The sequence below is a fragment of the Pelobates fuscus genome, chromosome 3, assembly GCF_036172605.1.
Source record: "Pelobates fuscus isolate aPelFus1 chromosome 3, aPelFus1.pri, whole genome shotgun sequence".
Classification (NCBI taxonomy): Eukaryota; Metazoa; Chordata; class Amphibia; order Anura; family Pelobatidae; genus Pelobates; species Pelobates fuscus.
Genome location: NC_086319.1, coordinates 31,566,977 through 31,855,334, shown reverse-complemented (window position 1 = coordinate 31,855,334; position 288,358 = coordinate 31,566,977). Strand labels below are relative to the sequence as shown.

At 40.6% G+C, this 288,358-nt stretch overlaps 1 protein-coding gene across 3 annotated transcripts; it reads left to right on the top strand.

Moving 5' to 3' along the window:
• Positions 1-100,480: 100,480 nt before the first annotated feature.
• MDFIC (MyoD family inhibitor domain containing) lies at positions 100,481-229,479 on the top strand. Of its 3 annotated transcripts, none has more exons than XM_063446872.1 (5): positions 100,481-100,822; positions 113,040-113,197; positions 155,485-155,610; positions 202,000-202,275; positions 227,489-229,479. In XM_063446872.1, the coding sequence occupies exons 2-5, from the start codon at positions 113,104-113,106 to the stop codon at positions 227,734-227,736; spliced, it is 744 nt and encodes a 247-aa protein (XP_063302942.1). In that variant the 5' UTR covers positions 100,481-100,822; positions 113,040-113,103; the 3' UTR covers positions 227,737-229,479. The 3 variants fall into 3 exon arrangements, with proteins under 3 accessions (XP_063302942.1, XP_063302940.1, XP_063302941.1); XM_063446870.1 differs by lacking the exon at positions 227,489-229,479 and adding an exon at positions 208,936-209,234; XM_063446871.1 differs by lacking the exons at positions 100,481-100,822; positions 227,489-229,479 and adding exons at positions 101,868-101,913; positions 208,936-209,236.
• The last annotated feature ends 58,879 nt before the right edge of the window (positions 229,480-288,358 follow it).

Genomic DNA, 288,358 nt, shown 5'->3' with positions numbered 1-288,358 from the left:
GATAAACCTCTGAATGGCCTTGAGTCCCTTGGGCAATGGCCAATCCAAGATAGATTGGAGTTTAACAGGGTCCATCTTAAACCCCTCACCAGAAATAACGTAACCAAGAAAGTTTACCTGAGATTGGTCGAAGCTACACTTCTCCAACTTGCAATACAACCCATGCTGTAGGAGTTTGTGCAATACCCTTCTGACTTGTTTGTGATGAATCTCAGGCTCTTTAGAGTGTATTAGTATATCATCCAAATAAACTATAACACATTCATGTTGAAATTCCCTAAGAACCTCATTAATCAAGTCCTGGAATACAGCAGGGGCATTGCAAAGCCCGAAGGGCATTACCGTGTACTCATAGTGGCCATACCGGGTATTGAAAGCCGTTTTCCATTCATCGCCCTGCTGAATTCTCACCAAGTTATAAGCTCCCCTCAGATCTAACTTGGTAAAAATCTTAGAGCCTTTAAGGCGATCAAATAGCTCAGTAATTAGGGGAATCGGATAAGCATTTCTGATAGTTATCTTATTCAAGCCCCGATAATCAATGCAAGGCCGTAGTGTGCCGTCTTTTTTATCTACAAAAAAGAAACCAGCTCCGGCTGGAGAAGAGGATCTCCTAATAAATCCTTTGTCAAGATTCTCCTGAATGTACTCCTCTAAGACTAAGTTCTCCTTAGTGGATAGAGGATATACATTGCCCCTCGGAGGCATAGTACCAGGTAGGAGATTAATCTTACAATTAAAGGACCTGTGTGGGGGTAAAGTATCAGCCTTACTCTTATCAAAGACTGCCTTTAAATCCTGGTACTGGGAAGGTATCTGTAAATCTGTGGGCTTGTTAGAGTTACTAGGTGTGTCCACTACGCACAATGGTGAGACTTTCTGTACACAACCTTTCTGGCAACCCTGACCCCAAGAGACTATTTCACCTTGCTCCCAATCAATAGTAGGGTTATGCTTTTTAAGCCAGGGATACCCCAAAACTATAGGAACTGAAGGGGATGAGATAAGCATGAGAGAAATCTCCTCCTCGTGTAAAATACCAATGGTTAACTTAACTGGTATAGTTTCACGAGAAATCACAGGATCTGATAAAGGTCTACCATCTATGGCCTCAACGGCCAATGGGGTCTCCTTTAGCTGAGATGGGATAGAGTGGTTTTTGACAAAGGTTTGATCAATAAAGCTTTCAGCTGCTCCGGAATCTATTAATGCCATAGCTTTAAGTACTCCCTTTTCCCAAGTTAAAGAAACCTGTAGTAGTAACCTATGATCCCTGTAATCATATGTAGAGGACAAAATAGAAACACCCAAGGCCTGTCCTCTGGAGAAACTTAGGTGCAAGCGTTTCCCGGACGGTTAGGGCAATTTAGGCGTAAGTGACCGCCTACTCCACAATACATACACCGACCCTCCCTTCTCCTATATTGTCTTTCATTCTCTGAAAGGCGAGTGTTACCAATTTGCATAGGTTCCGGGAGAGCTAGTATAGTAGATTCAGAATTCTGAAATGCGGGAGTTAGTCTTAAGGAAGGTTTATAACCATTATCACGAGTGTTCTGCCTCTGTCTCATGCGTTCATCTATACGAGAAATAAATGAAATTAATTCCTCTAAATTTTCAGGAAGATCCCTTGTGGCAACCTTGTCTAAGATCGCATCTGATAATCCGTTCAGAAATACGTCCATATAGGCTTGTTCATTCCACTTGACCTCTGCCGCCAAGGATCTGAACTCTAGCGCATAATCTACAAGGGTTAGACTATGCTGTCTAAGACGTAATAGTAATCTAGCTGCACTGGCCTTTCTCCCTGGGGGATCAAAAGTCCTCCTAAAAGTAGAAATAAACGCATTATAGTTATAGACTACTGGATTATCATTTTCCCACAGAGGGTTAGCCCATCTAAGAGCTTTGTCAATGAGTAGCGAGATTATGAATCCAACCTTCGCCCTGTCAGTAGGGTAGGCGCGGGGTTGTAATTCAAAATGAATCCCTATCTGGTTTAGGAAACCTCGACAGGTATCCGGAGCACCGCTATACCGTAAAGGGGAAGTAACACGGGAAGAAGTTCCCACTGTGGCTACCTCTAGGCCTGTGTTAGCAAGAGAGATAGATGGAGTACGCATCTCCTCTGCTTGATTACTCGGATGGGACAGTAATGCTTGCAGCGCTAGGGCCATTTGGTCCATTCTATGGTCCATGGCTTCAAACCTCGAGTCAGGCGGACCAAGCTGAGCGTTTGTACCTGCAGGATCCATGGCCCTGTCGTAATGTCAGGATCGGGACAGGGATCCAACACGCAGAGTACGAACAGGAGAGGAGTACGTATACCGGACCTTAGAATGGCCGGACTAACGTAAGGAGAAAGCAAAGAATGGTCAGAGACAAGCCGAGGTCGAGGGAACGAGAGAACAGGTAAGCGAGAGACAAGCCGAGGTCAAAGGACACGAGAGGTAAACAGGAACGATAGTACAAGCCGAGTCAAAACCAAATAGAACAATAGACATAAGAGCACTGAGGAACCAGACAAGCTAGAACCACGACAGGGCAATGAACCATTACACACATCCCTCTTTTATACCCTGGTTCTTTAATTGATGACTCCGCCCTTGCCGAGCCCTGATTCGTTGTTCCGAACTAGATTGACAGGTCGGGATGTGATTGCCGTCATGACGTCGGCTCCTGAGCGTCGTGTCATAAAAGGAAGCGGGACTCTCGCGGCCGGCGTGGGAATGACTCTGAGAGCTGTGAGGATTGGATGAATCAGCCCCGCTGAGAGAACGGCCGTCGGGAAGTCTAACCTCCTCCGAGGTAGAGACTTCAGGTACCCTGACAGATGCGTCCATGGATGTCACGTGGGTGCCCGCTCGGCAAGAAGAAAAACAGGGCGAAAGTTCAGATGGGGAGACAGAGAGGAGGAGGAGACGAGTTTGAAGCAGGGGGAGGTCGTCGCAAGGAGCTAGTGGCACAGTCAGACAGCATGCATCGGCACCCGGGGTCAGCCCGACAGCACGCCAATCAACGCATGCTGTGTCCACCACCAGAAAGCCGTCATTGCAGAGCTCAGCAGTGTGGAATTTTTTTTTTGTGTCTGCCTCTGACAACAGCGATGCCATTTGCAACCTGTGCCAAAAGAGTCGTCGGAAGTCCAACACCCACCTAGGTACAACTGCTTTGTGTAGGCACATGATCGCACATCACAAACGCCTATGGGATCAACACATGAGTACAAGCAGCACACAAACTCAAAGCCGCCATCCTCCTCCTGGTCCAGCATCTTCAGCCATATCAACCACTGCTGTCCTCCTTGCCCCCTCTCAACCATCCGTCACTCCGTCTCTCGCCTTGAGCAGTTCCTGCTCATCTGCCCACAGTCAGGTGTCTGTCAAGGACATGTTTGAGCGTAAGAAGCCAATTTCAGAAAGTCACCCCCTTGCCCGGCATCTGACAGCTGGCTTGTCTGAACTATTAGCCCACCAGCTTTTACCATGCAAGCTGGTGGAGTCTGAGGTGTTCCAAAAATTTGTAGCTATTGGGACACCGCAGTGAAAGGTACCCGGACAAAATTTATTTTCACAAAAGGCAATCCCCAACCTGTACTTGATTGTGCAAAGGGAAGTAATGGCATGTCTGGCACACAGTGTTGGGGCAAGGGTCCATCTGACCACTGATACCTGGTTTGCAAAGCATGGTCAGGGCAGGTATATCAGCTACACTGCGCATTGGGTAAACCTGCTGACGGCTGCCAAGCATGGAATGCGTGGCTCTGCACAGGAGTTGGGACACCGCCACGACCTGCAGGCAGGCCTGCTGCCACCTTCTCTACTCCTCCTACTACATCCTCTTCCATAACCTCCTCGGCTGAGTCCTCTTCTGCTGCTGCATCTTGCTCCACATCAACGGCACCCTCCCAGCTCTCCAGGTACTATTCCACATCCCGGATACAGCAGTGTCACGCCGACTTGGGTTTGACTTGCTTGAAAGCAGAGAGTCACACCGGACAAGCACTCCTGTCCGCCCTGAACGCACAGGTGGAAAAGTGACTGACTCCGCAGCAACTGGATATCGGCAAAGTGGTTTGTGACAATGGAACAAATTTGTTGGCGGCATTGAAGTTGGGCAATTTGACACATGTGCCGTGCATGGCACATGTGTGTAATCTGATCGTACAACGCTTTGTGCATAAGTACACAGGCTTACAGGACGTCCTGAAGCAGTCCAGGAAGGTGTGTGGCCATTTCAGGCGTTCCTACACGGCCATGGCGCACTTTGCAGATATCCAGCGGCGAAACAACATGCCAGTGAGGCGCTTGATTTGCGACAGCCCGACACGTTGGAATTCAACACTCCTAATGTTCGACCGCCTGCTCCAACAAGAAAAAGCTGTTAATGAATATTGGTATGACCGGGGTGCTAGGACAGCCTCTGGGGAGCTGGAAATGTTTTGCCACGTTACTGGACGCTCATGCACAATGCCTGTAGGCTCATGCATCCTTTTGAGGAGGTGACAAACGTAGTCAGTCGCACCGAAGGCACCATCAGCGACATCATACCATTTGTTTTCTTCCTGGAGCGTGCCCTGCGAAGAGTGCTGGATCAGGCCATAGATGAGCGTGAAGAGGAAGAGGAAGAGCTGTGGTCACCATCACCACCAGAAACAGCCTTATCAGCATCGCTTGCTGGAAGAGGATTGTGAGGAAGAGGAGGTAGAGGAGGAATGTGGCTTTGAGGAGGAGGAGGAAGACCAACCACAACAGGCATCCCAGGGTGCTCGTTGTCACCTATCTGGTACGTGGCTGGGGGGAAGAACATACCTTCATTGAGATCACTGAGGAGGAGGAACGGGAAATGAGTAGCTCGGCATTCAACCTTGTGCAAATGGGGTCTTTCATGCTGTCGTGCCTGTTGAGGGACCCTTGTATAAAAAGGCTGAAGGAGAACGACCTGTACTGGGTGTCCACACTACTAGACCCCCGGTATAAGCAGAAAGTGGCTTAAATGTTACCAAATTACAACAAGTCGGAAAGGATGCAGCATTTGCAAAATAAATTAAAAAGTATGCTTTACACAGCGTATAAGGGTGATGTCACAGCACAACGGGAATCTAACAGGGGAAGAGGTGAAAGTAATCCTCCTCCTCCCATGACCACGCCGGCAAGGACAGGACGCTTTACAGACGTGTTGTTGATGGAGGAAATGCGGAGCTTTTTAAGTCCTACGCATCGCCACAGCCCTTCGGGATCCACACTCAGAGAACGACTCGACCGACAGGTAGCAGACTACCTTGCCTTAACTGCAGATATCGACACTCTGAGGAGCAATGAACCCATTCACTACTGGGTGTGCAGGCTTGACCTGTGGCCAGAGCTATCCCAATTTGCGATAGAACTTCTGGCCTGTCCCGCTTCAAGTGTCCTGTCAGAAAGGACCTTCAGTGCAGCAGGAGGTATTGTCACTGAGAAGAGAAGTCGCCTAGGTCAAAAAAGTCTAGATTACCTCACCTTTATTAAGATGAATGAGGGATGGATCCTGAAGGGACTGACAGTGGGCGATACATTCGACTAAGAAAGGCCTGATGAGATGAGCTGCCTTGGGCTGAAAATGGTCCACACGCTGCTGTATTTTAGCTCTGAATGCCGGTTGATTTGCCTGACTTATCTGCCACCAACTAGGGTTCAAGCCGCAATGTTTTAGGGCACTTTCTGCTGGGAAGCAAACATCAATTTTTCTGGCCGCTGCTACAGCAGCGGCTGCAACAATACCTAATTTTTCAGACATGTGTACATGCCTAATTTTTCGGGCCTCTGGTGCTGCACTGTGGCTTCAAAAATCAAACCAAAAAAAAGGCACATAACAGGGATTAAACTGATAGAATTAGTACTACTTAACACACCACTCCTATCTGGTGGCACATTGGATTGCACGTGCAGTGCCCCAAATTTGAAGTAGGAGGACCGACCAAGCATCTTTTTCCATCTCCCGGTTCCTAAAATCGATGCCATATACACATCCCCTGATAGGGCGCCAGCTCGTTATTCTCTTGGGCGCCAGCTCGTTATTCTCTTTTTCACTTCACTAGGGACACTTTACTGCACTATGGGCACTTAGACCCACTCTTTGTCTTGCACAGTGTTATTCCTAGCCAGCATCTGTGATGGGAAATCAGGCAGTCATCTAAACATTTAGATTGAGCTTTAGCTTAGAACACCCTTGAAGGTGTTTAAGGAGATTAGGGCTAGTTTAGAGGATTCTTCTTAGACCTCTCACCTTATTGACACTTTATCACTCCATACTCTCTGCCTATACCCATCTATTTAGAGGGAATTTCCTTGCCCCTTGCAATATTATATAATAGGTAATAGTATTACCATTATTACACAATTATCCACTATAGGGGAATGAGTATAGTATCCCTTTGTTATTTATAAATGATACAATAAAGACTTTTGTCCATTACGCAATTTACTTTAACAAAGGGTACTAACCACGGTATTAGGAAGCATTACTCTGCTTTCCCTTTCTCCCTCTATTATACACCTATGCTCACTAGGATTTGTAGGTATCACTTTATTATAGTTCTCTAACCTTTTCCTATGCCAGTTTTAGATCTCCTTCTTGGGAGATTTTTTCTTTTTTCAGTTTATTAGCATACCTGGGTACAAGCGAGGCAACGCAGAGAGAGGAGTCTGAAGAAGAGGAGTCAGAGGAGGAAGGTTGATTTGAGGAGGTGGAAGACCAAACACAGCAGGCGTCCTAGGTGGCTTGTTGTCACCTTTCAGGGACCCTTGGTGTTGTACGTGGCTGGGTGGAGGAAGAGACCTTCAATGACATCAGTGAGGACAAGGAACGGGACATGGCTAGCTTGGTATCCAACCTTGTGAAAATGGGGAGTTTGTGGTTGTGCAAATGGACTGTTTGCGGTTGTTTGCGGTGCGTTAAATGGGGGGTTTGGTCTGTCACTGTGAAGCGGGCGTAACCCTTACACTACCTGATCGATACAACATCATACAGTAGGTCCCCCCTCATTATTTTTAGGGCCCCCACCCACCGCTCACGGGTGGGGGCCTGCAGGAGGACAGTAGGTCCCCCCATTGTGATTTATGGCCCCCACCCACCGCGCAGGGTTGGGGGCCAGGTGGGAGGACAGTAGGTCCTCCCCCCTTATCCTTATTTACTGAATATTCCCCTGTATAACAATGTTTGGCATTTAGTGAATATTCCCTATTCTGCTCTGTGTCAGTGTGTATCAGGGTCTCTGAGGACAGGTGTCAATCCATATCTGCCAAGTGACCCTATGTAGGAGGAACAGTCCCTATTCTGCTCTGTGTCAGTGTGTATTAGGGTCCCTGAGGACAGGTGTCAATCCATATCTGCCAAGTGACCCTATGTAGGGGGAACAGTCCCTATTATGCTCTGTGTCAGTTTGTATTAGGGTCTCTGAGGACAGGTGTCAATACTTATCTTCCAAGTGACTCTATGTAGGGGGAACAGTCCCTATTCTGCTCTGTGTCAGTGTGTATCAGGGTCCCTGAGGACAGGTGTCAATCCATATCTGCCAAGTGACCCTATGTAGGGGGAACAGTCCCTATTCTGCTCTGTGTCAGTGTGTATCAGGGTCTCTGGGGACAGGTGTCAATACATATCTGCCAAGTGACCCTATGTAGGGGGAACAGTCCCTATTCTGCTCTGTGTCAGTGTATATCAGGGTCCCTGAGGACAGGTGTCAATCCATATCTGCCAAGTGACCCTATGTAGGGGGAACAGTCCCTATTCTGCTCTGTGTCAGTGTGTATCAGGGTCTCTGAGGACAGGTGTCAATCCATATGTCAAGGTGTCAATATGTCATATGTCAGGTGTCAATCCATATCCATTGTGATTTAGGAATGTTAGTTGATTTGTGCCCTTTATGGATTAAAACCAGACTCTGCATCAACTGTGTAATTTTCCATGGGAGTTTTGCCATGGATCCCCCTCCGGCATGCCACAGTCCAGGTGTTAGTCCCCTTGAAACAACTTTTCCATCACTATTGTGGCCAGAAAGAGTCCCTGTGGGTTTTAAAATTCGCCTGCCTATTGAAGTCTATGGCGGTCCGCCCGGTTCGCCGGTTCGCGAACATTTGCGGAAGTTCGCGTTCGCCGTTCGCGAACCGAAAATTTTATGTTCGCAACATCACTAGTGACACTATTACATGAATAAATCACATATTTTTTTTATTGTATACAGCAATGGCGCACAATTATTTAATTTCTATAGGCCAACAGGTATTGCCTTCAAAACATTCAATTTCACCGAATTGTTCTTTTTTTGTGTTGTATTTAAAATAATAAAATGTTTTAAAAAAACATATTTAAATGTAGTAATCTCCACTCTACTGCCAATTTTTCTCTTGGGTTTTTCTTAGTCACTGTAAATGATTAATATCTCACCCCAATGCAACATTCCAACGTAGCCACAAACTACAGAGCCTATAGCTGAAGAAAAATGAGTTTTTTTACAGACACATGTGCACACTGCAATAGCATCCTTCATTATTTTACATAATATAGATGCCTGGTTGTAACCAGGTAACTTTTCTTACTGTGGTGCTTACATTATGGTGCCCAAATCGAAAAGACAAAGGCTGTTGATAATTCATAATCTCCAATATTTTAGAACCAAAAGTTCTGCTGGACTTGTTCAGGGAAGACGAAATATTGTTTTATTTCCATATGTATTTTTGTTTTACTGGTCTGGTTTTTACTCTGCATTTCTCGTATCTTTGATGGAAAGTTGGGATCTCTGCTTCTATTTGGATACCACTTTTATGGTTGAGATATGCTGCTATATACCAATAAATTTGTAAATGTTATATCATCTGCACTATATATTTTCTACTTCTTTACCTTTTGCGTGACCAAGAAGAATTACTCTTAAGACTACAAAGCTAGTCCACAGATTATATTCTTCTTGAAAGGGAGACAGGCCTGTATTAGCATTCATCTAGTGAGTTTTCTAACACCCCACCTACTCCTTTGTTTAATTGTATCACACTATATTTAATTTTATTTTCCAGATATTAATTTCTTATTTTAGTTACCGATCATATTTATCCAGTTTGTATGTTATTAATACTAATTTAATTTAGTGTTACTCCAACGTATTTTACTCCTTTTTTGTTTTTTGTTTTTTCCAAACAATGCTTCTTTTGCAACAAAAAAACATTTGGATGCACAGATGGTAAACATGTTGTCTGCTGTCAGTTGATAATACACACTGATCAGCCACAACATTAAAACCATCTGCCTAATATCATGTAGGTCCACATCATGCTGCCAAAACAGCACTGATACGTCTATGCATAGATTTCACAAGATCTCTAAATGTGTCATGTGGTATCTGGCATCAATAAATTAGCAGCAGATAATTTAGGTCCTATAAATTGAGAGCTGGGGCCTCCATGGATCAAATTGGTTGTTACAGCACGTCCTACAGATGCTCAATAGGATTGAGATCTGGGGAAATTGGACACCAAGGTAACACCTTGATTTCTTTGTCATATTCCTCAAACTATTGCTGAACATTTTTTGCAGTGTGGTAGGGTGCATTATCCTGCTGAAAGAGGTCACTGCCATCAGGGAACACCATTGCCATGAATGGGGGTACTTGGTCTGCAACAATCTCTAGGTTGGTGGTACATGTCAACGTAATATCCACATCAATGCCAAGATCCAAGGTTTCACAGCAGAACACAACTCTACCTTCTTCCCATAGTGTATCCTGCTGCCATTTCTTCCCTAGGTAAACTACGCATACACACCTAGCCTTCAGACCAGGCAACCTACTTCCATTGCTCTATGTTCCAGTTCTGATGCTATTGACTTCATTGAAGGTACTTTTGGTGGTGGACTGGAGTCATCACGGGCACTTAGCCCCATATGCAGCAAACTGTGATGCACTGCGTGTTCTGACACCTTTCTATCATGGACAGCATTATGTTTATTAGCAACTTGAGCTACAATAGCTCTTCTGTGTGATCACATCAGGCAGACTACCCTTTGCTCCCCACGTGCATCAATGAGCCTTGGGCGCCCATGACCCTGATGCTGGTTCACTGGTTCTCAGTCCTTGCACCACTACATACCAGAAACACCTCATAAGACTTGCCATTTTGGAGATGCTCTGACCTAGTCGTCTTGCCATCACTATTTGAGCCCTTGTTAAGGTCACTCAGATCTTTTTGCTTGCTCATTTTTCCTTCCAACACATGAAATTCAAGAACTAACTTTTCACTTGCTGCCTAATATATATTTCCCTTAACAGGTGCCCTTGTAACGATATAATATAAATGTTATTCACTTCACCTGTCTATGGTTTTAAAGTTGTGGCTGATCAATGTATATGACATTACTTTGATCACTATAATTGATTTGTAAATGCACAGACATTATCATTTCCTTTATATTTATATAAGGTATAAAACATTTCCGCATGCTCTTGATCTTCTCTAACTGTCATATATTATAATTTTCAATTAAACAACATTTTCAGTTTGTATATTTTTTTTTACCATTTTTTTCAATGTACTTAGAAAATTCTTCTAGGTTTTGATTTATCTATTAGGTCTTAATTTTCTCTTTTAATCCAATTGCCCTTTTGCCCTGTTGGTATCTTTGTATTTTATAAGTTAAGTTGTTGACCTATATGATACGTTGAAAGTCAGTGCCTATTTTTATTTCTCTATTACTCCATCTTCTCTACCACACTTGTTTTAATTTGCAGAAGAACAGGAAACGAACATTAAGAAACAGAAACATTTGCGAGTTCTAACGTAAAAGTCTTGGGTGCGTGGTGAGAAATACAAAGTTTCATGTAAGGGGTTTAAATCATGTAAAATGACATACCGTATATACTCGAGTATAAGACGAGTTTTTCAGCACATTTTTTGTGCTGAAAAACACTAACTCGTCTTATACTCGAGTCAGTTGTCTGTATTATGGCAATTTTCATTGCAATAATACAGACATGGACCGGGGGCTGTCAGGAAGCTGTTACTTACCTTCACAGCAGCTCCTGTCAGCTCCCTTCTCTCTTCTCCGGTGCGTGCAGCTCCCAGGTCAGCTCCCTCTGCAACTCTCGCGAGAGCCGCGGGGTCAGAGCGTTGCCACGGGTTACGTTAAATAATAATTAATAAAATGCCCACCCCCCACCAATGCTCTGCACTCATACACACACACTGCACATACACACACTGCACATACACACACTGCACATACACACACTGCACTGCATTCATTATAAACACACTGCATTCATACACACTGCACTCACACACACTGCACTCATATACACACACTGCACTGCATTCATTATACACACACTGCATACACACTGCACTCATACACACACACTGCACTCATACACACACTGCACTGCATTCATTATATACACACTGCATTCATACACACACACACTGCACTCATATACACACTGCACTCATATACACACACTGCACTGCATTCATTATACACACACTGCATACACACTGCACTCATACATACACACTGCACTCATATACACACTGCACTGCATTCATTATACACACACTGCACTCATACACACACACTGCACTCATACACACACACACTGCACTCATACACACACACTGCACTCATACACATACACACTGCATTCATACACACACACTGCATTCATACACACACACACTGCATTCATACACACTGCACTCATACACACACACACTGCACTCATACACACACACTGCACTCATACACACACACTGCACTCATACACACACACTGCACTCATGCACACACACTGCACTCATGCACACACACACTGCACTCATGCACACACACTGCACTCATGCACACACACTGCACTCATACACACACACTGCACTCATATACACACTGCACTGCATTCATTATACACACACTGCACTCATACACACACACTGCACTCATACACACACACACTGCACTCATACACACACACTGCACTCATACACATACACACTGCATTCATACACACACACACTGCATTCATACACACACACACTGCATTCATACACACTGCACTCATACACACACACACACTGCACTCATACACACACACTGCACTCATACACACACACTGCACTCATGCACACACACTGCACTCATGCACACACACTGCACTCATACATACACACTGCACTGCATTCATTATACACACACTGCACTCATACACACACACACTGCACTCCATTCATTATATACACACTGCACTCATACACACTGCACTCATACACACACTGCATACACACACACTGCATACACACACACAGCACTCACACACACACACTGCATTAATTATATACACACACTGTAAATAAATATTCAGTTAATATAATTTTTTTAGGATCTAATTTTATTTAGAAATTTACCAGTAGCTGCTGCATTTCCCACCCTAGTCTTATACTCGAGTCAATAAGTTAAGTTTTCCCAGTTTTTTGGGGTAAAATTAGGGGCCTCGGCTTATATTCGGGTCGGCTTATACTCGAGTATATACGGTATATGAAAAATGAAAATTACATGAATAATCACTAATTGTCAGTTTAAATTGCATAAAAAGCTTAATGTAGGTAGTTGAAACTTGGTTATTAGCTCACAGGCTGGTGGTAAGATTTTTTTTTCTTATCCTTTTCAAAAATGACAAAAAGTTATGTATCAATCGATTTTACAGATCAATGGGGGAGATTTGATATGAATTAAATAAAATATTGCACAGAGATGGCTGGTATCATGCGGAAAAGTCTGAATAAGTAATTTAGAAAACATTTCATTTTTTTAAACATGCCTTCTAGTGTAAAAATGTTTTGTGAAAACTGAGGATATAATATAAAAATCATGACTTTCATATAGACCAGGCGTGCCCAAAAGGTATATCACAATTTTCTGTAGAACTAAAATTCCCATGATGCTTTGCATGCCTGAATGACAAAGTATTATGGAAGCTGTAGTTTAAAACGTCTGGGGATCTACGTTTTGGGCACCACACATATAGACTATTCACAAAATAAATGACTCACTAAATGAACAAACATGTTCCTTTAATCCATGATTTGGAACTCCAACCATGGTGCCAAAAATAGATGATTTTCAAGTGTGAAGTACAGGGAAAAAAGGAGAAGCAGTAAAAAAATAAATTAAAAGATATCTATATTTATACATTTTATATATCTAAATATGGATTTTTTTTCACTCCTCTTTTTCATTCCATTAATTACTTTTTCTCACTCGATCTTTGAATGAAATAGCAGAAAAATGTGCCTATCAGTGTACTGAAAAATATAAAAATATGTATCTAATTTTTCTTTTTTCAGTACCCTGATTGCCTATTTTCAAATCATTTTTCAATGGTCTAATTTTTTTTGGTCTAATCTCCATGTGGCTGAAATTTGAAAGTCTTGAATTTTTTTTCAGATGAAATGGCTCTGCCAAACCAATTTTTGTTCACTGTGCACAAGTCTACAATTCATTGACTGTGCAACTAGTCAGATTCGTGTATTTTTACATTTTAAACTTATATATTCATTCTTATAAGGAAATAAACAAAAAGAAAAGACCCTGTGAGCACTAGGCACCTAAGGTCAACGGGTAGGGCGTCTCTAGAACTGAATGATAAATGTTAAAATATAACTTTTATTGCTTTGTATTAAATTTGTATTATCCAAAATGTGCAACTAGTAAATAACAGACATAAACTCAAAAAAGGAAAAAAGAAAAAAGAAAACAAGACTAATAAATGAAATGTTGTGACAGGCTGGAGAGGCACATTCAGACAGTCCTATACGTAGGGAGTGCCCAAATGGCTGGTGAATAATCTCCCAAGTATCTCGCGGGCAACTCCTATATAGAGTGTATAGAGATCTGTAGCCCAGAAAATAATAAAAAAAAATAATAAGAAGAAAAAACGATGAGATTTGTTATGGTTTTAGTGACTCAGTCTATATTCACTCTTAGTCTACCGCTTAGAGTTGCTGAGCAGAATGTATCAACATAAAATGGCACTCAAAGGAGTGCAAAAAGTAACAATGTAATGGCTCAGAGTAACATAGACAATCTATTAGATACACGAACAGCTCTTGCAGAGAGGAGACAGTGTAACATTCAGTCTCGTGACTAGGTAGGTCTGATAGTGCACGCCAATAGTCACTAAGGCCAAATGTGCCTCTCCAGCCTGTCACAACATTTCATTTATTAGTCTTGTTTTGTTTTTTTTTTCCTTTTTTGGGTTTATGTCTGTTATTTACTAGTTGCACATTTTGGATTTTAATACTAAGCAATAAAAGTTATAGTTTAACATTTATCATTCAGTTCTAGGAACGCCCTACCCATTGACCTTAGGGGCCTAGTGCTCACAGGGTCTTTTATTTTTGTTTATAGCACATAAGTGAAGGTCACCCCCTATAGGTGTGTCCCTGACACACAATTACCAGTTCCCCCCTGGGGCTACTAGATTAATGTTTAATACCTTATAAGGAAATAGACTCTCAATTTCAATTTCAGTCTGTCCTATAATCTATTTGTTTCAAGTCATGGCAATGAATAACTTCAGTGCTGTGTTCTGCAAGACAACTTATGGTCCTATACACAGAGCAAGTTTATGACGCAAGATAACAATAACTGTTTGCTCAGGTTGTATATATCTTATTCTATATTGCGCATATTTTATTGCTTTTTCTCTGTTGTATGTAAAAAAAAGATATTAATGCTAAACAAACCAGGCTATATACTAAATACTTGTCAACTGAATTTGCCATTTGAGGATAACCAATAGTTTCCAGATCAAGTTAGAAATTTCAAAATTAAAAACTCTAGTACACAGATCTGAAATAATATCCTGATCTGACCAAACAATTAATAAATAAAAACTAGTAAAGTGCCCACTAATTGTCTAAATTATCAAGGCAGCTGCCATCAAGGCTACCATCCTGCCAATAGGGGATGCAATATGAAATATAATGAATGGGAATCAGCCAGAAAAGTGCTGGTGGGTTTTTGAAAAAAAAATAATTTTTAAGACACCTGGAGCCAGTAAATTTGTCAGCATGCTGTTAATGAACTGCTGAGTTGAACAGACTAAAAAAAAACCTTTTTATTTCCAATCTATTTTTCCTAAAAAAGTATCAATGTAAAATGTTTGGGTTACAATTTTAAAATGATGTAATATTTTTAAAATGACGCACCTACAAACCTTTTTTATAGACTTTAATATTGGCTTCTGTAGATAAATCATTTGAAGAGTTTATAAAAAAAACATTAAATCACTTTAAAAATGTATAAAAAAATATTAAATCAAGGCCGTTGTTGGTAGAAAAAGCAACGTCCCTTTATGAATTTTTGGAAATTGCTGGAAGATTACAAAACTTCCATAATGCTTTTTATCTTATATAAAAGGAATGTTTAAAGCAATAAAAAACATTCCCCCCCCCCTCCACCCCAGAGAAACATAGGCATGCCTAAGGCAGGAATTTAAAGTAAAGGAAGAAAATGAAAAAGTTATGTGTAGTGCAACATACTGTACGTATGGTAAATTTGTATTGACAGACACATCACTTAAGGTAAATAATAGAATTACCTTTTACTCTCTTGCATGTTATTGAGCAGAGTGCTTTTATTTAGATATATTTTGGCATGAAACTTGTAACTCAACAGAGTATTTGAATTTTAAAATTTTATTTCTAATATTAACAGGTAACATTTAACATGTAACTATAATAATAATTCAATAATAGGAAAACATAACAATCTGCTTGTATTTAAAAAAAGAAAATAACAAAAAATATGTTCTTTATAGAATCATAATCATATTTAAAGAGCCATAAATGACGGACGATAATGGTATAATAGAGAGCTTCCGTGCCGTGGAAACTGTTTAGGAAACAGGACACCTACATTAATCAAAACCCATAGAGGTAAAACGAGTAACTTCACTATTAAGTATGCAATCAACGGTTACATGCATCCCAAGAGGAAATTAGTGATGCATTTCTAAGCTTCTATAAAGACTTGTACAGAGAAGATCCTATTAAAGAAATGAAGGAGAAAGTATTTCTACAAACATGTCATTTACCAGAACTAACCGAAAATGTCTCCATATTTGCTTAATTCGGAAATCACTATAGTTTAAATTAAACAAGTCGTAAAACATCTGAAAAAACCTTAATTGCAGATGTAGAAAGATAAGGTAGTATTTTGAAATATCTTAAAGTGCCTTTCCCTATTTTATTATGCAATATCATTTCATTTTTATTTTATTTAAATTTTTCTCTCTTTTTTTGAAATTCTAGGATACTTTCTGTGTGGGGCCAAAGAGGAAGCCCTTACCTTCTGACTACCAGGGCAGGGTGTATGTAGTTTGGGAAACATGCTGCCTAACTAACCATTTCCGACTCCTAACCAACAGGGGTTGCGGAGGGGGGGTTAAGATGCTTGGGCTAGAGCCGCAAGTGAGGGAGGTGGTGCCCCTTAAGTGGGCATTTGGTATCTGCGGGTGTAAGTTGTGGTAGCGTAAAAACTAAAAATATAACTGCACATGCTATTAACATAAACAAAAGTAAGCCAAATTGAGAAGATGCCAGAAAACTCAGTCGCATTGCAGTGTTAATGTAACTGCCTCCTTCCTCCTCTCCCTTCGTGGTGTGAACGGGACAGTCCTGCTAGGGTCCCAGGTGTGTGTGGGTAGTGGTGTTGTAAGAGCGAAGTTCCCTGTGCTATGCCCAACGAGTTGAGGAAGGATGGAACTTCAGACGCCGAGGTGAGTTTTAGCACCACATTGTTCTGAGTGACTACTAAGGTCCTAGGTAGAAGCCATCTATATTCTATCTTTGCTGTACGGAGTTGGGTGGTGATTTGCGCCAGCGACTTTCTCCATTGTAGAGTATTGCGGGTTGTCCTGGAAGAAGGTAAGCTGGGATGTTTCAAACATATATGGGGTCTTGTCCCTTACTGCTGCTAGGATATGGCGTTTGTCTAGCATAAAGTGGATGCATCCCTTAGGGCTGATGGGGGTGCCTGCTTTGCTTTATTGATTCTGAATTGTCCGTCGAATTCCAGCTTCTTGGTTGTGTGTGCGGCAGGAGTCTTACGGTGAGTCCCCTCAGGTAGTGTGGCAGTTCGGTCAGACCTATGGTGTCGGGGATCCCCCTGATCTTAATGTTTTTTTTGCTTATTGCGGTCCTCCATGGTATCCAGTTTATTTTGGACAGCTGTGTTGTCAGACTGTAATTTGCGGAGGGTGTCCCCCATGGTACTTATCATCTTCTGAAACTTGTACCCTTGTGGTCACGGCCTGTATCTCCGTCCGGACTAAGTTTATTTCGGAGTCAAAAAGCAATTGGCGAATGTCGCGCTTTGTGGCCGGGGCCATATCATCACTCCCAACCTTTGGTGAGTGTGGTGGTTGGGGCAGCAGGTAATCCCCCTGGTTGTCCGGGCTCATTGGTGAGCAGTTAGAGCCAGCTTCTGGGTCGCATTCGGCCACCATTTTTGGCCCGCGGGGCATTGGAACAGGGTCCCGATGTCCCGGGTATCCTTGGGTGTACCCACTGGCTGTTTTTGCGATTTTCTCCCCATTATGCTGTTGGCAGGAGGCGTCTGCTTGCTTGCGGGAGGTGATTGGAGTCTTGGAGTAGATTCCACGACAGCCTCGAGGCCTCTACTGTTAGGGGGGTAGTGTAGGCAAGACTTTTGCGGTGGGTTTTTCTGCCCATTTGGGCGAATAAGAAGGGCATCAGCGGGTAGCCCTTTGTGTGGATGAGTTAGGTGAGCTGTTCGCTAGAATTGGACCCAGTGGGACCCTGGATGGCTTTGGATTTGTCGGTAACCCAGAGGAGCTCTGCAAAGTAGCGACCATGCGGCTTGGTGGTAAATGTAAGTGCTCACTTCAGCAAGGTGAAACATTTTTTTTATGAATTTTAGCTTTCTCTGTGTCTTTATTATTCTTACTATGTGGAACAAAAAATAAATAATGTGGTGGCAAAGCTTAACCACCACATTATTTATTTTTTGTTCCACATAGTAAGAATAATAAAGACACAGAGAAAGCTAAAATTCATAAAAAAAAATGTTTCACCTTGCTGAAGTGAGCACTTACATTTAATAAAAGTACCTAGAATTTAAAAAAAAATACTATTAACACTTTGACTCAATTAAATAATATTACAGATGATTTACTTATTAAAAGGGGACACACCAAACTCCCTAATGCACATTTTGCTGAAGTAATTTATGTGTTAACAGAGTGTCCTGTCTTACTTTATAAAAGTGTCAGTTTCAAAATAATTACTTATATAAAGCTCCTAGGTTTCACTGTTGGGAGGCTCCTCCCACACACTTTGAGCACTTCACAGGTCTTCTAGTGAAGAAGCATTGAGAAGTATTGGATTGTGAAAACAACAGACAAGCTTGAAAATAAAGCACATCAAAAACCAGTGTTGCATTTGAGAAACTATGGGAACCCTGGACCTCTAGCGATCTAGCCTAAGGAGCATCTTTACAGAAGGGAAGCGACTGACCTCACACCACCCCACCACGTGATAGGCCCATATAGGGTCCCAATTCCAAAGGGACCACACACAATTCACACAGAGGCAGCGCCGTCCTCTGGCTCTGTGAACCCCCCCTAACCCCTCTTGACTTCTTTCCTCCTTTTCATATCATTTTTCTCTTTCTCTCATCTGCCTTGTTGGTAAGGGTTAAGCCCACGGGCCGACACCGAAAGTCGGTAATATACGCAAGACAGGACCTGTCCCAGCCTGGCGGTAGCTGGGGGGGGGCACACGAGAGCCAAGAGCCCGACCAGAGGGGTAGACGACGCTATAAGCTACCAAAAATATTGTCGAAAAGCTTTGTTACACAGTTTAAACATTATTGTTATTTTGCAGTATTGCAACAAATTAAAATTAAAATAAACAGCAAACCAATAGCACTTAGACAAAATGGAACAAAAGACCAAGTAGGACAGAGGACACTCGGAACAAATACCAATACCAAAGATTCCGACTGTATTAACATGATTGTTACATTGTACCTCATCAACTCTGTATTTCTGTATTTGTCAAACGCTTTAACCATAAATAAAGTATTTAAAAAAAACCAAAAAAAAAAACAGTGTTGCTTCGAGCAATGAAAAATGTCATAGGCACAAAGGAACAGGGTACGAAATCACAGGAGGAGCTAAACCAAAACCTTACTTGATTTCGGACTAATCCTTACTCAAACTGGATTGTTTGGGAGATAATCACTAGTAATTATCTGCAAGGTGCAGTGCAGAGCTGCCATAAGGAGTCCAGCTCACTTCGGCAAGTAATAGTTTTTTAAGAGCACGAGGGGTGCCTGAATTAAGTTTCAACAAAAAGTAATTTAAGTAACACTGGGGTGTTCCTTTAAATTACTTTGGCATACATAATATAACACAAATAAAGTTGACGATGCAGACGTGAAGAAAGAGAATAAAGGTAAGGCTTGGTGCGAAGCACCATTTACAATTGTTTGTAGAACAGTTTGCTCTTCTTTTCATTTTTTTCATATGGGAAATAGGACATTGATTTAGTTTTGGTGGAAAGACATAATAATCTTTTATAAAATTAACATTGAATCTATCACCTGTAGGCTTTTTTTGTTTGTTTTTAATAATTCTAAATTATTGCAACATAAAATGGCAATATGCGCTTTTTTTTCTCTGAAAATATCTGTTATATTTTTAATGTATCATTTGATGTATTATATAAAGCTATAGAATTAGTGATTGACAAATTAATTGGTCCAAAATCTATATTTTTCTTTTTCATTTTTCTATCTATCTATCTATCTATCTATCTATCTATCTATATATATATATATATATATATATGTCTGTCTGTCTGTCTGTCTGTCTGTCTGTCTGTCTGTCTGTCTGTCTATTTATCTATCTATCTATTTGTCTATCTATTTCTATCTATCTATCTATTTGTCTATCTATTTCTATCTATCTATCAATCTATCTATCTATCTATATGTCTCTCTGTCTCTCTGTCTCTCTGTCTATCTATTTTTCTGTCTGTCTATCAATCTATTTGTCTATCTATCTATCTATCTATCTATCTATCTGTCTGTCTGTCTGTCTGTCTGTCTGTCTGTCTATCTATTTTCTGTCTGTCTGTCTATCAATCTATCTGTCTATCTATCTATCTATCTATCTATCTATCTATCTATCTATCTATCTATCTATCTATCTATCTATCTGTCTATCTATCTATCTGTCTATCTATCTATCTGTCTGTCTATCTATCTATCTATCTATCTATCTATCTGTCTATCTATCTATCTATCTATCTATCTGTCTATCTATCTATCTATCTGTCTATCTATATATCTATCTGTCTGTCTGTCTGTCTGTCTGTCTGTCTATCTATATATCTATCTATATATGTCTGTCTGTCTGTCTGTCTATCTATTTGTCTGTCTATCTATCTATCTATCTATCTATTTGTCTGTCTATCAGTTTGCATAATTGTATATCATCTGAATGGTGTAAAATACTTTAGTAACCAGAATTAATTTCTAAATATAAACAGTAATAAAACCTTTCAATTACAAAATAAAGTAAATTTTATAATACTTGGAATTTGGAGATGATTTATTCTTGCTACAATACTTTGAGTTCATTGTGACTATCACAAGTACATAAATTAAGTCATAATCAACCTTCATAGCTAATTTTAGCACACTGAGAAAAGGAAACACATCTCTCTTTAAAATGAAAACTATTGGCATTTATACGATTCTTTTCATATCTAAAATTAGATCTCCACGTTTTTAGTACAATTCTAAATTATATTGAAAAAAATTAACATTAGTAGGCTCAGATGAGCTTTAACACACCTCAAATTTTCAGATGCAAAGTTCCCAAAATAACCAGCATTTACTGTTTATTAAATATGATGCATTTTATTTACATATTTGTAATCTCTTCAGCAGAGTGCTCCCAATTAGACACAACATGTAATCCACCAGCTCACATACTGTGTTTCTTTGTAGATAGATATTGCCTCTATCATGAAAATCCTTACTTTATTTGCAAGCTAAAAATCTTGCAACCACTAGATGGCAGCAAAATAAATTCTACAGTGCACAGTGGTGCTTTTCTTTACTTCCCGAAAGTGACATGAACTCTATGACTTTTTGATGCTCTATTCTGTTTTGACGTTATAATTTAAATGCTTGGCACCCTGAATTTCACTTCTTTCAACTTTGATCATGTTTGACCCTGATGCTGATGCCTTCATCTAGAGTGATTTCCATAGATTATTAACATTACTACAGCCAAAAATGGACAGATTATTTAAACAATCGCCAAAGGGTGTGTAATCATTTGAATTTGTCAAGATGATAACGTACAAACAAAGACAAGGAAGATGGAATTAGATTAGTTGAGAGTGGAAGTGAGTGATAAAAAAAATCCACGACAAAAAGAACGATGAACAGACAGATACAGTATTTTTCAGATATAGAAAGTGCACATACCTGAAGATAAGTATAAAAAGGTTGTTTATAAAAAATAATAAATAAGAAAGATTTCCAGGATATAAGCTGTACATTATGTGGATATAATAAAAAGAAGGACAGAAATTTTAGGACGTTGAATTCTGTTAATTGATAAACATATTTTCCTGGTACAAATGCTAATTATACATTAATTATAAAGTTAATGCTAAAGTATGTTGTAAACAGCTGATGGCAGCAAAATCATTGGGGGTTGGGTCAAGTGGGTAAGTTCTTTTAAAGAGACTGCTTAAATAAATTATTTTATTATTTTGTTTAAATAAAGAAAAGATAAAGGGGTAGTCAATAACTTTCACAGCAAGCATATTAAAGGGACACTGCACTTCCCAAATAAAAAAACAATACAATTCACTGTTTAGTAGATATAACCAGAATAAATACATGCATGCTCTTATTTATGCATTTTTTCTCATAATTAATGTATCTAAAAATTGTTTGAAAAAACTACAAATTTCATGCCTGTTGCTTTTGCATCTCTTCCCCTTCTAACACAGCCCAGATTTCCTCTGGCTGTCCAATCACAGACTTCCCAATGACGCACAATGAGAAATCTTTGCAAGACAGGTGCTTTGCATAATTGATGCCTCTTGAGTTTGTCTCCATTGAGTTAAACAACCAGGAAGTAACAGGGCCAGTTGTCTGATTGACAGCCATGGGGGTGTAACAAGGTTAATTTATAAAAAGTGTGAATCTGCACTTGTAAAAAGAAAAGGACACGTTCTTCATGGGTCCTTAGTGTCTCTTTAAGTGCTGCAAGAAGAACACATATTATATTTGATTTAATGAAATTATAATGTACTAGCCAATGCAAAACATTTAATTTGTCGATGGTTGGTTAGTAAATCATTTTAGCTGTAAAACATCTTTGAGAATTAGCAATGTTATGTGTGGATTTGCAATACCATGTGAGACAACTGAAGTAATGTGAAATAGAATAAAAAGTAAAAAATGCTAAAGGCTTCAAAGGTAGTGCCTTAAAATGATCACAAAGATTCATCAACAATGTTGTCACACAGACACAAAACAAGCAGTTTTAAGCTTAATAAAGTTAGAATTTCTGGCATGATTTTAATAATCAATATTGAATGCAATCTGAACAGCATTTATCAAGAAGTAGCATGTATATAAATGAGAAAAACTATTATTAATATGAGAATAATATTTAAATTTGCTAACATGACGAAAAGAATGTGACCCGTTAGCTGTAATCCTTCATCCTCAGTAATCATTAGTAGGCTGTGATCTCATTCTATCAAAATGATCTCATTTCACTGGTTGTTCTTCTCCTCTGTATTTTTTACATTGCTTGTTTCTTTATCCTTTCCTCTGTTGTCCTCATTATCCAACTATTTAATTTTGTTATACACAGGTTACATGGAACTATGGAGAGGGAAAGCCAGAAGACATTTAGACCAAATGACCAAAGTACATATTTTTGGAAATGAATCAACAATCTCTACATGATCCCTGTCTGCATACATTAACGTTAGCACTCATTTAATATAGCTATAAAAAAAAACGTTTGGCCTCAGTTGCCCCTAAATGCCCCGTGATGAGGACATACAATTCACATGCTAAGTCCGCAAGATAGACAAACACTTGGATGTAAATCTGCTACTTCTTTTAGAAGATATATAGCATAATTTCTCATGTGATAGAAAAATATAGCAAATACGCGAATAAACAAAGTAACATAAATAAACTGATTGTGACTGCCAGATGTAAGGCCATATGCTTCCAAGCACATCAGATCAACAATTATATTTCTCTGAGAAAACTGTATTTCCCACAGAACACAATAATTAATGTTTGTTTCACATTTAGCAACTTCTGCCTGCCTTCTCCTGTATATAGTATTTGACCATGTTTCTTCACTCAATAGAGGCAATGTATGTCAAAAGCTAATCTAAATAATATCGAGACTTTGTGAACATGTCTATAATCACTTACTACTTACTTAGTGATACAAAAATGAGAAGCTATTTTAAAAACTTGGAGTGCTGCATCACTTGTGATTTTTTTTTTAATTATACTGTTTTATATGTTTATTTATTTTGTAGAATGCATATACATATACATGTATAACATGTTACTAGAATATAAACATCACAAAGATTAAAATAAACATATGACTTTTGCCGCTTAGAACAATTTAAATAGCACTGCAAATATGATTTTCTAAGAGGTTATTTGGCTTTATATAGCTATGAGCACACACATTTGATAATGACACCCTTTCTATCTTTTTAATTACTTTGTTATCCTTATGGAATAATTTTCTATTAGTTTTCTGTAAATCAAATTACACACATACACCTTTTCACTGAACAAGGAGTTGTAATGAATTGACATTTGAAACCGAAATTTAGGACAAAATACAGTCCCATCTTGTCTGATTTGGGAATATATTTATTTCTAAAACCAGGCTATGTTAGCCTACATATTAAAAAGTCACTTGTCCTCTCTCCACAACTCAACTTTATGGGTATAATCTTGGTGAATGTTGGAGATTTATGTTTTTTTTTGTGAATATTTTCTGCACTTGAAGTTCATTATGTCTAACTTCCAATATTAATAGTGTACTGAAATCAAATTATTTAATTTTCAGAGAACTGATAAACGAATTTCAAAATGTACGCCAAAAGAACAAAAAGCAAGACAAAAGGTTCAATAACCAGTTCATCTAGATTGTTATAGATGTAGCAATTCAAGCCTCAATGATTTACAATTTCCATTATAGAGAATAAACCACAACGAATTAACCCATTTCCTTTAAAAACAAGTTAGACACCAGTATGGCAAATATCTTTACAAATACTTTGGAGATTTTTGGGTGAAGTTTGTAAATACAATATTTTTATAGTGTATATCAATATGTTTTCCATTAGTCATGAAATTAACACTTGTAAATGGCTGCCAAGTCACATAGGTATATGTAATTATGCCAGCCACTATAGGCGTAAGAAGCAATATAACATCTGCGTAGGTAGCTTCATTCACATTTTGTCTTTCCCTTGGCCCCTTAGCAAAGCATGTTATTTCATTCATCAAAGATAAGGTAGTGTATTGTTGGGTCCTACACATATTTTAAAGTTACTCGAAGTAAAAAAAAATAATAAAAAAATGTAATGTTTATCGTGTAGAAAATAGCAAGGAATTACCATATTTAAGGTTTACAAAATATATTGGAATTTTTTTTAAAATTTAATAAAATTACAGTTAAAGCCTTCAAACCATAGACTTCGCCTTTTAGAAGAGAATGTGCTTTTTCATAGTATCGCCTACAATATGCTTTGTGTTGTTAAATTATTAAAACCTACCTAACACACATGTGAATGTGTTTCATCTTGGTCTTGTCTCTTACACTACTTTCTGCGTGAACAATGTTTCAATTAGTTATCAGGGGCATCCTTAGGGGCTAATGATAGCCCCCTAAACCACCCTTCTGGCATTGCAAATTATGCCCTAGGCCCTCCAAAGCATTGCAAAATCTGCAGGGACACCTCTCCCCCAGGCCAGCTGAGCTTCTGCCCTGGATCTTATGAAACACAAGAAACATCCACTGTCAGTAAGAAAATTAATGTATTTCACAATCTATTGTGTACACTGTGGAAATAATCCCATAACTTTGTACAAATGCATATGCTTTATATGTTCAAAGATAATTTAATATTAAGCTACACATCCAGGATATTAAATATGACACAAAACAGAAGATTTTCTAAAAAGCACTAAAATAATAATTAATACATGTCAAGGACATACAAATGGTTTCTTCTTCAATTTAAGAACTCAATTTGCAATTGAATACGTACATGTTTCAGTAGAGTATTTGGACTTGGTATTAGCAATGTTGGAACGTTAGTGCATCAACACTGAATGACCTGATTAAAATATTTGAATAGCAAATTTCACATATTTTTCCTACTTCATTCTTCTTGTTTAATTATTAAAAAAATAGTTACTGTCTTATCATTTAAATAAATGCTATATATAAAAATATTACTTACATTTTCATTGTACAATGAAATCTTGCATTTTTTTTTATAAAAAAAAATGGAAATCTATAAAAGAAAGGTATTAAAGTAGTTTTACATTCTAAATAATTATTTTACAAGTAAATTATATTGGTAAGAATTCAACCATATAGTCTCCTTTTGAGTGTAGACATTTGCGGTAACTCCTTCAAAAAAATCATTAAAAACCCACTTATTCATAAAAGCGTATCAATTAAACTGTAATAGCTCCCGACTGATTCCTCTCTTGAAACTGTCATTATTCTAATACTATATCTTACCTTTTGTGTCACTTTACCCCACTCCCTCTAGCATGTAAGCTCATTGAGCAGGGCCCTCAACCCTTCTGTTCCTGTGTGTCCAACATGTCTGGTTACAACTTCATGTCTGTTCGTCCACCCACTGTAAAGTACTGCGAAAATTAATGGCGCAATATAAAAAAATAACATAATAATAATAACAGGTATATTGGAGAGCTAAATAAAATATAACAAATTATGGGTGAAATTTTTCGAAAGATTAGTTTGAAGTTTTATTCTAATTTTGCCCCAAAATCTGTAATATCCTTGCCAACTTTCCGCAATTGCTGGTTTACTGAACAGCACCAGTTGGCTTCATTCCATAGTTCATAGAAGAAATAAAGCAAAAGACATTGAAATAAATCTAACATGCAGACAGACAAGAGAAATATACCAGTAACACTAAGCACCTTAATTCAGCATAGCTTATAAAGAGATGGTATATAAAGACACATCGAGCTGTATAGTAGAAACTATTTATTTGCTATTATACTTTATTTCTCAATTTTGCAGGAAATTTCCATAGATTACTTAAACACCAAAGCTTGAAAAAAAAGATACCGCTGTGAGAAATGAGGTCAAAAGCATAAAATAATTCATATGTGACTATGTGGGTTTGGTATCATTGTGTCCCGTTGAGACGTGGATTTTATAAGTGGGCACAGGACCAAGGCTGGGAAATAGGATTCCAGAGTTGGCCGTGCAAAGATGATCATTAACTTCAGTGTTCCTTGAGCTGGTTGCAAATATGCCAAAAGGCATCTGGGGTTAAGGATCATTTTCATTCTAGTAAAACTTTGAAAACATAATGGCTATGCATTTAGCATCTGCTGTTTTTCTTAGACACCATGAATTTCAAGTTACCTTTAAAGTTATATGCCACTGAAATACTGAAATTGTTTTTTTTTCTTCTTTATAAAACTATTTGGTTTTCAGTAAAAAATTCTAATAATATTCCAATTACATCTGCAGACACAATATTTTAAAATGATTAGCATATGACTAATAATTAATAAACATACTACAATATACTTCCTAAAATCGTCCGAGTGGCTTTTGGGAAATATTTTATGAACTTCTGTTTCAGATATTTTGTATCTTTATTTTTGGCTCAGTCAATACCTTAACTTCCAGGACTGCCATGTCCTTGGTTTAATATTTTTGGGTACACTTTTTAAATAATTTTTCCAAAATCTTATAATATAAAAAAATATATCATATATAAAAATATAACAATATTTCAAAAAACATCAGAATATGAAATCATTTGAAAAGCTTATTCAAAAATATTAAATAATTATCAATAATAGACAAGACTGCACATGCAAGTGGTTGATTAATGATGTCAATGAGTGACCAGGCATAGTATCAAACTAATATCACTTGTTATAGTTGACTGTTAGGACAACATTCTTTTTACCAAGAACAATTTGGCAGTTTTTAAAGCACTTTAGTGGAGACATTTTAGTAATACCACTTGTGCTTTTATACTTATGTACCTTTCTTCTGTTATTAATTAATTCTGTTTATATGTTTGACATGCTGAGGCATGTTATACAAATTTGTAGAATAGCTTCACATTTTTCTAAACAATGTTGATGTTTAATAATTTATGAGTGTCCCATCTTAAGGTACTTTGCATCATTATCATTTCTGTTTGTTTTGCATTGCTTTTATGTGTTAGCAAAATCGTAACAAAAGAAAATGAAAGAAAAGACCAGTTTGTCATCTTGGCCATCTTGATCTTTGATGGGAAGAACAATGGTTGGCTATTCAAAAATGATGTCTACTCACGGGTAGTATATATATCAATAAGGTAAAGTCACCCCAGAGTTGGTAAAACATAATTTTAATAAAAAAAAAAAGTAAATTATATATATATATATAATTTTATTTTTTTCAAATGTCAATTAAAATTATGTTTTACCAACTCCGGGGTGACTTTGCCTGATTGGGAACATTGTGGGACTACCTCTGCATGACCTTCTCTATTTAAATGTTGTTTAATTATTCTCTATCTTTTAGCCTTGGCCTCATCTGGTTAATGGGTAAGTGTGCCCAGTCTTTATCTGGGCATTCACTCTATAGTTATATATATAGATCTGACTAGATCTTTACCTTAAAATTTGTGTTCCTGAACTCTGATTTAATAACCCTGAACATTTCCTTTTATAGTTGGCAAGTAATCTATTACTTACGTTTTGCTTTAAGGGTACAAATGTTACGTCTGCCGTCTTTACTGCAAACAAAAAAGGTTAAAAGTTATTATGTCCATCTTTCTATCAAACTGCTCTATTCTTCATGTTTCATTCTGTATCATACTTCAATCATTTTCTGTTATATTTAGCCCCTGATGTGTTTCCAATAAATTCTGCTTCCATTACTCAAAAGTAGCTCACATCTATTGGAGATTATATTAGTCTAATATAATATCAATTTGACAAATATGTAACTGTGTTCAATAACCAGTGGACAGTAGGCAAGAGTTGCAAAAGGATCCTTAAGTTCTTACTTGGTTGAAGTTTAGTGAATGTTGTAAGATAAAAATTGTCATGAATGATAAAAACTCATATTTTAGCAATATAAAAGTAAATATCAATATAAGGAGAGCCAATATAAGCAAGCCCAGGGTCTTTTTCTCCCCCACGTGATATTCTCTATTTTAAAATCTAATAGATGGTAACAAATTTGATGAGGAACCAATTCACTTCTAGATCAATTCTGACATCTCTAATCTTACTTTCTACTTGGTCTTCATGCCTTGTTCCACTATGGTGTATATTTCCCAGTGTATTCACCTTCCTATGTAACAGATTTTCTTTAAGGTAGAGAGAAGGAATAATAATATATTGATCCCTGGCGAGAGGTAGATTGTTGCGTACTTGAGTACTACAAAGAGTCTCTATTTTCCAGTTCTGATCTCCCTGGTTGATATTGTCAACCAGATTTCCAATTGTACGCTTGACTTACTTTCACAGTCTCTCTTTTTTCACATAACCTTGTGATTCTTCCCGGCAGAAACCTCACTTGTTAGGTTATTCTTCCTAGTTAATAACTTTTTGTCTAGCCTGTGAAATGTAACTGCAACTTTGATTATATTAAGTTTCATTTGAATATTTTCTGTTTTAGAGTTCCTTTCTTGAAGCATATTTTATTATATGCAACAAAGGTTTCTGTAAGTCCAGTTGAACATTCATCCTTGATTACATTCATTGACGCGTTTAAATACACATACAAATATGGCACAGAGAACAATAATAGTACCGAGCAACATAAATTACATATATTTGCAGTACTAGTCACAAATCATGTTTGAGAAGATGTTGTTTTTTTTATTAATTATTCATGCATTTAACAGCATTTTACTGCTCATATTTGCTGATAATCATAAGGTGAACATTGTTCGATATTGTTTTTTACATGACAGTGATTACAATGGTCAACCTATATGGGAGGACTTTCATTCAAAGTCAACTAAAGTATGAATTGTATATTAGACATTGAAAGGGAACTGACTAAGCATAGAGGTGCCCTTACCAGCACTGTACCTTAGCTAGTATGAACTTAGTGTCCACCACTAATGTTACCAAGAGATCAAATACATTGAAGATACTGGCATTCATGAGAAGTGATAAAGGTAAGAAAGTCAAATCATGACCTTAGAATCCCGAGATTAACTGTCTCTTAAACACAATAATGCTACTTTGTTCAGAAATTATTGCTCTAAGCTTGCCCAACAGGATTCATTTTTGCCTAGAAACAGGATAAAAGGAAACAACTTGTATGGTTACAAAAGGGAAACCAAATATTTGAGGAGTGTATGCTTTTGTAGACTGTGCTAAAAGTTGAAATGTTTGGGTCAACCCCTGAGTATTTGTAACATATATGGAGAGTAAGCATATAAGAAGTGTTTGAGGGATCTAATGTCTGGTCTGAAATATGGGACGCCATGGCTTCTCTTATCACATGTGCAAATCACAAAGAGCACACATGTGAACAAAATGTTGTTCAGATTTTACTTAACCCCCTAAGGACCAAACTTCTGGAATAAAAGGGAATCATGACATGTCACACATGTCATGTGTCCTTAAGGGACACTCCAGGCACCCAGACCACTTCGGCACATTGGAGCGGCCTGGGTGCCAACTCCCACTACCGTTAACCCTGCAAGTGTAATTATTGCAGTTTTCATAAACTGCAATATTTACCTTGCAGGGTTAAGTCCTCCTCTAGTGGCTGTCTACATAGCGTGAGGACAGCTACTAGAGGATGGTCCTCACGCTATGTGAGGACCTCCAGCGTTACCGAAATCCCCATAGGGAAGCATTGAAAGCATTATTCAATGCTTTCCTATGGTGAGGTCTAATACCGCGCATGCGCATTAGGTCTCCCCTGCCGCCGGCCACGCATGCGCAATAGGTCTCCCCCGCCGATTGACGTTGGCGGGGGAAGGAGCGTAGGCGGAGGAGACTTTAGACATGTACAGACTGACTGCTCAACTAATTGAAACACCCAAATCATTTCACTAAATTTTGACCCTTGACTGAATCAAGATGTATCATTCATTTTAATTTTTAACAGCACTTTTACAGCACAATGCCTTCTTTTACCCTTGTTTTTGAGTGCTAGGGCACAGCTTTACTTTTTACCCACCTTCCCACCTTGCCTCATTTGCATTTGCTCACATTTTTTCTTATTCTTTTCTCTCTTCCTCTACTTCTCTACTCTTACCTTCCTAATTTCTCCTTTATCTTTTTCCCTCCTCTGTTATTTTGTTATGTACCTTCAAACCTACCCTCCTCCCTCCCTATGCCTCGTGCTTTTTCAACACTATAACTAAAGAACTGGACAATGGCTTTACCAAGGATTAGCACTACCTTCTTGAACATCATGTATAATTTTCTATCCATACAGAGGTATCGGTTTACTTTAAATACCTCCTTTCCTTCCCTTTCAGCCCTCACCTATTGACCTTTTCGCATCCCTCATCCCCTAGTGTGAAGCCCATACTTCATTGCACCTTGATATATGCATGAAATATTGAGTGTGATCTGATTGTTATTCTTTAAACTGACTGTATGTCATTCTGGCTGTATTCTGAATATTTTTGTAATGAAATTATTGCATGAACAATATTGTTCCAAACCGAAATTTTGAATGAATTGGTTTGGTCAAAACAAAATGTTGTTGATTTTCGCAGATCTAGTAACTATTTTCAGGAGGGAGGTTTAAAAAATGGAAATAAGCTTGAGTACCTTTTCATGGCTGCATATGTTTTTTTTCCTGATAGTAAAGTAGTTGGAGTGGCCTTTTACATTTGTCACATTATTCAAGACATTTAGAAATCCGTGTTTGCACAGCTAGCGGCAATGCTGTAACCAGATCCTAATCTACTGCTTTACTACATAGTCATAACTATAATGATTTTATATATGTTACATTGTCAACATTTTGCTGAATTATTCCGTATATTTGACTGAATAATGCAATGGATTATATGCTATATAGCAGATTAACCTGTAAGTCACTTTGTGCAATTCTCTAAATTAGTAATTGTATAGAAATCCTTAGTTACACATTATTTTGTTTAGTTAAAAGCAAATAAAAGGTTCTGAGACTGTACATGCCAATCAAATAACACATAGCTTAGTGATGCAATGTAATTCAAGAAAGGATAAAATTCTACATCTGGAGCTATTTAAATTCAGTAATCTGGGAAAACAGTATATAAACATTATGCAATGCAGCCAAGGGAAATTAATTGTTCACAGCACCTACACAAACACCAATGATTTTTCCAAAGCTTTTGCTCACAATTGCAGTCAGCTTCATGTAATGCTTCAAGTAGTGCATCAGTGGTAAATAGATAGAATTCATGGCTGAGAACCACTACAACTGAAGATAGGAAAAAGGAAGGTCCCTTGGGTTGCCCTAGATCAGAGACTATCTATACTTTCTGAATATATTTTTCTTTTAGAAAAGACATTAAGTATTATGAAGGTTTGGAAAGATCTACTATATTGTCAGTATCCTCTAAAACATCAAACGGAATTCTTTATAGTTTTTAAGGAGAAAGTCAGTAACAAGCTATTCTCAGGACTCTGTAGAGCCCACCTTACTGAAATTTCTGCTTTTGCTAAACTTCTAAATGCAGCTCCCGGAAGAAGTGAGGTTTACTTGATACACTTTTGTAGGTAGAAATTATTTTATAAAATGTAGCAAAAAGGAACAATAATTATCTGAGATTGATTAACGCAATAAGACTATCTTAATGACAAGAAAAAAAAATGAGAATACAAAAATCTCAACTGTAGAACATATTGTTTGAAGACTAGACTGTCTCGCTAGGCTATATCTATCAAAAGCAAAATATTAAAATCAGGCCATAATTAACTAATATGCATCTTTAACAGCGGTCAACAGACTATTTTGACATGGACACTGTGATGTGGGCTGTGACGTACAAATGAATAGGGCTATTCACAAAGTGTACTTGCTGTATGTGTACAGGGATAAAGTATTAATAACTTGGTACCCCCTTGGGTCCTGCGGAGTCGTTAATTAGATTTCCTGCTCACTAAAGCTTTTGGTATGGAAAACCACTGATTTAATCATTAATCTCTATGGGGCACATAGTGGAAGTGGAGTTAGGAGGTCAATGAAAAAATTAGTCAGAAATAAGAACATTTGGTATTGTCAGGCATTTATTGCAATCCTGTCCAGCCACACCAAATATGGAAAGAAGATGTAGTACAACGTAACGCCTCTGTCCAGCACTCCGTTCATGTCACCTAGGGAGACCACCCATTCCCCTCAGTGACTTGGAGGAACAATATATCAGTGATGTTTTTTTGTATCTATATATATATATATATATATATATATATATATATATCATGACATATATATACTTTTCTTGTGATAAACATTATGGAAAAAGTTAATGTACGTATAAATAAGATAATATTATATATATAAAAAAACCATATAGTCTAATAACAGCTATGTTATTTGCACAGTATTTTATAGACATGTGCAATTTGTTTCATTCCGAATGAACATTCGTACGAATTTCATGCCATTCGGCATTCGAATGCTTACAAATGTCTGAAGTGCCAAAGTCCCGAAGCAGCAATGTTCCGAAGTGATGAAGTTCGGTAGTTCAGAAATGGCAAAGCTCTGAAGCACCAAAGTTCCGAAACTCCGAAGTGCCGAAGTGATTCGGATTTCTGAAAAGTGGCAAAACAAGAGAGAGGGAGGGACAATTTTGTGAATGATGACAGGAATCTTGACCAATAAGTCCTTTTGTGCAGAAGTTCCCGAAGTGATGACTTTTGGCAGTTCTGAAGAGCCGAACCGAATGCCATTAGTCCGAAGCAGACAATTATTTTTTACTTACCCGAATTTCCGATCCAAATTTTTTGCCCATGCACATCTTTACTATTTTAACATGCTTCTCATTGTAACTCCTTTACTATATAGCTCATTTTCTAGGATAATATAAAACAATAAAACATAAGGCTGACACAAGGGATAGCCAAGCAATAGTACAAAAATAATGCTTCTGGATTCCCCTATATTTTATTTCAAGCTCAAAATAGAATTCTGTAACTATGTAAGTGTTTAAATAACTGGCCACATAAATATTTACCAGTGCTATCACCAAATATTCCATTTCTAGGAAAGATAAAGCTTTGACGGCGTACAAACATTTCTCTGCATATATTCACAGTCTTCTTCAATTGTCTTAAACAAACAACAGTACTTTCGGAGGACTAGATGACAGAGACCTTCATCTGTTCAGGTATATGTGAATGCCAGGGATATGCAACCTTTTATATGATCTTGAGTTCAAACATGAATATGATAAACTAAATATCAATCATACGCTACCACGGAAGAACACACAATAACAGAATGTAAGAAAAAATAGTAAACTTAGTTCTACCCAACCAATAGCCAGGACATTGTCATGTTTACCTGTATTGTGTTAAAAATAAAGGTTAATCAAGGCTTTCCATTAATTATTGCCTGAGTTTTACTTCATCACCTGGATAAATATTTGACTGCTATTCAGTAAATTGCATTAGTTTGCTTTAAAACGTATGCTTAGTTGTATGGAGCATCATGCATTAGCCGATGCAGTGTGTAATGTTTCTCCACAGGTGACCAGAGCTATTCTCTGTATGAGGTAAATTAAAACTCATATTTTAAAAATTAAACATTCTTGCACGTTATGATTTCAATATTTAATTATAAAATGTGTCAGAGCCTAATCTCTGACTGAGTCAGCCATGAAATTAATGAAAAAAAAAAAATAAAGAAAGAAGTTTAGCTATCGTTTGCCATGAAGGAGAGAGAATATTTTAATTTCATCTCTTTATTCTGACATCACATGGTTTTGTGCAAAGCACCTTTAATGAGAACAGAGTCAAACAATTCAAATTAAGTTGTAGTAGATAACTTTGACGTTCAATGAAACTAACAAAATAAATGGATAATTGGGGGTAACAGGTAAGGGAAATGTAGCCAAAAGCATTTTTTTTAAGATTCTGACTGAAATAGACATGTTTTACATGGTTCAACAGACAGGTGTACAAACCATGTTAGTTAAAATCCTGACGTGTCCAGCACATTATCTCACATTTAGGATTTATTCACAAAAAAATGTTAATAGTGGGAAAGTGTGAATTTCTGATATAATAGCCACAGTGCAAAAATTCTCTTTTTTTTTTATAGCCTAAACATATAATTCCTTTGTTAATTCCCAACATTTTAGTAAATTTTGTAAATAAAGCCCAACACAATAACAAAGCAAATATGTGAAGATCCACAGTTTTGCAAGCTGTGGCACATTTGAGGTGATGAAAAACTGCAGATTGAAACTTGTAGAAATATAGCCTCTCAGTAAATAAACAGCATAACATATTTGACAAGCATGTGCTGTGGGCCATTTTTCTCTTAAGAGATACAAACACTACTAGAAAAAATGATGTTTATAGATTATTTCAGACACTGTGATGTGTTATTTTAAGGTTGGTAAATTGGTAAATACAAAACAAAGCTGTAAACCTTATGTTCAAAATCTATTTTCTTGGCATAATATGTCTGACACTGTCTGTCAGTGTCCTTCTGTCCATCATTCCATTTGTTCGTCCGTCCGTCTGTAATTTATTTAATTTATTTTTTCAATTGCTTTTCCAAATTGTATTTTATCTGTTTATGAGGGGTGTAAGGCAAATCCTACTTTTTCATGACAGTCTTGGTGCTTTACTTGCCAATTGGGTTATACTACTGTCTAAGTCTGGATACCACATTGTAAAATCTTTCAGGTCTCTTTCCCCATCAAATAGACCCTTTTATAGATTGGTTATACTAAAATAGTAAATCCCAGTCTGCCACTTAATTTCAAAGTCAATGGTGAATCTACCACAGGTGCGACTGGTGTGTGTCTCACTGTGCATTTGTATGTGTATAGATGTTTGTGCATGCGTGTATCTGTGTGCATATGTCAGTATGTGTGTAGCAGTTAATGTGTGTGTATATCTGTTTGTGTAGCAGTCTATGTATATGTATATGTGCATACATCTGAACATTTAAACACCAACACTACACACAACACACCCAAGCATTCTAAATGCCAACACTACTTATGACCTGCAACCAAACTGCAGCACCCTACACAAATGTGCCCCTACATTCAAACACCAACACCTCATACAAATACATATTTGCAATCAAATTGCAACTCCACATGTAAATAGACCCCTACATTCAAATACTAAAACAGCATGCAAATGCCAACACTACCCACAAGTACACACCTACATTCACACTCTTGTACCCCATATAAAAGCATGCTTACAAATACAAAGGTGGGAAAATGGTAAATTCAGAGGTACCAAAGCATCATGGGAGTTGTACAACAGCTGATACCTTTTGGCCATTCTTGGCCCTCGTTGTATTAGTTCCAACACTGTAAAAAGTAGTATTATCATTATTAGCATTTATATAGCGCCAAAATATTCCACAGTGCGTTACAGTTAAAGAGAGAATATTTTAAAGGCCCAGCTCAAACAAGCTATGAGGATATGAGGCAAGTGGATATATATAGTATGAAGGAAATAGATGGAATAAAGTACAGAAAAAATACCTTGGTAACAGGAGCTCGGTTAAATCACTAGGTTTTATCGAATTGCCCAATAAACAGGCTAAACGCATCATCATAAATTAAAGAAGGAACATGGGAGCAGACTATCTCCTTATCTTGACTCCACTCACCTATAGGCCCTCTTTGCATAATTTGCACGGAATTAGAAAGCCATGCAAAAGGAATTCTGTTTTAGAAAAACACTCAACAAATCACTGTTTTAGTATGCTCCAGCACAGCTCTTCATATGATGCAGGAATTAAGCTACTGTCACAAATATGCTCCTTTGCAAAACTTGAAGTGGCTGTAACCATTTATTTTAAAATATATTTAGCTTTTTAGTCACTGAATATATTTTCATTAATGTCATGAAGTTTTTGTAGAGCGGGAATGTAAACCCTAATAGCTTGTAAACTAAAAGATCGCAGTTATTACAGTAATTTTATTGCAACTTTTAAAACTTTTAGAACAGGTCTTCTTTAAAGCTTATGATTTTCTGATAAAAACAGAAAGGGGGTTTACTGCAATTGGTGATTCAATTATATCATTAAAGAAGTACTAAACTAATTTTAACCCAATGTGCCACAGATGATTAGTCTCCATGGCACAATTTTTTTTCTCCCTTACAACTTAAATATAATGAATGTGGTCAGAAGAAACTTATTTCACCAACTTTTATCCATAAATATAAATATATATAAAGTATTAAGGCAAGCTTAACCTCATTGGACTTGTTCTGTAACAACTACAGTCCATTCGTGAATTACTCTGGCAATTACTCACCTGTTTCTGGTTCACCCATGCAAACCCCTAGTGAAAATATATATTACCGGTATATTTTGCACTGCAATAAAGTTGTGGAACTGCACCAGCTATACAAATCACATTAACTCAAGATGGTATTGGCTCGGATACACGCATTATCTATCTAGTGTGACACGTGGTCACGCTGGTCTGCCACTGATGAGAACATACAGTAGTTCTGCCTACAATACAGGTAGGTATAAGTTTCTCCTATATGGATTACCTGATAAGAGTACCAGTAAATATGCATATGTAAGTCCCTACATAATCGACTTTTCAAATGTAATTTTACCTTTCTTTAAGAACATACAATCATATATTGCTCAATTGTGCAATATATGTGGCTAGTCAGGTGGGTATGTAGCAACAGGAAGGAAGACTGATGGTAGGGGGTTTATGATGCTCTGGTAAGATATCAAAGATAGTTAATGCACTTCTTTGTTGTGGAAAACCACATAATGTTTTTATAATGCATTATTAATTTTTCAATGATTTATGCATAAGTAAAAGCATACTTCATAGAATCATACATTTTTGGTAAAGACCACAGAATCATCATCACAGTAGATCAACTGCAAGAGCTACAGGCTTGCGAAATATCTCGCTTTACACAGACCTATAAGTTCATGTGCAGTCCCAAAATGGAAGCAACCGCAGAAAACACTAGCACTGTATATTCTGCTAAAGTGAAATCAATAAATTACCCAATTATATTAAACCAAAGGACCCATAATCAATACAATGAGATATTTATTCAACATTCTATTGGGCAGCACTTTCACGGTAGATGTACACAATATAACAGTGATATGCATTTGGGAAATAATAGTGAGTATAGCAAACCGAGGACCAACTCTTTGCAAAGATTTGGAAAATGGTGACATAATCCTAGACAATAGTTATATGTAACTGAAGGGTTATTGACTAAAGAGAGAATTGTCCGGAATTCAAAAGTTAATTCAAAGTGAATTTAAAATTTTAGGACAAAGCAGCCAGAAGTACAGCAGACTCTGAGATTTTTTTTTTCAGTTAGACTATGTTGACCTTAAAGGTACACTGTAGGAGTTGTGTCTGTTTCTTCTCATTAAACTAGTTATAGAGCATGGAGTCCCCTGGTACCGTCGTTTCATTCAGCATTAAACCGTTTACATTTTTTTCATGTTTTAATGCTAAACGAGAGTCCTCAGCTGCCCATCGCATCTGTGCTACTTTGTAAAATGAGGAAGTAATAGTCTTAGCAGCAATGGACAGTTGTGATTGACTGAGATTGTCAGCTGGCTGCTTTTAGCCTATCAGAGCACCAACCGATGGTATGAATGGGTTTGACTACAAAGAAGTGTGTAATCTCTGCCTTAGCAACACCGTTTAGAAGGGGCCAGACTGTAGGTGGCCAGGGACACTTATTTATTATTTAACTGCGGGTTCACACTGAATGGAGGGACCAATTCAAAGAAATGCAATGGTTAAAGTGACTACAGAGTCCCTTGCAAATTTTAAACTTTAAATTCAGTTTGAATGCCCGACAATTTTCAACAATGCCCTGTGCATTTCTTCTACTGAAATTATAACTTTCTTAGAAACATAGAATGTGACGGGAGATAAGAACCATTCGGCCCATCTAGTCTGCCCACATTTTCTAAATACTTTCATTTCTTGTTAATAACTTTATCTATTAATAAATGGATTAACCCCTTAAGGACACATGACATGTGTGACATGTCATGATTCCCTTTTATTCCATAAGTTTGGTCCTTAAGGGGTTAAAATGTCTACAGCCAAATTGTTAGTTATTGCGAAGTGTCAGTAACATTGTAATTTTAACTACTTGCAAATGTCCATTTGGCTTATCAGATTTTATAATATCAACACCATGTCAATCAGACAGTGTGTGTTACGTCGCAGTCTCCTCAAGAGATGGAATGACCCAGAATGAGAAAAAACGTTGAATATTGCAATCTTGTTGTTTGGCAAATGGCAAATAGAACAGGTCACAGGAGAATTCTAGTATTCTAGAGGCGGGACAATCATTATGAAACTTAATTTACTATAATTATGTTAACCCATCATAAGTAAATCTCCATGCTGAAAATAAATGCTCTACATGTACCTTTAAAATAAGGATATTCATCTATCACAACTCTTCTTGTTGGCATATAAATGATGAAAGGAGGATTTCATTAAAGGGCTACTCCAAGCACCATTACCACTTCACTGATTTAAAGTGGTCATGGTGCATGTAGGTTGTTTATGCTGCTATAAAACACCGCACATACAGAGTTCAACCCCTCTACTGCCGGAGGTGATACTTCATCTGAGCTGCAGCATTGGGGCATCATTAGCCAGCTCGTAACAAAAATTCCAGGCTGACTTATTTGAATTCCGTGCAAATAAGGCATCTTACATCAAAACGCACATCATGCTGGTGCCAGACAGTCATATGTGTCACAGTCCCTTTCCATGCTGCACATGTCCTGCCCTCACCCCATCCTCTTTGACATCACTCTCCCTACAGTGAAGGTGAGTGACGTCAGTCAAGTAGGATTGGACAGCAGAGAGACCTTGGGTTATTCTGACTAAAAACAGAATTTTCTTAAAATACTGTTTTTTTAGTTGAGGCATCCCTTTAATGCTAGGGGTCCCGGAGTGAGACTCCCACAAATCATGCGAAGGTTGCAACCAAAAAGTAGTCTAATTTTAAAGACTAATGCAAATATGGCATTCTGGATACAACTATAAACCACTTTAATACATTACTTTAATAATCATGATGGACCCAGTAACTACAGCACGGCACACTATATGATAGCTCTTTTTTAACCAGATATCTATGTTTTAATTTCTTACCACTGCCAGGTAGAATACGACAGTGCAGTATGAAGAATTAAAGTGCTGATTGAATAAAATGATTTAAATAATCATTGTGGCTCCTTTGGGATTAGTTAATTGATTTCACTTCTAGGGCATGTTAATTCTGCATACGTCTTGATAGCATCTTTCATGTGCCACCCAGTAGCATGAAGAAATTAATTATGCCTATGGTGTTAAAATAAAAGCAGAAACCAGTAATATTAAATGTTAAGTGCCAACAGACATGGAGGTCACAAGGAGCTCAGTTAACTGGCTGGTGATCATGGGAAATATAGTCCATGACAGTTTACAGAGCTGGCTGTTTTTTGCAGCCGTCTCTCACCCTTGCTATTTTTTCATTTTTCTCTAGTTCACATGGTGTACTAATTCTCTTATGTGTTACCAATATTGTACACATTTGGCAAAAGCAGGAAAGGAGGAGGTGCCCACACAAGAGGAATCTCTGCTGTTGTGTCCTTTAAAAGTTTAAACCTATGCAGTGACCATGTGCAGGGCCGGATTAACATAGGGGCTATGGAATAGGCCCATTGATTTAAAAAAAAAATAAAAAAATTTTTTACACAGTACTCTTAGGGTTGCCAGGTATTTCTCAGGTATTTCTTATGGTTGTCAGGTATTTCTCAAAAGTATTTCTCAGGTATTTGAGGCTGCCTAGCCGGTGCCAGTATTGCAGTAACACCGGCAATACAAATGTCTGTCTCAATATAAACAGAGATTATTCTGCAATACCAGTGCCAGCCAGTAGGGGTCACTGTTTGTGTGTAGAGAGAAAGGGATAAGAAGTTCCCTCCCTGCCTCTCTTTACTCACTAATCCACAGGGGAGCAACTTTGCACAGAGAGTCTAGACAGCAGCTCCGAGCCTGCAAGACATGGGGACGGTGAGAGTCTTGGGAATGCTGAGACTTTGGGACACTGGGAGACATAGGGACACTGGGGAACATGGGGACCCTGAGATACTAGGGACACAGTGGCCCTTAGTCTCTCAGTGTCCCCTAGTCTCTCAGTGTCCCCATGTCTCCCAGCCAGTGTCCCTGATGTCTCTCAGTGTCCCTGGTGTCTCTCAGTGTCCCTAGTGTCTGTGTCCCTAGTATCTGTGTCCCCATGTATCTCAGTGTCCCCACATCTCCCCATGTATCTCAGTGTCCCCATGTCTCACAGTGTCCCAATGTCTCTAAGTGTTCCCTAGTGTCATAAGGACACTTGGAGACATGGGGATACAAACACTAGGGGACACTGGACGACATGGGGACACTGAGACACTAGGGGACACTGAGAGACATGGATACATTGGGGGACATAGGTAGACATGGGGACCCTGAGCGACTTTAAGACTTGGGAGATATGGGGCACTCCCAGTGTCCCCATGTCTTTCAGCCAGTGTCCCTAGTATCTCAGTATCCCCATGTCTCCCAGTGTCCCTGGTGTCTCTCAATGTCCGTAGTGTGCCAGTGTCACTAGTGTCTCAGTGTTTCCTAGTCTCCCAAAGTCACCTAGTCTCCCAGTGTCTCAGTGTCCCATGTCTCCCAGTGTCCCCATGTCTCCTAGTGTCTCAGTGTCCCCTAGTATAAAAGAAAAAATCTCAGGCACTCACTGTGATAGATTTAAGCAGGTTTATTGGACACCGCAACGTTTCGACCTGTACCCAGGTCTTTATCAAGTCTCCAGTGTCCCCAACGTATCAGAGTGTCTCAGTGCCCCATGTCTCCCAGTGTCGATGGTGTCTCGCAGTGTCCTTAGTGACTCAGTGTCCCCATGTCTCTCAGAATCCTCTAGTCTCCCAGTGTCCGCATGCCTCACAGTGCCCCCAAGTGTCTCAGTGTCCCCTAGTATAAAAGAAAAAAATCTCAGGCACTCACTGTGATAGATTTAAGCAGGTTTATTGGACATTGCAAATTTTTTACATGTACCCAGGTCTTTATCAAGTCTCGAGTGCCCCCTATATATCACAGTGTCCCCTATGTATCACAGTGTCTCAGTGCCCCATGTATCCCAGTGTCCCCTCATGTCTCAAAGTCACCCAGTGTCCCCATGTCTCCCAGTGTCTCCAAGAGTCTCAGTGTCCCCAGGTCTCACAGTGTTCCCTAGTATCTCAGTGTCCCCATGTCTCCCAGTGTCCCAATGTCTCTCAATGTCCCCTAGTGTCCTAGTGACATGGGGACACTGGGAGGCATAGGGACACAGACCCTAAGGAACTGGGAGACATGGGGACACATACATGCCCCCTTTTTGTGTATGTTCGTTCGCCCATTTCGGCAGAATGGTTATGTGATTTGTGTCAGTGGCCCACCCTTTTAGGCCCATCATAATTGTCAGCACCAGGCCCACTGGGCTCTTAATCTGGCCCTGACCATGTGAAATACAAAATAAAATGTAAGGAGTCTCACTGTTGAATTATCTGTTAGTTAAATCACTTAGAATTATTTAGTAGTTAAATCACTTTGCTTATGCAAGCCTAGTAACACCTCCACATGTCTCTCTAATAGACTTCGACATTCGTTTTCAGGCTATCCGGGCTTCCAAAAGACGAATGGCTAAATTCAGACAACAACAAATTAAATAAAGAATGAATTGCTTCTGAATATGTCTTTTAGCTGAACATTCTATTCATCAGGGAAACAGGAGGTCTTCCAAACTTACAGATCTTTAGGTAGTGATTGGTTATGTGTCAGTGTCAGTAGTGGAGAGCACTGAGGATATAGTCCTTTTTTGGTTTTGTGGCCGTTCCAAATCAAGATTGTATAGTGTATTGTCGGGTGATGCTGTGGGTCGAACATGGAGGTGCTGTCCAGTTGCCACGGCAGTGTCTTGAGTGGTACAGAAATGAAACTTGCCTCTGATTGTTCCATGGTTTAGCTATATTTGTCAATGTCCATTCTCTTAATCTAGTCAAGGCATTGGTTATATAGTAGTTTCATATATATTGGGGTAGCCAAGGCCACCTCTGTTACTGGGTTTTGCCATATTTATTTGTTTAGGTTGAAGTTTTTTACTTATCTACAAAAAGTCTACACAGACTGAGTTAAGGTTATGGAAGAAGGTATTAGGTATGTGTGTTGGTAGTGCTGTTATCATGTAACATATTCTTGGAACGATGTTCCTTTTTAAAACATTGAGTCTGCCTGTGCTCAACATGATGCATATGTGACTTTATGGTAAGGAGCAGGGAAAGGGAGTTTGTTGCCAATAGATCAGACAGGGAATGAGCCAATTTAAAACCTAAATAGATTAGGGATGATCTATTAGGGATAGTCGCGTTTAATGGGAAATCTGAACTAGGGGAATACATATTGTCCTTTCTGCCCCTAATCATTGGTGGTAGGTGGGTGATTTAAATTATAACTAGGGATGACCAATTGTCGTTTGAGGGCTCAGTGGAAACCGGGCTTACATGGCGAGAACAGCCCTCATAAGGATTTTTTTTACAATAGGTGTCCCTCAGGTTTTTGTATTTAGAGTCCCTATCCAACTCTCTTAGGTAAAGTTTCCATAAATATACCAAGTAAGGGAGCTATCAACGAAACAGCTATCTAGGCCACAGTTTAATAAGTATTTTAATGATTCAATACTGTTAGAAACAATTCTAAAAGATAATCTACAAAAATCTCTATAGACTTTAATGGTGACAATCATTCAGAACGTTTTTTCTAGTAGTATTGAATTATTTGAAAAGCTTATTAAATCAAGACTCTAATTTGGAACCTTTAAGTATTGCAATCTCACTTAAGGGTATCAATTTAGGGAGTTATCTGTTAAACAGGTTCACGATTTAGCCACAGACATTCAGACATTGGTCTGAATCAAGGTCTGAACTGGAGTAATTGGTTCAATTTCATCTAAACCAAGCCACCCAATTGACTTAATTTGGTTCGGACAAAATACATGTGTTCTGCTCTAGGCAAATGTGTGTTTGATGCTTTTGTGCTGCATTTCAAATAAGGTGTTGTAGTTAATTGATCTATTTTTCATTAGTAAACAATTAGAAAAAATAAATAAAACCAATTATGGAATATGTAATATTGTGACTAATCTGAAATGGAAATACACAATCAGAACCAGCTGATTGGCCATGCATTATTTAGATGTTTATATGATGCTATAGAACATTATATAACACATGTTTTGAAATAAAGATAACTATAATACTATAATAGTCTGTATTCCAAAAAATAATACAGAATAAAATTTTACCTTTTATCAATAGATTGTGAGCCTTATCATGAACTCCTAAAAAACTTTAATTATCCATTTTGTAATGGTTCCATTAGAAAAAAAATACTCCCAAAATATCACGCTGTGATAGAACTCACATATATAAAAGAATTTATATAATGCAAAAGATGGTTGAACTGGCTTTTTTTTAATCACATCTACTTTCTATTAAAAACTGGTGCCAAAATCGAGCAGTATTTAGTAGATTAATAGGGAACTTGATAATGCTTATTTATATAATATTTAATAAGCTTAAATATGTTTTTCCAATGTTAACAAAACCTATACATATTTTCCTTATTGTATTGATATTGGGAGCATTGCCTGAATTGCCTGCCTTAAAGGGACACTGTCTGCCTAAAGCCTGGCCTCCAATGACGATAGGCTTTCCAGGGGTAGAAGTCAGTCATTGACTATGAATGTCAGTTGAGCTCTCTCAGCTAACCACTGCCTTGATCCATAGTATGAACTGATAAGGCACGAGTTTGAAGAATATTGACATCGGAGGCCAGGCTTCAGGCTGCAACTGGCTGTCAATCTCTACTAAAAGATGAGCAAAGCACCTTTTTCGTAGTGATGTAGGACCCGGCACCTGTGGACTCCAGTCAGCAATTGCTTAAATTGGTTATGGTGCCTACAGTGTTCCTAAGGTGTCCTTTTAAGAAACCAGTGAACTTTTTCTCAGGATCCCCCTTAATAATCCACAATAGTCCCATATTTAAGAGCCACTAGTTTCTAAAGGAATAATTTTACTAGCAGCACAAACAATTCAAGTTTTTAGAATCCTGAGTCCCTGGTAATCACTATTTATTTGGGATTTAATAGCGCTAGTAGAAAAAGGGGAAGTATTCTACTTTTCTACATTAGTACTAATTTTAAATTTTGCACAAGTACACATGTTTGTTGTTGTGGGAAGTGAATATTGAAGAATTCACTTCTACAGGAAGAGAGAATAAAATGTGTACTGGCTTAATATTTGTATTTTTTTGAAGTGGAAACATATATAAAAATTGCTCAAAGCAATGTACTATTCAATTTAAAGTAGGTCATGGAATTTTATAAAATAATGGGCGGGACGTTTGGGAATTAAAAAAATGCAGCATCCAAGAAGTTATATAGACAAAGCAAGAGAATGGGGGATGGGTCTTCGCAACAGATAATTATCAACAGATAATGATATTAAGTCCAATGGGATCTATATCGTTGTCTCCAAAGTTCTACTTTATACGATATCCAGAAGATGTCAATGACATAGAGGATAATCCAATTGTATAAAAATGGAAGAGTTCTTACTTACAGTTGACAGAGCTTAATCCAGCTCTGGTATGAATGGCTTGCAGCGGTATTATCCCCGCTTGCAGGATATACGGCAAAGTGTCCTCTTCTATGTAATGGCAGGTAACCAAGTTGGAAATAAAAATGGAAACAATAATGGTGCAGTATGTTCTACACATGCGATAAAAGATATAAAATATAATAGGTACACTCACATTCGATAGAGCTTCAGTTATCCAAGAAGTTATGGCTAGCTATGGCTACTTTTAGAATAATTGTATCAAAAATACCTTTTGCATTCATTTTATTTTAAATTAAGTTTAATTGAAATTGTGAGGTTCACAGCTTTTAGTATGTTAGTAACAACATAAAATGATTGTATATAAAGGTGACTTTTCTCATATTTCTTTTAATTTCCTTTTTTGTTTTAACAAAGCTACTATGTGGATAAAAAATGTTCTGTATTGAATAAGACTATATTTATTTATTTCCTATTTGCAGATATTTTTTTTTATATTGATCAACTTCCAAAAAATTCAGAAGCTAAAGTGTACCTCTGTACCAATTTTTTTGTGGTTATTCAAGTGTAATTTATTTAGAATAAAAAAAAAAAAAAAAAAAAAAAAAACGAACTTTGCTCTATAGATGTTTGTTAATCAAAGAGTACATGTATTTCACAAATATTAATAGTATTTGCTAAGGGTAGACCACATTTTTACTTCCATCTCTGAATAAACATATATTCCTGGCATTGACGTCGGGTTTTCTAAATTAGAATGCAACCTTGTTGCCCTAGTTACTTTCTATGCATACACCGATTTAAAGGACTGCTTGAACTTCCATCTGGGATTAGATGTGACTCCAAAATGTTTCCTCTCTCTTGCTGTACAAATACTGGTTTACAGGATATGTTTTATCCTTATATTTTTTCAATGCCAAAATTTAGTGTCAAGAATCGTATTTCTTGATCTTTAATTTGAGATGACACCATTATTTAAAATCTGAAAGGTGATTCGACTATAGCATATACAAGTAGTTTCATGAAATCACCCAACGATACACTTTGTGGGATCTTGGTGTGATTTTCTCTTATCCAAGTACTTTGTGCCACCTCATTAGTTATAAAAGACAAAGCCTCGAGCATTTGAGAACAGAAATCAGCATATTCAGATATGTGATGTACGAGATTCTTCATCTGTTTTCTCCTATGAAAGTTATTTGATACATTTGTAAGGAATAATACATTTATTGGACCCAAGTGAAAATAATTCTGATGTTTCATTTTTTTGCCAGATCTTAACCTGTTCAAGTCCTTCAAGAAATATATTCGCTCAACATGCTGGCAGATTAAATTATATCACAGCAAGGCTAAATTCTAAAAAAAAATAAAACTCATAGCAGCCTACGATGTATTGTGTTCTAGCTGGCATACCATGTTATGCCTCAATGACAATGTGGGTGATTTCCCTATGAAATCACATGCTGTTGGAGTTGGTCAATTGTTGTATACAATAATGCTTTCAAGGTACTGGCACACCCTCATTGTCTAGAACAGAGGTTAGCAACCTAGGGCACATGTGCCATGCATGGCACTCAAGGTGCCTTTGCACAGCACTCAAAGCTGCCAGAGCCAAACAGACCCTGGCCTATCAGGAGTCCCAGTGGAAAGTGCTGATTGCTGGTGGTGAGGGTTAATCCTCAATTTATGCATTGCAGCACTTAAAATACATGATCTCAGATTACTTCCACTTGTGAATGGAAATCTGCACTGGAGTAGAGCAGGCGGCAGGGCAGCAGCTATTACAGCTCCTGCCCTTAACCTATACCTGGCCATCCCCGTCTCCATTGGACCCCAAGGAAGCCACCCACAATGTTATATATACGCAGAGCTGCAGAAGAAGCCTCCACCTCATAAATAAAAAACTAACAGCCAGCACACAAACACAGTCCCAACAAACACAACACCACTGGCAATCCATATACACATACACAACCCCATCATCAGGCTCTCACATGCAGTACCACAAGCAGCCCCACACAATGTGAAAAATCATCAACACACAATTCCACAAGCAGCCCCCATTCATAGGTATCATACACAATACAACAAACTACGAATGAACAGCCCACATACACACAAACACATTATTACAAAGCTACTGCAGCACCCATAAGTAGAAAAGATAGTGTAAACCAAGGACCAAAAGTCTAGGTAACACAGGTGAGATACAGATCTCAGGTGTCTGCTAAAATATATAATCTTTAATTAGGTATACATAACCATGAACAAATAATAAAACACAAAAAATAATACATAAATACTTAAATAGAAAATCACCCAAGTGGTGAAAGAGGAGATTGAAAGGGGCTCAGGGAGTAATGGAAGAGGTATAAACTTAGACAAATGTACTCTAGATATATACCTCATTAATAGGAAATATAAGTGGGAGGTACCAATGACCACTATTCTAACCAGCTGAAGCGTAGACAAACCCCAACCCTTAGATACTGGTAAGGGAGGTGTACGCCAGTCTACATTTGTCTAAGTTTATACCTCTTCCATTACTCCCTGAGCCCCTTTCAATCTCCTCTTTCACCACTTGGGTGATTTTCTATTTACGTATTTATGTATTATTTTTTGTGTTTTATTATTTGTTCATGGTTATGTATACCTAATTAAAGATTATATATTTTAGCAGACACCTGAGATCTGTATCTCACCTGTGTTACCTAGACTTTTGGTCCTTGGTTTACACTATCTTTTCTCTCTTTCTGTATATAATACAAGGGTTACCCCCTATTGAGATACAATCTGGACACACTCAACTTATCCCCGCAAGGGGGTATTTTCTTTTTCTTAAGCACCCATAAGTAACATAAGAACAACATGGCAACATCTCAATTTACAAAAAATTGCACTTCAAGATCTTGTTTGGCACAGTACTACTAAAAGGTTGCATTCCTCTGGTCAAGGGATAGTAGTTCAGATGAGGTTTATGGAAATAATAGAGAAGGCTTGCTTTTTCTGTGCAGATGATAGGTTTATTTATATAGAATAGCAAAGCTGATTGCTTCACAGGGTTGCATACAACAGGTAACTTCACTTGATGGATGGCAATACAATGTAACAGAATGTAAGAGAGCTTGAACATACTTATAGCAAGTTATACAATGGATCAAAGGATCAAATCACTTGTGATGAAGCTAAAGTAATTTGTTGAGTTGGGTTGTAGATAGGCTGAAGCCTCGAACAATGCATATACTCTCCTGAATAAGACAGTTTCCTTGGTAAACTTTACTTAAATCTCTCAAAATCATGTCATCATTGCAATAGCATCCACTTATGGTTGGCCCTAAGATATTATATCCACACATCCGCATTCCAGGAGATAAATAAATGCACATTCCCGGAGACAAATGCTTTAATAACTATTGTAATGGCAATAGGATGTATACACATATTAAAAATATCAGATCCTGTAGGACTTTATACCGAGAGACTTTCAAACTTTGAGATTTGGGTATCTACTTTTAAACCCTTAATAACTTTTGAGATTTGATGCATGGCATTCACAAATGTGATTTTTTGTAATTATTAGAGAAGTAATTGTACAGCTGATAAATATTGTGTATCGAACATTATCAGCTAATACTGTAAATTACTCATAGATACCTAAGTGAAGGACAGGGAGGTCAATGTGGACCTGTAGTAGAGTCTTCCTGTACAAAATGGTAGACACCCTACACACATCTACATACATAATATATAAACATAAACATAAACAAGAAAAGTAAAAAAAAAGCATGTTTTCACCAAAATAGTAGTAAATTAAACTGACATATCTTATGACCATGAAATAGTGCAATAAACAGTTACTTTGTTAGAATACTTACTAAGTCTAAAGAATATTCTTGTGATTTAACATGCTCTAGTTTATGAGTGTGAAACAAATGTTCAATATTCATGATTCATGTTGGTAGAATGTCTTAATAGATACATTTAAAATGTCTTAATTTTTTTTTTGGTAAATATTTATGCATAAATACATACAACAATGTATTTATTTATAAAACTATTTTACCAGGAAGGATACATTGGGATTTTTTCCTCTAGTTTTTCTTCCCTCCTCTACTTGTCCATTCTTTCTTCTGACTTTCATTCCTTCCTCTTTTTGTCTGTGGTGCCAAACTTTTCTTAAGTGGGGCCTATAACAACAGCAGGATTATGTTCTCCATGTTGTATGCTAGCTGGTGGAATACACTAAGGCTGGTTTGGAGGGGACTACATGTGTCTTGCTATTGCATTCCTGCTCACTGTAGTTCTTAAAATAAGCACCAAGACGTATTCTAAATGTTACAATTGTTAGATTTTATTTTACTATCGAAAAAACCCTGATGAGTCATCTTCTGGATTGGAACCCTTACACTGTACATATCAGTTATTCTGTATAATGACTGTTTCATGACAGATGTTTGTAACCCTTTTATAGTATACAAAGTTGTTATTTGCTCATTCCGTATGGGGTTCTCTGATTGTTTTTCATATGTTGTTGGATGGCCATCAAGCCAAAAATAAAGAATTAAAAAAAAACTAAAACAAAAAAAAAGGACCCTCAACACATTCTATCCCTGAGCATCCAACTTGACCTTTTTTTAAAAATACTTTTCCATTGCATAGCATAGTGGAATATGTTGGCGCTTTATAAAAAATATAAAAAAGAAAGGAATAAAAAGAAATAGCTAATTATTCAGCTGAGTACACAAAAGGTTAATGCATTTTCTCATGCATATACATTTATGTGTTAAAAAGTACAGAAAAAAATGAAACAGTTTGAAAAAAAATAATAAAAAAAAAATAATTGAAACAAAACAGTAATGCTTGTATGTATTGTTTTATAAAAACTGCAGTCTTACATAGACACAAAAGCAAGGTTTAAAAAAAAAAAAAAAAAATCAGTTCAGTCCAAAATAAAACCTATAAAGTTTTAGCCCCAAAATAGCTATGCTGTTAGTCCTCTGCAGACCTATTAAAGAGGTGTGGGACACAGAGTAAAACAGCAGTTTTGTTTAATTTCTACTTAACCCCTTAAGGACACATGACATGTGTGACATGTCATGGTTCCCTTTTATTCCAGAAGTTTGGTCCTTAAGGGGTTAAAAGATACAAAGAAGAGCAGTTACAGATCTCCTCAGAATTAATTTTATTTCAACTTTTAATACTTTTTATTTTATTTTATTTAAAATTAAAGTATCTGTACCCATTTAGAAAATTCTGGATTTCTTTCTAACATAAAGTTCATGTATTTTGCTACTTGGGATGAGGCAATGGCTAGTATAAGTTGTCTATACATATCATCATTGTACTATACAGCTTCCTAACCTATGACCATTGCCTCAGTGTCTTCCCAAGTTGGCTGTATTCAGTTAAAGGACCACTATAGTGCCAGAACACAAACTCGTTTTCCTGGCTCTATAGGGTCTTTGGGTCCTCCCCCCACCACCCTCAGGGTCCCACTCTCGCCGGGATGAAGGGGGAGGAAGGGGTTAATCACTTACCTTTCTCCAGCGCCAGGCTCTCTCAGCGCTGGGGACTCTCCTCCCTCTTCCGACGTCATCCGCTGAATGTGCATGCGCGGCAAGAGTCAGTCCATAGGAAAGCATTTCTCAATGCTTTCCTATGGACGCTGGCATCTTCTCACTGTGAATATCACAGTGAGAAGCGCAGAAGCGCCTCTAGCGGCTGTCAACGAGACAGCCACTAGAGGCTTGATTAACCCTAAAGTAAACATAGAAGTTTCTCTGAAACTGATATGTTTAAAGCAGGCAGGGTTAACCCTAGATGGACCTGGCACCCAGACCACTTCAGCTAAAGTGGTCTGGGTGCCTATAGTGGTCCTTTAACCAGCAAGATGGCTGATGCTTCCTTCTGACCTTCTGACCACTGGTCCTCAGGGAGTGGTATAATGCCACCCCCATTCTGGGAAAACTCTAAGACAGACAGTGAGTCTGTTTAAACATCACACCGCCTCTCCTTCCCTTTAAAAAAATAAATAAAGAATAATAATATTAATAATAAACAAAACGACAAAAAACAAACAAACAAACAAACAACACAAGTAAGAGAATACAAGCAATTGAATACATATAGTATAACACGGCAAATAGAATCAGTATAGCAGGGTTGCATCTTCAGGACATTTTGATGCCTCCTTTAACACTTTGCAAGGTCTTTGTCCCTGTCTTTGAATATCAGATGTTTTCCGCAAGGTTTCATTGCTTTGCCAAAAATCAGTCTGTTGTCTGTGACAAGTAGACTTGCGAAGTTGTACAGCACTGTTGTTCCTCAATATATTCAGAGTAGTAAGTGTTGTTCCATGGACATATCAGTTTAAATAGCGCAAAGCACATTTCCATATTCTTCATGAATATAGTCGCTAACAACATCATGGTTTGTATGCAGACTTGAGGGATCATGCCATACACCATGTCACTGGCAGAGCCTGGCGTTGAAACTTGTGGTTGGTTGAATTGATTGTTTCAGTTAGTGGTCTTTGGTGGAAGCTTGCATCTTGTCATCTGTGAAATATGCTGCCAAATACAAGTGCCATTACTTAAGGGAACATGGTTCATTTTATTTCCAATCATTTTGTCTATGTTTCTAGAAAGCCAATGAGGCCATCCTCGGTAATTCTGAATCCATACAGGATCACCAATGTTAAATCCGGGACAACATTGTGAAGAACATGTTAAATGTTTTTCTGGACAAACAAAATTTTGGTTCAGAGATGATGTCCAAACATGACACAGACAATGGGTCACAATTTATGTCACATGAAACATGTTAAATGTTTTTCTGGACAAACAAAATTTTGGTTCAGAGATGATGTCCAAACATAAGCCAAGTCGGGGGACCCCAGTAGTAGAGTGTGGTGTATTTCGGTATGTGGTCAAGAATTCCAGCAGCATCTGTTCAGACTTTCCAGTCTGGTCCATTGTAGTAAGTAGGTGCTTCTTAAAAGTCTGAACAAACCGTTCTGCCAGCCCAGTAGAAGATGGATGATATGGAGCTGTTTTGTAGTGGGTGATGTTGCAGGAGCTGAGGAATGTTTGAAATTCATGTGACATAAATTGTGACCCATTGTCTGTGACTTTGGCTACTGGCAATCTGTATTGGGAAAAATACGAAAATGGTGCATTGGAGGTGATAGAAGCCATTTTGAGTGCGCATCCATTATAATTAAGTACATTTTACCGTTGATTGGCCCCATAAAATCTTGATGGAGTCTTTACCATGGGTCCTTCGGCCATGGCATGACTACCTTCCTTATTCTGGGGTCGCTGAGCTTGACAGCACCCGGGATATCGAGCTACATAATCTTGAATTGCTTTATCCGTTTGTGGTCACCAAACATAGACTCTTTCTCGCTGCTTCATGCGCACAACATCTGGATGGCCCTCATGAAGGATCTTTAGCATTGTAGGTTGCAGATTCTGGGGTAGAAGAACTCTATTGCCCTATTGTAGGCATCAAGCATTTGTTACAAGCTCACATTTTCTTATGTAGTAAGGTTGAAATTCACATGGTCCTTTCTCTGGCCAGCCAACCTGAACATATGAGAATATCTGAGAGAGGCATGGGTCCGTTGCTGTGTTTTTGGCTATCAATGTAGTAGATATGCTAGTTTGTGGCCTTTGTATTTCATCTATGCGTATGTCTCTTGGTGGGTGTTCTCCAATTGGTAATCTGGAGAATGCATCTGCATTACCATGAGCATCATGTGAGTGATATCTGATATAATAATTATAAGCTTCCAAGAATAAAGCGTATCTTTGTAAGTGAGACACAGTTGTTGTAGATATCCCTTTTTGGGGTTGAGAATTGACAGCAGAGGTTTGTGATTAGGGATTAGTGTGACATCCCTATCATAGATGCATGCATGAAATTTCATGGTGGCCCACACATTGGCTAATGCCTCTTTAACTTCAGCAGTGCAAAACTACTTGCAGATAGATAAAGACCTGGAAGCAAAATAAATGGGCTGCTATGTGCCATCTGGCATGATATGCAAAAGCACAAATCCTAGTCCATATGGCGAGGTATCACATGCTACCGGTTTCTTTAGGTCATAGTAGACCAGAACCTGAGAAGACAGAATCAGCTCCTTAGAAATCCAAAAAGCTTCTTCACACTTGACCGCATCTAATTAAGGGTGTAGTGGATATAGCCTGTGTGCTAGGTTTGGTAAGAAACGGTGGCAGTGATTTCAGAGGCCAAGATAAGACCTGAGCTGTGTTACCTTTTGGAGAGTTGAGGTATGAGTAGGGCTTTCACCTTTTCTTTGGTAGTGTACAACCCATTTCAATCTACAGTATGGGTAAAAAAAATGTATTGTCTTTTAAACAATTCGCATTCTAACGATTTACCAGTAATACCCATGTTTGGAGCCTCTCTAGCACAGCTTTCACATTCTTCCTGTGTTCTTCATCTGTAGGACCAGTAATGAGCATGTCATCTAGTAGACATTGAGTGTAAGGTATTACTGCTATGACTTCATGCTTAATACACTGCTAAAACACTGGTGCTGGGGCTATACCAAAAACCATGCGGTAATGTTGGAATAATCCTTTAAGACTATTAATTGTCAATAAATGTCATGACTTTGGTTGTACTTTTAGTTGTAGGTAAGCTTGCTTTAAATCATTTTTTGTAAACTTTTGGCCTCCAGCTAAGGAACTAAAAAGATCTTCAAGTTGAGGCAATGGGTATTGATCCAAAAGAAACTGGTTATTCAAGGCCATCCTGAAATCCCCACAATCCTGACATCACAATTCTTTTTTTTTACAGAAACAATAGGTTATACCCATTCACTCCTCTCCACTTTTTTATGATCTTTTGGGGTAATAGGCGGTCCAGCTCTGTTCCACACTCTTCCACAAGGCAAATGGTACTGATCTGGACTTACAAAAACAAGGACGAGCACCGGGTTTCAACAGGAGTTGAACCAGTTTTCCTCTTACTGTACCCAGAGAGTTTTCAAAAAACTTTTTAAATGTAAACTGGGCAATAGCAAGGGGAGGCATGTCCAGGGCTTTAGTCCAGTCTCTGCCATTTGGTGGGGGACCTCCTTTACGTACCACATAAAGGAGCAAAGATTTACTATGTTTGCCCAATGTGTCAAGAGGTTGTACGTAACCCATGGGTTCCAATAGTTCCTTGCTGTAAGTTTGTAATTTGAGATTTATAGGTCTTAGTCATAGTGATAGGCCTAAAGCCTTCAAATCAGTACATAAAATTACAGACACAACTGACCCAGTATCAACATGCATGGAGAGGTGACAAAAACCTTCTATTTTCCTTCCTTTATAAATGAAAATACACATGTAATAGTTACACTCAGAGGACACTGGAACACACACGCATTTACACACAGAGGGCACTGGCACACACAGAAGGAACTAACACAAACTCAATGACAGACACACTCTCACTGATTTGACACACACTGACAGACATACTTACTGACACACACAGATTCACAGACAGACACTGATTTGATACACACTGACAGACACACAAATATTCACTGACAGACACATACTCACTGACAAACACATACACATTCTCTCACACAATTACAGATTATCACTTTTTTGAAAATGATTTTTAATTAAGTGCACCCAGCCTCCCTACCTTTGGAAATGTTGAAATGGATCAATTTTGTGGGGTGTAGAGTGGCTGCTGTCACCTTCTTGATCTGCTCCCTCGCTGTTTAGTGATGCGCTATTTAGTGGTGCTGGTGCCAAAGTGACACCATAATGTGGTTCCCAGCATCACTGTAGTGTGCATAAGGGAGCAGTGGCTACAGCCTCACCCAAGACACTGTATTTGGGCAGAGTAGGCACCTGCTGTCAAGGTAATCAGGTGCATCAGTGGCGTACTAAGGGGGGATGAGGGGGGGAGGCGGTCCGCCCCGGGTGCCATCCAGTAGGGGGGTGCCACACTCTGTACCTCCTGCTGGTCGTCCTCTCCCTCGCGGCTCAAGCGCTCAGTGAGAGAGTCAGAGCACAGGGAGGGGATTCCCAGCCTGTGTTCTGAGTCATCACTGAGCACCAGGGAGGTTGTTATGGAGTGTGCCAGCAGGGGGCGCAGAGCGTGCATTCTGCCAGGTTTCTCTCCTGCGGCCACTCTGCCTGCACCTCCTGCACTGCCTGGGCTGGGATGGAGAGAGACAGCCCCTGAATCATGGTAAGACAATATTATTATTATTGTAAATTCACCCTCACCCCCTCTCTCAGTCACCCTGTCATCCCCCCCTCAGTCACCCTGTCACCCCCTCAGTCACCCTGTCACCAGTCACCCCCCCTCAGTCACCCTGTCACCAGTCACCCCCCCTCAGTCACCCTGTCACCCTGTCACCCCCTCCCTCAGTCACCCTGTCACCCCCTCCCTCAGTCACCCTCTCACCCCCTCCCTCAATCACCCTCTCACCCCCTCCCTCAGTCACCCTGTCACCCCCTCCCTCAGTTACCCTGTCACCCCCCCTCAGTCACCCCCCTCAGTCACCCTCTCACCCCCTCCCTCAGTCACCCTGTCACCCCCTCCCTCAGTCACTCTGTCACCCCCCTCAGTCACCCTGTCACCCCCCCAGTCACCCTGTCACCCCCCTCAGTCACCCTGTCACCCCCCTCAGTCACCCTGTCACCCCCCCAGTCACCCTGTCACCAGTCACCTCCCCAGTCACCCTGTCACCCCCCCAGTCACCCTGTCACCCCCCTCAGTCACCCTGTCTCCAGTCACCCCCCCAGTCACCCTGTCACCAGTCACCCTGTCACCCCCTCCCCCTCAGTCACCCTGTCACCCCCCTCAGTCACCCTGTCACCAGTCACCCCCCCCAGTCACCCTGTCACCAGTCACCCTGTCACCCCCCCTCAGTCACCCTGTCACCCCCCTCAGTCACCCTGTCACCAGTCACCTCTCCAGTCACCCTGTCACCCCCCTCAGTCACCCTGTCACCCCCCCTCAGTCACTCTGTCACCAGTCACCCCCCATTCCTTCTGTCACCCCCTCCCTCAGTCACCCTGCCATCCCCCCTCAGCCACTCAGTCACCCTGTCACCCCCTCAGTCACCCTGTCACCCCCCTCAGTCACTCTGTCACCAGTCTCCCCCTCCCCAGTCACCCTGTCACCAGTCACCCCCTCCCTCAGTCACCCTGTCACCCCGTCACTCTGCCACTAGTCACCCCCCTGTCACCAGTCACCCCCTCCCTCAGTCACCCCCCCCAGTCACTCTGTCACCAGTCACCCCCTCCCTCAGTCACCCTGTCACCCCCTCCCTCAGTCACCAGTCAACCCCTCCCTCAGTCACCCTGTCACCCCCTTCCTCAGTCACCAGTCAACCCCTCCCTCAGTCACCCTGTCACCCCCTTCCTCAGTCACTCTGTCACCAGTCACCCCCTCCCTCAGTCACCCTGTCACCCAGTCACCCCCTCCCTCAGTCACTCTGTTACCCCCCTCACTCTGCCACCAGTCACTCCCTCACTCTGCCACCAGTCACCCCCTCCCTCAGTCACCAGTCACCCCCCCAGTCAATCTGTCTGTCACCCCCTCCCTCAGTCACCCAGTCACCCTGTCACCCCCTCACTCAGTCACTCTGTCACTAACCACCCCCTCACTCTGCGACCTATCATCCCCTCACTCTGCCACCTGTCATCCCCTCACTCTGCCGCCCCCTCACTCTGCCACCTGTCACTTCCTCCTTCCCTCACTCTGCCACCTGTCACTCCCTCTTTCCCTCACTCTGCTACCTGTCACTCCCTCCCACGCTCTGTCAGCCCCTCCCTCCTACGCTCTGCCACCTGTCCCCTCCTCACTCTGCCATCCCTATCCCACAGCACACTATGTGCCTTACAATGCCCTACACACACTACATCCCTATCCCACCCCCACACTATGTGTCTTACCCATACTACATCCCTATCACCCCTACACCAGGTCTGTCTCCTAAATTACTATCAATAAAGATTTGTATCAGGACAAGTAGATTGTCACGGCAGACAAGTAGATTGGGCAAACACTTTAGTCCCTGGACAAGTAGTTTTTTTTATTTTTTATTTCAACACCCCTGCCCTCTCTGCCATATACACCCCTGCCTTGTCATAATATCCTCCCTGCTATAAACCCACTACCTGGTCATAATTCCCACCCTGGCATATTCCCCTTTAACATGTCATATAATACCCACACTGCCATAATCCCCTCCCTGCTATATACCTCCACCGTATCATAATACACATCCTGCCATACACCCTGACCCTGCCTTGACATAATATCCTCTCTTCCATATAACACCCAATCCCATTGTTCCCACCCGTGACATAAAACACCATATACTCACCACCTCACCTGCAGTCACCTCCTTCAATCCACTGTGTGCAATGGCACACACTGTCATAGTATCCACCACACTGTCCCACCCTGCCATATACCTTTCTCCTGATAGTAATACTCATTCACTTACATATACATCCATGTTGTCACATTCCCCCAGACAGATAGGACAGATATATACTGGAAGGCAGTGAGATTAAACATTTTTATGGACCATATAGGAGTTTGTGTACGCCCTGCAGTAAGCCGGCAGCCGGGGTATGACGTCATCCTGGCATCGGCATCACTACTGGTCGTGCAAGTGAGCTGTGAAGGAAGAGCACAGAGATCCCAGCAGCAACCGCTTGTCACTCCCAGAGTAAGGTAGGGAGGTTGGTTTGACCTCTTAATAACTAAATGCGTGTGTATATCTGTGGTTGTGTATATGTTTAGTAGATAGCTCCCTAATTTGGTGTCCTTAAATATGTCAATCCCACATAAGGATAACAAATAAGTAAGTTATCTACTAAACAACCTAAAGATTAAAATTAAGAAAAAGGCTTTTTTTAAATTTTGATCTTTTAGCTGTTTAGTAGAGAATTCCCTAAATTGGTGCCCTTATGTGAGATTCCATATGTAAAGATACCAAATTAGGGTGCTGTTTAGCAGATAGCTCCCTTATCCCACATAAGGATAAGAAATAGGGGAGTTATCCGCTAAACAAAGATCAAAGTTAAGAGGTGTCAGCCATCCCAGAAATCTAGGATGCTAATGTGAATTCTATGCAAATGTGTTGTCTGATGCCAGCATGCACAACATGCTGTCGTCAGACAGCCAATGGCAGCACATTACCCCATTACCTAGTGAAAATTATTAATGCTTCCAGCCCCCACTGTTGTGCGCTGTGGTGCTTTAATGGTGCGACCAGGCTTCTGTAATAATATAATGGCCCTGGGGGAAGTGAAATTCAGTCACTTCCTCCCAGCTAACACTGAGACACGCAGGATGGAGGGCGGCACTGATTGGGAGAGAACTAAAGCCCAACTCCCAACAGCCTCAGCCAGCAGGCACTAAACAGGAGGATGGTATTGTGTCTGTGTAGTTGCATGTGTGTAAATGTGTGTCTGTATCTGCATGTGTGTCAGTGTGTGTATATATGTGTATATATCTGCATACATCTCAGCATCTTGCCAACACTACACACAAACACATCCCTGCATTCCAGTGCAAACACTACATACAAACACACCGCTGTATTAAAACATCACCATTATATATAACCACACCACTGCATCTCACCAACACTACACACAAAAGCATGCCTGCATTAAAATGCCAACACTACATACAAACACACCCATTCATTCACTCACACTTACTCCATACAAAAGCATGCTTACATGGAAACATGCAAGCACTGCTCAATGCTACATACATTAAAAAAATTGTGGGTGTTTTGTACATTTTAAAGTGCGGGGGGAGGGGGGGGGAGGGGGAGGTGCCAAAACTAGGACCCGCCCCGGGTGCCATATGCTCTAGATACGCCCCTGAGGTGCATACCCTGTATTAACCTACAGCCGACTTCCTCCTGGAAGGCCCGAAGGTGACCAGCTAGCCAGCTCATGGTGTACCACCTGCTTTTGGTACGCGTACCCCCTGTGGTACATGTATCAAAGGTTGAAAAACAAGACTATAGAGCACTGTTCATTTTTACATATGGCAACATTTCTAAAATGTGTGGAACGTACTTTTGAAAAATATAACTTGAAAAAGGGGGTTTTCAATTTCTTTTGGCTGGCTTGGAATGTTACAACAAATGAGGCATCGGCAGTTTTAAATAAGGAAAAACATATTTATAATTTAAAAAAGACTATGTGTTTTGATCTAATTAGTTTTGAAACATAAGAAAAACGAAGACCAAAGTAAAAACATATAAAACCAGTCACATCATGACCCAATAAAATACACATCAAATGCTAAACCAGAATAGAATTTTGAATAGCATAATAATCTTGAAAGTGATGCAGTAAGGTTTGGCTTTAGTACATGTGAATATTACAAAGAATAACTCTCGGTGCTGAGACTATTCTATTGGTTTAGTGTCTGGTATCTCTCACACTAAGCCAAATGTAAAACACACTTACTTTTAATGAATGACCGTGTCTGACTGGCAGTTAACCAAGACATGTAAATCATGCAAGATTGTAAGTGTTTAAAGCTGTGCAGCTCTGTAAAATATATTTATTTTCATGTAATATAATATTCAAAAAGTATGGTTCGATTTATCCAGACAATGATGTAAACTGAGGATTACATGCAAATATGTCACCCTAAATAATATTTAGATAAAGGGCAATTGCTACATTTACACACAAATACCAATATATCTGCAAGGCATCTTTTCGGCAGATAGCAAACATATTTTAAAATAAATAGAGTCCTGTAGTAGATTTATTCTTTGATTTACTTTGTACTGTGAAAATACATAAACAGCAAATTATTCAACTGTAAAATCTTTAGGGATATATGAATGTTACTAGTGTTTCGGTTCATTGAATAAGAATAATGTGTTGTAAAGCATGAAATATGTTTAGCTGAGGTTTAAAGGGACACCCCAAGCTCCATAACAGCCTATACTGCTAGGATAGGTATCAGTGAAAGGGGCCCATTCTACCTGTGTTCTGTAGCAATTTAAAGATTTATTGTAGTCATACGTTCACCTCCCAAACGCACATGCTTAAAGGGACACTATACTGTCCAAATGCAAAAAAAGATTAAAAAAAATGTTTAGTAGATATACCACAATGAAAACATGCATGCAATTAATTATGCTTGCTAAAGCTGTAGATCTCTTGTCTGTTGCCTGTGAAACCATCCCCTCCTTTCTCATTCCAGACTTTCTCTGGCTTTCCAATCACAGACCTCACAATGCAGCTCAATCAGAAGTCTTTGCAAGGCAGGTGCTCTGGGCAGTTGCTGCCTCTTGAGCTTAGCTCCACTGAGCTAACCAAACCAGGAATTAGCAGGACCTGTTGTTCGCTTAAAAAGCCAGGGTGTGTAGCCAGTTGAATCTATAAAAGTGTACATTTCTATTGAAATCATTTGCAAAATTAAAAAAAGGACACACTTTTTTTTTACAAATAAAGCTTTTCAGCAAGCCAAAGTGTTTTAGGGATATGAAGTGTCCCTTTAAATACATCATGGGGAGGCAATGTATGGCACATATATGGTCTATGCCTGTCACAGCACATAAGAGATTCTCAATAGAGTGAAAATTCCATGTGAAATTCAAACGTAAGAGTAGAAAATTAAAGCATAGCTGACTTGGAGATTTTCATCAAGTTTGGCAATTTTAAAATTAAAATTGAAATTCACTTTGAATTCACCTTGAATTTTCACTTTAGTGAATAGCCTTTTCAGTTATCTTCGGCTATTTTGGCCTTAAACTTGAAATTCACATTACATTTAAATAACATTGTTTGTCTTAAAATAAAATTACCAATTCTAACACTGCCAAATGTGTTGTTGAGAGATTTTTTGTGGTTTATGCCCCTACAGTATAACAGAGCCCTTAATGTTCCTATAAAAGAAGGAAAAAAAAGCATCTCTCAGAACCCTACACTTACCTTTCTTTAATCTGTTCCTCTTCTCTTATTTACGTCTGAACTGTTCTTATTTTTAAGTCTATTTCTTCTAAATTTTACATCCACTTGTCAAACTTGCCTATAGGCAGAGCTACCTTCGTCACATTCTGTCAGTTCCCCCAGTGGTTGCTAGTGTGTGCATGTGCAAGAGTACAGCACTGACGTGAGCCCCTGGCAGATAAAGCACCAGTAGCTGAAGAAGATCTAAAGGACGGAGATTGTGGCAGCTGCAAGGGACAGTTTTGCGTAAGTAAAACTCAACTTCTCCTGCACTCCATGGCCACCAAACACCAATCTGTGAAGAAAGCCGTCAGCCGTCTTTGCAAATTATGTAAAGACCCGAGAAGGTGACAGAGTCACTTTAAAGAAACAATTACATGATAAAGCCTCTGAATCATCATATCTGAATTATCGCAAACTGTGACCGGTTACATTGATAGTCATAGCCTACTGTTCACACATTAGATCTTGCTCCAGGTCTTTCTCGAGCTGGAGAGTTTGAGTCCAATGCAAAATGTACATCCTAATGTAATGTTATTAGTGAGACACAAAGCTTATTTGCCCTTGGCTACTTTACTCAATATATACCATTGCATCTTACAGTGGAGTAGATAGTCCAACTGTCACAGATAGGAAGCTGGCACAGAAACTCTTTCCATCCAGAGCATTACAGAATGAACATCTGGCAGATTCGTATTTAATTTTGTTGAACTGGTTCATATTCTTCTCCTTGGCTGGAATCAGATATAATGTGCTATAACTAACAAATGGGAAGGTCCAGCAATACTTGTATAAAATAATAAAATAATGGCCTGTGACTAACCTACCCTAAACCAAAATCAGCTACGCAATGACATGCCCATACACCCTTTGAACATCCAAATCATACATACAAAGGAGAATAGACTAGACTTGTGTATTCGGTTTCAAACAAATTGCAATATGTCAACAATTTGTGCAATCTGCAGATCGTCCGAATCCCCTCACTCTCTATATTGATGAATCACTAAACAAATGAAAATGAGAAAACAGTTTTGTATGTTTTGTGATTTGTAGTTCCTTCCGTGGGGCCCAAAAAATAAGATGATTGAAGGCTAGGGGAAAATCAATAAATGTTGATTTTATTAAGAGACCAAGTATGAAATGAGCAACAGATGAAAAAGCAGTAAAATACATCTATATTTATAAAGTTATATATTATATATTTAATAAATATGTAAATATAGATTTTGTATACTGCTCCTCCAATTTTCCCCTCTATTGATTACTGTGAACCAGTGTATTGCCAAACATGTACAATATATTTATATTATATAGAGATTTTGTAGTACACGGTTGGGCCAATGTTGCTCCCTTTTTGTTCGCCTGAATTGTTTTTCCTGAGATGATTCCATGGGTGATATTCATGAGACACCACATGGACGACTCCCGATTTGCCTGAAACAAATTTTTCTGCTGTACACAAATCTAGAATATACCATGTTTAAAAGATACTAAAATAAATAGAATAGCTTTCTGTTCTAGAATAGTGATAGAAGAATCTAAGATGCATGCTTAAGATATCAGTGACCGGACAAAAGTCATTAGTTCATGCTCACTCCTTGTGAAAAGCAAAGACATGCTCTTCCACGGACCATCTGCTTGAAATGTTGCAAATAAATCAAGACTGAGACTTAGAGAGATAGAAATGTGTCTTGATCATGAGGTAGGCACTAGAGTCCTGAGAAGAGAGAATTTGAGATCGACATGGTGATTACTAGGTTCTCCAGATAGACATCCTTCACTCGGTGCTGTTACTGAACTTTCAGCTTCCGTTTCCCTTGATAGAAAGCATTTCAAGGCCAGGTGATTACATACATGATAACAATAATAAAATAGTATAACTCCAGGAAAAGATAAAGCATGGATAATGTTGTAGTGGTGGTTGTATTTTTAATGTACTTCACACGGTGCTGTTAGACATCCTTCACTCGGTGCTGTTACTGAACTTTCAGCTTCCGTTTCCCTTGATAGAAGGCATTTCAAGGCCAGGTGATTACATACATGATAACAATAATAAAATAGTATAACTCCAGGAAAAGATAAAGCATGGATAATGTTGTAGTGGAGGTTGTATTTTTAATGTACTTATTTTCTAGCAAATATAAAGGCAAGAGTTATCTTATTGTCAATGTAGTTATTGTCCAACGTTTATTTCTGTAACTGTATGTTTCTTTTTATTATACTCCTAATAACGGTAGGTAGGTTCATTATAATGTACAGAGGAAGAACACCAAGTTTGGCACCCCATAAACACACATAAAAATTCCATATTGCAGGATGCTATTAATTGACATGCAGATTTGCAATATATTTGTTTCTGTATAACCTTCGGGAATTAAAATAACAACACTGGAACTTTAATAAACGACAGCAATATAATAACTTAAACCTGATGCTAAATATTCTTGATAATTTTTTGCTCAGTTAATTACATCACAATAAATTAGTGTTATAGAAATGCTAAACGTTTATATCAAAGATGGACAAAGGGCAAATCTATCTAATATTTCATTTTAGTTTGATGTTGTGATTTAAATTCTTTGTTCATTTGTGTCACTTGAAAATTTGCAACAGTAATTAGTCAATTAAAGGGGTGTAAGATAATAGTTGACCATTATATTGTGCATCCCACGCAAGAACAGTGTGAACTCAATTTCCGAGCTTGTGTAAAATTGAAATCCTTAGTGTACAACGGTGTTCTCCTTATCACTGGAGAAAATAGGCATCAGAAAATATTACATGTGGTTATTTATCATGTTTTTCTTTATTTGCATATGTTTAAATATACATACAATTTAGCGTACTGGCATTTATTTGAAAAGTAGCACATAACCTTATTTTTCAAAGAACATTTATCTAAAGCAGCATTACCATATCTTTGGTGGCTGAATTTCCTGATGAGCAAAATATGTGTTCGTTAGTAGGTCACTAAAGTGAGCAATTATAGCAAGCATAAACTGGTTTATATTTTCAGTAGATATTTGTTTAAGTGGGCTAGGTCATGCAGAAGTGAAATGGCATGTGCATCCCTTGTGTATATGAACTGATTTGCCATGTTCTTTAGAAAAAAATGCAGTCAAATACAAAACATCATCTAGGGATTGTTATATATAATTTTCAACCCAATATACTTCCAGATTAGGTTTCAATGATATCTCAAAAGATAACAAAAGCTATTTATTGCCTTTACTTTATTCCACATAGAATACGTTGTTGAAATGAGTTCAGCATATTAAAAAAGTTTGTTAAGTGATAAGTTTGCAAAGATTCCAATTTTATGTTTGCTGTATAATTAAAATGTATATTCCTTGACAATGTCAATTAGGTAGAGTTAAAGAGGAGTGTGGATTATACTACAATAGACAATCTTGGTGAAAGAGTGTGATATTTAGTTATCTGTGAAATTACATGAAATATTGAGTTGTCTGTTTTAACTGAATCTCATCACTCTATAGTTCTTTCCAAATAGTTATGAAAATATATATGTATTTTCAATTGCCCCACATTTGGTGGGATAGCTGGGATTTTCAGCTTCGGTCTTGACATCCTGGGTTTGCTTACTGGAGTTCCACTTTTGGGTACACCAGAAACCATGTCTCCACAAAAGGCAGCATGACACAGTAAACTCGGGTATAAAGTCCACGTGAGCATGTCTCAAAAACACTTTGCACATGTGCAGCCCGGAGTGATCCTGGCCAATATACCTGAGAAGCAGCCTGGGGTTCATGAATGTCACGTCACATTTTCAGACAGCTTGTTTCCCCCTACTGCCTTCTCTCGTTGCTCACACATCCTCTGCACAACATCCATGCATCCCAATGTTGGGAAGAATGAATTCAGCATTTATGCCACAATCCGTGCTGAGTAAGCAAACAGCAGCAGTAAAGTACATGAAGAAGAAGGTATCACTATGGCGCTGTATGTGCATCAATGAACTTGCACAGACTGAGTGCACAGAATTAATGCTGATCAAATGCTAGAAGTCACGCACACTATACACTTTCCTCACACTCATTCTGGTACCCTGTTGTGGATTCTTGGAATCTCAAAAGTGATATTTTGATATTTTGACCCAGTTCTTGCCACTTAATCCTTGACTCGTTTGTTTCCTCATGTACTTGATTTCTCCATTCCTGATTTTGGTTTGTTTTCTGACTACACTACATCCTTGCATGCCGTACTATTTTGCCTTATATACCTGTTACATTAAACCTAGCTATTCTACGGGCTCATAATATGGAGTAACCAATATTATCCTTTTTATCACTCATAGGAAAAACAGCAAGATCCTTTCGAGAAGATACTTCTATGGAAATGCCAGATCAAAATTTTCTTGGAATCTTTAGACAAAAGAACAGAAAAACACCTAATAGTGCAATAGGTAACAGCAAAATATTGTTTTAGGATGTCTTACGTATTATGTAGTCCTACTCATGTGTATTCGAGCTAAAACCAGCTCTAATATGGATAGCGTACAGTGGAACAATCCCCATTTATGGGATATGTGAAGTAATGTACTTTGGCAGATGTAACAGAAATAAGAAAACCATAAAACCAAAAAGAAACATCAATAGTGCTTTCTATATATACAGTTGTGCTTAAATGTTGTGCATACCCCTGGATAATTGGTAATATATGGAAGCGAATTAGGGATAACAACACACGAAAAGGACTTGGGAATTGTTATAGACAACAAACTATGCAACAATGTGCAATGTCAATCAGCAGTGGCCAAGGCCAGTAAGGTATTGTCATGCATGAAAAAGGGCATTCATTCTCGGGACGAGAATATCATTTTGCCTCTCTATAAATCACTGGTAAGACCACATATTGAATATGCTGTGCAATTTTGGGCACCTGTTCTAAAGAAGGATATCATGGCACTAGAAAAAGTGCAGAGGCGGGCTACAAAATTAATAAAAGGAATGGAACATATCAGCTATGAAGAAAGGTTAACAAATTTAAACCTATTTAGTTTAGAAAAACGTCGCCTGAGAGGGGATATGATAACATTATACAAATATATTCGGGGCCAATACAAACCATTGTGTGGAAATCTATTCACAAACCGGACTTTACATAGGACACGAGGCCATGCGTTTAGACTGGAAGAAAGAAGATTTCGTCTAAGGCAAAGGAAAGGTTTTTTTACTGTAAGAACAATCAGGATGTGGAATTCTCTGCCTGAAGAAGTGGTTTTATCAGAGTCCATACAGATGTTCAAACAGCTACTAGATGCATACTTGCAAAGACAGAATATTCAAGGATATAATCTTTCAATGTAGGGTAATAACTGCTTGATTCAAGGATAAATCTGACTGCCATTCTGGGGTCAAGAAGGAATTTTTTGTCCTAGCTTGTTGCAAAATTGTGCTTCAAACTGGGTTTTTTTCTTTTTTTTTTTTTTTTTTTTTTTTTTTTTTTTCTTTTCTTTTGGATCAACAGCAAAAAACAGGTGTGAGGAAGGCTGAACTTGATGGACGCAAGTCTCTTTTCAGCTATCTAACTATGTAACTATGTAACTATGTACAATATGTACAAAAAAAGGTCCCTAATTCTTGCAGATGGTACAGCTAAGTCTTTGGTTGTCTTGCATGAACCACACGTTTGAGATCTCCCCAGAGTAGCTCAATGATATTAAGGTCAGGAGACTCTGATGGCCACTCCAGAACTTTAACCTTTCTCTGCTGTAACCACTTGCAGGTCAACTTGGCCTTCTGCTTAGGGTCATTGTCATGCTGAAAATTCTATGAGCAGCCTTTGTGCAGAAGAATGCAAATTGTCTGCCAGTATTTTCTGATAACATGCTGCATTTGTATTGCCATCAATTTTCACATGATTCCCCGTGCCTTTAGAGCTCACCCCCCCCCCCCCAAACATCAGTGAGCCACCACCATGCTTCACAGTGGGGATGGTATTCTTGTCACTATATGCCTTGTTGACCCCTCTCCAAACATAGCGCTTGTGGTTGTGACCATAAAGCTCTATTTTGGTCTTGTCACTCCAAATTACAGTGTGCCAGAAGCTGTAAGGCGTGCCAAGGTGTTGTCGGGCATAGTGTAACTGGTCTTTTTGGTGGCATTGGTGCAGTAAAGGTTTCTTTCTTGCAACTCGACCATGCAGCTCATTCTTGCTCAGGTATGGTCGTATTGTGCTCCTTGAAACAACCACACCATTGTTTTCCAGTTAGCAAGTAATTGAGATTTTTAAAATCTGAAGCTGGATTTGACTCATCCGTGCCCAGATTTTAATAATCTGGCACCGGATTTCAACTGTCTGGCAGAATTCAATCTGGTTGAAGTCCAGCCCGTAATCTAGCTTATTCAGAGCCGGTTTTGCAAAATCCAGACATTGTTAAATAGTTCAGTGAATTCCCCTAACAGTATTTTAACCCTTACAAAATCATGGGACAATTTCCCTGCATTTCGATTTCCCCTTTGTTGCTTATTAACAAAATCAAAGTTATACCACATTTACAATTACAAATAGTTTTTCCAGCAACCTGAACAGGAAGAAATATAGAGAAGTTTTTGGCATGACAGGTTTTAGAGATAGTTATTATGAACCGACCATAGTATTTTTAATTACTCTACCATAAAAACACCTTGTTGGCGATTAGTGGCTGTAGAAGAATTCTATATATTTTTGGTGCACTTGATCTCTTTTTGCGCTGATATTTCTATTTTTTCTGCACTTATTTTTAATTATGAATTTATCTTTTAGCTACTTATTTGGTAGTTTGGCATTGTAACCCAAACATCCATGTGCCCTTTTATTTCATTTAAATAATACATTTCTTGAAAAAGACACAGGTGAGGGATACTGGTACGAAATATTTTACGTATATGAAATCATTCTTCTCTTTCCATTTGCTACAATGTTTTACGTAGGCCTCGTTTTAATAAGGGTTCCTACTGGTTCCATACTGTTAGAAAATACTTTCTAAATTATTTATCTATAGACATTTTACATTTCTGTGCTGCTCTTTTCATTTTGTACATATTTTTACATGGAGTAAGACAGGGTTAAAATACCTCTCACCAAGGACAAGAGTGGTGGGAAGCTTACACTTGTCCCAATAGTGCTCAACTGGGAGAGTACTGTTCAGAGACATGTTTAGCTACAGTCTCCATGTTTGTTTCACATGAGCACCTCCATGGCAACCTCTTCTTGATGCTGTTAACAATGGCATCCCCTCTGCAAATGGAGCTTTGGACATATTCTTGTCCTTACTTGCAGGGTTGGATAGGGTGTGGATTTACTTGTCTATTCCTCTCCATATGGTTGGACACTTAGGTTTGCTGTCTTCCTTGAGCTCGAGAGGATACTTTGGACACTTTAAAGTGTTTGCAGTGTTTGTCAGCATTAGACTACTCTTCCTTTAGCATTAAGCACTTTATTACTCCTGAGGAAGTCTGAGAATACGGACGAAACGCGTAGAGTTGAGCCATTTATTTGTATTTGTATTTTATTTTGTATCTGTTTTCCTGCTGGACATTTCCACGAAGAGTACTACACTTCACAGCGATGGGACGAACAGAATTGTACTGATGGGCCTTTTTATACCTTTTATATTGTAAGTGTAATTATTAAAAGCTGATTTATACTTTACAACAGTGCTATACTATGCCATTTTTTGTCTTTTACATGCAATATTCATCATTCCAATTATGAAGAAATTGTGATAATCTACCCAATTGATGAGCCTGAAAATCACTTCAATTTTGTGAGTGCAATATATTAATAAGGGGCTATTTGTGAATTTACGTTAATGCCCTATGAGCGTATTTTCTTCTATTTTGTAGGTTTAGGTATATCCTATTTTGTTTCTAAGTCTGATACCCTACCTGACTGCTTTTGGCAGATTTAAAAAACAAAACAAAAAAAACAAGGCTTATAGTAATTTTTGATCTGCATTCTCCTCCATTACGTTAAGGGAGTATGCAGAGTCAGGCCAAGTAGAGCTTCTCTTCTCGGTGTCATGTTAATTAATTTATTTTAAGTCACCCTTAAAACAAAATCACATAATCAATATTACTTAAGTGTCACAAGACTGCCATGAATACATATATTTATAATCTCAGTGTCATGAGTTAAATAAGCTTTAGCTAAATCACACCTTAGATGCAAAGGTTCAGGTCATGAACAATAGTCTTATCAATCTAATCTATATATTGGACAGACTCCCAGATCCTTAACAATGATCATATTAATCTTGTCAAGATCTTGGAGAGCTGTCTGGTTTCTTTGATTATATATTAAACATATATGATTAGGTTATTACAAAGTGGAGGACTTGCTTATTAGTATTGCTGATTCAGATCAGTCACCACTATAGGCATTAGCGTAATGAAGTGGTTTAGGTATATTGATTTGTCCCTGCGGTCTTACTGCTCAGTTCTCTGCTGTTAATAAGAATAATAAATAATTTGGTTTATAAAGCCCTAGTCACACCTCCCTGCATTTGACTTGCACAGCCTTTTTAAACACTTCCTGTACAGTGAGGTCTAATGTGTAGACTTCCTTTATGAACTTTTTAAAAATAGAACTTAAAAATATATCATATATAGAAAATTAAATATAACAGAAATCCCTGCAAACAAAATCCTAGTTTTTCTGAGCTCTTTCTAACATTCAATTCCCTCTCTATCGATTAAACTTAAACAAAATACAGGTTTCACCAACCTTGTTTATTAGCAACTCTCTGGACTCCAGTGAAATAGAGAAATAAATAGACTGGAAGGGGAAGTAACCTAACTAGAATAGGTAGGATACAACCCCACTAAGATTACTTCAAGTATAAATCATTCAAGGTAATGGCTAACAAAAAATACCAAAAACTTTATTTACAGGTATACATGGAAACGTGCAAATCCCTATATATTAAAAACGATAGAACATGTGAAGAAAGAAGGTGGGGAAATAAAGGGAAGGATAGAATCACTAGAATCGGGCATAAAAATACTGAGCCCCGGGGGGCGGAGCTTGACCGCCAAACGGTGTGGACGTGAGTCCCAGGAGCTCCTGCCCGGCGGGTGAAAAATAGGAGAAATAGCGGAGGCTACGGAGCCCAAAGACTCCAAAGGGTGCACTATCCATATTGGGGCTGCACTCCAGAAGCGGGAGATATAACTCCGACACCCGTCGGGACCCGAAGCACTGAAAGCCGGGTGCGGCCTACTGTAACCGGTACAGGGGAGAGACGGCCGCTCCCCCCGACCACGGAGCTCCGGAGCAACCCGGCAAACAACATACCCTCTCCCCCCCCCCAGGACCGGTGGGGGTTATCCCGGTCCCCACTAGCCACACAAAGCAAGCCCGACGACGGACTTACCAGCCACGCTGCACGCCCAAAACACAGCCAAGATGGCGGCCCAGCACAGGCCCAAATCGAACCTCACGAGCACCCAACAACCACCGCAGCCTAGGGAGGCTTTTGACCAGCTCTGCATGAGCTTCTGGGCGATACTCCACAAGCGAGGACTATCTCATTGTCAAGCGGTGAGAGAAGTGGGTTTATGGATCCGTCCAGAGACCCGGCGTCGCCACTATGACCCCCTACATCAGGCCTCCAGAGCGCCTAGCCGACTACACAGACGCCAGCGAAAGACAAAGCGTGAACGAAGCACCCGCCAGGAGCCGGAGGGCCACCCACCTCGACAGCAACCACTCGACCCGCGCCAACAGCTCCCAGCCCCGGCGGGAAGCACAGCTACAAGGCGGCAATGGAGGGACAAGCGCCCAGCACTCTCAGGTAGAGAAGCGCAGCCAAATCACCTTCCCGGGAACGCAATCAAGGCATCCAGAATGGGCATAGGTTGATACACACTGAGGGGCCCACAGCCCGCTACCCTGTCTACAGAGCAGAGACTTTCTCTCCTTAAGGACAGAGGCAAGAGCACCCCAATTTACAATGTATGCTCCTATCTACATAAAACGCATTGGCACATACAGCATGCTACTTTCAGCTTAAACTCCTAGCCAATGGACTTACTCACTCCTGGAACAAGCATTGTATAGTCTTGTAACAACAGATTTGGAGGTTTACCCGCTTAGCTTTAATAGTTTTGTGTTAGCCTGCTCCTAGCTTGTTAACATGCATAATACTTTTACCATATGCTATAACCTTCTTATTTTGTTTTATTATATTACTTTATGTTTTTGTTTGCATTATTAATCTTATGTCCTATTAAGCCTATGATGTACCATGCGATAGCCATAGGAGTACACTCAATCTAGGCGCATACTCTAACCTCTCATACGTACTCCACATACACATATCTCAGCCTGCTTAACGAAGTACCAAGATTACTCCCCTCATAACTGCTATGCCACACACCTATAACTCTAAGCATAACCATAATTATCATAAGTTTGTGTAGCTAGGCATTGACACTATGTTTTACTAATGCATCAAAGCTTGATATTCTCAATATATATATATATAAAATGTGCTGTTTTTCTGCCACGTACATAAATATTGTTGAAATGCTTGCATCTGCTGTCGTGGCTCTGCAAGATTGTATGTTATCTTATGCACAAGAAAAATAAAGAATTAAAAAAAAAAAAAAAAAAGAAATACTGAGCCCCATATAGTGAGCTAATAGGTAATGCTATCCCTTAACTAGGTGTATGGTTGATACGCTAAATATAGAGGCTAGTCATCTCATTTAGTAGTCTAGAGAATTGGAGGAGTATGCCTAAAGAACTAATTGTGACAAGGTATATATTAACACAGGATGGAGAATATGGGGAAGGTATACTAAAGTGTGCGTTCCATATCCAACAACAATGGAGACCTTAGCTGAACCTTAGGAATGTCATAGAGTGGCTATACTTAATACTCAATGTCCCCTAAGTCCACCCCATACAGTTCCTCAAATACAGTAGCATAGATTTCAACTAAAGGAGGGTAAAAGTACTTTCCACTGGTCTACCTGTAAGTCACTGTTTCAGGTATATATTTGCACAGGATAGAAGCTGATGGGCAAGAAGTGCATTCCATATCCAACAATAGAGATTTTAGCTGAAATTAGTGCAGATCTCAAAATAAGCTCAGTAGCGTAGGTTTCAACTGAAGGTAGATAAAAATACTCTCCGCTGGTTTAGCTGTCAGTCGCTGCTTCAGCGCAGCTTGTTCTAAAAATCGCGAGGTGTAAGCAATATACAGAAAAAGACACACTGGGCTGCTCTAAACTGATCAGCTGACAAACGCTGCTTCGAGGCAGCCTATGCTAGGTCGCTGATTAACTGTTAAATTGCGTTATTGGATGAAGGGTAAAATAACCTCTGCGTATCCCATCAAAAGTGCCCCACAAAACAAGAAAAGTACAGTTTAAAAGTAAAAAAGGTGCATCAGCCCAAATGGCTCGACGTGCGTTCCGGCGATATAACAAGAGCAAATGTGTGTCCAGAGTGTGCTCTGTTTTAAAGGTGATTTGGACCCTTCTATTCAAAAGTCTTAACCAATCGTGTGTATCTGAGGGACAAGTCACACCTCTCGGGGCTGAACCTCCATGATGTCACAGGGGGCGTGAGAAAAGAGAGTAATTGCTTGTGTTATTTAATGGCAAAGTTAACTATGGGGTAGGTATACTTAGGAGTGCATTCCATGTCCAACAATAGAGATCAGTAAAAGTTAACTATGGTTCAGAAAACTGACAGCAGCTTACGGTAGCCGTATTAGACCAAACTCAGTAAGCCGCTGTCAGATGTTATCCCCTATTTCTTATTACCTGCGTTTTTCAATGACAGCAGAAAGTGTCTAGGGTTCAAAAACCGACAATGGCTTTTGGTGTCAGAAGGATGATAATATTGGGTCCATTAGTGGTTTATATAGACTGAGTGTAATAGGTTAGTGAGTATTAATTCAGCTTGAAATCCATATGAATGAATGTACATTGGTGCTCAAAAATAGAAATAAAAATAATAATAATAAATAGGTTAGCTATTAAGGCTTAGCAAGTTATCTGACCAACTAGATAAAAGGGCAGACAGAAAAGCACTCATTTAGCCCTGTTGGATGTAGTGTTTTTAATTTATTATTTAAATTGTATTTAATTTATTGAATGCATTCACTCTGTTTTAGCAATCTGTCAAAATCGCCACGTCTTTGATTGCGTTTGACCAGTTCCAGGCCGCAAAAATTAAGAAATTTAGGGTCCCCTCCATGGCACTCTTTAAGGTGTCTTGAAATGGGTGTTTCTACTCTATTCCGTAGTGACCTTACATGCACTTTAATTATTTATTTGAAAGCGAGGAAAGTATTTCCGACGTACTTCATATTGCATTTGCATGTGATCAAATGCACTAAACCTGCAATGTTGCAGTTGAAGAAGTTGTTGATTTTGAATGTTGGCTTGTCTTCGCTATCTGTCACCTTTTTCGAGTCACTTAGAATATATTTACAAGTGACAAATCTACCGCATTAGTAGGTACCATGGGGGGAGTGCCCAACCAGTTAGTCACTGGGCTTGTTTTCAGTTGAAGGTGGCTTGGGACGAAGATGTCTCTGAAGTTCTGGCCTCTATGTGACGTGATATCCACTCATGGGCCAAGGACTTCTTTATGGTAAATGTCGTTGGTTAGAATCGTCCAGAATCTCTGGATCCACTTTTGCACCTCACTCCATCTTGCGTTGTAGGTAGCGATCAGTCTTATTGTTTTCTTTGCAGTTTCAGCTGGTGGGCGTGCTGAGAATAGAGAATCCCTGTCGGCCTCCAAAGCCCTCCTATATGCTCTTTTCAGGGGTATCTATTGGGGTAACCCTTTTCCCTAAATTGTTGGCTAAGTGTTTTAGCCTTGAGTTTGAAGTCATTTACATCGCTACAGTTCCTTCGCAGCCTGACATATTGGCCAACCAGTATGCCATGTCTCAAAGGCTTCGGATGGAAACTCTCCCAGCGTAGGAGAGAGTTGGAGGATTTTCTAAATAGGGTAGTTAATAGTGTGCCCTCTGTAGTGATTATGATGGTCACATCTAAGAAGTTCAGGAAAGTGCCACCAAACTTTGAAGTAAAGCATACGTTTTCCTTGTTTACATTAAGGATGGGCACAAAATTGGTGAACTCCTCATTATTTAAAATAAGTTGGCCGTGACAGGTGAGGCCCTAACTGCTTTTGCCAAGAGGGCAGAAATGCAAGGCAGTAACTATGATTTGGCTCGAGGGGAGAATACCTCTGTTGTTGAGGATGGAAATTGGCCTTGCAGGGCTACTAAATAATGGCACAAGAAACCAAAAACGACCTATGGCCACTTAGGGTATCATAACAGCCAGATCAAGCTAAAGATATGTTCTGTAGAGCAAGTGGTTGTTGTAAGAAGGGAGGCAGATACATTTTACATTATATCAGTATGTATAACCATAGCTGAAAGAAAAATGTTGCCACCGAGTGTTGTAGCAGGTTGTTGGCCCCTTGGTGAGGATTAAAGAGATTCAAAATAAGTTGGCTGTGACAGGTGAGTTACTAACTGCTTTTGCCAAGAGGGCAGAGATACGAGGCAGTAACTATGATTTGGCCCAAGGGGCGAATACCTCCGTAGTTGAGGATGGGAGTTGGCCTCACAGGACTGCTAAATAATGGCACAAGAAGCCAAAAACTATCTAGGGGTACTTAAGGAAACCTCACAACCAGACCAAGCTAAACATCAATAGTAAGGAGAGTGGTTGCTGTAAGAAGGGAGGTAGTATCGTATAGTGAGTCACTTCCATGGTGACTTAAAAAACGTAAATGCAAAAAACTATGGCATGATTAGACATACCCTGGCAGAGCTGATGGCAAGAATAAGTGAATAGAAAAGTTATGGGCAAAATAAAGTGTACAGAAGTCCAAAACCGAAAGGTGCGTTAATTTTATGTAAGGGGGGTGCAGGGATTTTGTGAAGAGGGGTGCATTAATTTTATGGAAGGGGGTGCAGGGTTTTTGTGAAGGGTGGGTGCAGGAGTTTAAATATTCTTGAAAACATTTAAAAAAACATGTGGCTGTTTTGTTATATTTTAAAGACAGGGTGGGGGTGACAAATTGGTAAAATCTACAACAAGCTTGCTAAACCTGCAGTTCTCTTGTCTGCTGCTTTTGCATTGCCTCCCTTTCACATGGGGACACTGGGAGACATAGGCAGAAAGACACTACCCACACTGGGAGACATGGGCACACAGACACTAGGGACACTGGCTCGGAGACATGGGGACACTGAGACACTTGGGAACATTGTGTCCCTAGTGTCTCAGTGTCCCCATGTCTCCCAGTGTCTGCAAGTGTCTCAGTGTTCCCATGTGTGTCTGTATCCCCATGTCTCCCAGTGTCTCCTAGTGTCTCAGTGTCTCCTAGTGTCTGTGTCCCCATGTCTCAGTGTCCCCATTTCTCAGTGTCCCCATGTATGTCTGTCCCCATGTCTCAGTGTTGGCGTCTGTGTTGCTGTGTCTCCAAGTGTCTCAGTGTCCCCAGAGGTCTCCCTGTGTCTGTGTCCCTGTCAGGTTACCTGAAGTCTCTACCTCCGAAAGAGGTAGAGACTTAGTAGTTTATCCCTCCAGCAGGTCGGCTGCCTCCATCCCTCGCGGCTCTCCTAGTCACTCTCACGCCGGCCGCGAGGGATCCGTCTCATTTTATGACGTCACGCACGCTGCCCGACGTCATGACGTCAGTCCGGACCGAACTGTCACTCAAGTGACTGGGAGCCACTCAGGACTCGTCAGAGGCGGGACTACTCACGGTAACCAGGGTATTTAAACCTGTCTCTCCCATTCACTCATTGCCCTGTCGTGGTTCTAGCCTGTCTAGTCACACAGTGCTCTGGTGTTTTCAGTTATTCCTTTGGTTCCGACCCGGCTAGTTTGACTTACTCTGTTTTCCTCTGGTATCCTTGACCTGGCTTGTTCCTCGCTTACCTGTCCTCTCGTTCCCCCGACCTTGGCTTGTCTCTGACCATTCTCTTTTCTCTCCGTACGTTAGTCCGGCCATTCTAAGGTCCGGTATACGTATCCTGTCCTGTTTGTACTTTGCGTGTTGGATCCCTGTCCCGATCCTGACATTACGACAGGGCCAATGGATCCTGCGGGTACAAACAGTCAGGTTGGTTCCTCTGATTCCAGGTTTGACGCCATGGATCACAGAATGGACCAGATGGCACTAGCACTACAGGCGCTATTATCTCGTGCCAATAACCCACCAGAAGAGATCCGTACTACTTCCATCTCTCCTGTAAGTTCTGGCCTAGAGGTAGCTACTGTAGGTGCCTCTTCCCGTATTACTCCACCTGTACGTTATGGTGGTTCACCGGAGAAGTGTCGTGGTTTTTTGAACCAGATTAGTATCCACTTCGAACTACAACCCCGCTCCTATCCTACTGATAGGGCGAAAGTTGGATTTATTATCACCTTACTCATTGATAAAGCTCTGAGATGGGCCAACCCACTATGGGAGAACGATAACCCGTTGGTATATAATTATAACGCCTTTGTAGCTGCATTTAGAAGAACTTTTGACCCCCCTGGTAGGAAGGTCAATGCAGCCAGATTACTGTTGCGACTGAGACAGGAGAACCGAACACTATACTCTCATGGGGCCAGGGTTGTCAGGAGAGGTGTTTACGCAGAGTGTCTCCATTGGCTGTGATTAACACACCAGATAGTTCTACCCAGTCTACAGGGAGACAGATACCTCCTCTGTACATAGACTTAAAAGCAGTATTTGATAAGAAGAATGCTGATACACTACCCCCACACAGGACCTTTGATTGTAAAATTAATCTATTGCCCGGCACCATGCCCCCCAGGGGTAATGTATATCCTCTATCCATTAAAGAGAATTCTGTTTTAGAGGAGTATATTCAGGAGAATTTAGACAAGGGATTCATTAGGAGATCCTCTTCTCCCGCCGGGGCTGGATTTTTTTTGTTAAAAAGAAGGATGGTTCACTCAGACCATGTATTGATTACCGAGGTTTGAATAAAATAACCATCAGGAATGCCTACCCGATCCCCTTGATTACCGAGCTCTTTGATCGGCTTAAAGGTTCTAAGATTTTCACCAAGTTGGACCTCAGAGGGGCATATAACTTGGTGAGAATTCAACAAGGTCACGAATGGAAGACTGCGTTTAATACCCGCTACGGGCATTATGAGTACACAGTCATGCCTTTTGGTCTTTGTAACGCACCGGCAGTATTCCAGGATCTGATTAACGAAGTTCTTAGGGAATTTCAACAGGATTGTGTTATTGTGTACCTAGATGACATTCTCATACACTCTAGAGAGATTGAGACCCACCATAGACAAGTCAGAAAGGTATTACACAAGCTTCTACAACACGGCTTATACTGTAAATTGGAGAAATGCAGTTTTGACCAGACCCAGATAGATTTTCTTGGATACGTGATTTCTGGTGAAGGCTTTAAGATGGATCCTGACAAACTCCAGTCTATTCTAGATTGGCCATTGCCTAAGGGACTCAAAGCTATCCAGAGGTTTATTGGGTTCTCCAATTATTATAGACGCTTCATTAAGGGTTACTCTTCCATTATTGCACCCATTACCAATATGACCAAACAAGGGGCTGATACTAAGACTTGGTCTACTGAAGCTCTCATTGCTTTCAAAAATCTCAAAGAACTTTTTGCCTCCGCTCCAATATTAGTCCATCCTGATACGTCCTTGCCGTTCCTACTTGAGGTCGATGCCTCTGAGACAGGAGTAGGTGCCGTTCTCTCACAAAGGCTGGGGGTGGATAAACCGTTACATCCTTGTGGTTTTTTTTCCAAGAAACTTTCTGGGCCTGAAAGCAGGTATGACATCGGAGACAGGGAACTGTTAGCAGTCATTAAAGCCTTGAAAGAGTGGAGACATCTATTGGAGGGTACCTTACATCCGGTTACTATTTTGACGGACCACAAGAACTTGTCCTATATTGGGGAGGCCAAGCGTTTATCCTCTAGGCAAGCCCGTTGGTCCTTATTCCTGACTCATTTCAATTATGTGCTTACTTACAGACCTGGTTCTAAGAACTCTAAAGCCGATGCTTTGTCTCGACAATATGAACCTTGCACTGTATCTGAACCGACTCTTTCTTCTATAGTTCCAAAATGCAAGATTGTTGCTAATACGAATCTTAGGATTCATTCTCCGTTACTGGCCGAGATCATTAAGTTGCAACATCTAGCACCTAATCAGACTCCTGAGGTTCGACATTTCGTCCCCCCTACTCTTCAACTGGAGCTGTTGCAATGTCTCCATATAAGCAAGATGGCGGGACATCCTGGTATCCGTAAGACGTATGCTTTGATTTCTAAAGACTTCTGGTGGCCTACTTTACGTAAGGATATTAAAGATTTCATTGCTGCGTGTGAGGTGTGTACTAAGACCAAACAACCTCATACGCTCCCAAGTGGATTCCTGCATCCCTTAGAGGTACCAGAGAAACCATGGTCTTGTTTGGCCATGGACTTTATTGTCGATCTACCTGTATCTAAGAAACAGACTGTTATCCTCACCGTGGTTGACAGATTCACCAAGATGGCTCACTTCATCCCCTTGCCTAAACTTCCATCCTCCCCAGAGTTGGCAGAGATATTCGCGAGGGAGATTTTTCGCTTACATGGGATACCTTCTCAAATTGTATCTGACAGAGGGTCCCAATTTGTTTCCCGTTTTTGGAAATCCTTTTGTTCTCAACTAGGTATTAAATTAAATTTCTCTTCTGCCTATCATCCCCAGTCTAACGGAGCTGCTGAACGCACTAACCAAAAGATTGAGCAATATTTACGTTGTTTTGTTTCCGAACACCAGGATGATTGGGTCGGTTTGATTCCTTGGGCAGAGTTTGCGCACAACAATCTCGTTTGTGACTCTACTCATTCAAGCCCCTTCTTCATGAACTATGGCTTTCATCCATCTATTCTTCCCTCGGTCTCTCCTTCCCAAGGTGTACCGTCGGTTGATGTACATGTTGCCAATTTGAGGAAGTTGTGGGACCAGACTCGACAAATTCTACTACACAATTCTATGCTGGTTAAGAAACACGCCGATAAACGTAGAAGGGCGGCTCCGATTTTCGTTCCAGGCGATAGAGTATGGTTAAGCACTAGGAATATTCGGCTTAAAGTTCCTTCCATGAATTTCGCTCCTCGATATATTGGTCCTTACAGGATCTTGACTCGAATTAACCCAGTGGCGTATCGTCTAGCTCTCCCTGCTGCCTTACGCATCCCTGACTCCTTTCACGTTTCATTGCTGAAACCCTTAGTCTGCAACAGGTTCTCCTCCACGATCGCCCCTCCTCGCTCTGTTCAGGTGGAGGGTCAGGAGGAGTATGAGGTTAATTCCATCATTGATTCTCGTATCTCTCGGGGGAGTGTACAATATTTGGTTGACTGGAAGGGATATGGTCCTGAGGAGAGGAGTTGGGTACCACAAGAGGATGTTCATGCTCCTCGCCTTCGCAGGGCGTTTCACTCACGCTTTCCGTCTCGTCCCGGTTCCTTCCGCCCGGTGGGCGTATCTGAGAGGGGGGTACTGTCAGGTTACCTGAAGTCTCTACCTCTGAAAGAGGTAGAGACTTAGTAGTTTATCCCTCCAGCAGGTCGGCTGCCTCCATCCCTCGCGGCTCTCCTAGTCACTCTCACGCCGGCCGCGAGGGATCCGTCTCATTTTATGACGTCACGCACGCTGCCCGACGTCATGACGTCAGTCCGGACCGAACTGTCACTCAAGTGACTGGGAGCCACTCAGGACTCGTCAGAGGCGGGACTACTCACGGTAACCAGGGTATTTAAACCTGTCTCTCCCATTCACTCATTGCCCTGTCGTGGTTCTAGCCTGTCTAGTCACACAGTGCTCTGGTGTTTTCAGTTATTCCTTTGGTTCCGACCCGGCTAGTTTGACTTACTCTGTTTTCCTCTGGTATCCTTGACCCGGCTTGTTCCTCGCTTACCTGTCCTCTCGTTCCCCCGACCTCGGCTTGTCTCTGACCATTCTCTTTACTCTCCGTACGTTAGTCCGGCCATTCTAAGGTCCGGTATACGTATCCTGTCCTGTTTGTACTTTGCGTGTTGGATCCCTGTCCCGATCCTGACAGTCCCCATGTCTCAAAGTGTCCCCTAGTGTCTCAGTGTCCCCATGTGTGTCTGTGTCCCTATGTGTGTCTGTGTCCCTGTGTCTCCAAGTGTCCCCAAGTGTCTCAGCGTCCCCAGAGGTCTCCCTGTGTCCCATTTCTCACAGTGTACCCTTGTGTCTCAGTGTCCCCATGTCTCCCTGCAGCCTTTACCCCATCTCTCACTTCCCTGAGATGTAGGCTGTCTCTGCAGGCTCTGAGTTGCTGTCTGGACTCTCTGTAGCTGCTCCCCTGCAGACCAGTGAGTAGAGTGCAGGTATATGCTGTAACTTCATATCCCTGCCTCTCTCCACACACACAGTCACCCCTACACACACACAGTCACCCCTACTGGCCGGTGCTGGTATTGCAGAGTAATCTCTGTTTATACTGAGAAAAATACCAGCATTTATATTGCCGTCTGGACTCTAATACTGCAATATTGGCACCGGCCAGGCAGCCTCAAACAAATACCGGCCAGGTGGCAACCCTATGAATAGTGTGTTAAAAAAAAATAATAATAATAATAAAAAAATAAAAAAAAATCAATGGGCCTATTCCATGGTCCAAACCCCCCCCCACGCCGTGTGTGCCACCCCCACCCAACCCTTCCCCCCTGCCCCGCCTTCTAAATACACACACACATTCACTGACAGATACGCATACACTAGTTAAAGGGACACTATAGTCATCTGAACAACTACAGCTTAATGTAGTTGTTCAGGTGAGATCTATAGCTCCCTGCAGGCAATCAAATGTAAACACTGTATTTTCAGAATACCTTCAGTGGCTGTCACTCAGACGGCCACCAAAGGGACTTCCTATCATGTATGGCCCTAGAAAGGCCATGTACACGTCAGACGTATTAAAATACATCTGACCTGTGCAGGAGAGAGAAGGCACTGTGTGCGCGTCTTCTCTCTCCTGCCTGTCAGCAGAGGAGAGGGGGCGAGCAAAGACCGCATGCACGGTAGTGCGCTCAAGACTTCATAGGGCGGCATGAATTCCACCCTATAAAGTATGTGCGCATGTGCAGCGAAGCCGCACATGCGCACAAGGGAGCAATGACGCTTCCAAATGGAAGCGTCTGAATGCTCCCGGCTCGCGCCCGCCTATTTCATAATTTTTATGAAAAAGGGGGCACGGCTTCACGAGGCTCCCGGCGCGGGAACCAGGTGAGTAAAAACGGCTGCCTGGAGAGTCCCTTTAACAGAAACACACACTCACTAACAGACACACACACACACACACTAACAGACACACTCACTAACAGACACACACACTAACAGACACACACACACTAACAGACACACACACTAAAAGACACACACACAGTCAGACACACACACAGTCAGACACACACAGTCAGACACACACACACACACAGTCAGACACACACACTAACAGACACACACACTAACAGACACACACACTAACAGACACACACAGACACTCACTCACATTAACACACTAACTTTTTTTTAACCCCACCAGCCTCCTTACCTTTGGGAATGCTGGAGGGGGGGGGGTTCTCCCATTCCCTGGGGGTCCAGTGGCTGATGGCTGCTGGTCGGGCGAGTGGCGCTGGCGAGGGAGCATTTTCCCCTGAGCTGTCTGCTCAGCTCCCTCGCACGCCGCCCGCAGAGTGATGCTGGGAGCCGGAAGATGACTTCATATTCCGGCTCCCAGCATTACTCTGCGGGCAGCACGTGAGGGAGCTGAGCAGACAGCTCAGGGGAAAGTGCTCCCTCACCAGCGCCGCCTGCATGGATTTTTACATAGCCGCCCGCCTGCCTGGACTGTTAGCCGCAAGGCTAAAAAGGCATTTGCCCTGGGCATTTGGGGGTGGCTTTTTTTGCCACCCCCTGGAAAATGCCGCCCAAGGCAAATGCCTTGTTTGCCTCTTGGTTAATACGTCCCTGTGCAGGGGTGAAATAGATGTGCCTGGGAACTTGGCATCCCAGTGGCCAATTTTTATTATAATTCTCCCTTGATCAGAAGAACTAGAAGAAGGATAAGGGCATCTCTTTTCATTATTATTATTATTATTATTAATAAAGCACCAACAAATTCTGCAGCACTGTACAATGGGTGGACTCACAGACACATATTTGTAACCAGACGAGATGGACAACCAGAGTGAGGGCCCTGCTGAATGAGCTTATGTGTTAGAGGGAGTGGAGTCTAGTGACACAAAAGGTAATAGTAGGGTAGAAAAGTAGGTTGCTAGGATATTATTCAGTTTTGATGACAGTTGCAGGAGGTGAATCAGGGTGCAGGTAGAGAAAGCTGTTGACAGTTTAATTGCTATGCTTTCCTGAAGAAGTAAGTTTTCAAAGATTTTTTGAAGTGGTGGAGACTGGGTGGAAGTCTAACAGAGAGGGGAAGGGTGTTCCATAGAAATGGTGCAGTCCTAGAGAAGATTTTAAGGCGAGCATCAGAGGAAGGAGTAGGAACAGAGGTTAGACGTAGGTCTTCGTCAGAGCGTAGGGGCCTAGCCAGGACATATTTATGTATTACTGAGGATAGGTAGGTTAGAACAGCATTGTGTAGAAATTTGTAAGCAAGTACCAGGATCTTAAGTTGAGCCCTTTATCTAATGTAGGGACTGACAGAGGGGGGAGGCGTGGGAAGTGCCCAGCCTTCCACCTGGAACACACGGTGATAGAAGACGGTTTCACCTCTGGTTTATGTAGGGGGACTGGGGAACCTCGACACTGCCATTTTACTTTTACAGACTGTGGTATCCAATGTCAGGATGTGTCTACATTCTAGCTATGATGTGCCTTTAATGTTAAGGGTTCACATAGTAATTAATGATCATCTCTCTTTCAGTGAACATATATTTGTGCATGTGGACTATTTTCAATGGAAAACTATCCTCAAGTCAAAAGTTTTACATAAATAACAACCTATAAATAATAAGGCACTCTGAAAAAAATATGTTTTTAGCTTCCAGTGTTTATTAAATGGAGCCCATGGACTGGGAAAAAAAAAAGAATAGCTACACCTTTAGTACTCTATAGAGCAACAAAGTAAAGAGAGTTCTTTAAAGAGAGTTTAGTAGAATAACGTTAAAATGTAATATATATATATACATACAGTTTATTTATTATTGCAATATGCTTAGAGTGAATGACAGGGAGCACATAAACTTAAAGTGAATGTCTACTTAAACAAACATTAGAATTTTGCCAAGTACGCAGAATATCTATCATGAACTGAAGTCTTACATAGTCCTGTTCCTTCAAAAGCTTAATAAACACAGACAGCAGCTAATTTACATTCTCTAAGTATTCCAGTAAATTGCAGTTACAGGCGTGAATAGCAGATTTAACCCTTTAGAATGGAAGCCAGAGGACTGTGCAGCATACTCTAATTTAAAATGCAGCTTAAATGCCTGACATTTGAAGGGTTACTATCTAAACTGTCAATCATTCTGAACATTATTCTTGTGCCACACCTCCTGTTGCAAGGGGAGTTTTATCTATGGCAAACAGATAGGGAATGGCTGCATGCAGTGTCCAAACATGACAACAATAATGGATCAAATGATGCATTGGGGGACATGTTCAAAAACAAGTCTGGGCCAATGTGTTATACGCCATAATACCCACTGCACACCAAATAGCAACAATAAAACAATAGTTTATTAACTAATAGATGTGTACAAAAAAAAATAAAAAAATAATCACATGTAAATCGACAAATAGTATCCTATATATGAATCATCATTTTAATCAGAAAATGCATTTGTATAAAATGGGTGTACACATAGTAAACAATAGACACAAGAGATTACCAACATTGCAAATGAAATAATAAAGCAAATAGTCTGTACCCATAGTGTTACCTCAGAAGTGGTAGTATAGGGCCAGAGACAAATACCCTACGGTTTGGCATGGTAAGTCTTTGTCAAGGGTGAATAGCACTTCAGTCAGACATCATTTAAATGAGGGTATGCTATAAGAAAAGGGTGGTAAACCTACCTAGACTAATTGCAATTAATTTAATGGGTTGCTATAACAGCCTAATAAACAAATAAAGGATGGGGCTGACCATCGCCATCGTGACCAGACGGCCAAGAGACATGCGCATGTCAAAAGAATCATTATACCGATCGGGTTATAATACACACAGCAGAGTTCATCTATTTACTAGATACATTTTGAAGTGCTATCTAACATGTGCTAGGTTAAAAGTCTCACCCCAGAGGCGATGTAAAGCAGTGCAGACAGAGACCGCAACTTGCAGATATGGAAAGCCGTAGGTGTCACATTTTCCAATAAAGTATTGTCTTATTTTTGGTGGTTGTTGTTTATATTTGGTGTGCAGTGTGTATTTTGATTAATGGTTATATTTAATGCATTTTTCCAAACATGGAGAAAACAATAGAGTATGGATCTTTTTTTAAGGGTATCTTAGAATTCCTCACCAATAGGCACATGAACTGTAAATCAGAGCCTGCTGATTGCGTCAATTCTTATAATATTGCCTTTGAATTGCCGTTTTTATAAATTACTTGATGTGAAAACCTGGGGAATATATGTAACAATAAAAGCTAAAGTTTTCATGGCTGAGTAATTCACATTGAACATCCAGGTAACAACTTGAAGCAAACACTCAACAGATTCTTCAAGTCATTACAAGTTGAGTAAGTTGCTGAACTCGAAATATTCCCCTTAATTTTACAGCTGGCAATTGGCCCTTAAAGCACTACTCGTTACAGACGAGCATATAGTCATGCATTAAACGTGTGTCTGTCTTAAAGCCAAGTGCTGCGGCTGCCAAATTTCTACACCATCAAAGCATCCTTTGAGAACAACTTAGACTGTGCTCCTCATAGTGTTTAGATACCATGGCATGTAAATAAATTTAGAAATAACCTTTAAACTGCATCAAAACAAGCTTTCATAACTCTTCTTAGTATGCAAAGGAAAAATAAAGCATTTGTCTTGTATCACTTAACCCTTGGTAACTAGGGGAATCTAGTCACAGCAGGTTCAACATTCAGATTACGCCACTTTTGTTGCATAACATCGTTCAGTTCTGTAAAAAATGAATACTCATTCACTGTGATTTTATCATGACAAAGGTAGCTCTGTTATTTACAGTGTGTGGGGTGTCTGTAAACAGTAATAAGGAAAATTATAGGTTATTGCTGGTAAACACCAAAGCTTTTACTTTACCACTTATAATAAACATTATATTTTTTTTACATTATACTTAACCCATGCTACCTTCTCAAGATTGAATAAACAGTGTAAAAAAAAAAAAAAACAACATCAACCACGCTATGAGTAATTTGTCAATTCTGTTTACGAGTGTAGAAATTGCATTTTTACTAGACAACATTAGGAAGGCATATGCATTTTGTTGACCAACTAGGGTTGATGGTCAACACATAAAAAGTGCCTCCCTGCGTTATATAGAATTCACGTACTACAGGAAGAATTATTTAATGACTGGGTCACAATCTTTATTTTTTTTACTGAGAATTGTAAATAGCTGAAGATTCATTTTGTGCCTCACTGTCTAAATTTGATTTGCGAACCACCACGTATTGTGTAAAACAGAATCTGAACATGTTTGTTTGAATTCTTAATTTGGAGTGCCGTTCTGGATCCAGAAAAAAAGGGGAATGGAATTAAATGGAGAAGAGGCTGTTCGATTGTTTGTTTTTGGTGGCAGGGGCAAAATAATCAGCAGCTTAGTTTGCAGGGCCGGACTGGGAATAAAAAGCAGCCCTGGAATTTTTTTACACCAGCCCTAACGTTAATTGTGCCAACTGTGACAGATATACAGGTGGAAAAACACAAAAGATTGAAAATTATTTACCCAACGTTTCATCCCCAAAACTTGAATAGTCATTGACTGATAGCTGCTGTATGTCTAATTTAAATGAATCTTATTTTGTTTAGTCCTCAATTCTATAAGTGCACTCTGCGTTGGATATAGTTTGATACCAGGGAATGAAAGACTGAGAAAGGGCAGGGTTAAACTAATAATTTTTGTGCATAAATTCCAAAAATTAGGCTACAATAGTCAAGCTGTCACTATGGCGAATTTTATATTTTTTAAATACGCTATTTTGATATAAATTACGCAATTTAGATTTTCACTTTCTAAAATGAGAAATTTAATGAATAACCCCTTGAAAAATGTAAAACCCTTGTTACATTTACCGTATTTTTCGCTCCATAAGACGCACCACACCATAAGACGCACCTAGTTTTTAGAGGAGGAAACCCAGAAAAAAAATATTCTTAACAAACGGTCCCATAGTGTTTCTTACTATGGGAAAGATTGTTCAGGATATTTTTTTCTCCCCTGTCCCATAGTGTTCCTTACCACCCTCTCCCCTCTGCTGTTCCATAATGATATTTAACCCCCCTCCCCTGTCCCATAGTGATCTTTAAACCCCCCTCCCCTGTCCCATAGTGATCTTTAAACCCCCCTCCCCTGTCCCATAGTGATCTTTAAACCCCCCTCCCCTGTCCCATAGTGATTTTTAACCCCCCCTTCCTCTGTCCCATAGTGATTTCAACCCCTCCTCCCCTGTCCCATAGTGATTTTAACCCCCCCCTTCCTCTGTCCCATAGTGATTTCAACCCCTCCTCCCCTGTCCCATAGTGTTCTTTAACCCCCTCCTCCCCTTGTCCAATAGTGTTCTCATCCCATAGTGTTCCCCCCTCCCCTCATCCCATAGTGTTCTTCCCCCTTTCCCATAGTGTTCTCCCCCCTTTCCCATAGTGTTCTCCCCCCCTCCCCTTGTCCCATAGTGCACTTTCCCTCCCATAGTGTCTCTCCTCCCCTTGTCCCATAGTGTCCCCTCCCCTCCCCTCCCCTTGTCCCATAGTGTCCCCCTCCCCTCGTCCCATAGTGCCCCCTCCCCTCATAGTGCCCCATAGTGTCCCCCTCCCCTCGTCCCATAGTGTCCCCCCAATTACTTACTTGTCTTGAAGCGTGAACCTGAAATTGAAGTTCCAGTACCGCGGTGCGCGCTGTGAAGCCGGCCCACGCTACAAGACAGGTAAGTAAAGCTTCATATTCGCTCCATAAGACGCACAGACATTTCCCCTCACTTTTGAGGGGGAAAAAGTGCGTCTTACGGAGCAAAAAATACGGTATATACGTGTGTAATCTCCGAATGTGTATTATGTATGCATATGTCTATTAACATATGTGTATCATACTGATGTTTGTGTGTGTGCGTATATATATATATATATATATATATATATATATATATATATATATTATAACCATAATAATTTTTAAGATTACGTGTGTGTGTGTATATAAATATACACACACACACACAGTTTTACAAATTAGTTTGGAATCTAGCAGCCAGCTAGAAAAGTTAGGAGCCAGAGAAATCGACGTAAAAATTACGATTCTTAAAGGGACACTATAATCACCAGAACTACTACAGCTTAATGTAGTTGCTCTGAAGTCTATATCCTGACCGTGAACGCTTTTAAATGTAAACACTGACTTTTCAGACAAAAGGCAGTGTTTACATTGCTGCCTGGTGACACCTCTAGCAACAGTCACTCAGACGGCCTCTAGAGGTGCTTCCTGGGTCAGTGCTTCACACTGTGCAGCACCTACGTTAATGTTCCCTATACCGATGCATTTTGCCGTGCATGCGCAATAGTCTCCCAATGCTTTGCTATGAGGAAGCATTGGATTGGCTGAGATCGTCAAGATTGAGGATTTCAGCCATGGAGGTGGGGCCAGCCACAGATAGATGCATAATACTCCCACAAATCACCAAATCACATAGATAAAGCAAAACTATATAAAACTATATATATATATATATATATACATTTTTTTAAATTCAATTTATTTTAAATAAAAAAAAATACATAGACAGACACATGGATTTTTAATTACTAAATACTCACTGGCACACACACTGGCGTGTAGTCACTGATGCCCACATATACTGACATATACTCAACAGACACTGGCACACAAACTAATGCTGCATCCCATACAAACACTGGCACACAATCACTAATGAATACACACTCCCCGACATACACACATTCATCCACAGTGACACATTGATCCATACTGACACATTGATCCATACTGACACATTGATCCATACTGACACACACATACATTAATCCATACTGACACACACACACACATTGATCCATACTGACACATTGATCCATACTGACACACACACACACACTGATCCATACTGACACATTGATCCATACTGACACACACACACACACATTGATCCATACTGACACGTTGATCCATACTGACACACACACACATTAATCCATACTGACACACACACACACACACATTGATCCATACTGACACGTTGATCCATACTGACACACACACATTAATCCATACTGACACACACACACATTGATCCATAGTGACACACACACACACACACACATTGATCCATAGTGACACACACACACACACACACATTGATCCATAGTGACACACACACACACACATTGATCCATACTGACACACACACACACACACATTGATCCATACTGACACACACATTGATCCATACTGACACACACAAACATTGATCCATACTGACACACACACACACTGATCCATACTGACACACAAACTACAAAAATACACACCAAACACACTCACAACTACACCCTCAAATATAAACACTCTAAGACTCAGTACAATTAAAATGAAATGCCTGGGTGCCTCTGCTCACTGAGCCTACCTTGCTCCTTCCCAGCAGCTTCCCTCCAGCTCTCTCACAGGGCTCCCTGCCTGACAGCCCTTTACACACAGGAAGCAAGACTTCGGAAGACCCGTGTGGGCTGCCCTGCTCTGCCTGATTGCCGGGTCACATGATTCATGTGTGTGAAGGCTGTCAGGCAGGGACAGAGACTGCCACCCTCCCTGCACTCACTACAGGCTCCTGCCGGCTGTCTGCGAGCAGCATTGAAAGTTCTATTTACTGCACCTGCTGCTCGCGAGTGAATTAGGAAAGTGTCTTCTAGAGGTAAGAGGTGACCTGTGCTCCCCAGTACCCCCAATGTGAGTGTGTGTACTGGGTGGGGAGAGGAACGGCTGCTGCACTGTGCGGCCCCAAGTGCCACGGCCCACCGGGAAATTTCCCGGTATCCCGGTGGGCCAGTCCGGCCCTGTTAGGTTGCCTTGATGGACAAAAAAAGTTGATTAATGGTTAGAAGACAGACACCAGGGCCGCCATCAGGGGGTGACAACCATAACGGTTGCACCGGCGCCCGCACGCTGATGGGGCCCATCGGGTGGCCCACGCACTTAGGGCCACCCGATGGGCCCCATATCTTCAGGGGCCCGGTCAGCGCTGTGGCCGTGTAATAGCGCGACCGGGTCCCTTTAAAAAAAAAAAAAAAGCAGCCGCAGCAAGTGCTCCTGGGAGGAACTAGTCACTTCCTCCCAGCTCACTCCGCGCGGGAGGAGCGCGCGCCCAGCAATGAAGAGGGAGAGCCAGCCGGCTGCCAGTCCCATCAGCCCCAGCCAGCCACCCTCCTGCAAAGACAAGTTAAGAAAAAGGAGGGTGGCTGGAAAATGAGCTGTGTGAATGTCTGTCTGTCTGTGTGACTGTCTGTTTGTATGTCTGTATGTCTGTCTGTGTGTGTATGTCTGTCTGTGTGTCTGTCTGTATGTCTGTTTGTGTGTCTGTCTGTCTGTGTGTATGTCTTCATGTCTGTATGAACGTATGTCTGTATGCATGTATGTCTATATGTATGCATGTCATTATGTGTGTATGAATGTCAGTGTATGTATGTCTGTATGTCATTATGAATGTGTGTATGTATGGATGTCAGTGTCTGTATGAATGTATGTATGCCAGTATGAATGTATGTATGTAACTATGTTTGTCTGTATGTATATCTGTATGTATATCTGTATGTATGTCTGTATGCATGTCTGTATGTCTGTATGCATGTATGTCTATCTGTATGCATGTCATTATGTGTGTATGAATGTCAGTGTATGTATGTCTGCATGTCATTATGAATGTGTGTATGTATGTCTGTCTATCTGTCTGTATGTCTGTATGTCATTATGAATGTGTGTATGTATGGATGTCAGTGTCTGTATGAATGTATGTACGTCTGTATGTATGTCTGTATGCATGTCTGTATGCGTGTATGTCTATCTGTATGCCATTATGTGTGTATGAATGTCAGTGTATGTATGTCTGGATGTAATTATGAAAGTGTGTATGTCAGTATGAATGTGTGTTTGTATGTCATTATGAATGTGTCTGTGTCTGTATGTCCTTATGCATGTGTGTCTGTATTTATGTTAGTATGTGTCTGTCACTATGTATGCCTGTGTGTCTGTATATGTGTGTATGTCTCAGTATGTGTGTGTTAGTATGTATGCCTATATGCGTATCAGTATGTGTGTCTGTTAGTATGTATCAGTGTGTATGTGTGTGTATGTGTCCTTTTTTATCAGTAAATGTGTTTCTGTCTGTGTGTGTATTCCTGTGGGCGGGATTTGGAGGCGGTCTCTGTGGGCGGTTTTGGAGACGGGCCCCCAGGGGCCCAGACCCTGAGCTCAGTTAGGGGCCCCAAAATTTCTGGTGGCGGCCCTGACAGACACTATATTTTTATTGTATTCACAGATCAAGTGACAAGTGACCAATAAAGGGGAAAAAAGGGGAACAGTTAAACAATATATATTTACAAGCAGGAAGACACTTTGACTGCAACTATTGGTAGAGATCGACCAGCAGTGATAGTCTGTTGTTTGCCCTTGCTGTGCCCTTCTGGGAGTAGGAGATAGCCTTTGTCATTCATTTTAGTTTGAGACTAGATTTAGCTTGCTGTTGTGGCTAGTTTTAAGTGGGAGACAGGAGATTGACATTTTGACATTGATCCTAGCATAATCTTTGAGTCTCATGTGAGAATAGGTTTAGCTATTTAACAATTTTGAGTGGGAGATAGGAGATTATCATTTTGCCATTTATCGTAATGTGATTACGAATACAAATATACAGGTATTAAAAAAATGTTTGTTAAGTGTTTAGAGAAAGAAAATCCTATTTTTTTCTGTGTGTTCAGTCCAGTGTGTGCTGTGTAACTGTGTGATCACTATGCAGTGTTTCTTAATGTCAAACACAATAACATTATAGTAGTAAATCCACCAAGCACAAACTAATTTTGCACCACACAGACTTATTTTTGCTATTAAAGTACGCAATCATTCATATGTCTAATTTATTGTAATAAGAAAACAAAACCCGCCATCAACAATGTTCATATACTAGTCCCAAGTAAAAATTAAAGTGATAGTATAGGCATCAAATAACTTTAGCAGAATGAAGAAATGTTAGCTGAGGTGGCTCTCTAATTAGGTGATTTAGGCGGCAGCCTAAGGCCTTGCGGCCGCCTAAATCGCCTTAGGGCAGAGTGACTTGTCGGCTTGCCCATAATGCTGTCGCGGTGCCCCTCCCGTCTGTGTGAGGTGCAGACTGAAGTGTCTTGTGGTCCCCAGTGAATCAGAGCGTTGTCACCCCCTCCTTCCCTAACTTCCACCTGTTACCCCTACTCCCCCCCACTGCCACCTGTCACCCCCTGATACCCTCAATGCCATCTGTCACCCCATACTACCTTCCTGCTACCCCCTCACTCCCTCACTGCCACCTGTCACTCCCTCCTTCCCTCACTCAGTCACCCGCTCCTACCCTCATTGCCACCTGTCACCCCCTTCCCTCACTGCCACCTGTCACCCCTCCTTCCCTTACTCTGCTACCCCCTCCTTCCCTAACTGCCACCTATCACCCCATCCTTCCCTCACTCTGCCAACCCTTCTTCCCTAACTGCCACCTGTAACCCATACTACCCTCACTGCCACCTGTCACCCTCTCCTTCCCTAACTGCCATCCCCTACTTCCTTCAATGACACCTGTCTCACCCTTTCCTTCCATAAAACTACCACCAGTCAACCCCTCCTTCCCTCTCTGCTTCTCTCACTGTCACCTGTCACCCCTTCACACTCTGTCACCCTTTCACCATCCTCCCACACACACTGTAACCCCGTTAACCCTGCCACACTCACATTAACCCCTCCTGATCCTGTCACACTTACCCCCTCCAACCAAACTGCACTCATCTCCCCTCAATCTGCCACACTCACCCTATCACATTAACCACCCTAATCCTGTTACATTCACCTTTTCTCTCACTGTCACGGTCACCACTTGTCACGGCTAGTAATGCGGTCCAGCACGCAGAAACTATGTAAACATATACATAAGTAAGAAAAGGAAAATAACAGGATAGAGCGTAAACCGGACCTTAGAATGGCCGGACTAATACGCTAGAGACAGAGAATGGTCAAAGGGAAAGCCGAGGTCAAGGAAGCCAGAAAATACTCAATACCGATTAAACAAGCCAAGTCAGGGAAACCAGAGATCAGAATAACCAGGGAAACGCCAAGGATCAGGATACCAGGAAATCAGAAACACGGAAATAGCACTCTCGGGAAACCAGGAAACTGAAACCACGACAGGGCAAAGTACTGGGGTGAATTAGGGGTTTAAATACCCCTCTCTAAGCTATGATTGGTCAGAGGGCGACCTCTGACCCCAAAACGTGCGTGTGCGTTGACGTCGTGACGTCACGCACACGTTAGTATAATTATCGGGGGCGGGGCTATCCATAGACGCGACCACGTGGTCGGCGCCATATTGGATTCGGGCGTGATGCCCGGAAGAACTAAGTGCGCGGTTCCCGGCTCGCCGACGAGCAGGTAAGCTCGTGTAGTCGGTGCGGTCGTGCCGGTCGGGCACGGCCGTGAGGCTCGGCGGGCCGGTGACCGCAACACCACTCCTCTTCCTGTCACACTCCCTCTTCCAACCGTGCCACACTTAGCCTGTCACATTAATACCTCTAATCCTGTCACACTTACCCTGTCAATAAACCCCCTTAAACCTGTCACATTCGCCTCCCCTTTCCCTATCACACTCACTCTGCCAACTATGCCACATTCATCCCAACCCTGTGATACTCTCCCCATGCCATATTCACACTGTCACATTAACAATTAAATCCTGTAACACTTACCTCCCCTCATCTTGTAACACCCTCTCCTCCAACCATGTCATGCTTGCTCTTCTTTATTCTGTCCCACTAACCCCCCAATCATGTCTCATTCACCCCTTCGCCCTGTCACACTCACCCTGCCACAGTTACCACTTTACTCACATACAAGAATACTCACTGTCAGACACACACTCTCAAGCACATATACAGGTAGGCAACGCCAGACACACTCAGAAATACACACAGGCAGATAAATACACATTGTGACTGTATGTCTGTATTAGTTAATATTTGTGTCTCTGTGCATCAGTGTGTTTGTGTGTGTGTGTACGCATGTGCATGTATCAGTGTGTATATGTATTTGTGTATTGGTGTTTATATGTGTGTATGTATTTGTGTGTGTTTGTCTGCAATGTGAGGGTGGTATGGTATGGGTAATGCAAAGGTAAAGTTGCAAGCAACATATATATTATATGCATACATACACTTACAATACATGGGGAAACACATATAGGATAATATACATGTGAAGGATTATAGAATATGTGGGAAAAATGTCTATGACATTGTTTTCTTATCTGTAACTTTATTTTGTAAATTATTTTTTAAAAGCCCAACCAAAATATTATTTTTTGTAATCCCTTCACACTGGCACTTATGTATACATGTTTGAGTTTTGCCTAAGGCCTCACAAAGTCTAGAGCCGCCCCTGAATGATCGTGTATAGATTATGACCCTGCAGTCCCACTGCATAAGACGAGTTTTTTGGCACATTTTTTGTGCTGAAAAAGCACCACTCGTCTTATACTCGAGTCAAGGTCTGTATTATGGCAACTTACATTGCCATAATACAGACCAGGACTGCCGGGCTCATTACAAGCCCGGCGGTCCTGTTGGGGGCTGGCAGCAAGCTGTTACTTACCTTTACAGCAGCTCCTGTCAGCTCCCGTGCAACTCCTCCGTTCAGCTCACAGTGTAAGTCTCGCAACACCCGCGACCGTCAGAGCATTGCCACGGGTTACCGTGGCAACGCTCCGCGCGGCACGCAGACCACGAGACTTACACTGTGAGCTGCACGGTGGTGAAGGGAGCTGACAGGAGCTGCTGTAAAGGTAAGTAACAGCTCGCTGCCAGCCCCCGCCCACTGAACAGCCAATGCCACTGGACCACCAGGGATTCACATAGCCCCCCTCCCTGGCCACTACAGCCACTGGCCACTACACAAACACACACACACTCTGCATCATTTACACACAGAGTGTGTGTGTGTATATAATGCAGAGTGTGTGTTTGTATGAATGTGTATATAATGCAGAGTGTGTGTATATAACGAATGCAGTGTGTGTATATAATGCAGAGTGTGTGTTTGTATGAGTGTGTATATAATGCAGAGTGTGTGTATATAACGAATGCAGTGTGTGTGTATATAATGCAGAGTGTGTGTGTTGTATGAATGCAGTGTGTGTGTTTGTATGGATGCAGTGTGTGTGTATATAATGCACACACTCTGCATTATATACACACACACACTGCATTATATGCACACACATTCATACAAACACACACTGCATGCATTATATACACACACTGCATTCACACAAACACACACATTCTGCATTCATTATACACACACACACTACACACAAACACACACACACACACACACACACGCACACACACTGTAAATAAATATTCAATTGATGTAATTTTATTGGGATCTAATTTTATTTAAATGTACCAGTAGCTGCTGCATTTCCGACCCTAGTCTTATACTCGAGTCAATATGTTTTCCCAGTTTTTTGTGGTAAAATTAGGGGCCTCGACTTATATTCGGGTCGTCTTATACTCGAGTCACTTTTGTTTCTGTGTATGCCAGCATAGCCACATCTCTTCTGGCTCTGAATCACTGAGCAAACATGAAAAAATGGTTTAATGTTCAATCAGGTGTTAACTCGCTTTAGAAGTTTTATCTTCTGCTCTGTAAAGGGAATTTTAATCACAAAGGAGGCTCTTACATGGTCTAGAAGGACATAAACGGAGCTAGAGACAAGAAATTCAAAATTAAACAGAATGTACAATAAAGCAAATTTAAACATTTTCTCTCTTTACAGGATTTGTTTAGGAAGGCTGTGTGAGTCACATGCAGGGAGGTTTGAATAGGGCCGTATAAACAAAGTTATTTAACTCTTAAATGACAGATAATTGAGCAGTGAGATTGCAGGGGCATGATCTATACACCAAAATTGATTAATTAAGCTAAAGTAGTTTAATCCACTATCAAAAGTAGTGCCATGGCATCTGAAAGTTTGAACACCCTGTTTACGAAGACTGATTACAACTCTACCCGCACATAACATCACTATTAGCAGTATGTTCCGTTATATCCGATCTAATAGCCAGGAGGTTTTTTTCACATCTTTTTCATCTGCAACAACTTGTGCTGCTGCTTTCACTGGAACTGCTTCTCATTCTACAACAGCTAGATCAAGCATTATACTTTCTTGCTCCCCTCAAGAAGCAACCGAGGGACAGGGCAGCAGATTTTACCTTGTTGGGGTCATCAGAGTCACTCTTTAGTGACTTAGCACAGAGTACCAAAGTAATGTTCCCAATGATGTAGTGACAATGATTCTGTAATTCTGTTACCACCACTGAAGACATAGCACTTTTACCTCTGGCCCATGAGTTACTCAACTATGAGTATTATCATCCAGAAGAATTGGAAGAGTAGTGTGTAGAGAGGACAGGCAGCAGTCCAGTACTTTATCTGGCAACTCGTGTGTACTAGCCTCCTGCATCTTCTCCATCTTATCAAAGTCAATCTCTATCTGCTTGAGAATGTCCTTATCCAACAGAGACAGATGCGATCAGCCATTATACCCATTATCAATGCCACCAGCACCACCAACTACCAACTAGTAGTCGTCAGTACTACCACCACCACTAATAAAACCTGTACCACCACCAACAAAAATGTACCACCAAGATAACTTGTACCACCACCAACATAATTTGTACCACCATCACCAACAAAACCTGTACCACCAACAAAAAAAATGTACCACCACCATCAACATAACTTGTATAACCATTAACAAAACCTATACCACCACCATTAACATAACCTGTACCACCACCACCAACAACAAAAAATGTACCACCACCAACAACAACATAACCTGTACCACCACCATCTACATTTCCATTAGCATTATTTAACCAAGTGATAGTGTACAGGTTATTGTTGCGACAGCTTTCACTGCTACTGAGACAAAGTAACCTGCTTCTTCATCAGCCACAAGCCAGAGGGTGGGGGTAATGTATTGCACCAACAAAGCAAAGTTTGAGTGCCTCAAAGAAGGCTGATTCAGAAAGTGCAACTTGTGCAGCAAAGAAGTGAGTAGGGGGAAAGTGAAGGGTAATTTCATTAGTGCTAATTAAGGCTAAATTTCCCGTTAGGCAGAGTAGGCACCTGTCCTGCAGGGGGCGCCTGCTCTGCCTGTTAAAACCCCTCTCCATATCTCCTGTTCTTTGTCTGCTGGCTTCCTGACTCTGGGATCGTTGCATTCTGTCTGAGGTGCCTGGTCCCACCCCCTAAGGCCATGCCCGCTCAGACAGACTACAGCGATTTGCAGGAGGGAGAGCGGCGAGGACGGGACAACTCAGAAATTAAAGGTACACCCACTATTACCCACACTGCAACTATTCAGCCAAAAATTAAATAAAAAGTAAAATGAGGGAGAAAGGAATCGGATCAGCTAATCCCATAATAAGATAATACGCCACTATTACTTTTATTGACTGCTTAGTCTTTTAATTAAGTCTTGTACTGATATATTTATATGGTGTATAAAGACAAGAATAGAGCAAAAACCTAAGTCAGCTTTATTGGGATTAATCCTTATGGCAGACACAGTCTATTTCAGTACAATCAAGACGTTGTCCCAATTAATAGACTATGCAGACAATATATAAGGAGTAGGGTTATATTATCTAAGTGGTGATCCCATTTCCTTCATACTCTGTTTCCTTTTTGTTACATTTTTGGCTGATTATAAAAGTTATAGGTTGATCAGTGTGTCTGCAGGGGCTTGATTTACACACAAAAACTGCTTTGTTAAACTAAAGTTGATTAGTTTAGGATCAGTATCCATTTAATGTGCGTTTGGGTTATGCCCAGCAATGGCTCCTTTAATTTATTTTAATTTTAAAGTTCTATTAATAAACACACTGTTACCCACATACACTATACACAAACACAAACTGAAACACATACGGTACTTAAAAAAAAAAAAAAAATAAACACAGACATGCACTCAGATATTTACACACTGCTACACTGCACACACATTCACTCTTTATGTATGTGTATATCCAAAAAGTGTTACCATATATAAAAGTCTAAGTACTTTTTTTAAATTTGTTTGGAAGGGGAGAGCTTTTTTGATTTATTGTTTCTGGTAGTATGTCGATTCTATATATTGAAGGACAGTAACATTAATGCACTGTAGATTGTTCTGGGAAAATATTACTCAAGTAGCAGTATAATATAGAGAAGTAAAAAGCAAAGATATATTTTTATAAACTTACAGTATTTAAATATATTTCAAACTTGGTCACGTATATCCACCAGACCACATACCATAGGGATTCTAGATTAAAGGTGGCAGGGCCACACTCTAGAAATGTACGGCATCAGTAATTTTAAAGAGAGTTTTACCTAGTAGTTCTAATTTTGTGATTATTTGAATTATATATTAAACATTTAGGAAATTGGAGAATTACTGAAGTCAGAAAATCTCTCCACTAGTTTATTGGCCAAAATTTGCACTGGTATATATAACAAACAGAATTTGAGAGATTTTATCACCAGCTTATAAAACAAGACTTTTAGCCCCTTAAGGACCAAACTTCTGGAATAAAAGGGAATCATGACATGTCACACATGTCATGTGTCCTTAACCCCTTAAGGACACATGACATGTGTGACATGTCATGATTCCCTTTTATTCCAGAAGTTTGGTCCTTAAGGGGTTAAGGGGTTAAAGGTCTGGAATAAAGTGTGGACCATGGAACCATATTTGGGTGGAGAATGATGAAGGCATAGTAAAAATAATATTTTGCCATGCATGATACTAGCCTGACAATATGAAGATAGTTTTTCCAATGTTTTTCATGTTTTATACAATTATTGTGTTTTTGTGCCAACAAAGTTACTGGATTTTCATATATTTGTGCAAAGTTCATATATAATAAAGGATAAAAAGCCTGCAGGATGAATTCACTATACTATTAATTGTGGTGAATTAATCAATGTATTGTAAAATTCAGTCCAAAATTGTTAAATTGCTAAATTACTCCAAATCACCACTATAGTGACATCTCGGCTATTCTCACCTGCATTTGGAAATGTATTTTTAAACTCACCAGTCAGATTATTAGCTAATAAACGCTGCTAAATTACGGTATCCCTTGATTCCCTACTGCAGGACACATACCTTCTGTGTATGGGTACTCGGAACTCTTAATACAAATTAATCAGAAAGAAACCTCTCTGAGAGAACATGTTCCTAGCCAGTCAATCCAAATGGTTCAAATTCCACAAGGTATTAGTGCAAGCCTGGTCATGCAGCACCACAGTAAGTGGTCCACTCATTTATTTTCAAATTATTTTTACTGAACAAATTTTGATAAAAGGTATTTTTTCTTTAATGGCAAATATTTTATGTTTTTTGATCTGTTTGAGCGTCCTCTTGTGTCCCCCAGTTAGGTCCCTAAATGCTGCCTTGCAGTTGCTAGAAACACTAAATGCATTAATGCAATGTATCTTTGTCTGCACCAAGCTCACAGATGAGTCATGAAGCCTTGTTTTAGCAGGGCCCTCATCACTCAGCATGTCTTGTTGCAACTATTTGTTAGTCACCTGTTGTGTCACCTCTTCTTATGAGTCCTCCTGTTCTATCACTGCATGTGTAATAATAGACACTATATGAAATAATAATACTTATTATTATTATTAATATCATTATAATAAATGCGCTCCAGATTGAATGGTGCTGAAATCCTTGGGTTTAATGAATAGCACTGTCAGAGTCTACAGGTCAGTGTTTATTGACATGATCCAATGTCAATACTGATAGGGTCACTTACTAAAGTGTTAATCGTGGTAAAGTGAATTCAAAGCAAATTTACAAATTCTGGACTGGATAGTCGAACTAAGAAATTCTCCCACTTATCTTTTACATTAAGTTATTTAAAAGAACACTCCCAGTACTGACTGGTTAGTGGTTAAAGTAGTGAGAATGTAAGTAAGTAGTCAAATTGTTTAAGGGGCCTGTTGGGCACCTGTCCTCTCTCTCTCTCTCTCTCTGGAGCTGGAAGCTCCAGTAAAGAGCTTCTGTTAACCCCACTGACGTGTCTTGCAAGACTGGTTTATTCATCTGTTGCTCTTAGCCAATGAGCACCTCTCTGCACCACAGGGCTAGGATCAGTGACAGAGCTTGCACATGCAGTGGAGAAAGCAATAAGCGACTGAGGGATACCAGAGAGGGCGTCAGGGCACTAGCGACACCATAACCACTACCACATGCGGTGTTTGGAGTATTCCTTCCATGAATGGCTCTGTATATGGTAAATTATCCCTGGAATTCTTTTAATTTTGACAATATAATATAGTTGAAAATGTTGTCATCGTTGTATCCAGTTCTGTCTTATTCAACTGCTCCCTGCGCTGTGCGAGTGTTTACTGTAAGCATATACCTCACTTAACAAGAATACACCCAAAATAGAAACTCTTGTAAAAAGTGCTTTAAGCACTGACAAGTACCCCTTCTCAAACAATCAAGGCTGTGCCAGAAGCATATTAATAAACATTAATTCTTAATCTTTGATTTGTATTACTATGATCAAGCATCATTTCATATGTTCTAATATCCTGATTGCTGCAAGTAAATGTAACTGACTTTAAGAAAAAAAAGTTATATATAGCCTGTTAGGCACTAGATGGCGTGTGATGGTATGTACAAGAGTTTGTGTGTGTGTGTGTGTGTGGGGGGGTGTCTGTAGAGTTATACAGCTGTGTAATGGCTGCTAACAGTGTTCAAGAACCTTTGGAAACTAAACTGTAGTTTATGGTGAGCAGAGGCAAATGCTGAACTGCAATATACAGTGAGATGCCTTGCTGTGATGGGATCATCAGTGTCATACTGAAATGAGATGTCTGAACTTGTCAAGCAGATTAGAAGAGAGCAGGAGGTATTCAAGGGAAACTTATTGTTAACACGGGACAGAGGTACTGGGAATAGGTGTTAAAGCCTATCTACATCCAAGATTCGTGAGTCTGTGAAAACAAGACTTGAGAAAAGAGAAGATCTCAATTGGACTAGCTAATCCTTCCCCAAGACAATTGTAAGTACATGCATTTTGTTACAGAGGGACTGTGCTGGCAGTGGGGGGCATAGTGCTTATTGCAGAAACACAGAGTTACCAGCTGAGTATGCTGGGGGCTTGCATTGTAACCTGCAAGAATTTTACATTCAGCAGTCAGAAAGTGTATATATAACAAACTGACTGCAAGTGAAGGTGAAAAGTTACAATGAATCCTGAACCATTAACTGAAACAAAGATACAGTATCCAATGGCATGGGAATGGGTATTCAGGGTTTGAGTTTAGATTTACTAAACAAATACATATTGTATAAAGGCATCGAGTTCTGATACATTCTTACAGGGGTCGGGAATGCTGTGTACTAACAAAACTGTGTACTGAAGAATTATACATTGGTCATGAATGATCCATAGGGCCCTGTAGGTGAAGGGGTTTATTTACTAAGCAGCGAAATGCCAGCATTTGGGTGATATTGGCTACATTGGAAGAATGCTCCAGTTTCAGCTGTTTTTCAAACTTAGATCTGTTGGCCTTTATTTACATTTTTGTTAAAGTCCCCCAAATTCAGTTTGGCGAATTAATCCCATTAAAGTGTATAAATCCCATTTAATGTCTGAAGTGTAAACTTTGGATATAATATTTAAATATATTCTATCTCAATGAATGTATATTTGGTTTATTTACTAAACAGTGACTCCTGTTGAATTGAAAGATGGAGATCTGAATTGCAGAATATAAATTAGAGAGAGGGGCTGTTTGATTGCTAGGAATAATCCAATGATACATGAATATACAGAGCCCATGGCAGACTCCTGGTTGTGGCCCCTGGCAGGCTGGCTGGTGTGTGACCCAGAAAGTCATGTGTGAGGTTAATGGTTCTTATCAGTGCATGCAGGTCGGTATCTCCTCTGCCCCGGTCGCTCTCCCCCTCCCCTGGTCCTGTCCCTGTAGTGATGGCATGCCGCTGCCAGCCCCCTGCCTCCCCCCTGTGTCTGTTTTAGGGCGGGCTGCTGTCAGCCAGAGGGGGATGATTTGAGTATCCGGAAATGATGAAAAGAAGGATCCAGAGAAGAGTGAGTGAAAGAGAAAAAAAAAGTTTCTTCCGCGCGAGGTAAAGATACAAAGTATCCAGAGAGTATTTACTGCCCGTCTCACAGCAACACGTGGACATATACCTGGATAGTCAGATCAGCTAACTGGACCAGGCTGGGGGGCTGGCTCTCATTGGCTGAGGGTGCTGGGTGTAGATTCCGCTTATGTTATAACTTATTGTATATTGAAACTCTTCATAATACAGAATGTGGGGGTAACCCAGCTCTATCACTGCATGTACCTCCTCATATTATATGTAGGGGTACCCCAATTCTATAGGGTACCTCCTCATATTGTATACAGGGCCGGTGCTTGGATTTTTAGGTACATAGGCGAAGATGCATTTTTCCGCCCCCCCCCCCCCCCCCTAAAAAAAAACATCTTCACCTATGTGCCTCTTAACCAGCCCCTCCCTGGTCCCTTCCCTGTCCCTTAGTGTTCTTCTCCCCTCCCCCCTCTTTTCCCTGTCTCTTGGTGTTTCTCTCCCATTCCCTCCCTTTCCCTTGGTGCACCCCACACCCCTTTAGTGGTCACACTCCCCTTCCTGGTGTGTCAGTGTGTACAGAGTGTAGCGGAGCGGAGCGCGGTACAGGAGCACCTCCTGTCAGTCTGGCCAGGTACAGGAAACAGAAGCTCCTGTACCGCGCTCCGCTCCGCTACACTCTGTACACACTGACAGTCACACACTCAATGACAAACACACAGACGTCACTGACAGACACAGACTCATTGACAGACACACTGATAGTCACACACAGACTCAATGACAAACATACTCTCACTGATTTGACAGACACACACTCATACACTGACACACACTCATCATACACTGACAAACACACTCATCATACACTGACAGACACACTCATACACTCACATGCACACACACAGATGCACTCACTCACACACACACGCTGTCACTCGCAGACGCACACTGTCACTCGCAGACGCACACGCTGTCACTCGCAGACGCACACGCTGTCACTCGCAGACGCACACGCCGTCACTCGCAGACGCACACGCACACGCCGTCACTCGCAGATGCACACGCCGTCACTCGCAGACGCACACGCCGTCACTCGCAGACGCACACGCCGTCACTCACAGACGCACGCGCCGTCACTCACAGACGCACGCGCCGTCACTCACAGACGCACACGCCGTCACTCACAGACGCACACGCCGTCACTCACAGACGCACATGCCGTCACTCACAGACGCACACGCCGTCACTCACACACACACAGACACATACACAGACACAGACACATACACTCAGACACAGACACATACACACAGACACATACACTCAGACACAGACACATACACTCACACTCACACACAGACACATACACACACACAGACACATACACACACACAGACACATACACACACAGACACATACACACACACAGACACATACACTCACACACATACAGACACATACACTCACACACACAGACACATACACTCACACACATACAGACACATACACTCACTAATTATTTTACAAATAAATATTTTCCACCCAGCCTCCCTACCTGGAGAGCTGGTGTGGATGATGAATCCTTCCCTGGGCTCCAGTGGGGCTGCTGGGCGGCGTGCGGCTGTGCTGTAATCAGACGCGGCGAGGGAGCTCTAACCTCTCTGCTCTGCTCTTCTTCCTCGCGCGCTGTCTGCTGATACCGCGGGAGCCGGAATATGACGTCATATTCCGGCTCCCGCGGTTTCAGCAGACAGCGTGCGCGCGAGGGAGCAGAGCAGAGAGGTTAGAGCTCCCTCGCCGCGTCTGATTACAGCACAGCCGCACGCCGCACCGGGGGCCGAGATGGTGGCCCGGCAGGAGGGAGAGCTTCCCTCCTGCCGGTCACTGAAATCTTGCGCCCCCAGAGCCCGTGCGCCCTAGGCCGCCTGTGCCGCCTTATGGACGCGCCGGCCCTGATTGTATATAGGGGTACCCCAATTCTATCATTGCATATCTAGAGTACCCCAACTCTATCACTGCATGTACCTCCTCATATTATATGTAGGGGATGGGGTCCCCCCATTCTACCACTGCATGTATAGTGTAGCTCCTCATATTGTTTATAGGGTTACCCCCATTCTATCACTGCATGTGTAAGGTACCTCCTTATATTGCTGCATGTATAGGGTACCTCCTTATAGTGTGTGTATATAGGGGTACCCCCATTCCATTGCTGCATCATGTATAGGGTACCCCAACTCTATTACTGCATGTACCTCCTCATATTGTATATAGGGCTACCCCCATTCTTTCACTGCATGTAGAGGGTAACTCCTCATATTGTATATAGGGGTACCCCCATTCAGGGCCGGACTGGGGATACAAAGCAGCCCTGGAAAAAAAAAAATCTATGCCAGCCCCATAAGTCATTGCGCCATATATTGTCGCATGTAATATGTAAGGATATGTCTTGCCACCCCAGATAATAGAGTAATATATATATATATATATATATATATATATATATATATATATTGCTTTTTCTAATATAATATATTGGTCCTTTCAGAGTAAAACATTTAATTATACAGTAAGCATACTCACATGCAGACACAGACAATCTCACTGACACACACAAGCTCATTGATACACAGCCTCATAGACAAACAATTTCACTAATATACATAAGCTCATTGACATAAAAACACAAGCTCACTCACTAGCAGGCACACACACACACACACACACACACACACACACACACATGCAAGCAAGCAAGCTCACTAGCAGGCGCACACACACACACAGCTTAATGTAGTGGTTCTGGTGTCTATAGCCTGTCCCTGCAAGCTTTTGAATGTAAACACTGACTTTGCAGAGAAAAGGCAGTGTTTACATTGCTTCCTAGTGACACCTCTAGTGACAGACACTCAGACGGTCACTAGAGGCGCTTCCTGTGTCAGTGCGGATTGGCTGAGATCATCAAGCTTGATGATCTCAGTCATAGAGGCAGAGACCAGCACGACGTTGGAAAAGAAAAAAAAAGGTGAGTAAAACACTATTTTTAAAAACACACACAGACACCACGACTGACACACACACACACACACACCATGACAGACACACACACACACCATGACACAGACACACACACCATCACACAGACACACACACCATGATACAGACACACCGTGACACAGACGACACAGACACACACAGCATGACACATACAGACAGACACACACACAGCATGAAACAGATAGACACACAGCATAACACAGACACACACACACACACTGCATGACACAGACAGACACACAGCATGACACAGACACACTGCATGACACAGACAGACACACACACACCGCATGACACAGACAGACACACACACCATGGCAAACACACACACCGTGACACAGACACACACGACACAGACAGACACACACACAGCATGACACAAACAGACACACACAGCATGACAGACAGACAGACACACACACACCGCATGACACAGACAGACACACATACACAGCATGACACACACACACCATGATACAGACACACCATGACACAGACACACGACACAGACAGACAGACACACACACAGCATGACACAAACAGACACACACAGCATGACACAGACAGACACACACACAGCATGACACAGACAGACACACACACAGCATGACAGACACACACACAGCATGACAGACACACACAGCATGACAGACAGACACACACACACACAGCATGACAGCCACACACAGCATGACACAGACAGACAGACAGACACACACACACTTTTTGGTACCTGTGGGTGGGCAGACTGATTGCTGTGCTGGCGGCCGCAGGGGAAGCTTTTCATGAGGCCGCTGGGGGAGCAGGCTCTTCTGGGGGAGCAGGCTGTTCTGTCTCTGCTCCCCCTCCCTCGCGCAGGGCCGGACTGGCCCACCGGGATACCGGGAAATTTCCCGGTGGGCCGTCGGCACCTGGGGCCGGGGTGACCTGCGGCCGCAGGGAGAACTTGAAAGGCGGCCGCAGGGGAAGCTTTTCATGAGGCCGCTGGGGGAGCAGGCTCTTCTGGGGGAGCAGGCTGTTCTGTCTCTGCTCCCCCTCCCTCGCGCGCTAGAAAGAGACCGGGGCCGGAATATGATGTCATATTCCGGCTCCGGTCTCATTAAGCTGCGCGCGAGGGAGGGGGAGCAGAGACAGAACAGCCTGCTCCCCCAGAAGAGCCTGCTCCCCCAGCGGCCTCATGAAAAGCTTCCCCTTGCGGCCGCCAGCACAGCAATCAGTCTGCCCACCCACAGGTACCAAAAAGTGTGTGTGTGTGTCTGTCTGTCTGTCTGTGTCATGCTGTGTGTGTCTGTCATGCTGTGTGTGTGTGTCTGTCTGTCATGCTGTGTGTGTCTGTCAGGCTGTGTGTGTGTCTGTCATGCTGTGTGTGTGTCTGTCTGTGTCATGCTGTGTGTGTGTCTGTCTGTGTCATGCTGTGTGTGTCTGTTTGTGTCATGCTATGTGTGTGTGTCTGTCTGTGTCGTGTGTCTGTGTCACGGTGTGTCTGTATCATGGTGTGTGTGTGTGTGTGTCATGCTGTGTATGTGTGTCTGTCTGTGTCATGCGGTGTGTGTGTGTCTGTCTGTCTGTCATGCTGTGTGTGTCTGTTTGTGTCATGCTGTGTCGTGTGTGTCTGTGTCACAGTGTGTGTGTTTGCCATGGCGTGTGTGTCTGTCTGTGTCATGCGGTGTGTGTGTGTCTGTCTGTGTCATGCAGTGTGTCTGTGTCATGCTGTGTGTCTGTCTGTGTCATGCAGTGTGTGTGTGTGTCTGTGTTATGCTGTGTGTCTATCTGTGTCATGCTGTGTGTGTGTCTGTCTGTATGTGTCATGCTGTGTGTGTCTGTGTCGTCTGTGTCACGGTGTGTCTGTATCATGGTGTGTGTGTCTGTATCATGGTGTGTGTGTCTGTGTGATGGTGTGTGTGTCTGTGTCATGGTGTGTGTGTGTGTGTGTCTGTCATGGTGTGTGTGTGTGTGTGTGTCAGTCGTGGTGTCTGTGTGTGTTTTTAAAAATAGTGTTTTACTCACTTTTTTTTTTTCCCAACGTCGTGCTGGTCTCTGCCTCTATGACTGAGATCATCAAGCTTGATGATCTCAGCCAATCCGCACTGACACAGGAAGCGCCTCTAGTGACCGTCTGAGTGTCTGTCACTAGAGGTGTCACTAGGAAGCAATGTAAACACTGCCTTTTCTCTGCAAAGTCAGTGTTTACATTCAAAAGCTTGCAGGGACAGGCTATAGACACCAGAACCACTACATTAAGCTGTGTGTGTGTGTGCGCCTGCTAGTGAGCTTGCTTGCTTGCATGTGTGTGTGTGTGTGTGTGTGTGCCTGCTAGTGAGTGAGCTTGTGTTTTTATGTCAATGAGCTTATGTATATTAGTGAAATTGTTTGTCTATGAGGCTGTGTATCAATGAGCTTGTGTGTGTCAGTGAGATTGTCTGTATCTGCATGTGAGTATGCTTACTGTATAATTAAATGTTTTACTCTGAAAGGACCAATATATATATATATATATATATATATATATATATATTACTCTATTATCTGGGGTGGCAAGACATATCCTTACATATTACATGCGACAATATATGGCGCAATGACTTATGGGGCTGGCATTGATTTTTTTTTTCCAGGGCTGCTTTGTATCCCCAGTCTGGCCCTGCCCTCGCGCGCAGCTTAATGAGACCGGAGCCGGAATATGACGTCATATTCTGGCCCCGGTCTCTTTCTAGCGCGCGAGGGAGGGGGAGCAGAGACAGAACAGCCTGCTCCCCCAGAAGAGCCTGCTCCCCCAGCGGCCTCATGAAAAGCTTCCCCTGCGGCCGCCTTTCAAGTTCTCCCTGCGGCCGCAGGTCACCCCGGCCCCAGGTGCCGACGGCCCACCGGGAAATTTCTCGGTATCCCGGTGGGCCAGTCCGGCCCTGCCCCTATTCTATTGCTGCATGTCGAGGGTAACTCCTCATATTGTATATAGGGCTACCCCCATTCTTTCACTGCATGTAGAGGGTAACTCCTCATATTGTATATAGGGGTACCCCCATTCTATTGCTGCATGTATAGGGTATCTCCTCATATTGTATATAGAGGTACCCCCATTCTATCATTGCATATATAGAGTACCCCAACTCTATTACTGCATGTACCTCCTCATATTGTATATAGGGGATGGGGTCCCTCCATTCTATCACTGCACATGCAGGGTGCCTCATTATAATATTGTATTTAGGGGTACCCCCCATTCTATCATTGCGTGTATAAGGTACCTCTTCCTAATATTGTATATAGGGGTACACCCATTCTATCATTGTGTATATATAGATACCTCCTCCTTCTACTGTATTTAGGTGTACCCCCATTCTCTCACTGCACATATAGGGTATCTCCTTATACTATTGTATATAGGGGTACCTCCATTCTATCATTGTGTGTATAGGGGCCCTACTCATTCTGTATCTAGGAGTACCCCCAGGGACGTGTCTTCCGCAAGACAAACAAGGCATCAGCCTTGGGCGGCACTTTGCAGGGCGCGGCGAAAAAAGCCGCCCCCAAACGCCCAGGCAGATCCCTTGTTTGCCTTGTGTCCTGGGGGGCTCAAGAGCTGGCCGGCTGGCCACTTTTGACCCCCCCTCCCCGAGGCTGGAGGCGGGCAGTGAGGGAGCATACTCACCTGAGCTTTTTCTGCTCAGATCCCTCAGCATTGATGACGGTTCCCGGCATCACTAAGCGGCAGGCAAGGGAGCTGAGCAGGAAGATCAGAGCTCCCGCGCCGCCTACTCTGCCTGTCCGCCCCCTACCTGCGTGTGTGTGTGTCGGTCAGTGAGTGTGTATGTGTCTGTCAGTGAGTGTGCATCTGTCAGTGTGTGTCCAAGTAATAGTGTGTGGATGTCATTGTTTGTTATTGTATATGAGAGTGTGTGTCTTTCAATGACTGTATGCGTCTGTCAGTGAGTGTGCATCTGTCAGTCAAAGTGCGGCCTTGACAGGAAGGGGTGGGGAAAATGTAAATTGGGGGGGGGTGTGCCCAAGCACCGTCCTGCCTAGGGCAGCACAAATCCTAAATACACCACTGGGTACCCCCCCATTCTATCATTGCATGTATAGGCACCCTCCTCATACTGTATTTATCATTCTATCATTGCATGTATCGGCTGATACTCCCATCAATGTAAATAGCGGTACCTCTATTCTATCACCACATGTGTGGGATACATTCCCCTATATCTATAGGGGGTACCTCTTATTCTGTGCCTGCATGTATACGGACATCACTGTATATAGGGTTACCTCCTATTGGATCACTGCATGTATAGGGGTACTGACTATTCTATCACTCAATGTATAGGACACCTACTCCCATTTCTGAATAGAGAGCTCCATCCTATTATTTCACTGCATGTTTAGGGTATCACCATGATCCCTGTATATAGAGGTACCTTCTATTCTATTGCTGCATGTATAGGGTACCTCTTATTGCTGTATATGGGTTACCTGCTATTCTATCACTGCATGCATAGGTTACCACACTATCATTGCATATAGGTACCTTTTTCTCTATCACTGCATGAATATGGTACCACTCCCAATCAATGTTTATAGGGGTGCCTTTTTCTCTATCACTGCATTTATTGGGTACCTCCCTTCAATCACTGTATGTACGAATACCTCCTATTCTATGAATCAATGTCCAAGACCAGCCCCCCTCCCAATCACTCTATATAGGAGACCCTCCCATCTAGCACTTCATGTGTAGGGTATCTTCCCCATAATCATCATACTCCTTATTATATCCATGCATGTAGAGGGCTAGCTCCTCCACTTTGTATAGTGGTGCCTTCTATTCTGTCAGTGGGTGTACAGGGCTATCTAATGATCACTGTATATGAAGTTACCTTCCATGCTTTCATTGGATGTATAGTCCACCTCCTATATCACTGTATATAGAACATGCATAGGGCTGTCTCCCTTCTATCAGTGTATATAAGGGTACCCATTTTGGGCTAGCTCCCCTTTTCATGTATTGGGCTAGCTCTCCTTTTCTATCACTCCATGCATCATGCTTGCCCCCCCCCCCCTTTTCTATTACTCCATGTATTGGGTTAGCTCTCCTTTTCATGTATTGGGCTAGCACCCCTTTTTCTATCACTCCATGTGTTAAGCTAGCTCTCCTTTTCTATCATTCCATGTATAGGGCTAGCTCCCCTTTCAATCACTCCAGGTATTGGGCTAGCTCCCCTTTTCTATCACTACATGTATTGTGTTAGCTCCCCTTTCAATCACTCCATGTATTGTGTTAGCTCCCCTTTCAATCACTCCATGTATTGGGCTAGGTCCCCTTTCAATCACTACATGTATAGCACTAGCTCCCCTTTTCTATCACTCCATGTATTGGGCTAACTCCCCTTTTCTATCACTCCATGTATTGGGCTAGCTCCCCCTTTCTATCACTCCATGTATTGGGCTAGCTCCCCTTTCAATCACTACATGTATAGCACTAGCTACCCTTTTCTATCACTCCATGTATTGGGCTAGCTCTCCTTTTCTATCACTTCATGTATTGTGTTAGCTCCCCTTTCAATCACTCCATGTATTGGGCTAGCTCCCCTTTCAATCACTCCATGTATTAAGCTAGCTCCCCTTTTCCATGGGTGTAGGAACCCCCAAAAATCTGGGGGATAGCATTTTTACTCGCCAGGTATATTCTTATTCCGTAAACTAGGAGTTGTTTATCCCATTGTACAGCGCTACGGAATTTTCAGTCGCTATATAAATGATTAAATAATAACATTAAAGGGTCACTACAGGGAATGGGTTTTACTTACCCGGATACAGCGCTGGGATCCTCCTGATTAGAACCACCCCTACCCTTCCCATGAATATTAGAACCACCCCTACCCCTTCCATGCACAAAATAACCCCACCTACCCCTTCCACGCATATTAACCCCCTACCCCTTCCATGCATATTAGTACCCCCTAACCCATTCCATGCATATTAGTACCCCCTAACCCCTTCCATGCATACTAGAACCCACCCTACCTCTTCCATTCATATTAGTACTCCCCTAACCCCTTCCAATAATTTTTCTACCTCCCCCTCCTCCCATCCATATTAGTAGCCCCCCTAAACCCTTCCAATTCTTTTTCTACCTACCCCTCTCCCCCTATCCTTATAAGTAGCCCCCCTAACCCTTTCCAATAATTTTTCTGCCATGTTAACTAACACCAGTGCTCGAGTGCCGCCGTGTTTACATTAAAAGGCCTGCAGGGACAGGCTATAGACACCAGAACCACTACATTAAGCTGCAGTGGTTCTGGGGACTATAGTGTTTCTTTAATGTGAGGTAAATTAGAGATTAGTGCCACGAATAATATGCTAGATTGCCTACTTACAACCAGATGAGGATGATGGGCTCTAGCTGCAGTCTGGCTCCACTGGTCTGGTGTAGAACAGGCTCTCTGGAGGCTGTTTGTAACTGTGGTCACAAAAATCAATGTTCTGGGAGAATGGGAAGCAGCTCCATTTTTTGGGGGCCCTTTACACAGCTCAAGGTCTGGGTCACAGGGTCCACCTTCATGTTCCACCAATGAGTTTGTTCACAGGGGGTGGAGTGTGTAGGGGATGCCCTCATATGTGTGTAAGGAATGCATTGTGTGAATCTGTGTTTGTATGTGTAAGGGTTGCAAGGTGTGTTTCTGTGTATGTACGGGATGCAGTGTGTGCGTCTGTAAGGGGTGCATTGAGTGTGTGTACGGGGTGCATTGAGTGTGTGTAAGGAATGCATTGTGTGTTTCTGTGTGTGTAAGGGCTGCATGATTGTGTGTGTGTGTGTGTGTGTGTGTGTGCACGGGGTGCATTGAGTGTGTGTAAGGAATGCATTGTGTGTTTCTGTGTGTGTAAGGGTTGCATGATTGTGTGTGTGTGTGATGGATGTCAATCTATCTCCCTCCCTTGTCACTCTCTTTCTCCCCCTCCCTCCCTTGTCACTCTCTTTCTCCCCCTCCCTCCCTCCCTCCCTTGTCACTTTCTTTCTCCCCCTCCCTCCCTCCCTCCCTCCCTCCCTCCCTCCCTTGTCACTTTCTTTCTCCCCCTCCCTCCCTCCCTTGTCACTTTCTGTCTCTCCCTCCCTCCCTCCCTTGTCACTTTCTTTCTCCCCCTCCCTCCCTCCCTTGTCACTCTTTCTCTTTCTCCCCCTCCCTTGTCACTCTTTCTCCCCCTCCTTCCCTCCCTCCCTTGTCACTCTTTCTCCCCCTCCCTCCCTCCCTTGTCACTTTCTTACTCCCCCTCCCTCCCTCCCTTGTCACTCTCTTTCTTCCCATGCCCATTTCTATCATTCCATGAATAGGGTTAGCTCCCTTTCTATCACTCCATGTATTGGGCTAGCTCCCCTTCTCTATCACTCCATGTATTGGGCTAGCTCCCCTTTTCTATCACTCCATGTATTGGGCTAGCTCCTCTTTTCTATCACTCCATGTATTGGGCTAGCTCCTCTTTTCTATCACTCCATGTATTGGACAAGCTCCCCGTTTCTATCACTACATGTATTGGACAAGCTCCCCTTTTCTATCACTCCATGTATTGGGCTAGCTCCCCTTTTCTATCATTCCATGTATAGGGTTAGCTCCCTGTCTATCACTCCATGTATTGGGCTAGCTCCCCTTTTCTATCATTCCATGTATAGGGTTAGCTCCCTTTCTATCACTCCATGTATTGGACAAGCTCCCCTTTTCTATCACTCCATGTATTGGGCTAGCTCCTCTTTTCTATCACTACATGTATTGGACTAGCTCCCCGTTTCTATCACTCATTGATTTAGTTTTGCCATGATTGGAAATACTATACTAGAACAATTAATATATGCTGGAAGGGCTATTGATGACAAGAAGGGTAAAGCAATGACCTGCATGCACACCTTGATGAGTACAGGGATGTTGATTGGCTACTCTACTAGCTGTTGTTGGAATGCAGCTCCCTTGATTATCTGCCAGATTTGTTGTAGAGGATGCATATATCACCCTTGTTGCCCTTTAAGTCATAAGTTGGTTAACCTCAACTGTACTGATAATGTGAGGATACAGATGCATTTACCGCACACTCATGTGTTTCCTGTGCTCTTTGTTCAGTTCTCCTCCGTGAAGGTGGTTTGTCTTTGGATACATTTGTGTTTCTTGCTGAGAGACCTGGCAGATGTCCCAAGTGGGAGAAACCTTTCCTCCAGAGCCTGTAGGGCCTGAGAAAGAATCTGCATCTGAAGAGAAGCTGTTGATCTCACTCCCACAGGGTAAGTCTTGTGAATATTACTTTTTATTTTCATAGTACATTTCAGTAAGAATTTTTTTTTCTTTTTTTTTTTTCGCTTTACGGTTATTTATATGATAAACAACCTTTTACCTTGTCTTGGAATGCACAGACTCTGTCCTGTGTACACAAACAAGGTACTGAGATGGCATTATATTTGTAGATTACTATCTTTGGCATTTCAGATATTTATAACTATTTTTCCCATAACGACTTACCAGGTTTAAGCAGCGGTGTCACTTACAGTAAGCAAAATTTTTTCATTCCTCACCCCTATAAACAATATTGACGCTCTTACTGGGGTGAAAAGTGCAGCTAAGGAAAGAAAAATAAACATTTACTGATGCAGCACTTTGGAACATCTTTGTTTCACGAAGGTCCAGGTGTAATGCTCCAGGTGTGCATATGTGCCCATACATAGAGAAATGCTATATGATCTCATCTCATGCATTCCTTCCAAAGTGAAGTACACACACAAGTGATGTGCATTTGGCACCGTGCGGGTTAAATTACTTTGCATGGAATACTCTGGCTGTGCCAGGATAGTCAGGCATGCAACGTAAATTGTAAAATACAAAACAATTGGGAATTTTAGTTTTCTCATGTTGTGACAGTTATGGTTTAAGAAATGACTGAGTATCATGGAAAATTTAGTTTGGCTAATTCTGGTAAACCAAGGTCATCTGAAATACAAGGTCACCTCGTTAGGGTAAGGTGACTGACTTAATTTATTCACCAAGGGGATCTATCAGTGGATCTCTTCACTAACCTGGGACTTGATTGAAAATTGAATTTCAAATGTCGGGATAGACTGATGGCCAGATTGGTGGCCAGACCATATTCTCTAACTTAGCTATTACTCCAGCTCAGATCTTTTGAAAAACAATTTTACAGCCAAAACAACTGGATTTCTACATAAAAAATGTAATTCTACTAGGCCTGCTTTAAAGGGATTCTATAAGTGACAGGATTAAAGAGCTGCGTTCCTGGCACTATAGCTCCCTCGTGCCCCCCATCGACGTGAATAAAGGGTAAAAACTATTTTTACTTGCCAGGGCTAAGTTTTTACTTGTCAATGGCTAGTAATGAGTGGCAATTTTGGGCCCTGGTGTAGTCCACAGGTGTAAAACTACAACACGGATGATTAGTTGCCAACCTTTAAGGGACACACCAGACCACTAAAGCACAATACCTTGTTGAAAAGCTTTATGTGTGAAGAGTGTGTCCTATTTTTTTCATTTTGCAAAAAGTGCAGATTTCAATGAAACTTTAAATGATTAAAACACTTTTATGCATTCACTTGGTTACACCCCCTTGACTTTCAAGCAGGCAGCAGGTCCTGTTACTTCCTGGTTTGTTTAACTCAGTAGAGCTAAACTCAAGAGGTGGTATTCTATCAGAAATCTATATCTATCAGATTTCTCTACCTACGTCACTTTCGGTGCACATACGTCACCAGAAGTGACTCAAGATCAGATGCGTGCATGCGTGTTCTGACAGAATTCTGGCAGATGCGCCACACACATGTGCGCCGCATCCGATGACGCTCGATCAGCTGGGCCTTTAATCTGAAGGATGTACCATGCATGCGCGCTACACATCCATCAGATATAGAAATCTGATATACAAATCTGACGGGTGTACTACGCATGCGGTAAATCTATCAGATTTCTATACCACAGCTTTCACTGTGTATTAACATACACAGTGTAGGCTAATGTGGTGTTAAATAAGGGAGATGGGGGTTAATAATGGTGACACACAGGGGATAAGTGTTAATGATGGTGACACACTGGGGATGGGGGGTTAATGATGGTGACACACAGGAGATGGGGGTTAATAGGGGTGACACACTGGAGATAGGAGGGTTAATGGTGTGACACACTGGGATGGGGGGTTAATACACATGGGATGAGGGGTTAATGGGGGTGATACACAGGGATGGGGGTTACTGGGGACAAGGCAAGCAGCTTCAGACTTGAATACAAGTAAGATTATACTAAATTCAGGGAGGCATGAGAGGGCCAGGGGGGCTAGATGGTGGTTTTAACACTATAGGATAAGGGAAACATGTTTGTGTTCCTGACCCCATAGTGTTTCTTTAATGTCTTGTTGCATGTCTGTGTGTATATTTCTTAAAATTATCTCAAAACAGTCAGGTGGTTTTAAAATTAACAGGGTTTGTCTGTTATACTTTAACCTTTGTTTTTGTACCCAAGCTTTATTTTGAATATTTGAGATTAATACAATTTCTAAGCAAATTATGCATTGTTTGGAGTTTTAAAACCTAACCTATGTTTAAACTAAATAAATAAAAATAAATCCATATACTAAATCAAGCTTTATTCCCCTTGAATTCTCCCAGTTCTGTCTATTTTTGCTTAGTCTTTGAAAATATTGTAAGCCAGAACACACCTGGGTCCATGTTGTAACATTATCTCAGGAAGGGAATGGTAGGGGGGCTTTGTTTGGTAGTTTTTTTTAATGCCAAAGGCAGAGTTTGGAGGGAAAAGAAAAGATACTCAGAGTGACAAAAATTGACAAATATTCTGTACTAGAGCAGTTAGGATAATAACACTCAGGGCAAGTACAGGCAAATAAAAGAAACATAGTTTCAGTTCTCTTCTTGGTATAATAGGCAAGGACTCACAACAAATACTTACATTTTTTTAATTTTATTTGACTTTATTTGATGCTTTGTTAGAGATCCAGAAGACTCTCACAAGTTTTAAACCAACTAGGACATAATTTTAAACAACTACACTAACCAAAATAGTGATAATATTCAAAGTATGTAATAAATGTTTATAAATTTACAATAAACTTGTTCAGATTACATTATTGGGCACACCTCTCAGCTAGGGGAGTTTCTTAAGCCTGCCCCGGGTGCCCCCCATTACCCATCCATCTCTATTTCAGAGCAGTCCACTAATAAAAGAAACAGGATATCATTATCATTGTACAGCAGCAAAGAGAGAGAGGCCCAACACCAGATACTGCTCTGCGTGCTCACTCTGATCAGACTCCCTCTCTTCTCCGTCTGTCAGAATGTTGCAAGGTGAAGAGTTCTTCCAACTGTACATGTGTAAATCTATCAGGCATATCCTTATGCACTCTTCCAGCATTCCTAGGGATGAGGCACTGGTTGGTAAAATCAGTGCCAGTCCCTGGAGTGTATGTGGAAAGCATAAGAAAGAAGCAGGTAAATATGAAAGAAAAATCTTATTAAAAGGACAGATTAGGTACCATAACAACTTAATCAAAAGGAAGTTGCTATGGTGGCTAGTGCTGGCTCACCTTTTTCAAATCAGTTTTATGAATAGGGATTCACTGATTTGCTCAGAGGATCCGCTGACCGCTCTTAGTCAATCAGCCACACCACTACCCAATTCTGTAATTCTGCAAATTAGAGAATTTTATAAAATGGAAGGGCAGAGAGGCATGGAGATTGAGTGCTGGGACCCAGACTTTGGGGTTGAGCCATTTAAGAATGGATTAAATACCCCTTAAGGTAAGCCAGTGCCGGGGATTTCCTGGTACCATAAAAAAAATAATTTTGCTGAAGTTGTTATAGTGCCCAGAGTGTTCCTTTAACCTTATTTTTTTCAGTCTGCATTGAAAGCTAATGATAAACTGAACTACAAACAGAGGGTAGTTAGGCTGATTATTTTCTGGGAAAAAAAGGTTTCAGAAGAGACAAAGTCCTTGTATACATTTACTAATGTTTAAAGGGACACGCTCCTTTTTCAATGTAATGATTTAGGAAACTATATAGAAACATACTTGCCTTTTACTGTAATCTGTTTGGGGCTTAATATGTAGGTTCCAAATGGTGGCAAAATAGGTCTGTGCAAAGGGTGATGGATAGAGAGGTTAATGTATATAAACTACCCGAATGTCCGTCAAAGAACACAAACCAACACAGATACTGAATGCTGCCGTGCATTATTTTGCAATGGAGCAGATCCTGGTACAGTATTTATCAGATGTTCAACAGCCTTTTACCAGTAGGAATTATATGGTGGAGGAGGATCCAGATCCAAGTGTTTTTTTGCAAAATAAAAATATTAAAAAATAAATATTTATGACGAATATTACGCCAGAGCAGTTATCTTACCTTAAGATACCTTTAATACGCATGCCACTTGTCTAGGCGCCTGGAGTATTTTTCACTTGGTTGTGTTCATAAAAGAAAGCCAGTAAAGAATTACTTTTCATTTTTCACCTAATACCTTTCTGCTTTAAACGCTTTGACTGCCTTACAGAAAGTAATGTACAACACAATGTACTAAAGAGGCTGAGATTACCTTATTTACAGTTTAACACTTTGTCAAAGACCGCATTGATACATGCTCTCAAAAGAAAATCCCTTTTATGTTGCCTGCTTTATTCTCATTGGCTTATTCTAAGAGACGATGAAGTGTAATTTCATATTTTAAATATTTTTTTGTGATCAGGTAAAGAATAATAATAATATGCAGAATGAATGCCTTTTCCTAATTGTCTGCTGGCTTATCGTTGGGCGTTGGCCTTTGACCTCACTGCCCTAGTTCATTTTACGGAAAAACATCATTATCGCTCTCTGCAGACTATCTGTCCTTCTAGAGGTTTTTCTGAAAAGACATTTAGGTTTATATATCTTAGATTAGCAGATAAAATCCACAGATGTTTGCAAAGTGATACAATAGATTGCTCTAAAAATAAATTTTAAAGGGCTATAATCCTTATTCTGGCTTATTTTAGATCACTATGGCTTGATTGAGGAGCCTTTGGTGATGATGTAATTCTGCTGATGTTTGGATTTGCTCTCCACTTATGTATATGATTATTGGCAAATATTTTGTGAAGTGTGTAAATAGTTTGTTGAATATACACTTATAGTATTGCTTCTGATGAGAAAGTTTAGGGTTAAACTCTGCATACGCAAAAGATGTCAATTAAACTTTGCCTGTGCAATGGGCATGGGTGTTTCTACTACAGAAATCACCAGGGTTGTTTCAATCTGTATTGAAGACTTAGCATGGTCAGTTCAGTCCTGGCATAGTCAAACAATGCATCGAAGGAGGAGAACATTTTATTCCTCTCTGTATGCTCTTTTTATGCTGGGGAACCAATGCAAAGGGTAGAGCTTATAAATACAGTGTGGATTGTTATGATTTTTTTTCAGACCTTAGAAACACATGTGTACTAAAAATAGGGGTATAAGTAAACACAATATTAACAATTCCCCTAAAATAATAGTGCGTAAATAATATATGAAAAACCACAAGGATCTGGGGTGTGGGTTAGCCGTTGAGGAAACTAGACGTATAGGCAGAGAACTCCGGTAACACAGCCTGATAAGCACTTGTCAGCTGCTATTCAGAGAAAGTCAAACAAATAATCACCTCTTAAACTAATTGGAAACCACATCAAGTCTTCTCAGAAAGAAAATCCAAGCTGTCAATGACACAAATGGATCTTCACTTTCCACATCCTTTCAAGATACTCTTTCAGTCTTTGGTATTTGTCCATCTTCTCATGTTCCTTCATTCTGGTGTTATAGTCACTGGGTATTGCCACATCCACCACCACTGCAATCTTCCGTTCCTTATCTACCACCACGATGTCAGGTTGGTTGGCCAGTACTCTAGCAGGATCTTAGCCTTGTCAATCTCAACTACCCTTTGTGGTATCTCTTAACTGGAATTAGGCAGGCCCAGCCCATATTCAGTGCAGGTATTTCAGTACACAATCCCAGCAACTTGGTTGTGCATCTCATTGTATACTGTCCCTGCTAACATCTTCCACCCGTCTGCTATGTGCTGGATTATCTCAGAGGCCTGCCTATCTATCTAGCCATCTATCTATCTATTTATCTATGCCTGGCGCTACCATAAGGCGAATAAGGCATTCGCCTGGGGCACCGACCTGCAGGGGGCGCCCACCGGAAAGTTTCCTGTTGGGCTGCCCTGCTGCTATCTGAGGCTGGAATGCTGGGTGATCGGCTCCTTGGCCACCCCCCCAGTGCAGCCATTTAGCTGCTGGACTCCTCTCCGTCGTTTGCCTGCTCAGGAAGCGGGGTTTGCTGTAACCCGAGCACCCGAGTAGAGCACCCTGCTCCCTGCAGTCAGGGGAAGCTGAGATGTGACTTGATACCCAGGCTGCCTCCTGCTTGTGAACACCGGAAGCTCTCTGAGGGGAACAGGAAGCAGCCTCTCCTGCTCCCTCAACAGAAAGAAGAACAACTTCCTGCAGCCTGGGCCTCATCTTCTCTTCACAGCACCTAGGTAGGCTAAGGGGGATTGTTTATTACTTGTTAGTGAGAGTTGCAAGTGACACTATGTGTGTTAGTGAGAGTGTGTTAGTGACACTGTGTGTGTGTTAGTGAGAGTGTGCAAGTGACACTGTGTGTGTCTTAGTGAGAGTGTGCAAGTGACACTGTGTGTGTGTATGTCAGTGATAGTGTGTGTGTTAGTGAGAGTGTGTTAGTGACACTGTGTGTGTGTGTTAGTGAGAGTGTGCAAGTGACACTGTGTGTGTTAGTGAGAGTGTGTTAGTGGCACTGTGTGTGTGTTAGTGAGAGTGTGCAAGTGACACTGTGTGTGTTAGTGAGAGTGTGTTAGTGACACTGTGTGTGTGTTAGTGAGAGTGTGCAATTGACACTGTGTGTGTCTTAGTGAGAGTGTGCAAGTGACACTGTGTGTGTGTATATCAGTGATAGTGTGTGTGTTAGTGAGAGTATGTTGTTACACTGTGTATGTCAGTGAGTGTGTCTCTCTGGATTTCCATAGGCAACTTGTACTCATTAACATTTTGTAAAAAAATAATTTGTTTATCTGTAACTGCAACTCTTTACTTGCTTCTTGGAAGAATTCCATCCTCTTCCGATTTCTTTTATAAAATGTGTTGTAGCATGCCTGACAAGGAGGTAATATGATTTCATTTTTATTTATCTGTAGAATATTTATAGATGCAATAAAACCGTTAAATTGAAGGTAATTAAATAGTTACATTGAAAATAATAGTTGGTTAGTCTAAATATTTGGACCAATTTCAGCCCCAGTGGTTACAAACACGTACTCTGCCATCATTCTGAAGAGCAAAATAGGATATTTTATTTTAGAACTAAATTTCTCTAGTTATGTTTCAGTGTCTTTGGCAGAAAATCTAAATAGTTATTGTGCTGGAGCAGAATTGAACTCGGAACACAGTGGAATTGCAAAAGATCTATTTGGAACAAGAGTCACATTTATATCCAGGTACCTAAGGATTATTCTAATTGCTAGCTTAGTTGCTAAATCACGAGTGAAAAAAAGAGAATCCAATATGCTGAGCTATTTAATATAGCACAATACCAAGCAGATGTTCACATAAGGGCCACATGTCCTAAAACCATAGTTTGATGTGACCGTTTGGCTTGGATTGGATAGGTGGTTCCTAAGCAAGGATCTTAAAGGGACACTCCAGGCACCCAGACCACTTCTGCCCATTGGAGTAGTCTGGCTGCCAACTCCCAACTTTTTTATAAACTGCAATAATTACCTTGCAGGGCTAACTCCACCTCTAGTGGCTGTCTAGTAGACAGCCACTAGAGGTCACTTCCTGGTCTATAGCACAGGAAACCTGTGCTAGAGCATCGCTGGACGTCCTCACGCTGTGTGAGGACCTCCAGCGTCGCTCAAATCCCCATAGGAAAGCATTGAAATTATTTTTCAATGCTTTCCTATGGGGTGCACTAATGCGCATGCACAGCATTGCGGCGCATGCGCATTAGGTCTCCTCGGCGGTGGGCGGAATCAGTCTTGCCCACCGGCCGACGCAATGGAGAGGCGGAGCGTCGCGGAGGAGGAGACAGCGGCGAGGGACATCGCCGCTGCCTCAGGTAAGTGACTGAAGGGGTTTACACCCCTTCAGTACCTGGGGATTGGGGGGTGGGAGGGAGAGGGACCCTCCAGTGCCAGGAAAATGGATCATTTTCCTGGCACTGGAGTTTCCCTTTAACCCCTTAAGGACCAAACTTCTGGAATAAAAGGGAATCATGACATGTCACACATGTCATGTGTCCTTAAGGGGTTAATGGCTTGGTAAGAGAGATTTCCTTAGCAAAGACAGAAAAGGGAAGTTAGTTAAGACAACTAGGGATTTAGAGAAAAATGTATCCTTGTCTTATTTTGAAAAGTGGTGTAAAAGAAAGTCACCAGTGGAATTCTGCTGGTATCTTGGGGGGGATTGCCCTACTTTTAGTGTTTTGCACCTTTTTTCAGAATATATCACTTTGATAAATATTCTCCTGTGTCATGGATAGTCCTGAATAAGGAAAGGGAGCCGCTGGCAGTTGCAGATTATCAGGTGTATTCACCAAACTGAGAATTCAAAGTGAATTTCAAATTTAAAGTCAGAGTAGCCAAACTGCCAACATGGTTGATTTAGAGAATGTTTCCAGTTTGGCTGTTTTGATCTTAAAGGGACACTATAGGAAATCAGACCACGTCATCTCATTGAAGTGGTCTGTGTGTAGTGTCCCTTTTCCCTTAACTCCGCAATCAAAAACATTACAAAAACATTGCTAAGGCTGCCTCTATTGGCTGTCTACCAAGCTGCGTCTAGAGGCACTTCCTGCTGTTTCACAGAGATTGAGTCTGTGAAACGACGCTGGGCATCCTAACGCTTTGCATGAGGACATCCAGTGTCAAGCAAAACCTAATTGAAAAACATTGATTCAATCTATAAAAAAAGGCCTAATGCGTGGAATCAGGAAATTGAAAAAAGGTGGGTTTTGTTACCATTTCATGGTTGGGGAAGTGGGGGAGATGGAGCCGCAGTGGCACAGAGACATTTTTGTGTTAGCAATGCATCTTTGTATTTCTAACACTAAAGTGTTCCTTTAAATTGGAAATTTACTTTGAATTTATCTTGAATTTCCATTTTAGTGGATAACACTGGATGTGAAACTAAAATATGAAGACTAATTATACCAGGGAACAAGGTGATGGGTGTCCGTTACCATAGGCAGCACACTCCTAAAGCCGATCTGAATGATATTCAGTAGTAAAATGTAAAGAAAATTAAGAGTAACTAAGAGAAGTTTAAAAGAGAAAGGAACACACCAGCAGGACTGGAAGTAGCAATGATGTTTTGGCAACAGGGTTGCAGAACTGGTCTGAGTTACATACCTGGCTAATGAGATAACAGATTCCTTCATGAGAAGCCTGTAAGGTGTATACAGTAGCTTTATTCCCTTAAAGGATCACTATAGTGATACTATATAATCCTTAGGTCCCCGCCTCCCGCAGGGCACCTCCTCCGGCTGGGCTGAAAGGGTTATAACCCTTTCAGCCACTTACCTTTATCCAGCGCCGGGCTCCCTCGGCGCTGGCGACCTCTCCTCCCCCTCCGACGTCAGCTCCCGAGTGGAGCCGAATGCACATAAGCTGCCAGAGCCGCACGTGCATTAAAAACGCCCATAGGAAAGCATTTCTCAATGCTTTCCAGTGGACGTTCTGGTCCTCAATGCGATTTTCGTATTGAGCGTCGGTGAAGCGCCTCTACCGGATTTCAGGAAGACAGCCACTAGAGGCTAGATTAACCCTGCAATGTAAACATTGAAACCGCTATGTTTACAGCTGCAGGGTTAAAACCTGGGACCCAGACAAATTTATTGAGCTGAAGTGGTCTGGGTGATTATAGTGGTCCTTTAAAGTCCATACTTTAAAAGGGACACTCAGGGTGCCCAAGGTAGTGAAATGCAATCAAGTTGTGCCACATAGCACAATTGATGCTAACGAAGGTAGCGTTGAACGTGTACTTGTGAAATCACAAACATACACATGTGCTGTTCTTCTCCCTTACAAATAGATTAAATGTTTTGCTTCTGTATTCATGAACAGTCATGCATTGGCATTAGGGAAAGTCACTCGTAGCAGTAAAGACCACATGACTCTTCTGGGCAATTATAGAGGAGGGCTGTGAATCCAAGAAGCATAGAGGGAAAGCCACCAAAATGACAGGTTGAGTTTCTTCACTTTAAAAAAAGAAGCAATATACAATAACTGCAAGGATTACAAAAAAAACAAACAAACAAACAAACAAAAAAACACCTTTATTTTTTTATTAGATTCTTGAAATAAAACCCTTTTGATCATTCCAGAAAACACAGGCTTTTAAAATTGCTGTGACAGTGTATATTATTGTATATGTTCTTGTGGTCTTGTCTGAATGTATAACATGATTTATAAAGCGCTCATCACTACTTCTATGTGTTCTAAGAGTTCACTGGAATCTCTGCTTTATCTTACAGTATGCTTGCAAGAAAGCTGGATAGCATTTGCTTTGTGCAATATTGATATAGCTCATAGATGTTGGCAGAGAACTTGCTTCGCAAATCAGAGACACAATGGGACGCATTGTCAAGCTGAGCTGCTGTATGGCATAAGTCAGCACAGAGACTGGAACTAAAACCCTTCTCTTTGGAAGGCCCCTTTGGCAGGGTTAAAGCGTGGAGTCATGAGTTAATGTCTTGGCTTTTCTAGATGCTGATTAAAAATGCTGGAATGCCAGATGTGTACAGGAAATGGACGTGATGCTAAAATGCCTATTTTCACATAAAATTAGTCTCTTTTTTTGTTCAGTTAGAGTTGCTAAACATTGAAGCATATTAAGCAGCAACGGGACCAGTCATATTATTGACACAACATCCAAGTTGGGTTGCTAGGCAGTGAATCATTAAAATGTATATTTATTGAACTATGTGAACTGTAACTTATATTCTGGGGCCTTTTTAAACGGCTGGGATGTCAGGACGATGCATAACTCACTACGAAATCATTGTGATTTGGAGTCTAAAGAGTTAATGAGACCAAGTTTGGCAACTATAGCAGTTATGAATATTGTTTCAGTGTAGGTTGTGTGGCCCTGCCCTACTGTGATATTTGACATGCTCGGAGACTGTTGATGCAGAATAAATTACTTTTTTTTGTTTTTGTTTCTACTTTCACATTGACGCGTGACTTCTTAAAGCAGCCTGTCATCTCAATAAAATTTATGAGTATTCTCTTAGCAGAGTAAGGATTTACTCTGCTTAATGAATAGCAATTCTGCCTTTCAAGTCCATGTGAAAATTGCTATTCAGTAAGTAGATTAAACCCCTACGCTGCTGAGCCAATCCAGCCCATAATTGTTATGAAATACTGGGATGTGTTAGAATTTCATTGAAATTGCAACTGTAATCAAAAGTTAGTCAAATCTTATCACAAGACAAAGTAGGGACCTCTCTGTGTTATAGGCAAACTTGAACAGTTAATAAAAGGCGGAGCATCCACTGTCAGATTTTGTCAATTCCCACATCTGTCAGTAGTTGGTTTTGGAATTAGGCCTCACATGCAATTCTCCACCGAGCTCTCTGCATTATATATATGTAGAGCAGTGATGTGGACTGGTGGGTGAAGTGCAGGAGCTTGAGAAAGAAGATGGCAGTGCCCTTAAGGGGAGAGTTTAGGTAAACTTTGTACAAAAATTAAACCGTTAAAAATAAATAAAATTATATTTATTAGATTTTAAAATCCAACACCAGCAGTGCAGGAGAGACAAATCAAAAAGAACAAGCAATAGACATAGATCGTAGAAACATAGAATGTGACCGCAGATAAGAACCATTCGGACCATCTAGTCTGCCCAATTTTCTAAATACTTTCATTAGTCCCTGGCCTTATCTTATAGTTAGGATAGCCTTATGTAGCCTGACTGCCATTTGGTACAGAGATGAGATCCTCAGACACCTTGTGAGACCATATGCTGGTGCGGTTGGCCCTGGGTTCCTCCTAATGCAAGACAATGCTAGACCTCATGTGGCTGGAGTGTGTCAGCAGTTCCTGCAAGATGAAGGCATTGATGCTATGGACTGGCCTTCCCGTTCCCCAGACCTGAATCCAATTGAGCACATCTGGGACATCATGTCTCGCTCCATCCACCAACGTCACTTTGCACCACAGACTGTCCAGGAGTTGGCAGATGCTTTAGTCCAGGTCTGGGAGGAGATCCACCTCATCAGGAGCATGCACAGGCATTGTAGGTAGGTCATACAGGCACGTGGAGGCCACACACACTACTGAGCCTCATTTTGACTTGTTTTAAGGACATTACATCAAAGTTGGATCAGCCTGTAGTGTGTTTTTCCACTTTAATTTTGAGTGTGACTCCAAATACAGACCTCCATGGGTTGAAAAATGTGATTTCCATTTTTTTTATTTTTGTGTGATTTTGTTGTCAGCACATTCAACTATGTAAAGAACAAAGTATTTCAGAAGAATATTTAATTCATTCAGATCTAGGATGTTATTTTTGTGTTCCCTTTATTTTTTTGAGCAGTGTGTGTATGTATGTATGTATGTATATATTCTCTTTTGCCCTGTTTTTTGCTCTCTCTCTCTCTCTCTCTCTCTCTCTCTCTATATATATATATATATATATATATATATAGAGAGAGAGAGAGAGAGAGAGAGAGATATGTGGAGAGCAAAAAACAGGGCGCAAGAGAATACTGAGAACAGGCAGCAGCTGAAATAGCCTGCCCTTCGGTGGGTCCCCCCTCAGACCTCAAGCTGGTTTTAGCTCATCTTGTGCCATTAAAGAGAGAACATCTCTGAAACATATCAGACTGGTCCCACCCATACGGGCAGTCCAGATCCGAAATGCCAGCAAGTTCTCTCTGCACAAGAGATACAGCAACCCTAGATGATCGTTTCAGCCTTGTTAGGCATCATCAGTGAGGCATAGCTGATATCTCTCTAGGCACCATGAGCAAGGTGTCCATGTCTGGATTACCCTTTAAACTTGTGGAGAGCAAAAAACAGGGCGCAAGAGAATACTGAGAACGGGCAGCAGCTGAAATAGCCTGCCCTACGGTGGGTCCCCGCTCAGATCTCAAGCTGGTTTTAGCTCATCTTGATGAGTGTGGAGACAGGCAGGGAAAGGAAGTTCCAGCATATCCCTCCCTGCCTATCTATACTCACTGATCTGCAGGGGTGCAGCTACAGAGAGTCCAGACAGCAACTCCCACCCTGCAGAGACAGTCTACAGCTCAGGGAAGTGAGGGATGGGGGAAAAGGCTGCAAGGAGACATGGGGACACTGAGACACTAAGGGACATTGGGAGACATTATGGCAGACACTGAGACACTAAGGGACATTGGGAGACATTATGACACAGAGACACATGAGGACTCAGTGTCCCCATGTCTCCCAGCCAGTGCCCCCTAGTCTCCCAGTGCCCCCTAGTCTCCCAGTGCATTCATGCCAGGCTGGCCTTCTAATTCTTTGGGAAGACATGTCCTCTTTTTGGGCATGTTCGCTCCTTTTGGCAGGTTACGTGATTTGAGTCAGTGGCACACCCTTTTACCGTGCCCATTGACTTCCTGCTTGACTGGACACTGCTGTTAGGGGTTATGGATTTACTTGAAAGATGAAAACATAAATTAGAGGGAGATTAGCATAGGGTATGTGTTTTCTTATAGCTGCTGTTTTCTTTCTCTCAAGCACCATCTCCATCAGATACATGATGCTTGGGAGTGTTTTAGTCTGCCAGTATCTCACTATCCCCATGTCTCCTAGTGCCTCCATGTCTCCCAGTGCCTCAATTGTCTCAATGTCCCCATGTCTCCAAGCTAGTGTCCCTAGTGTCTGTGGCCCTGGTGTCTCAGTGTCCCCATGTCTCCCAGTGCCCCCATGTCTCCAAGCTAGTGTCCCTAGTGTCTGTGGCCATGGTGTCTCAGTGTCCCCATGTCTCCCAGTGCCCCCATGTCTCAAAGTCCCCATGTCCCCCAGCCAGTGTCTCTAGTGTCTGTGTCTCTGGTGTCTGTGTCCCCTATTTTCCCAGTGTCCCCATGTGTCCCAGCCAGTGTCCCCTAGTCCCCCAGTGTCACTGGTGTCTCCGTGTCCCTAGGTCTTCCCGTGTCCCCAGGTCTCCCCGTCTTCCTAGTGTCCTAGTGACATGGGGACCCCGGGATACATGGGGACATAGACACATGGGAATACTGGAGGACACAGGGAGACATGGGACATTGAGACACTGTGATACATAGGGTCACTGGGAGACCTAGGGACATGACACTAGGGGACACTGGGAGACATGGGGCACTGAGACACTGATATATAGGAACACTGAGATCTTGAGTAATCGACACATAGGGGCACTGAGTCATGAGGGCACTGGGAGACATGGGGGCACTGGGAGGAATCCATCTATACAACAGAATCAAACTAAGTAGCTTTTTTGGTGATTTTACAGCATTTTCTCTTATGTCACTCCTTGTGATTTACATCATGTGATGTCGCCCATACTGTGATTGGATCAGGCCACCACTTCTAATGATGTCAGCAGACTGCTTGCTTTTCTGAGTCTAACAGTATGCAGAGATACAGCTTCAGACTTGAACACAGTAAGATTTTGCTATATTTATGGAGGCATGAGGGGCCAGGGGGGCTAGATGGTGGTGTTAACACAATAATGTCAGGAATTCATGTTTGTGTTCCTGACCCTATAGTGATCCTTTAAGGTAATGCTGACTTTGATCTCTCTAACACTGTGGCATGTTCCCTTTCTTCTACCCTCACTACATACAGTTTTTCTCTGTCCCAGACTATATACCAGGAGCTTCTGCCTGCTGGTAAGAAGGTAAGGAGACAAGTGGACCAGCGAGTGCTAGGGGACAGTCCTTAGAAAGCGTTGAGCGAGCGCATCATTAGATGCACTTATGCCAAGCTCAGGGTGCTGCCTGCATAGTATGCCCTTAGTTAGCCAGCTGCATGATTGGCAGGCAGCCTGACATGCATTCATGCCAGGCTGGCCTTCTAATTCTTTGGGCAGACATGTCCTCTTTTTGGGCATGTTCGCTCCTTTTGGCAGGTTACGTGATTTGAGTCAGTGGCACACCCTTTTACCGTGCCCATTGACTTCCTGCTTGACTGGACACTGCTGTTAGGGGTTATGGATTTACTTGAAAGATGAAAACATAAATTAGTGAGAGATTAGCCTAGGGTATGTGTTTTCTTATAGCTGCTGTTTTCTTTCTCTCCAGCACCATCTCCATCAGATACATGATGCTTGGGAGTGTTTTAGTGTTTTTTGTCAATATGAGTCTGTAATTAGGCCTGTCATAATTGTCAGCACCAGGCCCACTGGGCTGTTAATCTGGCCCTGCATATGTCAGATGATAGATATGAAAAAGACTGCACCAAAATTCGATTGTAGTTCTTGTAGAATATATCCACCCAAAATGAGTGCAGATAGTGTAATTCTTTATAAGTATGCAGACTCTTGAAAATATTGTTAAACTATCTGCACCATTTGTCTTTTCTCATTTTGGGTCGATATTTTATACAAGTACTACAATCAGATTCTGGTGCAACCTACATTACAAAAATATTTATATGGATTTATAAATTATGGATAAGTAAGTATATAGTTTTAAGTAGAAAAGTCACTTCTCAGTGTTCTTTCTTCTTCCCCAAAGCCTTAATAGTTAATATTAATAAGGATAAAAACATACTAATTGCAATAGCACATTTGTGTTCAAATTGTTATTGTCATTCCATAATGCTCCAGGGCCAAGGGGCAGGCAACCTTTGACACTCCAGATGACTACAACTTCCATCTGCTGGCAAAGCACCAAGGGAGATGTAGTTCACAACAGATGGAGTTCCAAAGATTGCCCAACCCTGCATCTGTGTAAGTGTGCATGCGCCCTCGACATTCCTTCAGCAGCGTTGTGTGCATTTATGGCACAGTAAGGGTTAATTTAATTTGCATAGTATGCCCGGGCTGTGCCTGGACGACTGAGCATACTATGTAAATTAAAACATACAACTGCTAAGAATTGTAAAGAGATTAAAGCACTTCCTCATAGCTAACCGTTAGCTGCTGGCTTGTGCAAAAATCTCAGTAATGATAATTCTGCTCTAAATGTTATATAAACAGTATTCTCATACCCTCTTAACCAACAGACCCTGGTGGTCTATGCCAGCTGGAGTTTTGTGCCTGCTTCTGTCTATATTAGTTGGTTACATGATTAGATTTTTTAATGTGTCTACGGTATATTTTGCTAAATGGAGCTGTATGTGACATAATTAGCAGCTTATTATACAATATTGTATGCTTAATTGACCTTGCAATGAACATCTGTTCCTGTATTACAGATCAATGTAAAACCAGTGTTCATAAAAATCTTAATAAATCTACAAGAGCTATCTATATCACAGAATGTGCCTACTTCATTTGTAAACAGATGGTTTTAGTCATATTAATCCAAATAAGCGTTCGCTAGTCAGGTATGAATCTTTCAATATAATGGCACTGATTTACTAGCAGTCATCAACAGCATAACTGTCTACTGTATAGCTGTCTTTGTCTAATTTCATCCGTACTTGAGGATAAATCATGGTGTGACAGCTCCAATAGGCGACTTTTTAAAACTTGCCATTAGTGAATAAGCAACCTCTTCACTTATCTAACCTGACATCATGTACGTTGGTGGACCTTGTGTCTGTAACCTGTCTCTGCAGTGTAAACACTGCCTTTTCAGAGAAAATTTATTGTTTTCATTTCTGGTTAGTAGCACCTCTAGTGGCAGTCACACAGATGTACACCAGAGGTGATTCCTAGTCAATGTAGGACAAAGAGGTGCTGAACATTCCCCATGGAGATGCATTGATTGGCACACCGCAGCATTTTGACGGGCATGCGCAATAGCCTCCCAATGCTTTCCTATAGGAAAACAGTGGATTTGTTGAGATCATCAAGACTGATGATCTCAGCCATGGAGGTAGAGTCAACTGCGGCAAGGGATTAAGGGTGAGTAAAAACACCTTTTTTAGTGCAATCTGAGCAGGTCCTGGGACCTAAACAGCAACATACCAGGACGATAGTGTCAGGAATATATGTTTGTGTTCCTGACACTGTAGTGTTCCTTTAACCCCTTAAGGATGGCAGGTGTGCTATGACGTCCTTGGGGACCCTGCTCTAAACGCCGGCGGGGGTCCCGGCCGTCCTATGTACTTACCCACTCGCATGCCACGGAGTCCCTCTGCAGCCGTTCCGGCGCTCCTGGGCCATGTGATCGCGAGGTCCTTGCGAGGACCTCACGATCACATGAACGGCATACCTGTCCACAGCAGTGCCAGCAGGGGGAGTGCCTAGAATGACAGCTGCCTGAAAAAAAGTTAAAATAAAGTTTAAAATGGTTTAAAATAAAATTATAAATACTTAGACCATATGTATATATATTATATATATGATCTGAGCAAATATATACACATATTATTATTATTATTTTGTTATTTATATAGCGCCAACAAATTCCGCAGCTCTTTACAGTGGGTAGACGAACAAACATGTAGTTGTAACCAGACGAGTTGGACACACAGGAACAGAGGGGTTGAGGGCCCTGCTCAATAATCTTACATGCTAGAGGGAGTGTGGCAAAGTGACACAAAACGTAAGGATAGTATTAGACTAATGACACTTGCAAGAGAGGAATCAGTTGGGAGCTATTAACCGTTTAATTGATACACTTTTATGAAGAAGTGGGTTTTTCATGATTTTTTTTGAAGGAGTGGAGACTAGGTGAACATCTAACGGAGGAGGGAAGTGAGTTCCACAAGAACGGTGGAGCCCTCGAGAAGTCTTGAAGGCAAGCATCAGAGGTGGGTACGGACAGAAAAAAGTTGTAAGTCTTCAGCAGTGTGTAAGGGCCTAGACTGGACAAACTTGTGTATTAGGGAGGAAAGATAGGTGGGAGCAGCATTATGTAGAGATTTGAAAGCAAGAACCAGGATTTTAAATTTAGCCCTATATCTTGCAGGAAGCCAATGTAGGGACTGACAGAAGGGTGAGGCGTGGGCGGTGCGGTGCGGGCGGACAGGAAGATGAACTTCGCCACCACATTCATTATGGACTGTAACAGCGCAATTTGGGAGCATGTAAGACCACTGAGAAGCGGATTACAGTAGTCAAGGCAAGAAATTACAGTGGAATGGACCAGCACCTTAGTCTCATCTGTAGTTAAGTAGGGTCGGATGCGCGCAATGTTTTTGAGATGGAAGCGGCAGGATTTGGCGAAATACTTAACATGAGGCATGAAGGAGAGGTCAGAGTCAAAGAGCACACCTAGGCAGCAAGCCTGCATGGTGGAGCTGATGGTAGCACCGTTGACTTGGAAGGAGACAGACACAAGAGTAGCAACACTTGAGAGAGGCGGTCAAATTAGTTTTTTGCATTTTTCACACACAAACAAATATTAACACTAACTTTGGCTAGTGTTTGTGACTAAGTGGCTACTAAAAAAGACTGGACATACCCCATTTGCAATACCTTGCAATACTACTGCAAATGGTATGCCATCATGGGGGTAATTCTCATTCCTGGGTTACCACACGGTCTCAAAGGCAACGTAACCAATTTGGTGAATTTCAATGTGAAAAAACTGAAAAATGTAACATGCTAGATTTGACCCTGTAACTTCCCAAAACACCATACAACCTGTGCATCGGGGGTACTGTTTTACACGTGAGACATCGCTGAATACAAATGTGTTTTTTATTGCAGTAAAAGCAAACAGTATTATGACATTTACAGTTAAAATGTCATGTAGAACTAAAAAAAATAAAATTTCTTATTTTCTCTCATTTTTATTCATATTAAATTATGTTTCATACCTAAATATATGCTGTTAAATGAAAGCCATGTTTCCCCTGAATAAAATGATATATAATAATATAATAATAACTGTGGGTGCATTTAATATGAAAGAGGCGAATTACAGTTGAACAGACATATAGTCAAATTCCAGGTTTTGTTTACGTTTTGTTTTGATCACAACGAGTACATTTGACTCAGTCCTTAAGGGGTTAATGCCTACTGATGTTTACTGCAATACTGTCTAGTGACTTTCCAGCAATTCCTCACTGTTTAGCTCAATGCCTTTTAATCCCATTTTCTTTATGCAATGCAGTAACTGGAAATCACATTGTAACGTGACTCTTCTATGTACCCATAGGCACTAAGGCTTTCCTAATAGTACATTGTGGTGCATTAAATTTGGGCAGAAACAAGTGGGAAAACTCTCCAAATAAATTATATGCAACCCTCGTCCATTTCAGCAGGAGTTTTGCAATTCAGTCTTCAGCTCACCACAATTTACATTTAGTGAAGAAATCCTTAAATCTTTTTTCACCCCTATGTGGTTTTAGGCAATGTGACTTTAAGGAGTGCATTTCATCACACACAATGCTAAAAATAAAATGCAGACCTGCTTAACCCTTTGAATGCCACTCAACAGGAGACGTTTTTGAAATGGACTCTATAAGAATTCATAGGACTCTAAAGACAAAGAGCAATGGCACCAGGATCTATAGCAGGGGTAGGCAACCTTCGGCACTCCATATGTTGCGGACTACATCCCCCATAATGCTCTTACACCCATAATGCTGGCAAAGCATCATGGGTGGTGTAGTCCAAAACATCTGGAGTTCCAAAGGTTGCCTATTCCTGATCTATTGAATGCTTTTGTTTGTGATTGATGTTTCATGTGGACTTTCATGTGGGCTTTGGTTTTACCTCTTCTTTTATCATACGGAGTCCCAGGCAAATTACAGTGACATACAAATTCTACATATATTTGTGATCTACATTGTAACTGAAAAATAAATAAATATACATAGTCTGATGCAGATGTACAGTTCTGTGTTCATGATTAACACATGTTTTGACTTAAAAACAAAAGTATACTTCTGAGAATGCCAATAAAATTTAATGTTAGACCTCTGTTTGCAATTTCATAGCGTTCTGCAGGTTCCCTTAAAGCCAGTCTTCGTTTTATTTGTAAATGTTTTGAAGGTTTGTTTACAATAAAATTCAATTTAGTTCTTGGACACTTTCAATCATAGCAACATAAATACCTTCTTCGTCTGCACGAAGTATTTAAAAAATATATTAATTAGCTCTCTTGTCTCTTAGTTTTGTTGTGACTCATTGCTTCCAATAAATGGAGCAAACAAAAAATATAAATACAAAATTATTATTTTTTTTTTTTCACAAGGAGAATGTCATGTGCATTTGGTTGATTAATTTATATGAGCCATTTATTTGCTCAGTTATTCTAAATACCTCAGGGTGCTTACTCAGTAACCATTGAAACATTAAACTAAAAATCTTCACAGCTATGAAATGCCTTACAGCAAAGAAAATCACTATATTTTCTTTTAACTGGCAAAAACGAACAAAAAGACAGAATATGCATTTTGCAACATTGTACCCAATTTCCGATGACACACAAAAATAAATGCAGTAGAATTGCTAATGGAATTGCACACCTAATCATATGCTTATTTTCTGCATTAGTCACAGTCACATTTTGTTTATTGCACAGGACAAAAGTATTATTATAGGCTGACATAATTCTGATTCTTCGAGTAATGTAATGTTTTCTACCATGAACAACATGTCTCTAATATGGGTGTGGATTACTTTTATTATGGCTGAAATGTATAGATACTTCTAAAGATTCCACAAGATTTCTCTTTTGAGAATTTCATACAGATATACATTGAGGTTATAGAATTGCTAGCATATATATAGCTTGGGAGACAAATGTATTTCAAAATAGGTCTTACCTGCCAATCACTTCTTCTAAATCAGCGTGGGGAGCCTTCGCCCTCCAGATGCTGTGGACTACATCTCGATGGATTGCCAGCATTATGGCTGTAAGAGCATTATAGGAAATGTAGTGCAGAACATCTGGAGGGCCGAAGGTTCCCTACCCCTATTAAATCTAAATAGACCTCCGTGCCGAAGAACTGACAGACATATTGAGCAAGACAAATCTCCCACAGGCGGTCCTCCTGCCTCCATGCATAGCAACCACAGCACATGTTCTGTGATTGCTGGGGTTACCCCTTAGCTATAACTGCAAGCACTGGCTAGGGCACATAATAACCGAGAGACTGATATTACTCTGGTCAGACTTGGAAAGTTATTTTGAGACTTTTTGAGCAACTACTCCACTTAAACCTTGTTTTAAAGGGACACAATACGCACCCAGACCATTTCATCTCATTGATGGATGCAGTGTCACTGTTCCCTTAACACTGCAATGTAAATTATTGCAGTTTTAGAGAAATTGCAATGTTTACATTGCAGTGCTAAGACAGCCCTCTTGTGGCTATCCAACAGCACGTCCTGCAGGCACTTCCTGCAGTTTCACAGAGTTTGAAAATGATGCTGGACGTCCTTATGTTTTCATGAGAACATACAGCATCAAGAGTCAAGCAAAACCCCCAAGAAAAGCATTGCAGGTACATTAGGACACCCACCGGCTGTTGGCGGAGGAGGGGTGCGACTCAGCGTCTTGTGAATTCAATGTTGGAATCAGGTAAGTGAAGGAAAGCTTTTTTTTAACCCTTTGTTGTATGTGGGGAGCAGGGCATGGGGGCAGAGGGACACTTTAGTATTAGGAATACATCTTTGTATTCCTAAAACTAGTGTTTCTTTAAGAAAGACAGTTTGACTTGTTACGTTCTGTTATAAGGGCGGAAAAAGAAGCAAGCTGTCTCGGTACACAATGTTAATGTCCTAAATTTGTATATTTTTTTTTATAATTTTTTTTTATTGAGACTAGTGATGTCCCGAACGGTTCGCTGGCGAATAGTTCCTGGCAAACATAGCGTGTTCGCGTTCGCCACGGATGGCAAACATATGCGATGTTCGGTCCGCCCCCTATTTTTTTTTTGTGGTCTTTCAGCCAAATTTACTAATACTAAGTAAAAATTACTTAGTATTAGTAAATTGTGCCCCTACTCGCAATAACTTTAGTAGGGGCATGTCTATTAAACAGTGAGCAGCCTGAGCGGGTGGGGGCCCTAAAGTAAAAAAAGGGGGAGGACCTATTGTCCTCCCCTGGCCCCCACTGCTGAGCGGTGGGTGGGGGCCCTAAATACCAATAGGGGTACCTATTGTCCTCCCCCTGGTCCCCACCCCTGAGCGGCGGGTGGGGGCCCTAAATACCAATAGGGGGGGGACCTATTGTCCTCCCTCCCGGACCCCACCCCTGAGCGGCGGGTGGGGGCCCTAAAAAAATGTCCCCCCCAGGTGACTAGGGGTCCCCAAATCCCTGATCACCCCCTTCCCCCCCTAAAAAAAATTATCCCCCTACCTACCCCCCTCACCCTAAAAATAATGAGGGGGGGACATTTAACTAAGAACCTGTAAAAAAAAGAAATAACTTACCATTCAATGTTTTCTTTCTTCTAAAATCTGTGGAATTTTCCCACGCTGTGTAATTTGACTCATAACACTCTGATTGGTGGATTAAGTAACCAATCAGAGAGTTATGAGTCAAATTACACAGCGTGGGAAAATTCCAAAGAACTTTCCCACGCTGTGTAAAATGACACAGAGCACTCTGATTGGTGGATTTCAAACCAACCAATCAGAGTGCTGTGACAGGTAAATGTAGAGACTTACCTGTCAGTCTCTTCATTTACCTGTCAGAGCATTCTGATTGGATGGCTTAAACCCACCAATCAGAGTGCTCTGAGCCTTATTGCAGGACGGGGCAAGGCTTTATAAGCCTTCCCCCGCCCTGCAGAGCTCAGTCTGCGCGGAGCCCTCGCCGGGTGAAGATGGATTTTTTTTTTTGCGTTTTTTTTTTTTTTTGGCGTCGCTTATTATGGATTTTTATTTGCCCTTTTTTGGGGCTGAAAAAAGAAGATTTTAGAAGAAAGAAAACATCGAATGGTAAGTTATTTTTTTTTTACAGGTTCTTAGTTCAATGTCCCCCCCTCATTATTTTTATGGTGAGGGGGGTAGGTAGGGGGATCATTTTTTTGGGAGGGGGAGGGGGTGACTAGGGGTTTGGGGACCCCTAGTTACCTGGGGACACACATTTTTTTAGGGCCCCCACCCACCGCTCAGGGGTGGGGGATGGGGAGGGAGGACAATAGGTCCCCCCTATTGGTATTTAGGGCCCCCACCCGCCGCTCAGGGGTGGGGGCCGGGGGGAGGACAATAGGTCCCCCCCTATTGGTATTTAGGGCCCCCACCTGCCACTCAGGGGTGGGGGACGGGGGAGGACAATAGGTCCCCCTTATTGGTTTTTAGGGCCCCCACCCGCCGCTCAGGCGTGGGGGCTGGGGGGGAGGATAATAGGTACCCCCCCTATTGATATTTATGGCCCCCACCCGCCGCTCGGGGTGGGGGCCGGGTGGGAAGGACATTAGGTCCGCCCTATTGGTATTCAGGGCCCCCACCCGCCGCTCAGGGGTGGGGGCCAGGGGGAAGGACAATAGGTCCCCCCATTGGTATTTAGGGCCCCCACCCGCCGCTCAGGGGTGGGGGCCGGGGGGAGGACAATAGGTCCCCCCCCCTATTGGTGTTTAGGGCCCCCACCCGCCGCTCAGTGGTGGGGGCCGGGGGAGGACATTAGGTCCAGCCCTATTGGTATTTAGGGCCCCCACCCGCCTTTTAGGGGTGGGGGCTGGGGGGGAGGACAATAGGTCCCCCCTATTGGTATTTAGGGCCCCCACCCGCCGCTCAGGGGTGGGGGCTGGGGGGAGGACAATAGGTCCCCCCCTATTGGTATTTAGTGCCCCCACCCGCCGCTCTGCGGTGGGGGCCAGGGGGGAGGACAATAGGTCCCCCCCTATTGGTATTTGGGGCCCCCACCCGCTGCACAGGGGTGGGGGCCAGGGGGGAGGACATTAGGCCCCCCCCCAATTTGTGTTTAGGCCCCCACGCACCGCTCAGGGGTGGGGGCCAGGGGGGAGGACATTAGGTCCCCCCCCCTTATTCTTCTTTAGGGCCCCTACCCACCACTCAGGTTTGTGGGGGCCCATCACTATTGTGGCCAGAAAAAGTCCCTGTGGGTTTTAAAATTCGCCTGCTATTGAAGTCTATGGCGGTTCGCCGGGTTCGCCTGTTCGCGAACATTTGCGGAAGTTCGCGTTTGCCATTCTCAAACGGAAAATTTCATGTTCGCGACATCACTAATTGAGACCAATATAATAATGTATTATTATTGCAAGTTAGGACTACTTTGTATACTGAAGTTGTATTCAATTTTGAATTTTTCCCATAATATTAAATTGACTTCCTGCCTATTTTACTGGAATGCTTTTTCAAGTGCGGTTATTTTGTTTTTGAACAATGGGTGGTTATCAAAACCACACACATATTTTATGAGTTTGTGATGGTTACGCTTTACAGAAAAGCTTAATTTGGAGTTATTCAAACTCCTCGTGTTTATTTGCGTATTTTTCAGACGAGAGGCAAAATGTAAACCGTTTGTGATGCAGTACACAATGTTACAAACTAAGCCTGTCTGTAGTACACAGTTTTTAAATACATGCAGTGATTTCATTTATATTCATCCAAACTTCAAACATTCTGTATTGGTTCTTTAAAAATGAAATACCTTGGATTACGAATGTAGTGATTTAAATGGGCACAAATATACCAAATACAATTAATGGCTATTCTATCCACCTTACTTTCCAGTTGTAGAGACATTACATTTTTTTTTACTTTTTCATTTTTTTTGTAAGCCCTCAATGTCTACTGCTGTGGGATGTGATGCCATCTGTTGTCAGTTATATACAGATGTATACCGTCTCACATTCATTGTGGTGGTAAACGTCCTCAGCCACTGCTGCGAACTCTCTTGCAATAGAGACCATTAAACTTAATATTTAAGCATTTGGGTCATTACTGGTGCACCTGGATGAGAGAATGAAGAGGTGATTTTGTCTGTTCCACTGGCAGGCTCCATCCAGTTTTGGGTTGATAATACCTATTTTATCATAGAATCAAGAAAATAAGGTAACAGCACCTACCACTCAATATGCGCACAGGCCACATCCACCAAAGTCAGTACAGATATCAAAAAAGAAAACTAAATTCCAGCACGCCCTTTCAGATGGTGTCCCTTAATTTAAAGGGAAACTCCAGTGCCAGGAAAACGATCCGTTTTCCTGGCACTGGAGGGTCCCTCTCCCTCCCACCCACCAATCCCCGGTTACTGAAGGGGTAAAAACCCCTTCAGTCACTTACCTCAGGCAGCGACATGTCCCACGTCGCTGCCTGCTCTTCCCCCGCCGCTCCACCTTCTTCCTCCGTCGGCCGGTGGGCGAGACTGATCCCGCCCACCGGCCGAGGAGTCCCAATGCGCATGCGCGGCATGATGTGCTATGATGCAGGAAGTGACCTCTAGTGGCTGTCTAGTAGACAGCCACTAGGGGAGGACTTAACCCTGCAAGGTAATTATTGCAGTTTATAAAAAACAGCAATAATTACACTTGCAGGGTTAAGGGTAGTGGGAGTTGGCACCCAGGCCACTTCAATGAGCAGAAGTGGTCTGGGTGCCTGGAGTGTCCCTTTAAGTGCCCAAATTAGTAGGTACAGTATGCTGTTCCCTGGTTTTCTGGGCTGCTGTGTTCTCTTTGGGTGCTAAAATAAAGGGACGCCATCTGAATGGATGTGAAAGAATTTATTTTCTTTGTTCCAAACACCCATTTTATCAGGCCAACAAAATCAGTTATTGGACATTATCAAGAGATGAGACGTTAGACCTTTGTGTTTGTTACATATTGACGAATATTCTAGGGAAATGTTTCAATCACGGTCTTATTATTTAGCAATTTTGTCAATCTGCTTCAGAAATTTCATATACACAATATAATTTGTAAGTTTTCTGGCAGATTTAAAACAATTTTCGCACAAGGACACTTATACACTTTACATCATACAATAGCTGTACCTGCCTGAACAATGCCTAAACTGAATCTGTATGTTAATATAATCTATACAAATATCAGTAAACTTCTTTAGAATTAAGTACAGTCCGTCACCATCACAGACCAGAGTTTTAAGTGTCTGTATGCATTGATTTAATTCTTTCCTACGGGGAGTTTGGATGCGTGTACAGCTCTCACCACACATGTCCATCAGATCCCCAATGCTCCTTTACGTTGCTGAAGGTGGAGAGGTAAGCAGCACGGAGGAAGCCTCAACACAAGAAAAAAGGTAAGTAAAACATGTATATGGAGTGGTGAACATGTATTTTACTAAGGACAGGTTTATATTCCAAATGTTTAGTGTTTCTTAAGTGTGCGAAAACCACTATACAGTATTCTCCAGCTCTTAAATTATGTAGCTGCACCTATGTGGTAAATTGTTCTATAATAAATGTATCATTATTTTGCTGTGAAACTTTATTCTTTACTAACTTAATAAAGTCTGCAAAATGTTCTGCATTTGTGAGGTATGCTGTAAGTATTGTTATGTTACACTTGGAAAAAAACAGCAACTTTGTGTTAAGCTCTACACTTCTTTCTTATTTAGTCGGAATGCTTTCTTGCTACGTCTGTTCAATTTAGTATTGTGTAATAAGGCATAAATGTATTCAAGAGAATACTGAAACTCATTTGTCTCTTTCATTTTTGTTATCCAGTGCAGAAATACTGGTTATGTGGGAGCAGAAAATGTATTTGTAAAAATTGAACTTTCATTTAAGTTTTTTTTTTTTTATTCTGCTTTACAATCCCAGTGATAATGACTAATTCTCGTGACTTTTATATATTTATAATACCGGAACAGATCACTGAAATTTCTTTGTGATAAAAAAAAAACAAAGTCTCTATCCGCACCTTACCCCAACTTTTTAATCGTATATGAGTGGTTGGTGGTTTCCGTCATGATCTGCTGCTAAGATTAACTGGTTTCAGTCATTGTGCATGTTTATATCAATTTATACCTCTCGGGAGTCATTCTTCGATAGGTTAAAAAGTCCCTAATTTTTACCATAATTCTTCTGTTTCTATTGTCTTGGAGCTACAAATATTTGATGTCTATGTGTGAATGGCAGATCATCACGGCACTAATACTCACAATACAAGTTTTGTTTGATTTTTAAATTTTGATATTTGAAATTTACACTGAGCTACATTTTCAGTTATACAAGTAGAAATGAGGAATATTTTTTTTCCTCCGGGCAACGCCTACGACTGCACTTGAAAAAGTAAAGTGTCCTTCATTGGACCTTTTAAATGTGGGTAGGTAGAACCTTTAAAATCTAATTTGTTGATACTGCGCAAAGTTGTTAACTGAGTGTCAGTGACTATTTTCACAATTTACAATTTCGTGGCTGTGCCGTAAGATCAGAATGCACATAATAGGATTGCACTTATAATTTTTTTTTAAAAAGAATGTGCTGGCATTCTTCTCACTGTCAGTTATTTACTACAGTGAGAATTGTGTGGAATTCAAAGTGAAGCATCTAAACCGGAAGCAGTGATAACTTTTTCAAGTTCAGCTTTTTTTTCCTTAAGTTCAATATTAATTTGGAATTAATTCGGAACTCCTAACAATTTTCACTTTAGTAAATCAACCTGTGTATGTTTTTGTAAGTTTCCTGCAACAATGAAAAGAGAATGTGAGACAGATTTCTAAAACACTAACAAAGTCTTTAATGAAGTAGGAGAATTGGTCTTAAATCACACTTCACTTATCTTTCCCGGTTCATAATCACTTCTCCAGTACACTCTATAATCACGCTCTCCCATTACTAAGTGACCTGCTCAGCTCAGTTATCTATAACCGAAAATACACTTACAGCCCCTTACCTTCCATTCACCGTATAACAAAGCAGTGAGTCGTGCAACATTCTCATACAAAACACCACAACAATGGCATTACATCCTCTAGAAGAATGCAATCTCTGAAAAGGACTCCCTATATCTTTATTTTACTCAATCCTATTGCGCCTGCTGATGGTCATCTATGTTTTAGTGTCTATGTTTTTGTGCCTACATTGTATTGCCAAATAACATGTAGCACTAAGAGATGAATTAAAAGTATACTCTGAGCAACAACACACTTCATCTTAATGCAGTGGCTGAACTAATGTAAGGAGGTCCCTGGTGCAAGAACCTTTTTGGGCATCCTCTCTAGCACAAGGATGGCCAAATGGTAGATCCCCATCTGTTGTACAATTTTCACGATGCTTTGCCAGCTGGGGATCTACGATTTGCCTATCCTTGCCGGGTTGTATTTGTGAGCAGTGTTTTTGCATTTGAATGTAATCATGTTTTGGATGGAATATGTGTATGTACACTAAAGGGTTGTATTTGTATGCACTGTTGCCATTGGAATGCAGTGGTGTACTGTCTTTGAATTTAGGGATGTGTTTGTATGTAGTGTAAGTTTTTAAATGTTAACTTTTGTGTGTAGTATTGTTATTTGAATGAAGGGGTGATTTTGTACATAATTTTGGTGTTTGACAGCATAGGTGTGTTTGCATGTTGTGTTAGTATTTGATTGATGGGATGTATGCATATATACGTACATATTTACACAGAGACACATACACATATACACACACTGTCACACACACAAATACTCAAACTGACACATGTCATAATTCTTTTATTTTTAGCCACCCTCCTGATAAAATACCTTTTATGTGCAGGAGAGTGACTTCCCTAGGGTTCGGCTGATGTGAGTGTGCGCCTGCTTATGGGTCTCTGTTCTCATCCTTCTCGTGTCTCCTCCGCTCTCCCTGCTTTCTATGTAGCTGGGAGGAAGTGACAGACTCCCATTTCCTGCCAATTCTACAGGGGCTGCTCTTGACTGTGCCCCTGTTCAGCAATACCCATCAGGTGGCCCTAATGACAATTGACACATTTTCTACACACTCTCCACGAAAATATCTGTTAGACTTCATATGAGCACACATTAAAGGGGCACTCCAGTCCCCTAAAAGACTTAAGCTTGCTGAAGTGCTTTAGAAGTTACTTGGCTGTTCCTGCAGGCTTATTTTATAAAGATTCATATTTGCACGATTAGCATGTAGTAGCTGCCTGACTGACAGACAGTTTGTCTGATTGTTGGCCATAACAGACATCCTTACCAGCTTGTGGAAAGTTTACATCTGCCAGGGATCTGCAGTGACAGGGTCAGTGCACCAAAACCACTACATTAATATGTTGTGCTTTCAGTAGAAATCTGCACTTTTATAATTGGGGCAAAAACACCGCCCTGGCATCCAGAGAGGTTTTCATCCTCTTCTGTCAACTCCACAGAGCTAATGGAAGCAGCAGGCTTATCCTCCTACCCCCCAGTAAACTGTACTACATGCATTCGATCGCACCTACATCACAGAAACTTCTGAAAGAAAAACTTCTGTTTAGAGTATTTTCCAGCACAGACTGATATGGTTATTTACTATAGTGAGAATTCAAAGTGAATTTCAGATTTAAGATCAAGATGCCCGAAATGTAAAAATACTCTTCATTCTCTCCATCTATGATTTCAGTTCGACCTCTCTGGCTTCTCACTTTATTAACGAACTATGTGGAAGTCTGCGCTGGGGAATAACAGGAGAGCTTCCAAATGCTGCTGCCAGCAAGTCTGCAGCCTTTGCAAGCTTTTTTTTTTTTTTTTTTTCAAAAACGACATACATGTTTTCTTTGGGGTTATAGTTACAAAACTGTATATAAAACTGTACGTATATGTGTTCTATAGAATAAATAAATTGCATTTTCAGCAATGATAGTTTTATGTAAGAGACTGTCTTGTTCTTTTTGATCTACACATTTGCTAGTTCTTACAAAATACATAGATCGTGTTTAATCTCTTCTCACCTGTTTCTCCTAATGCTTAGTTAACATTTATGTTTCATGTTTAATCTCAAAGGATAAGTTCAAAAGAAAAAAGACAGTTTATTTCTGTTTTAAACTCAGCGCTCAGAATTCTAGATCCGATTTACATTATACTTGAGAAGAAAACAACAGCTTGCTGACAAGGCTGTATCTTCCAGATGTACTGGATTCCAGTGTGAGTCATGCTCGCAATACTTCATGACATTTCATTACCATGCAAAACCTTTCCTGGAACTTCCAGTGACTACTTACAAGTTAACTGTAGTTTCACTATAACACCCTTTATGAGCAGTAAAGCTATATACTTATTAAAAAGGAGATTTCAGTCTAGTAATATTTTATAATAATGACTGTTTTCTTTATTTGCTTTAAAACCGCAGTAACTGCAGGTGAATCATTTATTGAAATACATATTCATTTGTTTTTATTACCTAACGTCTTATGTCTCTAGCGGGTTAGCACAATATTCTGTTTTTGTCTTTTAGCCATCCATTGCCCCCACCTGTGGTTTCCATGTTACAGAAACATGTCTTAACCTTTGAGCTCCTGGTAACTAACAGTATTTAAAGTATTTAGGATAAGCTACTGGTATCTCTTATGCCTGGTTTTCTTTCCTTTATGTTGAGTGGTAAGTCATTTAAAAATGAGATTGGCCAGACTGAGAAGTATTGCATATCCTTAGTACAGGGGTGATGGCCCGTAGCGTGCCGGTCCTATTTTTTTTAAATTGCGGTGTGCATGTTGCTCTATTCTGCTTATGTTATTTATACCACAGTTGCTTTGTATTGTTGTATTTGTGTGTGTATATGAGCTATTATATTGTATATGTTCATGAGAAGTTTTTGGTATCGTGTATGATACATATGAATGTGGGCTCTGTATGGGGGCTGCTTGTGGAATTGTGTGTGTAGATGGAAATGTCACATAGTGTGTTTGGTGGTGTGTGTATGTGTGGGGCTGTTTCAGGTTGTGTGCATGAATGTGGATTGTTAGTGGTGTTGCGTTTGTGTCTATTGTGTGTATGTTTGTGTGTGGGCTGTTCGTATTATTTGTAGAAGGGGAGGGTTATTATGCATTTCTGTGTATATCTACCAGTGTGGGTGGCTTCCCTGGGGTCCATTGGGGACCAGGCTGGCCAGGTACAGGTCAAGGACAGGAGCTGCAACAGCAGCTGCAGGCTGCTCTACTCTAGTGTGGATTAACATTCACAAGTGCTGGAATTAAGTAATCTGAGATCACTACCTCTACGTGCTGCAATGCATAAATTGAGGATTGTCCTTCACCGCCTTTTTGTACCAGCAGATATTTGAAGTTTTACTGGGACTCCAAATAGGTCAGACCCTGTTTGGCTCTGGCAGCCTTGAGTGCTGTGCAAAGACACCTTGAGTGCCGTGCAAAGACACCTTGAGTGCCGTGCATGGCACACTTGCCATAGGTTGCCTACTTCTGCGCTTAGTATGTAACTACTACTTTTGATTTAGCTATTGCACACCGTCCTATCAAGAATTCCTGATCTACTCTAGGTTCATGTGAGTTTGATTAATTGTGTTGATAACACAAAGAATAACATTGTTATAATCAAACTGACACATATGGAACCGTTACAAATATATATATATATATATATATATATATATAAAGACATTTTTCAGGGTGGCATTTTTTGTAAGTACAGAGGAAGTTGATATGAAATTAGTTTGAGGAAGTGAGACACCATTAATTATTCATCACAATCTAGGATAAAGGAAGCTTGAAGCCCTGGTTTACCATTATCTGACAAAATAATGTATAAAATTCATGGGTATATTGTTAATGAATTAAGTTGGGCATGCTTTCTTTCTAACGTATTTCATTTTGTAAAAAAATCAAAAGGCATTGCAAAAATCCAGGTACAGAGGGTTTTACGCTTCTCATGATCAGCTAATAAAACTATATGTATTTGAGATGTCATTCAGTTGTAATCAAAATGATATAAAACAAATGTACAGATTGTCAGATGTTTGCAAACAAAAGTAATTCATATATCTCAACACAACAAATGCTTCAAGTGGTTTCCCCAAAGTCAACTGCAAATACAACTTATAATGACTTTCCGAGTCTCAAAATTATTCAACCCCCCTCATGGCAAGCATTTTTAGTACTTAATAGAGCACCTTTTACTGTTATCTCCTGCTGAAAACAAGATACATAGCCAAGCACCAGCTTCTGGCAGGGTTCCTGGGGAATCTTAGCTCATTGCTCATGAGCAATGGCCTCCAGTTCAGTGATATTGTTGGGTTTGCGTGCTGCAACAGCCTTCTTTAAACTCTACCAGAGATTTTCTATGGGTTTGACGTCAGGTGACTGTGATAGCCACTGTAGAATTTTCCAGGACTACTTCTGCAACTAAGCCTTGATTTGGATCATTGTCTTTTCTCTTCTCTTATCTGCTGACCATTCTTTTGACTTAGCCATATTTCTAACATGCAGTCAAACGTGACACTCAACAAATCCCTAGCCAGTTTAGGTGTTTCAAATGTTCCAGCTCAATCACACCTGGTGAAACTAATGATGCCCTTGATTAGTTGCATCAGGCACCTGTTTTGCATATTTGTACTGTTGTGAGGGATTTTTTTGAGGGAGTTAAATAATTCAGAGAGGTCATTATACGTTGCATTTTCAGCTTTGTTCATTACAAACAGCTGAAAATCTGCAAATGTTGCCAACAAACCTATTTTTCAATGGTGGTTGAATTATTTTCATTGCAACTCTATGTTGATTCTTGTAGTTTTCTGTTTCACTGTGTGAGTATAGCTCAGTGCTTTACTTTTTTTTTATTCCTTGTGTCTAAAAACAATGCTTTTTTTCTTGTTCTAAAGTACATTTTAGTTCCATAAATTATTTTTTAGCCACCTAACATTTCTTAAAACATCCCTGCCCATGGTCACACCCATAAAATTATAATGTCCCCTGTCTCCATTTGAAATGTTGGGAGGTATGTTGCTTAGTGTTAATTAGATTAATAGCTTGTGAGTGGTTAAAGGAACACTTTATTGTTAGGAATACAAAACTGTATTCCTAAGGCTATAGTGTCCATGTCCCTTTTTCTTTATGTCTGCTCCACTGACTTCCCCGGGGCAGTTTATCCTTTAGAACTTTTGAATCAATTCTTTCCTATGGGAAATTAGCAGACATTAGACATGCAAAGCATGAGTAAGTCCAACATAATTTCACGGAATTAAACTCTGTCAAGAGTCCAGGAGGCAATGTTATGAGACAACAGGGTTATGAGATAAAGTGGTCTGGTTGGCTATAGTGTCCCTTTAAAGTTGTAGTAAAAAGGCTGTTTAGGATTATTGAGTATAGGGTTAAATTTAGTTCTGGGGTACAGTTCTGGGGTACATTATTATTATTATTATTATTGGTATTTATATAGTGCCAACTTATTCCACAGCGATTTACAATATTATGTAGTGGCCGGGGGGAGGGGGGGATCGGGCAATCTTACAATCTAGAGGAGTGGAGTATAAAGATCAGTAGGATTCATTTTTAGGGGGGGGCACATGGTGGGCCAGGGACAAAAGGGGGGCACATTCAACCCCGCCCTCGCTGCAGTTTGACCCCGCCCCTGCTGCATGTTAAGCCCCGCCCCCGACACAATGTGTTGTTTTTTTTTTTTTTTATAATCCATGGTGGAGGATTCATTATTTTCCACCAGGGATTATTAAAAAACCCAAACACATTTCCTTTGATACAGCTCCATAGTTGCCAACACTTGGAAAAAATTCCAAGGACGTTTTGCAGCGCAGCTATCAATTACTGTCTGTGTATAATATCACTGGACAGTCAGTGCTCTCTGTATAATACAGGGTTGTGTATATAATACATTGGGACAGTCAGTGCTCCCTGTATATTGCTGCTCTCTGTATAATACATGTATGTGTGTATAATATGCCAGGACAGTCAGTGCTCCCTGTACAGTGCTGCTCTCTGCATAATGCAGGTCTGTTTGTGTATAATATCCCAAGACAGAGAGCAGCACTATACAGGAGCACTGACTATCCCGGGATATTATACACACACAGATCTGTATTATGCAGAGAACAGCACTATAGTATTATACAGATAGCTGAGCCTATACCCCATGTCCCAATCTCTAGACTACTAGTACCTGTCAACAGCAGCTCCCAGACGCGTGTAACAGGGCTAAAGTGTGCGGCAGCTCACACAGATGATTCAGCGGTAAAGTGCACTCGCTGACAGAGCCAAACTGAAAATCCAAAGCAGCCCTGGAAAAAAACGAATGCCATTTCTACAAGTCAATATGTATATATTGTACAGTAAGCACACAAGCTCACTGACATGCGCAAATAGGCTTACTGACAGACAAAACTCTTTGACTGTCTGTGTATAATATCACTGGACAGTCAGTGCTCTCTGTATAATACAGGGTTGTGTATATAATAAATTGGGACAGTCAGTGCTCCCTGTATATTGCTGCTCTCTGTATAATACATGGCTGTGTGTATAATATCCCAGGACAGTCAGTGCTCCCTGTATAGTGCTGCTCTCTGCATAATGCAGGTCTGTTTGTGTATAATATCCCAAGACAGAGAGCAGCACTATACAGGAGCACTGACTATCCCGGGATATTATACACACACAGATCTGTATTATACAGAGAACAGCACTATAGTATTATACAGATAGCTGAGCCTATACCCCATGTCCCAATCTCTAGACTACTAGTACCTGTCAACAGCAGCTCCCAGACGCGTGTAACAGGGCTAAAGTGTGCGGCAGCTCACACAGATGATTCAGCGGTAAAGCGCACTCGCTGACAGAGCCAAACTGAAAAATCCAAAGCAGCCCTGGAAAAAAATGTATGCCATTTCTACAAGTCAATATGTATATATTGTACAGTAAGCACACAAGCTCACTGACATGCGCAAATAGGCTTACTGACAGACAAAACTCTTTGACTCACACACTTGTATAAACACAAGGCTCACTACAAAGAAGTTCAGGGGACACACACAAGCTCACTAAAGACAAGCTCACTGACACACACATGCTCACTAAATAGAAGCTCACTGACACACACAAGCAGTACCAACTTAACAGCGTTAAGGGCCCCCGGGCAAAGCAGTGCACTGGGGCCCTTCCTACACAACAACTCACAGGAATAAAATGTTTAATTATTGATAGACTGCTGAGTACATACACACAGTACACTGAATACGAACACCGAGAGACTGCTGAACACATACACACACACACACACACACAGATTTCTGAATGCACACAGACTCCTGAATGCGCACAGGCGTTGCTGAATGCACACAGGCTGATTTATACACATACACAAAGACTGACGAGTCCATACACACACACAGACACACACACACACACACACACACAGACTGCTGAGTCCATACACACACAGACACACACACAGACTGCTGATTCCATACACACACACAGACTGCTGAGTCCATACACACACACAGACACACACAGACAGACTGCTGAGTCCATACACACACGCAGACTGCTGAATCCATACACACACACACAGACTGCTGAGTCCATACACACATACAGACTGCTGAGTCCACACACACACACACATACTGCTTATTCCATTCACACACACAGACTGCTGAGTCCATACACACACATAGACTGCTGAGTCCATACACACACACACACTTACACACAGACTGCTGAGTCCACACACACACACACACACAGACTGCTGCGTCCATACACCCACAGACACACAGACTGCTGAGACCATACACACGCACAGGCTGCTGAGTCCATACACACACAGACTGCTGAGTCCATACACACGCAGAGACTGCTGAGTCCATACACACACACACACATACAGACTGCTGAGTTCATACACACACACACACACACACACAGACTGCTGAGTCCATACACACACACACACACACACAGACTGCTGAGTCCATACACACACAGAGACACACACACAAACTGCTGAGCCCTTGTGTGTGTAGTGCAAAGTGTGTTTAGTGAATGTAGTGTGTGTGTAGTGCAGAGTGTGTTTAGTGAATGTAGTGTTTGTAGTGAGTGCAGAGAGTGTATAGTGAATGTAGTGTGAGTATGTGTAGTGCAGAGTGTGTTTAGTGAATGTAGTGTGTGTAGTGCAAAATGTGTATAGTGAATGTAGTGTGTGTGTGTGAAGAGCAAAATGTGTATAGTAAATGTAGTGTGTGTGTAGAGCAAAGTGTGCTTAGTTAATGCAGTGTGTGTGTGTGTGTAGTGCAGAGTGTGTTTAGTAAATGTAGTGAGTGCAGAGTGTGTTTAGTGAATGTAGTGTATGTGTAGTGCAGAGTTTGTTTAGTGAAAGTAGTGTGTGTGTGTAGTGCAGAATGTGTTTAGTGAATGCTGTGTGTGTGTGTGTAGTGCAGAGTGTGTTTAGTGAATGTAGTGCAGAGTGTGTTAGTGAATGTAGTGTGTGTAGTGCATAGTGTGTTTAGTGAATGTAGTGTGTGTAGTGCAGAGTGTGTTTAGTTAATGTAGTGTGTGTGTGTAGTGCAGAGTGTGCTTGTAAGGATTCAGTGTGTGTGTAAAATAGGGGGGAGGGGGTATTTAAAAAAAAAAAAATTATTTGTGTATATTTAAATTGTATTCCCCCTTCCCTGGTTCTTACTGTGCCAGGGAGGGGGAGATCGCATTCCCTGTTGGTCCAGTGGCATGGTGGAGGGAGCCAGCCGCGGTACATTGAAGAGGGCGCCCAGCAGCACACACTGTCTTCCTTTCCAGCTCCTCTCTGACTTACTCTCGTGAGACAGGCCTGCGTGCTGTGCGGAGCGTTGCCATAATAACCTGTGGCAATGCTCTGGCGGCCGCATGGCGCAGAAAAGTTAGACAGAGAACAGCTGGAAAGGAGGACAGAGTGTGCTGCTGCCACCCCCCACCCCCCTTCATTGTACAGGTAGCAGGGGGCCCTCTGTGCACATATATATAGCGAACATCGCTATATATATATATATATATATATATATATATATATATATATAAAAATATATATATGTGCACATAATGAATGTGGGGCTCGGGCCCTCCAGGACCGCCGGGCCCATGACAACCGTTATGGTTGTCATGCCCTGATGGCGGCCCTGCTGCTGAGTCCATACACACACACATAGACTGCTGAGTCCATATACACACACACATAGACTGCTGAGTCCATACACACACACACACACACAGACTGCTGAATCCATACACACACACACACAGACTGCAGAGTCCATACACATACAGACACACACACACACAGACTGCTGAGTACACACACACACACACACACACACACTGCTGAGTCCAGACACACACACACACATAGACTGCTGATTCCATACACACACACACACACAGACTGCTGAGTCCATACACACACACACACACACACACAAACTGCTGAGTCCATGCACACACACACACACACACACCTGAGCACATCAAGCCTACCTGTTGCTGGGGGTCAGCCATCTTCTGGCCTTTGCAGCAGCAGCAGCAAGGGCTGCTTCTTAACGGCAGGGGCGGGGCTTATGTGCGGGAGGTGGGGCTTTGTTTGGGGGCGGGGCCTTTGCCGGGGAGCCTGTCAGTGCTCCCTCCGGCCACAGACAGCCCCCAGCACGGTTCCAGCTCCTCTCTCCTGCATTCCCTCGGGCTGTCACAGACTGTTACAGCCCGAGGGAATATAATCTAAGCCCATGGCCAGCAGGTTGCTGGCATTTGGGGGGGGGGGGCACCAGGGGGGGCACAGCATGATGTAGTGGGGGCCCCTCTGACCCCCTCCCCTAGCGACGCCGCTGATAAAGATACAATATGAAAGGCATCATACAAGTTGGAACAGTAGCAGAACTGGAGGTGAGAGTGGAGTGTGGCTCTTTAGGAAAGAGACAGAGACAGATTTGTGACATAGAAGTTAATCTGGGAGGCATAAGGGGGATAAGGCATAATTTTGAGGGACTTCTTAAATGATTGAGGACTAGGGGAGAGTATGATGGGGGTAGGTAGCCCTGTTCCAAACGAAATGAGCTGCCCATGAACAGAGTAGCAAGTACGAGTTAGCATTAAGGGTGTGAGCAGTGCATATGAGAAGTCTCCAGCCTAGCGGAGATGATATGTTTCGTTTTAAGAGGAGTTAAACATAGGACTATGCTAAATGGTTTATTTTCAGGTTTAGGCTCTGAGTGCTGTAGTGTAGACCCATCCTCCTATGTCTGTCATGATTACTGTGTGACCAAACACGCAAAAGTATAACCAAACACACAAATAACGTATACCGGACATTAGAATAGCCGGACTTAACGTAAAAGAGAATGGTCAAATAACAAGCCAAGGTCAGGGATACAGAATGAGACAATACGAATAAACTAGCCAAGGGTCAGTATACCAGAAGTAGGGAAAGTCAAAAACATCTGCCAGAAAATATACCAAGAACACGCTCTCTGACAACCAACAAGTGGAAACCATGACAGGGCACTGAGAAAAGGCATTACAGGGTTTAAATATGCCACTCAGTTCTGTGATTAGTTAGTACATGGCTTTTGACCCCAAATGTCGATATTGTGACGTCACGCACATCGCGGCACCATCTTTAATATGGACAGTGCACCCTTTAACAGTAAGAACTGGACCGCAGCGACCTGTGTCCCTTAGAACGCTGCACCAGCTGGGACCTGTCTTCTGGGAGGATCGGACGGCACTCTGCCACGACCCAGGTAGGTTCACATGCGGTCGCGCCGATCAGGGACTTTTATCTGAAGTATCGGTGCAGCCGCACTGATCAGGCGCAGTAGCATCGATACAAACCCCCTGCGCCGTGACAATGTCTTCTGTTGCCAGGTCAGTCTCCTATAACTGATGCTATTAGAATTGTATGAGTGGTTATACAGTGTGTATCAAATAAAGCTCATCCTGCAAGGCATTTCCTATGTGAGAGACTGTTGGTTTGCAGATGGAAAGTGATCCCATTCCCCTTTCTCTCCAGCTTCAAATACAGACACTGGAGATGCAGGGTTAGCACGGAGCTTTACACCCTCTATAACTGTTCCAGCAGGTCTTCTATTAAGGTTGACTGGGCTAAAGATCCTAAAACATATCTCCACACCAGCCTATTTAAGCTAAAGTACATTATTAGTTCTGAAAACAAGTTCCCCCTAGTGGTCAGGTGCCTACTCTGCCTAACGGGAAATCTGGAAATATACCAAAAATGAATTGACAATTGAATGGACAATGTTGGTATTTCGAAACCACTGCAGGTACCATATTTAATGTATGTTGGGAATGTCCCACCATTAGGTCTTACTGGTCAAGGGTAGATATTATAACTGTCAAGTGTCTGACAGAACATATAATTACTTCCAGGCTATTTATGTCTGCACATAGATCTTCATGTCTGTCACTAAAAAAACTTTTCTAAAACCTCTATAAAGTCTCTTCCTTCTTTATTGGAAAAACAATGTCTCAGCCAATCATTGAATGCATGACTAAGGTTGAAGATGTTCACTTTGTATGAGAATTACTTTCCATTTCCTCTGACAATATGGAAAAGTATACAGCAATTTGGGTTGAACAGTTGACATTTACATCCGCCCCGATTTTCCACTTGATTTACAATAAGTAAACTCGTCTGTCAACTTTTCTTCTAAATTCCTGACTTCTACCTACTTGATGTTTTACTTATTCTTTGTAGTCTGTGTTTTTGTGGGTTTTATTATGATGTTGGTTGAATAAATCTGACATACAAATGGCTTTTTTTTCATCCTGGATTTTTTTTATTTATTTGCATAACAATGCATGTTACGGTACTTACCTATTGACTGTATTCACTTATCTTTCTGCACCTGATGACTCTTTTGCAACACTTAAATGGGCCACTACGTACTGACATTTGTGGGAAAAATAAACCACTGTTTTGTAAATATCCCCCAAATGACTACATACATTTTTTTATGTATTAAAGGAACACTATAGTCACCTAAATTACTTTAGCTAAATAAAGCAGTTTTAGTGTATAGATCATTCCCCTGCAATTTCACTGCTCAATTCACTGTCATTTAGGAGTTAAATCACTTTGTTTCTGTTTATGCAGCCCTAGCCACACCTCCCTTGGCTATGATTGACAGAGCCTGCATGAAAAAAAAAACTGGTTTCACTTTCAATCAGATGTAATTTACCTTAAATTATTGTATCTCAATCTCTAAATTGAACTTTAATCACATACAGGAGGCTCTTGCAGGGTCTAGCAAGCTATTAACATAGCAGGGGATAAGAAAATCTTAATTAAACAGAACTTGCAATAATGAAAGCCTAAATAGGGCTCTCTTTACAGGAAGTGTTTATGGAAGGCTGTGCAAGTCACATGCAGGGAGGTGTGACTAGGGTTCATAAAGAAAGAGATTTAACTTCTAAATGGCAGAGGATTGAGCAGTGAGGCTGCAGGGGCATGTTCTATACACCAAAACTGCTTCATTAAGCTAAAGTTGTTCAGGTGACTATAGTGTCCCTTTAATTGAGAAGCCTCTAATTCTGTGCATGCTGGCGAGTGCTTCTGTTCATGGCCGTGGGTGCCTGGTCTGAAGTCTGTGGAGGCACTGGAGTTGCTGAATACACTGGTAGGAGGTCTTTAGGGGAGAAAGCAGGCACGCTCAAGTAGATTGTACCTCTCACAGCTGTTTGCTCAGGGGAGCTAATGGAAGGAGAATACAGGCCTCTATTAATGTTTTATTGACAGCCAGGGGGTGTCCCATAATGTAATTATAAAAGTTCCACTTTAACACATAACTCATCATTTTTATAAAATGGGATTGAAATAGGATACTCCTCAAGCTGAAGTGTTTTATGGGTGTGGAGTAGTCCTTTAAATACAATTTAGCATTTTTAATATAATGTTCACAAAACAAAAACATTGCATTTATTTTCAATGACCACCCTTCCAAAGGTCTTCAACTGTTGCTGTTCTTCAAGCTCAGTAAAAAAAAAAAAAATTATTTTGTTTAGCACTAATTTGGGGACATGACCAGTTGTTATCCTTCTGCTTGTTTGCATGACATTATTGCATCTCTCTGGTTATAATTGCAACAGTGAGTAAATCAATGTAATTATGTCCACATCTTCTCTATCACGAAGAGGCGATCACAAAAACGTATTCTGGTTGTATTCATTTTAGCATGAGTTAAAGTCTGAATCTGTTCTTATTTTTGGTGTTATAATGTACACATGTTGAAAGGAAGTATATGAGGGGTTCCCACCTGTAGTAATTAAATGACCCGTCTTCTCTAATTGTCCACTCTAGCTTCTTGTACCCGTGCTGTTTCCAGAATAGATGTCTGGTCAGATGTGATGTTATACAATATATAAATATAGATTTATTTACTGCTTTTTTTTCCTCTGTTGGTCACTTCTTGCTTGATTTGTGGATAATATCAACATTTAGTTGCTGTCCTAGCCATCAATCGTCTTTGTTTTCTGATAAATTATCTTGTTTGGTGCCATGAGTGGAACTCCAAATACCAAATCAAATGAACATGTTTTGTCATCACACAAAGTGTTTGTTCATTTATACTTTCGATATAAGGAATTTGGCTGAACAGCCAATCAGCGCAAATTTGGATAAATTGTAATTTGGCCAAAACTGCATACGCATTCTAAAAATAAATTATTTGTCCCAATTCTCAGTGGACACATGTATGAGCAAACTGGTATTATTTTATTTATTAGCTCAGAAATTAATCAGTGTTTTAAGTATCAAAGATTTTAATAATTCTAAAATATAGATACATATAACATATGATGAAAAAGATTTCTAGATTTTTTTTGGGGGGGTGGTTTGGGGATACAATCTTTATACAAAGGGATTCTTTAGGCAGCACTGAATCTTTTCAGATTTAGTTTTTTAAATGAATCCTTTTATTGTCCTTCTATTTCCTCTTGTTTTATGTATTTATTTCTTAATTTGCCTTATTTTTTTAAATTATACATAAGAAAAAAAATAGGAATTGCTTTTTCTTATGGAGAGTGTGATGTTTAAGCAAAGTTTTATTTCAATTGGTAATTTGCCTGAATTGATTAGTAAAAAAAAAAAAGAGTCTTGTAGAATGGCAAACGAGTGACATAATGAAGAGAGGGGGAAAAAGATATTGGATATTGAGATCTTGCACAAGGAGTAAAATAAATATATAAAAGCAAGAGTGTAACCATTAAGATAAGGAAAAGATAACTGAAAGTAAAACAAACAAACAAACAAAAAAAAATAACAACCATGACATGCCTTATTTTAGGGAGCTCTGTAAAGATTTTAAGACGATAACAAAAAAGCAACATATTTTTTAGATGTGTATGGGACAATTGTGTAACTAAAAATAATATCATTACAATATTACATACTAGCAGACGAACCTCTGTTCACGTGTCCGGGGCAAAATTAGTCATCAATGAATTCCAATCTAGTTCTGACTGACAAGAAGATAAAAACAAAACAAAAGCTGGAATGTTTTCAATTTTGCAAATTACAGATATTTAATATTTAACAGAGTTTTACCTCTTTCTTTTGGTACAGAAAAATGTGAAAATGAAAATATGAAAACGGGTGACTCAAAACAATCATTTATGAGCAAAGGAGTTCAAACAGATTTAGAAGACCAGTCACTTTTGGGAGATAGCTGTAACGACATGGCAATTAAAAGTGAGTTTTACGTCTCTTCAGTGTTTCTTATGTAAAAATTATTTAACACTTCGTCTTTTCACTAAAGCGATTGCTGGATCAACATATGATGAACTGTTATTTGGAGTATTGATTACATAAAGCTAAATGTTAAACTCAGTCCAAGTTGAATAGACAGTTTACTAAGTGTTCATTCACAAAGTTAAGTAGACGTTGCTAGCAGTCAGCTCTTTAGTGCCCTGTAGTCAGCTATTTGGTGCCCCACGTTGTTACTTATAGGGACACTTTGCAAGCCACCCCCTTCCCCCTTCTTCTACTGATTATATTTCCTGGGCTATCCAATCACAGACTTTCCAATGCTGCCCAATGAGAAGGCTTTGGGAAGCAGATTCTCTGAGCAATTGCTGCCTGTTGAGCTTAGTTTCACTGAGCTAAACAACCAGGAAGTAATCGGACCGGTTGTCTAATTGAGGGGGAGGGGGTAACAAGGTTAATTTATAAATGTGTCAGCTGGAAATCTGCACTTTTTGTAAAATGGAAAAAATGAGGACACACTCCTCACATAAAAGGCATTCCTGCAAGCTAAAGTATGTTAGGTGTATGCAGTGTCCTTTTCAGTAATTATTTTAGTAGTTAAGTAAGTGAGTGAGATTTTGTTAAAGGGACACTGTAGGCATCCAGACCACTTCATGTCATCAAAGTGGTCTGGGCGCAATGTAACGGTCATTTTATCCATTCAGCTGCAAGCAATGCAGTTTCAGAGAAACGGCAATATTTACATTGCAGGGTTAAGCCTGCCTCTATTGGCTGTCTACCAGACAGCCACTAGAGGTGCTTCCTGTTTTTTTACGGAGTTTGACTCGATGAAACAACATTGGAAGTCCTCACACTTTGCATATGGACATTCAACATCTTTGAAATCCTGATTTTATTTGCTGGCGGCAGGAGGGAGCAGCAGAGCGACATGGTTGTCTATCCCTGTCTTACACTATAGTGTTCCTTGTAACGGATCACCTGGCACCCCAACTGGGTACCTCCGTTGAAGGATGCTCCTAGCGCTTATAGAGGGCTCCAAGCGCTCCGCAGACACCACAACCACCGTAGGCCCCACGAACCGCCGCAGCTTGGTTGGGGTCTCGCCTTCTCCTACCCACCCTGGACCTACAACAAGGCTCCAGGTTCCAGTGGGTGAACCTCTCCTCCAAGAGAGTGAAGCAGGAGCAAGCTCTTACAAGAGCTTAGAAGTGATTATCCAAGGGAGCATGCAGAGCATAGCAATCCCTTGTAGTGATATAGCAATTCACCCAATAAGAGACAGGACTCTAGATTGAGGGTGAAGAAGAACTCTAGTTTAATTACACACACTCTGCTTTGATGCAATTCTCCCCTGCAAGGGAGACGCCCACATCCAATTAAACATTACCCAATCACACAATGGTTACCTCCCACAGATTCCCTCCCCTTAGCCTGAGAGGTAACCCAATTATAACATATAGTTTAAACATACATTTTCATACATTTCTATAACTCCGAAACTATGCATTCAATATTAATAAAAAACACATATTAATAATCAGCATACTTGAAATATGAACACACTCAAAAATCATGCAAATCCTTCCATTAGTTCAAAGGTTAGTCGGAAGTCCTTTGTGACCGACCGCTGGCACATTTTCATGCCCAAAACAGTTCCACAGATTCAAGCTGTGCGGTCGGTCTATTTCTGCTCTGAAAATAACAAAGTCCTATCCGAAGGCGCCGTTCGAATCGTCGAACTCACTTCGACTTTAGTCGAAGTGTCGAAGTGAAACCGGGGTTATTTCCGTGGTGTTCTATTGTCTACCAGAGGTCTGTTTTACACTCAGAAATGACAAAGTCCCGTTCGAACGTGTGTTCGAATCTTCGAACGGGACTTAGTCTCCAGCCGCAGTAGGGGACGCAGTAGGGGACGGTACAGCTCACCGCGTTCGACTGGATTAAAATGGCCACTGCCACGTGTTCGACTGTAATGGCGGCCACTTCGACAGCTTCGGCACTTCGACGGCTTCGGCACTTCGACTGCATTCGAAGTGCCAGTTCAAAAGTTGGAACACTGCTCCCAAGTATTTAAAAGGGCCAGGAACAGCATACAAAAATCCATTGTGCCCAAATATACTTCTTGAAGGGGTAATACACCCCAGGGCCATAGTCGCAGGGCAGGAGGCTAGCAACCAGGCTTCTCCAGTTCATAGTGGCGAGGTTGGTTCCACCACATTTCTCCCCTTTACCATCCAGACTAACAGGGTATCTGACCTCCTGTCGGTCAGTGCCCTGGTTAGTCCAGCAACCCACCCACAGAACACAATCAGCAGTACAGCCCACCCACAAGAAAGAGTTACTACACCTGGGGTAGTGGGTAGCTTGTCCATGTCCAGGTGCCTCACTACGGCTGTGCAGGGGACTGGTAGACTGCCTTGGTGGGTTGCTGAGTGGGCAGAGACCAGCGGTACTCTGCCCTGGTGCCAGCGCTACTACGGAAGTAGCCTGGTTGGAGCCTGGTTGTGGGAGGGGGAGACCAACTGTCTCCCCTCTGGATACACTGCTCTGTGGCTGGGGGACAGGACCGACCGTCCTTACCCCTTGTGCGGCAAGTACAGAGACTATGGTCCCATCTGCACCGTTTGGGGGTGTAACATCTCCCCTTGGTGGGTTAGGCTGCCGCTGGAGAGAGGGTGTAACAAGCTCCTCTCTCTGAAGTGTAAACTGCCACTGGGGAGAGGGGGTAGCAGGCTCCTCTCCCTGACACTCTCTCTGCTGGTGGAGAGGGGGACCAACTGTCTCCCCTTTCAATATTTTGTCCTGCTGCTGGGGTGCGAGACTGACTGTCTCTGCTCCCTGCAGGACACTCTGCCGCTGGGGAGGAAGGACGGCACCTTCAGCTCCCTGGGGTACATGCTGCCGCTGGGAAGGAAGGACGGCACTTTCAGCTCCCTGGGGTACACACTGCCGCTGGGGAGGAAGGACGACACCTTCAGCTCCCTGGGGGACACACTGCCGCTGGGGAGGAAGGACGGCACCTTCAGCTCCCTGGGGTACACACTGCCGCTGGGGAGGAAGGACGACACCTTCCGCTCACTGGGATACACACTGCCGCTGGGGAGGAAGGACGACACCTTCCGCTCCCTGGGATACACACTGCTGCTGGTTAGGAACGACAGCACCTTCAGCTCCCTGGGGTACACACTGCCGTTGGGGAGGAAGGACGGCACCTTCAGCTCCCTGGGGTACACACTGCCGCTGGGGAGGAAGGATGACACCTTCAGCTCCCTGGGGTACACACTGCCGCTGGGGAGGAAGGGCGACACCTTCAGCTCCCTGTAACTCGCACTGCCGCTGGGGAGGAAGGACAACACCTTCAGCTCCCTGTAACTCACACTGCCGCTGGGGAGGAAGGACGGCACCTTCAGCTCCCTGGGGTACACACTGCCACTGGGGAGGAAGGACAGCACCTTCAGCTCCCTGGGGTACACACAGCCGCTGTGGAGGAAGGACGCCACCTTCAGCTCCCTGGGACACACACTGCCGCTGGGGAGGAAGGACGCCACCTTCGTCTCCCTGGGGCACCAACTGCCACTGGAGATTGGGTGTCCATATCCTCAAGCTCCACAGTCTTTGCTCAAAGGCCCTTGCCGCACTGTTTTCAGCACTCAACTGGCGCATTACTTGGGAGATCACCTCGTGTGAAGGGTCTGGGCCATAGCAGACCAACCGCCTCTTTACCTCCTCAATGTAAGCGTCGTCCTCGTAGCGACGTATCAGGTTGAGGTGCTCTTCACATGGCTCTATCCACGCTCGCTCCGTGCTGCCGTAGGTAGGGATGCTGCACGGTGGCTAGCTCTATCCCTCTAGTTGTAACTCCACACGTTACCGGTGTCTCCGAGCTGCTTCTCCTCGCACTAGGACGCCATCCTACCGCTGCCACCACTGTAACGGATCACCTGGCACCCCGACTGGGTACCTCCGTTGAAGAATGCTCCTATCGCTTATAGAGGGCGCCAAGCGCTCCGCAGACACCACAACCACCGTAGACCCCACGAACCGCCGCAGCTTGGTTGGGGTCTCGCCTTCTCCTACCCACCCTGGACCTACGACAAGGCTCCAGGTTCCAGTGGGTGAACCTCTCCTCCAAGAGAGTGAAGCAGGAGCAAGCTCTTACAAGAGCTTAGAAGTGATTATCCAAGGGAGCATGCAGAGCATTGCAATCCCTTGTAGTGATATAGCAATTCCCCAATAAGAGACAGGACTCTAGATTGAGGGTGAAGAAGAACTCTAGTTTAATTACACACACTCTGCTTTTATGCAATTCTCCCCTGCAAGGGAGACGCCCACATCCAATTAAACATTACCCAATCACACAATGGTTACCTCCCACAGATTCCCTCCCCTAAGCCTGAGAGGTAACCCAATTATAACATATAGTTTAAACATACATTTTCATACATTTCTATAACTCCAAAACTATGCATTCAATATTAATAAAAAAACACCTATTAATAAGCATACTTGAAATATGAACACACTCAAAAATCATGCAAATCCTTCCATTAGTTCAAAAGTTAGTCAGAAGTCCTTTGTGACCGACCGCAGGCACATTTTCATGCCCAAAACAGTTCCACAGATTCTATTTCTGCTCTGAAAATAACAAAGTCCCATCCGAAGGCGCCGTTCGAATCGTCGAACTCGACTTTAGTCGAATTGTCGAAGTGAAACCGGGGTTGTTTCCGTGGTGTTCTATTGTCTACCAGAGGTCTGTTTTACACCCAGAAATGACAAAGTCTAGTTCGAACGTGTGTTCGAATCTTCGAATGGGACTTAGTCTCCAGCCGCAGTGTCAAAGGGTAGGGAACGGTACAGCTCACCGCGTTCGACTGGATTAAAATGGCCGCCGCCACGTGTTCGACTGTAATGGCGGCCACTTCGACGACTTCGGCACTTCGACGGCTTCGGCACTTCGACGGCTTCGGCTCTTCAACTGCATTCGAAGTGCCAGTTCAAGAGTTGGAACACTGCTCCCAAGTATTTAAAAGGGCCAGGAACAGCATACAAAAATCCATTGTGCCCAAATATACTTCTTGAAGGGTTAATCCACCCCAGGGCCATAGTCGCAGGGCAGGAGGTTAGCAACCAGGCTTCTCCAGTTCACAGTGGCGAGGTTGGTTCCGCCACATTCCTTTAATAGCCTGTTGCTGATAATTGTCGTTTAGTCTTAAATATACTGTGTTGTTTTATAGTCTAGCTATGTACATCATTAAAAAATACGTTCTGGGTCTCATCTTTTGAAAATGTTCTAATTTTATTTGACAAATTCTAAAGAATATTGATAACTTGTTTTTAAAGTATTGGGGAATTAACTATTCTTGTTTTCATTAGAATGATATGGTGTGTTTTGTACATCTCTAATGGTGCTGTACTTTCTACCTTTATATTGCCTGAGTTAAAAAAAAAAAAAATATCAATCTTTTCAACTATATTTGTGTCTGCTGGGTTTGTGTATATGCAACATGATACTAGCCTCTAGATGTTCATGCTCAAAGTGCTTCCAGCTGTATTTGGCTCCTGTTATTTTGTAAAGCAGTTATACTTTGAATCTTAAAGAAAAAAAAAATCTAAAACGTACTCAGTGGTACATTTTTTATTGTAAAAAGTCATAAAATAGTTAGATGTTTTTTTTGTTGGATTTTTAAAGCACACTATAGTATCTGTATTCCTAACACAATAGTGTCCCTCTGCCTCTGTAGCCCACTTTTGCAGCAATAAAAGGCTTAAAAAACCTAAACACTTACATGATTCCAACGCAGAAGTCCAGGCCCAGACTGGCCATCGGGCATACTGGGCAAATGCCGGTGGGCTGCGATGGCCGAGGCAGATAGGGATACATCGTTTTTTTGTTGTTTTTTTTTTTGTTGTTGTTTTTTTAAATACAAAAAAATACATATTTATATAAACACTGTGCTATTTACACTGACACTAAGAGCACCCACGCACAGCACACTTATACTAACATCACCCTCAGACACACACAGCACCTTTACTCACACAGCACCCTCACACACAGGCAGCACCCTCACACACAGACGGCTTCCTCAGACACAGACATGGCACCTTCACACACACATCTCCCTCAGTCATACAACACACTCTCACACGTATACAGCACATACACACACACGTATGTATAATATATGAAATAACCCTCAGTAAGTTAACAGACAAAGAAAATTAGAAACATAGAATGTAACAGTAGATAAGAACACCCTCACACACACATCACGCCTCTTACACACACACACTGCACTCCTCCGACACATGCTGCACCCTTCACACATACACACAGCACACCCAACACACTGCGCCCTTCACACATACAATATGTCCAAACATATATATATATATATATATATATATATATATTATTTTTATTATTGCCATTTATATAGCTTCAACAGATTCCTTAACGCTTTACAATATTATATACTACAGAACCACTACACATTATATACATACTGCACCACTACACATTACGCTCCAGATACACTCTAGATCCCTTACCCTATATACACTCTGAATCCTCTATACACACACACACACAATCTCCTATACACACTCTGGGTCCTTTGCACACACGATCCCCTACTCACACTGCACCACCTCCTCACACTACATTCCTGACATACAAACTCTGGATCCCCTATACACATACTACATTCTCTAAACAAACACTCTCTATAACCCCTACACACTACAGCCCATATGCACACACTCACTACATCCCATATACACACTATGCCCCCTATACACATACTGTCTACAGCCCCTAGCCACACATATTACACCACAAACACAAATTAAATTGACCTATTTACACAATACCACGCCACAATCAGCTTACTCTACACACACGCAATCACACAAGCAGGCTCCAAACACATGCACCATACGCTTTTCTGGCCCTTTTGTCCTCTGGTATCCCACTTGTGGAGACACCAGAGACAAGTTAAAAGCAAACACAGCACAACCAGGTTATTAAATCTGCTTGCACTGCACAGAACAAATACAGGGCTATTTTCTCATGCTAGAGCTCTTCAGCTGGGCTCTCTGCATTGAACTAACATGCTCACTTTGAGAGGGGGCGTGATTGTCATTAGTGATGAATAAACACATCCTCTCTGGCCCCGCCCCTTTCTCAGGGGGCCGCTGTGATTGAAAAATGCCTGGGGCCAAGTTTTTTTCCCAAGTCCGGCCCTGCCGAAGTCCCACAGTGCCGACTCCATCACTGCTTCCTCTGATTTTACCGCAAGGTGGGGAACCTAATGTACATGCATAGCCACACGTGCATTAGGCCTTCACCATTGGAAATAATAAAATCAATGCTTTCCTATGGGGTTTTGCATGATGCTAATGCAACGCCTGAGTACATCCATCATCATTCATTGTTAAACTCTGTGAAACTGCAGAAATGCGCCTCTAGTGGTTATGTGGGAGACAGCCACTAGAGATAGTCTTAACCCTTTAATGTAAACATTGCCATTTCTCTTGCAGGGTTAAGGGGACTGGGGCAGTGGACCCAGAGGACAGTGGACCCAGACCACTTTAATGAGATGAAGTGGCCTGGTGCCCATAGTGTCCCTTAAAATAACTACAATATGATGATTGCTCCCACTTGTATACATGAAACTCCGTATAGCCATTATTTTCCAGTTCCTTGACAAACTGGTTGTTTTAATTTACAATTCTCATTTACAGATTCATTCATTCACTGTGTAAATGGAACTTCCCAGCTCATCCCAACATTCACATCTGTAACTGGTGTCCATGGTTGGATGACTTTGGACAGATAGTACTAAAGTGAAACTTCTGAATAACCAAGCAGGCAATGTACAGGGCTTTGAGTTCCAAGGAGAGACTCCGCATCTGATAAAATTTTCAGAAACAATAAAAAAAAAACTGAGGCCCAGCATCCAAAAACACTTTGTACCATAACTACTATTAACAAGCTGTAGTGGTCATGGTGCTTAGTTTCCCTTTAATTGATTAATTACATGAGATGTTATATAGTTGAATTTTTTACCTGCAAGAATGTCTATTGCCGCATGGATAGCATGGATTTCCGTCTGCTCCACATGCTGATCAATCAAATGCAGCCAGAAGGAAGTTAAACCCACAAATGACATCCTTAAAGCAACAACAATCACACTGATATAGTCTATAGAATCTCTTATCTATTTATGGTCAGCATCTTAAAAACAAGTCTGAACATTTCATGTTTTTAGCTACTGTCCAGGATTCAATATTGCACACCACAGCAAATCAATTTTTGTTAATGCAACAGCAGGAAAAGGACAGGAAAGGACTGTGTTCAACATAAAAAACACTTAAAAGTAAAACTCTGCTATTTTAATAAGCCTGATTGGTGCAGTCCAGTGTATTGATGTGCATGCACACTAGCTTCCCAAAGCTTTAGTATGGGAAAGCATTGGATTGGCTGAGACCCATTGTACAGCGCTACGGAATTTGTTGGCGCTATATAAATAATAAAATAATAATAATAATAATAATTGTCAAACACGATGATTTCAGCAATAGAGGCGGAGTTTCTCCAAGAAGACTGGCACAGTGAGGAAAAAAAGTAAAAGTAAACTATTTTATTGTAACCCTGATAATGCAGGTTTGGTCACCTAAACAGTGATTAGGGCACTATAGTATTACAAATACCTATTTGTATTCCTAATGCTATAGTATTCTTTTATGTTATAAGATATAAGCATATCTCATCCAATAGAATTAAGTTCTTAATATGGTACTGGTTAAAGGGTACACACCACTCATGGTACACACAACTTATTCTCATTTGAAAAACATAAAATTCAATTTATATCTAGTGCTATCACTATTGCTAGCAAATGTACAATTGGGAGAAAAACCTATTTAAAAATAGTTCTGTCAATCAACTCTCCAGCATTGATCTCTAGGCTGAAGAAATGACTGACTGGGAGAGCATGAGAGCCTTCCCTATGCACTCTGTCTGCTTTCTATGCATAGCAACCACAGAGCATGCTCTCTGGTTGCTATGGATGCTTCCTATATGGTGCTAATTGCATAGGAATGGAGTGGTTGATGCCATCATGGTCAGAATCCTGGAAATAAGGACAGTTTGTTGCCATCTTGGACGAGGTATGCCTTGGTTGGGGAAGTGTCTCAAAGAAAGGATCGGAGGCAGACCATGGACATGGATGCTATCTTAGGCGTGCGCAGCCTGTTGCATTAGGGTGTGCACCCTAAAGCACAAAAACACGCGCTGCGTTTATATGTATGTATGTGTGTGTGTGTGTGTGTGTGTGTGTGTATATATATATATATATACACACACACACACATACATACATACATACATACATATAAATGCAGCGTGTGTGTATGAGATATATATATACACACACACACACACTTTTGCATACATACACAGATACGCACTCATATAAATATCAATACAAACATTTAAAAAACTAATTGCAATCCCTGCGGCCCCTGCATTATATTTTATTAAATAGCAAAGCACCAGTGCAGCACGGAGCCTCAATTTTAAGGCTTGATTAAGGTAGGGTGACCACATTTCGAAAATGCCATTCAGGGACACTTTCTTGCCCCTCCTGGACCACCTCTTCACACCAGACAGAGACACAGTGGCGTAGCGTGGATTTCAGCATCCTTTTCCCACCATATTTCATATCCCTCCACAGATCCACATTTCTCTCTCCTACCTCACCCTGTTTACAGCTACAGACCCACATTTCTCTCTCCCACCTCACCCTGTTTACAGCCACAGACTCACATTTCTCTCTCCTACCTCACCCTGTGTACACCCACAGACCCACATTTTTCTCTCCCACCTCACCCTGTTTACACCCACAGAGTGCCTGTACTGCAGGGAAAGTGAAAAGACCTGGGAGGGGGAACACGCGTGCTGCCAGGTCTCTCACTGCGGGGACGCATTGGGAGGTGATACTACAATAGTTGCAGGCCACACACAGGCAGGGGCTGCAACTATCACTAGAATAAAGCACAATAAGTAATGCTGGCCCAGATAAGAGATCCGATGCCCTGTCAATGCATCCAGGCCCCTAACTGCCACAGGCGCTCAGTCCTAATTAAGGTGTGCCCAGGCAAACCCGGCACATGTGCGCACGCTTATGGATGCTATAATGTTGTATCACCTACAACACTGAAGACATATCATTGCTGGGTTTAAGGGGGAGGTAATTAACATATCAAAACATTTAATTGGATATATTCTTTATCATATGATAAATTATATATTATTAGTCGTTGGGGCAATTAGGTGACGCTGTCATGACCGTTTCACCTTAACACTGCAATTTAGATATACAATTCACCATTCATCCGTATATTAAAACTGCATTTATGGGAAAATTTCCACACTGAGCAGCAAGTGCTCACCAGTTCCCCAAAACCCTTATAATGTTCTTCTTTGGTTCACTTCAGCACTCTACTCAAAGTCTTTTTACGGCAAGGAAACCGGTCAAGCATCCTCCTCCTACAGAGCTCTTAAAATGTTGAATAAACTTGCAGGGAACATAAACCCAAGGATCAGGCAAGCTGGATTAAAGCCCATAGCAGATATAAATGCCTTCATTATAAGGGGCAAAATCCCTCCAGAGAGGCAACGTTTATGCAACTTTTAGCAAATACAAACGTGCACTATTCCATTAGCAAACACTACATCTGAATGTGCTTTTTAAAAAGGGTAATTTCAATAGCATTTATTTGGCTCTGTTGCTGACTTTCTTATTTAAACATGACCATTAAGAGTTGGAGTGTTGGTGAAATAAATTTTGCAAGAAATAATGCTGTAGGAAAATGTGTAACATACTCATTAAATCTATACCACAATTAGATCACTATATTTTGTTACATTGACATACTTGAACTAATTGTGTTACACACTTACATTCCGTGTCATTCATTATACCTTATACGTATACATTTTTTCTCCAACATTTATATACAACATGTAATGTAGAAGTCCAGCATATAGTCAACGTTTGTATTCTGTCTACACTGTGTTGTATAATTTTCCACATATTTATTTTTGTAAAAGAGAGTGTGCCAGTGAGACTGAGCTTAATGTGCTAGGGCAGCGGTAGAGGCAGCCGTTGCCATTTCACATGTTGTGGATTACATCTCCCCTGATTCTTTGCCAGCATTATGCCTGTAAGAGCATTGTAGAAGATGTAGTCACCCAAAATATGGAGTGCCAAAGGCTGCCTACATCTGGGCTAAAGTTTGTCTGTGAGAAAGGAAAGAAAATAAATTTGAGAAGAGGTTGAGAGAAGAAGTAAAGATAGGTCTTAAGGATCATAGCATCTGGCAAAAAAACAAAACAAAAATACTTAATACGCCAATGCCACTGCGTCATTCCTGGATAAAATAAATTATACTCTAGAGTTGTATTAACATGTTTCTATCTTCATTTCATGAAGTAAACCTTTGCTTACATGTGAAATGCTAAAGTTGCCATGGAAAAATGTAAATCATTGCAGCAGTTTCTTCCGAGGAATTTGAAAAACGTTCAGACTTATTCTCTCTTCCTCTTTCTCACTAACGTCTATGATACCCTGAGACCAAAGGTCCTCAAAGGGGTGGCATAAGCACCATAACCACTACAGCCCCCAGGAGTCCCCTGACACTTGCACAGTAAAAAATAAATGTTTTTGAAGTGTTTGACACTTATGTTGGTCCCGAGGACACCACCGTTCTGATCGCATCTTCTCATATCATAGATCCATTCTATACTTCTAAATTAGTGATGCCACTGTTTGGACAGAATGTATTGGTTAAGAACATCAGATTAAACTGTCAGTCAATGAATTTAGTCCAAATAAGATTAAATCAATCTATATAGCTAAAGGGTAACTTTACTTTTTTACATATATCTGATGGACTTGAGGTGCTCAGGGGATCAGGGTAACTATCAAGCTTTCAAAATTGGTTTGACTACTTACTCTGTGGAGGTGCCAGAGGAATCCTGGCATCTTAGCTATAAACCCAGGCCGTAATGCTTATATTTTACCTACAGTGATCCTTTACGAAAAGCTTTCCTCTTCGATTATGCTTGTCAACTTTTTATCATGCAAACATGTATTAAAGGACCACTATAGTGCCAGGAAAACATACTCGTTTTCCTGGCACTATAGGGTCTCTAGGTCCCCCCCACCCATAGGGTAATCCTCCCGCCGGGCTCTAGGGTGAGGAAGGGGTTAAACACATACCTTTTCTCCACCGCCGGGCTCCCTCGGCGGTGGGGACTCTCCGCCTCCTTTCCCCGTCATTGGCTGAATGTGCATATTAGATATCCGTATCTGTTTAAAGGATATTAGATATCCGTAACTGTTTGACAGATATTAGATATCCGTATCTGTTTGACAGATATTAGATATCCGTATCTGTTTAAAGGATATTAGATATCCGTATCTGTTTAAAGGATATTAGATATCCGTATTTGTTTGACAGATATTAGATATCCGTATCTGTTTAAAGGATATTAGATATCCGTATCTGTTTGACAGATATTAGATATCCGTATCTGTTTAAAGGATATTAGATATCCGTATCTGTTTAAAGGATATTAGATATCCGTATTTGTTTGACAGATATTAGATATCCATATCTGTTTAAAGGATATTAGATTTCCGTATCTGACAGATATTAGATATCCGTATCTGTTTGACAGATATTAGATATCCGTAACTGTTTGACAGATATTAGATATCCGTAACTGTTTAAAGGATATTAGATATCCTTATCTGTTTAAAATCCTTTAAACAGATACGGATATCTAATATCTGTCAAACAGATACGGATATCTAATATCTGTCAAACAGATACGGATATCTAATATCTGTCAAACAGATACGGATATCTAATATCCTTTAAACAGATACGGATATCTAATATCTGTCAAACAGATAAGGATATCTAATATCTGTCAAACAGATACGGATATCTAATATCTGTCAGATACGGATATCTAATATCTGTCAAACAGATACGGATATCTAATATCTGTCAAACAGATAAGGATATCTAATATCCTTTAAACAGATAAGGATATCTAATATCCTTTAAACAGATACGGATATCTAATATCTGTCAAACAGATAAGGATATCTAATATCTGTCAAACAGATACGGATATCTAATATCTGTCAAACAGATACGGATATCTAATATCTGTCAGATACGGATATCTAATATCCTTTAAACAGATACGGATATCTAATATCTGTCAAACAAATACGGATATCTAATATCCTTTAAACAGATACGGATATCTAATATCCTTTAAACAGATACGGATATCTAATATCTGTCAAACAGATACGGATATCTAATATCTGTCAAACAGATACGGATATCTAATATCTGTCAAACAGATACGGATATCTAATATCTGTCAAACAGATACGGATATCTAATATCTCTCAAACAAATACGGATATCTAATATCCTTTAAACAGATACGGATATCTAATATCCTTTAAACAGATACGGATATCTAATATCCTTTAAACAGATTCGGATATCTAATATCTGTCAGATACGGATATCTAATATCTGTCAGATACGGATATCTAATATCTGTCAAACAGATACGGATATCTAATATCCTTTAAACAGATACGGATATCTAATATCTGTCAAACAGATATGGATATCTAATATCCTTTAAACAGATACGGATATCTAATATCTGTCAAACAGATACGGATATCTAATATCCTTTAAACAGATACGGATATCTAATATCTGTCAAACAGATACGGATATCTAATATCTGTCAAACAGATACGGATATCTAATATCTGTCAAACAGTTACGGATATCTAATATCTGTCAGATACGGATATCTAATATCTGTCAAACAGTTACGGATATCTAATATCTGTCAGATACGGATATCTAATATCCTTTAAACAGATACGGATATCTAATATCCTTTAAACAGATACGGATATCTAATATCCTTTAAACAGATACGGATATCTAATATCTGTCAAACAGATAAGGATATCTAATATCTGTCAAACAGATACGGATATCTAATATCCTTTAAACAGATACGGATATCTAATATCTGTCAAACAGATAAGGATATCTAATATCTGTCAAACAGATACGGATATCTAATATCTGTCAGATACGGATATCTAATATCTGTCAAACAGATACCGATATCTAATATCCTTTAAACAGATAAGGATATCTAATATCCTTTTAACAGATACGGATATCTAATATCCTTTAAACAGATACGGATATCTAATATCTGTCAAACAGATACGGATATCTAATATCCTTTAAACAGATACGGATATCTAATATCTGTCAAACAGATACGGATATCTAATATCTGTCAAACAGATACGGATATCTAATATCTGTCAAACAGTTACGGATATCTAATATCTGTCAGATACGGATATCTAATATCTGTCAAACAGTTACGGATATCTAATATCTGTCAGATACAGATATCTAATATCCTTTAAACAGATACGGATATCTAATATCCTTTAAACAGATACGGATATCTAATATCCTTTAAACAGATACGGATATCTAATATCTGTCAAACAGATAAGGATATCTAATATCTGTCAAACAGATACGGATATCTAATATCCTTTAAACAGATACGGATATCTAATATCTGTCAGATACGGATATCTAATATCTGTCAAACAGATACCGATATCTAATATCCTTTAAACAGATAAGGATATCTAATATCCTTTTAACAGATACGGATATCTAATATCCTTTAAACAGATACGGATATCTAATATCTGTCAAACAGATAAGGATATCTAATATCTGTCAAACAGATACGGATATCTAATATCTGTCAAACAGATACGGATATCTAATATCCTTTAAACAGATACGGATATCTAATATCTGTCAAACAGATAAGGATATCTAATATCTGTCAAACAGATACGGATATCTAATATCTGTCAAACAGATACGGATATCTAATATCTGTCAGATACGGATATCTAATATCCTTTAAACAGATACGGATATCTAATATCTGTCAAACAAATACGGATATCTAATATCCTTTAAACAGATACGGATATCTAATATCCTTTAAACAGATACGGATATCTAATATCTGTCAAACAGATACGGATATCTAATATCCTTTAAACAGATACGGATATCTAATATCTGTCAAACAGATACGGATATCTAATATCTGTCAAACAGATACGGATATCTAATATCTCTCAAACAAATACGGATATCTAATATCCTTTAAACAGATACGGATATCTAATATCCTTTAAACAGATACGGATATCTAATATCCTTTAAACAGATTCGGATATCTAATATCTGTCAGATACGGATATCTAATATCTGTCAGATACGGATATCTAATATCTGTCAAACAGATACGGATATCTAATATCCTTTAAACAGATACGGATATCTAATATCTGTCAAACAGATATGGATATCTAATATCCTTTAAACAGATACGGATATCTAATATCTGTCAAACAGATACGGATATCTAATATCCTTTAAACAGATACGGATATCTAATATCTGTCAAACAGATACGGATATCTAATATCTGTCAAACAGATACGGATATCTAATATCTGTCAAACAGTTACGGATATCTAATATCTGTCAGATACGGATATCTAATATCTGTCAAACAGTTACGGATATCTAATATCTGTCAGATACGGATATCTAATATCCTTTAAACAGATACGGATATCTAATATCCTTTAAACAGATACGGATATCTAATATCCTTTAAACAGATACGGATATCTAATATCTGTCAAACAGATAAGGATATCTAATATCTGTCAAACAGATACGGATATCTAATATCCTTTAAACAGATACGGATATCTAATATCTGTCAAACAGATAAGGATATCTAATATCTGTCAAACAGATACGGATATCTAATATCTGTCAGATACGGATATCTAATATCTGTCAAACAGATACCGATATCTAATATCCTTTAAACAGATAAGGATATCTAATATCCTTTTAACAGATACGGATATCTAATATCCTTTAAACAGATACGGATATCTAATATCTGTCAAACAGATACGGATATCTAATATCCTTTAAACAGATACGGATATCTAATATCTGTCAAACAGATACGGATATCTAATATCTGTCAAACAGATACGGATATCTAATATCTGTCAAACAGTTACGGATATCTAATATCTGTCAGATACGGATATCTAATATCTGTCAAACAGTTACGGATATCTAATATCTGTCAGATACAGATATCTAATATCCTTTAAACAGATACGGATATCTAATATCCTTTAAACAGATACGGATATCTAATATCCTTTAAACAGATACGGATATCTAATATCTGTCAAACAGATAAGGATATCTAATATCTGTCAAACAGATACGGATATCTAATATCCTTTAAACAGATACGGATATCTAATATCTGTCAGATACGGATATCTAATATCTGTCAAACAGATACCGATATCTAATATCCTTTAAACAGATAAGGATATCTAATATCCTTTTAACAGATACGGATATCTAATATCCTTTAAACAGATACGGATATCTAATATCTGTCAAACAGATAAGGATATCTAATATCTGTCAAACAGATACGGATATCTAATATCTGTCAAACAGATACGGATATCTAATATCCTTTAAACAGATACGGATATCTAATATCTGTCAAACAGATAAGGATATTTGGCACCTAAGTGATTTCTCCTCAATACCTGGTTTAACAATTGAACCTTGTTTTTTTAACTTCACTCTTTTTTAAACGGGTTAGTTTGATGAACTTGTTGAAACTTAACTTTCGTCCCTTAAAATAATTCCTAGTTGAATTAAGTTTAGTAGATTGTAAGGTTTATGTAAAGCTGTCTTCACTTTGTTATGTTAATGTTTGCCAAGTATTTATTATGTTATTTCCCTTTTAAATATTGTAAAAGGTTGTGGAATATTTTGATGCTGTATAAATGAAAATAGTAATGCTGATAACCATTCAATGAATATCTTTAATTGTACATTAGTGAGTACGGCAAACTAAATATTTAGTTTAGTTAATCACCAATTAGATTTATGCTCTGCAAGAGTTTCGGCATTGGAAAACTCATTCGGGAAACTAATCAGAAAAACCAAAAGAGTGCAAAAATGTGCCAAACATTTCCTTGCCATTTGGCTTACAGATTAAATTAGAAAAAAGTTACCAATAGTGAGATAAACAGGAGAGCCTGTAAAATATCTAAATTCAGAATCACACGTCAAAAGCTTGGCCATCATACATTTTGATTGGTTCGTGATCCAGCTACATTTTGGCTTGGAGTTCTGGAATTCAAACTACCACCCAATTGGCCCAAGTTCAGACAAATTACAGTTCGTAACGAAACAAATCTTTAAGTCTATGTTTGAATTCAAATGCATCAGATGTTTAATATGTGGTTGCCACATATGAAACATTGAAATATTTACTTGGCTCAAAACCTTTCCACCTGTCTAAATTCACTGCATGTTACCAGGCCATTTTTTTTTAGGTAGAATATATGACTAATGTCATCATGGCCTTTTAATGATCTATGTTGAATCCTTCTGCAGAAACAAAACAGCAGCAATTTTACTGGAAATCAGAGTCATCTATTTTCATTATAAAGGAATGATTTTTTTATTTTTTTTTTGTGGAACAAATTGAAAAGTCCTTTCAAGTTTCTGTTTTGTTGTACCTGAACACTTTTCTAAAGCATTTCTGGGTGATGGTGTTAGAGCTTGCTTTGTTTTCATATTAAGATCAGAAAAGCATAAAAAATTCAGTGAGCAGGAAAATGACTTAAAGGATTCTGCCTAGTTATTACATTAATGTATGCTTTCTGTGTCATAGAAGATGCAGTATATGCTATTTACTACATTGAATATATTCGAAAATAATTGCTGACAAAAGCCACTTCACAAGGCGGCTGCGAAGTACATCTTGTAATCTGAATGTTAATGTTCTAGATAGCTATGTAGAACTACCTATTGAAGTTGTTTAAAGCCTCACGCGACGGACAACTGTATTAGTTCAAAAGAACAAATCGAAAAATAGGTAAAGCGTCAACATATTGCTTGATCCTTTTGTTTTGTTTTTTGTCATTTTGTATTTTAAAAAGAGCTGATGCATACTTGTTCTTTTATCAAAATGTCATTAAATAGTTACGTTAGAGAAATTAAAAGCTACTAAAAAAAGTAGTATGTTTGAATAGTTGTAACAATCATTTTACTGAATACATGCAGTGTAAAACAAGCACATTACCCGTCTAATAGTCCATAGAATGTGTACATCTCAAATATCATTTGTAATAATAGATTGTATGTAAATAATACACAATCTAGGCACCAAAACCGCTTAAACTTAAAGAAGTAATTTTGGGGCATAGATGCCATGTCTCATTTTTAACACAATGTAAATCATTGCTGTTTGAGAGAAACAGCAATATTTACATTTGTTCCGAAACCATGTCATTAGTGGCTGTTAGTCTGATAGCCACCAAAGGCTCTTATTCATCTAAATGAAGACCTTTGAAAAAAAGAACTTAACACTAGGTGTCTTCACCTAATTAGCTAATACCCAGAGCTTCTAATGCTTGATGGAGAGAGGTATTGGTTTAAGTGCTTCACTTTGAGATGCATGCGACTGACAGAGAAAAGTATTTGCTATTGTGCATTGCATTATCCCTCTGTCTCCTCTATGAGAAGCATTGGATTGGATAGAAGTCACCATTACTGATGACATCGTAACATCTTCTAGAAAACAGGTGATTTTAATAATAATAATAAATAAAGAATTGGTTGCAGGCTGCAGTAATCTATTCAATAGCATTCTATTATTTACTAAAGGTCACACATTTATTTTAATGTTAGAGTGTTCCTTTAAAATGACAGATAAAGCACTTTTTTTTTTATTCCTTCTTGAAAATAGTTCATGTTCTGCTTCTGCTGGAAAAATTAAGGGTGTTTAACCCCTTAAGACCGGAGGCCGGAGGGCGCTATTTTAAGCGGCTCTAAACGCCGCCGGGCGTAATAGTACGCCCTCCGTTTTTTTTTAACTTACCCGGTCGCCGGCGAGCCCACGCCGGCGATCGCGGTTGGGGGGACTCCCAGGGAGCCCCCCGCGGCAGATCCTCCCTCCTGGGGGCCCCCGGGCATGTGAGAGTGAGGTCCTTGCGAGGACCTCACAATCACATGGCCGGGTTAGCTGGCTCAGGCATTGTCAGCAGGGGGACTAACTGTAATGACAGTTAGTCCCCCTGCTGGCTGGAAATCAAATAAATAAATGTTAAATAAGTGTAAAAAAAAATAATATATATACTTATATATATATATATATATATATATATATATATATATGATCTAAGTATATATATACACATATACTGTCTAGGTGTATTTTACTATTAATATATATATAATTATATATATATATTAATATCAAATTACACGTAGACTGATACTGATTAAATATATTTATAATTATTGTTATATATATTTATATATAATATAAAAAAATAATATGTAAATACGTTAAAAAATAAAATTGAAAAAATAATTAAAAATAAATAATTAAAAAATATATAGATGTGTGTTATTTCGTTCTAACTGTATTGTGATATTAATATCTACACATATATACACATAAAACGAAATAATATATATATCTATATACATAAATATATACGTATATATCACTATAAATATACTTATATATAAATAAAAATATTTAAAAAAAATTATATATATAAACATATATATACACATACGTATATATATACACACATATATTAATTCTACATATATATTTATGTAATTTTTTACATAATTAGGTATCTTAATTAATTACAATTAGCGGGACCTGCCTGACAACCCATGCTGAAAGTAAAGGGAATTTCATTTGCTAGCACTATATTTAACCCTATAACTTTCCAAGACACCATAAAACCTGTACATGGGGGGTACTTTTCTACTCGGGAGACTTCGCTGAACACAAATATTAGTGTTTCAAAACAGTAAAATGTATTACAACGATGATATCGTCAGTAAAAGAGTTTTTTTTTCATTTTTCACGCACAAACAGCACTTACACTGACGATATTATTGCTGCGATACTTTTTACTGTTTTGAAACACAAATATTTGTGTTCAGCGAAGTCTCCCGAGTACAACAGTACCCCTCATGTACAGGTTTTATGGTGTTTTCAAAAGTTACAGCGTCAAATATAAGGCTTGTGTTTCATTTTTTTCACATTAAAATTCGCCAGATTGGTTACATTGCCTTTGGGACTGTATAGTAGCCCAGGAATAAAATTTACACCCATAATGGCATATCATTTGCAATAGTAGACAACCCAAGGTATTGCAAACGGGGTATGTCCAGTCTTTTTTAGTAGCCACTTAGTCACAAACACTGGCCAAAATTGGCGTTTTTTGCATTTTTCACACACAAACAAATACTAACGCTACTAAAAAAGACTGGACATACCCCATTTGCAATACCTTGGGTTGTCTACTATTGCAAATGGTATGCCATTATGGGTGTACATTTTATTCCTGGGCTACTATACAGTCCCAAAGGCAACGTAACCAATCTGACGAATTTCAATTTCAAATGTAACTTGCTATATTTGACCCTGTAACTTCCCAAAACACCATAAAACCTGTACATAGGAGGTACTGTTTAACACGTGAGACTTTGCTGAATACAAATATGTGTATTTTATTGCAGTTAAAGCAAACAGTATTATGACATTGACAGTTAAAATGTCATGTAGAACTAAAAAAATAACAACATTTCTTATTTTCTCCCATTTTTTTCATATTAAATTATGTTTCATAGTAAAATATTTGATATTAAATGAAAGCCCTGTTTCCCCTGAATAAAATTATATATAATAAGGGGGGTGCATTTAATATGAAAGAGGTGAATTACGGTTGGACAGACATATAGCCAGTGGCGTACACACAACCCATGGGGCCCCGGTGTGAAAACTGATCCGGGCCCCCCCTCCCTCCCCCCACGCGAGCGCTTACTCTGCGCAGGCAGGGGCCGCAACACATGGCGGCGGGCACCTGGTCGCAGGGCTGCGACCCGTGCGACCGCGGTATGTATGCCAGTGCATGCATAAACATAAACACTTAAAGGACCACTACAGACACCCAGATCACATCAGCTCAATGAAGTGGTCTGGGTGCCAGGTCTCTCTAGTTTTAACCCTGCAGCTGAAAACATAGCAGTTTCAGAGAAACTGCTATGTTTCACTGAGGGTTAATCCAGCCTCTAGTGGCTGTCTCATTGACAGCCGCTAGAGGATTTTCTGCGATTCTCACTGTGAAAATCACAGTGAGAAGACGCTGAACGTCCATAGGAAAGCATTGAGTAATGCTTTCCTATGGGCGGTTTGAATGCGCGCGTGGCTCTTGCCACGCATGTGCATTCGGAGCTGAGAGGCGGATGGGGACGGAGAGATCCCCAGCGTTAAGGGAGTCCGGCGCTGGAGAAAGGTAAGTGCTTAAGACACACACACACACTCATGAACAGACGCACACATTTACTGACAGACACTCAGTGACAGACACACACACTAACACACACACACTCACCAACACACACACACTCACCAACACACACACACTCACCAACACACACACACTCACCAACACTAACACACTCACCAACACTAACACACTCACTAACACACACTCACTCTAACACTAACACACACACTCTAACACTAACACACACTCACTAACGCACACTCACTAACACACACTCTAACACTAACACACACACTCTAACACTAACACACACACTCACTAACACTAACACACACACTCACTAACACTAACACACACACTCACTAACACTAACACACTCACTAACACTAACACACTCACTAACACACACACACTCACTAACACTAACACACACACACTAACACACACACACTCACTAACACTAACACACACACACTCACTAACACACACACACACACACACTCACTAACACTAACACACACACACACACACACTCACTAACACTAACACACACACACTCACTAACACACACACACTCACTAACACACACACACACACTAACACTAACACACACACACTCACTAACACTAACACTAACACACACTCACTAACACTAACACACACTCACTAACACTAACACACACACACACACACACACTCATTAACACTAACACACACACACACTCACTAACACTAACACACACACACACTCACTAACACTAACACACACACACACTCACTAACACTAACACACTCACTAACACACACACTCACTAACACACACACACACTCACTAACACACACACACACTCACTAACACACACACACTCACTAACATACACACACACACACACTCACTAACACACACACTCACTAACACACACACTCACTAACACTAACACACACCCACTCACTAACACTAACACACACACACACACACTCACTAACACACACACACACACACACACACACTCACTAACACTAACACACACTCACTAACACTAACACACACACACTCACACTAACACACACACTCACTAACACTAACACACACACACTCACTAACACTAACACACACACTCACTAACACACACACTCACTAACACACACTCACTAACACACACACACTCACTAACACTAACACACTCACTAACACTAACACACTCACTAACACTAACACACACAAACACTCACTAACACACACACACTCACTAACACTAACACACACACTCACACTAACACACTCACTAACACACACACTAACACTAACACACACACTCACTCACACTAACACACTCACTAACACACTCAAACGTTTGTTTTTTTTAATCCCCCCAGCCTCCTTACCTGTGGGAGAGCTGGGGGGATTCCCTGGGGTCCAGTGGTGTTGCTGGCCCTGCTGTCACCCGGCTAGCTGGCGGGCGCGCAAGAGGGAGCACTGTCCCCTGAGTGCTCCCTCTTCAGCTCCCTCGCGCGCCGCGTACTGATGCCGGAGCCGGAAGATGACGTCATCTCCCGGCTCCGGTTTCAGTGCGGTGCGCGAGGGAGCTGAAGAGGGAGCACTCAGGGGACAGTGCTCCCTCGCGCGCCCGCCAGCCAGCCGGGTGACAGCAGGGCCAGCCTCGGGGGGCCCGGAGGTGGCCGGCTCCTGGGCCCCCCAGCAGAAGAGGCTGGCAATGTGGGTACATACCTGGGTCGCAGGGCGGCCGGGCCCCCTGGTGGGCCGGGCTCGGTCGCAGCCGCGACCCCTGCGACCCTGGTATGTACGCCACTGCATATAGCGCAAATGCCAGGTTTTGTTTACGTTTTGTTTTGTTCACAACGTGTACATTTGGCTCAGTCCTTAAGGGGTTAAAGACATATGTGGTCTTGGGGCACCAAGGAAAATAACAGGATCGAAAGACAGGACAGGAAAGACAGGATTAAAAATTGAAACAGTACTTCTTGATTTGGGAAATAACTTGGCTTGGGAACACATATATTATTATTATTATTATTATTATTATTATTATTATTATTATTATTATTATTATGTTATTATTTATATAGCACGAACAAATTCCGCAGCGCTTGACAGTGGGTGGACGAACAGACATGTAGTTGTAACCAGACAAGTTGGACACACAGGAACAGAGTTGAGGGCCCTGCTCAATGAGCTTACATGCTCATTGTGGGGTAAAGGGAGTGGGGTAAAATGACACAAAAGGTAAGGATAGTATTAGACTAATGACAGTTGCAAGAGAGGAATCAGTTTAGAGCTATTAACAGTTTAATTGAAATGCTTTTATGAAGAAGTGGGTTTTTAATGATTTTTTGAAGGAGTGGAGACTGGGTGAGCATCTAACGGAGGAGGGAAGTGAGTTCCACAGTTCTTTAGTATTCACTAAAGAACAAGACATTAAGGTGAGCTGGACATGGAAAACAATCCGTATCTTTTCTCAATTTGAGATTTTCTCCAACTCAGCTATTTTAGCCTGAATTTTACATACTGTTTCTCTTTTCACTTGTAGCTTGCTATATAGTGTATAATCCCTCTAGAACAGTTTATCAGCCATGTCTCAAGGCACGCCAATGGAAGTTATGCCGTTCCCACTTCTGTTCCAAAGGGAATACTGATAAATCCAAAGGTGTGACTCAAAGAATTGAAATGGGACCCACTATCTACTCTGCTGTTGCACGGTAGAATCCAAAAACCTCTTTAAAAGCTTGAATTCTTTACTCTGCATTCGTTTCGACGCAAATGTTATTTCTTGCATATCATACAATAATTCATGTACATTTACAGAATTCTAGCTGTGAAATTTCCATTTCTTCTCACTTATAATGGTGCAGCATACTGGAGACATGTCATTTTTCACAGAAGTCATTGCTCTTTAAACTACGAGTCAAGGAGTTACTTATCAGCAGAAATGTTTCGGCTAAGTGTAGTGAAATGGGAATATGTATACTGACATAGATATCTCTGGTTATGTATCGTATCTAGTTGTCTGAGGCAAGCACTACAAAAATCAAAACGGAGTAAAAGTCTCTGGGTACGTTGATAGTATAGTGGATCAGCAGAAATGTGAAATGAAGAAAACATTGGGAATAAAATGTTCTTCCTCAGCAATAAACGAAATATGTGAATAAAGCATCCAGGGGTACTAACGATGATCTTGTCAAGTTTTTTTTTGAGCTTCTGTTTGTTGTTGATAACCCAGGTCTCAAAATTAGTGAATGTAAAAATGATTTGCAGTCTTATTTTACCCATTGATAAATGTTTTATAGCCAACAAGATAGCTAGTTGGTTAATGCACCGACTGTCAGTGTGATCGAAACTCAGAATCTCAAGTTCTTTAACCAACAGTGTCAAATCAGCCTAAAATCATTCTAAGGATGATACGGTGAGTGCCACTGATTTGGCAGTAATTATTGTACCCAGCATATAGATATAAAGCAGTGCGTGAGCTACTTATCAGATGCCAAAGGTTTTGCTTTTAAATTGTGCCTAATAAACAGAGTACAGTACCAGTGAATGTAATAGCATAGGTATTTAATGTCCTTTTAAGACGCAGTATTATGAAATAATATATGTTTATATATATGTGCAGTACAATTGTAATGCTCCTAGTTTTATGTGTTGGTATTCGTTCTTTTGTAAAAGTTAGACTTCCTCTCACATGTTTTAGATTCAAGATATCATAATCTATAGATTATCGTCATTGGTGACACTGTTAATCGGCAAAACAAATTAAAAGCTGTTGGCATGAGTATTTTAGAGCTGAATAGTTATTCTGTGTGTTTTTATTAAAAAATACTGTTACAGAAAAAAACATTAATATTTTTGCGATTTATATTATTTAATATATATTATATAATATATTATTTATTATCTTTTAACAGCCAATACTCCTAAATAGGAGGTACATGTGTAACTTTTTACGAAGATTTTCACCTTATCCTTAAGGCAGAAATTGGGCTGTCCTGAGCATAAAGGAGAGTAGACCCTACCAATCAATGGGCAGAAATGCTGCTATTTAAGGACCAAGCTGGTGGGTCACATTAAACTGTCAGTGTAGAAAGCACACATGGCCAATAGGTAGCCCCTTAGCTACTGTAGAATTGTAACTACCTTGATGTGTTGTCAGATTTTCTTAAATGGACACTGTAGTCACCATAACCATTTCATCTCAGTGTTGGCTGTTCATTCAGTGTCTGACACCATTCCACTTTTCAGTGTTAAATTTGTTTTTATTGGTTTGACACTAAACAAGAGATCTTGGGAGCCCACATCGTGGCTCTTCTCTGCTGCAAGGACAGATACTTAAACATTTAATTTAGTCTTCTCCCCGACATTTACGTTTTCACTGGTAATCTTCATCTCTGTATAAGAAAGCGTCATGTGATCTAAAACCATTTCTCAAGTTTTATTCTAGTACCCAATTAAATGTTGTTGTACACTTCCCAGATGACAGAATTGTCAAATTGCATGCAGACACGGTATCTGGCTGTGTTTGTTTGCACATGGTATTTTATAGGTGTGAGCATAATTTGTCTAATTAGTGTTGAGAGTGCCTGTGGAGCGCCTGTGGAATGTAAATGCGGACTGTGCACCTGTCATCTGCAGTCACTGTTCACTGCCAAACTTCATTGTCATCATTATTTATTTTATCTTTATTAAAATCTTTGTACCATTATGTAAGGGCTGCTAATTTATGCCCTATTTTCTGTACATCCACGATTTGTTTAGTTTTTGTCTTTTGCTAGGGAAAGGTTGTTGCTGATATCAAAAGAGCATTGGATACACTTCTGTGTAACTAATTAATACTTGTAGTTTTCTTAAGTAAGTATTAATTAAAGCGGCACTGTCACTATCTGGGGCCTTTGCAGAATTTTCAAAGACCCCCAATGGTGACATTGGCACTGGTGGTCCAGTGGCTGAGGGGCCAGGGATAGGTGATTTACTTACCTAAACCTATCCCTCTCGAGTTCCACCATCTTCTTCTGACTGGTCCTCTTCTGCTCTTGGCGCTTTAGTGCCAGGAGTCAACATCACTGCTGTACTCTCAAGCATGTGAAAGAGTGCAGCATTGTGGCCTATGGAGTATCCCGCAAGACCGCAGGATTCACCATAGACACCGCTAATATCTCTGGGTGATTGGCACTTCTAGACAGCGGTAGCTCTGCACAGTGTCTAGAAGTGTCAGCTGTAAGAAATATACTGAGACAAATTAGTCCCTACACCGTCAGTATGAGTATTTCTTAACGATTTTATATTCCTTTCGGAAATTCAACAATTCCCAGTTTAGTGAATGAAGCCCTTCAGTATAACTTTATTTTGACTAACCAAAGGAGGAGGTTACAGAGAGCAGACTGGCGTCAGGGCAGTTGAGGTTGTTGATTGGGATGTTAAAATCCCCACGTATGAGGGAGGGAGTGCTAGAGGAGAGAAAGTGGGGTAACCAGGATGAAAAGTGTTCATTGAATAGCCTAGGATGACCATGGGCCTAGGATGACCATAAATAGCCTAGGATGACCATAGATGATGGCAATTCTTAAAGGAGTGGGCTTAAAAAAGCAGACAGTGTTAAGACTTGCATAAGGCACTGCTTCAGCTGGAGATGATCTGAGCCATGTCCTGGATTGCAGGAGGGAGCTTTTTAAAACTAAATTGAAATAAATGCTATTTAAGTTAGATTTTATAGCCTTATTTAAATGTGCTATAATATACATTACCTAAAAACAGGTATTTATTTAAGAATGTTGGAATCCTGATCTAATTTTATTTTTATTTTGTTCAGTTGCATCAAGCACTTTTTTTCTGAAACACTTATATGCTCCTCAATGGCTTACTTATCATGTCATGTGTCATCTTCAAAAAATATTGTGACATATTTGGGCAACTATATAGACATCGCTAATACCCCATGTATAGATTTGATTAAAATTTTATTTTTTCTACAAAAAGTTCTGTAGTAATAAAAATTTATTGTTTGTACCATACATCCTAATTGGCCTGTTTTAGAAAGGAGTAGTCTTTCTGGTAAGCCAAGCCCCTTCATCTCTCTACTACCCTAGTGTCATAAATTAGTTGTTTTTGGTATTTTTTTTTATAAGAATGTCTCACCGAGTTTCACAGTAATAAAACGCACAGTACTGTACCTAGAAGGGACACTCAAAGCTGTGGTGATATGAAGCAACAGATGGAGTCAATTAGTCACTGACTTTTTTATAATCATTTTGACAAACAAAACAGAAGAACACCCCTCCCCCGGACTGTAAGGTTGTGATGACGATATTTAAATTCCTCATTATGCATCCACCACTGCATGTTTGGGATTCCTCCAGTTTTGGGCAAGCCAGATGGAAAAAAAAAGCTACATATAAAAGAATCAACACCCGTGGTATGCCAGTCACCTCACAACTACAAAAATCTGTAGTATTTATGGTGCCTAGAGTGCCATTTTACATATAAGAAATGTTCATAGATATGCCCATGTGTGAATAAATTGTGTTGGCCTGTACAAATTAATTTTTTTTAAATAATGTAAATAATGTAAATGGCACTCAGAATCCCTTAATTCACCTCATGTTTTGTAGAATATACCTACCTCTTGTCACACCTCCAGAAACACCCCTAAGATAAACGTCTGAATATTATGTGCTTTGTGAAACCAATATATACTGTGTGTAGAGTCATTCATATCAAACTGCAACCTATCAGAAAAATGAATCTCCTTGTGTTTATAAAAACACAATTCATACATTTCTAAAATGCCTGCTGGGACATATTGTACATGATTTGAATTCACCAATATACACACCAATAGTATATGCAACCCTGAGGAAAAGGAAAGAGCCATATAGTGTAGTATGTTCTATATACATATATTACATGCAAAATAAAAGGACAGTCTAAAAGCCAAAATTAATCTGTGCAATAGCTTGATGTGTTTCGTCTTCACCAAATACTTTTGATTTATAGCCATCAGCTAGTGTGTAGTTTTATTTCTTTCTGAAATGGAATGGAATGGACTGCTTTCATGTTAAAGGCAGGTTTTTATAATATTTAAAACATGATGGACCAGGGTGCATGTGCTGACCATATGAGCCAAAGCAGCTTTGTTGTTGGTATTGTGGAAGATGAAAGTGTAATTGTAATACCTGCTTTCTATCTGTGACCTGACTTCAGAGCTGGGGCGCACATGCTCTCACAGAAGAAGTGCACATGCTAATAGGATTTTCAATAAGGAATCTTCAAAAAATCATTAAAAACCCACTTCTTCATAAAAGCGTATCAATTAAACTGCTAATAGCTCCCGACTGATTCCTCTCTTGCAACTGTCACTAGTCTAATACTATCCTTACCTTTTGTGTCACTTTACCCCACTCCCTCTAGCATGTAAGCTCATTGAGCAGGGCCCTCAACCCCTCTGTTCCTTTGTGTCCAACTTGTCTGATTACAACTAGATGTCTATCATTATTCAATGCTTTCCTATGGGAATTCCAGCGACGCTGAAGGTCCTCATACATAGCGTGAGGACGTCCAGTGTTGTCTAGCCGACCAAAGGTCATCTAAGAACCCAGAAGTCCCTCTAGTGGCTGTCTGGTAGACTGCCACTAGAAGAGGACTTAACCCTGCAAGGTAATTATTGCAGTTTTTAAAACTTGCAGGGTTAAGGGTGATGGAAGTTGGCACTGAGACCACTTCAATGGGCTGAAGTGGTCTGAGTGCCTACAGCGCCCCTTAAATACCTACTTACTGCATTATCCTTATTTGGGCTTGTATTGTATGTTGTAAGGAATATGTTGTGTGTCTCATATTCTCTATTATTAATTTACTATACTTATACATTCCTTGGTAATGTAGAAATGGTGCATTATTCTGTGTCATTTTTTAACTTTTCCATGATCAACTCAGTTTTGTTTGGGAACCCCACAATTCCATTAAAGTAGAACTGTCACCTCAAAGGTAATCTTGAACATTTCTGAAAGGTAACGTTTTATGAAATGCTTATAAGGACTGCATTGGAATTTCATTGAAAGTGCAGTAAAAATATATCTTGAGACAAAGTAGTGACAGAATTTGGCAAAGTTTGGAGCCAGGGCCTGATTAACATATTATTATTATTATTATTATTATTTTTAAAGAGCCAAAAATTATTCAGCTCTGTGCAATAGGTGGCTGAAACCAGCCACAAGACATGAAAGATATTTCCTGTCTGATCATTGTCTTACCTCCCATGGCCACAAGTGGGCAGAGTGGCTGTCTATCTGCAGCCACTCCCTTTCCCTCCTGCTCATGGTAACAGAGGAGCGTCTGGCCTGCTTGATCAGAGAAGAGCAGAGCTGGAAATGGAGGAAGGGCAGCTCGTTTTAAGGTATAAGAAGAGGGGCTTAGGGGATTTTCCTGTGTAGTGTGTTAAATTGTGGAGGGTGGCAGTTTATTCATTTTGAGGGAGGGGGCAGTGTATTCATTTGGGGGGTTGAGGGGGCAGTGTATTAATTTGAGGGAGGGGGCAGTGTATTAATTTGGGGGAGGGGGCAGTGTATTTAACGCGGGAGGGAGGGAGCCAGTGTATTAATTTGAGGGAGGGGGTAGTGTGTTAATATGGGGGAGTGAAGGGGCAATGTATTACATTGGGAGAGGTAGTGGGCAGTGTATTAGAGTAGTGGGAGGGATAGTGAATTAGTTTGGGGAGGGAGGGGAGCAGTGTAATAAATTGGGGAAGGATGGTGTAGTGTGTTAGAGTGGTGAAAGGGGGACCAGTGTATTAGAGTAGTGGGAGGGTCTGTTAAATTGGAGGAGGGAGGCAGTGTATTAGATTGGGTCTGCATGGAGGTGCAGAACGCTCCCCATGGAGATGCTGATTGGCCGTGCAGCTTTTTGCCACACATGTACAATAGCCTCCATGGGAAAGCATTGGATTGGCTGAGATCATCTAGTGACTGTCTTCCTGAGACCTACCAAAATCATTGGCACCATGCCCACAAACTTCTTTAACTGGTCTTTGTGGAGCTACCACTGTGAGGTTTTGTCACTTCCCACAACCATCATTAGTGATGCCTGTGGGAATAAGGAATTAACTATTTTTTGAGCCCAAAATTAACCCCTTAAGGACAGACGACGGATATATTCCGTCATGATTCCCTTTTATTCCAGAAGTTGTGTCTTAAGGGGTTAAGAAATCAATATTTTAAACATCAAATTGAACAACTCTGATATTTTAGAGGTGAGGAGAATGACACACTTCTGATTCTCATGCCTCCCCTGTACTCCCTGATCCCCATTTCCTTCTCCATAAAAAGCAAGACCTACTTGAGGTGGAGAAAATCTTAATATGGCTCTTTCTTTCATGGTGTGGCATGTATCTGGACCTTCGTTGGTGGTGTCTGCTGCAGCTCTTACGCATATAGGGACCTCTTCCTCCTTGCCACAGCATTTAGAAGTGGATCGGTGGGAGGGAGGCCAGGTATGTGTGTGGACCATGGCACATTGAAATGCAGCAGGCGCCATCTTAACTTAAAAAAACGATTAAAAAACGCTAATTTGAAAAGTTTATCCAATAATAACTCAAGGACTATATTGCTATAAACCTCTTATCTTCTTAGTTAACCTTTGTTGGCAAGGCAAGCACAAAATAGTGTGCCCTAAAGTATATTGACAGAGTTGCTTCTTAGTAAGTTTCATTTTGGGAAATAATGTATTAAAATTACTTATCAGAAGCATTATAATCGTGCTTAGAGATACAGTCATTGAATACGAGTACACCCTCTTTAAATTCTATGGTTTAACATATCAGGACATAATAACAATCATCCTTAGCAGGTCTTCAAATTAGGTAAATACGACCTCAGAAGTGCACCCTTACTGCTGCCTTATGAATTAAGAGTCTAAGTAGCAAACAGGTGCTGCTAATCAAATGACCTTGATTAATTGATCATCAGCAAGTGTGGCCACCTCTATAAAAGCTGATGTTTTAGCAGTTTGCTGGTCTGGAGCATTCAGGTGTGTGTTAACACAATGCCAAGGAGAAAGGACATCAACAACGATCTTAGAGAAGCAATTGTTGCTGCCCATCAAACTGGAAAGGGTTGCAAGGCCATTTCCAAACTATGTAAAGTCCACCATTTAAGGTTATTGCTAAATAAATATTAAGTTAAAAATTGGGATATTTTGCAGTAGGCAAAATCTTACCAGGTGGGCCCCTTGATTTTCATAATTAGATATTTCATATAAAAGTAAATTATTGTAAGACGTTAGTGACCATATAAATAACGTTTCATTCTAAAATGTTCTCATTAACCTTGTTTTCAACTTGATTTCTGATTTGTGCAAACCTGCACTAGTGAAAGGAGAAAAAAAAAAGACGATTCCTTCCACGCAACAATAAAAGGAATGCAGTGATTATTTTAAATTAAATCTATGTGCGTAATCCCAAATGGAAAGTCAGTGAAATGTCAAATATTGAAATCGGCTGGGTATTCTGCGTTTTCCTTTAAAGATTTTTTTTTTTCAATAAAACATTTCAAACTCTTTATTGTGAATGTCAAATAGGAATCCTTTCTCAAAAGAGGCAGAAGATTGTGAATTCTTCGTAATAGAGTGTATAGCCAGTTCTTTGCCTTTTACACTACTGTTCTTTTACATTCAGAAATGTATTGCATCGGTTGCTGAATGGTAAGAATGCAGTTTTTGCTTGTGTGAAAGGATGTAAAATGGAATCTTTTGTAAAAAGGAAATAGTCTCTTACGAATGATATAGCAAATGTTGAAAGTTAACAGAAAAAAATATATCACTTTTTTTTTTAAAAAGAAAAGGTTTGTCAAAAATGTTCTTTGTACATTTAATGTGTGTGTGATTATGTAGTATGAAATGCAGAGTTGGTAAAATTTCTTGAATATACAGGCAAAATATGAATAATTCAAAACAAAGTCATACATTTCAACACGGCATTGTGTCTTTTATGGCTCAGACTGAAGATACCATTGTTCTCGCAGTACAGCTGAAATTGCACAAGATACACCTCGGAAAATACCAAATGGCCTACTTCTGAGAGCTGTCACATACCGTAGAAACAAAAAACATGAGCGGTTTAATGTGCCCATCTACACATTTTCTTTTAAAGAAGCATACAACAACATAAATACAACAAATCTTTTTGCTGGAACTATGACATAACAGAAACAAGCATATGCAAAAAAAAAGATGCGGTTAATGTATTGAATAAAAAATGTATGTTAATAAATATATTGCGTGTGTGTATATAAAATATTGTGTTTGTAAAGGCAGAGGTCTGATTATTTTGATAAATTATTTTATTATAACTATTCAGAGTGCTCATCAACATATTCATTGTCTGTTATAACATTCATTGACATATACTTCCACTTTATCGGAACAGCAGTAGTTTAGGACAGAATTTGGGAAAAGCTTTAAATAGTTATGGAACTTACAGTGGGTCCTTTTATTTGAGTTGTCTGAAATTGGTATTTGAGAAAGTACTGAGAATGAAAGCCAGACTTCATATGAAGAAAAAAGCCTTAATCCACATGGATAGTAAAAGGAAAAATTGTATCTGTATTTCTTGCTTTTTAAAACAAGGCTCTGGTGAAGTGCTGGACAGGCACAAAACACTTTTTTGCGCTTTGACCCAGTGCTCCCCCCCCCCCCCCCCGTTTGTTCTAGCCATTTTGTAAAAAGCAAGAACTAAACGTACATTTTTTTACTGTAAGGCATTTTTATCTACATGTGAAGTCCAACGTCTGTTTTCATTGTTTCAAGCAGTGACGGAACCTGCAAACGCCACTTCCCAAAAGCTGTAGTTTGTGAGATTTTTGTGTGGTTAACCTATCTGCAGATTGGTCATTCTTTTTGCCAAAGTATGTGTGGCAGAACCGCTGCCATTCGTACATTTCCCAATTCTTTATTATGTGTGTTGCCCTATGTGTTCGCATATTGTTACCGCTCCCCATCCGTGAGTGCTTCCACGAAGGCAATCCATTCACCTCCCGAACAGGGACCACCCCAATGGCCCATTTAAAACACATGTAAGAATGTCAATTAGAATGTTTGCACCCTGACATAGTGCCAAAACCACAAGGGAAGACTTGGCATGTGTACCCCCTGGGTGGCCGCCCTTCTGAATAGACTGCCATCCAGGGGGAGCATTCGAGAATTGCTTCCCTCCTTGTTAGTTTCCCGAATGAGGACCTCCCTGGTGCCCCATTGGAATTTTCACACCAATCAATTAGAACATTGATTGTTCTATCTATTCTTCAGATGTGGAAATTGTAAGCTATTTTTTTTTCATATGAAAGGTATCTATAAAGGAATTTATTTTAATGAAAGCATTGAGGGTTTTGGCATCCATTTGGTGTGCAGCAATCTAATTCAGTATGAAAGACATCCATACCCTACTTTCACTAAAAGCTCAAAGGTAAACAAAAAGGGCCATCTAAAGGGACAATATAGGCATTAAAACAACTTTAGCTTAATGAAGCAGTTTTGGTGTCTAGATCAGTGTTTCCCAACCCAGTCCTCAAGGCACACCTACCAGCCCAGGATTTAAGGATTACCCAGTTTTGTCTAAGGTGTTTTTAGAAAAAAAAAGAAAAAACACCTTAGACAAAACTGGGTAATCCTTAAATCCTGGACTGGTAGGTGTGCCTTGAGGACTGGGTTGGGAAACACTGGTCTAGATAATGCCCCTGCAGTTTCACTGCTCAATCCTATGCTATTTAGGAGTTGAATCTTTTTGCTTCTGTTTATGCAGCCCTAGCCACAACTCACATGGCTGTGACCCATACAGCCTGCGTAAACAAAATTGTTTAAGTTTTATTTAGACGTTAACTTGCTTTAGAAATTTGTATCTCCTACTCTGTAATTTGAACTTTACTCACACACAGGAGGATCCTGCAGGGTTTAGAAGGCTATTTACAGAGCAGGATATAATACATTCTTATTTAAATAGAATATGCAATACAGTGCAAACATTAGATGACTCTTTACAGGAATTGTTTAGGAAGGCTGTATAAGTCACATGTAGGGAGGTGTGACTAGGACTGCTTAGAAAAAGTGATTTAACTCCTAAATGGCAGAGAATTGAGCAGTAAGACAGCAGGGGCATAATCTATACATCAAAACTGCTTAATTAAGCTAAAAGTTGCTTGAATCCTATAGAGTCGCTATAATTAAATGCTCCCATGTGTTACCTTATTAGGCTTTAAAGGAACACTCCATTCACCATAATCCATTGTAATGGTTATGTTGCCCAGAGTGTCCTGGCATCATCCCACCGTATATCCCTGCATATTTTCCTGCATGACATCTAGGTTGCTCTATAGTGCTAAACAGGGCCATATACAACCACACTCTGAGAGTGTCCTGTATTGCCTGTGCTTTATTTAAATAGAAACATCTGCCTTCTTCTGCAGGAAAAGTTGTGATGTGGCTTGGGCACCCAGGTGCCCACATAAATTGTCAAACCATGCTTATATGACTTGGCTACTTATCATAGAACTGTGTCTGGGCAATCCTAGCACCTTAATCACTACATTGAGTTGTAGTGGTTATAATGATTAATGTATTAGTTTTGGGGCAAATAGACTGTCCCTGAAGTCACTGCTCTACAAATACTGCTTTTTCACAAAAATGCACCCTAAAGACACCTTTAGTGGTTGTTCCACAGGCAGCCACTAGAGGTGCATGCTATTATGGTTCTGCAATCTTGTTAGGAATGACATTTTAGATAATGCTAACTGCATCACCTATTGACAGCACACCCCCAGAAGGTGACGTGTTATTCCAACATGTGAGCAAGCTCAGCTGATTAGTTATCCTCTGTCATTTTTTCCACCTGTCCGTGCATTTGCATTGGGAAAAAGGATCTGCGCTAGAATTTAAAAGCGTTAACCATGCTCCATTTTTACCAAAGAAACAAAACATGATTCTTGGGCTGGGCCATAAAAGAGGGCTTTCCTGTCGAATGTTGCCCCAACATCTGGAGTAGACTTAATATTTTGAATAATTTTTTCAACATATTAAAATATATATATATATATATATATATATATATATATATATATATATATATATAATAAATATATAAATTACATATATATAAATCTAAGTATTACATGATTAAAATAGTTTTCATAATATTATATAATTTTAAATGTTTATTCACAAATATCAAATCATTTGGAAAGCTTATTCAGCAATATTAAAGGAACACTATAGTGTTGGCAAAACAAAAGTGTATCCCTAACACTAACATATCCCTCTGCTTTTGTGGCCCCCCTGCCCTCATCCAGGAAATTATTAAATAACCCTTTAAAAACTTATCTGGTTCCAGTACCAAGGTCCCTCGTTGCTGGGTCGGGCTTCTTCTCCGACAATGTCAGTCGATCAGGGGAACCTAATGCGTCATGAGCAACACATATTAGACCTTCCCCATAGGAAAGCTTTTCCTTTAATACTTTCCTATGGGGATTTAGAAGACACTTGATGAGAACCTCCAGCATTATTTCTCAGAGTTAAACTGTGTGTAAATGAAGGGAGCACCTCTAATGACTGCCTGAGAGACACTTTGAAACTGCAATGTTTTGCAATACATGGCTTCAGGGACAAGGTCACTACACCCAGACCACTTCAACGAGATGAAGTGGTCTGGGTGCCTATAATGTCCCTTTAAATCGAGGCTGTACAAAAGCCCTCCAAATGATTTATCTACAGAAGTCACCTTTAATGTCTTTTATGTAGATAAATAATTTAGAAAGTTTTTCTAACCGTATTGAATGATTTGGCAAGCTTATTAAATGGAGACGTAATCCCAAACGCAACATAAAATAATACAAACAGACAAAATACAAATGTATGCAGTGTTACAGTACACTATAATATACCATACTGTATCTCATGCATCAAGAAAAATAAAATTTTTCATAGATCTCTAGCTTTAAACATTTATGTTAGTTTTGAAGGAATATTGCTGGATTATTAAACACTTTTTTTAAAACTTAAAATACATTGTTCAAGCTGTTCACGCTTTTTGAACAAACACTAACATGGAATCATTATAATTTTCCAAGGCACAGTCATATGATTTCTTTTTTATCTTGCAAAATGTTTCCCCTCTGAGACTACTGAAGACATAATAATAAACACAATATGATAAGCTGTAACAAAGTCATTTTCTGCAGTCTCTCGAAGTGCCATTTTGTGAGAAAGAAGTTAAATTGTGTTCAGGAGTCCAGCTTAACAGGTGAAAATGTTTATAGAATCCAATCCCCTTGGAGAGGCATTGTCATTGCAAAGCATTCGTGAGATCAAACATATTTTTTTCAGTGATACATTTAGTCAACACATGGCATCCACAATTCTCTGGAGCCATCACAGCAAGCAGAATTCTCATCTCGAGAAAAGAATCTGAAACCGTGTTTAGGGAACTGTATTAACAGTTTAGCAAAACCGTAGATTGTCCTTACATCAGGTATATTTTGTACATTATCTCAACTTTAAAAAAAATAGCTACAAAAATATAAAACGTAGCAGATATATTGGTGATATTTGTCCTCTTCCTCTTATTTATAAACTCTTACTTTCAGATGATATTAATTAATTAAAGTCACCAGAACACCTACAGCTTATTGAATTTGTTCTGGTGTGTAGAATCATTACCTTCAGGCTTTTTGCTGTAAACACTGTCTTTCCAGAGAAAATGCAGTATTTACATTACAGCCTAGTGATAACTTCACTGGCCACTCCTCAGATGGCTGCTAGAGATCCTTCCTGGGTCATGGCTGCCTAAAATGCATCCAAACATTCAGTATCTCCTCCCTCTGCATGCAGACACTGAACTTTCCTCATCGAGTTTCATCGATTCAATTAATCTCTATCAGGAGATGCTGATTGGCCAGGGCTGTGCTTGAATTGTGCTGGCTCTGCCCCTGATCTGCCTCTTTGTCAGTCTTAGCCAATCCTATGGGGAAGCATTGTGATTGGATCAGGCCACCACGTATGCTGATGTCCAGGGGACCAGGGTGGCTAGATGGTGGTTTTAACCCTATAGGGTCAGGAATACATGTTTGTGTTCCTGACCCTATAGGGATCCTTTAATCAATCTATATTTATAGAATGGTATAGACTGGTGTCTATTTGTACCCTCTCACCCAAACAGTATTCAAGTTTATGGGTGCATTAGCATCCCCTGCTGCTTAAAGTACTCATTAATAATGCCTTTCCTTCATCCCTTCATCTTGCCCAATATATATATATATATATATATATATATATGTAAAATATATGTCTTTATCTTATTTTTTAGCATTGGAAACCAATTTTAACTTTGTACTATTTAAACATTTCTCCAGCCATCTGCAATGATATCTGGAGCCAAGCCATACCCCTTCCTACTAGTAATCTACTAATCCTTCCCAAACAGCTACAGGCTGCTTTGGAAGTAAACAACAAAGATTAGATTAGATAAACATGAAATACAAATGGACTTTGGGAGTATAATAATTATCTAGAGAAGAGTTTAAATTAAGCTTAAATTAGCCCATTTATTACCGTGTTATTTACTAAACTGATTAAAAATGAATTAAAAAAGTAAATTAAAATTTTTAGGTAAAAATGGAAAAATTCAACAATTCAGGTATTTTTACTATTTAGCTATTTGGGCGTAGGAGCAGTGATTTCCTTATCCGCTCTTCTCAGATCCTAGTATAATAAATAAACCTTGTTAATAAAAAAGTTGTGGACCCTGGTGTGGTAGATGAACTTAAAACCAAGTCAAAATTAATAGGCAAAAAAATGAATAGGTAACTTTATTTGTTTAAATACATGATCTCCGACCAAGAACCTTCAAACAGACAATTTCTACACTTTTCAACAGTGTACAACTGGCATTACCCATGCCCAGGAAACTTTAGATAAATATTGGGGAAAGTCTATTAGGTAGAGTCTTTACATCAGAGGTTTCTAATTAAAGGTTTATGTGTACATGTTTTAATTAAGAATCTTGAAACTAGGAACTGTTCAACTCTAACCAGGTAAAGTCATACTAGAGGACAAGTGACCATTGTTTTGGACATAAGACCATACCAAGATTCCTTTTGGCAGAATACACGATTAACAGGTGCATGATAGAAACAAAGATGTCTTGCACGTATTCCACACTTAACAGACACTAAGGTCCTCTCCTCACTCATAGCCCAACCTCAATAACACTGCTCTGGAATGCAAAAAGCTTGGTTTTCTCTTGGAACAATTCAAAAGTTCATGCAGTCATACAATAGTAAAGTCTGAAAAAAGATGGAGTCAAGTAAGGAGCAATATTGTGCTCACACTGGTGGAATTTTTGTTTTTGTTTCTTTTATTTACACTCTATTTAAAAAAAAAATGAATTGTTTTTAATTCTGGAGCACTGTAAAGGGAATTGCATTGTTTTCCCGAAAACATTATGAGTAGTGAAAATATAGTATAATATAGGAAATAATAATAGCGCAACTGTTTAAAACAATTCTTAGCGTGAACACCAGAAGAATTGGTGGGGGAAGGGACGGAGATGGTGTAGTCAGCTAGGTTCAGATAAATCAGATACCAGTTCCCTTGAATCAGATTCAAGGGAACTGGTATCTGATTTATAAGACAAAAAAAAGTGGAGGACTCTAGGTCCATAGAACAATTGATACAGGTTACCAATGACAATAAGGAATTTAGAAAGGTTTGATCTATGTGGCAGTAAACAAACACCATTTTTTTGTCTTATAATCTGTGTGGTAGGGGTGCCCTATATCCAGCATAGAGAAATTAGTTATTTGGCAGCATTAATAAGATGTTGTGTAAGGGAGCATTTTTATGTTTTATGTGATGTAAAAGTAAGGATGAAAGTGTGAATATGTAAGGGTCTTCAAGAGTGATGAGATCTAGACATGTGCAATTCGTTTCATACCAAATGCAAATTCAGACGAATTTCAATAATTCGGACATTCAGATGCTTCTGAATGTCCGAAGTGCCAAATTTACGAATTGCCGAATTTCGGAATTGCCGTAGTGAGTGCTTCGGATTTCTAAAAAGTGGCAAAACAGGAGAGGGTTGTGGTTAGGGGTTGAGAGTTGGGTTAGGGTAGGGTTAGTGGTTGGGGTAGAGGTAGGGGTAGGGTTAGGTTTAGGCTTAGGGTTAGGCTTAGGGGTAGGGTTAGTGGTTGGTGTAGGGGTAGGTTTAGTGGTTGGAGTAGGGTTAGGTTTAAGGGTAGGGTTAGGGTTAAGGGTTGGGGTAGGGTTAGTGGTTGGGGTAGGTTTTGGGTTAAGGGTTGGGGTAGGGTTAGGTTTAGCGGTAGCATTAGGGATAGGGTTAAGGGTTTGGGTAGGATTAGTGGTTGGGGTTGGGGTAGGGTTAAGCTTAGTGGTTGGTTTAGATTTAGGGGTTGAGTTAGGTTTAGGGGTAGAGTTAAGGGTTGGGGTAGGGTTAGTGATTGGAGTAGGGTTAAGTTTAGGGGTAGGATTAAGGGTTTGGGTAGGGTTAGTTGTTGGGGTTAGGGTAGAGTTAGGTAGGGGTAGGGTTAGGGTTAGGGGTAGGGTTAGTGGTTTGGGTAGGGTTAAAAATGAAAAATAAACAAAAATATATGTGCAATTTTGTTCTAACTGTATTTTGATATTTATATATATATATTGATATCAAAATACACTTAGAATGAAATAATATATATATATTTATATACATAAATATATATGTATATATCACTATATATACCAATATATAAATAAAACTTATTTACAAAAATTATATATATATTAATATATATAATTAAGTCATTTTATTAACATCTTAAGGACGGCGTGCGTGCCGTCCTTGGGGACTTGGCTCTAAACGCCGGGGGAAAGCATAGCACGTCCCCGCCGTCCTATTTACTTACCGGGTCGCTGACGATCCCACGCCGGTGATCGCAGTGGGGGGACTCACCTGCCATTCCAGGGAGTCCCCCTGCTTCCTTTCCGGCCCTCCTGTGCCATGTGATCGCGAGGTCCTCGCAAGGACCTCGCGATCACATGGACTGCATAGCCGTCCACAGCAAAGCCAGCAGAGGGAGTGCCTGTAATTACAGGTACCCCCCCTGCTGCCTGTTAAAAAATAAATAAAAGATTAAAACAGTTTAAAATAACATTATATATACTTAGATCATATACAGTTGCAAGAAAAAGTATGTGAACCCTTTGGAATGATATGGATTTCTGCACAAATTGGTCATAAAATGTTATCTGATCATCATCTAAGTCACAACAATAGACAATCACAGTCTGCTTAAACTATTAACACACAAAGAATGAAATGTTGCCATGTTTTTTATTGAACACACCATGTAAACATTCACAGTGCAGGTGGAAAAAGTATGTGAACCACTAGACTAATGACATCTCCAATAGCTAATTGGAATGAGATGTCAGCCAACTGGAGTCCAATCAAAGAGATGAGATTGAAGGTGCTGGTTACAGCTGCCCTATAAAAAACACACACCAGTTCTGGGTTTGCTTTTCACAAGAAGCATTGCCTGATGTGAATGATGCCTCGCACAAAAGAGCTCTCAGAAGACCTACAATTAAGAATTTTTGACTTGCATAAAGCTGGAAAGGGTTATAAAAGTATATCCAAAAGCCTTGCTGTTCATCAGTCCACAGTAAGACAAATTGTCTATAAATGGAGAAAGTTCAGCACTGCTGCTACTCTCCCTAGGAGTGGCCGTCCTGTAAAGATGACTGCAAGAGCACAGCGCAGACTGCTCAATGAGGTGAAGAAGAATCCTAGAGTGTTAGCTAAAGACTTACAAAAGTCACTGGCAAATGCTAACATCCCTGTTAGTGAATCTACAATACGTAAAACACTAAGCAAGAATGGATTTCATGGGAGGATACCACAGAGGAAGCCATTGCTGTCCAAACAAAACATTTCTGCACATTTACAGTTTGCACAAGAGCACCTGGATGATCCACAGCAGTACTGGCAAAATATTCTGTGGACAGATGAAACCAAACTTGAGTTGTTTGGAAGAAACACACAACACTATGTGATGCAATAAAGAGGCATAGCACACGAACATAAAAACCTCATCCCAACTGTGAAGAAAATTTTATTTGCTAGCACTATATTTACCCCTGTAACTTTTCAAGACACCATAAGACCTGTACATCGGGGTACTGTTTTACTTGGGAGACTTCGCTGAACACCAATATTAGTGTTTCCAAACAGTAAAATGTATTACAACAATGATATCATCAGTGAAAGTGATGTTTTTTGCATTTTTCACACACAAACGGCACTTACACTGACTATATAATTCTTGTGATATTTTTAACCCCTTAAGGACACATGACATGTGTGACATGTCATGATTCCCTTTGATCTCAGAAGTTTGGTCCTTAAGGGGTTAACTGTTTTGAAACACTAACATTTGTGTTCAGTGAAGTCTCCTGAGTATAACAGTACCCCTCATGTACAGGTTTTATGGTGTTTTCAAAAGTTACAGAGTCAAATATAAGGCTTGCGTTCCAGCTTTTTCACATTGAAATTTGCCAGATTAGTTACTTTACCTTTGAGACTGTATGGTAGCCCAGGAATGAGAATTACCCCCATGATGGTATACCATTTGCAAAAGTAGATAACCCAGGGTATTGCAAATGGGGTATGTCCAGTCTTTTTTAGTAGTCACAAACACTGGCCAAAATTATCATTCAAATTAGTTTTTTGCATTTTTCGCACACAAACAAATATTAATGCTAACTTTGGCCAGTGTTTGTGACTAAGTGGCTACTAAAAAAGACTGAATATACCCCATTTGCAATACCTTGGGTTGTCTACAATTGCAAATGGTATGCCACCATGGGGGTAATTCTCATTCCTGGGCTACCATACGGTCTCAAAGGCAACATGACCCATCTGGCAAATTTCAATGTAAAAAAACCTGAAAAATATAACATGCTATTTTTGACCCTGTAACTTCCCAAAACACCATAAAACCTTAACATATGGGGTACTGTTTTACACATGAGACATCACTGTTTACGTTTTATTTTTATGAAAATGTGTACATTTGGCTCAGTCCTTAAGGGGTTAATGGTAATGGTTGTACTGATATCTTAAAACATTATCCTTTGTTTGGACTTTACAAAAATCAGGAGATAAATATATCACTACTGTAAATAGGAATGAGTATGTTGTATAGAACTCTATGGTCTTGCTTATTTCCCATGTCTTAGCAAAAATAAGCAAGTATCACACATGTTAAAATATACATAAAAGAACTGTAGCTATAACGTATTCTGCAGTGTAATCCTGTCTCTTATAATGTGAGTTTTTGTTTATCATCCATTTCTGATTTATGGTATGCTGTATTAGAATTATGGACATAGTCTATTTAATGTATTCAATATTTTTTCCATTAGCCACAAGCTGTAGGAAATAGTTTACTCAACTTTTTTTGTTTGGACAGTGAGCAGAAGATATTGTGGTCTCACTTATGGTGAATATTCTGTGACTTGCCAGAAAACCGTTTATCTGAAAGATGGATAGATGGGTAGATGGATAGATAGATAGATAGATATACATAGATTGATTGATACCGTGAATAGATTCCTTTATCTATGTTCTAACATGACAAGACATCCCCAAGGCTTAGCACCTGCTCATACCACTAAAATTATATGTCTCCCAACAGTCCCAGATGTGATAGAAGAGACATGATTTGGGGTTCCTGTCCTCCAGCCACACGTTAGATCTTTGATGTTCACTTCTGGGGACACCAGGGAAATGTTCTTTGTAAGTGCAGCATGAGCACATCACTAGACTTGCATTCACTGTGCAAACTGAACCCAGAATCACTTCAACACGGCTCTGCACATTGGGTACCTGGATCACACAGTGTCTCTTGTATGTCCTCTACTGACCCAATGCACTCTTGTCTACCTCCCAGTGCTGGGAGCTGTGATTTTTCAACCTTCCACGTAGTATGTTGTTTAGACCAGTCTATTTCCGAAGATTTCCCAGTACAGTTAAAGCAACGACCACCTGATACTTACGTAACTATATTTCCCTTTAAAAACAAAATCAGTCCTGAACAGCGCTAGTTCTGTTAGTTTTCATTGTATCACCTGTGGTGTTAGACGATCTGTTGATTTTCACTGTGTTGATTGAACCATGCTAGCCAGAGAAAACACAGCTTCGACATTTCCCACAATTAAAACCTTTTTAGGTTTTGGAAGCAAAATGTTGATTTTTTTTTCTGCTTTGCACTTGCAAAAGGAAAACTATTTTTTTTTTCAGTTGAGTGCTCATAGTTACACTGGAGTCTTTTGAAGAAATTGAGAAAATAACTATCGAGCCATCTGTTAATTCACTACAATGATCAGTGGAGAATTAAAACCAAATTTGCAAATGTTAGGCCAAAGTAGGTGTGAACATAGACTATTTTTTTGGCCTACATTTTTTTCCAATGTACAAAAGTTGATTTAATGTTGTTGGATAAGCTTTCCAAATGATTTCATATATTTAGGATACACTTGTAAAAAAATTTTTTTCAACATATTGATATATAAAAAAATACATCAAATATAAAAGAAAATGTATTAATATATATATCAAGAGTATCAAAATATTGAATAATTTTAAATATTTTTCATAATGTGAAATCATTTGGAAAGCTTATTCTACATTATTACACAAAATAGAGGGGATTATATAGTTACATAGTTACACAGTTACATAGTTACATAGCTGAAAAGAGACTTGCGTCCATCAAGTTAAGCCTTCCTCACATATGTTTTTTGCTGTTGATCCAAAAGAAGGCAAAAAACCCCAGTTTGAAGCACTTCCAATTTTGCAACAAGCTTGGAAAAAAATTCCTTCTTGACCCCAGAATGGCAGTCAGATTTATCCTTGGATCAAGCAGTTATTACCCTACACGGAAAGATTATATCCTTGAATATTCTGTTTTTGCAAGTATGCATCTAGTAGCTGTTTGAACATCTGTATGGACTCTGATAAAACCACATCTTCAGGCAGAGAATTCCACATCCTGGTTGTTCTTACAGTAAAAAAACCTTTCCTTTGCCTTAGACGAAATCTTCTTTCTTCTAGTCTAAACGCATGACCTCGTGTCCTATGTAAAGTCCGGTTTGTGAATAGATTTCCACACAATGGTTTGTATTGGCCTCGAATATATTTGTATAATGTTATCATATCCCCTCTCAGGTGACGTTTTTCTAAACTAAATAGGTTTAAATTTGTTAACCTTTCTTCATAGCTGATATGTTCCATTCCTTTTATTAATTTTGTAGCCCGCCTCTGCACTTTTTCTAGTGCCATAATATCCTTCTTTAGAACAGGTGCCCAAAATTGCACAGCATATTCAATGTGTGGTCTTACCAGTGATTTATAAAGAGGCAAAATGATATTCTCGTCCCGAGAATGAATGCCCTTTTTCATGCATGACAATACCCTACTGGCCTTGGCCACTGCTGATTGACATTGCACATTGTTGCATAGTTTGTTGTCTATAACAATTCCCAAGTCCTTTTCATGTGTTGTTATCCCTAATTCGCTTCCATTAAGGGTATACGTTGCTTGTGTATTCTTTACGCCGAAGTGCATAACTTTGCATTTTTCAACATTACATTTCATCTGCCATTTGAGTGCCCAGTCCTCCAGTCTATCTAAATCCCTCTGCAGCAAAGTAATATCTTGCTCACATTGTATTATTTTACAAAGTTTTGTGTCATCTGCAAACACTGAAACATGACTTTCAATGCTGTCTTCCAGATCATTTATAAACATGTTAAATAGAAGGGGTCCCAGAACAGACCCCTGAGGGACACCACTTGCCACCTCTGTCCAGCTTGAAAATTTACCATTAACGACAACTCTTTGTACTCTGTTTTTAAGCCAATGTTCTACCCAAGAACAAGCATTTTCATCTAGACCGATTTCCTTGAGTTTGAACACTAATCTTCTGTGTGGAACTGTATCAAATGCCTTGGCAAAGTCCAAATAGATCACATCCACTGCAACACCCTGATCTATACTTCTACTTACTTCTTCGTAGAATGCAATCAAGTTAGTTTGACACGACCTGTGCTTCATAAAACCGTGCTGATTTTTGCTGATAACCATGTTCTTCTCAAGGAATTCTTGAATATAATCCCTTAATAACCTTTCAAATATTTTACCAGCCACAGAAGTTAAGCTCACAGGTCTATAATTTCCAGGCAAGGATTTTGAACCCTTTTTGAATATAGCAGGGGAATTTGCAGATTTTTGTGCAAAATATATTAATTGGAAAATGTGCAATACCCTTGTAGATTTTCCTCAATGTCTAGTTTAGTAAATATCCCATATTGGATATGTTGATATTTTACCAGGTATTTTTTTTTCATTGTTGTTTTTCTGGAGTGTGAATTAATATTAATCTGTACAAATTTAGTATTAAATGCATTTTTTTGAATGGTTTATTTTTTATATTGAATTATAGCATGCCTTTTTCTTTAAGTGCAATAATGACATCTAAGTATATAAAATAAAAAAAAAAGGGCAGACATCCAAGTCGAGACATGAAGGATGTTGCACTCGTAAACTTTCTATTCTGTTTTCTTTCTAAAATATCTTTTGGCCTATATCCTCTGGCTGTGGTTTTATAGGATCATGTTTAATCTTTTTCATCTCTTCTCTTTATCTTTAAGCCCAACCCCGGCGCTTGCCTCAGCCAAAAACTTCAGCACTGACACAGAGCGAGGAAGAAACTGGCAGGATACAAAATGGTCATGTAGGTCTGACTAGCAGCAATGGAATTCACAATGGGGTCAAACATGCTGCTGCAGATCACAGAAAGTTATCCGCTCCTGTTTCTCAAAAAATGCACAGGAAAATTCAGTCCAGTTTATCTGTGAACAGCGATGGCAGCAAACACAGCAAAATAAGTTCAGCCTATCCTCAGAAACCAACCTCTTCACCCGAAGGTAAGCTGATTAATTCCATATTTAATTACTCTGTGCAGATACTTTACAAGAGCACATTTTTCGGAAGTATATTAAACATCTGTGTTTTTTTTTTTTGTGTTTTTTTGCATTGGCAAAATGTTACAAAACTATGCTTTATGTTACTTTTTCCTGTCTGTTATTTATTATGTTATTTGTTTATGTTCTTCCCTCAGCTCTTCCTTCCTGACATCTATCCCCTTGCAGCGAGAGGGAATGATGTCAGAGGAGGAGGATCAGGCTGCCAGGACAACTCGTTCTCATTTTATATGTATGTGGGTATGTGGTGGCCAAGTGTGCTGTGTGTAATTCCTGAGTGTAATATGTATGTGGGTGTGTGGTGGCTGATGTGCTGTGTGTAATGGCTGAATATGTTGTGTGTGATTCCAGTGTGTAATACGTATGTGTGTGGTCTGTGTGAGATATTGGTGAGGTGGTTTTGTTTGTATGTTGCAACTCCACCCTCACCATTTCATTTTGCATTTCTGAAATAAATGTAAAAAAAGTTTTTTGTGCTGCCCTCCTGCTTACCTTTTATGCAGGGGGGGGGGGGGGGGGCTAGGACCCCTGGTGATCCAGCAGAAATTCTAAATCTTAGGTTGTCCAGGGGTTTCTTAATTCCTGGTGGTGTTTCCCAGTGGGGTAAATAATTGACCTTTCCATTCATAGCAAGTAATTCAAATTAATTTTCATTCATAGCACCCCCCCCCCACCCCTGCCACTCATAGCCCCCCTACCCCTTCCATTCATATTACTCCCCATCCCTTCCATTCGTATTACTCCTCTCACCCTTTCCATTCATGTTACTCCCCTCAACCATTCCATTCATATTACTCCCCCAACCCTTCATTTCATATTACTCCTCCCCCCAACCATTCCATTCATATTACTCTCCCCAACCCTTCCATTCATGTTACTCCCCTCAACCATTCCATTCATATTACTCCCCCAACCCTTCATTTCATATTACTCCTCCCCCCAACCATTCCATTCATATTACTCTCCCCAACCCTTCCATTCATATTACTCCTCCCTCTAACCATTTCATTCACATTACTCCCCTCACCCTTTCCATTCATATTACTCCCCCCTACCCCTTTTATTCATATTACTCCCCCAAACCCTTCCATTCATATTTCTCCTCCCCCTAACCATTCCATTCATATTACTCCCTTCCACCCCTTTCGTTCATATTACTCCCCCTACCTCTTCCATTTATGTTACTCCCCCCTACCCTTTCCATTCATATTACTCCCCCCACCCTTTCCATTCATATTACTCCTGCTCTAGCTCTTATATTAATATTACTCCCCATGCCTCCACCTCTTCAAATTATAATCCCTCCTCTAACCCTTCCATTCATACCAACTGCTTTTTTTCGACTGACGTGATGGTAGTGCTGGCTCTGCTCTGCTCTGCCCCCTACATACTATTGGCCCCCCTCCCTGCTGTTTTAGCTGACATAGCAGGAGGGGGGGGCTGTCAATCTCCGGCGGTGAGTCCCACTGAGCGCAGGGTAGTCAAGTGACACCTGGTGCTCCTACGCATAGCCAGAGGGGGCGGCGCTCCCCCTCCTAGTGTACAGTGCGTGCGGCTCCCTTATGGAGCCGCACGCTGCCTGGGGCTACAGGAGCGCAGGTCAAAGGGGGTGCAAAAATCACTTGTCATTCTGACAAGTCATTTTTGCTCCCCCACCCCTCGGCCTGCACCCATGGCAGGCGCCAGTTTCGCCACCCCCACAGTACGTCCCTGCCATCACATGCACCTAAATTTCTCGGCTTCTTGACCTCATGACATTACCAACCTGCTGCATTAGCCCCCCAAATCCCTCCCTCCCCCATCCCCAAAATCTTTTGTTGTCCTTAGCATTCACTCATGCTCTCAGAATCTATACTATATTCAGTGGCATCCCTCTCTGTATATAGCAAATTAATCCTATCCTTAAAAGTCCTCAACTCAATTTCACTTAACAGAGAAATTTAAAGTTTTTTGGTGCGTCAGCATCTATTCCTGCAACATGTCACTTGTACATCCTGAAACAGCCATGCACACATTCATGTTGAAGGTCATTGCAAATGTTCCCTTAAAAAAAGACCAACAAATCTATCAAATCCTCAAAGGACAGCACTTAGAGAGCATACGAATAGATTGCTAGACCAGTGAGTGAGAAATGGGAAAATAAAAACAATGTGTTAAAACTTTTAGTAGGACATTAATATACAATTATCTGTTTGTGTAACAAGATGTAGAATACTTATAAAACATGTGTATGTGATATTCCCTCTATTTTAGTGCCTTAGTCTTCCACCCAGGAGAAAAAGGTCTAGTAGCTGATTTAGAGTGTGATGAGGTCATGCGTCAACACATTACATAATAAAACATGCTGTCATTTTAACTATGCTAATGGAAACCAGTGGATTCGATTGACAACACTAAGGGTTAAATAGTAAGGTAGATATCTGAGAGCATAGTTGATTTGTTTGGCAGAGAACAGTGGGCACAGCGAATGAAGATTCTATTATCCATGAAAAAGTATTTCAGTGAAAACCTCCATATGCTATTATGAAAATTTATGATGTCCAAAAACTTGCATCCTTTTCTATCTTGCTACACATGAATGTGTTCTGAATCCACACTGGCTTAAAACATGAAAATCGCTTTTTATAAGCTTTTTCGAAAGTCCTTTGTTCATCACTGGCACAGTTCCATAACTAGTTAAGGTATCATTGACAAATGTGACCAAAAAATTATCTTAATACTCATTTAACTATGGCTACTTTTGCTAATCCCTGTTTAATCAATTCCTTATAGGTTTCAAGCTTTTGTAGGCAGTCATCTAATAATTGCAAATTAATATCATCCAAAGAGAAATAAGAGAATGGCGTGAATTGGCAAAAACTCAAATAGCCTTCCCTTAAGTTACTTCTCTGCTCATATCTCAAACAAGTGTTAGCTAATGTATGCAATTACCAATGGATGCTTTATTATTGACATATGTTATGTTATTATTTATGTAGCGCCAACAAATTCCGCAGCGCTTTACAGTGGGTGGACCAACAAACATGTAGTTATAACCAGACAAGTTGGACTCACAGGAAAGGAGGGGTTGAGGGCCCTGCTCAATGAGCTTACATGCTAGAGGGAGCAGGGGTAAAGTGACACAAAAGGTAACCTCCCTGACTGAACTCTCCAACAAGGGCAGTCCAATACTAAAAAGCAAGGCACAAGCTATTCAAATAATTGTTTTATCGTTTATGAGTACATTGCTACCTGTACTCCTCTCTAGTCTTATGGAAATAAGTTAAAACAGGACATTGAGAATAAACACAAACTGTGTTGGCTTTCCTTTAAGTTATACCCACAAATGTTTAAATCAAATGTTTTGTCCCTTGTGCCATTACATGCTTAACCTGTGCTATATGTATATCATATCTGATTGACCCTAGTCAAAATGTTAAAATATCTGGTGTATATACCCTCTGAATAAAAGATACTAACACCAAAATGATTGCTTCTGCCTTTTGGGCCTTGTAAGTGACTTATAGCTAATTTGTTTTTACAGGTAACTCTGTGCTCATCAGTTTTACATAGATTCCATGTATTAGCAATATGGTGAACAAGGACCAGCCACAAGTGCTTCAGGTTCCCTAGTTTTGGACCATATGCCTCCTACTAACACCATGACCACATTCTAATTTTAGATGTAGTGCATATTGTAGAGGACTGGACCCTGCACCAGAGTCTGCCCCAGTTTACTGGAGGGGACTGCTTGCTTGCCTCCTGCCCAGTGATTATGGTCCCGGGAGGATGGGACCCTTTAAAGAACTACATTTGGGCATAATGAATTTTAATGCTGTCCCTGGCCCTTTAAATACTGTGGAGCAGTATTACAACTTTTAAACTGGCACTTCAGATGCAGTCGAAGTGCGGAAGTCGTCAAAGAGCCGAAGTCGTCGAAGTGGCCGCCATTACAGTCGAACACGTGGCGACGGCCATTTTAATCCAGTCGAACGCGGTGACCTGTATCTTCCCCTACGCTTCGACACTGCGGCTGGAGACTAAGTCCCGTTCGAAGATTTGAACACACGTTCGAACAGGACTTTGTCATTTCTGGGTGTAAAATAGACCTCTGGTAGACAATAACACCATGGAAACACAACCCCGGTTTCACTTCGACACTTCGACAGAAGTCGAAGTGCGTTCGACGATTCGAACGCCGCCTTCAGATGGGACTTTGTTATTTTCAGGGCAGAAATAGACCGAGCGCACAGCCTGAATCTGTGGAACTGTTTTGGGCATGGAAATGTGCCTGCGGTCAGTCACAAAGGTCTTCCGACTAACTTTTGAACTAATGGAAGGATTTGCATGATTTTTGAGTATGTTCACATTTCAAGTGTGCTGATTAATAATATGTGGGTTTTATTAAGATTGAATGTATAGTTTTAAAGTTATAAAAATGTATAAACATTTATAAGTTTTAGCTTGGAGATAATTGAGGAGATACAGTAAGAAACTCAATTATCTCCCAAGCAGAGGGTAGGGAATATGTGGGATGTAACCGATAGTTGATTGGTCTGTGGTCTGTGGTCTGTGGTCTTATTGTCTGTGGGCGTCTCCCTTGCAGGGGAGCACTGCATAAAAGCAGAGTACCTGCCATTAAACCTGAGTTCTACTTTACCCTCAATTTGGAGTGTCGTCTCTTATTGGGGGAATCTGCTACAAGGGATTGCTATGCTTGTCATATTCTCTTGCTGAATCACTGCTAAGCTATTGGAATAGCTGGTTCCTGTTTTGCTCTCTGAAGGAGTCTACGGTGGTTATGGTGTCTGCTGCAGTGCTTGGAGTCCTCAGGAAGCGCTAGGAGCATCCTTCAATGGAGGTACCCAGTCGGGGTGCCAGGTGATCCGTTACACATATAGCTTGTTCTATTAATCATGTACAAACATAATATTTTTCAGTTGCCATAATCTTGCAAAACAGTGCACAATGCATATCTTATGATAGTGGTAGGCAATATTCAGCCCTTCAGATATTGTGGACTACATCTCAATTAATGCTAGCAAAGCACCAGGGGAGATGTAGTCCACAGCATCTGAAGTGCCAAAGTTTGCTTACACCTTATTGAAAAAATATGGACTTATTATAATTCATTATTATGCCAAGAAGTCCTGCAGTCCTGGATAAAGGGTAAATGGAATTTGACAAATGGAAACACATTGGATACAGTAGATTTTAGGAACCCTGTCCATACGTTTGATGAAACCGGAGATTCAGATAAGGGATATAAAAAAAAAAAAGGTCTAGGGGGAAGCAAGAGAAAGTGTTTATTACATTGCAGATATCATGGTAATGGGTATTGAGGCTGGCTGGGTGATGTATGAAATAAAATATTTCATTTTGTTTGTGAAGATATTGGGGATTTGTGGATGATTCTTATAAGTGAGAGAGAGAGAGAGAGAGAGAGAGAGAGAATATGGCTAGAGTGGTGGAGAGCCTCAAAGTGGTGAAGACCTACACATTGGGTGGGTTTTTGCAATTCATAATTTAGTAATTAACTTTTTCTTCTGTCTGGGATGTGTAGGGTGAAACAACTAAAAGAGAGAAAGAGAGGTTGAGGAAAAGAAGATTGTAGCTGAGATAGTTGCATGTTAGAATAGCTGTTAAAAAGGTTTCAATGTTCTATGTGGCTGATGTTGTGAGAAAGATACAGAAGTGATACCAAAGGTAAAGATGAGTGCAGAGATTGTGGAGACTATTTCCTAGTGACAGACAGAGTTATAGTAATGGGGGCTTTTAGAAAGAATATGTCACCACACAAGAAGGAGCTTATCGGTGGTATTAGTCCCACGTTGGAGGACAATGCACAGTCATAAGATCAAATGTATTTAGAATAAATAGGAAGCAGTAGCTTACTCCCTTCACTAATCAAACATTTCCATTCATAGTAATCCTTATGATCTCTACAATATGATTTTCTTGTTTCAATTCTCACGTCATCAAGCCCAGAGTTCCAGTGAGAAAGTCATGCATCCATACATATTTTATTTTAACTTAGCGGAGTCCAATACTCTGTTTAGTGTCACTTTCCACCAGGAAGGCTGAAAAGAAGACATTTTCCCCAACTTCCTGTACATACGCAACGCATATTGTATTAACACGTTATGCTTTATGACTGGAAGCTTTGTTTTTCTTTACTTATCTTACATATGAATAGATATAAAAGCTGCATCTGTAAAATCGGATAAGTTGGCTAATGATTTTTTAAATGTATCCTGTATAAATTACTTTATATAAGCATTTAAAATAATTATATAGTTATTTGTTTCTACTTTTAATATCTGTGTAAGTATTACTGTTATTTACTGCAGTTTTATTATTCCTATTTAAAAAAAATAATAAAAACAAATATATATATATATATATATATATATATATATATATATATATATATATATTTAATCTATATTACCAGATTACCAGCACTCAGATAGATAGATAGACAAATAGATGGGTAGAGATATATAAATATATACTGTTTATGGTGGAAAGCTGTATGCTATATTATGTTTTATTCTTACTTTGCTTTTTTCCTTATATCTCTGTATCATCATTTTAGTTCACCTTCTTTCTTGTTTGTATTAGACTGCTGTGCTTCTTTGATTCTGGCCTGTCTCTTCTGTCAGTGCACTGAGTTCATCCTTGGCCCACATCAGGTTTGCTCCCCCTGCCTGCATGAGGCCTGTAACACCTGCTGTGGCTACTGCTCCTGTGTCTGTGTGGGCCTTGAGGAAACTCCTGCTGAGGACCTCAACTTCCACTTTGATTGTGACTTTGCCCTTTTTGATTCTTGCTGTGAGACAGCTGAGTGCCTGGAGATCTGTTTTGAGTGTTCTGAACTCTGTGAATATAGCTAGCTTAAAAAAAGGACGACCAAGGTCAATGTTAAGTAAGTGAGTTTATTTACTGTTACACTGACTGTGAGACTTACATGGATGGAAACATCTAACCAAAAATTAAATATTAATTTCTATTCCCTTCCCAGAACTTCACAAAACTAATTGTAAGCTTAAACACTGTAGCATGATTCTTGTCGTAAAACCTAACACAGTGACTAAAGTGCATGAATTATGTTTTAACTGTATAATTCTGACGGGCACACATTATCTTCTATTCATTGTATAGGTTTAATAATACCTAGCCAATATGTAGAATGCTCATAATCAATTATCCCAACCCTCACCCCCTTAAATCATATTTATATAAACTCAGCATTGAAATTGTATATTATATAAACATTGCTGTCCTATAATATATCTTTGTATTGTTTATAGAAAAACGCTTAACCTTACGTAGAATTATGACCTATTTTCGGTGTTTAAAAAATATTACTTGTCTGTCGATGCTGTTGGGGCATGGACGGAATGTTTGTAAACCATATGCACACAAAAATAAAGAATTAAAAAAAAAATAAAAAAAAAATTTAATAGGGGTTGCATGTAGGTTGTATAAGAAGTACAGTTACAATTCACAATAGGCTTTTTTTTTTGGTTTGAGAGAATGTTAAGCCTTTAAAAAGTAATAATAATAATATTTGTAATATAATTATTTTAATGCATTTAGTTTATAGGCATGTATTTCAATGCTTTAACTGCAGTTGAGTTAAAGGTAAACTTAATTTTGTTTTCATTACAAAAAGTTCGAAATAAAAGCAGATTTCTATAAATATATAGGCAAATTACAAATATTGGAACTTAAAAACAGTAGGAAATTATATATAAATAAGCCATATAAATACAATAAAAATGAAAAAGAGGTTTATGTACAAAGTCATTATTACTTGTTCTTCTACAAGAGGGAATGCAGTAATCCAGATCCTGCAAACTGTACAAAGCTTAGATTTGCCAAGATCTAATAATATTTTCTTTTATGCAGAGGTAACATTGTACAGAGCTGCCCATTGTTTTTGGCAACCTTCATTTAAACATAATTTAATACAGAAAATAAATTAACAAAAAGAGGTTGAAGAATGACACATCCAACAGGATATGAGTCACATCAATTATGCAAATTGGTGAAAAAAACAGAGTGTAATAAGTAATAAGTAATTAAATTCCGTCGCTTAATATTCAAATGTACAAGTAAACGAACATTATATGGGCAGAACAAAATAATCTAGCAAAATGTTGTTGACTCATTACAATTGAGTAAAAGAGAAGGAATAAGCATTGAGGATGGGCTAAACCAAGCTAAGGTGGACAGAGACGGGAAAATGAAGGCCTTGTGGAGCAGGGGGGAGGTTAGGAGGCAAGACCGAAAAAGGTAAAATAAAGCAACATCAAGGGAGGTATAGTCATCTCCAAAATTCCTCCCATCTATTCCGATGCAACTCAAACAAAATTGGGCTTAGCCATGAAAAGGCTGCCACCCCACCTCTGGAGTGGGATGTAAAAGTGAATTTTAAGCCTTGTTTCCCTACACCATAGAACATAGGCTGAGAACCACCATCTCATTCTCAAACAAAGTTTGTATTGGTTATATTCAAACTGCAAGATGTTCTGTCACTGATTGGTAGCTAAAATACTGAAAACCTTTCCATATACTGGGGAGGGTTGAATGTGTTTCCCATATGGATTATTGCTAGACTTTTTTTGTATCTCTGAGTACCTTAATTTATGTGTTTTTCCTTAAAGGGCTACTCCAAACAAAAAAAGTGTTTTAGGAAAACACTGTTTTTGATTAGAGTAACCCTTCCTTGTACCCACTCTAAAAAAAACAGGAATATAGATAACCTCACCTTCCTCTCCAGAGTCAAGGCCATGTTCTCTGTTAGCCTTATCCTCCTCTGATTATATCATTCCATCTCTTTGAAGCATTAAGGGATGTAGGGAGAAGGACAGGCTTGTTCCAGGCCGGCTAATGACTCAACAATGACGCCACTGGTACACCTTCAGCAGAAAAGGGTTTAAACTCTGCATGTTCAATATTTCATAGTTAAACAGTGCACATACAGACTCCAGGCACCATGACCACTTTAATTCTGTGAATGGTGCTTAGAGTAACTGTGGCAAACCTAGCCACTTCTGACTTATATGTATTGTAGGTTGTCCATAGGCTGAATGTATACTGCAAGTCTTTACATGTGATAATGCTATGTTACAGCCATTCGCCGTACGAATGCGGGCTCCCCAGGTAGACCACACATTCACCAGTCGTGTGGCACCAAGTAACCGATTGCACCCATGTTGCAATCGGTACTTAAAGGCTCTCCTAGGTGGCCGCCGATCGGCTACCGACCATGCGGCGGTCGGCCATCTTGGATCCTTTGTCTCTGCAGCGGTGTTCGGTCGTCGAGAGCCTGGAACCGAAATCGGCTACTCAATGATTCGAACACCGGTGGACTTCCAGAGCGATTGGGAGTGCCGCGTTTAGTACATTCTGTTCCCCATACATGTTCGGTACTTTTAGACCGAACTCAATGTTTGGATGTATTTTGTGCGGCGTTCGGTTAGTTTAGCTGGGATCGGAGCGGTATTCTCACTAAATGTGCCCGCCGACCCCAGCTATCTACCGAACGGTCATTCGTCTAAAAGCGAGCAGTAATGGATAAAATATGGATTTCTGTATAAATTGTCGGTTTTGCTCCACGAGGGGATAATCCACTTAATCATCCATTTTAGTGGGAGTATCCCCCTTGTGCAGCAATGCCTGTTGGGATAATTGCAATGCCTGATGGGAGAAATCCCCTGTAATAACTGTAAGGAAACCCCTTGCACGGGGAACTGCATAAATACGGAGGTCTGTGAATAAAGCGAGTTAGTTGACTCCCAAACTGTGTTTCGTCCGGTTATTGGGAGGATGGGGAATATTGCCGTGCTTTCCGTCTTGACTGTGGATTTCCTGAAGATACCAACGGATATCGTGGACTAATATACTGCGTTCCGTTACAATTGGTGGCAAGCGACGGGATCCGAACCTTACAGCCGAAAAACGGAGTTCGTGTAACTGGAACTACCGAACGAGGAAAGCAAAGGCAATTCGTATGGAGATTGATTATACCGTACTGAAACGACAGACTTTAAAGGAACTACTGGAAGCCAGAGGGAAAGTAGCCAGCAGCAAAAACAAGGCGACAATCATTGCCGAGCTGATGGAGGGAGACCAAGCCCGCAGCGCTACACCCCCAGTAGTTATGGAGGAAACGCTCTATGAAAGAGAAATGAGGACCAGGCTAGCGTTTTTGCCGCAACCGATATCGGATGCCATGTTGAATATGGTAATGGCAAATGTGCAGGAATATGTTATGGCACACAGCCCGCAGCACACCCTGGCTCGAACCGAGTCAAACACAGGGTCCCTCTACAACCCAGTAAAGCCCAAGATCCCGTACCAGGCCTTCAGGGCTTTTTGCGAGGAAAAGGACGAGATAGACGGGTACTTGCAGGACTTTGAAAGACTGTGTGATCTGCATGAGCTAGAACGGTCCGTATGGGTGCAACTGCTAGCAAGCAAACTAGCAGGTCGGGCAGCCGAAGCGTACCGTGCTGTACCCAGTGAGGACAGCAAAGATTATGCCAAAGTAAAACGTGCAATCTTGGAGAGGTATGCCATTACCCCAGAGGCATACCGGCGCAAGTTCCGACACTTACGCAAACCAGAGCGAGATTCGCACGCAGAATGGGCACACAAATTGGATCAGGCCTCCCAAGGGTGTATCCAGGCCAGCAACGCCACCACCATGGAGGAATTGCGCCAGCTGATGTTGCTGGAACAATTTTTTAATGGATTATCCCCGGAGATGCAAGAATGGGTGCGGGACAGGAAACCCCTCACCCTAACGGAAGCGGCTAGATTGGCCGATCAACACTTCGATGCCCGGAGACCCCAGGGACCTGTAGCCAAAAGCTACTCCCGACCCCCAGGACTACCTAGCGCTACACCACCTCTAGCGCCCACCGCTGCCCCGTTCCGTCCCTCACAAGGACAGATACCGCCACCTTCCAGATACAACGGGCGGGCCAACATCCAATGCCATTCCTGTAAACAATGGGGGCATATGGCCCGAGAATGCACCCAGAATCGCAGCAGGCCCACCTGGAATCAGGGCCGTCCAAACCCCGCACCCAGGGCGGCTGCTCACCATTACCAGAGGGAACCCGCCACTCAGGATTTATGGAGTGTGCAGGCGGAGGAACCTCTGGGCATACTACACGAAGTCATGTCGGTCCGAGCCACTGATAACCGGCAACATCACCGACAACTGGTAACCCTTGAGGGAAACGAAGTTCAGGGACTGCGAGATTCGGGAGCTACCTTAACCCTGATAGCCCCCCATTTGGTTTCAGAGGGCACGCATACCGGCGGATCTGTGGCTGTTCGGGTAGCCGGGGGAGCTGTATACCGACTACCCACGGCGAAAGTACATTTGAACTGGGGTGCGGGAGAGGGGACAGTAGAAGTGGGACTAATGCAGAATTTACCAGCAGATGTTGTGCTAGGGAATGATTTGGGTCAGATGACCTCTGCCTTTGTTCCCCAGGCACCCTACCAGGAAGCCCATCCAGTAACCACACGGCAACAGGCGCGCACCACGGCTACACCGATACACTCTGAGGCTCAGGTAAGAGACCACGACCCTCACCCGACTTCCATATCCTGGGATACCCCGACTACCTTTATCACTGAAGTACAGACCGATCCCACTTTACAAGTCTATAGGGACCGGGCACAAGCTGACCAGACCGGGCTAGAGGGGGAGCACTACACGTGGGAAAAAGAGTTACTGTACCGTATCACGGCCAAGGACGTGGGGGGGTCTGTCACCTTGACAAACAAACAGCTAGTGGTACCACGGAAGTATCGGCAGGAGCTGCTCAGAATTGCTCACGATATCCCCTTGTCAGGACACCTAGGGATGACCCGTACCCGGTACCGCCTAACGCACGCGTTTTTCTGGCCCGGAATCTCACAGGATGTACGGCAATATTGCACGTCCTGCGACGTCTGCCAGAGAGTAGGGAAACGAGGGGATCTCCACAAGGCCAAATTATGCCCCCTTCCCATTATCGCCGAACCCTTCAGCAGGGTAGCAGTAGATATAGTAGGGCCCCTGCCAAAACACAGTCCCTCTGGGAAGAAATACATTTTAACCGTGGTGGACTACGCCACCCGATATCCCGAAGCGGTAGCCCTCTCTGACATTCACGCTGAAACCGTGGCGGAAGCTCTAATAAAAGTATTTTCCCGGGTAGGGTTTCCCCAGGAAATAATATCCGACCGGGGTACCCAATTTACTGCTGAGGTTACCCAACAGATGTGGAAGGTGTGTGGCATTAAGTCCATAGTCAATTCAGCCTACCACCCCCAGTCCAAGGGACTATGTGAACGATTCAATGGGACGCTGAAGCAGATGCTTCGGACGTTCGGGGAAACCCACAAAGACTGGGAGAGGTTCCTACCTCACCTGCTCTTTGCGTATAGAGAGGTTCCCCAAGAATCGACCGGGTTCTCCCCATTCGAACTACTGTTTGGGAGAAGGGTACGGGGACCTTTAAACTTAATTAGGGAGCACTGGGAGGGGGAGAGTATCGCTAGCGAAACCCCTATCGTATCGTATGTACTGGAGTTCCGAGACCGACTGGAGGCGCTAACCCAGGCTGTACACACCAACCTCCAGGCGGCCCAACAACGTCAGCGGCGATGGTATGATAGGGGAGCCAGGGACCGCAGCTTTCAAGTGGGGCAGAAGGTTTTAATTTTAAAACCTGTCCGCACAGATAAGCTGCAGGCCATCTGGCAAGGCCCATACCAGGTAGTGGAGCAGCGATGCGACACTACCTATGTGATTGGCCCCTGCTCCGGGGTGGGGAAGAGACGCATGCTTCACGTCAACATGCTTAAACCCTACCACGAGCGGATAGAGGATGTGACGGCAATCTGTGCCTCCGCCATAGAAGATCAGGAGAACTTGCCACTACCTGATCTGCTAGAACCGGAAGAGCCGGTAGAGCCCTCCCGGGGGGTTCAACTGGGGGAGCGGCTAAGCCCTCGCGAGCGTGCCCAGATACAGGCGCTGATCGTAGCTAAAGGGGCTACGTTCTCCAATTTACCTGGGTACACTCCGCTGGCCACCCACCGAGTTGAAACCCCGGGACAGCTACCTATGCGACAGGCACCATATAGGGTTCCGGAATCAGTCCGGACCCATATGAAGGCCGAGCTGGATGAAATGCTGCAGTTAGGGGTTATCGAACCCTCAGATAGCCCCTGGGCATCGCCGGTAGTCCTGGTGCCCAAAAAGGACGGCACGACCCGATTCTGCGTTGACTACCGGAGGCTGAATGACAAGACAGTGTCTGATGCCTACCCGATGCCCCGTATAGACGAACTGCTAGATAAGATGGCACGGGGCCAGTATCTCACTACCATTGACTTATGTAAGGGATACTGGCAGATTCCTTTAGCCGATGATGCCATCCCCAAGTCGGCGTTTGTCACCCCGTTTGGCCTGTACCAGTTCAAGGTCATGCCCTTCGGGATGAAAAACGCTCCGGCTACTTTTCAGCGGATGGTAGATCGGCTACTGGACGGCTTCCAGGACTATGCCTGTGCCTACCTGGACGACATAGCCATCTTCAGCCAGACCTGGGAAGATCACCTCCAACATATAGGGGCGATCCTAGACCGTATTGGGGAAGCTGGGTTAACGCTAAAACCCAGTAAGTGCCACATAGGGATGGCCGAGGTGCAGTATCTAGGACACCGAGTAGGGTGTGGGCAACAGAGACCCGAGCCAGCCAAAATTGAGGCCGTAGCCAAGTGGTCTACCCCCAGGACCAAAACCCAGGTGCTAGCGTTCCTAGGAACTGCAGGGTATTATAGAAAATTTGTACCCGACTACAGTACCCTGGCCAAACCCCTGACGGACCTGACCAAAAAGAACCTTCCTCGACTGGTTGTCTGGGCCCCAGAGTGTGAGCAGGCATTCCAACAGCTCAAGACCGCCCTAACTAATGCTCCTGTGTTAATGGCTCCTGATCCAACTAAAAGATTTCTTGTCCACACAGACGCTTCAATGTTTGGATTGGGGGCAGTGCTGAGCCAAGTGGGAGCCGATGGCGGAGAGCATCCCGTAGCATACTTAAGCCGCAAGTTATTACCCCGTGAAGTAAGCTACGCCGCCATTGAGAAAGAATGCCTAGCCGTGGTGTGGGCCCTTAAAAAGTTACAGCCGTATTTGTATGGACAACCTTTTTCCTTACTCACAGATCACAACCCGTTGGTGTGGCTAAACCGTGTATCTGGAGACAATGCCCGGCTGTTGCGCTGGAGTTTGGTGCTGCAGCCCTTTGACTTTACCATCCACTACCGGCCGGGAAAACAAAACGGTAACGCCGACGGGTTATCCAGACAGACGGAATTAGAAAAATTATCTGTGAGTACTCCCCCGGACATCCCCAAGCCGATCCGTTGGGATCAGACTGTGTATGCCGGCTTGGTTCTGGGGGAGCATTGTGGCAAACCTAGCCACTTCTGACTTATATGTATTGTAGGTTGTCCATAGGCTGAATGTATACTGCAAGTCTTTACATGTGATAATGCTATGTTACAGCCATTCGCCGTACGAATGCGGGCTCCCCAGGTAGACCACACATTCACCAGTCGTGTGGCACCAAGTAACCGATTGCACCCATGTTGCAATCGGTACTTAAAGGCTCTCCTAGGTGGCCGCCGATCGGCTACCGACCATGCGGTGGTCGGCCATCTTGGATCCTTTGTCTCTGCAGCGGTGTTCGGTCGTCGAGAGCCTGGAACCGAAAACGGCTACTCAATGATTCGAACACCGCTGGACTTCCAGAGCGATTGGGAGTGCCGCGTTTAGTACATTCTGTTCCCCATACATGTTCGGTACTTTTAGACCGAACTCAATGTTTGGATGTATTTTGTGCGGCGTTCGGTTAGTTTAGCTGGGATCGGAGCGGTATTCTCACTAAATGTGCCCGCCGACCCCAGCTATCTACCGAACGGTCATTCGTCTAAAAGCGAGCAGTAATGGATAAAATATGGATTTCTGTATAAATTGTCGGTTTTGCTCCACGAGGGGATAATCCACTTAATCGTCCATTTTAGTGGGAGTATCCCCCTCGTGCAGCAATGCCTGTTGGGATAATTGCAATGCCTGATGGGAGAAATCCCCTGTAATAACTGTAAGGAAACCCCTTGCACGGGGAACTGCATAAATACGGAGGTCTGTGAATAAAGCGAGTTAGTTGACTCCCAAACTGTGTTTCGTCCGGTTATTGGGAGGATGGGGAATATTGCCGTGCTTTCCGTCTTGACTGTGGATTTCCTGAAGATACCAACGGATATCGTGGACTAATATACTGCGTTCCGTTACAGTAACCCTTTAGTGTTGCTATTGGTTTTCGCAGCTTTCGAGGTAATCTGTATTCCCATCCGTTGAATTTTACATTGTGCTAGTTAAGGCTAATGGTATTGTAGTTTCACTCATTTTTTTTTTTTTTATCTTTTTTGTCTCTTTTTATAATCATTTGAAGTTGTACTAAACAGTCAGTGTGGTTGACATGCTTGCCAACTACAGCTATTATCAAAGTCTATCAATCCTTTCTCTACTAATGAATTTTGGCAGAAAATCCAAATATATCATTATAGATAGCAAGGATATAATATGGCAAGATGCAATTTATAATTTGCTATTCAACGATACCTAAAAATTAAAGATAAAGGGACAATGTAGACACCAAAATATCATTTGCTTAATGTAGTCTCACTGCTCAATTCTCTAGCCACACCTACCCTGCATGAAGTAAAATCAGATGTTTACTTACTTTACAAATTTTATCTCCTGCTCTGTAAATTGAACTTCAATCACAGACAAGAGGCTCCTGCAAAGTCATGGCTATTAACAGTGCTGAAGATAAGATATTATAAATTAAACAGACTGTGCAATAAAGGAAGTCTAAATGTTAGGTATCACTGTACAGAAAAGTAAGTGTTTACATTGCTCCGTAGGGACACCTCCAGTATCAGTCATTAAGACGGCCACTTGAAGTGCTTCCTGGGTCACTCTGCATGGAGATGCTGAACTTTCCCCAGTGAGATGCATTAATTCATCTCTAAGTTGAGATGCTGATTGGTCAGTGTGGCATTTGGATCCACCCCCGCCCCACGTCCTTGGTTGAGATTATTATAATTGATGATCTCAGCCAATCCAATGCTTTGGATTGTCTGAGATCATCAATTATGATAATGTTAGACAAGGAGGCTGATCAGGTATGAAGCAGGAATAAAGGTGAGTTTTACAACTTTTTAAGGGGGAGCCAGGGGGCTAAATGGTGTTTTTACCACTACAAGGTCAGGAATGCATGTTTGTGTTCCTGAGCCTATAGTGTTCCTTTAACCCCTTAAGGACACAACTTCAGAATTAAAAGGGAATCATGACGGAATATTTCCGTCATGTGTCCTTAACGCGTTAATAGTATAGTTTTCTCTGTACCTTATTCTTCAATTCTAATCTCTTGACACTCTAGCGGAGGGGAAAATATACTTCTGATGATAGTTTTGTTTTTTTGCTCCCTTGCTGTCCCTATGTAACCTAAGTCAGTATTGTTATTACTACAGATCCATATTCCAAGCAAAATATGGAAAACATAAAACATTCCAGATAGCATTGAGTTACAAACTGATCACTCGGTCAGCTTTGAAATGTTTGCACAAATAAAATGCAAGGGAAATTGGCCCATTCTCTTTCATACCTGGCTAGTACTGATCCATTAACAAGTAACAAAGTGGCCTATTCATTAAACATTGTTTGCGAGCTGGCAATATGCTTTGACAACTTTAGATCAAAATGGAAAAGATCTTCAATTACCTATACATAAGAATTTGCCAGCTAATTTCCTTGCCATTTCAGTTCCTCTTGTTTCTTCGTGCTAAAAATGGGATTCAGGAGCAAAAGAAGCAGGGTAAGCATTATAATGTTATACAAATGGATAGCTTTTAAAAAAAATTAATAGTTTTCTGTTATTTTAATGATGTTGGTACAGCATCATATACCTTTGCTCATTGGAGAGCTGATCAACAGACCCCTACTTTCTTTTTTACTTTTCTTGAAAAAAAATTATATGATAATGGAATGGCCTAGCAAGAACATCTGTTGAGATATTTGGAATATATCCTGTTAGAATTAGACTTTGGTCTGGACTACCCAGTATATATGGCTCTAGACTGCAAGATCTGGGTCCTCTATTAGTTTGTACCTTCTTCTGTTGGGTGAGAATGTTCTCCTAAGACTTTCAGTGGTCTTTACCATAACTGCTGATCCGTTGTGTTTAGCTAATAGGCAATATTGGAAGTGAAGCATTTGTGATAAATACCATTTTTAATTCTCTTGCAGTTAATGCAGCATAGTGCAAGTAGTTCTTGGATTATTCTATTAAGTCATGTGGCTTATAATTATAGTTATGGAATAAATATGGCTAGTGTATTTGGCCTGTGGAAGAGTGAGGTCAACTGACCTAGGCTATGGCCAACAGCCTCATACACACACATGAACAATTCATGCCTCTTTGTACTAATTTTATATATTTCTCAAGGAGCTAATACTGATGTTCAGTCCCAAACTATGACGATTCTCTTCTTCCGTCAAAAATGTTTTGTAAGGATTAATGTTTTATCTAGTATTGATTCTACTTTCTTTAATAAGACTACCGCAGTAAATGCTATCAGTAAACACATACTGCTAGCAACATTATTTGTAGTTTTAAACTTAGCCATAGAATATCTTAAAAAAGATATCCAGCAGTGGCATTAAAACAAAATATTTTGTAGCAATGTGTCTAGCACGACATCTATACTAAACCGAATTCAGTGGAAACTGAAATCATTCCATTTTTACATGGCAGATGCATTTGTACATATGATTGGCACATTTGTAAACAACATATGCCGTTACTGTACATGAACTGGAGGTGCCGTGCTGTGAATATGATCTTCTGCCTGAATACTGGATTCAGAGAAACTCTGTTTTCTGGGCTTAAGTGGCTGCTGAATTACTCACTGTGGTGTGTCTACCAGTGGGATCTCCAGCATTGCAGTAAACGCAAATTGGTACTCTGTCTGTGATCAACTCTCGAACAACTGCTGGAGATCCAGTAATATTCAGCTACGATCTTTCTGTGTTCAGCGTTTTGCAACTCTGTGCATGTTGGGTAAATGAGAGAGGACAATGCGTCAGTTCTTGCAAATATATAGAAAGGGGGTGAATTTGTGACACCTCTCAAATGGAGAGGCCTGTAGTAAATATTACAATAGAATGATATATGTCAAACTGCTACTAATACAAAAACTTTGTTTTATCATGTTTAGCTTTATTATACTGTTATGTTATACACATTTATATTTTAATATATTTATTGCCTTGAAAATGCACTCCCAACATGAATATATATATATATATTCTGGTGGTCATTTTCTTTTTTGCAAAAAAAAAAAAAAAAAAAATGGAAATGAAGAGGTTAACGGAATATAACAGAATTTTCCCAATCAAAGTCAAAACCAAGAGTCCTTCATGTCAGTTAACAGTAGTGTTCTTAAAGCTTGTTTTGGCTCTGTCGGAATGCAGTTTGACAGTTCTGACTCAAAATCAATCTTTGTCGTGAATCGTTGTGACTTAGTTGGTGTCTGAACTGGCATGGAGCACTTCCAGTACCCGAGTTGCAATGCTTTATCTTACAGGCAGATCAGTCAATGTCTAAATATGACAGATCTACCTGTGCTCATTAAGTAGATTCTGACAATCTGCACTGTTGGAAGTTGTAGAACATGGATTTCCAGCCTGTTCTAAACTAGTAATACTAGTAAGAGATTTGTCAGGCCAAGTACTCATAATGTCAAGCTTTTATTCATTAAGTAGCCTGTGTTTCAACATTTCCTAACAAATGTAATTAATTAAAAATTCCGCTGGTGCTGAATTACTTCCTTATCAATTGAATAGAACCCCATGTGGTACACTTATCACAGATGGAGAAACTGTGTCAAAGAAGTCCAGTTTTGAAATCCTCCCAGGATGCACTGCTTTATTTGCTTATATTAGTTTGATACAAATCTCAGGCTTCGACTATACCGTCATCACTGCAAAACCTACCATTTCTAGAACAGGTGTTTTGCTGTCTCTCTACATTTCTCTTTAAACAGCTGTTTAGAAATGTATACTGAAGGCATTCCAAATGCTACTTTTACCTGACCCTAGTGCAGAAATAACCAAAATATTAAGAACTTCCTGCAATGTCTTTGATATTAATTAAAAAGTGGTTCTAGGTAATTCTGCTATGCCAACCAATATGGACCCATACTTTACAGACAACCAGCATCAAGAAGACTGTAAAGGTCAATTTAAAAGACCATAGCCCAACTTTTGTTGAAGTTGAATTAAATTGCTCCTCCCAAACACTCACTTCTTAAAGGGACACTAGAGTCACCAGAACAACCACAGCTTTTTGAATTTGTTCTGATGAGTAGAATCATTACCTTCAGGCTTTTTGCTGTAAACACAGTCTTTTCAGAGAAAATGCAGTGTTTATATTACAGCCTAGTGATAACTTCACTGGCCACTCCTCAGATAGCTGTTAGAGATCCTTCCTTGGTCATGGCTGCCTAAAAGGCATCCAAACATTCAGTATCTCCTCCGTCTGCATGCAGACACTGAACTTTCCTCATAGAGATTCATTGATTCAATTCATCTCTATGTGGAGATGCTGATTGGCCAGGGCTGTGCTTGAATCATGCTGGCTCTGCCCCTGATCTGCCTCTTTGTCAGTCTCAGCCAATCCTATGGGGAAGCACTGTGATTGGATCAGGCCACCACTTCTGATGATGTCAGCAGACTGCTTGTTTTTCTGAGGGAAACAGCATGCAGAGTTACAGCTTCTACTTGAATACAAGTAAGATTTTTACTATATTTATGGAGGCATGAGGGGCCCAGGGGGCTAGATGGTGGTGTTAACACTATAGGGTCAGGAATACATGTTTGTGTTCCTGACCCTGTAGTGATCCTTTAAATGGATTTTCCCTTAAAGGGATGTGGTTAAACGTGTGTACTTTATGTACTTTAAAAGTACTAAGTATTTTTTTCCGCTCATATTAATTTATTGTTACATTGTTATTTGCAAAATGAATTAGTAAATAAAGAATTCAAAAAGGGTTGTGGTTAAAATAATTTACATGTCTTTTTAAGATGAAAAATATGTATTCACCTAATTGTAATACTTTTAGTCAGGATAGGACTGTAGCTCCAGGCCCATGCCCACAGAATAGGTCCATTGATTAAAAAAACAAACAACTTTAACTGCTTTTCACATTGCTTTGCTATCTTGCGTTGTATAGAGGAAATTAAGTATGTGAACTTAGGAGGATGTAGAGGAACAAAACTAGTGTTGACTGGCTCATTATAAATTACTTAAGGTGAAGCTGACTTTGCACACTTTGCAAATGATCTTGCTACTTCGGTCTCTCTAACAGTGTGGCATGTCCCCTTAATTCAACACTCACTACATCCATTTTCTCTGTCCCAGACTGCATACCAGGAGCCTCTGCCTGCTAGTAAGAAGGGGGGGAGTGGACAAGTGAGTGCTGAGGGACCCCAGAGAACTGTACTCAGAAAGTGTAGAACGAGCGCATCATTAGATACATTTGTACCAAGCTCAGGGTGCTGAAACAGCGTTGTCTGCATAGTCCACATTAGTTTGTCGGCCTGTGGACTTGGCAGGCAGCATACCATGCATTTACACCATGCTGACCTTCTACTTCTACAGAAAGACCTGCCCCCATTCCAAGTGGATCCACCCCTTTAGGCAATGCCAGTGACTGGCCCACCCCCTTTTATCTCTCCCACTGACATCAGAATGCCGATGTCGGGGGTCTGGATTTGGTTGGGAGATGAAAGCGATATATTAGCACAGGGTATGTGTATTCTTATAAATGCGTCCTGTGAGTTTCTTTCTGGCACCACCTCCACCAGATACAGGACACTTGGGAGGTATGATGGTTTTAGTGTTTTTTGTCAATATGATTCTGTAATAAGGCATATCATAATTGTCAGCACCAGGCCCACTGGGCTCTTAATCCGGCCCTATTTTTAGTCCTTTGATAAATCGTGTGGCTTATGCTTTGACAATAATCAGTCAATTGTACAAAAAATGTTTAATAAGGATTAAAAAAATTTTTTATAGGTGAAGTGTACATTCGACTGAAGTCTACAATGATGCACATTTGCTAGGCTGTTGACATAGCTATACAGGAAACATTCCCTAGTGTGTCAATTTCCTTTACATAAAATCAAAATAGGAAAACACATCCAGCTGTTATTTCTCCAAAATGTAACATTTCAATTTCCTTCTGCAATTCCTGTTTTCTACAGAAATATTAACCTTTTTCAAAAGTCTCATCAGAACCAAGTTGCAATTGCTCTTTCAATAATACTGCCAGTATAGTTGTATGTTGTTTTATTTATTTAATTTGAGATTTCCCAAAACCAACAGCAGGGCTCCTAGGCAGGCCTAAAAGTGAATCTTTACTTCAAGCCCAGATAGTAAATGGTAGACTCATCCGGGGTTAATTCCTGCTTGCCATGGATGAATTTTCACTCGCCAATGGCTAGTGAGTGATTGGAAATTCTGAGGCCTGTTACCAGTAGCAGTACGTAAGATTAACGAGGCTGGTCTCTGAATCAAAAATTGTTAGAAATTATCTGCTAAATGGAAAATTTTAGGACAGTAGATGATCTGGGAAGATAACTAAGCTGGGTAATTATTCCAATTTGGTCTAAAATGTTAAATGATCTAGTCAATTCCTGACAATATCCCGTTTAGTGAATATACCTGATATTAACTGACATTACTTCTTTCTTTATGATAGGGTAGAAATTGATTACTTCACCGCTGTATGTTGTGAAATGCTCAATAATGTAAAACACAGGTTCTTCACACAAGAGTTTAACCCCTTAAGGACCAAACTTCTGGAATAAAAGGGAATCATGACATGTCACACATGTCATGTGTCCTTAAGGGGTTAATAAGCAGAGATTCCTGTTCTATATGAAAAACACATAACATATACAGTTAAACAACCCGGTTTACTTGCCAGAAACAGCATAGTGACAAAAGATCAGTATCTTGATGTATGCCATAAAAACACAGTAACCTGTAATTGGTTGCTTCTAAACCTGCTCATCCTGCTATGGTCAGTTCAGTCTACTTCCGAATCAATCACTTCTGACCATTCACTCTAAGGTGATGACCCACCTTTACCTGTTTCCATTATGATCATTGAATAGATCAACCAGTTTCTTATAAAACTACATGGAGTAATGAGCATAGACATGTTCATACTTAACCCTTCAAGCACACAACGTCATACAGAGGGCAAACAAGGTTAATATAAGAATAAGATGGCTGCTGAAGAGCTTTAGGCACTTTCTCAACATTCACAGTGTGTAAATATATTTATATATATACAACGCTAATACACTGCCTTCACCGGCAGCATGCTGGTGGCCGAATGGAGTGATGCTAGTCACTTGATTCCTATATTACCATAGCAACTACAGCGATTTTATTTACCATATTCCTATTACCATTACCATAGCAACTACAGCGATTGCATACATATGTTGCAAACTCTAACATATACAGTTTAAGTATTTCACCTTAAAGGACCACTCCTCCAAACTTGAAAAAAGTAAAAACAAGGACTCTCCCCCCAGTTTTATAGATATACCACCAAGAATACTTGCATGCATATTTTAATATGCATGCGCTTCCCCTCCTGCCGGTCCCCCAGCCGTTCTTGACGACCATATTGGAAGGCAGATGCGCACTATTTGAAGGTGCCTGAGTGAATCTCCACAGCTATTTGCTTGACAGCTAGGGAGGCGTTTCTATTTTGACATATAAAAGTGCTAATTTCACAAAGAAATTGGAACTTTTTATAAATGGGGATTTTAAAAAGAAACTCCATGTAGCAATTCAGCAAGCTGAAGTGCGCTATGGGTGTGGAGTTGTCCTTTATAAAACAAATCACTATTAAAGGACCACTATAGGCACCCAGACCACTTTAGCTCAATTAAGTGGTCTGGGTGCCAGGTCCCTCTAGGGTTAGCCCTGCCTGCTGTAAACATAGCAGTTTACATATGGGTTAATCCAGCCTCTAGTGGCTGTCTCATTGACAGCCGCTAGAGGCGCTTCCGCGCTTCTAACTGGGATTTTCACAGTGAGAAGACACCAGCGTCCATAGGAAAGCATTGAGAATGCTTTCCTATGGACTGGCTGAATGCGCGCGCGGCTCTTGCCGTGCATGCGCATTCAGCCGATGGCATCAGAAGGAGGAGGAGAGTCCCCAGCGACGATGGAGCCTGGCACTGGAGAAAGGTAAGAGTTTAAACCCCTTCCACCCCCTTCAGCGGGAGTGGGACCCTAGTTTGTTTTCCTGGGACTATAGTGGTCCTTTAATGATCTTTTCTGTTACCTGATTTTATTTAGGGTTAGAGCTACAGCTGGTGTTAGGTCTAGGGTTTGCACCGTTACACACACACACAGGTCTCCCTGGCAGCAGCCATTGTTTGCAGCTGTCTTTAACCCCTTAAGGACCAAACTTCTGGAATAAAAGGGAATCATGACGTGTCACACACGTCATGTGTCCTTAACCCCTTAAGGACACATGACGTGTGTGACACGTCATTATTCCATTTTATTCCAGAAGTTTGGTCCTTAAGGGGTTAAGGGGTTAATTTAGTTCCTCTCTTGATATGTTGGTAGATTAGCTTTGGAGAAAAAAAATCACTAATGACACAGAATGCTTCCTAATCCAAAAGAGACTTCAGTTTGGATTTAATTTTCTATACTATAAATAGTCCTGAACGGATTTGAAAATTGGATGGTATAAATAATATTTCTGATGATACTGCTGCTTTAAGACACTGATGCCCAATGCAGAAGATAACTCAACCAAAACTCTTTAGTAGGAAAATGTTAAGCAATTTTTCGTATTTTTATTTTTTTTATTTTTGTTGCACAATTACATAAACAATAAAGCGCGGAAAATCTGACAAAGCACACATACAGTAATTGTACATTTTGTATAGTACCTCCCAACATTGGTAGTCCCAGGATCGTGACTCAAGGGGGCTAACCAGTGACAGAGGGACAGTCCCACATAAATTGGAGCTATTGGGAGGCAGGGAGTAGAACTTTGTAAACTGGAAAACATATTTTGTATTGATAGTGTAAAAGTATACCAAATTACAGTTTTAATTTTAAGTTGCCCATATGTTTTTTAGGTATAGTGTGCTAAAATATGTTTTGTTCATACTAACTTATTTTATTACAATATAACAATGAAATAAACATTTTAATAATAACATTGTTTAACCTGTTTTGTATGTTTGTATTTGACTAATATTAACACTTTCTAGTGTTCATTTAAACTTTGTTATGATTTAAGACTTTAAAGGAACACTATAGTCACCTAACAACTTTAGCTTAATGAAGCAGTTTTAGTGTATAATTCATGCCTCTCCGGTTTCACTGTTCAATTCACTGTCATTTAGGAGTTAAATCACTTTTTTTCACTTGCCACACCTCCCATGGCTCTGATTGACACAGCCTGCATGAAACAAAAATTGGTTTCACTTTCAATCAGATATAATTTACCTTAAACAATGGTATCTCTTGCTCTATAAATTGAACTTTAACTACATACAGGAGACTCTTGCAGGGTCTAGCAAGCTATTAATATATCAGGGGATAAGACAATCTAAATTAAATAGAACTTGCAATAAAGGAAGGATAAACATTAGATGACTCTTTACAGGAAGTGTTTGGGAAGGCTGTGCAAGTCGCATGCAGGGAAGTGTGACTAGGGTTCATAAACAAAGTGAATTAACTCCTAAATGGCAGATAATTGAGCATTGAGACTGCAGGGACATAATCTAAACACCAAAACTGTTTCATTAAGCTAAAGTTGTTTTGGTGACTATAGTGTCCCTCTAACAATTTATAGTTTGACCATTTTTTGTTTGTGAGTTTGTTCTTGATATCTTGAAAAGGAACTAAATTTTCTTTTTCTATTTGTTTCATGTGATCTACCTGTGCCGACCCCTTCTGCGCTGAACATATTATTGAAGATTGCTGTGTTCACTGTATCCTTGCCTGCTTATTTTGTGAGTTTGTCACACTCTGTAACATGGTACTGGGACAGGCAACTTGTGGGATCTGCACTTCCGAAGCATGCTGCTGTTGCTGTGGAGAGGAGCTTGGAGATGACTGTAACTGCCCTTGTGATATGGATTGTGGTATAATGGATGCTTGCTGTGAATCTTCAGACTGCTTGGAAATTTGCATGGAATGCTGCGGAATCTGTTTTCCATCATGAAACCTCAAATTGGCTTGTTTGTTTCACAACTGGAGTTTTTTTTTTTATGTATAAAAGAAACATACACAATTTGCACTGCTACCTGTTTTTGTTCTATTTTTACTGGATATTTAGTATAAGACAAAATAACCGAACTCCGTAAAAATAATACTTCAGTTGAACAGATTCATCTACTGGTTTGCCATGCACCTCAAGGGTAATCAAAGAGTATGCAAATGTAAATATTTATAGACAACTGTTTGGTTGAAATTCTACGCTTAATTACGTGACCTATTTTTTTCTTAACATAAGCTTTTGTGAACATAGTCAATCTTTTTTTTTTTTTAGGATGTAAACGACAAGGACAAATTAATTGTACATCTTAAATAAGATATATACATATATAGAGAGAGAGAAAAGACAAAAATAATCAATCATTATTTGTATCCTTAAATAATTACATAGGAATCCATTCTCTCTCTCTGTATATATATTTATACATTTTAGTTAAATGATGCCTTAAATAAAAATGTCTTTGAGGGACATCTCCTTAATTGTTTCCTGTGCCATCTGACTTGAATTAAGCAGGTACTGTTTTTTCCAGATATAACTAGCCCAACCTGTACTCTACAGAGCATTGTTATTTTCCGTTATATCTGGGAGTGGTTCCCATATTGATATTCGTCCAGGATTCTGCAATTTCTATGTTGATTTCATGTTTTTTTCAACAATTGTGAACAACGAAGGGCGTGAGAAAAATGATTGGACTGGGAAACACACCTACATAAAGCTCTTACTTGGTTTCTACATCTTATAAATATGCTATAAGCTATAACATTGTCTTTTAAAATAGTCACTTAAAGCATATATGCATCTTACTGGCTAATGCAGATTTATGGACATTTCCTTCTTTATATGTTCCTTTATAATGGAACTATAGACCGAAACCATATAAATCTAAAAAGTGTTATCAAATAGTTTTTTGTGTTATTTTTAAACATATTTTTTTAGAAATGCTCGAGAAGAGCACTTATCATTTTCTTATTTTTGTTTTGTTAGTTTTTGTCGTATTGGTACTAAAGAGGACAAATAGTGCATTGCTAGTAATCTTTTGTGCAATTAGAAATGTTTGCATATATTAGAGGAACAGTTGAAATATCCTTTAGTTTTCAGACTATTTTGTAATGTGTCCCCAAGCATCTATTTTAAAACTATGCTAAATAACAGTACTAACTGTATACTCATTTAGATTCAAGCATTCCTTCCATCATGAGCTGTTACATTTATTCAGTAATAATTATTTGTGACTGAGTGATCTATTTCTAGCAATTTAATTATATAATTCCATGCTACTTATTCTGCACTAGAATTATTAGCAAGTGTGTAATATTTATCTCTGTAGCAGAGAATAAAAATGTATGTTACAAAAAAAATCATATTTATATTTTTTCTGGATGAGGTGCTTAAGATAAAATACATTGGTGCCTTATTTTATAGAATCGGGCAGAAATAGTATTTGAGTTGACAATGTGAAATCTCTATTGTAACCCTTTTATTGCAAGATTAGCAAGCACTTTGCTGTGTTGGTCCCTAAAAGGTTTTTTTTTTGTTTTTTTTTTATGTGGGTCAGCTGGACTCTTAGCAGTGCTCATGGTTATTTTTGTTTTATGTTGTTTTAATTACTGTTTATATATAATAGCACCAGACACTATTTACAGAGGTCTTACAATGAGGATTTGTTTCCTAATTTTAACTGGATTTATACTAAACATTATTTTAAAAATAAAGAAAATTATTTTAAATTTTTTGAGCACTTTGTGTTGATGATTTTACTTTTAGTAAAACATTGCTGCCGCTACACGGAATGATATTTCAAACAGACACTGCTTCTGTGTGTTCCTGTTACACCCTCCTGGCTGCTTCCAGCTGCAATGACTCATTGCCATGTACACACACAAATGGGGGGAAAAGGATCTTTTTCAAGATAGACAAACTACTGAATGACTCACTTGTAATTAAAATGCATATGAAAGCACTTATGTGATTCAAACAAAAGATATATATTTCACATTATATATTCATTTAATTATATAATGATAATTTTGCATACTTAGCAACCTGGAACAACTTTTCACGTTACCAACAGACGTAATCCTAATTGATTTTCGTGTTCATGATTTTGTCATGTCACTGCCAACTTAGAAAAGTATGGGTATGAAGCTAGGAGGAAAAAGGGTGACCCCAATTATGCAATTTACATTTGATTGTTTCATATCCAATTAATACAAATACAATAGCAAAGAAAAATTATCTTATTGCTTGATGTAATTAAAGAATTAAAGTAACATTTAGTGATGCTTTTGCCTATGGACATGGCCTCCATCAGGAAGTAAAGTGGGTAGTCCGTTCAGAGGCCCAGTCGAGCACTGGGCTCATATGAGGCCCTGTAATGCTATTAAGTCCATTTGGCGATATAAAATTGTCTGAACATGAAATGAAATCACTGAGAAACTAGGAACCTTGTCAGGGCTGTGCTGTCTGCCCTCGTTGTCTTTCTTTGTGGCAGTACAGGGAGGAATTGGTGGAAAATCACTTCCACCCAGCTCATAAAACCACAACAGAGGCCCTGGTAAACCTGATGGAAGCCACTTTCCTCCTGCAAAAAAGTAGGGGCACAGTAGCATGTTTGGGACCAGTCTATACATAAATATCTTTCTCTTTGTGTAAGTGTGTGTTTGCAAGTGTGTATGTGCATGGTAAAGTATATCTGTGTAGTTGTGTAGTACTGTTTATCTGTGTTTGGGCCTGTCTATCTTACAGTGTGTGTACAGTGTATCTGGAATATATATATATATATATATATATATATATGTGTGTGAGTGTGTAAGTGTGTAAATGCATGTGTTTGATAGTGTTTTTGTCTGTGTGTGCATATCCTAATGTTTCATTGCTAATCTAAATCCGGGTGCCTGGTCATCATGGCAATACATTAACGGGTCATAAATAGCATGTCTACCTATATGAGAGATGCAAAGATCTTCACAGATTGTCCCCCATAGTCTGCAAGCTATCTCCAATCTCAGAGACAGCTTCTGGAATCCCTTGTGCCTTGCATTCCCATGCACATACTGAATATCATGCCATTTCCTCTCACCACTTTAACTGACATGATCCTGCAAAGGAGTCTTGAAGCTCCCTCTATTGCTGGTGAACAAAGGATATATCCTTATCCCAGCAAAACCCTAGTAGCGGACTGCAGATAAATAGATCTGCTCTCATCTCATTTTAGGTGAGCAACAGGGGAAGTAGAGGGATGTTTAATTAAATGTAAAGTGTATATATGAGTGTGTCTATGTATATATGGGGGAAGGTCAGTGGTGTATTTAGGATTTGTGCGGCCCTAGGCAGGACAGTGCTCGGGCACCCCCTACCCCCCCCCCCCCCGCTTGGGGGGGAGGGGCGCTGCTCGGGCACACTCTCACTGATAAATGCATTCACTCACTGACAGACAGACACTCTCATATACACTGACAAACAATGACAGACACACACTCACTGATTTGACACACTGATAGACAGACATACACTATTACTTGGACAGACACTGACAGACGCACGCTCTCACTGGCAGACGCATGCTCTCACTGGGAGATGCACGCTCTCACTGGCAGAAGCACGCTCTCACTGGCAGACGCACGCTCTCACTGACAGACGCACGCTCTCACTGACAGACTCACGCACTCACTGACAGACGCACGCACTCACTGACAGACACATGCACTCACTGACAGACGCACGCACTCACTGACAGACACATGCACTCACTGGCAGACGCACGCACTCACTGACCGACACATACACACTGACTGACCGACACATACACATTCACTGACAGACACACACTTACTGACAGACACACACACATTTCCCAAACTCACAATTATTATAAAAAAAATTTAAATTGAAATCCACCCAGCCTCCCTACTTTTGGGACAGCTGGGTGGATTTTTCACCAGGGGTCCACTGGGGTTGCTGGGCAGAGAGGCGGTCGGCCGGATGTGCAGGCAGTTCTTTCCTGGGCAGGCAGCCACATTAAGCTGTCAGCGAGGGAGCACTTTCCCTTAAGCTCTCTGCTGAGCTCGCTGGCGCGCTGCAGAGTGATCCCGGGAGCCAGAATATGACGTCATATTACAGCTCCCGGCATTACCGCGGGTCGCGCGAGGGAGCTGAGCAGAGAGAACTCAAGGGAAAGTGCTCCCTCGCCGCCTGTCCGTGAAACAACTGCCTGCCTGCCCCAGGGAAGCCCAAAGGGCTCCCATAAAATGAGGCAAACAAGGTATTTGCCTGGGCATTTGGGGGCAGCATTTTTTGCCGCCCCCTGGAAATTGCCGCACAAGGCAAATGCCTTGTTTGCCTCGCGGAAAATACGTCCCTGGGGAGGGTATTATGGGCTAGTTATGTGTGTGAGTGTGAATGGCCCATTATGTGTATGAGAGTGATTTGCTAAATTTGTATGAGTGAGAGGTTAGTTATATATGTTTTTGTGTGAAAGGCTAGTAATAGCCCCAAAACTATTGACCCAGCCCCCAATAATATAAGACAAGATTGTGCCATAACATAATTGAGCATTTTTTATGTTTTCCACTCTTTCATGAATTATATCTAGAAAGTGCCTAATCCTATAATTACAATTATTTATGTAGCATCAACATATTCAGCAGCGCTGTACAATAGGAAACAAGACAAACATTTAATTCTAACAACACATGTTTGACATAGGGGAACAGTAGATGAAGAGTACCATGCCCATACAAGCTCATAATTCCTTGACTTCCTTGAGTATAAATGCCCACCTTTCCACAGTCTGATCTCTGATCATTGAAGGCAGCAGGCTGGTTGCAGCAGTTGCTCAGCCATGGTATTTAAAGTGATCTGGTTCTGTGCTATTTAAAGTAACTGTGGCCCCAGCTAACAGAGGGGACCCTCAGGTATCAAAAACGATTTATTTTTGGTACTAGCAGGGATTTAATCTCTTCTGGTACCCTATATTGCATGATGGTCTATGCCAAGCTTCCCCAAACTCCGGCCCTCCAGATGTTGCTGAAATACAACTCCCGTGATTCTCAGCCTATTTATTTAATTCATAGAATAGAGTTGTAGTTCAGCAACATTTGGAGGGCCGGAGTTTGGGGAAGGCTGGTCTATGCCATCACTGGGTGTTAATACCCAGCACTGCATGAGGGCATAGACCTTCATCTGGTCTTTAATGGGTTAAAATAATACACTAATAAAGGGACACTATAGTCACCAAAATAACTTTAGCTTAATGAAGCAGTTTAGGTGTATAGTTCATGCTCCTGCAGTTTCACTCCTCAATTCTCTGCCATTTATGAGCTTAATCAGTTTATTTATGCAGCTCTAGTCACACCTCCCTGCCCATGAGTTACACAGCCTTCCTAAACACTTCCTAAACACCAGTAAAGAGTCATCTAATTTTTATTCTTCCTTTATTGCAAATTTTGTTAAATTTAGAATTTCTCATTTCCCCGCTCTCTTCATAGCTTGCTGAATGAATGAGCCTACTAGGTGTGATTAATGCTCAATTTTCAGAGCAGGAAATACAAACTTTTAAAGTAAGTTACATCTGGTTGAAAGTGAAACCATTTTTTTCATTGAGTCAGTTACAGCCAGGGGAGGTGTGGCTAGGGCTACATAGAAACAAAGTGATTAAACTACTAAATGGTAGTGAATTGAGCAGTGAAACTTGAAACAGAGGCATATTCTATACACTGAAACTGCTTCAAGTTAAAATTGTTTTGGTGACTGTTGTGTCCCTTTAAGTATGTTTCCATCATTGCCAAATGGATGTCCTCAAATCTTCATCATATGTCAAGAAATTACAGGTTAAACTTGATGAACTTGGTTCTTTTTAAACATCTACCTTATTATGTACCTATTTTGCTTAATAAAATAAAAATATTACACTCAACACAACTTAAAAAAAAAAGACAAGAACCACAAATAATCAAATTCTGGCACATTATAGTGGTTAAGGTGCTTGGAGGTACTTTAAACCTGGATCTTGGATCGGAGCTAATTATGCTGTAAGGAGAAAAGGAGAGTAAAGTGCCAGAATGTTTAAGACCGTGTTTAAAGCAATGTAAAAATTACAATAATTAGTTATTTAAAATTTGTCCAGAGACATACAAAGACTGTTCCAATAAGGATTGAAGTTTGCTTCTGCAATTAATTCTGTTTCTAATTAAAACATTTATTAAAATGCTCAGTATAAAAACCTGCAACATAAATTAAAATGTCAAGCCTTTGCTACGATGATGTGTGCCCAAAGCTTGGAACTCTACCATATTCCTCAAATTATTCCAAAATAACCTGGACAGTCTAGCATTCATTTTTGGAAATCTATGATCGCAGTGGTGTAAGTAACAATATTTTAGTCTGAGCAAGCTTTGCAAAGTCTTAACATACAAACCATAATGATAGGTTTTAAACCCTGCATTATACAACGTGTTAAAAACACGTACATTATCATATATATATATATATATATATATATATATATATATATATATATATATATGTGTGTGTATAAACATATTATAAGAACATTTCGGTTACTGAGTGTTTGAAGATAAGAATAAATCAACATGTTTCTTTAATATACATTTTAAAATTATTGCCTAAAAACGCTCTTAGATCATTTACGTTGGCTTCACTCCATCAAGCATTTTTTAACGCCTAGGCACATTTGTTAATAAAGCTATATATAAGCCTATATATAGCAGGATTTTGAAAAGAGTCGCTGTTTCTAGACTAAAATGTCATAATTTAGTTTAACCCCTTAAGGACACATGACATGTGTGACATGTCATGATTCCCTTTTATTCCAGAAGTTTGGTCCTTAAGGGGTTAAAGCTGAATAAATGTAAGACTTGATAATACAGAATGTACATGTTTTTTTCATTATAAATAGCAATTCTGTCATACATGCACAACATTTATATACAATAAATCGTGGGGGCTAGGTTATGCAATTCTGTTTTTTTATTTATTAGTTTTCTTTAGTTTTTAGGGGGTTTTCAATTATGTTCACGATTCTGCATAATCTCCAAATGTATACTGTACCCTACTACAAAATACATTACAAAATCTAAAATAGTGGTTTGACCACAATATGCAGTCCATTACTTCAGTTACACATTCCAGAAGATACAAATTGGCAAAAAATGACTAGCAGCGGTAAGACATTATTTTAAAATGTAACTAAAGAGCACATTTAGTGGGAGATTTGTATATTTTTAATTAAGATAACTATGCAACACCATGGTTTCACATAACAATAAAACTAAAAAGTATATAATTTTTGATTAATGAAACCTAAAAGAAACTTAAAAATAATAGCAGAATGTATGTTTATACTGGAGAGTGTCTAAATATAATAAATATACATGTATCCCTTTCCTAAAATATGCATGACAAACTAAAGCTACTGTGGATGTGCTTTCACAGTGGAGGAATTGCTAATAATTTCTTAACTTTAAAGTACACAGCAGCAATAGTTTAAGAATGCCAACTGCCAACTCCTTCCCGTGAGAGCCTACTGGTATAATCAAAGCATATAACTAAAATAAGGGAAAGCTTCTAAATTAAATCTGCTTGGTTGCTAAATCACAGGACCTCTATTGTTACATGATCAATTGAACGCTGAACCAGCTCTGCAAAATTTAGGAATATGTTTACTAAAAAGGCCATAAAGTTGATTATGTCAAGAGTATGGCATAATTAGTAAAAATTACAGCTGCTACATTTACAGTTGCATTAGTGGCTAGAATATATTATTTTCTGTTTAACAAAGAGGTTTATATTGGTTGATAGATTCAGAAGAAGGAAGAGGTCATCTGTGTTCCCCCCTAGACTATGCACATGTACAGGCATATATATATGTTCATGAACTGGTGCTCTTTTACCAATAAAATTTAGAAATACTAAGTGTGATGCTTTAAGAGAGAGCAAGAGGTAGGTTTGTGAAACAGAAGTTACTTTTGATGGTCATGAGCATTCCTGAAGAGATAAGCTTTGAGGGACTTCTTAAATGATTGAAGACTAGTGAGGAGTCTGATTGGGGTGGTAGGCTGTTTTAAAGGAACAGAGCCACCCTTGAGAAGTCCTGAAAGCCTGAGTGAGCAGTAGGGGTACGAATAGCAAGACAGGAGATGGTCATTGGCAGAACATAGAGACTGGGAATGGGCATACGAATTAGTGAAGAAATGTAACGAGGGCTAGAGCTGTTTAAGGTGTTATATGTAAAGGTTAGTATTTTGAATTGACTCTATAGGGTACAGAAAGCCAATGTAAGGATTGACAGAAGAGTGAGGAGCAATGGGAGAGAAAAATCAGCCTAGATCTAAAATGATGGCTTGAGAATATGGCACACGCACAAACTTCCAGTAGCAAGATCTTGGACTTTGGAAAAGGATTGAGCAGGAAAGATGAAGATCTAATGGTATGTACTGGTGAACAAAAAATTGCCCAAGTCCTGGGTCCTAGCTCACTTGGCTAGTTGAATAACACTTGTCAGCACAAGGTAGTGAATCCTGTCCAGAAGCAACTTAGTTCCACCTGAGTTAGAGATATGAAGTAAAAAATTCTAAAAATAATAAAAATGAGGCATAGAAACATAAATAAACTAAACTATCCAACCTCCCATGCAAAGGAGGTAAAGGCAGAGTGTAAGGGCCCAGCAAACTATATGTTTAACAAAGAAGTGAGTCTGGAGGACCATATTATAGAACTTGGTGAGCAAGTCCTTAGAGATATGATAACCTTCCATCTTCCACACCAGAACAGACATCATTGAATTTGCAGAACTGTATAAACCAGTCCATACTCTTTGCGGGATAATCATTGGCATGGAAACCCACTGGACCAGCTTTAAAGGGCTCATAGACCAGCAGCCTTCTGCAACTCCACTCCACCACCAAAGTGTCAGGGTACCTGTGGTCTCTACCTCCGAAAGAGGTAGAGACTTAGCTGTTCCTCCATCCAGACGGTCTGATGGCTCCCTTCCCCGCGGTCTATCCGGTCATGCTAGGCCGGCCGCGAGGGAGTGACTGCCTTTTACAGCATCTAGGCAGGAAGTAGTCATCAGGACACTCCCCCGGAACGACCTGTCAGTCAATTGCTGCAGGACCAATCAGGACGCCTCGGAGGCGTGGTTACTGCTCTAAACAGGGTATTTAACAGAGCTTCTTTCATTAGCTCATTGCCCTGTCGTGGTTCTAGCTTGTTCTAGTCACTCAGTGCTTGTGTTTTCTATTATCCCTTTTGGTTTTGACCCGGCTTGTTTACCTTACTCTGCTTATCTCTGTTACCCTTGATTCGGCTTGTCTCTCGCTTACCTGTCTTCTGTTACCCTCGACCTCGGCTTGTCTTTGACCATTCTATACTGTACTACTTACGTTAGTCCGGCCATTCTAAGGTCCGGTATACGTATCTGGCTACTGTTTGTACTCTGCGTGTTGGATCCCTGTCCCGATCCTGACATTACGACAGGGCCAATGGATCCTGCAAGTACAAACAGTCAGCTGGCTGCTCCTGATCCTAGGTTTGAAGCCATGGATCACAGAATGGATCAGATGGCGCTTGCGCTACAGGCTCTATTAGCTTGTGCCAATAACCCACCAGAGGAGATACGTACTACCCCTGTTTCTCCTGTCGGTTCAGGTCTAGAGGTAGCCACAGTGGGTGCTTCTTCTCACATTACCCCCCCAGTACGCTATGGTGGGGCTCCTGAGAAGTGTCGTGGTTTTTTAAACCAAATTAGTATCCACTTTGAATTGCAACCTCGCTCTTATCCTACAGATAGGGCAAAAGTAGGATTTATTATCACCCTACTCATTGAGAAAGCTCTGAGATGGGCCAACCCACTATGGGAGAACGATAATCCATTAGTTTATAACTATAACGCATTTGTAGCTGCTTTTAGAAGAACATTTGACCCTCCAGGTAGAAAGGTTAATGCAGCCAGATTACTGTTGCGCCTGAGACAGGAGAACCAAACACTGGTGGATTATGCACTAGAGTTCAGGTCTCTGGCGGCAGAAATCAAGTGGAATGAGCAGGCGTATATGGATGTATTTTTGAATGGCCTATCTGATGTAATCCTTGATGAGGTTGCTACCAGAGAACTCCCTGAGAATTTAGAGGATTTAATTTCGTTCATCTCTCGTATAGATGAACGTCGAAGAGAGAGACAGAACACTCGAGAGAGGAACCAGAGACCTTCTTTTAGGTTAGCTCCCGCTGTTCCAAGTCCTGACTCCACAATATCTTTGCTTACTGAACCTATGCAGATAGGGTATACCCGCCTCTCTGAGGAGGAAAGACAGCACAGGAGAAGAGAGGGTTTGTGTATGTATTGTGGAGCCAAGGGTCATTTACTCTCGAACTGTTCTAACCGCCCGGGAAACGCTCGCACCTAAGTCTCTCTAGAGGACAGGCCTTGGGTGTTTCTATTTTGTCCTCTACTCCTGATTATAAAGATCACAGGCTTCTGCTACCAGTTTCCTTAACTTGGGGGAAGGAAGTAGTAAGGGCTATGGCATTGATAGATTCCGGTGCTGCTGAGAATTTTATCGACCAAGCCTTTGCTAGTAAGAACAATTTCCCATCCCAGCTAAGGGAGACACCTTTGGCCGTTGAGGCCATAGATGGTAGACCACTACTAGACCCTGTTATCTTTCGTGAGACCATACCAATTAATTTAAATGTTGGTATCCTACACGTGGAGAATTTATCTCTTATGCTCATTTCGTCTCCTTCCGTTCCCATAGTTCTGGGGTACCCATGGTTGAAAAAACATAACCCTATTATCGATTGGGAGTTAGGAGAGATACTCTCGTGGGGCCAGGGCTGCCAGGATCGGTGTTTGTGCAAGGTTTCTCCATTAGCTAATATTAACATACCGGAGAATCCTACTCAGTCCACAGAAAGACAAATACCAGACCTTTACCTAGACTTAAGGGCAGTGTTTGACAAGAAGAATGCCGATTCTTTGCCTCCACACAGGTCATTTGACTGTAAGATTAAGCTTCTACCCGGCACTATGCCTCCGAGGGGCCATGTATATCCTTTGTCTGTTCAGGAAAACTCGGTTCTAGAGGAGTATATTCGGGAGAATTTAGAAAAGGGATTCATCAGGAGGTCTTCTTCTCCGGCCGGGGCTGGGTTCTTTTTCATTAAGAAGAAGGATGGCACGCTGAGACCTTGTATCGATTACCGAGGCTTGAATAAAATAACTGTCAGAAATGCCTATCCTATCCCACTGATTACCGAGTTATTTGATCGTCTTAAGGGCTCCAAAATCTTCACCAAGTTAGATCTCAGAGGGGCTTACAATTTGGTGAGAATCCAGCAAGGTCACGAGTGGATGACGGCATTCAATACCCGGTATGGCCATTACGAATACACTGTTATGCCATTTGGACTATGCAATGCTCCTGCAGTATTTCAAGATTTGATTAATGAGGTACTTAGGGAGTTTCAGCATGATTGTGTTATTGTTTACCTGGACGACATACTAATACACTCTAAGGAGATTGAGACTCACCATAGACAGGTCAGAAAGGTATTACACAAGCTGCTGCAACATGGTCTATATTGCAAATTGGAGAAGTGCAGTTTTGATCAGTCTCAGGTAGACTTTCTTGGATACGTGATTTCTGGGGAGGGTTTTAAAATGGATCCTGTAAAACTTCAATCTATTTTAGACTGGCCCTTGCCCAAAGGACTCAAGGCTATCCAAAGGTTTATTGGTTTTTCCAGCTACTATAGGCGCTTCATTAAAGGATACTCCTCTATCATTGCGCCTATTACCAATATGACCAAACAAGGGGCTGATACTAAGTTCTGGTCTAAGGAAGCTCTGGGTGCTTTCAAGACTCTCAAGGAACTTTTTGCCTCGGCTCCCATTCTAGTCCATCCTGATACGACTCTGCCTTTCTTGCTCGAGGTCGATGCCTCTGAGACAGCAGTTGGGGCTGTTCTGTCTCAAAGGTTAGGGGTGGATAAACCGTTACACCCTTGTGGTTTCTTCTCTAAGAAATTTTCTGGGCCTGAGAGCAGATATGACATCGGGGAAAGGGAACTGTTAGCAGTCATTAAAGCCTTAAAGGAGTGGAGACATTTGTTGGAGGGGACCCTACACCCTATTACGATTTTGACGGACCACAAAAACTTGTCCTATATTGGGGAGGCTAAGCGCTTATCCTCTAGACAAGCTCGTTGGTCCTTATTCCTGACTCACTTCAATTATGTACTGACTTACAGACCTGGTTCTAAAAACTCTAAAGCCGATGCCTTATCTCGCCAATATGAACCTTCTACTGTACCTGAACCAGTTCTTTCTTCTATAGTTCCGAAATGCAATATCATTGCTAATACGAATCTCAGGATTAATTCTCCATTACTGGCCGAGATCATTAAGTTGCAACATCTAGCACCTAAACAGACTCCTGCGGCCCGTCATTTTGTTCCTCCTGCTCTTCAACTGGAACTTTTACAGTGTTTACATAATAGCAAGATGGCGGGACATCCTGGTATTCGCAAAACTTACGCATTGATCTCTAAGGACTTCTGGTGGCCTGCTTTACGGAGGGATATTGAGGAGTTCATCGCTGCATGTGAAGTTTGTACTAAAACCAAACAACCCCATACGCTTCCATGTGGATTCCTGCAACCCTTGGAGGTTCCAGAAAAACCATGGTCCTGTTTGGCCATGGACTTTATTGTCGATCTACCTATCTCTAAAAGACAGACTGTTATCCTCACCGTGGTTGACAGGTTTACTAAGATGGCACACTTCATTCCCCTGCCTAAACTCCCGTCTTCTCCCGAATTGGCAGAGATATTCGCTAAGGAGATTTTTCGCCTACATGGGATACCCTCTCAAATTGTATCGGACAGAGGCTCCCAATTTGTTTCCCGCTTTTGGAGGTCCTTCTGCTCTCAACTTGGTATTAAATTAAACTTTTCTTCTGCCTATCATCCTCAGTCTAACGGAGCTGCTGAACGTACCAACCAGAAAATTGAACAATATTTACGATGCTTTGTTTCTGAACACCAGGATGATTGGGTCGGTTTGATTCCTTGGGCGGAGTTTGCACACAACAATCTCGTTTGCGATTCTACTCATTCAAGCCCCTTCTTCATGAATTATGGTTTTCATCCGTCTATTCTTCCTTCGGATTCTCCTTCCCAGGGGGTGCCGTCGGTTGATGTTCATGTTGCCAATTTGAGGAAGTTGTGGGATCAAACTCGACAAATCCTTGTGCACAACTCTATGTTGGTCAAGAAACACGCTGATAAACGTAGAAGGGCGGCTCCGGTCTTTGTTCCAGGTGATAGGGTATGGCTGAGCACGAGGAACATCCGTTTAAAAGTGCCCTCCATGAAGTTCGCTCCTCGTTATATTGGACCCTACAGGGTGCTGACCCGTATCAATCCAGTTGCGTATCGTTTAGCTCTTCCTAATACCTTACGCATCCCGAACTCGTTTCACGTTTCATTGCTGAAACCACTCATATGTAACAGATTTTCCTCCACAATAGCCCCTCCTCGCTCCGTTCAGGTGGAGGGTCAGGAGGAGTATGAGGTTAACTCTATTATTGATTCTCGAATCTCCCGGGGGAGAGTACAATATCTGGTTGATTGGAAGGGATATGGTCCTGAGGAGAGGAGTTGGGTACCTCAGGAGGATGTTCATGCTCCCCGTCTCCGCAGGGCGTATCACTCTCGCTTCCCATCTCGTCCCGGTTCATTCCGCCCGGTGGGCGTATCTGAGAGGGGGGGTACTGTCAGGGTACCTGTGGTCTCTACCTCCGAAAGAGATAGAGACTTAGCTGTTCCTCCATCCAGATGGTCTGATGGCTCCCTTCCCCGCGGTCTATCCGGTCATGCTAGGCCGGCCGCGAGGGAGTGACTGCCTTTTACAGCATCTAGGCAGGAAGTAGTCATCAGGACACTCCCCCGGAACGACCTGTCAGTCAATTGCTGCAGGACCAATCAGGACACCTCGGAGGCGTGGTTACTGCTCTAAACAGGGTATTTAACAGAGCTTCTTTCATTAGCTCATTGCCCTGTCGTGGTTCTAGCTTGTTCTAGTCACTCAGTGCTTGTGTTTTCTATTATCCCTTTTGGTTTTGACCCGGCTTGTTTACCTTACTCTGCTTATCTCTGTTACCCTTGATTCGGCTTGTCTCTCGCTTACCTGTCTTCTGTTACCCTCAACCTCGGCTTGTCTTTGACCATTCTATACTGTACTACTTACGTTAGTCCGGCCATTCTAAGGTCCGGTATACGTATCTGGCTACTGTTTGTACTCTGCGTGTTGGATCCCTGTCCCGATCCTGACACAAAGTTCCAGAGTAACTTTACTAGATCCACCAAATGTCTCTCCCATTGCTGGCCACTCATCTGAGTCGAGCATCACACAGCCTCCATACTACTATCTACTAGCTCTATCTTTCCAGACATGCAAAGTGGTCACTCTCCAGAACCCCCACCGAGACTGGAAGATTGATGATCATATCCAGCAACTATGAAACAAGGAGTCAGACTTCAGGTAAGTAGCAGGTGCAGTTCCCAGATCAATCTCTCCAATATCATCCAGCTACCAGGAGTGTGAGCAGATGAGAAATAGGGCATAGCAGTTTAACAGTCCATCACAATGAGTGGAGGGGAGAAAGATAAATAAAAATTAAATCCTGAACAAACTTTAACTTGAGTACAGAGACCAGGATAAACCTCATTGTTAAAAAGGGGTGAAAGCCTAGAAGCTTCTGTCACTTAATTTTCTGTAGTATTGCCAATTAGTAGTGGAATCCTCCTGTTGAAAGACCATGGTGGCACAATCAAATGACAGGTCTTGCAGTAATAGACCAAAGGGGGTATAAACAAAGTTCCTGAAGAGTAAACTTCACAAAAAGCATATCAAAATGTTGCTGGAGTATTGTTTATGCCAAATCAAGGTGGTAAGTGATGTGAACAGTTGTAAATAAGCAGGATGGCTGCAGATTATAAGGTTAAGACTACAGCTGCAAAAGGTGGCATCCTATCAGCCTGACAGTCCCCCCTCCCCCCCCCCCTTTAAGAGAGAAATTTCAAAAAGAAATTGCAGCCAAAGAGCAATTACATTAGTCAGGATCTGTGACCCCACTTATATCCCTTGTTGCTCCTCACAGATGACCATTCTTCAGGTTCATGAAGGTCACTAAATACTCCACTAAAGTGAATATTGATATATTAATATTAATATTTTCTTTTATAACTGAACAATTTGAGTTAAAACACTAAAATTATCAAACGATTTAAGTTAGGCAACCAAGTAGTTTATTAACTGTAAACTATTTGCAAATTTATCGAGTCTGGCCACAATAAGGTTCCAAATGCCAAAAAGACATTGGCAGAGGCCTCCATCAGAACGACACATTAGGAAAGTAAAGATGTGCCGTGCATAACAGAATTCCTTTATTCACACTATGTGCTTAAAAAAAGAACAAATCCATCATCTTGAAATTTGACTTGTAGCTTGACATTAAAAATAATATGAGTCGATTTTTCAGTGGGCTAAGCACAAAACCAGTTCAAATTGTGTCACTCTCAATTAATGTACTAAGGTGGTGTGCCCATTAAAATTCCCACATGTGGGTACAGCTCACTATGCAAATGGGGTCATTACCTGGAGAACTTAATTGGGAATGACATAGGAGTATGAAATTTCCTTTCAAAACAAATCTGTTGTACACATTTTACTATACATTTGATTGTCATATGCTCTGCACTTTGTTTTCTTTTACTTGGGAGACATTCTTTAATTGACTCGTGGCCGATGTTGTGACCCAGTGGTAAAAAGAGCAAATGTTTAATATGGCTTTATGAAATATATTTTCTGTGAAACTTAAATCGGATCACTAAACTAAGATACAGATCATTTAGTGCTCTTTTGGAGACCGTAACACACTTCACACACATGTGGACACACAGTCATTACAATTACTAATGTTGTTTAATTAGATATAAATAATTTAAGTGAGTTGCACCTGATTTAATACTTAGTTGCAGATATTTTAATACACTGTCATATATCTACTTGCATTTTTACCTTACAAATATATATATTTTATTTTTTTATTAGTTAACCTTCTATTTATTTTCCAAGTTATATTATCCAAGTTATTTTTATTATTTTATTATCCAAGTTATATCAACAAAAAATGTGTGTTTAGTTCATTGTTAGAAAAATGTTATCTTGCATAACTTTTTTTAATTTCTGCATTTGAAATATTTTTAGATTCAGTAAGGAAATTGTCTGAACAATATTTTGGTGAGCAGTCATTTTGTTTTATTATGCACTGAATATGAGCTGCATTAATTCCTACAGAAATTTGTTTAATTTTACAAATTTTGTTCGTGGATTGGATGAAAAGAAAGGATAAGAACAAAAAATTAAATAAGTAAAATAATTTATTTGTTGAAAAGTAAATTAAAAACTTACTAAGACATTAAAAGTTAAATACAGAAACTGATTAAAAAACAAACAAACAGGATCGAGTAGAACATGTTGCATACAATCAGCTAATATTTTTTTCAGTGGGCTTATATAGAAATATATTGGAGTATCAATAAAACAATGTTACCTTATTAAAGCGGTTTTGGTGTATAGATCATGCCCCTGGAGTCTCACTTCTCAATTCTCTGCCTTTAGAAGTTAAATCATGTTGTTTATACAGACCTCGTCACACCTGCCTGCAAATAATGTACACAGCCTTCCTAAATACTTCCTGCAAAGTGAAATCTAATGTTTACATTTCCTTTGTTGCATAATCTGCTTAATTTAGGATTTATTATATTGTGCACTGTTAACAGCTTGCAATACCTTTCATTACCCTCCTGTGTGGGATTAAAGTTTAATTTACAGAGTAGGAGATACAAATGTCTAAAGTAAGTTAACATCTGAATAAAAATAAAACTTTTTTTTTCAGACAAGCTGTGTGAGTCACAGCCAGGGGACTGCAAGAACAGAAAACAAGTGATTTAACTACTAAATGGCAGATAATGAGCAATGAGACTTCAAAGGCTTTAGAGACTTCATGATCTATATACCTAATCTGTTTCATTAAGCAAAGGTTTTGGTGACTATAGTGTCCCTGTAACACAATCAAATTGGTGGTAAATTTACGTCAAGATGAGTAAACAAAAGCAGTTTTCGTTGTATTTCCAATTATTTTTATGTCAGAAGTATGTAGAGTAAGTGCTGAGTTTAGCTCACTTTAGCACAGGTACCTGAATAGTAATAATAAAACCAACCAATACATAAGTAAACAAGTGAACAAATGGTTCACTAAAATACTCAATCACATTCTTTAAAGTATTAATTTGCTATAGAGATTGTACATGCTTGATTTCTAAGCACAAATTAAATCAATTTATATTTCTGGACCACTATCCAGACTGTGAGCCTAAATGTTAGACATACAGTAATTATTAGACTTAAAACATGAATAAGCATTAAAAACAAAAAGTTCTGGTACAAAGTTCTGAAAGTGGAGCAACCAACTGGATTTTTCTAATCATTAGTTCATGATTTGAACTTTTTCCTAGATTTATAGTTTACAAATAACCCTTCCTAGGGCTAATTGCTAGATTTCTAGTTTAATTGTTTTACAATAACAATGAAAGTTAATAACAAAAATAGTTGAAAAGAAATGTCTCATATATTATCACTATATTTCTAATACATGTTTTTTATTTTCTATAAAATCTCATCTTAAATAGTGTTTAAATACAATTAGTTGGACAAACACAATTATTGATGACAATTCTATTCTATCTGCACAAATCTCTATAAATCTGTATTAATTGAGATCTTTATCATTGCCTCCAGAGCAATTGACCAAAGCTGTTTGTACAGAGCAATGAGTCATACACTTGAACGTTTTTCAGTTAGAAAATTCAGTTTATAGATCACTCCCTTTAAGAGTTAAGGTTAACAATTTAGCTGTGTAAAAGCACTTTGCAACATTAAAATGTGTAATCAATAATTAAAGTTAAGAAATACAAACAAACCAGATACTGACAACCAGGGCAACTATCCTCAGTCAGACATGACGAAGAACACCCAAGCATAGTCTTTCAGATGGTGGCTAGCTGAAAATCGTATGCACAGTTGGTTGCTCCTTTCTGTTAATGTCATAATTTTAACTTGCAGTTTTTTCTTGGTATGCTGCCATTCTATCAAGGAAGCCAAGACTGTGAATGCAACACAGACAAATTATAAAAGTAGGTTTATTAATAAGGGAGGGAGAACGTCACAAATATTCCAAAACTGACCATTAGTGATGTCGCGAATAGTGATGTACCGAACTGTTCACTGGCAAATAGTTCCCGGCAAACATAGCGTGTTCGCGTTCGCCACGGCGGGTGAACACATGTGCGGTTCGATCCGCCCCCTATTCGTCATCATTGAGGAAACTTTGACCCTGTGCCTCACGGTCAGCAGACACATTCCAGCAAATTAGCAGCAGACCCTCCCTTCTAGACCCTCCCACCTCCTGTACAGCATACATTTTAGATTCATTCTGAAGCTGCATTCTTAGATAGAGGAGGGAAAGTGTAGCTGCTGCTCATTAGATAGGGATATTGATAGCTAGGCTAGGGTATTCAGTGTCCACTACAGTCCTGAAGGACTCATCTGATCTCTGCTGTAAGAACAGCACCCCAAAAAGCCCTTTTTAGGGCTAGAACATCAGTCTGCTTTTTTTTCCTGTGTAATCTAATTGCAGTTGCCTGCCTGCCAGCTTCTGTGTCAGGCTCACAGTGGATACTGTGCCCACTTTCCCAGTGCCACCACTCATATCTGGTGTCACAATAGCTTAAGCTTGACATTTAAAAACAAACATTTTTTTTCACTGTAATAGATTGAATAGCAGTTAGTTGTCTGCCAGCTTCTGTGTCAGGCTCACAGTGGATACTGTGCCCACTTGCCCAGTGCCACCACTCATATCTGGTGTCACAATAGCTTAAGCTTGACATTTAAAAAGAAAAATGTTTTTTCACTGTAATAGATTGAATAGCAGTTGTCTGCCAGCTTCTGTGTCAGGCTCACAGTGGATACTGTGCCCACTTGCCCAGTGCCACCACTCATATCTGATGTCACAATAGCTTAAGCTTGACATTTAAAAACAAAAAACTTTTTTCACTGTTATAGATTGAATAGCAGTTAGTTGTCTTCAAGCGTCTGGGTGTCAGGCCTTCAGCGTGTACTCTGCCAACCTCTGCAAGTGCACTTTGCCACTCATATCTGGAGTGACTACAGCGTGCCTTTAAAAAGAAAAAAAGATTTTCACTGTTATAGATTGAATAGCAGTTAGTTGTCTTCAAGCGTCTGGGTGTCAAGCCTTCAGCGTGTACTCTGCCAACCTCTGCAAGTGCACTTTGCCACTCATATCTGGTGTGATTATAGCGTGCCTTTCAAAAGAAAAAAAGTTTTTCACTGTAAGCTAATAGCAGTCAGTGTTCTTAAAGCGGGTGTCATACATTCAGCGTGTACTCTGCAAACCTCTGCAAGTGCACTTTGCAACTCATATCTGGTGTTACTATAGCGTGCCTTTAAAAAGAAAAACAGTTTTTCACTGTTATAGATTGAATAGCAGTTAGTTGTCTTCAAGCAGGTGTCAGGCCAACAGTGTGTACTCTGCCAACCTCTGCAAGTGCACTTTGCCACTCATATCTGGTGTGACTATAGCGTGCCTTTAAAAAGAAAAAAGTTTTTCACTCTAAGCTAATAGCAGTTAGTTGTCTTCAAGTGGGTGTCAGGCCAACAGCGTGTACTCTGCCAACCTCTGCCAGTACACATTGCCACTCATATCTGGTGTCACAATAGCGTGCATTTAAAAACAAAAACCTTTTTTCACTGTTATAGATTGAATAGCAGTTAGTTGTCTTCAAGCGGGTGTCAGACCTTCAGCGTGTACTCTGCAAACCTCTGCAAGTGCACTTTGCAACTCATATCTGGTGTGACTATAGCGTGCCTTTAAAAAGAAAAACGTTTTTCACTGTTATAGATTGAATAGCAGTTAGTTGTCTTCAAGCAGGTGTCAGGCCAACAGTGTGTACTCTGCAAACCTCTGCAAGTGCACTTTGCCACTCATATCTGGTGTGACTATAGTGTGCCTTTAAAAAGAAAAAAGTTTTTCACTGTAAGCTAATAGCAGTTAGTTGTCTTCAAGTGGGTGTCAGGCCAACAGCGTGTACTCTGCCAACCTCTGCCAGTACACATTGCCACTCATATCTGGTGTCACAATAGCGTGCATTTAAAAACAAAAAACTTTTTTCACTGCTATAGATTGAATAGCAGTTACTTGTCTTTAAGCGGGTGTGCCAGGCACACATCGTGTACTCTGCCAACCTCTGCCAGTGCACATTGCCACTCATATCTGGTGTCACAATAGCTTGCATTTAAAAAGAAAAAACTTTTTTCACTGTTATAGATTGAATAGCAGTTTTTCACTGTAAGCTAATAGCTTTTTCACTGAAAAAGTTTTTCACTGTAAGCTAATAGCAGTCAGTGTCCTTAAAGTGGGTGTCAGACCTTTAGCGTGTACTCTGCAAACCTCTGCAAGTGCACTTTGCCACTCATATCTGGTGTAACTATAGCGTGCCTTTAAAAACAGAAGTGCATTTAAAAACAAAAAACTTTTTTCACTGTTATAGATTGAATAGCAGTTAGTTGTCTTCAAGCGGGTGTCAGGCCTTCAGCCTGTACTCTGCCAACCTCTGCAAGTGCACTTTGCCACTCATATCTGGTGTGACTATAGCGTGCCTTTAAAAACAAAATAATTTTTTCACTGTAATAGATTGAATAGCAGTTAGTTGTCTGCCAGCTTCTGTGTCAGGCTCACAGTGGATACTGTGCCCACTTGCCCAGTGCCACCACTCATATCTGGTGTCACAATAGCTTAAGCTTGACATTTAAAAATATTTTTTTTTCACTGTTATAGATTGAATAGCAGTTAGTTGTCTTCAAGCGGGTGTGTCAGGCCAACAGCGTGTACTCTGCCAACCTCTGCCAGTGCACATTGCCACTCATATCTGGTGTCACAATAGCGTGCATTTAAAAAGAAAAAACTTTTTTCACTGTTATAGATTGAATAGCAGTTAGTTGTCTTCAAGCGGGTGTCAGGCCTTCAGCGTGTACTCTGCCAACCTCAGCAAGTGCACTTTGCCACTCATATCTGGTGTCACAATAGCGTGCATTTAAAAAGAAAAAACTTTTTTAACTGTTATAGATTGAATAGCAGTTAGTTGTCTTCAAGCGGGTGTCAGGCCTTCAGCGTGTACTCTGCCAACCTCAGCAATTGCACTTTGCCACTCATATCTGGTGTGACTATAGCGTGCCTTTAAAAAGAAAAACTTTTTTCACTGTTATAGATTGAATAGCAGTTAGTTGTCTTCAAGCAGGTGTCAGGCCAACAGCGTGTAATCTGCCAACCTCTGCAAGTGCACTTTGCCACTCATATCTGGTGTGACTATAGCGTGGCTTTAAAAAGAAAAAAGTTTTTCACTGTAAGCTAATAGCAGTCAGTGTCCTTAAAGCGGGTGTCAGACCTTCAGCGTTTACTCTGCCAACCTCTGCCAGTCCACTTTGCCACTCATATCTGGTGTCACAATAGCGTGCATTTAAAAAGAAAAAACGTTTTTCCCTGTTATAGATTGAATAGCAGTTAGTTGTCTTCAAGCGGGTGTGTCAGGCCAACAGCGTGTACTCTGCCAACCTCTGCCAGTGCACATTGCCACTCATATCTGGTGTCACAATAGCGTGCATTTAAAAAGAAAAAAAACTTTTTTCACTGTTATAGATTGAATAGCAGTTAGTTGTCTTCAAGCGGGTGTCAGGCCTTCAGCGTGTACTCTGCCAACCTCAGCAAGTGCACTTTGCCACTCATATCTGGTGTGACTATAGCGTGCCTTTAAAAAGAAAAAACGTTTTTCACTGTAAGCTAATAGCAGTCAGTGTCCTTAAAGCGGGTGTCAGACCTTCAGCGTGTACTCTGCAAACCTCTGCAAGTGCACTTTGCAACTCATATCTGGTGTGACTATAGCGTGCCTTTAAAAAGAAAAATTGTTTTTCACTGTTATAGATTGAATAGCAGTTAGTTGTCTTCAAGCAGGTGTCAGGCCAACAGTGTGTACTCTGCCCACCTCTGCAAGTGCACTTTGCCACTCATATCTGGTTTGACTATAACGTACCTTTAAAAAGAAAAAAGTTTTTCACTGTAAGCTAATAGCAGTTAGTTGTCTTCAAGTGGGTGTCAGGCCAACGGCGTGTACTCTGCCAACCTCTGCCAGTACACATTGCCACTCATATCTGGTGTCACAATAGCGTGCATTTAAAAACAAAAAACTTTTTCACTGTTATAGATTGAATAGCAGTTAGTTGTCTTCAAGCGGGTGTCAGACCTTCAGCGTGTACTCTGCAAACCTCTGCAAGTGCACTTTGCAACTCATATCTGGTGTGACTATAGCGTGCCTTTAAAAAGAAAAACTTTTTTCACTGTTATAGATTGAATAGCAGTTAGTTGTCTTCAAGCAGGTGTCAGGCCAACAGTGTGTACTCTGCAAACCTCTGCAAGTGCACTTTGCCACTCATATCTGGTGTGACTATAGTGTGCCTTTAAAAAGAAAAAAGTTTTTCACTGTAAGCTAATAGCAGTTAGTTGTCTTCAAGTGGGTGTCAGGCCAACAGCGTGTACTCTGCCAACCTCTGCCAGTACACATTGCCACTCATATCTGGTGTCACAATAGCGTGCATTTAAAAACAAAAAACTTTTTTCACTGCTATAGATTGAATAGCAGTTACTTGTCTTTAAGCGGGTGTGCCAGGCACACATCGTGTACTCTGCCAACCTCTGCCAGTGCACATTGCCACTCATATCTGGTGTCACAATAGCGTGCATTTAAAAAGAAAAAACTTTTTTCACTGTTATAGATTGAATAGCAGTTAGTTGTCTTCAAGTGGGTGTCAGGCCTTCAGCGTGTACTCTGCAAACCTCTGCAAGTGCACTTTGCAACTCATATCTGGTGTGACTATAGCGTGCCTTTAAAAAGAAAAAAACGTTTTTCACTGTAAGCTAATAGCAGTCAGTGTCTTAAAGTGGGTGTCAGACCTTCAGCGTGTACTCTGCAAACCTCTGCAAGTGCACTTTGCCACTCATATGTGGTGTGACTATAGCATGCCTTTAAAAAGAAAAAAAAGTTTTTCACTGTAAGCTAATAGCAGTCAATGTCCTTAAAGTGGGTGTCAGACCTTCAGCGTGTACTCTGCAAACCTCTGCAAGTGCACTTTGCCACTCATATCTGGTGTGACTATAGCGTGCCTTTAAAAAGAAAAACATTTTTTTCACTGTAAGCTAATAGCAGTCAGTGTCCTTAAAGTGGGTGTCAGACCTTCAGCGTGTACTCTGCAAACCTCTGCAAGTGCACTTTGCCACTCATATCTGGTGTGACTATAGCGTGCCTTTAAAAAGAAAAACTTTTTTTACTGTTATAGATTGAATAGCAGTTAGTTGTCTTCAAGCGGGTGTCAGGCCAACAGCCTGTACTCTGCCAACCTCTGCAAGTGCACTTTGCCACTCATATCTGGTGTGACTATAGCGTGCCTTTAAAAAGAAAAAAGTTTCCCACACAAAGGCGAAACACATAGAACAGTCATGGAGTCCGTGGCTAGCAATCCTATACCCACCAAAAACGTAGTCAATGATAATAGAGATCACTGCCATAAGCCGCTACCTTAGAGGGATACAAACCATTACCTAAAACCCTACATAATTAAGTAGACCCGAGGCAAGAAAGGGAATAACATACTGTGACAGGATACGAGAAATAGAGAGACAAGCACGCAACGCACTTAATAATGTTGAAATGTTGACATGTAATGACAACTTACCTAGATAAAGACAAAATATTGAATGTATTTGTGATACCCCTTACTGTAAACCGCTAGATAATGTCAATTGCTATGTATTATATTGCACTTCGTTATGTTGTATACTGAACTGACTTGATGTACTCATTGTGTAACACCCCCATCCCCTTCCTCTCTTCTTTCTGTACCCCATTTTATTTGTTATCATTACAAAATAAAAAAATGTCAAATTTAAAAAAAAAAAAAGAAAAAAGTTTTTCACTGTAAGCTAATAGCAGTCAGTGTCCTTAAAGCGGGTGTCAGACCTTCAGCGTGTACTCTGCCAACCTCTGCCAGTCCACTTTGCCACTCATATCTGGTGTCACAATAGCGTGCATTTAAAAACAAAAAAACTTTTTTCACTGTTATAGATTGAAGAGCAGTTACTTGTCTTCAAGCGGGTGTCAGGCCAACAGCGTGTACTCTGCCAACCTCTGCCAGTGCACATTGCCACTCATATCTGGTGTCACAATAGCGTGCATTTAAAAACAAAAAACTTTTTTCACTGTTATAGATTGAATAGCAGTTACTTGTCTTCAAGTGGGTGTGTCAGGCCAACAGCGTGTACTCTGCCAACCTCTGCCAGTGCACATTGCCACTCATATCTGGTGTCACAATAGCGTGCATTTAAAAAGAAAAAACTTTTTTCACTGTTATAGATTGAATAGCAGTTACTTGTCTTCAAGCGGGTGTGTCAGGCCTACAGCGTGTACTCTGCTAACCTCTGCCACTGCACAGTGCCACTCATATCTGGTCTCACAGTAGCTTGCACGCATAGTACCACTAATCCAAAAAAAAATGACAGGCAGTGGCAGGCCACCCGCAGGGGCCATCGTGGTCGTGGTGCTGTGATTCCCTTTGGCCCTGGAATAATGCCCAGTTTTCAGAGGCCACGTACCCTGAACTTGAAAAGTTCTGAGGACATAGTTGACTGGCTAACACAGGACACCCAATCTTCTACAGCTTCCGCTCGGAACCTTGATGCACCATCCTCCTCCAGCTTAGCTTCGGGCACCTTTCAAGATACCACTCACCCGCCTGCCACCACCACCCACACTAGCACCACAGCCGCTTCACTTGGTATGTCAGAGGAGTTATTCACACATCCGTTTGAAGAAATGAGAGATGCACAACCATTATTGCCAGAGGATGTAGATAACAGGGATATGTCTCAGGCAGGCAGCATTACACACATGGACGTACGGAGTGATGATGATGATGTTGTACCCATTGCTGCTTCCTTTGCTGAGTTGTCAGATACAAGTAAAGCGGTTGATGATGACGATGCGTCCATGGATGTCACGTTGGTGCCCGCTCGGCAAGAAGAAGAACAGGACGAAAGTTCAGATGGGGAGACAGAGAGGAGGAGGAGGAGACGAGTTGGAAGCAGGGGGAGGTCGTCGCAAGGAGCTAGTGGCACAGTCAGACAGCATGCATCGGCACCCGGGGTCAGCCCGACACCACGCCAATAAACGCATGCTGTGTCCACCACCAGAATGCGGTCATTGCAGAGCTCAGCAGTGTGGCATTTTTTTGTGTGTCTGCCTCTGACAACAGCGATGCCATTTGCAACCTGTGCCAAAAAAACTGAGTCGTGGGAAGTCCAACACCCACCTAGGTACAACTGCCTTACGTAGACACATGATCGCACATCACAAACGCCTATGGGATCAACACATGAGTACAAGCAGCACGCAAACTCAAAGCCGCCATCCTCATCCTGGTCCCGCATCTCACACAGCCACGTCAACCACTGCTGTCCTCCTTGCCCCCTCTCAACCATCTGCCATTCCTTCTCCCGCCTTGAGCAGTTCCCGCTCATCTGCCCACAGTCAGGTGTCTGTCAAGGACATGTTTGAGCGTAAGAAGCCAATGTCAGAAAGTCACCCCCTTGCCCGGCCTCTCACAGCTGGCTTGTCCGAACTATTAGCCCGCCAGCTTTTACCATACCAGCTGGTGGAGTCTGAGGCGTTCCAAAAATTTGGGACACCGCAGTGGAAGGTACCCGGACGAAATTTCTTTTCACAAAAGGCAATCCCCAACCTGTACTCGATTGTGCAAAAGGAAGTAATGGCATGTCTGGCACACAGTGTTGGGGCAAGGGTCCATCTGACCACTGATACCTGGTCTGCAAAGCATGGTCAGGGCAGGGCAGGTATATCACCTACAATGCACATTGGGTAAACCTGCTGACGGCTGCCAAGCATGGAATGCGTGGCTCTGCAGAGGAGTTGGTGACACCGCCACAACTTGCAGGCAGGCCTGCTGCCACCTCCTCTACTCCTCCTACTCCATCCTCTTCCATAACCTCCTCGGCTGAGTCCTCTTCTGCTGCTGCGTCTTGCTCCACATCAACGACACCCCCCTAGTTCCCCAGGTACTATTCCACATCCAGGATACGGCAGTGTCACGCCGTCTTGGGTTTGACTTGCTTGAAAGCAGAAAGTCACACCGGACAAGCACTCCTGTCCGCCCTGAACACACAGGTGGAAAAGTGGCTGACTCCACAGCAACTGGATATCAGCAAAGTGGTTTGTGACAACGGCAAAAATTTGTTGGCGGCATTGAAGTTGGGCAAGTTGACACATGTGTTGTGCATGGCACATGTGTGTAATCTTATCGTACAACACTTTGTGCATAAGTACACAGGCTTACAGGACGTCCTGAAGCAGGCCAGGAAGGTATGTGGCCATTTCAGGCGTTCCTACACGGCCATGGCGCACTTTGCCGATATCCAGTGGCGAAACAACATGCCAGTGAGGCGTTTGATTTGCGACAGCCTGACACGTTGGAATTCAACACTCCTAATGTTCGACCGCCTGCTCCAACAAGAAAAAGCCATTAATGAACATTTGTATGACCGGGGTGCTAGGACAACCTCACCTTTATTGACAACCTCAATCTCACCTTTATTAAGATGAATGAGGGATGGATCCCGAAGGGACTGACAGTGGGCGATACATTCGACTAAAAAAGGCCTGATGAGATGAGCTGCCTTGGGCTAAAAATGGTCCACACGATGCTGTATTTTAGCTCTGTATGCCGGTTGACTTGCGTGACTTATCCGCCACCAACTAGGGTTCAAGCCGCAATGTTTTAGGGCACTTTCTGCCTGGGAAACAAACATCAATTTTTCTGGCCGCTGCTACAGCAGCGGCTGCAACAATACCTAATTTTTCAGGCATGTGTACATGCCTAATTTTTCGGGCCTCTGGTGCTGCACTGTGGCTTTAAAAAACAAACCAAAAAAAAGGCACATAACAGGGATTAAACTGATAGGAATAGTACTACTTAACACACCACTCCTATCTGGTGGCAGTGCCCCAAATTTGAAGTAGGAGGACCGACCAAGCATCTTTTTCCATCTTCCGGTTCCTAAAATCGATGCCATATACACGTCCCCTGATAGGGTGCCAGGATTCTTCTTAGACCTCTCTGAGTCTTTATAGCTCTTCTACCTATCCAGCATTTCTGGAAACTAGCTAAGAGAAAGGATGGCTGTGTGTCTGTGATACATTTAACTTTATATCACAGCACTTTTCATGACAGCATCACTCCGGTCTCCATACTCTCTGGCTATACCCATCTATTTAGAGGGAATTTCCTTGCCCCTGGCAATATTATATAATAGGTAATAGTATTACCATTATTACACAATTAGTCACTATAGGGGAATGAGTATAGTATCCCTGTGTTATTTATAAATGATTCAATAAAGACTTTTGTCCATTACTCAATTTACTTTAACAAAGGGTACTAACCACGGTATTAGGAAGCATTACTCTGCTTTCCCTTTCTCCCTCTATTATACACCTATGCTCACTAGGATTTGTAGGTATCACTTTATTATAGTTGTCTAACCTTTTCCTATGCCAGTTTTAGATCTCCTTTTGGGAGATTTTTTATTTTTTCAGTTTATTAGCATACCTGGGTACAAGCCCTCGGTGGGGCTGGCACCACCACCTGACTACATTTCCTCGTTTCTTCCACTCATACCGCTTTTTCCATCTTTGAAGGCGTTTGGCGAAACAAGGAAATAGTCCTCTACTCGTAATAAACTGATAAGAATAGTACTACTTAACACACCTTATAATAACGCAGAGAGAGGCAACGCAGAGAGAGGAGTCTGAAGATGAGGAGTCAGAGGAGGAAGGTGGCTTTGAGGAGGTGGAAGACCAAACACAGCAGGCGTTCCAGGGGGCTTGTTGTCACCTTTCGGGGACCCTTGGTGTTGTACGTGGCTGGGTGGAGGAAGAGACCTTCAATGACATCAGTGAGGACAAGGAACGGGACATGGCTAGCTTGGTATCCAACCTTGTGCAAATGGGGAGTTTGCGGTTGTGCAAATGGACTGTTTGCGGTTGTTTGCAGTGCGTTAAAGTTTGGTCTGTCACTGTGAAGCGGGCGTAACCCTTACACTACCTGATCGATATAACATCATACAGTAGGTCCCGCCCTCATTATTTTTATGGCATGGGTGGGGGTGGGCGGGAGGACAGTAGGTCCCCCCCATTGTGATTTATGGCCCCCACCCACCGCGCAGGGGTGGGGGCCGGGGGGGAGGACAGTAGGTTCCCCCCCTTATCCTTATTTACTGAATATTCCCCTGTGTAACAATGTTTGGCATTTAGTATTTAGAATAATATTCCCTATTCTGCTCTGTGTCAGTGTGTATCAGGGTCCCTGAGGACAGTTGTCAACCCATATCTGCCAAGTGACCCTATGTAGGGGGGACAGTCCCTATTCTACTCTGTGTCAGTGTGTATCAGGGTTCTCTGAGGACAGGTGTCAATACATATCTGCCAAGTGACCCTATGTAGAGAGAACAGTCCCTATTCTGCTCTGTGTCAGTGTGTATCAGGGTCCCTGAGGACAGGTGTCAATCCATATCTGCCAAGTGACCCTATGTAGGGGGAACAGTCCCTATTCTGCTCTGTGTCAGTGTGTATCAGGGTCTCTGAGGACAGGTGTCAATCCATATGTCAAGGTGTCAATATGTCATATGTCAGGTGTCAATCCATATCCATTGTGATTTAGGAATGTTAGGTGATTTCTGCCCTTTATGGATTAAAACCAGACTCTGCATCAACTGTGTAATTTTCCATTGGAGTTTTGCCATGGATCCCCCTCCGGCATGCCACAGTCCAGGTGTTAGTCCCCTTGAAACAACTTTTCCATCACTATTGTGGTCAGAAAGAGTCCCTGTGGGTTTTAAAATTCGCCTGCCCATTGAAGTCTATAGCGGTTCGCCCGGTTCGCCGGTTCGCGAACATTTGCGGAAGTTCACGTTCGCCATTCACGAACCGAAAATTTTATGTTCGCGACATCACTAGCAATTACATTACACAGAAAAAAAAGCAGAAAAAAAGTCCTATAAAGGGCTTTTTGGGGTGCTGTCCTTACAACAGAGATCAGTTGAGTCCTTCAGGACTTTAGTGGACACTAATTACACTAGCCTAGCTATCAATTTCCCTATCAAATCAGCAGCAGCTACACTGTCCCTACTCTCACTAAGAATGCAGCTTCACAATGAATGTTAAATGGATGCTGTCCAGGAGGTGGGAGGGTCTGGGAGGGAGGGTCTTCTGCTGATTGGCTGGAATGTGTCTGCTGACTGTGAGGTACAGGGTCAAAGTTTACTCAATGATGATGAATAGGGGGCGGACCGAGCAGCGCATGTGTTCGCCGTCCGTGGCGAACGCAAACAAGCGATGTTCACCAGGAACTATTCGCCAGCGAACAGTTCGGGACATCTCTATTGACCATTTCTAAGTACATTTTTTTTTTTAAATGTGCATGGTATATAGATTATACGTGTTCCCACAATGCTGATTCATGAAATGAGCTGATGAATCAAGAGGGCACTCAGGATCACCTGCAGGCTGTTTTGCTTATTCAATTACCATACTGCAGTATCTCACTTGACCAGCACACAACTCATCTGGCTGAACCATTACACACAGCTGTGTTCCCTTGCACAAAGCCAGGTTCTCTCAGTTAGCCAACCACTACACATAGCTGTGCTTACTTACATAGGTAGTACATTCAGATTTTCAAACACAGCTAATTGTTTCATTTAAAAGGCAGTCTTTATTTGGAACAGAAATAGAGACAACATTTGACAACCTTAAAATACTTTATCACCCTCCTTGAAAAATAGTATGCATGTGTTTACATTTATCTACTTGGCAAAATAAAATGTACTTAATTTAGCCTCACTCACCTTCACTTATATTCCAAATATAATTACAAGCCAGTAGACACATTTAATGTCTGCAGATATCTTGAAGATGACAGTTGCCCCCTCCTTGCAAAGTAAAATAAGTTGCAATAGGTACCAAGGCCCGAGTTGCAGGAATTGCAGTAGAAATATACTGGCAGGTACTGTCTGAAAAAAAAAAAAAATAAAAAGAAGTTTTAATGGATTATACTATTATTTGTAGGAAGGATGAAGAGTGAGAGATCTCTTCCATATTTTGCTAACTCTGTGTTTTGAGTTCTCAGAGCAGCTTTGTCATTCTGAGGGGAGGTATGAATGGAGGACAGATCAGCAGCCTGACCTCCTCTGCCTGCCTGACTATACTAACATGGAGCATAGAGGAAGATGTAACATAATATTACATTATCCTGTCTATATGTGTAAAACAACAAGAGAGCAGCCAGGCAGACACTGCAGAGACAGAACCACCCTCACACAGAGCAATTGGAGGGTGGCTAAAGGAGTGGAGAGCTGAGAGAGTTAATGGGAATAAGGGGCAACAATGTATAGGAAGGTTGGACAGGGAAATCATGTAATGTAACTAAACCCCCATTATTTTTGCCTAGATTAGGTGTTTTTTTGTAAAAAAAAATTAATAAAATCTGTCAACATTGAAGTTGCTGTTTAGTGGATAAGTGAGTGCGCTGGATCTTGTGTAATATATATATATATATATATATATATATATATATATATATATATATATATATATATATATATACACATGCATAAATGCAGCATATATATCGATATATTAATGACGGCACTCCAAGTTTTTGATCCAAAAAATAAAACTTAACTGTTAATTCATAGCATAAAAAGAAATCAACGTTTCAACCCCAGCTTGGAGCTTTCATCAGGATGACAAAAAGAATCATAATGAAAAAGAAATACATATATAGTAAACAAAATAATTGATAAAATCATGTACTCACCGCCCACAATACTCCCTCCTTTGTCTGCTGGTCTGATCAGTAGATTTCTGTTGTTGGCAAAGAATCTGATCATATCTTTTTCTCTTTTGCTCATGTTAAAACGTTGGCTTTTGTTTGTTCTCAATAATGTTGGATTTTTCCTGTTGGATATTCCTAAGAAAGGTTTTAATGAATGGTTGTGAAATCTGCGGATCAAACGTGCTCTTTACTTTAAATTGGTGAGTTTTAATTTCCGGTAGTTTTGGGGTCCCTTTAAAGAATTCTTTCAACCGTAGAGTTCTCCCAAATTTATATAGTTCGATTTCAGTTTGGAATTAACTGGGTAGGTTTGTAGGTACATATGAGAGTCCCTTATTGAGTAGCAGTTCTTCATCCCTACTCAAAATTCTCGAGGAGAGGTTGAAAATAGGGATCATTTTGGTGGTTTTGTGTCTTACTCCAGCCGGATCCGATTTTCTGGCCCCACCTGGTGTTGTATATATAATTTTTATTTTTTTCTAGTTTTGAAAAGCAATATTTTCTGAAAAGCAATATATTCACAAATTTGTGTTTTATTATATGTTAAATTGATACCTATTCAGTCCCATGTTTCAAATAAAAGTTATGATAATATTTTTCAGATAAAAAAATTATTTGGTTAGAAAAGGGGTTAAGAAAAATATAAAGTTTGTTCTTTAGACGAAGCAAGCAAGAGGTTCAATTAAGACAAAAAAAAAACATTAGAAACTCTCTGTTGGAAATTCCTATGAAAGTTATTCATTTTAGGCAACATGTATACATTATTGCACTATTTGATTCACATGGATCTAGTAATGAAAAGTAACCAATATAGGGAAAAAGAGGAGGAGCAGTGAAAACAATCAATATTTATAAATTTCTATAGTATATATATATATATATATATATATATATATATATATATGTTAAATTTATAATTTATAAATTAAGATTTTTTTTGTACTGTTTCCCTCAGAGGGAACTCTGAATCACGAATCAAAAAAACATGATTATCCATTGCGTTTGGTATGACAAATCACAGCTATGGCATTTGGACAACCTGCTGATTGGCATAGATCTGGATGAATTGCAATTCATTCAAATATGAATGAACATAATCATGTAGACATTGTTATTACAATTTGAATATGAATATATATTTTTAAAAAGCTATACGATTATCAATTTAACATATCCACATGTCAATGTTAAAAAAAAAAAAACTTCAAGAGAAAAACATGTCTAGTCATTTTGCAATACTATACCAACCAATATACAAATTCTGCAAATTGTTTGGCACTTTGCCTCAAAACTGTTCGTATTTTGCCTTAATAAATAGTCTTCATAGTTTTCATTCCATAACTGTAACAACTCTTTTTGAAGAATACTAAATTAGACAAATACTAATTATTTTATTTTATTTTCCTTCTCTGCAATTAGATCTTTTTGTTATAAATATATTCAATATGAAAACTCTCATGAATAATTTTACAATTATAATCAAGTAAATTCTTCATTATGTATTGTTGGCCTTTGAGGATTGTTTGAGACTTATTAACCCTAGACCATGTGTTTTGCCCTGACTTGACATAACCTTCAAACTGTATACAAGTTCTAAGGCATTTACATTCCTCTATATGATATTAAATATTCCCTCGAGAGACAACTGGAAATTAGAGAGGCTTGCAATACACCAAATTCCTTGCAGTTAATTATTAAAATAATAGGACTAATTAAATTGATACTCTTGTCCCCATATACTTTAGCTTGATACAGTGTTTCAGAGGTTAACTGCATGTCCCCTATGACTTATATTATAAAAGTGCTGATTTTAAGATAAATTGGTAGTCCTGTAAATCCCCTTAGTAACTCCTCTTAGTAGAGAACCGGGAAGGTGTCTTGTCTCACTGATTGAACTGTAGTACAAAGGGGCAGTAGGTGCTACTTAGACAGAAGCATCGGTTTCAATCCAATAAGAAGTATTGGTGGCATGTCCCAATGTGTCTCCATGACCTCACAGGAGGCTGATCAGAGAGGTGGCTCTCATGGCATTGGAATAAATGTCAGCTTAATTGAATTGAACCTTTTTCAATGCCAAAATTTTGTTGGGGTCCGTCCAGTAATCTAAAGAGTTTAAGCAACTGAAAGCACAAGTTTAAAGGGCCACTATAGTGGCCTGAGGGTGCCCCCACCCTCAGGGACCCCCCCCCCCCGCCCAGCTCTGGAAAGGGGAAAAGGGGTAAAACTTACCTTTTTCCAGCGCTGGGTGGGGAGCTCTCTGCCTCCGATCCTCCTCCATTCCACCCCGGTGGCTGAATGCGCACGCGCGGCAAGAGCTGCGCGCGCATTCAGCCGGTCACATAGGAAAGCATTTACAATGCTTTCCTATGGACGCTTGCGTGCTCTCACTGTGATTTTCACAGTGAGAATAACGCAAGCGCCTCTAGCGGCTGTCAATTAGACAGCCACTAGAGGATTTGGGGGAAGGCTTAACCCATTTATTAACATAGCAGTTTCTCTGAAACTGCTATGTTTATAAAACAATGACTTAACCCTAGCTGGACCTGGCACCCAGACCACTTCATTAAGCTGAAGTGGTCTGGGTGCCTAGAGTGGTCCTTTAATATACACACTCTGTTCCAAATTATTATGCAAATTCTATTTAAGTGTCACAAAGATTAAATATTTTGTTTTTCAGTTTAACTCATGGATGGCATTGTGTCTCAAGGCTCTTTTGATAACGGAAAACAATCTTGGACACCTGTGATAATGAGATTGCCAGGTGAGCCCAATTTAAGGAAAAACTACTAAAGGAAGGTGTTCCACATTATTAAGCAGAGCACCATTTTCATGCAAAAAGGATCTCTCTGCTGCCGAAAAGAGTGAAATAGTTCAATGCCTGTGACAAGGTATGAAAACATTAGATATTTCACGAAAACATAAGCGTAATCATCGCACTATTAAGAGATTTGTGGCTGGTTCCGAGCACAGACGGGTTTGTGCAGATAAAGGCACATTGAGGAAGATTTCTGCCAGATCCATGTATTGGATCAAGAGAGCAGCTGCTAAAATACCATTACATAGCAGCAAACAGATATTTGAAGCTGCTGGTGCCTCTGGAGTCCCACGGACATCAAGGTAAAGAGTCCTCCAGAGTCTTGCAGCTGTGCATAAATCTTCTATTCGGCCACCACTAACCAATGCTCAAAAGCAGAAACGGCTGCATTGGGCAGAAAAATACATGAAGACTAATTTTCAAACAGTCCTGTTCACTGATGAGTGCCGTCTCATGAGTGGTCCAGATGGATGGAGTAGTGGATGGTTGGTGGACGGCCACCCTGTTCCAACAAGGTTGCGACGTCAGCAAGGCGGTGGTCGAGTCATGTTTAGGGCCGGAATCATGGGAAGAGAGCTGGTCGGCCCCTTTAGGGTCCCCGAAGGTGTAAAGATGACCTCTGCAAATTATGTGGAGTTTCTGAATGACCACTTTCTTCCCTAGTACAGAAGGAAGAACTATGCTTTCAGTAATAAAATCATCTTCATGCATGACAATACACCATATCATGCTGCAAAGAATACCTCTGCATCAATGGCTGCTATGGGGATAAAAGGAGGCCTCCATCCTCCCCTGACCTCAATCCTATTGAGAACCATTGGAGCATCCTCAAGCAAAAGATAAGGGTGGGAGGCAGTTTACATCCAAACAGCAGCTCTGGGAGGCTATTCTGACATCTTGCAAACAAATTCAAGCAGAAACTATCCAAAAACTCACAAGTTCAATGGATGCAAGACTTGTGAAGCTGCTATCACCTGTTAAAATGTTTAAAAAGTTAAAATGTTGTTAGAAATTTGATTGAAATAGCTTTTGATTTCAGTAAATATGTTGCAAACACAACAAATGAAAATTTTCAGTTCTTTACAACCTATAAAGTGTTTTGAATCTTACTGTGCGTAATAATTTGGAACAGAGCATTGTAAGTTTTTTATGTTTACAAAAATACTGCTATCATTAGGAGGTTTGTTCAATAAAATTTGAATTGTACTCTTAATAGTTGATAACATGAGAATTATGCTGACTGTTATTTACATCAATTATTTAGGTAAATTAGAAAAATATAATTTGCATAATAATTTGGAACAGGGTGTACTGTATATTAAATATATTATAGACGTTTACAATGTCTAATTAAAACGTATATATGTTTAATTAAAACAGAAATTCAGTTATTTTTGAAATCCAAAATTATTTGGTTTGATCTTTCCTCCTTTGGATAATTAGCATTTGAATTAAAATTAGAACTTTAGCTTACAACAAATCTTTATTTGAAATGCATGTAGTATCTCCAAAGTATATATGAGAGGACTGAAAAATTACATTATTAATACATAACAGATATCTTCACACTCTTTTGAATAATTACTCATTATATTAATGCAATAATTTTAGCTTTAGTTCTACAGTTTTATTAGAGCCACTGGTTACACAACCTTCAAGAATAAATCAAACAATATGAGAAAAAGTGACTCGTAGAATGATGGAATGTAAGCTGTATTTTCAAAGATATACATGCATTGCAAATTATACATATAAAACGTAAAGGGGAATTGTAATTTCTTTGAAAATTACACCATTGACTAAATTATTGAAAGTTAAATATAACCTGTGTTAACTTATTTTTTCATGTTAATCTACGCTTTGTTTTATATGTATGTAAAATTGACAACTCAATCCAGTTGAGTCTAGGCACAGCCAGAACACACATTGTGTCTGGTTCTGCACATCCACTGGCCCTGCACTATACATTATTATACTGTATTGTTTATGTATTTGCTGTGTTTTTTTTTTTGTCTATTTTGTATTTTGTCTGGTGTCATTTCAGCAACATTATACAGTTCCATGATTGTCCCAATTTTGGGCTCCTGTTCCATATTGATTACTTGATGATCAGCATCTTGGAATCCTATGGATCTGTCCCCATCAAGCATGTGTGTATTAGTGTTAGGGTTCTAGGACTATGCACAGCACACTTTATCAGCAGTTTGTGCAAGCACTTATCTGAATTTGGCTGCTACAATGGCATATCAACAAAGCCCAATTTCAGAATTCCCAGTAATGGGAGGTGTGCAACCCCATCATGCACTCTGTGGAGGTACTTTGGCACTATTATATTGTAAAACAGCATGGTGTCCCCAAAAAACTTGATTTAATACTGTAAATTTTGTTTCGGAACTGATCACTTCTTGGGAATGTGACTTAAATCGAGATCATTTCAATAACACAATTATAATATAATGTATTTTCTGGTTCGTGATTCCTAATTGTTAATTGTTTGTAAATTGTTTCAGGTGTGACAAGCTGACAAGCTTGACAATTCTCCTAGTTGGGATTCAGTTGTTGTCAACTCATTTCATGAAGGAAAAAAAAAACAAAAACTTCAAAAGAGTTTATTAATATTCTATTTTAAATGGGAAACTTGCTAGCAAATCACATGCTATAGCCATTGAATGAGTTGTCATAATACCAAGATTTTTTTCTTTGCACCTTTTTACACCAATTATTTTTTTTACACCAGTTTATGATAATGTTCATGCTTTTTTAGCAAATTTCCATTTTAAGAGTCACTGTATATTCATTATTTCACAATATTTTTCTTACCCTCATCTGCCAAAAGTTGGCTTAAATAATTAGCATGTTATTGGATTTTTTATGTTTATAAACCTCAATATTATGTAGCTAGAAGAAAGATTGATATGATTAATTTTAATATTTTATGTACAAACTTTTACGAAATCTATATTCTAAGGTTTAGATTAGTTTTATTATCCGTGTTCACAAATAAAGCTTGTTTAATTTAAAAGCCTCTCAAAATGAATTATATTTATTTATGAGATAATAATGACTTATTTTAAATAGCAATGCAAGTCATTCAAAAGTCTCAGGTTACTTACTGAGATTCAAATGTTTTGCTTAATGACAATTTCATCAAGTTTACAAATAGCCTTTGGAGTAAAAGTATTTACGGTAGATTTGTCTAATATACCAATGTAAATTATATTTTTTTTAAATTTGAGAGGCACAGTCCAATTTGAGGTGTCAATAATTGCTATTCACATGTTTTATATATACCTAATGCTGCTCTTCCTAATTGTTAATCAGGAATTGGTAACTAGACTTGGAGATTCATTTTGGACCAAACTCTAATTGATCCAAATTTGGAGTGTTCGGCAGAATTCCCATATGTCAAGCCACAATATACCCGAAGTATGAACTAAATGAAATGCGCAATGCCGAATATGTTCGGGGAGGGGTGGTGTCAATATTTAGAATTCCACTTGTGGCACAAAAAAAAAACTACATGACTGATGGGAAAAATATAACTCATGGCTCTGGTGCCATCACTAACAATGCTATTCCCTTAAGTCCAAATGGCCAGGTACCCAATGGTGCAAAACTATCCAGTTGCATACAGGGCCACAGAAAAATTCAAATGGTGCAAATCTGGGTCAAATCTTGGGCAATCTTGGCACCTGTTAAAATAACCCAGTGAGTGCTAATGGTCCACAGGTTTTGTGGTACAATACTTGCCTTGCCCCGGGCTCTGGCAACCTGTGCTATGCATAGGCGTGCGCAGCCTATTGCATTAGGGTGTGCACCCTAAAGCACAATCACTGTGTGTGTGTTTGTGTATGTATGTACATGGAAAGTTGGGAATGTGAGCGTCAAAGCATGGGTGTCAAGGCGTGTATAGTGTATCCATAAGGTATTGGGCACCTATCACTCATTCAGCCATAAAAACCACACTCATAATTATGCTCTCAAACACACACATAATACCTTTAAAATTACACACCACACACATTCACAATTACATCCTCAAACATACATACACACAATTACATCCTCAAACACACATACAATTACACCTTAAGAATCAGTTAAATAAACATGAATACCTGGGTGCCACTGCCCACTTTGCTCCTTGAAAGCTCTGCGCTCAGCTCCTGACTGAAACTTCTGCTTAAATAGTTGAATTTCCTGCTTCCAACAGAAGGGGAGAAATCAAGAGCACAGTGATAAATGGTACACTGTGGGTCAAAGGTCACCCCCCATCCTCTCACTGCCAGCAGCTCTGGACTCCCTGCTCACCCCCCCCCCTCCCCTCACTGCCAGCAACTCTGGACTCCCTGCTCACCCCCCCTCCCCTCACCGCCAGCAGCTCTGGACTCCCTGCTCAACCCCCCTCCCCTCACTGCCAGCAGCTCTGGACTCCCTGCTCACCCCCCCCTCACTGCCAGCAGCTCTGGACTCAATGCTCTCCCCCCTCCCCTCACCGCCAGCAGCTCTGGACTCCCTGCTCTCCCCCCTCCCCTCACTGCCAGCAGCTCTGGACTCCCTGCTCACCCCCCCTCCCCTCATTGCCAGCAGCTCTGGACTCCCTGCTCACCCCCCCTCCCCTCACTGCCAGCAGCTCTGGACTCCCTGCTCACCCCCCCTCACTGCCAGCAGCTCTGGACTCCCTGCTCACCCCCCCTCCCCTCACTGCCAGCAGCCCTGGACTCCCTGCTCCCCCCCCTCACTGCCAGCAGCTCTGGACTCCCTGCTCACCCCCCCTCCCCTCACTGCCAGCAGCTCTGGACTCCCTGCTACCCCCCTCCCCTCACAGCTAGCAGCTCTGGACTCCCTGCTCACCCCCCCCTCCCCTCACTGCCAGCAGCTCTGGACTCCCTGCTCCCCCCCTCACTGCCAGCAGCTCTGGACTCCCTGCTCACCCCCCTCCCCTCATTGCCAGCAGCTCTGGACTCCCTGCTCACCCCCCCCCTCCCCTCACCGCCAGCAGCTCTGGACTCCCTGCTCAACCCCCCTCCCCTCACTGCCAGCAGCTCTGGACTCCCTGCTCACCCCCCCCCCCCCTCACTGCCAGCAGCTCTGGACTCAATGCTCTCCCCCCTCCCCTCACCACCAGCAGCTCTGGACTCCCTGCTCTCCCCCCTCCCCTCACTGCCAGCAGCTCTGGACTCCCTGCTCACCCCCCCCCCCTCCCCTCACTGCCAGCAGCTCTGGACTCCCTGCTCACCCCCCCTCCCCTCACTGCCAGCAGCTCTGGACTCCCTGCTCACCCCCCCTCACTGCCAGCAGCCCTGGACTCCCTGCTCACCCCCCCTCCCCTCACTGCCAGCAGCTCTGGACTCCCTGCTCACCCCCCTCCCCTCATTGCCAGCAGCTCTGGACTCCCTGCTCACCCCCCCTCCCCTCACTGCCAGCAGCTCTGGACTCCCTGCTACCCCCCTCCCCTCACAGCTAGCAGCTCTGGACTCCCTGCTCACCCCCCCCCTCCCCTCACTGCCAGCAGCTCTGGACTCCCTGCTCCCCCCCCCTCACTGCCAGCAGCTCTGGACTCCCTGCTCACCCCCCTCCCCTCATTGCCAGCAGCTCTGGACTCCCTGCTCACCCCCCCTCCCCTCATTGCCAGCAGCTCTGGACTCCCAGCTCACCACCCCTCCCCTCATTGCCTGCAGCTCTGGACTCCCAGCTCACTCCCCCCCCCTCCCCTCACTGCCAGCAGCTCTGGACTCTCTGCTCACCTCCCTGCCTGACAGCCTTTCACACAGACAGGAAACATACCTTTAAGTCCCGCTTGGGCTGCCCGTCTGTGCCTGAATAACAGGTCACATGCTTCCTGTGTGTAAAGGCTGTCAGACGGAGCAGGATCACCAGGGTGCAGGGCCGGCGCCACCTGTAAGGCGACCTAGGCAGCCGCCTAGGGCGCAACTTACCAGGGGGCGCCGGATCCCTGTGCCCGGTGTGGCTCCTCATGCTGCGCCGCCTGAGCACTTTAACAAGCCTCAGGCGGCGCAGCACTGCTGTGTGAGGGCGGCCGGGTTTGAGTGACCGGCAGGAGGGAAGCGCAGAGCGCTCCCTCCTGCCGGTCTCTCCATGTAGTGTGGCCGGCGGCGCGGAACGCGGGACAGGAACCTCTGTTTCCTGTACCCGACCGCCGGCGGAATGACAGGAAGTGCTCACTTAGTGAGCGCTTCCTGTCATTCCGCCGGCGGCCGGGTACAGGAAACAGAGGTTCCTGTCCCGCGTTGCGCGCCGCCCGGCCACGCTACATGGGCAGAGGGGAGGGTAAGGACCACTTTGGGAGGGAGGCGGGGGGGGGTAAGGACCACTTTGGGGGGGGGATTGTAAGGACCACTTTGGGAGGGAGGGGGGATTGTAAGGACCACTTTGGGAGGGAAGGGGGGGATTGTAAGGACCACTTTGGGAGGGAGGGAGGGGGATTGTAAGGACCACTTTGGGAGGGGGGGGGTAAGGACCACTTTGGGAGGGAGGGTAAGGACCACTTTGGGAGGGGGGGTAAGGACCACCATGGGAGGGGGGGTAAGGACCACTATGGGAGGGAAGGAGGGGGTAAGGACCACCATGGGAGGGAGGGGGGGTAAGGACCACTGTGGGAGGGAGGGGGGGGGTCAAGGACCACCATGGGAGGCAGGGGGGGTAAGGACCACCATGGGAGGGAGGGGGGGTAAGGACCACTAGGGGAGGGAGGGGGATAAGGACCACTAGGGGAGGGAGTGGGCGTAAGGACCACTATGGGAGGGAGGGGGGGTAAGGACCACTAGGGGAGGGAGGGAGGATAAGGACCACTAGGGGAGGGAGGGGGGATAAGGACCACTAGGGGAGGGAGGGGGGATAAGGACCACTAGGAGAGGGGAAGGTAAGGACCAGTAGGGGAGGGGAGGGGGGAGCAAGGACCACTAGGGGAGGGGAGGGTAAGGACCACTAGGGGAGGGGAGGGGAGGGGGAAGTAAGGACCACTAGGGGAGGGTAAGGACCACTTGGGGAGGCGTGAGTCAGGACCACTGGGGGAGGGGGGTGAAGGAACACAGGGGGAACAGGGGTGGGGAGGTAAGGACCACTGAGGGAGGAGGAGGGGAGGTCCACTACGGGTTTGGGAGAGGGAGGACCACTAAGGGGGGGAAGGACCATCAAAGGGGTGTAAGGAGGGAGGACTACTAAGGAGAGGGGAGGAGGGTAAGGACCACTAAGGGGGGGAGATTACCACTAAGGGGGTGGGGGGAGTGGGGGAAGGTCTACTAAGGGGTTTGGGAGAGGGAGGACCACTAAGAGGGGAGTGAGAAGACCACCAAGGGGGGACTGCAGGGGGACAGGGGGCCAAGGGAGAGCACTAAGTGACAGAAGGGGAGAACACGGAGGGACAGAAGGGAGGGGGAAATCAATAATTGACCGGAGGGGAGAGCACTATGAATTTTTTATTTTTAAATAAAGAGCTGTTCCCCTCTCAGTCCCTATCCTACCCCACAAACCCTCTCTTTTACACTACACACATACACAATGCATCCCCCCCCACACACACACACAGAAACATACAATGCATTCCTACTCACACACAGACACACCCGAAACACACAATGCATCCCTTACGTTCTCTTACATAATTAATGCCCCCCTTACAGACACACACTGCATTCAATTACATACACAGAAACAAACCTTACACACACACACACACACACACACAGAAACATATAATGCATTCCTTACACGCAAGCACACTACATCCCCTATAAACACACTACATCCCTTACACAAATTGCACACATAAAACATCCCCAACTCATGGATGGGCCATGTAGGTGGATTTATGGGTGAGCATTGTAGGCGTATGCCCCCTGGGGGCCCAGACCTTGAGCTGTGTAAGGGGCCCTAAAAAAATGGAGCTGCTTCCTGTTTGTTAATTGTTGTGAGCACTGTTAAAAACAGTCTCCAGAGAGCCTCTTCTACACCAGACCTGTGGAGCCAGACTGAGCCCATCATCAGCCCCTTGTCCTCATCTGGTGGTAAGTAGGCAATCCAATATATTATTAGTGGCACTAATCTCTAATTTACTTCACATTAAATGGATACTATAGTCATCAGAAGCACTACAGCATAATGTAGTGGTTCTGGTGTCTATAGCCTGTGCCTGTAGGCTTTTTAATGTAAACACACTGTCTTTTCAGATAAAAGACCCTTTGTGAAGACTGGCGTTGGACCATATGGCAGAGCATATGGCCGGGGCATTGTGATGTCACATGGTGGGCAGGACATATTGGGGGGGGGCGTCCATTTTTTTTTTACCTAGGGCGGCAAAAATCCTTGCACCGGCCCTGCCAGGGTGGTTTCTCTCCAGAATCGATCCTCCTGGCTGCCTGCTTCATATGTTCAGCTGCTGTGAGTGGAAACACAGTGAAGGCTGTTCCAGGACCCCAGCATGAGTGTGCTGCTGATGCACTGTGGAGCCCCAGCTGCCGGGAACAGTGAGCCAACAGGGGAGATCTCTCCCCTGCCGGTCTCACTCCAGAGGCGTGCCGCGGGGATTAGGGTGTGCCCAGGCACACCCGGCACACCCCGTGCGCACGCCTATGGTGCTATGCCTATAATAACACACACTTACACATATATGTATACAAACATTTACACATGACAAAGTTTTTTTGGGGGAAAAGTGCATTTGAAGACATTTTCTACTTTTAGTTTACATTTTTCAAGTGATGGAGCTGATTGCTATTACCAAGAATCTGCAAAGAACCCAATCAGAAAAATTAGCAAATTGCTAGGCTTTGGTTAGTGAATATTTAACAATGACAATTAGAATTGTAGCCCCTGTGAGTGTGCTATTGACTCTCCAGACTTTCAGTGGAGTGACTTTTAATACATGGCTAGTAGCCTAGAAGATGAAAGGTTAATGAAAATTAGTATGAAAGAATAATAAGCATCTTTAAAGGTTTAATATACTGGCTTTAATTTAATATAAAATATGTTATTCGTGCATTGTTTTCATACCGAAAATAGTTAAAAATTGACTTCCTTAAGTAGCGAATATTAAATTTTACGCTGGTATACTTAGTCCCAAATTATATTTACAGTGTGGGTTTTAGATGTGAACATAGTGTTCCAGAATGATCAGATGTTTTTTTGTGTCTGTAGAACTTGTGTATCATATAATAATTATAGTTTTCTGTTTCTTAGATTTAAACCCAAGGCTGGCACTTTCCGAGCCGACAATGGTAGCTCAGAGTACACAATCTTTCAACTTCTTTTTTTCCTATTTATCAACAGGCAGAAGACATAGACATTGTTCTTAAATATTCATGCTACGTTGCTTGCTTCTTTAAATCATTTAAGTAGGCATCAAACCAGAGTATATGCATGTATTTCATAAACATTTATAATGTATAATAAATAAAATATTAGAGATTTATTATTTCATCTGCAGAAGCAGCACACTGGTTTTTGAATGTTACAATACAAGCAGTTTGATTGTTGCAGAGTAGACACCTGCCAGAAACATTTCAATTTAGCATGATGAATTTACCTTGCCCCTGTCAAGAATCACATTACAATGCCAAAGTATTTCTTTCAACTTAGGTTGAAGAACAGAAATGCGTTTGTTGAGGTAAGTTTCAAATGCCCTTAGTATCATATCAGTGCTGGTATTGTGGTTAGGAATCTGCATGTTGTCATTTCTCTACAGGAGAGCCCGATAATAATGCAATTATTAGGGAAAAAGCCAAATATATTGTTGATTGTGGCTTGTATAACGTAACCAATCAGCTCCACAGCAAGAAATCCAGCACATAAAGAAATTCAATTGACATTAAAGTGTGAAGAATAAAATGAGAAGCATTCAGTCATTGATATAAATTAACATATGAAGGAGACATACTATGTTTATCATAAGCTTTCAACTGTGAACAATGAGGCAAACCTGATTTAGCTGTCATGTAGCTTTCTGGCAAAATGTTCTCTTGTAATCAATATACAGTTAATTAAAGTGGATGCTCTATAGAGCGAGCAATGTTTAAGCAGGATGCAGATATTAGCAAAGCGTGTATAAATCTTCATCACAGCATCACAACTAAATTAAAGTACCCGTCATCAAGAGAGGTATGTTTAGAATGACCAGCGTCATAAATACAGTCATTTCCAATGACCATTCCATGAGACCAGTTTATTGAAGCTATGTTTTGTCATGTGTTTTCTTTTGGTAATGTTACATTTTTACAATAAATTGGGATTTAGAAGCCGGTATAGTAGACAATGCCACCATAAAAATACCTTTTGAAAAGAACAAAAGTGCTGTGGGTGAAACTATGAAATATTGAAGCCATAACCTATTCAGGAGATGTTGTTGTTATGAGATGGCAATTGGCAAATGTTCTGGAGTAAATTCTAAAGCTAATGGGAGCTAGCATGAAATCTCACTAACTAAACATGTAGGGTACATTACTGCAGGTCAAAAATAATTAGTTCTTTTAAATAAATATTTTTTAATGAAAAATGTTATTCTGCACCATTGATATTCAGGGATGTATCTATTTAGTTTGGCTGGAATTAGCTTGGAAAACCAAAACCAGAGACCTCTGCGGTGTGAGGGTTAATCAAGAGGTGGCTGGACAGCACTTTCAAGCTCTTTCTCAGCAAAGCTCCAGTAGAGCTCACATGGGTGGGGGCTGACGGTGGCATTAGGTTCAGGGGGAACCTATTTAGAAATTAGAGCTCAATTGACCCCATATAATTATTACATTCAAGATTAAGCAGAAGGACATGATAATTAGCACCCCTTTAAATCCACACTCGATAGTGTGTGTTGGAGAGTAGAAATACTTGGTAGGGGTCGGTTGAATGCCCCCACATCCATTTTCTGCCGTATGGAATGTGTGGTGGTAATAATAATGGATACTAATAGTTGTGATCTTGGGAGGTACCAAGTACAATCGTCTCTTAACCAGCGACAATCTGGATGTTCAGGCATTCTGTCCATATTAAAGCATTAAAGCATTGCCCATCTTTTATCTGAAATAAGACCAGGAGAAACCCTGGTACCCTTGTCACAACTGTGAGCCTTTTCTTCCAGCAAGTGGATATCTGTATCCCAAGCCTCTAAGCATTAACTTCCCAAGAACACATACAATCACTGCCACACTTACCATCTCATTAAAATAAATGGTACCTTATAACTCCTGGAGATTAATTTAATTATGAACTGCAATTCGTCCAAATTTAGGCCAATCAGAAATGATTATTTTTTTCTAAAATGTGATATAGACTTATTACAAAACAATTGATTTGAGCATGTATAAAAATATCAACATACCGTATATACTCGAGTATAAGCCGAGTTTTTCAGCCCATTTTTTGGGCTGAAAAACCCCAACTCGGCTTATACTCGAGTCAAGGTCTGTATTATGGCAATTTGCATTGCCATAATACAGACCGGGGGAGAGGGGGGCTGGCAGAGCTGTACTTACCTGTTATGCAGCTCCTGTCAGCTCTCTCCTCCTCCGCGCCGTCCGTTCAGCACCTCGGTCAGCTCCCAGTGTAAGTCTCGCGAGAGCCGCGGCTCTCGCGAGACTTACACTGGGAGCTGACAGAGGGAGCTGCACGGACGGCGCGGAGGAGGAGAGAGCTGACAGGAGCTGCATAACAGGTAAGTACAGCTCTGCCAGCCCCCCTCTCCACCCCACTGAACTGCCACTGGACCACCAGGGAAGGAGAGCCCCCCTCCCTGCCATGTATCAAGCAGGGAGGGGGGACGAAAAAAAAATAAAATAAGAAATAATAATAAAAATAAATAAATAATAATAATAAAAAAAAAAATTAAAAAAAAGGGGGTATAAGGACCACTGTGGGAGGGGGGGGGGGGGTATAAGGACCACTATGGGAGGGAGGGGGTGGGATAAGGACCACTATGGGAGGGAGGGGGGGGATAAGGACCGCTATGGGAGGGAGGGGGGGGGATAAGGACCACTATTGGAGGGAGGGGGTGGGATAAGGACCACTATGGGAGGGAGGGGGGTATAAGGACCGCTATGGGAGGGAGGGGGGGGATAAGGACCACTATGGGAGGGAGGGGGGGGATAAGGACCACTATGGGAGGGAGGGGGGGATAAGGACCACTATGGGAGGGAAGGGGGGGATAAGGACCACTATGGGAGGGAGGGGGGGGATAAGGACCACTATGGGAGGGAGGGGGGGGATAAGGACCACTATACCACTATGGAAGGGAGGGGGTGATAAGGACCACTATCGGAGGGAGGGGGGTGGGATAAGGACCACTATGGGAGGGAGGGGGGGAGAAAAGGAACACTATGGGAGGGAGGGGGGGATAAGGACCACTATGGGAGGAAGGGAGGGGGGGATAAGGACCACTATGGGAGGGAGGGGGATAAGGACCACTATGGGAGGGAGGGGGGGGGATAAGGACCACTAGGGGAGGGAGGGGGAAGTAAGGACCACTAGGGAAGGGGAGGGGGAAGTAAGGACCACTAGGGGAGGGGAGGGGGAAGTAAGGACCACTAGGGGAGGGGTGAGTCAGGACCACTGGGGGAGGGGGGTGAAGGAACACGGGGGTGGGGAGTTAAGGACCACTGAGGGAGGAGGAGGGGAGGTCAGGACATATGGGGGGGGCAAATATCCTTGCACCGGCCCTGCACACACTGCATTCATACACACACTGCATTCATACACACTCTGCACTCATACACACACACTGCACTCATACACACACACTGCACTCACACACACTGCATTCATACACACACACACTGCATTCACACACACACACACTGCACTCATACACACGCTGCACTCATACACACACACGCTGCACTCATACACACACACGCTGCACTCATACACACACTGCACTCATACACACACGCTGCACTCATACACACACGCTGCACTCATACACACACACGCTGCACTCATACGCACACACGCTGCACTCATACGCACACACTGCATTCATTATACACACACTGTAAATAAATATTCAATTAATATATTTTTTTTAGGATCTAATTTTATTTAGAAATTTACCAGTAGCTGCTGCATTTCCCACCCTAGTCTTATACTCGAGTCAATAAGTTTTCCCAGTTTTTTGGGGAAAAATTAGGGGCCTCGGCTTATATTCGGGTCGGCTTATACTCGAGTATATACGGTAGATGTTTTTTAACTGCCCCTCCTCTTTTTGCCTCTTTAGGTTACTTTTTTTTTTACTTGATCTGTAACTCAAATGGAGGGAAAATGCTAAATCTTGTACACTGTTTGTGCAAAATATTTACATAATATTTATATAATGCATATTTTGCAGTGCACTGATTGGCCCATTTTTGCTCCATTTTAATTCATCTGATTTTTCTTTTTACGAATCTTTTTGTATTAATTAAATTTGGACAAACAGAACAGCCATATAGATGAAGTTGAATGTCTCAAAAAATGTTTATTTTTCCGATAAAGTGGTTCAGCCGAAATACGTTTTTCTGCCATGCGCCAGTCTAACTACCACCTCCTGCAATGCAATGTAAAGCAAAATCTAGCTCATGTGGTTGGGAGGGAAGGGGTTCAAATAATCAGTACATTTTTTATTATAAATGAGCTCAATATAAAATAAATGTGTTAAATTTATAAAACAGTAACATGCTGCCATGAATCTAACTGCTGCAAGACGTTCACAGAAAGCACACATTTTTCTTTATTTTTGTAGAAGATATATTTTCAAAGACATCTTTGCTTAATTATTTTGCATGATGGTGTCATTTATTGGAAATTCCATGGTGTTATCATTGTCATATTTAATGTGCAGTGGGTGTCTGGTGAGGAAAGCGCTTCAAGCAATCATATTTTTTTTTTCTTTACTATTTTTCTACAGTGTTCGTAATTCCTTCATATTTTGGAATGTCACACATCTTAGAGTGCCACCTTATTAATACTTTTTTGAAGGGAGAATCAAGAATCCTGATCTCAGCAAATATCTTAGTGAGTATACTTTTGCTTTGGGGCAAGCAGAACTTAATATTAATAAATCTTAGAGTGTAGAGTCAGACCGTGCAGAGAATCAATGTGGATTCTCAAGTATTATGCACCCAGGCTAAATATCTGATGCGAGCCACTGTTCATAGGATTTGCAATATTATTAAAGTATAATATGGAAGCTAAAATAAGTTTCAAGACTGTGCAGAAAGGAAAAAAAAAGAACTATACAAGTTGACATTTTAATAAAAAATGGCTAAGGAGAATTGTATTTTGACTAAAGGGATTTCAGCAGCTTTTTGTGGAATTGAAATACTAAAAAGATAACATGGGAAATAAGATGAAGTGATTATGTTAACACAGTTTACAATGTTTTATAATGAATTACTAATGGAGCATTCACTTCCTCGTACTGTAGGTTATTTTGCAACTTGATTGCAAACCTAGTTTTAGTTTCGTTGAATATATTTTTTCAAAAATATATATTACATTATCTGCCAATTATTTTAATGAGCAGATCATGGTATAGCTAGTGAAATGTATGTACAGATGGTGACATCATGATCATGTAAACTAACTGGGATCTCTTTCTGTGTCATACAGGGGCTTTCCACTAAACTCCCGTTCTTGGTGCCAAAGCCCTACACAGTCCCGAAGAAGATACAAACAGCAAACTTGAGCTGCCTCTCCATTTTCTGTGATACTAGACTCCACAATGAGAAGTGGAATAGAGGAGTAAATAGCAAAGATAATGTCTGACAGACCGTGGCAGGAATGATTTTTTTTTAAAGAAAACACTCACATAAATGAAGGCAGTTTTACTTATTCTTATTTTACCATATTATATATTTTTAAGTAGCTTTGCTTTTTATTACATTGTACAATATGATTCATCAGCCTCTATGCTGTATAGGAGGTTGTTGTTTTTTTTCTGTGTGTCTATGTGAGTGCATGCGCAAGCATATATGTGTCTGCACATGTGTGTGTTTGTCTGTAGGTGTATCTATGTCTATTGTCTTTGAGTGTTTGCGAGTGTATGATTTTTAGAGTGCTGACATTAGTGCATGCATTTGTGCATCATATTTCACTGCAGCTGAAATGGCACGTAATCATTTTTCGGCATATTCCAGTTGTTGTGGAGCAAAGTTCGATAAACAAGTTATGAAAACATAAAATAGAAAAGTGAAATAGTGCCATATGGGGATTCCAATGGATTTAGTCAATCTTCAGTCTTGTAGTTTGTCATGATGTATCCACAATGAGAGATTCCCATAATATATGGTTCACATACGTATCCTCTCTATATATTAAAAGGCACAAATCATGTTTTCAGACTCCGTACTTTATTTTCGATGATGGCATCTATGAAGTAGTCTACTTATATTCTAATTCTTCTAATCGTCTAATCCTTGGAATACATGTTCCAGGGCACTGCATGTCTCACCCTTATGATGTTTTTATAAATATATAATTTTCTGGACAGTTTGTGCGAGCCCTGGACAGTATATGAAACTTTAATTTTCAAACACACAGTTTCGATAACCATTGGGGAACGAAATAACAGTCTTTGAACATATCCAAGTATAAATATTGATGTTGATGAAAAATAAAAGAATGATCTGGATGTCAGAGTATTTTTTTTTAATTGTATTCAACCTTTATTGCTATGAATTTTAACAAATCTTTTCCAGAGGTTTCCATGATTAGCTGTTATGCTAACACAGTTGGTTCCCTGAGCATTAATTAATTTATCTTACTTGTTTCTATTTATCTACAAGGCATATCTCTTCAACTCATTTTCAATGGCTGACTAGTGTTAGTGGAGGTGTGCAAAATAGCTTTTATGTGATATTTAAAAAGCCTCTGGGATCCATTCATGCATTGCATTTCCTAATTTCTCTGCCATAATTCGAATATATAAACCATTCAATAGTTATATAAACTATTTAATAAATCCTATTTTTTTTTCTATGATCCTTATATTAACCTGATCAATGTATGTAGCGTACAGGACATTTTGCAATAAAATATAGAATGTCTGCATAACTCTAATTGTCTGTCTGTCTGTCTAGCTCGCTATCTATCCATATTCCATAAAATCCCCAAAAACATTAGCACTCAATAGACATGCACATGTAGTATTTATTCCTTTTTCTTTAACAACAGGTAAGTAATAAACAACAGGTAAGTAACTCATCTGTTTATGGAAATATAATAAATACAGAATTTGCATTTTCGCACCAAGTCCGGTGAGTCCCTTTGGATTTTATGGAGTTATATATTGCACCCAGGCAACATATATGAAGGTTTGCCATCACACCTATGGTTATATGTTTAATGAATGCTACATTAAGGCTCTTATTCTTATTCTTGTGCACCTCCCACACAGTAGTGGGATTCAGATATTTTAGTAACCAGTTCCGATTTTTGATATGTTTCCAATTCCACCAGACCCCCCTCCAGTCATGCATGCACACACTCACTAACAAGCACATTTATACAGTCACACATATATAACATGGGGGGCAAAGGAATGCTGATAATGTATTTAATGCATAAACCTTGTATTTCGAGCCAGTGTGCAGTAAATGTATAAACCTTGTATATCATGCCAATGAGCAGTAAATACAAAAATTAGGTATACCATGATGATTAGCAATACATATATAAACTTAATATTTCATGCCAATGAAAAGTAAATGCATACACTTGGTATATCATGAAAATGAGCAGTAAATGTAAAAAAATCTTAATATCATGATAGTAAATTTGAATGTGTGAGGGGGACATGGAGTGGCAGAATGTGTGAGGGGGGAATTGGGGCAACAGGGTGTGTGTGAGGGGGACATGGGGCGGCAGGGTGTGTGTGAGGGGGACATGGGTCAGGAGAGTGTGTGATTGGAATATGGGGCAGCAGGCCCATTGGCACAAACGCATGCTCCCTGACTCCTATGCACACACACAAACTTACACACACACACACACGCGCTCTTTCACACACAAACACACACACTATCTCTTACACACTCAGATACACATACATACACACACACTCATAGCAAGTCCCAACACATAATAATTTCTCCCTCATGCTTTCCCCAATTGTCTAAACCCCCACTCTCTCCCTATTTATCAATCTCTTGCAGCAGCAGGGTGAGTGACTGAGGCACATAGAGACACCTGCACGTTTCTGGAGTCTCAGTCTCATTATTCTCAGGCAGAGTAACTCCATGCCTGAGAGTAATGAGACTCCAATAATCCTGTACCACTCCCAGGACTGGTACAGGATTAAAACATAGCTTTTATTGCTCCAAAATGGGTATTATCTGGATAATGACTACTATACCTTGACTGACAAGCACCCGGGGTAACTAACTTAGATTATAAGACCTGCAAGATCCTTTGACTCTTATACATATGGATAGATATGTGTATCTATATGTATGCATTTACTTGATTTTTGCTGATTTATATTTGAAAGATTTTTTGGAAAACTTTAATTAAAAATACTGAACTTTATGAATATGTTTTTACTATTTGTGATAAAGATGAAATTGTTGTATATGGTTTAGTGGAAAAGTCAAGTTAGATGTACAGTGTCACATAAAATATAAAAATACACATCTTATTACAATGTAGGCAATGTTACAGCATGTTAAGTATAATTAGATTATTTTTACAGATGAAATTTACATATTCTACATCTCTAATGTGATTATTTGGATACATGTTATGCTAAAATAATTATATAATATCAATCTGATGTGATCATTTGCAAATCATATTTAATAAGAATCAAGTACTAATTCTGTGGTTATGGAGCTGGCAAACTAGTTCCTACTTATTCTTGGGATTTCTTAACACAGAATTTATTCATGCAAGTAAAATAATATAACAGGCGTCTAAAAATAATTTATGTTCAATTATATGTTCTTACTGCCGTAAAGTGTAAATATTCAGTGATACAGAATTTAGACTAACTTATAAGAAAAGACAGTTTAGATTAGTTTAAGTTTAAAGGGTTATAAGGGAGCATAGAATCCATTCCCAACATGGATAAGTCATACAGCAGATAAACATCCTATACGGAGTAATCAAAGCAATCTAAAAGTCGACCTATGATGGAATAATCCTAGTTGGAAGTGATACCAGTTTTATAAGATATTATATGTACAATGCATTAACCCCTTAACGCCGTTACGACGTACCATGCCGTCACGCATTAAATGGGCTTTAAAGCCGTTGCGACGGCATGGTACGCCGTAACGGCTTAAGCCCCCAAGAAGAGAGGTGTACTTACCTCCGCCGCGATCCTCTTCTGGGGGGCTGTCTGAGAGCCCAGGCAGCCCCCTTCCGGCAAATGAGGCCCCCGCGGGCCAGGTGATCGCTCTCAAAGAGCGATCACATGGCCCCCTATAGCTGGCTATGGATCTGCCAGCAGGGGGACTGTTTGAAATATCAGACAGTCCCCCTGCTGGTAGGAGGTGTAAAAAAAAAAATAAACATGTTATAAAATAAATTAAATATATTTATATATATATAATATGTATATATATTATATATATATAATATATATACATATTATATATATGTAACGTCATACAAAGTGTGTTTTAATATTAATATAAGTACATATATTAATATTAAAATACACTTAGAATGACGTTACATATATATAATATGTATATATATTATATATATAATAGATGTACATATATATATTATATATAAATACGTATAATTAAAATTATAAATAAATAAAATAATAAAATAAAGAAATAAAATATTGAAACAAAATTTAATATAAATTATATATGCATATGTAATTTCATTCTAACTGTATTTTGTTATTAATATATATATATATCGGTAACAAAATACACTTAGAATGACATTCTATATATATCTATCTATATATAAAATACAAATAATCGCAAATATATATATATAGATAAATACAAATAATTACATAAAAGATTACATTAGTATACATGTAGAATTTAAATACCTATAAATGCATATATATTAAAATTCTACGTGTATATTTAAATAATCTTTTAACGTAATTATGTGATTTGATTATTTAAAATTTGATTGACATGCCTGACAACACAGGGAGAAAGTGCAAAGAATTTAATTCGCAAGCACTATATTTGACCCTGTAACTCTCCAAGACACCATAAAACCTGTACATAGGGGGTACTGTTTTACTCGGGAGACTTCGCTGAACTCAGATATTAGTGTTTCAAACTGGTAAATTGTATTACAACGATGATATTTTAAGTAAAAGTGACGTTTTTCACATTTTTTACAAGCGAACGGCACTTTTATGGTCTATATTATTGTTGTAATATGTTTTACTGTTTTAAAACACTAATATTTGTGTTTAGTGAAGTCTCCCGAGAATAACAGTACCCCCCATGTACAGGTTTTATGGTGTTTTGGAAAGTTAGAGAGTCACATATAAGGTTTGCATTTCATTTTTTTCACATTGAAATTTGCCAGATTGGTTATGTTGCCTTTGAGAGCGTATGGTAGCCCAGGAATGAGAATTACCCCCATGATGGCATACCATTTGCAAAAGTAGACAACCCGAGGTATTGCAAGTGGGGTATGTCCAGTCTTTCTTAGTAGCCACTTAGTCACAAACACTGGCCAAATATTAGTTTTGTTTTGATCAGAACGTGCACTATTGACTCCGTCCTGAAGGGGTTAAAGAAAAGCAAAGAAAAATCAAAGCAAAGAAAAAAAATACAAAAAAAATTCTACGTTTTACAGTAACTGAATTTTCAGCAAGTCTGCGGGTTGCTTCTTCAGCTAGCTATGTCCAGACCAGGAAGTACGTCATCCAATCACAAAGCTCCCATTATTATAAACTGAGCATTGTGTATATCCAATCATTTCTTGCCCATCAAATGCTTATGGAGAATGTAGATCCGCACTTGTCAACAATTCCAATCACCACAGAACCATTGCCTAAGAACTCTTGCTAATAACTTTCTGACTTCACCAGTCATGCTTTTCCGAGTGAAAATTTGGATACAATTGTATGACCACAGTTTAGCACATTCAAAGGAAGCTCCATATAAGCTATTATTGTTGGTGTATTATGATGTGCAGATGGGAAAGAATAACTTCATCTATCATCTATACCTTCATCTGTCACTGAAGGTATAGCCCTATAAGAGTAGCAGGTTTAGCAGGTATCTGCAGTTATAAGCCAGATTTATAGAAAGAGACAGTAATGGGGACCTGCTTGTCCCATAAACTATGTGAGAAGCATTTGTTTTGTTGGTGCTTGTAATGTGAGAAACATCCACATTTTGTCTGCTATATATGTATTCTTATTTAACCATGTTATTTTCAGTAGAAGATTAATATTATTTTAAATGTAAGTAAATATCATGCTTGGTAATTATGGACATGGCATATACATATAATAAAGTAACTAATAACACTAATAAAGTATTTATCTTTTGTGAAAACATATGAAAATAGGTCTTAACCACTTAATTGTTAGGCACTTGGAAAGGTAAAACACTTAAAATTACTTTCTGTGTCCATTCCATACTTCAGTAACACACATTCCCAGTTTAATGAATAACTGAACAGTTGAATGGTTGAATGGTAGAGAACTAGAAGGTGAAACTATATCTGCCTATTTAAGTTTAATGGAAAACACTTTCGTACCAAATGATAACAAGGAAATCACTACACCTAAAGCAACTGATGTATCACAAAGTAAAAAGCATGTTTTGTTTTTATGGTAATAACAAATGAAAAATGTATGAAAGGACCAGGTATTTGAAAGGGAATAAGTGCTCCACATTTGATGTGATTTTGATGCAATGATTGATTTTTGAATAGTTGTTTTACGTAATACTATGTTAAGCTGAGCATGGACATGAAACATACATTTTTTCCAAAACAAACAACAAAACACAGAAATAATGCCAGCATATTTGTGTTCATTTAAAATGTAGGCTGTTGAATTAGGGCACGTATCCAGCTTTCTTGCAGATGATAAATTCTTGAGTGGGAATTAAAAATAGTTTATTGTTCCTAAACAATATATGCGGGTTCACTTAACAGAGAAAGGGTTTATTCTGCTTACTGAATAGCAATTTTAACATACATTTCGATGGATGAATCGCTATCCTGTGAGTAGAGTACACCATTACATTGCTAAGAGAATGAAGAGAATAACAGAGAGCACATTTATTGCTCTAAACAGTGTGAGTGATGATGCAGAGTATATTTTGTCTAGCACACTTTTGCATTTTATTTCTCTTTTTTAAGAGTTGAAGAGATCACCTAAAATACTTTTTTTACGTTTCACCCTTGTATGTTCAAATGTTTTTATTTATTCATATTATTTTGTGTTTATTTCTGCACCAGGCTTTTTTTGCTATGTTCCACAGCAGCATTGAAAGAGTAAGTTTAGGTTAGTCAAATTGCACTTGCTTAGTTATATTTTAGTAAACATATATCAAGAACGGTGTATCTGGTGCAAAAATGTATGCAAATTCATAAACAGTGTTCTTGATACCTAAAAAGTGCAAATGCACAAAAACATTGGAATATTTACCTTATAATTTATTATAAACACTTACAATGTTGGTTGGAGAACATATAAATGAATAAAATAGATAGAAAAGAAGGACACTTACAGTATAATATTTATTGCAAAAAACAAAATTAATTAAAAGTAAAAATAGGCACTCACAAAAAAACAGCACAATATATATTGTGTTAAAATAGGTTTGCCCTAAAAGGGCCATTTATCTCAGACAGTCCAGCTACTTCAGGTCCATAAGAACCCTTGCTCCATCCATCCCTGAAGCCAGGACCTATTTCATGCAAAGGAACTGAAGGTACACTGGGCTGTAAGGAGGGACACTGTCTGTAGATAAGTGGCTCTTTTAGTGTAAAGCTATTTCAGCATAACCTGTATTGTGCTGTTTTTTGTGAGTGCCAGTCTGTTTTTAATTCTTTGAAAAAAATTGCTTTAAATACTACACTGTAAGTGTCATTCTTTTCTCTCTTTTTTCTTTATTCATATGATCGCCAGCCAAAATTGTGTGTAGTTGTAATAAATTATAGGGGAAATATTTTTTTTGCACTTGCACTTTTTAGGTGTTGATCCCACAGTTTATGCATTTGCCCTACTTTTTTTTACCAGAGGCAACTTTTTTGATATATGTTCACATTAGTACTTATTAGAAGAGAGCTTTCATTCTACTTGGAATGCACTTTATAATTGTAGTTTTTACTGCATATACTGTTGCACTTTTGCACTGTTGCACTATATTTTGTCATATTTTAGGGCTTCGAAAATGTTTTTATTTTGTATATATTTTTTTTGTGTACCATAGATTTCTAAAAGTCAGCTATTTAGCACTTTGTGGGTGGTGTTAGGCAACAATAATGTGTCCTGTTGGGAAATATTAATGAGTATTTTATTACAGCAACATTATATAAGATTATTTACAGAAGCAGGTGCCATGAGTTTTTAAGATTTATATGCAATCCATTTACAAAAATGACCTTTACAATTGTCTTTAATTGTTTTTGACTTTTTGATTTGTTGCCTAACTATTCTTCTATTAAACTTGTCATACTGTTAACACTGTCCTATAGGAACCATTGATTATAACAAGAGTTACTGTCAATAATAATTGTGCGAGTGACCACTAATTTGTAAAATTATTGGATGTAAATGAATAAAGCTTAAATGAATATTAATTAACTTCCAAACAAATTATCTTTATATACCGATAACTGTTTACAGTTAAAGAAAATAATCAAGTCATGGAACTCATTTTTCAGCTTACTATTGCTGCTTTCGTTTTAAATAATATTTCTAATTAAAAAGTAATAACAAATAAACCGTGCTATGTAGGCGCTCAGAATATAATATAGTGAAGAACCTGATTCCAGGTTCTGAGCCTATCCTTCTCAGGCTCTGAACCATGTGAGTTTGTTATTGTCAGGGTGGCGGTCCGGTGCCCGGGACCCAGACAGTGTCCAGGCGGCGGCGCATGGAACGGAACCCAATATGCCTGATGTTAAGTGGGAGTCTTCAGCGTGGAGGTGGATTAGCAGGGTCTGGTGCAGGGTAACCGCACGCCCCCTGGTGTTGAGCACCAGCGTTTGTGCAGCCACATACCAAGACCCTGATTCAGCTTGTGCGGATAACAGGAACTAGGAGCAAGGAAATTAGCAGACCTCCCAGGAGCTGAATTGGGAGGCTCTGCAGCAAGATTGTATCCAGTACTAGAAACAAGGCAAGACTAGAGATAGGCACCAAACATGAAAACAAGACAGAACTAGTAGAACCCAGAACCAGAGAAGGATAGTAAGCTAAACCCAGAACATATACACAAGACATGAGGAAAACATGAACATAACATGGGCATGACTAGACAGGACTGTACATGGGCTGGGTATACAAACTAAAACAAAACAAGATAACATAGGCAAAACAAGAGGAGAAATAACTAAGTACTACATATGGAAATCATGGGGATTTAGTCACACTATATGATCATACATTGCATAAGCCTGCCAACAACGCCAATGTACCCCATATCTGGCAGGTCCTACACTGCCTAATGTATACTAAAACATCCACAGATTCAGAACACATATATAGTACTTACCTGCAAGAAAGGACAGAATGAAAGCTGAAAACAAATGGGTGTGTCACATAAAACAAACATTTAAAGAAAATCTGGAGACTGGGAAATCCAGGGACGAACTATAGGAATGAACCCAGAAATCCCAGCATAAAGAAAACCAGACATAGAATAGAAAACCAAAAAACAAACAAGAATTGAAACAAAAGTACTGGATACCAGAAGCCAAGTCCAGACATCAGAACAGAGCAGAGCAGATCATGACAGTTATATCTACAGCTCTTCTCTCTAAGAACACAAAGTCCAGATATACTACACTATTGTTTCCATTATATTTTTTTTCCCTCTAGATTTTCTCGTATTCCATACCCCTTAATATAAGGGTGAGTCAAGTTATTTAGATTAGCGCTCCACTGGGTCTTGTTTGCTGTGACCTTTCTGTCCCACTTTCATTACCCCACTTTTTTGAATATTTCTAATTAATTTAAACTGTAAAGTATAGTCTGCAGTACAAAAAACATACAAAATCATCTCCAGATTCAAGTTATATATATGTATATGTATTATACTTTTACACTTGATCTGTGAATAAAATCTACATTTAGTCATTGTCTCCTAGCCATCTTTTTTTTCCAATTAATTATCTCTTATTTTTTTGGTACTATGAATGGAATCCAAAATCATGACCATAAATGATCATGCTTGACCATCACGCATTTAAGTTGGTTTGTGATTTGGGTACATGTAGGATCAAATTACATTATCTGATCAGTCCAAATTCAAATGAACTGTAGTTCAGACCAAAACGAATCTACAAGTCTACTTTCTATCTATGGGCTCATTTAGGGGATAACAAGCATGCTGATTACTTTCATCTTAAGCTGTATTGACTACAATTCAGAAGTTGGTATAAAAACAAAAATCATACATTTCATCCTTCACGTTATTAATTTGACCTTTGGGTGTTAAAATATTTTCAGATTTAAAGTTATGAATGATAAAGAATCGAACATTTTTTTTCCCCCCTGATTAAACAACAGTAGATGAAAAGAGGATTATAAACACAATGCTAAGGTAGCAAAGGTATATTATTATTATTATTATTATTATTATTATTGGAATTTATATTGTGCCAACTTATTCTGCAGCATGTCACAATATTGAAATAGGAGGGTATTTAACAATAAATGAGACAATTGCAAAATGTTACAGGAACAATAGGTTGATGAGGACCCTGCTCAGATGAGCTTACAGTCTAGCTTATTCATGCACTTACAGAATATGGCAAGTAAATCTGATTGAATTTTCTACTTTTTAAATATATATGGAACATTATATTCTCTCCTCAAATAGATGCATATTGCACTTTAATTGACTGTACAATTAATACATAAGATATATCTGGAATTACTTGTGGTAACTAAATCATCAAGAGAAATATATAGGACATAGTAACACAGCGACATGTATATAATACCATATAATACTATATATTTACATATCTGTAAATACACATACATAATGCTTAAGCTATTATAATAATCAGCTTTGCCAGATAAAATGAAAGCTTATATTCAGATTGAATCGCTAAGCAATTACAAAAATTCTTCTAATCCCAAACAACATTACCCTCGACTTGGCTTAACCGAGAAACTGAAGATGTGGTGTGGATATATGTAAGAAAACCCCTTCCTAATCTGTAGGGTTGTGAATACTGATTGATAGCAATAATAGAATTGTTTCTAAAAACAGAACTGTGCTCCTTACAACATCTATAAAACCACAACAGAAGCCATAAAACATGCCTTAAACTTTTTTTTTCTCTACTGAAAGTGAAGGCAGCCATCCGTGAACCAATATGTTTAGAAAGGTAATTATACAAGAGACACCCTATCTTTGCATGTTGACCTCAGTTAATGCACACATAAATGCACAATTTTCCAGTTAGGCCTATTTGGACTTGACATTTTGACATAATTTCCAGTTTAGTGAACTAACCCCACAATGCTTACATGTCATTAGAAATGTTTATCTAAGTGAACATACATCAAATTTTGTTGACAGGTGACCTACAAACAGCTGTTGGATGATGTTTTTTTCTAGGTTTTATGTTTTGAGGCATTCTTTAAAATACAAAAGATGTCTTAAGAAGTGAGGAGTGTCCCATATTTCCTTTCACAGAGGTGTGTTCTCGGCTTATCTGCTGGCAATCTTTCCATCATATTGTGCAACTGTACTTAAGGAGAGGTTTTCCATAATGTCTTAAGAAGGGACCCACGTGAGCTTGAAAGGTTGCACTATAAAAAAAATAGTTAGCTAATAAAGAGTTACCCTCACACCTCTTACCATAAATATTTCCTTGGCAAACACAGTACCACTGGTAACTACATTGTAAAAATACTAATTAATGTTTCTCATGTGTGGTTACTTTGGCCTTGAAATGTGCAACTTAGTAATACGTTTGGCAAATCCTGGTCAAGAGGATACCACTGGCATAGGTCTTGTAAGAACTGAACTATGGGAATCTCTTCGATAATAGGCAGTGTGAATGGATAATAGTAGACTTGTAAACTACATACAGTATGTTCCTTAGCAAGATATAGCAGAGCCAGAATGAAATATAGAAGAGATATTGAAGAAACAATTTCAAAGAGAAGTTCAATTAATCCAGATATTCACAATCTGAATTCTGCTACGTTTTTATAGTTATTTGTATTTTACACTAGCTAGAGATAATCCACAAAAGAAAATTGTTGTATCACTGATTGGAGATAAATGAAGCATTGAAGAACTAAGTATAGATGGTGCTTTTAAGAATACCTACTTACCAATAACAAAAAGTACTCACTGTTTTTTTTAATGCCATGTATTAGAGCTTCTATTGGTTTCTCCTGTTATTATAGAACATATATTTCAGTCATTATGTTCTCGCTAGACAACAAATTTCCTTTACCA

Coding starts and splice junctions, on each gene's coding strand:
- MDFIC (XM_063446871.1), top strand. CDS start 113,104: ATGTCCCAAGTGGGAGAAACCTTTCCTCCAGAGCCTGTAGGGCCTGAG. Junction 113,198..155,484: donor GTTGATCTCACTCCCACAGG/GTAAGTCTTGTG, acceptor CTTTTGGTACAG/AAAAATGTGAAAATGAAAAT. Junction 155,611..201,999: donor TAACGACATGGCAATTAAAA/GTGAGTTTTACG, acceptor TTTATCTTTAAG/CCCAACCCCGGCGCTTGCCT.